Source organism: Amblyomma mixtum, chromosome 1 (genome assembly GCF_055824585.1).
Source record: "Amblyomma mixtum isolate Tamu chromosome 1, ASM5582458v1, whole genome shotgun sequence".
In the NCBI taxonomy this organism is placed as follows: Eukaryota; Metazoa; Arthropoda; class Arachnida; order Ixodida; family Ixodidae; genus Amblyomma; species Amblyomma mixtum.
Window position 1 is genome coordinate 216531890 of NC_143012.1, and position 229394 is coordinate 216761283.

The 229394-nt window shown below is 50.2% G+C and overlaps 5 protein-coding genes, 1 long non-coding RNA gene, 58 other non-coding genes and 3 pseudogenes across 64 annotated transcripts; 65 read left to right on the plus strand and 2 right to left on the minus strand.

Annotated features, from left to right (window-relative positions):
* Window positions 1–42991: 42991 nt before the first annotated feature.
* On the plus strand, window positions 42992–43082 carry TRNAY-GUA (transfer RNA tyrosine (anticodon GUA)). Its single transcript is given in 2 exon segments — window positions 42992–43028; window positions 43047–43082. It is a non-coding gene; the product is annotated as a tRNA-Tyr (tRNA).
* Window positions 43083–43305: 223 nt separating this feature from the next.
* On the plus strand, window positions 43306–43396 carry TRNAY-GUA (transfer RNA tyrosine (anticodon GUA)). The gene is given in 2 exon segments: window positions 43306–43342; window positions 43361–43396. It is a non-coding gene; the product is annotated as a tRNA-Tyr (tRNA).
* A 223-nt stretch (window positions 43397–43619) lies between these two features.
* TRNAY-GUA (transfer RNA tyrosine (anticodon GUA)) lies at window positions 43620–43710 on the plus strand. Its single transcript is given in 2 exon segments — window positions 43620–43656; window positions 43675–43710. It is a non-coding gene; the product is annotated as a tRNA-Tyr (tRNA).
* Window positions 43711–43934: 224 nt separating this feature from the next.
* TRNAY-GUA (transfer RNA tyrosine (anticodon GUA)) lies at window positions 43935–44025 on the plus strand. The gene is given in 2 exon segments: window positions 43935–43971; window positions 43990–44025. It is a non-coding gene; the product is annotated as a tRNA-Tyr (tRNA).
* Window positions 44026–44248: 223 nt separating this feature from the next.
* On the plus strand, window positions 44249–44339 carry TRNAY-GUA (transfer RNA tyrosine (anticodon GUA)). Its single transcript is given in 2 exon segments — window positions 44249–44285; window positions 44304–44339. It is a non-coding gene; the product is annotated as a tRNA-Tyr (tRNA).
* Window positions 44340–44651: 312 nt separating this feature from the next.
* LOC149370819 (uncharacterized) lies at window positions 44652–45865 on the plus strand (annotated as a pseudogene).
* A 3168-nt stretch (window positions 45866–49033) lies between these two features.
* On the minus strand, window positions 49034–51828 carry LOC149370820 (uncharacterized). Its single transcript, XR_016286266.1, has 2 exons — window positions 50479–51828; window positions 49034–49675 (listed from the first exon to the last, which is right to left on the minus strand). It is a non-coding gene; the product is annotated as an uncharacterized LOC149370820 (long non-coding RNA).
* A 20585-nt stretch (window positions 51829–72413) lies between these two features.
* TRNAY-GUA (transfer RNA tyrosine (anticodon GUA)) lies at window positions 72414–72504 on the plus strand. Its single transcript is given in 2 exon segments — window positions 72414–72450; window positions 72469–72504. It is a non-coding gene; the product is annotated as a tRNA-Tyr (tRNA).
* Window positions 72505–72730: 226 nt separating this feature from the next.
* Window positions 72731–72821, plus strand: TRNAY-GUA (transfer RNA tyrosine (anticodon GUA)). Its single transcript is given in 2 exon segments — window positions 72731–72767; window positions 72786–72821. It is a non-coding gene; the product is annotated as a tRNA-Tyr (tRNA).
* Window positions 72822–73047: 226 nt separating this feature from the next.
* TRNAY-GUA (transfer RNA tyrosine (anticodon GUA)) lies at window positions 73048–73138 on the plus strand. The gene is given in 2 exon segments: window positions 73048–73084; window positions 73103–73138. It is a non-coding gene; the product is annotated as a tRNA-Tyr (tRNA).
* Window positions 73139–73364: 226 nt separating this feature from the next.
* On the plus strand, window positions 73365–73455 carry TRNAY-GUA (transfer RNA tyrosine (anticodon GUA)). Its single transcript is given in 2 exon segments — window positions 73365–73401; window positions 73420–73455. It is a non-coding gene; the product is annotated as a tRNA-Tyr (tRNA).
* A 283-nt stretch (window positions 73456–73738) lies between these two features.
* On the plus strand, window positions 73739–74929 carry LOC149370825 (uncharacterized). Its single transcript, XM_089578756.1, has one exon. The coding sequence runs from the start codon at window positions 73739–73741 to the stop codon at window positions 74927–74929; it is 1191 nt and encodes a 396-aa protein (XP_089434882.1).
* Window positions 74930–83991: 9062 nt separating this feature from the next.
* Window positions 83992–85536, plus strand: LOC149370826 (uncharacterized). The gene has a single exon (XM_089584149.1). The coding sequence runs from the start codon at window positions 84462–84464 to the stop codon at window positions 85470–85472; it is 1011 nt and encodes a 336-aa protein (XP_089440275.1). The 5' UTR covers window positions 83992–84461; the 3' UTR covers window positions 85473–85536.
* A 20-nt stretch (window positions 85537–85556) lies between these two features.
* On the plus strand, window positions 85557–85647 carry TRNAY-GUA (transfer RNA tyrosine (anticodon GUA)). Its single transcript is given in 2 exon segments — window positions 85557–85593; window positions 85612–85647. It is a non-coding gene; the product is annotated as a tRNA-Tyr (tRNA).
* Window positions 85648–85873: 226 nt separating this feature from the next.
* TRNAY-GUA (transfer RNA tyrosine (anticodon GUA)) lies at window positions 85874–85964 on the plus strand. Its single transcript is given in 2 exon segments — window positions 85874–85910; window positions 85929–85964. It is a non-coding gene; the product is annotated as a tRNA-Tyr (tRNA).
* Window positions 85965–86190: 226 nt separating this feature from the next.
* Window positions 86191–86281, plus strand: TRNAY-GUA (transfer RNA tyrosine (anticodon GUA)). The gene is given in 2 exon segments: window positions 86191–86227; window positions 86246–86281. It is a non-coding gene; the product is annotated as a tRNA-Tyr (tRNA).
* Window positions 86282–86507: 226 nt separating this feature from the next.
* On the plus strand, window positions 86508–86598 carry TRNAY-GUA (transfer RNA tyrosine (anticodon GUA)). Its single transcript is given in 2 exon segments — window positions 86508–86544; window positions 86563–86598. It is a non-coding gene; the product is annotated as a tRNA-Tyr (tRNA).
* A 226-nt stretch (window positions 86599–86824) lies between these two features.
* On the plus strand, window positions 86825–86915 carry TRNAY-GUA (transfer RNA tyrosine (anticodon GUA)). The gene is given in 2 exon segments: window positions 86825–86861; window positions 86880–86915. It is a non-coding gene; the product is annotated as a tRNA-Tyr (tRNA).
* A 246-nt stretch (window positions 86916–87161) lies between these two features.
* On the plus strand, window positions 87162–88375 carry LOC149370832 (uncharacterized). Its single transcript, XM_089578769.1, has one exon. The coding sequence runs from the start codon at window positions 87194–87196 to the stop codon at window positions 88373–88375; it is 1182 nt and encodes a 393-aa protein (XP_089434895.1). The 5' UTR covers window positions 87162–87193.
* A 3700-nt stretch (window positions 88376–92075) lies between these two features.
* TRNAY-GUA (transfer RNA tyrosine (anticodon GUA)) lies at window positions 92076–92166 on the plus strand. The gene is given in 2 exon segments: window positions 92076–92112; window positions 92131–92166. It is a non-coding gene; the product is annotated as a tRNA-Tyr (tRNA).
* A 1675-nt stretch (window positions 92167–93841) lies between these two features.
* On the plus strand, window positions 93842–93932 carry TRNAY-GUA (transfer RNA tyrosine (anticodon GUA)). Its single transcript is given in 2 exon segments — window positions 93842–93878; window positions 93897–93932. It is a non-coding gene; the product is annotated as a tRNA-Tyr (tRNA).
* Window positions 93933–94158: 226 nt separating this feature from the next.
* Window positions 94159–94249, plus strand: TRNAY-GUA (transfer RNA tyrosine (anticodon GUA)). Its single transcript is given in 2 exon segments — window positions 94159–94195; window positions 94214–94249. It is a non-coding gene; the product is annotated as a tRNA-Tyr (tRNA).
* A 7810-nt stretch (window positions 94250–102059) lies between these two features.
* On the plus strand, window positions 102060–103045 carry LOC149370836 (uncharacterized; annotated as a pseudogene).
* A 3882-nt stretch (window positions 103046–106927) lies between these two features.
* TRNAY-GUA (transfer RNA tyrosine (anticodon GUA)) lies at window positions 106928–107018 on the plus strand. The gene is given in 2 exon segments: window positions 106928–106964; window positions 106983–107018. It is a non-coding gene; the product is annotated as a tRNA-Tyr (tRNA).
* Window positions 107019–107241: 223 nt separating this feature from the next.
* TRNAY-GUA (transfer RNA tyrosine (anticodon GUA)) lies at window positions 107242–107332 on the plus strand. Its single transcript is given in 2 exon segments — window positions 107242–107278; window positions 107297–107332. It is a non-coding gene; the product is annotated as a tRNA-Tyr (tRNA).
* Window positions 107333–107555: 223 nt separating this feature from the next.
* Window positions 107556–107646, plus strand: TRNAY-GUA (transfer RNA tyrosine (anticodon GUA)). Its single transcript is given in 2 exon segments — window positions 107556–107592; window positions 107611–107646. It is a non-coding gene; the product is annotated as a tRNA-Tyr (tRNA).
* A 223-nt stretch (window positions 107647–107869) lies between these two features.
* Window positions 107870–107960, plus strand: TRNAY-GUA (transfer RNA tyrosine (anticodon GUA)). The gene is given in 2 exon segments: window positions 107870–107906; window positions 107925–107960. It is a non-coding gene; the product is annotated as a tRNA-Tyr (tRNA).
* Window positions 107961–108183: 223 nt separating this feature from the next.
* TRNAY-GUA (transfer RNA tyrosine (anticodon GUA)) lies at window positions 108184–108274 on the plus strand. Its single transcript is given in 2 exon segments — window positions 108184–108220; window positions 108239–108274. It is a non-coding gene; the product is annotated as a tRNA-Tyr (tRNA).
* Window positions 108275–108497: 223 nt separating this feature from the next.
* TRNAY-GUA (transfer RNA tyrosine (anticodon GUA)) lies at window positions 108498–108588 on the plus strand. Its single transcript is given in 2 exon segments — window positions 108498–108534; window positions 108553–108588. It is a non-coding gene; the product is annotated as a tRNA-Tyr (tRNA).
* A 223-nt stretch (window positions 108589–108811) lies between these two features.
* Window positions 108812–108902, plus strand: TRNAY-GUA (transfer RNA tyrosine (anticodon GUA)). Its single transcript is given in 2 exon segments — window positions 108812–108848; window positions 108867–108902. It is a non-coding gene; the product is annotated as a tRNA-Tyr (tRNA).
* A 223-nt stretch (window positions 108903–109125) lies between these two features.
* On the plus strand, window positions 109126–109216 carry TRNAY-GUA (transfer RNA tyrosine (anticodon GUA)). Its single transcript is given in 2 exon segments — window positions 109126–109162; window positions 109181–109216. It is a non-coding gene; the product is annotated as a tRNA-Tyr (tRNA).
* Window positions 109217–109495: 279 nt separating this feature from the next.
* On the plus strand, window positions 109496–110865 carry LOC149370845 (uncharacterized). Its single transcript, XM_089584174.1, has one exon. It carries the CDS (start codon window positions 109496–109498, stop codon window positions 110744–110746), a length of 1251 nt encoding a protein of 416 aa, XP_089440300.1. The 3' UTR covers window positions 110747–110865.
* A 3823-nt stretch (window positions 110866–114688) lies between these two features.
* TRNAY-GUA (transfer RNA tyrosine (anticodon GUA)) lies at window positions 114689–114779 on the plus strand. The gene is given in 2 exon segments: window positions 114689–114725; window positions 114744–114779. It is a non-coding gene; the product is annotated as a tRNA-Tyr (tRNA).
* A 223-nt stretch (window positions 114780–115002) lies between these two features.
* TRNAY-GUA (transfer RNA tyrosine (anticodon GUA)) lies at window positions 115003–115093 on the plus strand. The gene is given in 2 exon segments: window positions 115003–115039; window positions 115058–115093. It is a non-coding gene; the product is annotated as a tRNA-Tyr (tRNA).
* A 223-nt stretch (window positions 115094–115316) lies between these two features.
* TRNAY-GUA (transfer RNA tyrosine (anticodon GUA)) lies at window positions 115317–115407 on the plus strand. Its single transcript is given in 2 exon segments — window positions 115317–115353; window positions 115372–115407. It is a non-coding gene; the product is annotated as a tRNA-Tyr (tRNA).
* Window positions 115408–115944: 537 nt separating this feature from the next.
* On the plus strand, window positions 115945–116035 carry TRNAY-GUA (transfer RNA tyrosine (anticodon GUA)). The gene is given in 2 exon segments: window positions 115945–115981; window positions 116000–116035. It is a non-coding gene; the product is annotated as a tRNA-Tyr (tRNA).
* Window positions 116036–131127: 15092 nt separating this feature from the next.
* Window positions 131128–131218, plus strand: TRNAY-GUA (transfer RNA tyrosine (anticodon GUA)). The gene is given in 2 exon segments: window positions 131128–131164; window positions 131183–131218. It is a non-coding gene; the product is annotated as a tRNA-Tyr (tRNA).
* Window positions 131219–131440: 222 nt separating this feature from the next.
* TRNAY-GUA (transfer RNA tyrosine (anticodon GUA)) lies at window positions 131441–131531 on the plus strand. Its single transcript is given in 2 exon segments — window positions 131441–131477; window positions 131496–131531. It is a non-coding gene; the product is annotated as a tRNA-Tyr (tRNA).
* Window positions 131532–131752: 221 nt separating this feature from the next.
* Window positions 131753–131843, plus strand: TRNAY-GUA (transfer RNA tyrosine (anticodon GUA)). The gene is given in 2 exon segments: window positions 131753–131789; window positions 131808–131843. It is a non-coding gene; the product is annotated as a tRNA-Tyr (tRNA).
* Window positions 131844–132066: 223 nt separating this feature from the next.
* On the plus strand, window positions 132067–132157 carry TRNAY-GUA (transfer RNA tyrosine (anticodon GUA)). Its single transcript is given in 2 exon segments — window positions 132067–132103; window positions 132122–132157. It is a non-coding gene; the product is annotated as a tRNA-Tyr (tRNA).
* A 3944-nt stretch (window positions 132158–136101) lies between these two features.
* On the plus strand, window positions 136102–136192 carry TRNAY-GUA (transfer RNA tyrosine (anticodon GUA)). The gene is given in 2 exon segments: window positions 136102–136138; window positions 136157–136192. It is a non-coding gene; the product is annotated as a tRNA-Tyr (tRNA).
* Window positions 136193–136414: 222 nt separating this feature from the next.
* Window positions 136415–136505, plus strand: TRNAY-GUA (transfer RNA tyrosine (anticodon GUA)). Its single transcript is given in 2 exon segments — window positions 136415–136451; window positions 136470–136505. It is a non-coding gene; the product is annotated as a tRNA-Tyr (tRNA).
* A 5108-nt stretch (window positions 136506–141613) lies between these two features.
* Window positions 141614–141704, plus strand: TRNAY-GUA (transfer RNA tyrosine (anticodon GUA)). The gene is given in 2 exon segments: window positions 141614–141650; window positions 141669–141704. It is a non-coding gene; the product is annotated as a tRNA-Tyr (tRNA).
* A 222-nt stretch (window positions 141705–141926) lies between these two features.
* TRNAY-GUA (transfer RNA tyrosine (anticodon GUA)) lies at window positions 141927–142017 on the plus strand. Its single transcript is given in 2 exon segments — window positions 141927–141963; window positions 141982–142017. It is a non-coding gene; the product is annotated as a tRNA-Tyr (tRNA).
* A 7283-nt stretch (window positions 142018–149300) lies between these two features.
* LOC149370858 (uncharacterized) lies at window positions 149301–150286 on the plus strand (annotated as a pseudogene).
* A 3882-nt stretch (window positions 150287–154168) lies between these two features.
* Window positions 154169–154259, plus strand: TRNAY-GUA (transfer RNA tyrosine (anticodon GUA)). Its single transcript is given in 2 exon segments — window positions 154169–154205; window positions 154224–154259. It is a non-coding gene; the product is annotated as a tRNA-Tyr (tRNA).
* A 223-nt stretch (window positions 154260–154482) lies between these two features.
* Window positions 154483–154573, plus strand: TRNAY-GUA (transfer RNA tyrosine (anticodon GUA)). Its single transcript is given in 2 exon segments — window positions 154483–154519; window positions 154538–154573. It is a non-coding gene; the product is annotated as a tRNA-Tyr (tRNA).
* A 223-nt stretch (window positions 154574–154796) lies between these two features.
* TRNAY-GUA (transfer RNA tyrosine (anticodon GUA)) lies at window positions 154797–154887 on the plus strand. Its single transcript is given in 2 exon segments — window positions 154797–154833; window positions 154852–154887. It is a non-coding gene; the product is annotated as a tRNA-Tyr (tRNA).
* A 223-nt stretch (window positions 154888–155110) lies between these two features.
* Window positions 155111–155201, plus strand: TRNAY-GUA (transfer RNA tyrosine (anticodon GUA)). The gene is given in 2 exon segments: window positions 155111–155147; window positions 155166–155201. It is a non-coding gene; the product is annotated as a tRNA-Tyr (tRNA).
* A 223-nt stretch (window positions 155202–155424) lies between these two features.
* On the plus strand, window positions 155425–155515 carry TRNAY-GUA (transfer RNA tyrosine (anticodon GUA)). Its single transcript is given in 2 exon segments — window positions 155425–155461; window positions 155480–155515. It is a non-coding gene; the product is annotated as a tRNA-Tyr (tRNA).
* A 223-nt stretch (window positions 155516–155738) lies between these two features.
* TRNAY-GUA (transfer RNA tyrosine (anticodon GUA)) lies at window positions 155739–155829 on the plus strand. The gene is given in 2 exon segments: window positions 155739–155775; window positions 155794–155829. It is a non-coding gene; the product is annotated as a tRNA-Tyr (tRNA).
* Window positions 155830–156052: 223 nt separating this feature from the next.
* Window positions 156053–156143, plus strand: TRNAY-GUA (transfer RNA tyrosine (anticodon GUA)). Its single transcript is given in 2 exon segments — window positions 156053–156089; window positions 156108–156143. It is a non-coding gene; the product is annotated as a tRNA-Tyr (tRNA).
* A 223-nt stretch (window positions 156144–156366) lies between these two features.
* On the plus strand, window positions 156367–156457 carry TRNAY-GUA (transfer RNA tyrosine (anticodon GUA)). Its single transcript is given in 2 exon segments — window positions 156367–156403; window positions 156422–156457. It is a non-coding gene; the product is annotated as a tRNA-Tyr (tRNA).
* A 223-nt stretch (window positions 156458–156680) lies between these two features.
* TRNAY-GUA (transfer RNA tyrosine (anticodon GUA)) lies at window positions 156681–156771 on the plus strand. The gene is given in 2 exon segments: window positions 156681–156717; window positions 156736–156771. It is a non-coding gene; the product is annotated as a tRNA-Tyr (tRNA).
* A 223-nt stretch (window positions 156772–156994) lies between these two features.
* On the plus strand, window positions 156995–157085 carry TRNAY-GUA (transfer RNA tyrosine (anticodon GUA)). The gene is given in 2 exon segments: window positions 156995–157031; window positions 157050–157085. It is a non-coding gene; the product is annotated as a tRNA-Tyr (tRNA).
* Window positions 157086–157308: 223 nt separating this feature from the next.
* Window positions 157309–157399, plus strand: TRNAY-GUA (transfer RNA tyrosine (anticodon GUA)). The gene is given in 2 exon segments: window positions 157309–157345; window positions 157364–157399. It is a non-coding gene; the product is annotated as a tRNA-Tyr (tRNA).
* A 223-nt stretch (window positions 157400–157622) lies between these two features.
* On the plus strand, window positions 157623–157713 carry TRNAY-GUA (transfer RNA tyrosine (anticodon GUA)). Its single transcript is given in 2 exon segments — window positions 157623–157659; window positions 157678–157713. It is a non-coding gene; the product is annotated as a tRNA-Tyr (tRNA).
* A 537-nt stretch (window positions 157714–158250) lies between these two features.
* TRNAY-GUA (transfer RNA tyrosine (anticodon GUA)) lies at window positions 158251–158341 on the plus strand. Its single transcript is given in 2 exon segments — window positions 158251–158287; window positions 158306–158341. It is a non-coding gene; the product is annotated as a tRNA-Tyr (tRNA).
* A 14792-nt stretch (window positions 158342–173133) lies between these two features.
* Window positions 173134–173224, plus strand: TRNAY-GUA (transfer RNA tyrosine (anticodon GUA)). The gene is given in 2 exon segments: window positions 173134–173170; window positions 173189–173224. It is a non-coding gene; the product is annotated as a tRNA-Tyr (tRNA).
* Window positions 173225–173445: 221 nt separating this feature from the next.
* On the plus strand, window positions 173446–173536 carry TRNAY-GUA (transfer RNA tyrosine (anticodon GUA)). The gene is given in 2 exon segments: window positions 173446–173482; window positions 173501–173536. It is a non-coding gene; the product is annotated as a tRNA-Tyr (tRNA).
* A 223-nt stretch (window positions 173537–173759) lies between these two features.
* Window positions 173760–173850, plus strand: TRNAY-GUA (transfer RNA tyrosine (anticodon GUA)). The gene is given in 2 exon segments: window positions 173760–173796; window positions 173815–173850. It is a non-coding gene; the product is annotated as a tRNA-Tyr (tRNA).
* Window positions 173851–177794: 3944 nt separating this feature from the next.
* TRNAY-GUA (transfer RNA tyrosine (anticodon GUA)) lies at window positions 177795–177885 on the plus strand. Its single transcript is given in 2 exon segments — window positions 177795–177831; window positions 177850–177885. It is a non-coding gene; the product is annotated as a tRNA-Tyr (tRNA).
* Window positions 177886–178107: 222 nt separating this feature from the next.
* TRNAY-GUA (transfer RNA tyrosine (anticodon GUA)) lies at window positions 178108–178198 on the plus strand. Its single transcript is given in 2 exon segments — window positions 178108–178144; window positions 178163–178198. It is a non-coding gene; the product is annotated as a tRNA-Tyr (tRNA).
* Window positions 178199–183306: 5108 nt separating this feature from the next.
* TRNAY-GUA (transfer RNA tyrosine (anticodon GUA)) lies at window positions 183307–183397 on the plus strand. The gene is given in 2 exon segments: window positions 183307–183343; window positions 183362–183397. It is a non-coding gene; the product is annotated as a tRNA-Tyr (tRNA).
* A 222-nt stretch (window positions 183398–183619) lies between these two features.
* TRNAY-GUA (transfer RNA tyrosine (anticodon GUA)) lies at window positions 183620–183710 on the plus strand. Its single transcript is given in 2 exon segments — window positions 183620–183656; window positions 183675–183710. It is a non-coding gene; the product is annotated as a tRNA-Tyr (tRNA).
* A 5160-nt stretch (window positions 183711–188870) lies between these two features.
* Window positions 188871–188961, plus strand: TRNAY-GUA (transfer RNA tyrosine (anticodon GUA)). The gene is given in 2 exon segments: window positions 188871–188907; window positions 188926–188961. It is a non-coding gene; the product is annotated as a tRNA-Tyr (tRNA).
* A 13377-nt stretch (window positions 188962–202338) lies between these two features.
* LOC149370880 (uncharacterized) lies at window positions 202339–212040 on the minus strand. The gene is made up of 2 exons (XM_089584189.1): window positions 212032–212040; window positions 202339–203563 (listed from the first exon to the last, which is right to left on the minus strand). Exons 1-2 carry the CDS (start codon window positions 212038–212040, stop codon window positions 202397–202399), a joined length of 1176 nt encoding a protein of 391 aa, XP_089440315.1. The 3' UTR covers window positions 202339–202396.
* Window positions 212041–229394: the final 17354 nt, after the last annotated feature.

The window sequence follows — 229394 nt, forward strand, 5'->3', positions numbered from 1 at the left end:
CCGATTATTTCAAGGAAAGGAAGTGCGCATAATGGTGAGCGAACACAGAGAGAGAGAGAGAGAGAGAAAACTTTATTTACAGAGGAATTCGGGGCATGCCCCAGGGTCCCCGCACGACCCCACTGCACTCAAGTGTTTATGTTCCGAAGGTCCGTAACACTGGCAGCACGGCCGGTGGCGATGGTCTGCACGGCCGGGTCCTCCGAGCGCAGCAGGGTCTCCCAGTCCTCCCAGGTCTTGAGGTTCTCTAGGTCCCGCGGGGGAGGGTCCGCCGGGCAGAGGGAAATGATGTGGAGGGAAGAGGCGAAGGATTCTGGGCATAGAGTGCATGCCGGAGTGGGGAAGGAGGGATGATAATGGGCTAGGGTAAGGGGTGAAGGGAGAGTGTGTGTCTGTAGTCTGCGCCAGAGTGTTGCGTGTTTGTTATCTAGGGAGGGGTGGGGCGGGGGGTAGAGCTGGCGTAAGGCTCTGTGCGCCTGGGTCAGCTCACTGAATGAGTGCATGCGCTCCTTCGTGAATCCCCGATCAGAGGCCACCTGAGCCCGGTTTAAAGAACCTCGGGCTAAAAGGTTGGCGGCCTCGTTTCCGGGATTCCCGGAGTGCGCGGGCACCCATATCAGCTCCACTTGGCGGGGCGGGGGGGCATCGGGCGAGTCCAGTATAGAGCTGTGCACGGGCTCGGGCCTTGCGGAAGTCTATTCACCCGGGCCCGGGCCGGGCTCGGGCTTCGGTATATTTGTCTCGGACGGGCCGGCTGGGCTTCGCGATCGCGATTGCTCCTGCGTGGTTCCAGCCGCCCTACTGTTGCAAGGTTCGAAACTAATCTCCACATGAGTGCTCTCACGAGCCCAAACGACACTGCACAAAGGAAGCTGAGGTGTGGTCGAACCGAAGGCATTCGCAAAAGTACCCTCCGCCACGCGTTGACGGGGGCCGGGCGGGAGGGGGGGGGGGTCATTATCACATGTACGGGACAACAGGATTCCCGCTCGTGTGGCAACAACGACGTGTTGTGACCATTATCTTCTTGCTCTCCATGGCTACCTGCGTAGGCGCATAGTTTAGTTGCCGTCACATGAATGCAGGGAGGTCGCGCGACTCGATTCGTCACGGAGGGCAGTGAAATCGGGCATCAAACATGTCTCTGGCGACTCATTGGGGTCGCCCCCTCCGTGACGATTCGAGTGCCTCCGCGAGTCACCAGAGTGAATTAGCCTTTAGTCAAAAGTTTAGAGCTCTGCGGGTTTCCGGGTAGTAAGGTTCCTGTAGTATTCATGCAAGTCATACTCATTGAAGGGGACAGAACTAGGAATTTTACCTCCAGGCTTGGAACTCTAGGAGTGCATCACGAGCCACACGGTGTGACTCAGAACCAAACCCCCTGGGCTCTAAACTTTGGACAAAAGCTGTACCTTCTGCGAAAGTGTCAATTTAGCCACGGTGCGCTGGGGCTTTGCATGCACAGCAGGAAGTGCTTTGTGTTAGCACCATCAAGTAAGGAATGTACTAGGAGGGTAGAAAGTACAAATGCTAACAAAAAGCAAACAAAAGCTAGGTGGGGCGCGAAACGCATTTTCGTTTCTAGCAGGTACCAATGCTGGAAGCCACTAGCTTTGAGAGCCTTGCTGTATGAAGGGTAGTATGAAGCGAAGGTGAGGCTGAGTACGGCGCACACGGGGTCGCCCTTGTAGCGCATACAATTTAGCTAAGCAGTGGCGGCAAGGGAAGATTTTCTAATGAACTGCGGTATAGCTTGAAGACTGGCAGCACTGGCTGTTGACGGGAGGTTGTCAAACGGAGCGTCACTGCCAGCGCAAGAGAGGTCCTTGTTTTTGCAGCAGCGTCCGGGGAAAGGATTAACTTCTTTGACTCGCCGTTGTCGGTATCAAGCGAAGGGAAAGATGGGACGTTTTTCTCAATTCTCGGGAAGACGTGGGACGTTTCGCGCTTTTCTCGGGAAGACGATTCGAAACGCACCTAACGCGCCGCGGCAGGGATTGCATTCTCTCTTCTACTTCCGTCAGAGGCTTGGTTGTAGTGTTTCCCCGTATTTGCTTGCCAGCGAAGTAAACACAGCTCCTTCCTTCCTGTGAACAGCAGAAGCAGGAACATAGCCGCAACGTCGCCGTTTGCAGGAAAAAGCCATGCTGCAGCTTAATTATTGGCTGGCTTATCCTTTGAAAACACAAACAGCGGCCAGTCGCGGCACGGCATCTAAGGCTTACGAGACCACGCCTCTGTCATTCCGCTTCGTACTTAAGAGCAGTTCGTTCATTTCGTACACGTTATGAGCTTGAAGCATTCAGGCGTGTACCATGGAGAAGTTCAGTGCCGAAAACCTTAGAAGCGGAATTTCCAGCGGACGCTTTAAACTTAAACCGAAACCTGATGCTAAGAGCGCTGTATGGGACAAGTTTCTCGTCGTCAGTGAGTGTGGAACGAATTCTCCCGTGGGTCATGTACAGTGCAAGATATGCAAGACGTTCTTCGCCCACGTGTCTTCTAAAACTGGAACATCGCATCTGCAGAGGCACCGGTGTAAAAGCATGCAGCTCAGCCAACGCAAGTACAATAACTTCGTATTTGAAACCGTCAAGCTCACAGCTTCCAGCATCGGCGAAGGAAAAGTTGACTGCAGCTTTAGCACACTTCTGTGCTAAAGATATGCGTCCATTTGGCGTAGTCAGTGGCAGTGGCTTTGCAAAAGTAGCACAAGAGTTACTCAGCATTGGTGCTCGCCATGGCAATGTCGATGTCGGTGATGTCCTTCCGCATCGCACCACTGTCTCCAGAAAAGTAGCCGACCTATCAACGCAAATTCGAGGCAACTTAATGCCGAATGTTGCCACAGCTATGATCGAGGGTCGCTGTGCGATCACTACGGATATGTGGACAGACGATTTTCGCAAAGTGGCGTACACGACGGCTACGGCACATTACAATGACAGCGAGTGGTGTCTGCACGCTCACGTTCTTTTTGCTTGCAATTTTTCTGAGGAACGCAAGACTAGGGAAAACATTCGGAAAGAGTTGCAACGCTGTTTTTCTAAACTGGGGATTGCAGGGATGCTCTGCATAAGGTTACGTTCGCGACTGACCAGGGTGCGAACATCATGTGTGCTCTCCAGTCCTACAAAAACAGAATGAACTGCTGCGCGCATCTTCTCAATACCGTTCTTCGGAACATATTCTCTGAAGATTTCATTCAAGCTGAAGCCCCATGTGTTAGTGAGACACTGGAAAATGTCAAATCAGTTGTGAAATTTCTTAAACAAAGTGGCCTAGCCAGCCAACTCAATCAAACCGTTCGCCAGGAAGTTCCGACAAGGTGGAATTCTAAACTTTCTATGCTGAAATCTATATTCGGCCAAATTACAGAAATTGAAGCTCTTCTTGAAGTGAGGAACCCTTCCATCATGGACAACTTGGACAAGACGGTTCTCAAGGAACTAATCGAATTTCTGGAGGCGGAAAAAACACCAACGTTGCCGTTTGCCTTACTGCACTTTCCCAAACTTGAAAGAATTCTTGATGACCAAGTCCATCCATCTAATGCCACAGAAATGGCGAAACTTCAACAACGTGCCCAATATTTACTGAAGAAAATGGTTATCCTGACCATGGAACACAAGATAGCAACGATGTTCTGCCCACAATTTCGGCACCTTAGGATGCTTTGCGCCGAGGAGCGCGATGAAGTGTACGGGCGCATACGAGAGCTCGTCGCGTCGACACCACAGGAGTTGCCGGAAACTATGCAAGAACAGCCTCCTGCGAAAAAGCAGTGCATGGATTTGTTCAGCGAGTGGAGCGACGAAATCAGCAATGGGATTCGGAGTGCCAAAAGAGACGAGCTGAGCGAGTACTTGGCCACAGAGTCGACCCCTTGCTCAGAGTTTGAGCTATCACAGTTTTGGAGAAGCAAGGCAGCGACGTACCCAAAGCTTTCTCTTCTTGCCAAGAAAATGTTAGCCATTCCGGCTACCAGTTCAAGCAGCGAGAGAAATTTCAGCGCTGCCGGGTTCATTATGCAGGAGCGCCGCACTTGCCTCAAGCCGTCATCAATGGACGATTTGTTGTTTTTACATAATAACTTGGAGTGATAACTCTCTACATGCGCCGTGTTTGCATATACTCACTAGTTTTCATCTAGACCATGAGAGCCGAGCATTTTAAAAACATTGAAATAAACTGATTTTCCTTAAATTATCTCTTTCTGTTTCATCGTCACTTCAATATCAGTTTTGCAGGTCGGGCCAGGCACGGGCCGGGCCTTAACTCGGGCCGGGCCCGGGCGGGATTAGGTTTCTTCAGTGTCGGGCCGGGCCGGGCCTCCATCAGTAGTGTAGGGCTCGGGCCGGGCGCGGGCTGAAATTTGCGGCCCGTGCACAGCTCTAGTCCAGTATGCCAAAAGCAGGGACATGGACTCGGCCTCGAGCAAAATTTAGAATCGCAGTTTTAGAATCGCTTAAAATGTACCGGGCTTCCGTGCGGGTTATAGCAAGGGCAATGGCGGCTTCCTCTGCAGCCTCTGGGGACGTGTCTGGAGGGAGAGGTAGTGTGAGGAGGGCGGATAAAGAGGAGTCCACCACAGCTGCTGTCGCTTCATCACCCGTGCAGGCAGTGTCCACCTACACGGCGTCCGGCTGGGGGCCGTACGCTCGATGGAGTGCCTTCGCACGGGCTCTGCGGCGCTGCTCATTGTGGGACGGGTGCATATTCCTCGGGTGCATATTCGCCTGATGAGGAGCTCTCGATCCCTCCACCGAGAGCTCCTCATCAGGCGCACACACGATCAACCATTAACTGCCACCTGCCAGGGTGGCAGGTTGGGTGGGGATTTTAAGGCGAACGCCTTTAATGCCTCATACTGTCGTTAGCAGCCGTGTCGGCAGATGTGTCCGCGTTTCGGTTACGTGCCTTATATGCCAATCATTACTCAATCGATACTTAATCGATGGCATTCGGATGATACCGGAACGCGATTTAAGGCATTTTAAGATAACTGCATGGTAATCAACTTTTCTAGTCACACCAGATAAATAAATAAAGCCGAGCAGGAAATTGGTCGAGTTGGGGAATCGAACCAGGGTCATCGGAGTGCAAGACGAGCACGCTGACTACTCCGTCATGACAGCTCGATGGTTTAGAATAAACAAAGGCGCGTCTAGTGAATACGGTGTTTTCGTTCACTCCCATGGAACCTTCTGCGATGCCTAATTGACCCATCAAAAGCGAGGAGTTCGAGCCCTACACAGCTTTCACGGCACGGATCACAAACCCGTGGATGAACTCACGCGTCGCTATATCTGCACCGTGAGAGACCCACAACCCTACAATAAGGTGGTGGTAGTGGTGGTGAAAAACATTTTTAATACTCAGAGAGAGTTTGGGGATCAGAAGACCCCGCTACATGGTCGGTATCCTTAGTACGGGACACCGAACGACGAGGCCCCGTCTCGCGCCCGCTTTACTAGAGCCCTTTGGGACTCCAGTGTGGAGCAGTTGAGGAGGGCAGTCTCCCATGCCTCTCGGGTGGGGGTGGGGGAAGGGGGAAGGTGAGGATTCTGAGTACATGCCCACACCATGTGAACGATATCGCAGATCTCTCCACAGTGCGGGCAGCGCCCTTCTGTGTTCGGGTCGAAGTGTTTTGCTAAGCAGGACAGAGAAGAGTTGCTGTCTGCAGGCGCCGCAGAGTTCGCTCCTCCGCCTTGCTCAGCCCCTTGGCAGGTGCCGGGTAGAGGCGGTGGCTGTCGCAATAATGAATTAGGATTTCGCGGAACCGAAGAAGTGGTTTTTGAGCTTCTGAGCCAGGAGAGCTAGGATGAGGAGCCCGGTGTGTGAACGCTCGGGCGGCCGCATCAGCGGCCTCATTGCCTCGTAGATCCTGGTGGCCAGGAGCCCAGATCACTTTTACCGTGGGGAACTGAACGAAGACCTAGATAGAGACCACTTTAGAGGAAATCATTGCACCACTAGCAGATATGCGCCGAGGCACAGCCCCAGGACAAGACAAAATTACGGTCGGACTTCTGGCCAACCTTGGCACGGAGGCTCTGCAGCAACTCACGGATTACATAAACGAATGTTGGCGTACTGGCACCATTCCACAAGCATGGAAAACAGCCAATATACTTATTTATTTATTTATTTATTTATTTATTTATTTATTTATTTATTTATTTCCTCAAAGGTCTCGGTTGAGACATTACATGAGGGAGTGGACGGTATCTGGCAAACAATGGTAAAAAATGTTAAGATGAAAGGTTGGCGATGCTCCGCTTGAATTCTAGTGGGTTGATGATAATGGCAAAGTAAATTTTCCCAGGTTCTTTACTTCCCTTGCACCAGGGGTGCCCCCGTCGGAGACGGTTGGTTTCAACTTGATGACTGAAGCTCTTCGCACCATGGGTGCCCCGTCAGAGACGGTCTCTCGATGAGTCGAGACGCAGGGATGAAAAAGGCAATAACTGAAGATTTATATACAAATATACACAGAACATACAAGTTAGATACAACGGCAGAAATATACAAAACAACAAACAGGGTGGAACTGGCTAATACTAGGGGAGGCCCCTACTCGGCGTTGCCGAAGATGCGTTGCATCTCACCTTAGCGCAGAACCCCTCTTCCAGCTCCGGGGCCCGGTTTTAAAGCCCTAAAGGCCCGGCCCCCATTTCGTAGCTTCCAATCATATTGTGCTCTCAACATGATTGGTTCTTCAAGAGCCTGGCCAGCCCTCCAGCTGCCGTAAAGTAGAGCACTCTCTCCACCACAAAATAAAAACAAACACAAATAGACATCCGTGCCAGCACGTGTGCGAATCAGTACCGCGGGTGGGGGGACACCCGTATACCTGCCGGCGCGTTCGCGAGCGGCCGCGTTCCAAGAAAGGAGACGCTTCGCTTTGAGCACCCCCAGCCGCGTTCCGATCACCCCCGCGAACGCTACCGAACCCTTACACGCCCTTCCCAAGATTCTACAAAGGGCTCAAATGCCACTTTTAGAATTATAACAAAGGGATCGGTACGGGTCACAAAACCACCCTGTGGGTGACATACCGCAGCTACACAAACACTGGCACGAACAAAACCAAAAACAAAAAAAATGCACACGGGCACCAACACAACACAAGCAAATTGCACACTCAAATACACACGGTGACACGCTTGCTGTGCGCCGTAAAACGGAGTCCAAGTTGACAGGCTACTCAGTTCACTTGCATGCACACCCGCGTCCTGCTCGCGAACGAGCACACACACACACACAGACGCTCGCAAGTGGAGCGTTCAGTAGCACTCGCACGACGTCCGTAAGTGGCCACGTGAGCCTCCTTAGTCGCACCGAGCGTCCCTGTGTGCGTTTGAGCCACCACACGTCTCAATAGACACGATCAACACCAATGGCCACTATGCCCATTAGGCCGATGCCACAGCGGGGCAAAAACTCAACAGCTGGTGCCCTCCAGGATCAAACACGTTCTGGTTCTCGATGGGTCCAAACCCATGACCACACGACGCACCTGAGGGTCCGCTCTCTCTGGCGCGCCGGTACGAGCCGCGCGCTGCATAAGGAGCATAGCCCCTGCCTTGTCTAACCGTACCAGTGACGCCGGTTTTGCTACTCTTGATCTGGCATACTGCAGCACGGAACGTACTGCTCCACGCAGCGACTTTCAATTTGAAAGCCTTGCCCTTGCCTCCTGGTACTTTGCTTCGCTTCGTGCCATTTGCCTCGTTCCTACAAGGGCAAACATTTAAATTGCCGCTCCCTACTTTATAGGAGCTTGCCGGCTCCGTAGCATTGTTTAACTCTGGGGCTGCATGAGCCCCCTCACAGTCATTCGGCCTGGATTTGTCTTGTGGCAAGCCGCCACACATTTCCCTGTCATCAGATGACCTGATCGGACGCACATCGGGCGCGTTCGACAACTGGACGGCGCTGCGTTCCATCCCGATACTTTTTCCACCAGAGATTCCAGTTTCGCGGAAAGCTGGCTCTCTTTTTACTTCTTCCTGGCTATTTTTCGTTCGCTCTTTTGACGTGTCGGAGGTCACAACCTCCGTCACCGAGCCTGCAGGAATTTGACCGTTGTCCTGTTTTTTATCGGACACCTTGGTCTCAATTGGGCCTGGATCATCAGAATTGGGCTGCTCCTGTTCTTTGCTAGCCGCCCGCGGTGGCGGAAAAGTTTTGATATTTCCGCGCCTTTCAGGAGTCCTGTTTTTATTTCCTGAGCCTTTTGCGGCCTTTCCTAACAAAGATGCGTTCCCGCATACCGGCTGATTGCTTTCAGCGTCCTCACTGCTGTTCTCCTGACCTGTGCGTGACAAGCACAATCCTTTGTCTTCCAGCACAGGCGGCCTCACCTCTCGGGACTCAGAGCAGTTCTCCCTGGCTGACTCATTGGCTCTCCTAGACTCCTTGATATTAGAGATCTCGAGCTCTACCTGCTGGCGTCTGGCTTCGATTACCTTCAAGACATATTTAACTTCATGAGGTTCTTCCTCACGAAGCAGCGCCTTTCCGCCATTCACTTTCGCGAGTTGAGCCTGAAGGTCCGCTAAGCGCGCCTTCGCTAACTCAACCTGGTACCTCACATCGAGTGAGGGCCGGCATGGATAGCCCTCCATACCGCCGTCTGTACTCCTCAACTGTCCTACCGGCTCGAACACATGCACAGGGACGCTAACAATGCGACGAAGGAAACTCACAGTTTCGATGCGTCGATCCGCATTGCCAGCTCCTTGGCGTCGCAGTCCACCGCCACTTTCCCCGGACGCTGCGATGAGCTGTCGCACGCCGCTGGTCCGCCGCCGGTGACCGTCGAGTTCTCGACGCCCTGCTTTCCTTGACCGGATGCAGTCCCGCGTCGCTGGACACCTGCCGTGGTCATTGCGTCCTTGCCGCCGTCTCTCCGCAGGTCCTTTCTCGAACGCTGCTGATAACTGATCGTCGCCTTTCTCCCTGCCTTCAATCTTCTTCCTGCGCCGTCTTCCGATGGCCGCAGGATCCTGCCGACTGCACCAGTAAATTTCAGGTTCTTCTACTCTCCTCGCACCAGGGGTGCCCCCGCCAGAGACGGTTTATCTAACTCGAAGACTGAAGCTCTTCGCACCAGCGGTGCCCCGTCAGAGACGGTCTCTCGATGATTCGAGACGCAGGGATGAAGAAGGCAATAACTGAAGATTTATATACAAATATACACAGAATATACAAGTTCAGGCACAACGGCAAAAAGACAAACAACAAAAAGGTGGATCTGGTTAATACTAGGGGAGGCCCCTACTCGGCGTTGCCGAAGATGCGTTGCATCTCACCTTAGCGCAGAACCTCTCTTCCAGCTCCGGGGCCCGGTTTTAAAGCCCTAAAGGCCCGGCCCCCATTTCGTAGCTTCCAATCATATTGTGCTCTCAACATGATTGGTTCTTCAAGAGCCTGGCCAGCCCTCCAGCTGCCGTAAAGTAGAGCACTCTCTCCACCACAAAATAAAAACAAACACAAATAGACATCCGTGCCAGCACGTGTGCGAATCAGTACCGCGGGTGGGGGGACACCCGTATACCTGCCGGCGCGTTTGCGAGCGGCCGCGTTCCAAGAAAGGAGACGCTTCGCTTTGAGCACCCCCAGCCGCGTTCCGATCACCCCCGCGAACGCTACCGAACCCTTACAGGCAACTTCGGTGGGCAGGTCATTCCTGTCTCCTGCAGTACGTTGAAAAAATGACTGCTGAAATGTCACAGTATGGGCTTGTAGGGGATACACTGCGTTACTGTGGCTGAACCGGGCGATGCGGTGGGCTCTTTTTATGTAGGGGTTATCAAGAGGCAAAGAATGGAAAAATTTATGAAAAAGGTTAAGACGTGCTATCTTACGGCGCGAGGCTAGGGGGGGGGGGGGGGGGCAAGTTGATTCGAGCTTTTAGTGCTGAGATGCTTGAGTGGTAGGAATAATTAGATAGAATGAATCGTGTTGCGCGGTTCTGAACCAATTCGAGGGCGTTAGTAAGATTATTGTGGTGCGGATCAAAAATAGCGTTAGCATACTCAAGCTTGGGTCGCACAAAGGTTTGAAAAGCAAGCTGTTTAATACGGGGAGGAGCGAGTGAAAGGTTACGGCGTAAATAACCTAGATCACAATTAGCAGAATTTATTATGTGGTTAATATGACAGGTCCAAATTAGGTCACGCGAGATATGAACACCAAGATATTTGAATGATTCGGATGTTCCAATCTGCAGGTTATTAATATTATATTTAGGCACTACGTAATTACGACGACGGTGAATGGACATTAACACGGTTTTAGAAATATTTAATGACATGAGCCATGTTTTACACCAGTCCTGTATGCGAATAAGGTCAGTTTGTAATGCGAAATGGTCGGTGGAGTTAGTAATTCCTCGGTAAACGACACAGTCATCGGCAAAGAGTCGGATATGAGAAGAAATGTTACACGGTAGGTCATTAATATATATCAAGAAAAGGAGGGGCCCGAGTACCGTTCCTTGCGGTACCCCTGAGAGCACAGGTGTTAAGGATGAGTGTGAATTGGCATATACGAACTGCTGACGGTTAGATAAAAACCCTCGAATCCTGTTCAGAACACATGGATGAATATTAAGGCGCGATAACTTAAGTAAGAGACGGCCATGGGGGACCTTATCGAACGCTTTTTCGAAGTCTAAAAACACTGCATCAGTCGGGATATTACGATCAAGGTTTAAATGTAAGTCGTGCAGGAAGAGTGCCAGTTGGGTGTCACAGCAATGGTTCTTGCGAAAACCATGCTGGCTTGAGTGAAAAAAATGAGCGGACGATAGGAAGTTAGCATTATGCGAGTATAAAACATGCTCCATTATTTTGCAAGAAACGCTTGTTATGGAAATCGGGCGGTAGTTACTCGGCGATGATAGGCTTCCTTTCTTGAAGACTGGGATGACCTTGCCCACCTGCCAGTCACGTGGAATTGAACCGGTGTTCAGGGATTCCTGGAATATGAGCGATAAGAACAGGCTACACGTATGTTTAATATATTTCAGCACTTTGGCGTTGATACCGTCCACTCCAGTAGATGACGAGTTCTTCGGTGACTCAATTACCTTGACTATGCCGACGGGATGAAATGTGATATTTTGCATGAGCGGGTGCGTAAAATAAGGTGGATCTGGAAGATTGTCAAGGGGTTCATTAGTAAAGACCGAACTGAATGCTGTGTTAAGAACATCTGCAACCTCAGTGTCAGTAAAAGGAGATTCAGAGCTACTGTTAAGTGAAATCTCATTACATTCATTAGGGCTAATGGTTTTCCAAAATCGTTTTGGGTTAGTCTGCAGCATAGATGGTAAAGTAGTAGAAAAAAACGCGTTTAGTCTGAGCGGTTAACTTGTCGTATTCTTTTGCGACAGCATGATACTTCTGCCATGTGGAAGAAGAGTTAGAAAGCTTGGCCGACCGGAACAGGCGTTTTTTCTTATTATTGAGTCATTTGAGTAATACATTAAACCATGGTGATGTTATTCTTTCTGTTATAGTAACGGTTGGAATGTAAAGACTTATAAGCCGATGCATCTCTGTTTTGAAAAGTAACCAGTTCGACTCGAGAGAATGTAGTGGAAAGTTAGCAGCGAAGGTGTCGAAGTAGTCCGATAATTCACGGTTCATGCTGGCATAGTCTCCTTTATCATAAAGCGTAAGTGTCCTTTTTATTTTTTTGTTTCTTTAGTACGTTGCAATAAAAAGAAGTATGTATCGTCAAATGATCGCTGAGACCGCGCAACAAGGTGATAGGAGTAAAATTATCAGGATGCGTTGTTAATACGAGATCTAGAACGTTGGACGAGTGGTCAGTAACGCGTGTGGGATCAGTGACGAGTTGAGTTAAGCCAAAAGTCATACACGTGTTTAAGAAATCGCTAGCCGGGCTGCTTTTCGATAATGTAGCGGCGGGATTAGACCAATCTATTGTGGGAAAATTAAAATAACCGAAGAGAAGGATAGGACTAAGTGGATATGTTTTAGTTAACACATTTAAGGCATCATGAAATAAGGGGGTGAAAGAACTGTCAGCATTAGGAGGGCGGTAACAAATACCAATGAGGATGGGCGGATGTGTAGTAGTGCATCGAAGCCAAATCATTTCCAGTTGTGAAGGGAGGTCAACAAATGAACAATGCAGATCCCGTTTAGTGGTGATCAATACACCCCCACCGCGCGAATTATCGGGTCTATCCTTCCGGAATATGTCAAAATCTGGGAGAAATGGAAGAATCTCAGAATCGTGAACTGATGCTTTAAGCCATGTTTCAGTTAGTAGTAAGATATCGCATGAAGATGAACCTATTAAACTGCACAATGAATCGCGCTTGGGAACAACACTTCGAATGTTAGCAAGCAGAAATGATAAAGGGTGACGATTCGGCGAACGGGGTTCACAATTGGGTTCACAATATACACTTTATCCCCAAACCTACGCAGCACCCTACCTCCGCCTCAAGAAGCATGACATCAGGACAGCCTACAAGAAGGCACTGGGCCTCCCTCTTGCGACATCGACGGACCGGCTCTTACGACTGGGAGTGCATAGCACGACAGACGAGCTAATAGAGGCGCACCTCACGGCACAGGTAGTACGGCTCTCCACTAGTCGGACTGGCCGACAAGCCTCACTGATTTAAACATCAACTGCCCCCGACAGCTAGACTCTAAAAACGGGATTCCAGCCTCATGGAGAGGACAATTCAAGGCAGCTTCACTACCCAGGAATATGCACCCCGATTTTCAACAGTCAAGACGACAAGCACAAGCCGAAGCTATGAAAAGGCAATACGGCGGGCGCGAGGGCGTGTTCTATGTCGATGCTGCGGTTCCCGAGCAGGGAATGACGGCCGTCGCGGTAGTGCAACAAAACAAAACAATGGACAGACTGGTACTGGCTAGCCAGCCGGGACATACTGGCTGCGGAAAAAGTGGCGATTGGTTTAGCTGCAACACACACTAGCTCGGAATATATTCTTACAGATTCACAAACAGCGTATCGCAATTACCTCAGGGGCAGGATCGCACCACAAGCAGCTAAAATCCTGCAAGACAGCTACACCTGTGGCTACCAACCCACACACAAACGCTTAATATGGGTACCAGGTCACCAGGGCATCCCAGGGAACGAGAGCGCACGTGCCTCAGCCCGAGCATTTCTCTCCCGGTACCCGTTGCGGATGCCGTGGAACCTCCTACCCCACTACTAACTTACAATGACATACTTCAGCACTTAAGATTATCCCGTCGGGTCTACCCTCCACCGGCTAAGACACTAGATAAAGGGGAGGAACAACACCTCCGAAAGTTACAGACCAACCCTTACAACAACCCACGAAGACTACATGCCATAGACCCGGAGTCATTTGACTCACAATGCAAATTCTGCGGGGAGAAGGCGGACCTGTACCATATGGCATGGGCCTGCCAACGAAATCAGGCGATCACTGTTAATAACCAGCCAACGCAGGAGGGGTGGGAGGCAGCTCTCACCAGCTCGGACGAAAAGCCCAAAGCAATTCATCGAAAGAGCCCGGACAGCAGCCTACGCCAATGGGGTTCCGGACTGAGCTCCACCCACCGCTACAACCTCCTAAACAATTTCATTAAAATATTTTCACCACCGCCACTACCTAAAGGGCGTGGCGAACACAGCGTTCTGTGGACTCCCTGGCAGCGTTGCAAGACGCTGTCGCGAAACAACCCGGTATTCCCGTTCTCGAAGTGAACGTGAAGAAATCACGCGTTAGTGCGAGAGACAAGAAAACCGAGCGTCCGGGCACGCTGCAGGTGTGCGCAGGGCTTACGAGCACCGCTAAAACCTTGCTCAACCATTTTGCCAGCAGCGACGCCGCGATCTTGTAATCTGCATTAAGCAGAGTGATCGGGCGCCATGCCTGCGGGTCAGATGGACACCCGCCTGGCTTCAAGATGAGCACTACACGACTGTCTCTAAAAGACTCCGGCCTCTCGTCGACCCTGTTGCGACCCGGGTAGCATGGCCGGGGATCGGAGATGGGTCGAGGAGGATGGGAGACTGGGTTTAGAGGAGGTAACGAAAAACTTTATACACTTATTTACATTATTTACAAAGAGGGACTGAGAATGACTCTCAGTGGAAGGGAACGTCTTCGTCAACCGTAGTCGACTGGAGCTAGCAGGCTTCTCTCGGCCACACTCACAGCCGTGTTAAATATGGTTCGGATTCCCCAGATCCCTGGCTGGGGAATGAAGTTCGAAGAGCACTGTCCAATCGGATGGACCGAAGTAGACGCTGGTGTTACCACCCACGGCAGGGGCGGTGCGGGCTGTTCCACTCTCTCGCAGCTGGGTCGATGGGAAGGAGTAGATGCTGACTAATCCCACACGGCTCGAAAGGAATCTCCCACAGTCTACCCGCAGGTGAATGAACTTGCTTCCCCGCCGGATGTCCAGAACACGAGTCGGGGACACAGCCGTCTTCAATTAACAGCCAGCGTGACTGGCGCCGCCACGTCGCCTCCCCTTCTGCTGTGGTTGCCGCTGACAATGCCTCCTGCCTTCACCGCTGCTGCCGCGGTCACCTCCGCTCAAGGAGGTCCGCTGCACTAATCCACTTAGGCTCGGAGAGGGGGGGGGGGGGCATCCCCAGCACCCCACTGCACCACCGCCGTCCCGAGGTTGTCGGCCTCTCGATTTTAGGAGAAGGTAAGTGACGCCAACCAAGTAAAATACAGGAAAAACACGACGTTTCGGGACCGGCTCGGCCCCTTCTTCACGGTGTGACTACGGGCGAGCGCAGCTTGGCTTTTTAAGCCCCTGTGTGGAGGACCTGCGGGTCAATGGCCGCAGCCCATGGACGTAGGATGAGGGGAGAGTCCCCAGGGAACGATTAACATTCTCTCGTGTTTGCTGTATGTGCCACGACTCGAGTAGAAGCCTCCTGCGTAGGTTAGCTTCCGTTTCCAATACAATGGTGCTGTCGAAGTCAATTGGGTGGTCACACCCTTCACAGTGTTCGGCCACGGCGCTGCGTTGACGATTCATGTGACGGACGTCCGCTTTGTGTTGGTTCATCCTTTCCGCGAAGTTCTTCGTTTCCCCTATGTACGACGCCGGGCAGACGGAACACGGAATTTTGTACACGACGCCCTGGGCCTTTTCTCTGGGCTGCCGGTTTTTTGGGCGGGGGAGAAGGCGACCGATAGTGCTGGTCGGTTTGTGCGTTGTCAGCACCCCTTCTTTTCCGAGAATGCGACCGAGCGTCTCGCTCACGCCTCTCACGTAGGGGATGCAAACACGTTTCCGCTTCTGGCATGCGTCTGAGGAAATAATAGACCGGATTTTGTTTTGCCTTTCTTGTTTCCTGATAATGCGCTGGATGAATGAGCTTGGGTAGCCGTTCTTTTGGAGGTCAGAAATGACTCGGTTGTTCTCCTTCCTTTTATCTTCACTTGAGGAACATATGGAGTCGGCTCTCTTCAGTAATGACGTCACGACAGATGCTTTGTGCGGGATGGGATGGTTCGAATCGAAATGTAGGTACCGTCCTGTGTGGGTTGGCTTCCTGTGCACCGAGGACTGCAGGCCTTTGTCGTGCCTTGTAAGTAGGACATCCAGAAAAGGCAGGCTGCCCTGCTGTTCATGTTCAACAGTAAATTGTATGGCCGGTTCAACTGAATTTAGATGACTCTGGAGGTTTTCTATCTCTGAGGTTTTCACCACACAAAAGCAGTCGTCTACATAACGGAGGAATAACTTTGGCTTGGGATTAAAGGAGGAGAGGGCCCGGCTTTCGACGTCTTCCATGGTTAGGTTAGCCACTGTGACTGAAATTGATGCCCCCATAGCAGTTCCGGTTGTTTGCTTGAAAAATTCTCCGTTGTAGGTGAAAAAGGTACTGCGCAGACAGAGGTCGAGAAGGCGCCTTCTCGACCTTCTCGACCTCTGTCTGCGCAGTACCTTTTTCACCTACAACGGAGAATTTTTCAAGCAAACAACCGGAACTGCTATGGGGGCATCAATTTCAGTCACAGTGGCTAACCTAACCATGGAAGACGTCGAAAGCCGGGCCCTCTCCTCCTTTAATCCCAAGCCAAAGTTATTCCTCCGTTATGTAGACGACTGCTTTTGTGTGGTGAAAACCTCAGAGATAGAAAACCTCCAGAGTCATCTAAATTCAGTTGAACCGGCCATACAATTTACTGTTGAACATGAACAGCAGGGCAGCCTGCCTTTTCTGGATGTCCTACTTACAAGGCACGACAAAGGCCTGCAGTCCTCGGTGCACAGGAAGCCAACCCACACAGGACGGTACCTACATTTCGATTCGAACCATCCCATCCCGCACAAAGCATCTGTCGTGACGTCATTACTGAAGAGAGCCGACTCCATATGTTCCTCAAGTGAAGATAAAAGGAAGGAGAACAACCGAGTCATTTCTGACCTCCAAAAGAACGGCTACCCAAGCTCATTCATCCAGCGCATTATCAGGAAACAAGAAAGGCAAAACAAAATCCGGTCTATTATTTCCTCAGACGCATGCCAGAAGCGGAAACGTGTTTGCATCCCCTACGTGAGAGGCGTGAGCGAGACGCTCGGTCGCATTCTCGGAAAAGAAGGGGTGCTGACAACGCACAAACCGACCAGCACTATCGGTCGCCTTCTCCCCCGCCCAAAAAACCGGCAGCCCAGAGAAAAGGCCCAGGGCGTCGTGTACAAAATTCCGTGTTCCGTCTGCCCGGCGTCGTACATAGGGGAAACGAAGAACTTCGCGGAAAGGATGAACCAACACAAAGCGGACGTCCGTCACATGAATCGTCAACGCAGCGCCGTGGCCGAACACTGTGAAGGGTGTGACCACCCAATTGACTTCGACAGCACCATTGTATTGGAAACGGAAGCTAACCTACGCAGGAGGCTTCTACTCGAGTCGTGGCACATACAGCAAACACGAGAGAATGTTAATCGTTCCCTGGGGACTCTCCCCTCATCCTACGTCCATGGGCTGCGGCCATTGACCCGCAGGTCCTCCACACAGGGGCTTAAAAAGCCAAGCTGCGCTCGCCCGTAGTCACACCGTGAAGAAGGGGCCGAGCCGGTCCCGAAACGTCGTGTTTTTCCTGTATTTTACTTGGTTGGCGTCACTTACCTTCTCCTAACATTAAATTTCCCAACCAGACAGACTTCTGTCGAATGTTTTCTTTTGGGCCTCTCGATTGTTCACGGTAGCTGCTTGATCGGGCCCACGTGGCCAGAAGTACGGTCACGACAGCTCGTCCGCCGCCAGGTAGAGGCCTCGAAAGGGGTTACAGCTCCTCGCTGTCCTCTGAAGAGGCCGCATCAGCTAGGCAGGTCCTCTGTTTCCTTGGTGATCCAAGGGTCGGTGTCTGCAGGCCAAGGGTCTCAGGTAGAGCATTAGTGGTCAAGTCTGCACGATGCCGCCACCCTGGCAAGGCAAAAGCACCACCCTTCTCCCGAGTCGTGCCAGGCAAAACAAAGAACAAGGCATCAAGCTGTGCTGCTCGATTAACTCCCCTTTTGGCTCCCCCCCCCCCCCCCCCTCAGGGGGTCTGGTTGGGTGAGCTGTGGACGTGACCTAAGCGGACGATCAAATGCCATCGCATTTTTCAATTTTGCATCAGGTTTTGTGCTGGAAGAAATTACAGCTGCCGTTGTGATCCACAGACCGACGGCCCCGATAGATCAGACGAGAAGGTAGTAGAGCTCCACTACTGCTCACGTAATCTCAAGCGCTAATCTATACATAACGCACAATACCCACACACTACAACTATCCATTACAAAACCTCAAAGGCTGTCATACAAAAAAAAAACTCGTTTACGCAGAGAATTAACAAGCGTCTTTAAGCTACATCATTACGGCCAGAAAACAGGAAGTGCAAAATCCCGCACAGGCATAAAAGCTCAACACTTCGTTTGCGTGTTTCTACCGTACATGAATAAAAAAAACAAACAGTAACTACAAGAAAGAAGTATTCCTAGAATACCCCTACTTCAGCCGCGCCCGGCGTGGTCGGGCTCCCGTTCTACCAGCTACGGTTTGCAAAAAGCTGCGAAGCTGATTAGTTCCGTCTCTTTGCGACTGGCATGCAAAGCCCGGGCATCGCTGAAAAAGCTTTACACGAGAGGGGCGCTTCCCCCTCTCCCGGTTCCCTTGATGTCTCGTCTCTGTCTGACCCGCGCGCGCTCTACGGCGCACTTTTGTCCGGTAGCCGCGCGCTTCTTTCTTTAGCAAGCAGCAGGCGTCACGTATCTCATGACAACCCTTGCTGCGGTCCAACAAGAGACCAAGTGGCCTACGCCCGGCATGTTGCGTCCCCCTCCGACTCGCGGGTCTTCTGTGGCGCTCTTTTGTGCGGCGACCTTGCACCCTTCTCCCCAGCACGCCGCCCGCGTCACATGCCTTCACGCGTAGCCGTTCTCCGGAAATTTCGACGGTTGATTTTCTTTTTCTATGAAAATTTCTCGTGTTGCAAACAAATGCTAAGCTGCCGGCTCTCGCCTTAGTCGAGCCATCAATTCTCAAAGGCTCATCGTTTCCGCTGTTTTTCTCGCGCAGCAAAGCCACTTGCGCTTTGCTCAGCGTGCTAGGCGACGGCTCATCTGAACAACCGCTCGCTCCCGTGATATCGGCTGAACACGATGGTTCGCTCTCCTGCGGTCTGTACCTAGCCGCTGCGATATTGCTTGCACTGAGCTGCTCTTTGTAGGGTGTTCGGTAGCGTGCGGCTGTCGTTCCCTCATCCTTGAGATGACATTTGTTTTGATGCAGCGCTGATGCGCGTTCCTCGCTCACAATCGATCTTTCACCTGTCGCTTTCAGTGCGCGACTGCTTTCTGGGGGGCTACATTTCAGCGCCGCGCCTACACCTATCTGGGTTGCAATGGCGATCTGTGTTGCAACGCACTTCTCCGCTAATGCTGTGCTGTGGCCTGGCGCTTCAGCGCCGCTGTCAGGTGAACTAAGGCAGCCACGCTCTGTGCCGCAGATTATCGACTCCACTTCCTGACTGCTACTGTTTGCTAACTGCACCAGCGGAGGACCTTCTCTGGTTTCGTCATTTTGTTGACATAAAACCTCCCTGCAGCCTATCTGGCGCGGAACCTCTGCCTTTAAATCAACAGATTCTGCCGCAGTTTCTGCTGAACTGGCAGTTATCTCTACGCTTACACCTTCCCTATCACTGCTCTTACGAGCAACTATTTTGTGCGTAGCTGACTAAGCGGGGCTCGTTGGCTGGTCGCTGACGCACTGATGGCAGCGCTGCCCGCTGCCATCACTTCGGCCTTTAGACTCGGTCTCTACACGAATTCCGAAGTATCGGAAGAGGGCACTTTTCGCTTTGTCGTAGTTGTGGCAATCCTCATCGGACAGTCGCGGTACTACGGCGCTGACCTCACAGGGGAGGATAGCCAGCAACATCATTGACCATTCGCCCTGATCTAGCTCCTCCTCCGTACATATCTGTTCAAAATTCGCGAGGAAAGTTCTGAAGCTCTCGCCTCTTCGAAAAGTCCTCAACCGATCTCGTGTGCCTTTCGCCATCTGAGAAACTGAGTCATACGTACGAGCTCCTGCTGCTGTCGTTCACGTAGTTCCTCGAGCTCAGCGCGTCTCTTACGACATTGCTCCTGCCATTGCTCCTGCCATTGCTCCTGCCATGCTTAAGCAGTTCTCTCTTCTCTTGCTCCAATCGGAGCCTACGCCGTTCCTGCAATTCCAGTTCCTCTTTTCTTCTTCGTTCCGCTAGTTGCTCTTTTCTTTTTTGTTCCTCCAACTCCTCTCTTCTTTTGATTTCCTCCCAGTGCTCCACTATCTCCTCATCCTCAAAACCGAGGTCCTCTATCGAGCTGACGACCTGCAATTTCTTCATAGTTTTCCCCCGATCAATCCCTAATTCCCCCGATAAAGAGATCAGGTCCATCTTACGCAGCTTTCGCCAGTCCATGACTGCCCTTAAGTGCTCGCTAATAATGTGATTGCTAGTCTCTCAAGGATGTTGGTGCAAAGCAAGGTTCAAATCCGAACAGGCTACTACAACCAATGTACACTACCAGGAAGAGCAGCACAAATGCTAAGCCTGGCAATACTCAAGGAGAGAAGGCAATGCACTCACCAAAACCGGAGCCAAAACACCATGAAGACGATCTCACCGCTGCCAACCAGTTGTTGCGACCCGGGTAGCATGGCCGGAGACCGGTGATGGGACGAGGAGGATGGGAGACTGGGTTTAGAGGAAGGTAACGAAAAACTTTATACACTTATTTACATTATTTACAAAGAGGGACTGAGAATGACTCTCAGTGGAAGGGAACGTCTTCGTCAACCGTAGTCGACTGGAGCTAGCAGGCTTCTCTCAGCCACACTCACAGCCGAGTTAAATATGGTTCGGATTCCCCAGATCCCTGGCTGGGGAATGAAGTTCGAAGAGCACTGTCCAATCGGATGGATCGAAGTAGACGCTGGTGTTACCACCCACGGCAGGGGCGGTGCTGGCTGTTCCACTCTCTCGCAGCTGGGTCGATGGGAAGGGGTAGATGCTGACCAATCCCACACGGCTGGAAAGGAATCTCCCGCAGTCTACCCGCAGGTGAATGAACTTGCTTCTCCGCCGGATGTTCAGAACACGAGTCGGGGACACAGCCGTCTTCAATTAACAGCCAGCGTGACTGGCGCCGCCACGTCGCCTCCCCTTCTGCTGTGGTTGCCGCTGACAATGCCTCCTGCCTTCGCCGCTGCTGCCGCGGTCACCTCCGCTCAAGGAGGTCCACTGCACTAATCCACTCAGGCTTGGAGGGGGGGGGGGGGGGGCATCCCTAGCACCCCACTGCACCACCGCCGTCCCGAGGTTGGTGTAGAACCTGGTATACAAGCTGGTGGGAATGCAGTCAGGGCCTGGAGCTGAGGCGGTGTTCATGCCTCTGACTATCTCGAAAAGCTCCCCGGAGCTAACAGGGGCGCTAAGCGGTGCGCCACGGTCACTCGGCACCTGTGGCAGCTGTCCGCAAAAACTACTTACGGCGTCAGCGGAGGAGGCTGAGCCCCGCCGTCCGGCGCCAGAAACAAACAGTTGCGAAAACTGTCAGCAGTGATGACAGTCGCACTGCTGCTCCTTGAACCTTTAGGCCGAACCACCTCTTCGACGCGAACCTGCCGCGCCTCGTCCGGTCTGCCTGCTCGCACCTGTCGTAGAACGGACGGATCGGAAACTGGCCTGCCCTGTACGAGCGCCTGGCTCGCCGCACGCGAGGACTGCCTGAGCAGCGCGTGGTAGCGTGCTTTCAGCAAACTGAGGTAATCGCGCATCGCGAAGGTGAGCGGCGCGCCTCGCTGCTCGGCGCGTATACGGGCGATGGTGTTGTTAATCTCGCCCGTGATGCGCTTCCTATGCTGCCTCCATTCGCGGAGTAACAGCGATCGCCACACTGTTTTTTTATTGCGAAAGCATTACTAGTTGCACTTTCAGCCCGCAGCGTAGCGAGGCCGGTAGCTACCAATGACCTTTAGCATAACCCCCTGCTGTGACGTCATGTCATCTGCCGCAGAAACCAGGGGCCCAACTCGTGCCGTCGCGTAGCGAGGCCGCAGCTACCAAGCGCGGCCTAACTTCCGCTCCTGCCGCGCGCGGCGCTCTTAGCGGTCTGACGTCATGCCATCTGCCGCAAAACCGGGCGCGCAGCGCGCCGGCGTTCAGACGTTGCAGTGCCCAGGGTTGCCGTTGGTGGCTACTTTGCGCCAAATTGGCTACTTTTCGACCCCGTCTGGCGATGAAAATTTCACGCTGGCTCCTTGGCTACTTTCTGGCTACTTTGAACTTCTATTTTGGCGCATTTACTAGCCATTTTTTTTTTCAAACTGCATATACAATAGCAAGCAAGAACAGGAAAAAACAATTATTTCCAAGCTTTGCTGTCCTCATTGCTGTCCTGGTCGCCTTGATGCGCGCGCGCATCCTCGACGCATATATTCCTCCAACGAACTGAAGTCTGAAATACGCCAGCAGCAGAGAATTAGCGCTGCACTTGATCGCGCATCATGTGTGACTTTCTGGCACGCAGCGGCATCGTACAAGAACACTTGCGGCGAATGCCCTTTTCAACACCTGGCGCAAGGAGCACTGAAACTTTTGACCCTTCCAATTTCTAATGCTGATGCAGAGCGCGTGTTCTCTTGCGTGAACTTGACGAAAACAGAGATCCGTAACAAAATGAAGCTGGACTTGCTTATGGCGATTCTGCGAATCAAATTTGGGCTGCGACTCCAAGAAAAAACAGCATCATCGTTTAACGTTCCTGCTGAGTTGTTGAATAGAATGTGCCTAAATTACTCCGGCAAGAACACTATCTACTCTAGATAAACTACGCGGACTGAACTTTTATTTATTTGCAACGTACCTGATACTTGAAGGCCGAGCAAGAGGCCCAAAATTGCGTGCTCTTTATTTGCTCTGTGTTTTTGTGTTGATTCAAAATGATATTATTTATTGTTCATTTATAAAAGTTGCTTATAATAATGGTTCTTTTCTACTTGGCTACAAATGTGGCGCCAAGATCAGGTGGCGTGGCTACTTTTGGCTACTTTTAGCTTCAGGTCTGGCTCTTTTTGAAAAATTCTCAACGGCAACCCTGGCAGTGCCGCCTACCGCGAAAGCCGCTCGGCAGAATGCAAAGAGGAAGCAACAGCGAGCTACGGGGACCGAAGAAGAGCGTGAACAAAGACTTTCTAAGCGGCGTGCGCAGTATGCAAAAACATCTACCATGGCGTAGCTACGGATATTGCTTTCGCAATTACCGGGCTTAACGAAGATAAGCCACAGCCATTTTTTTTATCGTCCCAGGGGATAGGATCCTCGTCGTCTTGTTTAGAAAAAATTTTATTTACATATGTACACATGTCAAGGTTACCAGATACATTCACATTTACACGAACACATGACATTAAGCATGTAAGGCGAGCCAATTAAAGAGGTACCATAAACACCTCTAAGTAACTAACAGGAATGGGCGATGTAAAACAGGATAGCATATGTACCTATTGACAGAAGAGTGAAACGCAATAATTTGACATTGAAACATTGAAAAGAAGACCTTAGAGCCAGTTTGGCCTAAAAACCAGGACAAGACGACCGTTATTTACAGAAATGAATGGGCATGACCATTGCCGGAGAAACTGTTCTTCATCCAAGAAAAAGAGTTCCTCGGACAAAAAAAAAAAAAAAAGATGCCCAGGCTTAGCTTGGTTAAGCCAAGAATGCGTTGCATATTGCGCGTTCTTTTTGCGCGAGGTATTGCTTGGCGGCACTCGATTTTCTCAGCAGCTTTTCCTCCGTGACGTATGGATGGATGGATGGATGGATAGGAGCGCCCCCTTTGAAGCGGGGCGTCACGCCACGTCACCACGTGGCATGACGTCACCAAACCACGTGACGTCACGTCACGTGGTTTGGTGGCTGCCCGGCCGCGCCCAAGGGCTGAAATGAGTGATTCCAATATGCTACGCATAAAAACTGATCAGCTCCCGTCGGAGACGGCCGAGAATTGGCCACACAGCGCTGCGTCGAAAGCCACTAGCGACCGCGGCGCATCGACTGCGCCATAAACTAAAAAGACCTGCAACTATTAACAGGCGAGCAAACCGGCCGCTGGGGAAGCGGCCGCGGGAGACGAAGCACGAAATGCCCTGCCCACGACATCCCGCATGAACCGCGCGCCAAAAGACACGCGCTACAATACAGGTGACCGTAGCGTGGCGATTAGATTCCGGGAGCGGGCAATTCGGACAGGTACTGGAGCGTAACACACCCCATCGCTCTAACCGATCACAAGTAGGGAGCACTGCCCAGCCAAGTTTCCAGACAAAGTCGCGTAGATGGTCTGGGAGAGGTGTCGACGCTAAGCGCGCCCACTGAACGCGGCGCATAAGTGAGCGGCGAGCCGCCGGCACAACAGGCAACAATAGCGAGCCCATAATGTCCACCACACGGTCTGCGACGATGTTGACGGCAGGTGCTACTGCTCTTACATGCCTGTAAAATGCCACTAATGAAGCATAGAAAGCAGTAGGTTGCTCTGACTGGGGTCCATGATTAACAGGGGCCACCGGATCCAAAAAGCGTAAAGAAAGGCCCAAAAAGTACCGAGCCAGGATTCGCGCCGGAGACGCGTTTCCTAGATACGCAAAATACTTTTCGACGCTATCAGCGAGGACGTGACGGACAAATTTGGAAAGGCAAACCCTCCTCTCTCCCGTGGTTGTCCAAGAACAGCACGGGCCACAAGCTCGGTTCCGCCTGACCAAAAAAAACGAAAAAATTCAGGGGGAACTTTGACTGTCTAAAGTGGGTACAGGCGAAAGCGTTTTCCGCATCACTTTGACTGCCTCTGTGGCACTGGTGGCGTCACATATAATTGAGTACTAATTACTAAGTGATGACAAATCACTAATTAATGGTTAATTACTGATTAATGCCTGAATACTAATTAACTGCTAATTAATGACGCTTAAACTTCGCCTTTAGGAGTGGAACCATACAGCGTGTTGTAGCGCTGCCAGGGAGTGCACGGAACGCCACCACCCGCTCGGCGCGATGCCTTGCCCTTTGAACGCAACGCTTTTTGAGGAAAGGAAATGGCGCAGTTATTCTCTGTCATCTCGGTGGACACCTGAACTGCACCGTAGAGGAAGGGAGGTAGTGGGAATGAAAGAAGAAAGACAAAGAGGGCCCGTAATGAAGAAAATGAAAATTCTATTTTAGGAAAGGAAATTACGCAGTAACTGCCTCACATATCTCGGTGGACACCCGTCAGAATTCAGGGGGGGCACTTTTTTACCTAAAGTGCGGTCACTGATGTGTGGTTAAGATGTTAAGCTTCGCCTCTAAGAGTGGAATGCGACAGCGTCTTGGAACGCTGCCAGGGAGTCCATAGAACGCCATTGCCCATTAGGTTCTACGCCTCGCTCGTCGGTAAATTGGTTTTTTGAGGAAAGGAAATGTATCTGTCTCTCGTATCTCGGTGGACACCTAAGCCTCTCCGGAAGGGAAGGGAGGAGGATGGGAGTGAGCGGAGACACTGTATTCACTGGACGCGCGTTTGTTCATTCCAAACCATCGAGCTGGCTTGGCGGAGTGGATAGCGTGCTCGTCTCTCACTCCAAAGACCGGGGTTCGATTCCCGGGCTCGACCAATTTTCCACTCGGTTTTATTTATTTATATGACTAGAAAAGTTAATTAGGCTAAAGCAATTAACTAAACTCAGTCTCACTTACTTGGAGCATCACTATACGATCCCTACAATTGGTTGCATGGTTACTTGCCAAAGTACAATTTTCCCCGTTTGAAATTCGCGCACTGTGACGTCACGACCGTTTCGACCAATTGAAAAGCGTGACATTTCTGTCAACTCCTGCTTACAACGCTGATACATTAAAGGCTTCCGCCTTAATAACTGTAGTCTGCACTCGCCTTATGACACGGAGGGGTGGTTCAACAGCAGCAGAGGTACCAGAAGGCACCAAGCATGGCGGACGTAACCAGGTAGCGCCTCTCAAGCAGAGAGGCAAGTCGAATGTCTGCGCCCTTAAACTCCATCGCACTTACTAGGCATATACTGCGTATACAGCTCGTTCGGATCGCCATGCCGTCGGCATAGTAGTAGTAGTCGGCACTGCGTTTGGAAAATAATCGGGGGCTGCGTAAAAACAATCGTATCGTGCCAACAGTTGTCGCAGAGTGTTCCGAATAGTTTAGTAGCATTTAGCGTTTCGTGCAGCATAAACTTACTAGATAAGTTAGAGCCTAGCTCGCGGCAGGTATTCAAACCGGCGACGTATAATCGGGGGAAGCGCAAAAAAATTCTTATCATGCGCGGTCCGGGTGTTCACCAAGATTAGTGAGTGTTACTGAGTGATTTCCTTTCCTCAAGAAAAAAATATTCGATTTGTCCAAAGGGCGTCGCGTCGAACGAGCGAGAGCGTTCCGTGGACTCCCTGGCAGCGCTGCAGTACGCGGTCGCGTTCCACGCTGAAAGGCGATGCTTATTAAGCGTCCTTCAGTTTTAATCCTCATCTCTTTCCAAACCAGTTCTCCGAAAGCGCAAAGAAAAAAAATCTCTGCCTCTCCCGTAACCGAGAGTAGAGTAAGCATGAAATGTTTACGGGCATAACACGTTGATGGCGTTGTCGGCAAGGGCGAGCAGTCTTCTGCTGCGGCGAATCACTCGCAAAGCGATCGCTTTCCGCAAGACGCTTCCTACCTCTGCTTTCATCAGTCTCGATTGCTTGGCTTAAGCAGCTGTGACGGTGGCGGCATTGAAATGCAGGACGATGAAGAAGCGTACACGGACACGACGAGACGCAGGCCTGACAAGAATGTATATGCAGCACGTTCGAAACTGTGAAGTGCGTAGAGGCGAAAGCGCTTTCTGCACCTAAAGACCCAAAAGGCCTTGGTTCACCGGACGCGGGCGGCGTTGCTTGCCAATGGGGCCCCGGAATAGGGGCTCCACCTAGTATTGTTAGGGGAAAGGGCCAATAGGGCCTACCCCAATCACCTCTCTGTAAATATTTATTGCTTTATAAATGTTTTTCACCACCACCTGCACCTCTTTACCTATGTGACACTGGTGACGTCACCACTGGATTTCACACATAATTGATGACGAAGTAATGACGAATTACTAATTAGTGACTAATTACTGATTAATGACTAAATACTAATTAACTGCTAATTAATTACACTTAAGCTTCACCTTTAGGAGTGGAACGCGACAGCGTGTTGTAGCGCTGCCAGGCAGTCCACGGAACGCCACCAACCGTTCGGCGCGATGTCTTGCCCTTTGAACGCAACGCTTTTTGAGGAAAGGAAATGGCGCAATAATTCTCTCATCTCGGTGGACACCCGAACCGCACCGTACAGGAAGGGAGGAGCGCCACCATCCGTTCGGCGCGAAGCTACCGGCGCTTGTATGCCGGTCCTGTAGGAGGGCTTAGAGAGTCTGAAATCTCGTACGGTGCCCGGATGCTCTCGTTTCAGCTCCCGGATGTGCGGAATTCAGTGCCCGGATGTTGGCTGTCGGTCTCGGCGTGACGTCACCACACTGCCGACAACGAGAGCTAAAAGCATTTCATGCTTAAAATTCAGCGGGGCACTTTGTTGACCTAAAGTGCGGTGAGGCGAAAGCCTTAAAGGGGTGGAGACACCAAATTTTGAAGCTATAAAAAGCCTGCTATGGGATTCCTATGTATGCAAGGGCAGTCACTGCCAGTTGTTGGACGCAACAAACGTTTAAAAAATATTTTAATTCGGTTCCAAAGATTACCTAAATGCTCACTCTCACGACCTAGACCCATTCGCTAGCGCCATCAACCATGACGTCACAAGGGGTGTAGAAAAATAAAGTTTTAGTGACGTCATACCAAAATACAGTGACGTACGATGAGCGGGGCACAGCCGCGTGAGCGCAGTCGACGCACCAGCGAGCCGCGTTTGCTGCTAACCGCCACTCGCTCGGTTTGCGGCGCGCCGTTGCGAACAGCGTCGCAACGTCCGATTGCAGCTCGTTGCCTGCGTCCGGCCTGCTAGATGTCAACGGCGGGCCGCTCGCGGCAACAACGACGGGAAGCGGCAGCCAATGCGAGCGCGGAGAGCGGCAGCGTCATGATGACATAGGGCGCACTCCTTGGAGCCGGGCGGCCTGCGCCAGTCTTCGTGCCGAACGCCGGCATCTGAAGAACGCGATAGTATTGTTTGTTCACGTTCATAGCAAACCCTGGGATATATGAATATCAAAAATGCATCGTTTGTGACGATCGTTGGCAAATACCGAGTTCCTGGTAGAAGTGATGACTGCGATGCAAGCAAATTTCATCCCATAGCCGGTTTTGTGCTGCTGCTACCTGGTGCGGTTCGCCTGCCGTCTGCTAGCTCTGTTGCTGAAGACGTCGTGGAAATCGAGCATATCTTTTATTATGGGACGAGTTCACAGTAAAGGGGTGCCGAGCGGAGCACGTTTCTGAGCGCTGGCCAGTCCCGAAGCTCCCTCAGCTGCGGAGTCGATATCGAAAGCAGCTAGGCCTAGCGACGACTAGGGCAGTCTGGGACCAGCGCGCAGGTCGTCGGCCGGCGTTGCCGCAGGCAGTGTCGCTGCCGAAAGATCCACTTTTAGCACAGATGCATGCTGTCGTATCTCGAATCTAGAAAGCAACCTTTCTGGTGGCATGGCTGTTTTGTATTTTCTTGTGCGGACGTGAAGTACGCCGAGTCTGCCGGCCGGTAGGTCAGCCTGGATACCGTCTGCCGACGTCATAAAAGCGAGCTAAAGAGTGTTCTTGACGTAAATAATAAACCTTGGGACAAGAAATGTGAAAAAAGTGTCATTTTTGAGGATCGCTGACCAATACTGAGCTGCTAGTAGAGGTAACAACTGTGATATGAGCAAATTTCTCACAACCGCGCCTAGCAGCTGCCGCTGGCGCGACGTCGGGGTCCGGCTCGCCTGGCGCCCGCTAGCTCCGCTGCCGAAGGCGTCGAGGAGATTGACCATACTATTATTTTATTGTGAGATGATTCTGTTAACACTACAGCTATTTGTGAAAAGTAGGCCTTTTATTATAGCGCAGGCGACTTCCGAAGCGCCGGCCGCTTGCTAAACAGGCTATAGGCCTAGCGACGACCACGGCAGCCAGGCAGCAGCAGAGCTCGTCGCCCGGAGCGCCCGCGAGCGGTGCCGTTGCCGAAAGCTCCCAACATAAGCAGACATGCTTTGTCGCTGCTCGAGTATAGCTGGCAGTTCTGATAACAAGGCGATCTTGTCTTTTCTTGTGATATTTGTACACCATCCCAAGCAGCGCTCAGGTACTGCTGCACGGCAGCGAAGTGTGACACCGGTTGTGGGCGCAGCTTGGGTAGAGCGGCGCAGCGATGCTTACTGGCATTTTGCAAAGTGTTTCGCATCCTCACGCGAACCCGCGAAGGCGATATTAGCGTGCGAACAAAAAAAAAGTCGATGTCCTCACTCGTTGGAATCAGATCTGTCAGAATGCGAGCTGCTGGGACTAGACGTGCAGTTGTTTGTTTTCATATGCACTGGTCAGCACGTGTGTGGGAAAGCAGACGATGCAGCAGTAGGTGCGTCACAACTTTTGTGGGCCCACGTGACCAAGCGAAGCATTGATCTTCCCCCTCTGTGACGTCATTGTACAACTCGGCGTTCCGAAACCGAAACCGAAAATCGTTCACCTAAAAATGCTATAATAAATTATTCACTGTGAATATATGAATCTTTGAGTGTGTATCATGCTTCCTGGAGCCATAAGAAACGTTTGCAACTAAGAACGCGCGAACCACAAATTTGGTGTCTCCACCCCTTTAAGCGCGGTGTTGCTGCTTGTGTCACTGATGTGTGGTTAACATGTTAAGCTTCGCCTCTGAGTGAAACGCGACAGCGTCTTGCAACGCTGCCAGGGAGTCCACAGAACGCCATCGCCCGTTCGGCTGTACGCCTTGCTCGTCGGTAAATTGGTTTTTGAGGTAAGGAAATGTATCTCTGTCCAAAATCTCGGGGCACACCTGAACCTCGCCCTGATGGGAAGAGAGGAAGATGGGAATGAACGAAGACACCGTATTCACTAGATGCGCTTTTGTTCATTCCAAACCATCGAGCTGGCATGGCGGAGTGGTTAGCGTGTTCCTCTCGCACTCCGGAGACCCTGGTTCGATTCCCCAACTCGACCAGTTTCCTACTCGGTTTTGACCGCATTCACTAGACGCGCCTTGAGCGGACGCATCTTATATGCGGTCTGCGATTTTCCGGCGATTTCACCAGTTTCCGGCTATTTACAGCCACCAATTTTTCACAGGACGGCCCGCCACCGATCCGGCGTCACCTGTGAGACTTTTAACCACTTTCAGGCGAGTGCCCTCAATTTTACGGCCGATTTGCGGCCACGCCCGACCGCGGGAGCTAGGCCTAACGGCTCAGCACGCCTAGTGCGTGCTCTGCTCCCACCTGCGGCGGCGACGCCCGCTTCGCCTCGACGGCGCTTCCCTGCATTTAAAGATGCAGTACACAGTCACCGGCACGGATGTTACCGCCGCGGAGCTGGCCGATGGCACTTGGACGGCACTCGAAATGCAACGCCGCTACAGACGCCCGCCACCACCGGCAACGCCGCCGGCCACCACCCAAACGCCCGCAGCCACCACTGGCCTGTCAGACCAACGACCCCGCGGCCGCCCACCACCGCCAACTAAAAGACGACCACTTCCTCGCCTGCCTACAGAGGACTACAAAATCGTCTTCCGACCGCAAGGCACCGTCGACCTCAACGCAGTCGGCCCGGCCAAATTGGCGATGGCCATCTACAACGCCGCCAAGATCGACGGCCGCCTTGCAATCACCGCCGACCAAGTCCGCGTCCACCCCACAAACAACACTGTCACCATCAGCACACCGCAGAAAGAACGGGCGTTCCTGTATGCTAAAATACGAACTTTAACCATTGACTCCAACGCCATCCTGGTAGCCACGTACGCCCCAGCCCCCGATGACTCCGTGCGAGGAATCATATATAGAGCCTACAGTCACGAGACCGACGCTGAGATCCTCGCTGAGCTCCAAGCTCGAAACCCCGATCTCCCCGTAGTCGCCGCACGCCGCATGGGCCGCACACGACATTTCGTGGTGACTATCGCTAATGCCAAGCTACCCCGCTACGTGAGGTACCTCGGCTTCACTTTTGAGGTGTTCCCCTACAAAAGCCGTCCGGAGGCATGCTTCAACTGCCGGAAGCTAGGCCACAGGGCGGATGTGTGCCCCCACCCGCGACAACCAACCTGCCGACGCTGTGGCGCAGCCCATGACCCTCCTCCAGCTGGCCAACCGCCCACGTGCCAAGGCTCATGCATCGTCTGCAAAGGTGCCCACCCTACAGGCAGCAGAAGCTGCAAATACCGGTTCACGTCCTCCACTCGGCCCAAGTCTTCCCCATCGGTCACTGACACCGATACCGGCTCCAACTCGGCAAACCCCGGACGCCAGTCCCGGTCCCGAGACCGCAAACGCGGCGACCACTACCTACTGCGGGACGACTCCTTCCCCCCGCTTGGCAGCGACAGCCCTTCCAGCAGCACTCGCAGCCGTTCCACATCCGCCTCACGCAGCTCTCGGGCCAGCTCTCAAGGCCGGCCGGAGATCAAAGCAGCCAAACAAGTTGGATGGAAGACTCCTGCACAAGTCACCGCTTCTCCACCAGATTCACAGGTAAGGGAGCTGGCAGACATGGTCAAGGAACTACAGCTACAATTGGCCAAAGCAAACGCTAAAATTCATAGCCTAGAATCAGCACAGGCAAACCCCAAATTGCAACCGCAGCAGGTGGCTCACGCTCCCACATCCGACCCCGTAGGTGATCCACGCATGGACACTGAGCAGTCTAAGCGCACGAAGCGTAAAGCACCTCCCCCCTCCTCACAAGCAGACATAGATGCCAAATTCGAGGCAGCTAATACGCGAATGGCCCAATTCGAGGGTGCCCTCCTTCGACTCGCCCCCACCATTGACCGTCTAGTAGAAAGCTGCGCCACAATGGCAGCCAACATCCAAACCCTTCATGCCAGGCTCGATACCCTCACGAATCCCCCGACATCCGCAACCCCCTTAAAGTCGACAACCCCTCCTAACTACCCAGCACCCATTATTGTCGCTACGTCGGAGAGTGCAACCGCGCGCTCACGTGCAGGCGGCATTCTTAAATCACCCGTCGTGCTATCACAGCGCCCCGAACCCTACGGGAAACGCGATGGCTAGCTCCCCCTTCACAGTTTGGCAATGGAACTGCAGGGGCTTCAAGGCGAAGCGGCGAGCCTTGGAGCACACCCTGCAGGCCCAGCCGCACACCCCCCACATCATCGCACTTCAGGAAACCTACATGGACACGAAACTTACCAGCTACGCCGCATATAACCAACAAACGACAACAGACCACCGGCCCAACACCGCCATCCTGGTCCACCGAAATTTAGCAGCTAATCATATAGACCTTAGTTACCCCGAGGTTCCGCACACTTTCGTACAGGTCCTACCGAACAGCCGCTCACAAGCCCCGCTCCACATCCTCAACGTCTACAGCCCCCCTAGCGACAAAATCACACGAGTGGCAACCCTCGTTCGTAAGGCCTGCGCGACTGCACAAACAGGGATGCTACTCATCTTAGGTGACCAACGCGCCGCATACCGAGTGGGGCTACCCCCGCAAAGCATGCGGTCGTAAGGGAGCCAAATTGTGGGAGACAGCCCAAAGACTGGGCCTGACACTACTCCTAGACCCCGACAGGCCTACTCGGATTGGAAACAGTGTCTCACAGGACAGCTGCCCCGATCTCACTTTCTCCCGCAACATCCCAGACGCACGCTGGGAAAACCTCGGCATGAACATAGGTAGCGACCACTATGTTCTCAGCACAACCTTCACGGCTACACACAGCAAAGCCCCCAACCGAACAATCAGGCACACTAACTGGGACGCCTTCCGATACGAGCGCCAAACGCACTTCGGCCCCCATAGACGACCTGGACACATGGACAAACTCGCTGCTCGAAGACACCGCCAATGCCACCTCCACGACTACCCAGGACGAGGATGGCCCCCCTCCCGACGCCAAACTCATACACATGTGGGAGGCCCAGCGCAGTCTTAGGGCTCGCTGGCTCCGCCAAAAACACAATCGACCCCTCAAGCTCCGTCTCGTTCGCCTCGAGCGAGAGATCGAAGCTTACTCCATCAAACTGAGTCAGGAGCAATGGCATCAAACCTGCGACCGTCTTAACGGCCAGTTAGGATGCAAAAATTCGTGGTTCTTGCTCAGACATCTACTGGACCCAACTCACACCAAATCCACATCTCACAAGAACCTCACCCGTGTCATACACGCTTTTCAGGGAACAAATGAGGAACTCCTCGCTACCCTGAAAGACAAATACATCAATACTTCCACTGAAATTCCCATTCCTTCAGGATACACGGGTGCTCAGAACACCAACATGGACGCCGACATCACGGCAGGAGAAGTCCGCGCCGCCCTCAACCAGATTAAAACCACCGCGGCCGCTGGCGACGACCACATCACAAACAAGATGCTTCGTAACCTCGAAGATCAGTCCGTCGAGGCACTCACGGACCTCTTCAACCAACACTGGCATGAGGGTCGCCTTCCAGACACTTGGAAGCATGCCAAAGTGATTTCCATACCTAAGCCAGGCAAACGACTCGAGCTGGGCAACCTTCGGCCCATCTCGCTCACGTCCTGCCTGGGAAAGGTCATGGAACACGTCATACTCAATAGACTCCACACTAACGTAGACCAAGAGGACCTTTTCCCCCCCACTATGATCGGTTTCAGGACCGGCCTCTCCACTCAAGACATTATGTGGCAAATCCAACACGACATCCTCGATCCGAGACCCATCCGAGCTACACGAACCATCCTAAGCCTAGATGTCAGCAAGGCTTTCGACAACGTGTCACATGCTTCCATCCTGGCAAACCTCTCACAAATGAATGTAGGCACTCGCACTTACAACTACATCGCCGACTTTCTTCATAACCGCACAGCAGAACTTCACATTGCAGACCTCCACAGCGAGAAGATCACACTAGGCACCCGAGGAACACCACAAGGAGCAGTCCTATCTCCGTTCCTTTTCAACACTACGATGAGAGGCCTCCCTCCGCTCCTGGAAGAGATACCTCACATTAAACACTCAATATATGCCGATGACATTACCCTGTGGACCAACTCTGGCTCTGACGGGGAAATCCAAAACTCCCTCCAAACAGCAATCAATAAAGTACACTCCTTTGTACAGGCGAACGGGCTCACATGCTCCTCCACGAAGTCCGAATTACTAGTCATCAGGGACAGACGAGCTCGCCTGCCCGTACCCGACCCGCAAGAACCTATTGTGCTTCAAGTCGACACCCATCCCATACCTCCGGTCCGCACCATCCGCGTTCTGGGTATGTTAATACAGAACAACACGCAAAACTCGGAGGCCATTCAGCGCCTCCGCACCACAGCCAATCAGATCAACGGCCTTATCCGCCGCATCAGCACCCGCCGGAGAGGTATGAAGGAGGATGACCTCTGTCGGCTCACGCAAGCTTTCCTCATTAGCAGGATAGTCTACTCCTACCCCTACTATCACCTCCGCCGGAAGGACGAGGAAGCTGTGAACAGCATTATACGTTCAGCGTACAAAGCGGCACTGGGGCTACCTCAGTACGCCAGCACACAGCACCTCCTCCAACTCGGCATCTACAACACGCTCACAGAGCTCATAGAGGCACACAAGACCGCCCAAATCCACCGCCTCTCACGCACTAAACACGGGCGGCTCATACTTGACCGTCTCAACATCAACCCCATAGGCGACGTCCACCCCACGACGCCCATTCCGATAGGGGTCTATAGCCGCCTAGTTATAAAACCAATCCCCAAAAACATGCTACCTGGCCGCCATGATACGCGCCGTCAGCTGAAAGCCCAAGCACTAGACGCCACATACCTTGCCGACGAACACGCAATATACGTAGATGCTGCACGGCAAAGTGCAAACACACACGTGGCTTGTGCAACCACGCCACAATCTACTATCGTCACCGCCGCCACAGTAGTAGCTCACTCTCCGACAGCGGCAGAAGAAACCGCCATCGCGCTGGCCATCGCTGACCCACGTACGCGCACAGTCCTCAGCGACTCCAAAAGAGCAATACAAAATTACTCGGCAGGTTTTATCTGCCACCCCGCTGCACGCATCCTTCGCGGCTGCACTCCCGACCATAAGATCAATCTGGTCTGGGTACCCGCCCACGCGGGAAACTCTGGAAACGAAGGGGTCGACCGACTAGCCCGAGGACTAACCAACCGGGCGGCCGGCCCCACGGACCCAGACGCTCTTGCCGAGGCTCCCCAGACCTTTGCCGAAATTACCAACCTCTACAGAGAGATGAGACGCCAGTTCCCGCCTCCACACCCCGACTTGAATCGAGCGCAAGCCACCTTGCTCCGCAGGTTGCAAACACACTCCATCCTTAGCCATTCTAGACTTTCACTCATCACAGACGGGGAATACGACCCCGTCTGCCAAAATTGTTACCAGGGAGAAATCGCCACCCAGGCTCACATCCTCTGGGGTTGCGCGGGAAATCCGCCCCCTCGAACCTTACTGCCAGCTCCCTCCGAAGACGGATGGAACCAACTCCTCAGAAGGCCAGACAAGAGCATCCAACTGGCACTCATTTCGTGGGCCCAGGAAGTCGCCCCCACCTGGGGGCCACACCAAGCCCACCTGCCCTAAATCCCGCCAATCTATGGCAATAAAGTTGTTTCTCTCTCTCTCTCCTATTCGGTTTTATTTGCCTATATGGTCTGACTAGAAAGGTTAATTAGGCTAATTTGTTAATTAAGCAATTAACTAACCTCAGTCCCACATACTTGGAGCATCACTAACGATCATTTTAATTGGTTGCATGGTTACTAAACAAAGTACAATAGGTGATATGCAAAATTACTTGTACGTCGGCCAACACTGGGCGCAAAATTTGGGCCGCCATCTTGGTTACGTCGAGAACCACGGAGCGCCGTTCGCACCGTATTCATGCTCCGTGTGCCCGGAGCAGCCACAGAGTCGCTATGTGGCGCTGGATAAAGGCGACAAGGTACTTTGGGGTGGTGGCAGTGTCATGCGGCTGAGTTTGTAGAATGTGGTGATTTGATGATATGTAGAGAGTACCGATGGGGCCTCTTGCGCAGGATTGGGTGCCTGGTCATCCGGGGTCCGGAAGGAGAGTTTTCGAACCAGCGCATGAACGCGCTCATTACCGGGGATCGAGGCATGCCCAGGGACCCACGACAGAGTAATCGTTCGGTCGAGAGAGATGGCCGTGGCAAGAATACGATGTGTTGCCGGCGTCGCCACGCCCTTTAGGTAGTGGCGGTTCGCGGCCTGAGAATCTGTGCAAATTTCGGTTACGTTTTTGTCAATGGTGGAGTGGGCCAGGGCAAGTGCGATGGCGGCTCCTTCCGCCTCTGCAGGCGAATTAGTTCGGATAGTGGCGGTGGCCCCCACTGTGCAGTCTTCATAGGCTGCGACTGCCGTGAATTATCCTGGTTTAGAATTTTGTGCCGCGTCGACATAAAGGATATCGGAGCGGTTGCTGTATGTTTTGTTGTAATAGCTCGCTCGTGCCTGCCGCCTACCCTGATGGAGACTAGCGCTCATATTGCGCGGTAGGGGCTTCTGATATATGTGATCCTGCGTGCGCAGAGAAATCATGTCAGGTGCAGGACTTGTTGGGGTGGGAATGGGTGGATTGAGACGTAGCTGTCGCAGTAGACGTTGTCCTGTTTCCGTGCGACTCAGGTGGACTAACGGGAGGATCCCTTGGAACAGCCCAGGAAATCCTGCAATCTGCCATAGACATCACCACCACCCATTTAGCAAACACAGGCCTCCGTTGCTCTCCAAATAAATCGGAACTCCTGCAGCTGAAGCCCCTCCCCAGTGACATCGGGGACACCGTGCGTGGCAAATAGCCTGCTTAGTACAATGACTGCTGCTGAGAGTGTTGTGACGCGGAAGCGGAAGTGTTATGTTTATGTTTCCATTCTCACGCCGTCGCGCGTGACGTTTGACGTCATCAGTCTGCTTGTATAGATCTGTGAAGTGCCAAATATCATGCCTTTAATTAAACTATAAGACATTATCCATGAAATAAGTACGTTCCCCTCAATTGCCGACATTCAAAGGAAGTTTTGAAAACAGCGGTTTGGTTCATACCACCCAAGGTAGGCTATTCTGTTTGTTTTTTTTTTGTGCCTCGTTCTGTATAAAGGACTGGTGCCTGAATTTTTTTTTAACATCGTTCACTTTTATCAGACAGGCAGACAGATTTTTTCGACATCATGGGTACACTAAGTCAGGAACGCAGGCAAAAAAATTTGGCAGTGGCTTAGCTGCGGTTAAGCCTGGATATACAAGCGAAAATGTTCAGTTATGCTTGGTTCGACGTCATGGCTGTCGCAGTTCGCGCACAATGCACTGGGAGCACCACGATAACGGTGGAGGCGTTCAGCCGTCCACACACTGCCTGTACGGGGCCGGAGGAGGAGACGGAAATCGGCGCGGTTGAAACTGCCCGAAGGAATGCGGAGAGGAGGGTTGCTGGCTGCGATGCGGGCAACAGGCGGCTGCAACGAAAGGTCAAACGTGAGGGAGGAGAGGAGCGCGCGCAGTAGTAGCGGCGGTGAGAAAGCGGCGCGCATGAGCAGTAGAGCGAGGCTGTGTCGAAAGGTCAGGCGATGGAGTGACGTCACTCGGTCGCGGCATACGGCATACGCGAAGCTCGGCTCCGACCCTCGTAGTAAAGCTTTTCGCTTCAAACGTAATGGCGCAATCAAATTCAAAGGTGCAATAAGAGGGCGATCAATGTAAATGCGAAATGTACAACCAAAACAGCTAACTTAGATTTGCCGCATCGCATCGTGTAATCAACTGGTAAATTAGTTTTTGAGGAAATGAGATGGCACGGCATCTGTCTCCCATATCTCGGTGGACACCTGAACCGCGCCGTAAGGGAAGTGATAATGGACGGAGTGAAAGAAGAAAGAGAGAAAGAGGCGCCGTAGTGGCGGTCTCCGGAATAATTTAGACAGTTTTGTTTTATATAGAGTTCTTTTGTTGCGGGCCTCACACCGGCATGAGGCTTTAATAAAGTCTGGCGCACATGCTGCATTGGGCGACTTGGAGGTAGTTCATCTTGAGGACCAGCGCAAAACAGACAAAGGACCAATGAAAGAAGACGACACGGGCGCTGTCTGACAACTCGCGGCCGTCGTGTTGATAGGCTTAGAACTTTCCGCTACGCAAAGCCGCGTGCTTTTCCATAATGCTCCTGAGACCACGAGCCACGCAAAACCTATAGGTGGAGCACCTCTATGGTGGTACTGACATCGCGTGTAAGCTATCTAAATCAAGATTCTAGACTCTGTGGTTGAGTCGCCCTGCAATGCACGCTGTGCAGGTCACACGGTAACTTGACGCATTATTTTGTTGGAGTGCCTGAACTAGGTTCAAAGTGCAGGGTTCTCTTTGAAGAACTCAAGTGGAGAGCGGCACCACGTTATATTGCCACGAATCTTTGTAATGTTTGTTCCCGCCTATACCCGCCGGCACTACTTTGTGACGCGAGATGCAACCAGACTTACTTCCACATTGTTCCATATTGGTGTAGTTTCCTTGATGCCGTACTTCCTTGCCAGCTTTAAATTGAGCGCTGCAGAGAGCGGCACGCATTGTGTTCGACCACAACCGAGCAGGCTTGTTGCTATCGCCGCTGCCGAGTCACTCAGTTCTTGGTGGACGCAGATCAGCCCCAGTCAGGTTCTCTTTAGGAAGCTCTTTTCGCTGTCTTCCTGACTGCCGCACTGCCGTCACCACTACGTGGCAATATGGATGCCACATTGTCCCCATGAGGCCACTGGACGCAACTGGTTTGGTTTATGGTTTATTGGGGTTTAACGTCCCAAAGCGACTCAGGCCATGAGGGACGCCGTAGTGAAGGGCTCCGGAAACTTCGACCACCTGGAGTTCTTTAACGTGCACTGACATCGCAATGCGCAGCTCCTGACCGGGTTCATTACCGACGTCGCTCAAGTCGACGACTGGCGACGCGTATCATCGTTGCTTTTGGGTACGATCGGGTCCCCGATTACTATCAGTTTAATATACGCTGGGTCGGGGACGTACAGTCTTTGTCAAAGTAAAGACTCGCAGCGATTTGCCTCTAGGCCATGCTGCGGGGCTCTAAATTTATAAGTGTAGCCAGAATAACTATTCGCTTGGAGGGGACAAGAGCGTTTGTCCTAACCAATTCAAAAGTTGTGGTTGTCACATCTGATACAAAGGCCCTTTTACGCGGCTTAGAAGCGTAAGAATTGGCGTAAGATGAACGACAGTTTTCGCGTTTAACTTTGAAAGAATGATCACGGCATGGAAAGATGGCATGAGATGACTGAAACGAATCACTGCGAAGAGATGGGTGGTGACAAAGCTTATGGAAAAGTGTTAAACGAGCCGGTTTACGGCGATGTGACGAGTCTTCCAGTTCAGCACGTTTTTTTAATGCTGAAACGCTTGTGAAGGGTGAGTAGTCTGAAAATATGAAGTGCACAGCACGTTTCTGCAAGGATTTGACGTTAGTGATAACGTAGGCTTGATCAGGGTCCCAAATGGCCGCAGCATATTCGATTTTATGGCGTATTAGAGTTATATAAGCAAGTTTTTAACGTGTATAGGGACGTGTCTGAGGTTATGTTTAAGAAGGCCAAGTGAGCGTTTAGCAGACACTGGAGTGACGTCGATATGGTGATGCCATGTTGGGTCAAACTGAAGGTGCTCCACAAGGTGGATGTATGTTGTTGTTAGTTCTACAATATTGTCCTTAAGAATATAAGTGGTTGGGAATGCGAGCTGTACGACGAGTGAAAGATATCTGTTTTGTTTTAGAAACGTTTAATGTCATTAACCAGGATGACCACCATATTCTTACTGCGTTCAGGTACGATTATAGGGATTGGCGGTCACTGTCACCAGTAATGTCACGGTAATTTACGCAGACATCAGCGAAAAGTCGAACTCTAGGTGTTACACAGGCATGTAAATCATTAATATAGATTAGAAAAAGCAAGGGTCCCAGCATGCTTCCTTGTGGTACCCCCGGCATCACATAAGCAGATGAAGAGTTATAATTATTAACTGCGGTGAACTGAGTGCTAAATGATAGAAAGTTCTTAATCCAAGCGAGCACATTAGGGTGGATGTTAAGCTGTGCTAATTTCCGTAGAAGTCTGCGATGAGAAACGCGATCGAAATCTTTTGAAAAATCCATATACACTGCGTCTACCTGAAAGCTCGCGTGAAGTGATAATAGACCCTTTACAAAAGTTAGTGCCATCTAGTGAGAAAAACATGAACAGCGCACGGCGGCCATGTTTGGTTCAGTCCGTCCGCGCCGCCGGGAGTACTCGGAGGACAGTTCACTGTACTCGGAGAGTACGCGCCAACGTGAGCCGTCGTGGAACTCGTGCACGCACAGCGAGCTTCATTGGAATTCCCGCAAGTGATTGCGTCATTTGTTGGCATCACAACAGTCGGTGCTAGCACCAAGCTCCATTCGGAATGCCAGCATGTTGCTGCGTGCCTTTCTGCAGCCAGCGCAGCGTCGTAGACGAGCACAGAAACAAGGTGTGTATACGACCGTTCGTTTGCATTCTTGATCGGCTTTACAAGTGTCACTTGCAGCATGTCAGGCATTACGGCATGTACCTCTGACTGGGAGATAGCTCATAGAACGCGATCGCGATCACCTGAAACAGCGAGGTTGTTTTGCGTGCAATGGAGCCTTGTGAACTTCACGAAAGCTTGTGCTGAGATGGAAAATGACACTGCAGAAGGAGCAATACATGTGTAACGAACGCTAAAGCTCGAATAGATCCGTTGGAGCCTTTTGTACGTGGATTGCATTCGCCATTCTCTATTTGACTTATTACAAGGGCATGATTACCGAAGCTAGTTTTCAAACCATTGTGTGAGAATGGCCGTGCATTGTGCAGATGGCAAAATTGTTGCCTTGGGCGCCCAAGCTGCCTGTTTCACGCTACAAAAGCGCCTGCCAAAGCCGCGGCGTCCTGTAAAGCAGGAAAAGATGAGGCATCACACGTGTAGCGTCATGCTCACATCCAGCCCGTTTCAAAAGATGTTATCGCCTGATGACGCGTGCGAAGTCCGGTACGCGTCCAGAGCGCGCAGCTCAGGTTTGTAGTCTGTGCCTATGAATACTTGCCAGCGCGATCCACAAAATAACGAAGCTTGCGTTTCACTCTAGTGGGTTTTCTCGAATCCCATGATGGTTTCTTAGTTGACAGCCACCCGAAAAGTCAGTTGGTTTTGTAAAGATGACGATTTCTTGTTTATTTCCTCTTTTAGTAGACATTTCAAGCTTTAACCTCATATGCAAGAGCTGAAATGGGCGGCCTCGGGAAAAGAGAACTGTGCTGAAATGATAAGGAATTCTAAAAATCAGCTATCGCCGCGCCATGCCTGCTTCGCGCAAGAGTTCGTGTGATCAGATTTTCCAGTATTGCTATAAAGTATAGCATCCACAGCTATAATGTGGTGCTTGTTGACAAAACCTGTTTATTATTTGTGCAGGTCTCCTTCCATGGTTTCCCAAGCAAACCGGCTTTGAGAAAGAAGTGGATTATTGCAATACGCAGAGATGTGGGGAAAGACTTCACTATAACGCATCACACCACGCCTCGGCTCTCAAACTATGCCTCTAGCCGTCGCTGGCAGAAACCGTCAGGGACAAAAGAGAGGTCCCTAGACCAGGAAAGGACTTCGCTTGACATTGAAAATCCGTTCCACGCACAGTACACTTGGCGACAACGTTACAAGCACGGACACAACGGCGGGCACTAACGGACGGACACGGAGCGGACGGACGAAGCGATCCAAAGATGGCCGCCACCGCGGGGTCAGGCGAGTTCAGCGTGCCTGTCACTGTTGCCAGACCTACTTTTGTAAACCCTCTATTGTGTCATTAACAAAGCCAGCTAGTTGACTGTCACGTGAAAATCCCTTGCGGAAATCGAGCTGATATTTGAAGATAATGTTACGTTGTTCGCGGTAGTTAATGACTCGGCCGTGGATGATATGCTCAAGAAGTTTGCAAACGGTGATGATTAAAGGGAGACTGAAGCACTTTTTCTGAAAATTGGGCTGGCAGCGGCATCCTATAGTTTTTCATGCTGTATACTGGAATATCGCATCCAAATAAGGCAAAAACAAGCGCGAATTGCCTTTTTTTGCCCCGGTGCAATTGGCTGAGGATCCGGTCGCATAATTCCTTGCGGCATCAGGACACTAAGAGGGTTGTGGCATGACCAGCCGTAGCGGTGGTGGCCTGATAGGAGATGGCTGGCCCAAGAATGCTAGCAGCAGCAGCACAAGAAAGGACATCAGCGGAGCATCACATCGCAACTATGATGAAGTGGCCCGCTTCACGGATGAATTTCTCAATGAGATACTCCCTCGCGGCTCTGACTTCTTGGTTTTGGGTATCGTCGTTTTCACCAACTTCCATTAGGGCTGCGCGAACAGATCAGCTTCGATGACCACTGCAATGGAGCAGTAGGCAATCGTCGAAGACGAATACCTCTCCTGCATGCTTTGGCGTTCACAGCACGTAAGTACTATTGAGTTCCCTGCGTAATTTTTTTAGGAGGAGCTTGGAAAAAAAGTTGAAAAGCAATTGCCGATTATGTGGAAAATAAAATACCAGGAATTCATGGCTTGGTTTCTTTATTCAGGCACCACCACGCAGCACCCGAGGGCGTTACAGCAGGGAGGTTACAGTATAGAAAAAAAAAACACATCTTCATTCACACAGCACACTTGTGATTTTATTAGTCGATTCCACACTCCAATCGACTAACGTCCCAAAGCGACTCAGGCTATTTGGGACCCAGCAAATAATGAAAGCCTCGAACAGTCCGGTACTGAAGGCTGTTCTACTTGGTTTTTACTGAAAATGAAAGTGAAGAAGGAAAGCGTGAACACCTACTTTCACTCGCAGCAAGACGTAAGTACCGAGCGTAGCATAAACTTCGAGCTCTTGTTGCAACGAACGAAAGGCAAGTCAAGAGCAACCTATAATTTGTAAATTATTCCCGGCAGCTTAGCTTCGTCACATGAAGATTTTTAATTGCTGTGAAGGTCGCTTGGGGTCATTGCCTCGTCAAGAGTAAACCGCTGCACTACTGCACCGCCTCCCGAATGTATTGCTGGCCGCGACGCACTTGAGGAAAAGAAGCCGGAGGCACCTCCGTCCCCGTCGATAGCTCAGTTGGTAGAGCGGTGGACTGTAGAGGTTTCGTTCTGCGGACATCCATAGGTCGCTGGTTCGAATCCGGCTCGACGGAGTGTTATTTTTGTTAATATTTTACAGGCAACCCAATGGCTACCTATAATTTGTAAATTATTCCCGGCAGCTTAGCTTTGTCACATGAAGATTTTTAATTGCTGTGAAGGTCGCTTGGGGTCATTGCCTCGTCAAGAGTAAACCGCTGCACTACTGCACCGCCTCCCGAATGTATTGCTGGCCGCGACGCACTTGAGGAAAAGAAGCCGGAGGCACCTCCGTCCCCGTCGATAGCTCAGTTGGTAGAGCGGTGGACTGTAGAGGTTTCGTTCTGCGGACATCCATAGGTCGCTGGTTCGAATCCGGCTCGACGGAGTGTTATTTTTGTTAATATTTTACAGGCAACCCAATGGCTACCTATAATTTGTAAATTATTCCCGGCAGCTTAGCTTTGTCACATGAAGATTTTTAATTGCTGTGGAGGTCGCTTGGGGTCATTGCCTCGTCAAGAGTAAACCGTTGCACTACTGCGCCGCCTCCCGAATGTATTGCTGGCCGCGACGCACTTGAGGAAAAGAAGCCGGAGTCGCCTCCGTCCCCGTCGATAGCTCAGTTGGTAGAGCGGTGGACTGTAGAGGTTTCGTTCTGCGGACATCCATAGGTCGCTGGTTCGAATCCGGCTCGACGGAGTGTTATTTTTGTTAATATTTTACAGGCAACCCAATGGGTACCTATAATTTGTAAATTATTCCCGGCAGCTTAGCTTCGTCACATGAAGATTTTTAATTGCTGTGAAGGTCGCTTGGGGTCATTGCCTCGTCAAGAGTAAACCGTTGCACTACTGCACCGCCTCCCGAATGTATTGCTGGCCGCGACAGACTTGAGGAAAAGAAGCCGGAGTCACCTGCGTCCCCCGTCGATAGCTCAGTTGGTAGAGCGGTGGACTGTAGAGGTTTCGTTCTGCGGACATCCATAGGTCGCTGGTTCGAATTCGGCTCGACGGAGTGTTGTTTTTGTTAATATTTTACAGGCAACCCAATGGCTACCTATAATTTGTAAATTATTCCCGGCAGCTTAGCTTTGTCACATGAAGATTTTTAATTGCTGTGGAGGTCGCTTGGGGTCATTGCCTCGTCAAGAGTAAACCGTTGCACTACTGCGCCGCCTCCCGAATGTATTGCTGGCCGCGACGCACTTGAGGAAAAGAAGCCGGAGTCGCCTCCGTCCCCTTCGATAGCTCAGTTGGTAGAGCGGTGGACTGTAGAGGTTTCGTTCTGCGGACATCCATAGGTCGCTGGTTCGAATCCGGCTCGACGGAGTGTTCTTTTTGTTAATATTTTACAGGCAGCCCAATAGGCACCTATAATTTGCAAATTATTGCCGGCAGCTCAGCTTCGTCACATAAAGATTTTTAATTGCTGTCAAGGTCGCTTGGTGTCATTGTCTCGTCAATAGTAAACCGTTAAACCACTGCACCGCCTTCCGAATCAATTTCTGGCCGCGACGCACTTGAGGAAAAGAAGCCGGAATCGCCTCCGTCCCCGTCGATAGCTCATCATTCTACTTCCGGCCACTGGCGCGTACGGACGCAGGATCATGAGCTCCCACGGAGCGGCGATAGCGGCCATCGATGGCCGCGGAAACAGGATTGAAGATAAGGAAGGACAGGAGTACAAAATCATTTTGCCTGCGTTGCCTACCGGTCGTGTTGTTCTAAACACCGTGTTTTTGCACGGCGACGTGCGAGTTAGGCCCTACAGGGTCGAGGATTTCCGTGACGCCCTCGCCAACGCTGGTGCGCTCCCCGACGTTGTGGCGTTGGGGGCGTATCAGGTAAACCACGTTTGGGCGGTTACGCTCAACAGTACCGAGGCAACGAAGAAGTTGGCAGCGATAAAGGAACTGGATGTCAAAGGACGCCGCTGCATTATCATCGATCCTGCCGACCAACAGGTGAAACTGCGGCTGCACTGGATGCTGCACGGTGTAGCCGACGACGACATTCGGACGGCTCTTGCGGCTTTTGGGGATGTAACGGAGGTGACCTGGGAGCGTTGGCATGTTTCAGGCGTCAAGGAGAAGGGGTCTACAACCAGGACCGTTCTCCTGAAGCTGAAACCCGGTATGAAGGTTGACGACCTGCCACACCAGTTACGCGTCGCCGGCGAGCTGGCCCTTGTTGTGGTGCCTGGGCGGCCTATGCAGTGCCTACGGTGCCGCGGCACCGGTCACGTTCGACGTGAATGCAAGGTACCCCGGTGCTCCAAATGCAGGCGGTATGGCCACGGTGACAGTGAGTGTGTTCGCACATACGCGGTGGCTACCGGTGCGGTATCGAGAGACGACACGGCAGAGCTTCTGATGGACGTCGTCGAGGCGGAGGAGGCGGCGAAAGGAGCCGTGGAAGTTGGCAAGGCTGCTGGGACGACCGACGCATCAGGGCCTCCCAGCGGAGACATTAGTGGACCCGGCAACCAAAGGAAGCCACTCGAAGAGGAAGAATTACCTTCGAGTCAGGCGAGCACGTCGGCAGACAGGGAGAATGTCTTGGCAACTAAGGACGCCGAGCCAATGATCAGCGAGGAACAGCAGGACCAGAGCTGCGCCCGTTCAGCGAGCGGCACCGCCCCAGCCAAGCGCTCTCATGGCCTGACCGACAACGAAGGGGACAAGGCGGCAGCTCTCAGTGGTGAGGAGCCGCCAGCAAAAACTGCTCAATCTCGACGGTCATCTTTCAGACCGAAACCCAACGTTTTGGCGGAAAAGCGTGCCGGCGATAAGGCAGCCCCGCGGCAAGGTCAGGGGCCTGCACCGGATGGCTCCGGTGGCAACGACGGCGTCTAGCCATGTGCTAGACGTGTGGGGTAAGCACCATGCTCTTGGCCTCTTCACTATTTGCGACAATGGCTTCTGTAACCCCGTTGAAAGTAGCCACACTCAATGTTAGGGGCTTGGCAGGAAAGAAAAAGCAAAGCCAAGTTTACCGGCTTTTAACAGAGCACGATATTGACTTACTGGCCGTGCAGGAGACAAAAGTAGAAGGGGAGGAAGAGACCGGGAGCATGGTGCGAACTTCATGTCTAGATTCTACGCTGTAGTGAGTCATGCGATAGGTACATCTGCTGGGAGCGTGCTTTTTGTAATCAAGTTGCCGGGTCTTGTCGTGCAAGCTCATTTCTCGTGTCCGTCAGGTCGCTGTGTCGCTATCGATTTCACATTGAACAACATTGAGTGGCGAATTGTCTGTGTGTACGCAGCAAATGTTACGGACGAAAGGGCTGCGTTTTTTCAAAGTGTTGAACAGCGTCTTTGTTCCGAGAAACAGCTTATCATCATGGGCGACTTCAATTGCGTCCTAAGTGGCTGCGATAAGACCAGTGCAAGGGTGTTCAGGGACGCAAGTACGAAGATACTGTCGCAAATCATAGATAAATGGAACCTTGAGGATGTGGCAGAGTGTTTGCAAGGCGCGTGCGGTGTGAAGTACACACATTTTCAGAGGACAAGCCATGCTCGGCTTGACCGCATTTATGTGTCGCTGGATGTGATTCCAAAATGCAACAGTTACCATATAGTGCCGGTGGCTTTTTCGGACCACTGTTTAGTAGTATGTGGGATAGGATTGAAAAAACGGGGCAGTGCTTTTGGTTGGGATCTGTGGAAAATAAATAACAAGCTAATTAAGGACGATGACTTTAGCTGTGCAGTAATTGAAGATATAAGCAAAATAGAGCCTAGTAGTGAGCTGAAAATATGGCAACAGTGGGAAATTTGCAAAGAACAGGTTAAAATTAAAGCAGTTGAACGGTCTAGTGCCATTGCGTACGAAGAGAATCTAAACGAACGCAATGTAAGATGTATGCTTGCAAAACTGCTAGAAAAGGAAAGTGAAGCACCTGGTAAATGGATCGATGACATCAGGAAAATAAAACAAAAAATTCAACTAATAGAAGAGGACCGTTTTCATGGAGCGTTGGTGCGGGCCAGAGCGGAAGATGTAGCAGCACGGGAGACGCCGTCGAAACGAGCGTTAGGAATTGAAAAGGATCATGCTCGGCGAAATCACATCGATAGCATAGAATGGGCTGGCATTTTATCAGACGAAAACGAACACATACAGCGTGCGTTTTTTGAATACTATCAGGCGCTCTTCGCATTACAGGATGCAGACATGAATACGTTTAAGGACAGGTTTCTTGAGGCATTGCGGCGACTCAGCGACGAGCAGAAAGACGTTTTAGAGCTCGCAATAACCGAATCAGAGGTAGAAATGGCAATAGACGATTTAAATTCTGGGAAATCACCAGGACCAGACGGGTTAAGCGCGGCGTTTTACAAATCATTTAAGAGCAGAATCGCGCCAGTGTTGAAGACTGTCTTTAATGAAGCTTACGACGTACGTCAATTGCCTCCTTCCTATGGTAAATCACACACTGTCTTAATTCACAAAACGGATGAAGCTGACAAGTTACGACACGTAACAGGGTACAGGCCAATCGCTCTCACGAATGTTGTTTATAAAATTTATATGAAAGTGTTGGCGCAAAGGTTACAGTGTGTAATCCAGGAAATTGTTGGCCCCCATCAAACGTGTGGGATAAAAGGCCGGTCTATTCTGTCTAACATACACAAGGCAAGATGTGTGCTCTAGTGCTGTGATTTTACAAATAGTCGCGTTGCCATCTTGCAGCTTGATCTCGAAAAGGCGTTCGACTGTGTCGCACATAAAATTTTGCTGTGCATACTTGATTACGTGAATGTTGGCTATGTCATCAGGGAGGGAGTCGCCTTGGCGTATCGGAACTGTACGACGAGATTGATTGTTAACCAGAGTCTGAGGGCCCCCATTCGTGTGCAGCGTTCGGTACGTCAAGGCTGCCCCCTCAGCCCTCTTCTGTTTGCTATCTACATCGAGACTGTGTGTTTGGACATCATCGAAAACGAGAGAATAACTGGTTTTCGGCTTCAAGCTGCGGAGGTGAAGCTGCTGGCATATGCGGATGATTTAGCGGTTTTTTCCGTTAATCGAGAAGGTGTAACAGAGGCCGTTGAATGTGTCGCTGAATTCTGCAAAACCTCAGGCAGCAGAGTGAACTGGTCTAAGTCAGTGGGGCTCTGGCACGGAGCATGGCAAACGACGATGGACCACTTTGCAAACGTACCCTGGGTGAAGACACCAACGAAGTACCTTGGAGTACCGCTAGAAAGCTATCGTGATAGCGAAATATATTGGAGAGTGCAGACCCAGGATGCCCGTGAGAAGGCGGAAAGATGGAAAGGAACAGGCTTATCAATTTTCGCTAGAGCCACCGTGTGCAACCTTTTCTTTATCAGTAAGGTGTGGTATGCGATGCAAGTGTTGCATTGTGGAAGAATGAGCATACAAAAGCTACATCGAATGTTTGCTGTTTTTGTGTGGGCTGCACAATGGGAAAGGTGCAGCCGGACGAATTTGTTTAGAAAAGTGAAGGATGGTGGAGTGGGTCTGGGCAATACCTCCTAGAAAGACTTGAGGCCTGCGCGCTGCGCGAGTGACGTCACATCCAGTAGGCGGATGGCCGCGTCGCTCGCTTCCTCCGCAGCGCTTGGTGTCGCTTTTTTAGGATGGTTTAGTCCCTCTCTATCGACCGCTGTATTAAGCGCGAGTGCGACCGCTTTACAAGCGTACAAAAAGATAGGCGTGCGCTCATTTATAAAGAAAGGAAGAGCCTGCTGTGAAATAACTAGGGGCCTGGTCAGCTGCAGTGCACTTTTTAGAGAAGTAAGATTGACAAACTACTCTAGGTGAGCGAATAACTGATACAAAACGCGAGAATTCTGCAGTGCAGTTGTTTCGCTTCGCTGGCTTCGGCTTCAGCGGCGTGCGTCACGTGAATTCGGGATGATGGAGGCAACAGCAACTCGATCGTCACCTTCATGCAAAACTGTGTAATGGTGCCTATTGCAGCATTCTACAATTACTGCTCCCATGGGGAGTTTATTGTTTGCTGAATATTCAAGAATGAGGCAAAATTTAGTCGTCAACCAAAAGACAAATTTCGGTTTATTGGTCATGGGCATGCAAAGGCGCTATAAATAAATGTAAGACAATATAATATACATACAGTACACAGAACTAATGAAGCATCAAGGTAACAAAATTGAACTGCCAGGTAGTAACCACAGATTTGTAAAACAAACATACCCTTTAAATATGAAAACATAAATTGTACTCATGGTCACACTTAAGACTTAGACCATGTCACATACAGTAGAACAGGTCACTGCAACAAACATCAAGCAAACGAAGGCAGTCATGGTTCGCAGTCCAAAATAACACAAAACTTTTAGCAACATACGGTTAAGCACAAAACATATATGATGAAGAACAATTGCAATCGACTAGAATGAGGAACTTGGTTACTTCACATAATATGGCACTGCGAGAACAAATCAAAGCAATAAACACTCCACATACAAACAAGCACATGCTCCTCTCTTCTTTTGGAACACTGTGGTGTGGACAAGTACGATGGGCAGTCCTTGAATATTGAAGGCACAGCGCTAGGGTCCAGTCGTGGCACCGGCAAAGTGGTCTCGATAACCTTTCCAGTCCTTGGGTCATGATAGACTGTTTTTTTTAATAAAGCTCTCATGGAAGTGCAGCGCACAGACCTGCAAAACCGAAAACAGGGGACTGTACCACAAAAAGATATCACAGTGTCTCCGAAAGGACATTAATTATGTATACGTGCTCAAGGTAGTTTTTTTTTTTGTATTGGCAGATTCTTTCCTGATGCAAGCACAGGCTGAACGAACACTTTTCGCAGAAAACACATGGTATTTGGTGTTTAACGTCCCAAAGCAGCTCAGGCTACGAGAGACGCCGTAGTGGAGGACTCCGGATAATTTCGACCATCTAGGGTTCTTTAACGTGCACGCGTCTGTCGACACTCCTGCCGACGCGTCTGTCGACACGGCTGCCGACGCGTCTGTCGACACGGCTGCCGACGCGTCTGTCGACATTCCTGCCGACGCGTCTGTCGACATTGCTGCCGACGCGTCTGTCGACACGGCTGCCGACGCGTCTGCCGAAATTCCTGCCGACGCGTCTGTCGACACTGCTACCGACGAGTCTGTCGAAATTCCTGCCGACGCGTCTGTCGAAATTCCTGCCGACGCGTCTGTCGACACGGCTGCCGACGCGTCTGTCGAAATTCCTACCGACGCGTCTGTCGAAATTCCAGCCGGCGCGTCTGCTAACGACAGTATGAGGCATTAAAGGCTTTCGCCTTAATATGAACACGAAAGAATTTCGCTTGTCAGCCGTAGGAAGCATTCTGAGAGTCGCCTCGTCCTTCTATGCGGCACAACGGATTCTAGGCCTAACGCTCAATATTCTCGCACTGACAATGAACTTCGCGCAGCGTAAAAGCGGGCATGAAGGTACACAACAAGCTAATTAAAGCAGTTCTTACCCTTGAAGAAGCTGTAACTTGGTAGTCCTTGCGTGGTATTGCACGCAGCCAGTTGTTCCGCGGGGAATCGTCCTTCGGAAATCAGAAGACTTGAATTTTCGAGTCTTCGTCGTAGTTTCCCCGGCATTTCGGCACACAGCACTTGTAAGGCATGCTGATAGCAGCACTTCACTCCTTGACAACCACCACGCGCGCCGATCATGCGCAGGAACGCGCACCCAGTGCAGAAACACAGAACGACGCCAGAACGATGCACGCAACGGCAGGCTTCCTGCCGCTGGTCCGCGCGCGCCGACTGTGGGGTTCGTCGGTTCGTTTCGTGCGCGCGCGCCTCCCGACTCTCGAAGAGGCGATCGCCTACCGGAAATGACGTTGGTCACGTGACATTTGGGAGCGCGCAGGCCTGAAGTCTTTCTAGGAGGTATTGGTCTGGGACACCTTTTCTTGCGGCAGATTGCTAACAGATTTGTTTCTGCGTGATGTCAGTGATCCGTTTTTGCGCACCGTGTGCCAAGTAAGGCTGGGGCGAGCGCTGCCTGACTTTGTTGTTGCAACCGAAACCCTATCGGGCGGAATTTTTGGGTACTTCAGAGAAGTTGTCGCAAGTGTCCGGTTTCTCTCAACGAGGTTTTCCAACGAATATTTATCTACAGTGAACAAGCAAAAATTGTATAAGGATTTATGTGAAGTTGTCTTGCCGGAACCCATGTATAGGGCCTTGTACAGTGGAGGCCCTGGAAGGAATGTGTTAAAGAGGGTAAAGGGAATGCACGTCGACCCAGGGGTTAAAACTTTTTTTTTCAAGTTGCACACAGGAACGTTATCAGTCAAAATGTTTTTACAGGATAAGGGCTTATTTCTTCCGTGGGGTCATCACTGCCTTATCTGCAAGCAACCAGAAACGATAGATCACGTTTTTCTGCATTGTTGGGAAGGGGTTTACTTTTGGGACGTACTTCAAAGGACTATAAAGAAACAATTTCCACTTCACCGCCATGGAATACGGTATCTGCCCATTGAAAACGAGGACGGAGTACCTTTCGATCTGATAATGTTACTGGGCCTCCACAGTATTTGGCGCGCGAGAATGGCAGGATATTAATGTGATCCCGACGCGAGGCCTGCACGAATTTATTTTCGTGAAACTGTGCACCGGTTTGTTGAGAGTGTCAAATCTGTTGGCGAGGCTCCCGAGTGGCTGTGAAGGGTGGAGCCTTTGATGGCCCTAAAAGAATTTTAATGTGACGAAGCCAGCCCCTGGCAGGCTGACTATATCAACACCAAGTGTTCATTGTGTCCCGCCATTTTGTTGTGTAATGTCAAAGCCAGGCAATAAAGAAAAAAAAAAAAGCCGCGGTGGCTCAGCGGTTATGGTGCTCGGCTGCTGACCCAAAAGACGCGAGTTCGATCCCGGTCGCGGCGGCTAGACTTTTTTTTGAATTAGAAATATTATAGCGCAAACGAAGACACGGACAAAAAAGAGAGGAAACACACACACAAGCGCTAAGTTAGCGCTTGTGTGTGTGTTTCCTCTCTTTTTTGTCCGTGTCTTTGTTTGCGCTATAATATTTCTAATTCAATATGAACTACCAGCTCGCCCAACAGGAAGTTTTAATGAAGAATTTCTTTGGAGGAGAAATTCTAGAGGCCCGTGTACTGTGCGATGTCAGTGCACGTTAAAGAACCCCAGGTGGACGAAATTTCCGGAGCCCTCCACTACGGCGTCTCTCATAGCCTTAGTCGCTTTGGGACGTTAAACCCCATAAACCAACCAACCAAAGTCAAAGAGGGCCCGTAATGAAGAGAATGAAAATTCTATTTTAGGAAAGGAGATTATGCAGTAACTGCCTCACATATCTCGGTGGACACCCGTCAGAATTCAGGGGGCCACTTATTTGACCTAAAGTGCGGTCACTGATGTGTGGTTAAGACGTTAAGCTTCGCCTCTAAGAGTGGAATGCGACAGCGTCTTGGAACGCTGCCAGGGAGTCCATAGAACGCCATCGCCCATTCGGTTCTACGCCTCACTCGTCGGTAAATTGGTTTTTGAGGAAAGGAAATGCATCTGTCTCTCATATCTCGGTGGACACCTAACCCTCTCCGGAAGGGAAGGGAGGAGGATGGGAGTGAGCGAAGACACCGTATTCACTGCACGCGCCTTTGTTAATTCCAAACCATCGAGCTGGCATGGCGGAAACAGGCAATAAAGACAAAAAAAGAGCTGGCATGGCGGAGTGGATAGCGCGCTCGTCTCTCACTCCAAAGACCGGGTTTCGATTCCCGGGCTCGACCAATTGTCCACTCGGTTTTATTTATTTATATGGCCTGGCTACAAAAGTTAATTAGGCTGAAGCAATTAACTAAACTCAGTCCCACTTACTTGGAGCATCACTATACGATCCCTTCAATTGGTTGCATGGTTACTTGCTAAAGTACAATTGTCCCCGTTTGAAATTCGCGCACTGTGACGTCACGACCGTTTCTACAAATTGAAAAGCGTGACATTCCTGTCGACAACTCCTACTTACAACGATGAGACATTAAAGGCACGGCCGCTTGATGCAAAGCGCAAAGCGAGGTGCTTTGTATCTAGCGGCCGTGTTAAAGGCTTCCGCCTTAAAAACTGTAGTCTGCACTCGCCTTATGGCACGGAGGGGTGGTTCAACAGTAGCAGAGGTACCAGAAGGCACCGAGCATGGCGGACTTAGCCAGGCAGCTCCCCAGGTGGTCGAAATTTCCGGAGCCCTCCACTGCCTCCACTACGGCGTCTCTCATAGCCTTAGTCGCTTTGGGACGTTAAACCCCATAAACCAAACCAAACCTCTCAAGCAGAGGAAAGTATGTCTGCGCCATTAAACTGCATGGGACTTACAAGGTACATAACAAGGTATACAGCTCGTTCGGATCGAAATGCCGTCGGCGTAGTAGTAGTAGTAGTCGGCGCTGCGTGTGGAAAATAATCCGGGGCTGCGTAAAAACAATCGTATCGTGCCAACAGTTGCCGCAGAGTGTTCCGAATAGTTTAGTAGCATTTAGTGTTCCGTGCAGCATAAACTTACTAGTCAAGTTAGAGCCTAGCTCGCGGCAGGGATTCAAATCGGCGACCTATAATCGGGGGAAGCGCAAAAAAATTCTTATCATGCGCGGTCCGGGTGTTCACCAAGATCAGCGAGTGTTACTGAGTGATTTCCTTTCCTCAAGAAAAAAATATTCGATTTGTCCAAAGGGCAAGGCGTCGCGTCGAACGAGCGAGAGCGTTCCATGGACACCCTGGCAGCGCTGCTGTCGCGTTCCACGCTGAAAGGCGATGCTTAAGCGTCCTTCAGTTTTAATCCTCATCTCTTTCCAAACCAGTTCTCCGAAAGCGCAAAGAAAAAAAATCTCTGCCTCTCCCGTAACCGAGAGTAGAGTAAGCATGAAATGTTTACGGGCATAACACGTTGATGGTGTTGTCGGCAGGGGCGAGCAGTCTTCTGCTGCGGCGAATCACTCGCAAAGCGATCGCTTTCCGCAAAACGCTTCCTACCTCTGCTTTCATCAGTCTCCATTGCTTGGATTAAGCAGCTGTGACGGTGGCGGCATTGAAATGCAGGACGATGAAGAAGCGTGCGGGGACACGACGAGACGCAGGCCTGACAAGAGTGTATATGCAGCACGTTCGAAGTGCGTAGAGGCGAAAGCGCTTTCTGCACCTCTTTACCTATGTGACACTGGTGACGTCACCACTGGATTTCACACATAATTGGTGACGAAGTAATGACGAATTACTAATTAGTGATTAATTACTGATTAATGACTAAATACTAATTAACTGCTAATTAATGACACTTAAGCTTCACCTTTAGGAGTGGAACGCGACAGCGTGTTGTAGCGCTGCCAGGCAGTCCACGGAACGCCACCACCCGTTCGGCGCGATGCCCTGCCCTTTGAACGCAATGCTTTTTGAGGAAAGGAAATGGCGCAATAATTCTCTTATCTCCGTGGACACCCGAACCCCACCGTACAGGAAGGGAGGTGGTGGTGGTGAAAACATTTATTACGAATGAGCAGGAGGTATGTTTGGATCAGCCCGTAAGGGACCGATCCTTACAAACACTAGGTGGAGGTCCCTAGTATGGGACCCCAGTGGCGGTTGCCGCCGCCCGGGCGCGCCCGACTAAGGCTTGTTGGGCCTGTAAGTCGTGGCAGCCGAGCAGGGTCGCCTCCCAGTCCTTCCGGGTTGGGTTGGGGATAGGGGGAATAGCGGGGTTGGAGGGGCAGGCCCACACCATGTGATAAGTGTCAGAAGACACTGCACTACAGTGTGGGCAGCTGCCGCTAAAGGAAGGGAGGAGCGCCACCACCCGTTCGGCGCGAAGCTACCGGCGCTTGTATGCCGGTCCTGTAGGAGGGCTTAGAGAGTCTCGTTAAATCTCGTACAGTGCCCGGATGCTCTCGTTTCAGCTCCCGGATGTGTGGAATTCAGTGCCCGGATGTTGGCTGTCGGTCTCGGTGTGACGTCACCACACTGCCGACAACGAGAGCTAAAAGCATTTCATGCTTAAAATTCAGCGGGGCACTTTGTTGACCTAAAGTGCGGTGAGGCGAAAGCCTTAAGCGCGGTGTTGCTGCTTGTGTCACTGATGTGTGGTTAACATGTTAACTAAGAGTGAAACGCGACAGCGTCTTGCAACGCTGCCAGGGAGTCCACAGAACGCCATCGCCCGTTCGTCTGTACGCCTTGCTCGTCGGTAAATTGGTTTTTGAGGTAAAGAAATGTATCTCTGTCCCATATCTCGGTGCACACCTGAACCTCGCCCTGATGGGAAGAGAGGAAGACGGGAATGAACGAAGACACCGTATTCACTAGATGCGCCTTTGTTTATTCCAAACCATCGAGCTGGCATGGCGGAGTGGTTAGCGTGCTCCTCTCGCACTCCGGAGACCCCGGTTCGATTCCCCAACTCGACCAGTTTCCTACTCGGTTTTATTTACCTATATGGTCTAACTAGAAAGGTTAATTAGGCTAATCGGTTAATTACGCAATTAACTAACCTCAGTCCCACTTACTTGGAGCATCACTATACTATCATTTTAATTGGTTGCATGGTTACTATACAAAGTACAATAGGTGATATGCAAAATTGCTTGTACGTCGGCCAACACTGGGCGCAAAATTTGGGGCGTCATCTTGGTTACGTCGAGAACCACGGAGCACCGTTAGCACCGTCTACATGCTCCGTGTGCCCGGAGCAGCCATAGAGTCTTTGCGTGCCGAAGTTTTTTGCGCAACATGCGTTGACATGGCGGAACATCGGCGTTTTCCGAACTCTGACCATGAGATGTGGAAAAACGATTTAGAAGCCCTTCCGCATTTGTCACACGATGCATTAGCAGACTTGTGTGCGTCGGCAGGGCCGTCGTGTTGCCAGCAGAATAAGTCATACATATTTGCTGTCATCAGGATCTACCAACGCCTGCGACTCAAGGTGCATAAGCGTGATTTCTAGTATTCCTTGTAAACATTGCTCCTAGCCAGAGGCCACTTTCGCTAACGTTTTTACTTTACCGTGCGCTACTCGCGAGCGGGGACAGTCAGCGATATCGTATATCGAGTAAAAAAAATCCCAATAAAAACATACTGCTTACCCCTGAGCAGCACCGAACATGCAACTGCTAATGTTGGCTGTACAGTTCTTGTGAGCACAGGGCTCCGCGGCGCAGGGCTTGCGTAGTCCCATGGCTAGTCGCGCACCGTGCTGATAGCTCACGATCCCGGCGTGACATTCTCGCGTCTTGGCCACTGCCCATGACGTGCTGCTTTCAATATTACGCGACAGCGGATGCAGCTCGTTCGGCTGAAAAGCCGTCGGCCTCGTAAGGCTGGATCGATGGAAACAACATTATTACACACACACAAAAAAAATATTCCAGGGTATCCCCTACTGGTCCAGGAGTCCACGGGCTTGTGCTTCACGTCAAGCCCGATCCACCAGCCATTTCTGGCCGGCGAGCTGAGCGGTACGTAAAGCAGCCCCCCAGGAAGAATGAGTGGGATTGGGGATGGGGGGGTACTGCCTTTGGGGAATGACATTCCCAAAGGTAGTGGAAAAGTGTGTATCTGGGCACGCCACAGGTGTTACAATCAGGAGGAAAGGTGGGGTGAAAGCATGAGAGACGGTGGGGGGAATAAAGCAGCCTGTCTGTAATTGTCGCCATGTGGCGCTGGATGAGGGCGACAAGGTACTGTGGGGTGGTGGCAGTGTCATGCGACTGAGTTTGTAGAATGTGGTGATTTGATGATATGTAGAGAGGACCGATGGGTCCTCTTGAGCAGGATTGGGTGCCTGATCATCCGGGGTCCGGAAGGAGAGTTTTCAAACCAGCGCATGAACGCGCTCATTACCGGGGATCGAGGCATGCCCAGGGACCCACGACAGAGTAATCGTTCGGTCGAGAGAGATGGCCGTGGCAAGAATACGATGTGCTTTTAGGTAGTGGCGGTACGCGGCCTGAGAATCTGTGCAAATTTCGGTTACGTTTTTGTCAGTAGTGGAGTGGGCCAGGGCAAGTGCGATGGCGGCTCCTACCGCCTCTGCAGGCGAATTAGTTCGGATAGTGGCGGCGGCTCCCACTGTGCATTCTTCATAGGCTGCGACTGCCGTGAAATATCCTGGTTTAGAATTTTGTGCCGCGTCGACATAAAGGATATCGGAGCGGTTGCTGTATGTTTAGGTGTAATAGCTCGCTCGTGCCTACCGCCTACCCTGATGGAGACTAGCGCTCATATTGCGCGGTAGGGGCTTCTGATATATGGGATCCTGCGTGCGCAGAGAAATCATGTAAGGTGTAGGACTTGTTGGGGTGGGAATGGGTGGATTGAGACGTAGCTGTCGCAGTAGACGTTGTCCTGTTTCCGTGCGGCTCAGGCGGACTAACGGGAGGATCCCTTGGAACAGCCCAGGATATCCTGCAATCCGCCATAGACATCACCACCACCCATTTAGCAAACACAGGCCTCCGTTGCTCTCCAAATAAATCGGAACTCCTGCAGCTGAAGCCCCTCCCTGTGAGGACTCTGTGAGATTGCAGGTCTTATTTTCAACAAACACCAAAGTACAAACAATAAACGAGGCGGCTTTTAACGGAAAGGAAACCAATTACAATATGAGCGAGAATAAAGGAAAGGAACAAGAGAACAACGCAACAATACACGGGAAAAACACACGGGGGAACAGAACAAAGTGCTTATGATAAATGCAGGAAAAAGAGTCAAAGAGGAAAGTTCACACTACTTGTCTTATTCGAGCAACGAGCGGGGAGGACTGGCTGGGTGTCGGGCAGTCAAGGAGTCTCTTGGCGTTCCAACGTCGATGAAACGCTACCGCAGCGTCAGCGTTCGTGGGCTCCCGGCACGGTTCCCAGGTCTGGTATCCCGGAAAAAGGTCACGTAGGCGCCAGAAGCGGCCTGTGTGGAGCAGCTGACGGATGGACGGAGAAGAGTGGCGCCTGGGCCTGGTGGTTGAGGCTCTCGACGATGGATGTCCAGGTCTGGTGGCCCGGACGTCTGCGGCTAAGGCCCAAGCCCGGAACTCGGGGAGCCAGCAGAACTCGTCCACGTCCGTCGTCCACCGCGCTCTTCTCTTCTCTGCCACGTAATCCTCTTCGACCTGCCCCGCGTTCCCCTCCGCACGCGCTCCTCGTGCTTTGTCTTCTCCTCACGAACGCCGCTGGGTGGCGCTATCTCCTTACAGAAGGCCCCCTCTTCGGAAGTTTTTTCCAAGGGAAAGAACTCAACTTCAGGAGAGCGACACCAGACGCGTTCGACGATCGCAACACAGAACACCGCACCACAGCGCGCACACTACACACCACACACAATACGACGGTCGTCAATGTTCGAAGCGTTCACAGACCTTCGCACACACAGCACAGAGAGCACATGGAAAGTCAACGTAAAGCGTCCATAGAGGGCGAAGAAACACGGAAAACATAAAAAGTAGATAGCCGACACTCAAAAACAAACATGAACAAACAAAAACAATTCCAACAATAGGTGTGGGCTACATTCTTCCGTATTCCATTGTTCCCATCAAACCACATCACCGTCGCGAGAACTTTTCCGGCTAATACTAATACTTCCGTTTTCCTTTGTGAAACCGTTTTCTCCACACCGACCTCAGTTTCCACCATGATTTTACATGTTCCCGTCCTATGATGTTATTCACTCTGTTCTCCCTTGCCTTCGACACAGTCTGCTGACACATGTCACACGATCTGACATAACTCTTAATGTCAGCCTGTACACCGGGCCAGTAAAACTCAGTGAGCACCCTAGCTATTGTTTGCCGTATTCCATGATGGCCGGATAATGCACTCTTATGTGCCAACTTAAGAACTTGCGTGCGTAAGCCCTTCGGTACCACCGCTTGCTCAACGACTTGGCCGGGACACACTTGGTACGACCGGAAAAGAACACCGTCATCTGTATCAAAGGAGTGGGCGGTCTGTCCCTTGCCACGAAATATTTGCCCCAACTTCCTGCGACACATCTCTAAGGTCGGGTCTTCTTCCTGTTTGAGGCGAAACTCCGGCCGTGACAAGTGGAGTGTGTTCAGAGTGGGGCTTTTACTACTCTCTGAAACCTTTGCTGTCACCGTAAGGGAAGGAACATCGACCGAACTCGTCATGGCAAGCGAAACTGCCTGATCAGTTAGACCTGGCGGGTCAACCGGGAATGGAGGTTTAGCCCCGGGGACATTGCCTATTATAATGTCGTATAAGGGTGTAGACAAGCAGCGCGCGATGGCCTTACCCGAGAAGTATGGAGAAGAAATCACCACCTCCGCTTCCGGAACTTCTACACGGGTCCCATTGGCCAAGAATAATGTAGCCTTTTTCCCTGTTAGTGCCGCTGGCGGTACAAGAGACTCACGCACAACAATACCGGTGCTGCCCGTATCCCGTAATAACGAACCAGGCTGGCCGAACACCTCACCGTGCCCCACGGGCATAGCAGTCTCCACCGGGTTGGAAGGACAGACCATCTCCCCCAACTGGCCCTCTACGCGCGTTACCTCTGCAGGGTTATCGGGATGTGAATGTCGAGGTGTCATGCAACAGGAGGACTCCTCACGGTCTCCTGGCCTCTTAGCTTTGCACGACTGGGCATCATGTCCTACCTCGCGGCACCAGGTGCAATACAATTGCTTCGGCTTCGTCCGACAATCCGACGCCTTGTGCCCAGTCTTGTCACAAAGAAAACACCGAAGGCGAGCCTGTGGACCTGAAATCTCGTCTTTGGCTTTACCTATCGTGTGCTCCCCCTTTTCTTTAAAGACCAACAAGTTATTTTGCCGTTGTGCTTCAAGAAAATGATCGGCAGCCTCCGCCAGCTTGGCAACTGTCTTGCCCTCCCGCTCACGTAAGAAAAGGGCTAAACGAGAATGACAGTTGTTCAGAAATTGTTCGCTCACGACCATCTCGCGAACCACCTCAAAAGTGCGGCCTTCTCCCCGCATCTCGACCCAACGGTCAAAGAAGCTAAACAACCTGGCAGCATATTGCGAGGCCGTTTCTCCATCCTGGGGCTTGCTCTGGCGAAACTTCTCTCGGTAACCTTCCGCGGTGAACCTAAACCTCTGAAGCAAGGCAAGCTTCGCTTTATCATAATCCACGGAATCCTCAGGCGAGAGCCGACCGAAGACCCTAAGTGCTTCGCCGCCAAGGCACAAGCTCAACGCCGTTGCCCACTTTTCTTTTGGCCAACCCTGCCCCGTGGCCACATGCTCAAATCTCTTTAAGTAGGCATCGAGGTCATCCCGCGCTTCATTGAACTGTGGTATGAGGCTGTGCGGGTTAATGGAGCTGGTCGATGAGACGCTACGCTCTCCACGGTCACTCGGAGGATTTGCGCCACCCTCCATGAGCCTTATTTGTAGCTGCAAGTTCCGCGCCTCTAACTCCAATTTCTGTTTCTCCGTCTCTAAATTCCGTGCCTCTAATTCCAATTTCTGCTTCGCAGCTTCACGCTCCGTCTCTAAATTCCGTGCCTCTAACTCCAATTTCTGCTTCGTAGCTTCTCGCTCTAACTCCAATTTTGCTTCGCAGCTTCACGCTCAGCGGCTCTCTCTTCCCGTGCCTTACGAAGCTCGTCCTCCACCCACGCTCGTAACTCCGCGCCGCACAAGCCCATGCGCTCGCCTAAAGTAACCAAATCTGACGCGCTCATACTGTGCCTAAATTAACACAACAGGCAAAGAAATAATAACCGACCTCGTCCTGTCGTAGTGGACGCCAAATTTGTGAGGACTCTGTGAGATTGCAGGTCTTATTTTCAACAAACACCAAAGTACAAACAATAAACGAGGCGGCTTTTAACGGAAAGGAAACCAATTACAATATGAGCGAGAAGAAAGGAAAGGAACAAGAGAACAACGCAACAATACACGGGAAAAACACACGGGGGAACAGAACAAAGTGCTTATGATAAATGCAGGAAAAAGAGTCAAAGAGGAAAGTTCACACTACTTGTCTTATTCGAGCAACGAGCGGGGAGGACTGGCTGGGTGTCGGGCAGTCAAGGAGTCTCTTGGCGTTCCAACGTCGATGAAACGCTACCGCAGCGTCAGCGTTCGTGGGCTCCCGGCACGGTTCCCAGGTCTGGTATCCCGGAAAAAGGTCACGTAGGCGCCAGAAGCGGCCTGTGTGGAGCAGCTGACGGATGGACGGAGAAGAGTGGCGCCTGGGCCTGGTGGTTGAGGCTCTCGACGATGGATGTCCAGGTCTGGTGGCCCGGACGTCTGCGGCTAAGGCCCAAGCCCGGAACTCGGGGAGCCAGCAGAACTCGTCCACGTCCGTCGTCCACCGCGCTCTTCTCTTCTCTGCCACGTAATCCTCTTCGACCTGCCCCGCGTTCCCCTCCGCACGCGCTCCTCGTGCTTTGTCTTCTCCTCACGAACGCCGCTGGGTGGCGCTATCTCCTTACACTCCCCAGTGAGATCGGGGACACCGTGGGTAGCAAATATCCTGCGTAGTACAATGACTGCTGCTGAGTGGTGTGACGCGGAAGCGGAAGTGTTATGTTTATGTTTCCATTCTCACGCCGTCGCGCGTGACGTTGGACGTCATCAGACTACTTGTATAAAATTGCTTGACGAATAAACATCCAGTTGTTCTTGTTACACGAACACGGCTAGTGTCTAAATATATTACACAATTCATAAATGCTACGAACTTGAAGTTAGCTATTGTACAATGCCAAAATTAACTAATTACTTGGCAGTCTGTGCAGTGCCAAATATCATGCCTTAAATTAAACTGTAAGACATTATCCATGAAAGAAGTACGTTCCCCTCAATTGCCGACATTCAAAGGAAGTTTTGAAAACAGCGGTTTGGTTTATGCCACCCAAGGTAGGCTATTCTGTTTGTTTTTTGTTTGTGCCTCGTTCTGTATAAAGGACTGGTGCCTGAACATTTTTTTTAACATCGTTCGCTTTTTCACACAGGCAGACAGATTTTTTCGACATCATGGGTACACAATGTCAGGAGCGCAGGCGAAAAAATTTGGCAGTGGCTAAGCTGTGGTTAAGCCTGGCTATACAAGCGAAAAGGTTCAGTTATGCTTGGTGAGACGTCATGGCTGTCGCAGTTGGCGCACAATGCACTGGGAGCACCACGATAACGGTAGAATCGTTCGGCCGTCCACACACTGCCTGTACGGAGGCGGAGGAGGAGACGGAAATCGGCGCGGTTAAAACTGCCCGCAGGAATGCGGAGAGGAGGGTTTCCGGCTGCGACGCGGGCAACATCAAGGCCTGTTCACTCCTCCTCTCCACAGGGGCTTACGTCACACTAGTTGCCCGACTGCGAAAGGCTTTGCCGCGAACGATGGTGAGACTTCTGTGAAACGCAGGCGGATGCAGCACAGGAGCATGGCACCTGGGAGGCGACGGGGGTGGATCGTGTCACTGTGGTTAGGTTAGGCAGCCAACGTACTGATATTTCTCTTTTCCGGCTTCTCGGTTTTCGAGCTGCAGGTCGTCAGACTGTTTTCTCTGCACTTGTGCGCGTTGAAGTCATGATCTGGTGCTGAAGCAAAACACACTCATTTTATAACCGCCCCAACATATGCCGGTGCTTTGTGCATGGGCGCCACGGATATTACGACGGTGGCCAAAAATTTAGGGTGTTTGGTTTTCCCAGAAATGAAGCTCGCAGAAAACTTTGATGATAGTAGATCATCGCTAGGATTTTAAGCCAACCATGCGTTGCAAAGTGTAACTGCAGTTTAACCGCTTTTGATTGCTTATCTTATGTTCTATAAAGCCCAAAACTGAACAAAAGCGTTAGTTGTTGAATAGTGGCTTCGAGAGGACTGCATGGTGTAACAAATAAGATTCCTGATACAGTTATGCGAGCTCCATTTTTATGAGCAAGACTTCATCTCAAGCTCTCACACGATGATAAACACACGGGAAGAACCATGCAGCCCAAGCGCGATGGTGTTCAACTTCAAAATGATGAAGTGCGTTTGGTGTTCCCCAATCGCCCATCGTACCTTTCTTCCACACCTTCGTGTCGCGAGTCCACAGCAAGAAAGAGAGCACGTTGGGAAAATGACGCTATCCAGGAAGCCATCAACTATCAAGGCATCAACTATCAAGCTGTCAAGGCAAGCGAGGAAGAAAAACCCATAAATTCAGTGTCTTCGTTTGAAGTATTGCAAATGAAGCTAGTCAACATTTGCGATACCAAGTTTCGGAGAGTCATTGCGAACGAAAAGTCCATCATGTTTCTTAGCTTAGAAACTGAGCCGTCTCCATATGTGAAATGTGCTGTCACAGTCTTTCCGGATCTGACAACATCTTTGACTATAGGCATGGCGAGGCTGCACTAACTATAGCATTGAAATTGAAGAATGACGCCATTTAGGCCAGCAATCGGAAGTTAGCTGCCAGGCAGCTAAAAGAAATTAAAGAAATGAAATATTTTAATGCTAGGCACCGAGAGCTATAAAATGTTCACGTAGTCTTCATGTTACTTGTTTCCATGACTTAACTGTTTTTGTTTATTTCAATCTCACGTCATCCGACTTCGAAAATGGCAAAAAACTTACTGTTTTTTTTTAAAAAGCAGTACAATACATGAGGTGTGGCTAGATACTGCATTTCATGCATTCTACTGCATTTTAATGCTATGCTGTCTAGGGAATAATATTTTGGTCTTAATATGAACTAACTGCGATGAAGTGAAGAGCAGGAACTGTAACAATGCAGTTCTTTGTCACAAGTATTATCATGAAATAACAAAATCGAATCACTTAGCTGCAGCACGAAGTGTATCGCGAGGGTCACGAAAGTAAACACAGATTATAAGTTAACACTGTAGATATAAAGCGAAATTTAGCGCGCGGTTCAAAAGCTGTTCTTCAGTCGCTAACTCATGTTTATCGGCTCACTACTACAGTCATTGTACCTCGGGTAGTAAAATAATGCGCTGAAAACTGCCGGCTAAACCCCGCAGCCGCGAGCGGAGGACGGCCAACTAGCGTGACGTCACGGAGCAAGCGGAGAGGCCTTGAGTAGTCTAGGTGGTAGTCTAGGTGGCTTTGGCAACACGCGGCTGCAACGAAAGGTCACCGCAGGGAGGAGAGGAGCGCGCGCAGTAGTAGCGGCGGTGAGAAGGCGGCGCACATGCGCAGTAGCGCACCGCTGCGTCGAAACGTCAGGTGACGTAGTGACGTCACTCGGTCGCGGCATACGGCATACGCGAAGCTCGGCTCCGACCCTCGTAGTGAAGCTTTTCGCTTCAAAAGTAATGGCGCAATCAAATTCAAAGGTGCAATGAAAAGGCGACGATCAATGTAAATGCGAAATGTACAACCAAGACTGCTAACTTAGATTTGCCGCATCGCATCGTGTAATCAACTGGTAAATTAGTTTTTGAGGAAATGAGATGGCGCGGTATCTGTCTCCCATATCTCGGTAGACACCTGAACCGCGCCGTAAGGGAAGTGATAATGGACGGAGTGAAAGAAGAAAGAGCGAAAGAGGTGGTGTAGTGGCGGTCTCCGGAATAATTTCGACAGTCGTTTTTTTTTTTTTTGCTAGAGTTCTTTTGTTGCGGGCCTAACACCGGCATGAGGCTTTAATAAAGTCTGGCGCACATGCTGCATTGGGCGACTTGGAAGTAGTTCATCTTGAGGACCAGCGCAAAACAGACAAAGGACCAATGAAAGAGAAGACGACACGGGCGCAGTCTGACAACTCGCGGCCGTCGTGTTGATAGGCTTGGAACTTTCCGCTACGCAAACCTGCGTGCTTTTCTATAATGCTCCAGAGACCACGAGCGACGCAAAACTTATAGGTGTAGCACCACTACGGCGTTACTGACATCGCGTGTAAGCTATCTAAATCAAGATTCTAGACTCTGTGGTTGAGTCGCCCTGCAATGCACGCTGTGCAGGTCACACGGTAGCTTGACGTATTAATTTGTTGGAGTGCCCGAACTAGGTTCAGAGTGCAGGGTTCTCTTTGAAGAACTGAAGTGGAGAGCGGCACCACGTTGTATTGCCACGAATCTTTGTAATGTTTGCTCACGCCCAAACCCGCGGCATTACTTTGTGACGCGAGATGCGACCAGATTTATTTTTACATTGTTCCAGATTGTTGAAGTTTCATTGGTGTCGTAGTTCCTTGCCAGCTTTAAATTTAGCTCGGCCGAGAGCGGCACGCATTGTGTTAGACCACAACCGAGCAGGCTTGTCGCTATCGCTGCTGCCGAGTCACTCAGTTCTCGGTGGACGCAGGTCAGCCCCAGTAAAGTTGTCTTTAGGGAGGGAGCTCTTTTCGCTGTCTTCCTGACTGCCGCACTGCCGTCGCTACTACCTGGCAGTATGGATGGCACAGTGTCCCCATGAGGCCACTGGACGCAACTGGTTTGGTTTATGGTTTATGGGGCTTAACGTCCCAAAGCCCTGGAGTTCTTTAACGTGCACTGACATCGCACTGCTCAGCTCCTGACCGGGTTCATTACCGACGTCGCTCAAGTCGACGACTGGCGACGCGTATCATCGTTGCTTTTGGGTACGATCGGGTCCCCGATTACTATCAGTTTAATATACGCTGGGTTGGGCACGTACAGTCTTTGTCAAAGTAAAGACTCGCAGCGATTTGCCTCTAGGCCATGCTGCGGGGCTCTAAATTTATAAGCGTAGCCAGAATAACTATTCGCTTGGAGGGGACAAGAGCGTTTGTCCTAACCAATTCAAAAGTTGTGGCTGCCACATCTGATACAAAGGCCCTTTTACGCGGCTTGGAAGCGTAAGAATTGGCGTAAGATGAACGACAGTTTTCGCGTTTAACTTTGAAAGAATGATCACGGCATGGAAAGATGGCATGAGATGACTGAAACGAATCACTGCGAAAAAATGGGTGGTGACAAAGCTTATGGAAAAGTGTTAAACGAGCCGGTTTACGGCGATGTGACGAGTCTTCCAGTTCAGCACGTTTTTTTAATGCTGAAACGCTTGTGAAGGGTGAGTAGTCTGAAAATATGAAGTGCACAGCACGTTTATGCAAGGATTTGACGTTAGTGATAACGTAGGCTTGATCAGGGTCCCAAATGGCCGCAGCATATTCGATTTTAGGGCGTATTAGAGTTATATAAGCAAGTTTTTAACGTGTACAGGGACGTGTCTGAGGTTACGTTTAAGAAGGCCAAGTGAGCGTTTAGCAGACACTGGAGTGACGTCGATATGGTGATGCCATGTTGAGTCAAACTGAAGGTGCTCCACAAGGTGCATTTATGTTGTTGTTAGTTCTACAATATTGTGCTTAAGAATATAAGTGGTTGGGAATGCGAGCTGTACGACGAGTGAAAGATATCTGTTTTGTTTTAGAAACGTTTAATGTCATTAACCAGGATGACCACCATATTCTTACTGCGTTCAGGTACGATTATAGGGATTGGCGGTCACTGTCACCAGTAATGTTACGGTAATTTACGCAGACATCAGCGGAAAGTCGAACTCTAGGTGTTACACAGGCATGTAAATCATTAATATAGATTAGAAAAAACAAGGGTCCCAGCATGCTTCCTTGTGGTACCCCCGGCATCACATAAGCAGAGGAAGAGTTATAATTATTAACTGCGGTGAACTGAGTGCTAAATGATAGAAAGTTCTTAATCCAAGCGAGCACATTAGGGTGGATGTTAAGCTGTGCTAATTTCCGTAGAAGTCTGTGATGAGAAACGCGATCGAAAGCTTTTGAAAAATCCATATACGAGGTCTGTTAGAAAAGTATCCGACTTTATTTTTTTTTTTTTGCGAACACCTGATGGATATGAAACAAGCGCGCTTACAGCAGCCGACCTTGAACCCTCGTGCGCATGCACGAATTTTTTCCCGCCTGCCGATAGCGTCAGTCGCTGGGAAGCAGCGTTTGAGTGAGGCAGTGCGCAGTGCTCTCGTCGGTTTTTTGTTGCAAGGAAAATGGCGGAGCGAGAGGAGCAGCGCTACTACCTCGAATTTTGCCAGAAACTTGGCGATAGCCAAGTGGAAACCATTCGAAATGTTCAGACGGCTTTCGGTGATGATGCTAGGAGCAGCACACAGATTAAGCAGTGGTGCAACTGGTTTAAAGACGGCCGCACATCTGTGGAGAGAGAGCCATGCTCCGGTCGGTCATCAACATGCCTAAATTACCAGGTAAATGCCGAAGTGAACGCTGTGGTGATGCGGGACTGTTGTGTGACTATCCGAGAAATTGCGGAAGAGGTGGACATCACCAATTTTTCTGCACATTCCATTATCACCGAAGATTTGGCCATGGAGAGAGTTGCGGCGAAATTTGTGCCGAAGCTGCTGACGGTGGAGAAAAAGCAGCTTCGTGTTGAAGTCTCACAGGAGATGCTGGATTCCACAAACAGTTACCCTGACTTCACCGACGCCGTAATCACTAGTGACGAGTCTTTGGTGTACGGGTACGACCCGGAAACCAAATCCCAGTCGTCACAGAGGACGCATTCCACGTCACCAAGACCAAAGAAGGCCCGCCAAGTGCGCAGCAATGTCAAAGTGATGCTGAATGCTTTTTTGACACCCTCTGTGTGGCACACCACGAGTACGCACCCCACAGGAACAAAGAATGACTAAAGAGTACTACAGGGATGTCCTCCATCGCCTAGTTGGTGCTGTGCGGCGCAAGAGACCGGAATTGAGGTCAACAAGAAATTGGCGCATCCCTCGCGGCATTGCTCCTGCACATTCCTCGCATTTGATTCAGACTTTTCTGGCGAAAAACCAGACTCCTGTAGTTCAACAGGCTCCTTGCTCCCCTGATATGTCCCCCTACGACTTCTGGCTGTTTCCTAAAATCAAGAGGCCATTGAAAGGAGCGCGATTTCAGAAAAGAAAAGACATTATGGCTGCAACGACAGTAGAGCTAAATTCCATTCCGAAAAGGGCCTTTTCGGAATACTTCCAACAATGGCAGCACCGCTGAGAGATGTATATGGATCCCCAAGGAGACTACTTTGAAAGTTATTAGGTTTCCAACGCTCCAGTTATGCCAGTTTTTTTTCTTCAGCCAAAGGTCGGATACTTTTCTAACAGACCTCGTACACTGCGTCTACCTGAAAGCTCGCGTGAAGTGATAATTGTGTCATTAACAAAGCCAGCTAGTTGACTGTCACATGAAAATTCCTTGCGGAAATCGAGCTGATATTTGAAGATTATGTTACGTTGTTCGCGGTAGTTAATGACTCGGCCGTGGATGATATGCTCAAGAAGTTTGCAAACGGTGATGATTAATGAGATGGGTCTATAGTTTAACGGAAAGGAACGCTTATCTTATTTAAATATAGGTTTTGCTTTGGCTATCCGCCAGCCATTAGGAATTAGACCGTGTGATAATGATTGCGTAAACAAACAGGACAACACAGTGCAAATGCTTTGGGATGTACTCTTGAGTATCTTATTGTTAAAGCCGTGCTGATCCAAAATACAAGTAAATTTAAGATTCTTTAATAAATCTAAGATACCTGTTTCATTACTAACTATTTCAGGCATGCAAATGTCATGGATTGTATTTAAGTCAGGGGATGAGCTAATGTCTTTGTGAGTACTAATGAAAAGGTGTCGTTAAAAACCTGAGCACATTAAGACTCATTAATTATGACGCCGTTACTGGTTTATGGTTTATAGGGTGTTCAATGTCCCAAAGCGACTCAGGCTATGATGGACGCCGGATTGAAGGGCTTCGGAAATTTCGACCACCTGTGGTTCTTTAACGGGCACTGACATCGCACAGTACACGGGCCTCTAGAATTTCGCCTGCAATGAAATTCGGCCACACCATGGCCGGGATCGAACCCGCGTTTTTGGGATCAGCAGCCGAGTGCTATAACCACTGAGCCACCGCGGCGGCTGACGTCGTTACTGTCGGCAAGCAAAATGTCAGGATGAAAGCTAGGATTTTTGATGGGCCAGAACTTACGAGGGTTGTTGGTTAGCAGACATGATAGGTCATGATGGAAAAACTGGCGTCGAGCCGATTTTAGCGGTGACTGGTTGTCCTTGTCGTAGTTCTTATACTTATCCCACCCGCTTAGAAAACCATTTTTTACTGCCTGGAGGTAAAATCGCTTTTTCTTATTATTCATACGTCGCAACTTCTGATTAAACCATTGTGCACTGTTGCTACATCTGATGGTCATAAGAGGCACGAAGTCATCAATAAGTTCATTGAAAGTACTCTTGAATAAATCCCAATTCTGCTCAGCAGTGCGCAATAAATACTGATTCATGAACTAGGTGGAGAAATCATGTAATTCGTAATTTATTTTTTCATAATTATCTCTGTTGTAACACTTGATTTTTTCAATAGTTTTTGTTTTCGTTAAAAGAACCGCTAATGCGTCCTGTTATTACGTGACGATCCGAAATGCCGCCTAAATGAATAATGTCTGAGCAAATATCGGGATTACTTGTTAATATTAAATCTATAGTGTTGGCGGTACTCCATGTGCGACACGTAGGATTGTTAATAAGTCGTGATAGTGAAAAATCAAGACATGATTGAGGAAACATGCCCCCTTCGGTTTCACTCGCTGTTACGGATCGTGTGAACTAGTTTATACTAGGAAAGTTGAAGTCTCCCAATATGAGTAAAGTACAATCAGGGAAACGCGTACATATTTCGCGTGAAATTCGATGAAATTCAGAAGAAAAGCTATCATTCTTACTAGTAGGACAGTAAACAGTACAAACAATTACATCAATTGAACAAACCCATGCACATTCAAGAAAAGAGCTAATCATCACAGGCGCAGTTAGGAAATCATCCCTTATCGCCAAGAGTGCACCACCTCTTCCACAGTACGGTCTGTCGCATCGAAAGATATTAAAACGTGTCTGCCTTACAAATATTGTATTACCAGGTATAACATCAGTGAGCCATGTTTCGGTTTACGTTACTAATGATGCGGAACATGAGTCGATTAGCGTAGATATTGCAACATCCTTCGATACAACACTTCTGATGTTAGTGTAAAGGAAAGAAATGCTTTTGGGAGTATTACATGGTGATCTTTGAGAAGAATGGAAAACGGGTCTGATTTGGGTGAGAGAAGAACGTCATTCTTGTGTGGAGTACCGAGAAACACATACGACGCGATCAGCCTCAGTGTCCCATACATATGCATCGTTATTAATGTGAAGCTTGTCGAATGGAAGACGACTGCGGTCTTCTTTTTTATATATATAAACTTGGCGCACTGCCAGAGATGAAGGCGCTTTTGTCGGACGACCTCAGAATAATCACGAGCGATGCTGAAGTACGTGTCCTTGAATTTGGATCCGTTTCTTAGCACAGACTCAACTTTCTTACCATTGTATAATTTAGAGATTATTGGTCTCGCCTTATTGTCGAAAAACGGCCCAATTTATGCCCTTTCACAATCGAAGTTGTCACGACACCAAGTTTGCTGGAGCAAAATTCGTTCAAGAGCTGCTCCGAATTCGCCCAAGTTTCATCGTCTGCATCTTGAATGCCATAGAAAAAACATTCGACTATCTAGACCAGTTTTATAAATCATCAATTTTATCTGACATTTTAGGCAATTCTAAATTCGGGTTTAAGTGGGACTTTGCAGATGGCGCCAATTCGATTTTAGATTCCAATTCAACGACACCCTCTGTTAGCCCATCCAAGTCTTTCTTCAGGCTGATATGAATGTTTAGGATCTTATTCAATGAATCTAAAACTGCAGTATGACTAGTTTCCAAACTCTGGACTGCAAGAGCCACATTGACTAGCTTGTCCTCTTGTGCCTTAGTCACGGGTCCAGTGTTAGATCCAACGCCGCCACCGAGAAGAGTACTACATCCCAAAGGTACTACATCAAAGCAGCGCGAGCATTTGTGAAAGAATTTGGGGGCGACGACACCGCGAAAAGGCGAACATCGTCATTACGGTAGCAGAAAGTTTCGTACTGGCAAAGCTGGAAGAACATCAGCGGTGAGCGTGACATAATAACTGTGGTGCCCTGGCCCGGTGCGTCGGTGAAATGGGCGTGCTTTTAAGCGGCTAGGTCAGCTGAAGCCGTTCCATGTTGCCGGACTACGTACAGTGGTGAGCAGCCTTGTCTAGAGCGCTTGAGCAGTGCGCACTTGGTAACAAAAACCGAAATTAGAGAGCAGCCCCTCATTAGGGCAAAGTTTTCGTGCCTGCTTTGTTTACGAGGCTATCTGGCGCTACTTCCGTGCAAGCGTTGCAGCTGGACCCTAGAGGCTGCCACAAAATCTGGATTTGTTTGCAAGGAAGTCCACCGCCCGAGCGCTCTAGACAAGGCTGCTCACCACTGTACTACACCGTAGCGTCCAGAACTGGCAGTGGTGGGTGCGGTGCACTTGGCTGAGGATCCGGTCGCACAATTCCTTGCGGCATCAGGACGCCAAGAGTGTTATTATGGCATGACCTGCCGTAGCGGTGCCGCCGTGGCAGAAAACAGCTGGCTCAAGAATGATAGCGGCAGCACAAGGAAAAACATCAGCGGTGAGCGTGACATCGTAACTACGCTGTCGTGGCCCGCTTCACGGATGTACTATCGCGCTCAATATGACTTGCAACCCGCGAGCGTGTGGCCGCAGCGTTTTCGGAAGCATGCGCCTGAAAGCTAAGTGAAAGGATTCTGGTGTTCCAGCAGACAGGCGCATCTCCCACGTCATCTTTTCAACGAAATCTGAGCTCGTATACGTTCGCTTCCCGGAACTCGAGCCATATTTGCAACAGCAATTTGCACTGCTCCTCCAACACCGGCTCTAATCGTCAAAACCGCTTCAGTCATAATGTGATTGAAGCGCTATTTGGGCCACGGTTTTATCGGGCATGACAGGTGAAAGCAAAAGGAATGAAAAAAAAATCAACTGTGACATGCGCCTTTCATTCGTCACGCAAGCGCCGGCGATGCGATAAAGCTATGTTACTGCCAAGACACAGGGGAGAAGACTGAGTGGTGGAACAGCAAAATTATTTCGCTTTAGTTTACAAGCGCGTCGCTTGACGGCTCCACCATGTTTCCGGGGAGCGCTCCAGCCACGCTGCTTGAGGTTGCAAGTCATATTGAGCGCGATAGTACATAAATTTCTCAATGATACTCTGTCGCGGCTCCGACTTCGCCATCACCGCAGCGCAACAGCCCGCGCACCAATCCGGCTCGACGGAGTGTTCTTTTTGTTAATATTTTACAGGCAAGCCAAGGCTGCCTATTATTTGCAAACTATTACCGGCAGCTTAGCGGCGTCAAATGAAGATTTTTAATTGCAGTGAAGGTCACTTGGGGTCATTGTCTAGTCAATAGTAAACCGCTGCACTATATACTGCGCCGCCTCCCGAATCTATTGCTGGCCGCGACGCACTTGAGGAAAAGAAGCCGGAGTCACATCCGTCCCCGTCGATAGCTCAGTTGGTAGAGCGGTGGACTGTAGAGGTTTCATACTGCGGACATCCATAGGTCGCTGGTTCGAATCCGGCTCGACGGAGTGTTCTTTTTGTTAATATTTTACGGGCAAGCCAAGGCTGCCTATTATTTGCAAATTATTACCGGCAGCTTAGCGTCGTCAAATGAAGATTTTTAATTGCAGTGAAGGTCACTTGGGGTCATTGTCTCGTCAAGAGTAAACCGCTGCACTATATACTGCGCCGCCTCCCGAATCTATTGCTGGCCGCGACGCACTTGAGGAAAAGAAGCCGGAGTCACATCCGTCCCCGTCGATAGCTCAGTTGGTAGAGCGGTGGACTGTAGAGGTTTCATACTGCGGACATCCATAGGTCGCTGGTTCGAATCCGGCTCGACGGAGTGTTCTTTTTGTTAATATTTTACGGGCAAGCCAAGGCTGCCTATTATTTGCAAATTATTACCGGCAGCTTAGCGTCGTCAAATGAAGATTTTTAATTGCAGTGAAGGTCACTTGGGGTCATTGTCTAGTCAATAGTAAACCGCTGCACTATATACTGCGCCGCCTCCCGAATCTATTGCTGGCCGCAACGCACTTGAGGAAAAGAAGCCGGAGTCACATCCGTCCCCGTCGATAGCTCAGTTGGTAGAGCGGTGGACTGTAGAGGTTTCATACTGCGGACATCCATAGGTCGCTGGTTCGAATCCGGCTCGACGGAGTGTTCTTTTTGTTAATATTTTACGGGCAAGCCAAGGCTGCCTATTATTTGCAGATTATTGCCGGCAGCTTAGCGTCGTCAAATGAAGATTTTTAATTGCAGTGAAGGTCACTTGGGGTCATTGTCTCGTCAAGAGTAAACCGCTGCACTATATACTGCGCCGCCTCCCGAATCTATTGCTGGCCGCGACGCACTTGAGGAAAAGAAGCCGGAGTCACATCCGTCCCCGTCGATAGCTCAGTTGGTAGAGCGGTGGACTGTAGAGGTTTCATACTGCGGACATCCATAGGTCGCTGGTTCGAATCCGGCTCGACGGAGTGTTCTTTTTGTTAATATTTTACGGGCAAGCCAAGGCTGCCTATTTTTGCAAATTATTACCGGCAGCTTAGCGTCGTCAAATGAAGATTTTTAATTGCAGTGAAGGTCACTTGGGGTCATTGTCTCGTCAAGAGTAAACCGCTGCACTATATACTGCGCCGCCTCCCGAATCTATTGCTGGCCGCGAGGCACTTGAGGAAAAGAAGCCGGAGTCACATCCGTCCCCGTCGATAGCTCAGTTGGATTCCATTTCCGGCCACGGCAGTGAACGGACGTGTTATCATGAGCTCCGGCGGAGCGGTGTTAGCGGCTCAGCCGAGCCGCGGAAACAGGATTGCTGCTGAAGATAGCGAAGCAGGTTACGAAGTTATGCTGCCCCACCTCCCTACAGGTCGTATAGTTTTGAATACCGTATTTTTGCACGGCGACGTTCCAGCGCGGCCGTATAGGGTCGAGGACTACAGGGACGCCCTTGCCCGTTTGGAACTGCTTCCCGAGGTTGTGGCCTTGGGAGCATTTCAAATGAATCATGTGTGGGCGGTTACGTTTAAGAACCCTGAAGCTGTAAAGAAAATGCTCGCTGCCGGGAGCATTAGCGTCAAGGAGCACCGGTGTCTCGTGATCGACCCCAACAAGCAAGGAGTGCGTGTTAAAGTGCACTGGGTTCTCCACAACGTGACTGACGAAGAAGTACGTGTGGCCTTCCTGCCGTATGGCGAAGTGACCGAGCTCTCGAAGGAGCGCTGGCGTGTGTTCGGCGTAACAGAAAAAGGTTCAACAACCCGAGTACTAAGCCTGAAGTTGAAGTCAAGCGTCACAGTTGAGGACATACCTCACCAGCTTCGTATTGCCGGTGAACCTGCGCTTTTGGTGGTCGCTGGGAGGCCTCCACTCTGCCTCCGATGCCAAGGGAAGGGCCACATTCGTCGCGACTGTCGAGTGCCTCGGTGCTCGCGATGTCGCCGGTTTGGTCATGACGAAAGCCAATGTGTACCCACGTACGCGACCATGACAGGGCCTGCAAGGAATATTGACGTGGCTGAACATGTCATGGATGAGGTGGAGGCCGAGGAAGCGTCAGGATCAGCTGGTGGCAAAGCAGCAGCCGATGAGAAGAGCGCTCAACATTCAAGCGTTGAGCACAGCGAGACAAGCCTGGTCAAGCCACCTCAGGAGTTACAACACGCCCCTGAGGAAACGGCGGGCCAAGAGATGCAGCCTGCCGTCAGAACTTCTACGAGCCCAGTAGAGGAGGCGCACATAGGGCAAGACAATAACGACATCACAATGGGAAACGCTGCGGTTTTATCCACGAAGCGCGCTCATCTCGAAACAGTGCAAGGTGACCAATCAACAGACGGCGCCCCTTCGGAGGAGCCGCCCCCCAAAGCGGCGCCGACGCGACGGGCGTCCTTCAAGCCGAAGCCAATTATTCCACCAGACAGAAGACCAGCGGACGCGGCGCCTAAATAGCGCTGCAACTGCGGTAACGCGCTACTGCCGAGTCCGGATCAACATGCAACGGTGCCCACCATAAACCATGGAAGGGAACTTTGTGCGCGACCGTCAAACTTTCGCCATGGACTGTGAAAGTGCGATGGACAGCTTAGCTGCGATGCCCCAGCGTACGGAACCCTCTGCAGCGTCGTGGTGTCCTGAGGTGAGCACTCCTCGAACTGCGGGTGCCTTTAAAAATGATGAAGGAACAATGTTTCACGTGCCACTGCGCGGTGCCACGCTGAACGTGCGGGGACTGGCGGCGAGGAAACGGCAATGCCAGGTCAGTCGCCTCTTCCTAGAAAATGAATTGGATATAGTCGCATTGCAAGAAACAAAGATTGAGAGCCAAGAACACACAGAGCGCATGGTTGAAAAATTTCGGTCCCGATACAGTGTCTGTATATGTCACGCGGTTGGCAGATCCGGAGGTTGTGCGTTATTTCTGAAGAATAATCTGGGCATTGCAAATGAAACTGTTGTTGCGTCCGAAGGAGGACGGTTGCTGGTTGTTGATTTTAGTTTTTCTGGATGTGCTTGGCGAGTGATTTGTGTCTATGCTCCTAATAGTCAAAAGGAGCGTGTTAGTTTTTTTGAAAAAGTCGAGCTGTATTTGAGCTGCGAGAAAAGCGTTGTTTTGATGGGCGACTTCAATTGCGTGTGCTTGCCAGAGGATCGAGTTCCGAACGTTTCGGTGCGTGATCAGAGTGCACAGTACCTTGATGCAATAATTCAAGAACATGAAATGGAAGATCTTGGTTGGATGTTGTCCCAAGGCTCGCACCCATGCTTTACGCACTTCCAACGCGGCAGCAATGCGAGGCTAGATACAGTGTATGCAAGCATAGGATTTGTGACCGTGTGCAGTAAATATCAAGTTAAACACGTTTCATTTAGCGATCACAGCCTTGTGATGGTAACCTTTGGTAGTAAAGCCGTTAAGACTCGGTTCAACTGGAAACTTTGGAAATTTAATGTGAAACTGTTAGAAGACGAAACCTTCGTTGAACAAGTTAAAAAAGAAGTGAGTTAAAATTCGAAGCCTTTGCCCCGCTCTCACCCGCCGTGCTCGTCTCAAGAGGCGACGGTCTGTTGAGCTTCAGGCCTTCGAAGAGGTCCTCCCCTCACCCGCCGTGCTCGAACTCGCTGACCGGCGGTCTGTTGGGGTGTGCCTGCCGGGCACCTTGGAGGACTGCTAGGACGACCGACCACCAGTTTCAATCGTTTATTGCATCTCCATCTCGATCTCTCCTTTAAACACCAAGGCCAGCGATTAAATAGCCTGGCCAGACAAAGAACATGCAACCTCGCCAATCAGGCGCGAGGTTGATACATCTAGGCGGAACCAAACGTTTCTTCACAGTTTCTCCTCGCAATCGCACGCACTGCACCAATCACGACCCTCTTCGCACTCTCCCGCGGTCGTCACGCACTACGCAGTGTTCGGAGTCCGCGGCTCGCATCCCGCGCATCACTGCCGAAGACAGGCGATTCTTGCATCCCAAGGAACGGGGTTCTTGTTACCCGCCGCTCATCTCCAGCGCGAAGTCCCGCCGCCGGAAGCTGTTGTTGATCGCACTTGCCGCCGCGTGGAGAACACGGCGTCGCCTTACATCCGGGCGGCGTAGGTTGCTTCGAAGATCGTAAACGGCCGCAGAGAGATGCGCTTCAGCGTTCGGAGTCCGCGGCTTGCATACCGTGCGCCAGTGTCAGCGACGCGCGAGATTCGCATTCCGGGGAGCGAGGTCCTTACCCGCCGCTCATCTCACGTGGGAGGTCCCGCCGCCGGAAGCTATTGTTGATCGCACTCGCCGCCACGCGGAGAGCGTGTCGTCGCCTTACGCCCGGGCCGCACACGTTGCGTCGAAGAGTGTAAACGGCCGCAGCAAGATGCACTCGAACCACTTGAGCCACGCGTGTCGACGCCGCCGACGCTCCAAGGTTCGCGGGAAGCGCTGCCGGCCCAAACGAACTGCAAGACGCGCACCACAACAACCGCTCTCGAGTAAACCGAGTCGCAGCGACGCTCGCCGGAATGTGCGGCTGGCCCAGCTGCTTGCGTCCACGCTTGACCGCCGCCGGTGCATTCGAAGGGGAACTCGCAGTCTTCTCAGGTTCCGATGATGCACGTCGCGCTGAGGAGCATAACACCTTCCCGCCAAGTGTGCTGCATAGCCTTCATAATGCAGCCACACCATCAATAAGCGAAACAACGCGACGGAGAGGCGTCAGGCATAATACCCCCGCCCCCGCAAACAGACGCAATGACAAAGCCCCGTCAGAGTTTCCAAAGCCCCTTACCTCTGCCCCTGGTGAAGCCCCATCAGTTGGCAGCCACCAGCCTTGACATGGCATCGGCGTTAGCATTTTGGGTGCCTCTTTTGTGTTCGATTGTCAGATTGAACCTTTGCAGAGCGAGAGCCCAGCGAGTTAGCTTGGCACTGTGCGGGCTGGTGAGGGTGAGATACTTAAGCGGATTATGATCCGTCACCACCCGTACCTGTGCACCAAACAACCAAGCCTCAAGCTTAGTCAGCGCCCAGATGATTGCGTAGGCCTCCTTCTCGATTGTGGCCCACCGAATCTGGGTCGGACTGAGTTTCCTGCTTAGGAAGGCGATCGGGCATTCCCTCCCTTCGTCGTCGCACTGTGCGAGACATGCTCCTACGGCGTAATCAGAGGCATCGGTGGCTAGGATAAATTCCTTGTTAGGGTCTGGTGCATAGAGCGAAGTTGCGCGCCCCAAGCACTCTTTAATGCTTTGGAAAGCCCTCTGCGCCTCGTCATCCCAAGGAAGTCGTTGAGGGGTCCGTCTTTTTGTCAGATTAGTCAAAGGGAGCATGACCCGCGAATACTCTGGAACATACTGCCTGTAGTAGTTCGCCAACCCCAGAAAGCTTCTTAGCTGCCGCTTCGTTTGGGGCGATGGAATCTCCTCAATAGCACGTATCTTTGTCGGATTGACGCTATGCTTACCCGACCCCACGATGTGACCGAGGAACTCTACCTCACTTTTCGCGAACCGGCACTTTGCTGCATTTGCGGTGAATCCCGCAGCCGCTACGGATTTGAGGACGTTGTCTATGTGCCTCAGGTGCTACTCCCATGTCTCGGAGAAGATGACCAGGTCATCGATGTAAGCGCAAGAATACTCTCTGTGTGGCGCTAACACCTCATTAATGATTCGCTGGAACGTGGAGCTGGCGTTCCGGAGCCCAAAAGGCATTACTTTCCACGCGTATTGCCCGACCGGCGTTACGAACGCCGTAAGAGCTTGGGACTCGTCATCTAATGGTATCTGCCAATACCCCCTCAGCATGTCGATTAGGGTGATGTAACGCGCCTTTGCAACCTGAAGTAAAAGCTCCGATGGTATGTTCATGGGGAATGCGTCCGGTTCCGTAATACTGTTGAGCCTACGGTAGTCGCAGCACAGCCTTAAGCCACCATCCTTCTTAGACACGCATACCACGGGATGTGCGTGGGCGCTCTCTACCGGGAATATCAGTCCCCACTCTCGCAGTTCGCCGACCTGCCTTTCTACCTCCTTCCGAAACACCATTAGCACCTTGTAAGCGTGTCCGGCCACCACCTCAGCTCCTGCTTTCAGCCGTATCCTGTGTGTGCCGACGGTGCACTTACCCGGCTTACTACCAAACACTTGCCCGTTTTTAGCGAGCACTGCGGTCAGCTCTCTCCGTTGCGACGGGGTGAGATAGTCCACAGCCTCGGCCGACACTGTGTTACCCTGACCAGACGGCGTTGGGAATGTAGGAACGTCACCGAAGTCACTGTCCCCCTCGAAAACTGTCCCCACGACGCTAACGCGCGCATGATACGCTCTTAGTTTGTTGGCGTGCACAGATCGGCGTGTACCGTCTTCCAACTCGATCAGGTAACTGTAGGGCCGCAGCTTTTGTACAATTCTTGCCGGCCCTGTCCACTTTCCCATCAATTTACCTTGACCCTCCTTCTCGAGCCACAACACTTCGTCTCCGTCAGCGAAGTGTTTATCTGTGGCACGGAAATTGTAGCGACTGGCGTACTTTCTATGCGCCTCGGCACAGTGGCCTTCGGCTCTCGCATTTACCTCAGCTAATTTATTCCGTAGCTTCAAAAGGTATTCCTCGGCTGGAATTGTTAAAGAGTCGGGAACGGACCAGTCTCCACTCCATGTCTTTTGCAAAATGGAGAGTGGCCCCACTGGCACCCTTCCATACATTAGCTCGAACGGAGAGCGGCCCGTCGTTTCGTTAGGCACCTCTCTGTACGCCCATAGCAGGAACGGGACAAATCGATCCCAATCCCTGCCGTGCTCCTCAACAATATGGAATAGCATGGACTTGAAAGTCCCGTTCCACCGCTCGACCAGTCCGTTGCTTTGTGGGTGGTCGGGCGTGGAGAATCTCGGGCATGCTCCTAGCCTGCACAGCAGCTCCCTAGTCAACTGAGCCGTGAAGTTTGTGCCTTGATCAGAGCACACCGTTTCCGGCACCCCCATTCGTGCAAAGATCTGTAGCAACGCCTCGCACGTTGCCTTCGCCGTCAGCGCGCGCAAGCAAACTACCTCGGGCCACCGGGTGTTTACATCGACCACGCACAGCGCGTACCGGTGCCCGCGCATGGATGGTGGTTCAATTGGCCCTATGCAATCGATGTTGACCACTTGAAATGGACTGTCTGGTCTAGTGAGGGGCGTGATTGGCACTCTGTCGAGAGTGCGCGCAGGGGCCTTCACCTGGCACGAGCGGCACGTACGGCAGTACTGCTTCACATCTCTCGCTATGCTTGGCCAGTAGAACGACCCCTTTATTCGCTGCAGTGTTTTTCGTTCACCCAGATGCCCTGCCCACACCGAATCAAGCGCCAACCTCAAAACCTCTGAGCGCCGTTCTGATGGTAGCACCAACTGACAACACTGGCGTCCGGCAACTGGCTCTCGGTGGAAAAGCAGCTCGTCCTGTATAAGCATGCCGTGTGAGCCCTCTTTTGCCTGCGCCCAAGTCTCACTTAGCGATTCGTCAGCCAGCTGTGCGTTGCGGAACTGCTGCCTCGCCGTCTGGTTCGTTTCGGTTTGGCTGATAGCGGGCTCAGCCTCTACTGCGAACGCTATTTTATCATCGCCACGAAGGCTCGTATCCGGCCTCTCTTGTTCGTCGGTGGTTAATTCCTCCGCTCTTATCCCGCCTGAATGACTTGTTACTCTCTCCCCGAGGAGCTCCTCATAGTCACCTGGCGTAATCAGGGCGTCTACGCCTGCGACTAGCTCATCGATATGAGCACACAGCACTCCACGTTCAGAGGGATTAAACGACACTAGGGGTGCACCTTCAATTGCCTTCAATGGCACGTAAGCTAGTTCGGCGACTACCTGACTCCCAAACGCTCCTGTCAGCTTCAGTGTTGACCCCGCGCTTTCATACTCCCGGCACAGCGACTTACGAACGACCGTCACGTCGGCACCTGAGTCAACCAAGGCTTTGAGCTCCTGACCCGCGCTTTCTATTGCGACAGTTCTTTCTTCACCTGTTTCTTTGTGTCGCCTGCTAGCCTCCGCCTCGCGCTGCTCAATAAATGGAACGCCTACACGAGCAACTATCTGCCTCTCGCCTTTGCGACTGGTGCTCCCATCTTGTGCTGCGGCCATTCCTCTTCTCGGGCATTCCCTCGAAAAGTGGCCCCTCTCGTGGCACCGGTAGCACTGTCGCCCAGGACACCCCTCAGCTGTGCTGCTTCCCGATTGAAACAACGTAGCGGACCGCTTCTCGGCAGAGTGCTTTCCCGTTGCCCCCGGAGCTGATCCTACTGATGATCTATACTTCCGACTTTCATCGAAGTTCTCTGCGAGCTCGACAAGGTCGCTAGGCTTAAGGAATCCCCTTTTCTCATTCAGGGCAACGTATGCCCTCGCATCGGCGCCTAAGCATTCCTTCAGTCGGTCTGCCACCGTCAGTTGCTTGAAGCCCTCCATCGTGCACACTTTACAGCTGTCTAGGTAATAGTCGAGGTAATTCTCCAGTCGTACAGAAAAGTGCTCCCAAGTTTCTCCGGCTGCCTTGCTGCTTGACGAGAATAGTCTCTTGTATTCTGCAGCTGACAGTCTCAGGCCATTAAGAATTTTATCTTTCAGAGAGGCAAAATGTTTCCTTTCCTCTGCTGACAACCGCACGAGGAGCCCCCGCGCCCTTTCGCTCAGCCTCGGCAACACCAGCCCGGCCCACCACTCGGTCGGGACGTCGTATGAGTATAAGGTAGCTTCCACCTCCTGAAACCATCCAGGCACTAACCGCTCTTGACTCGGCATAGGTGCCAAGACGCCCTTCAATAGGCTGGCATATTTTAGCCTCCTATCTTCGTCTGCGCCGCTGTTCATTGCTGCGGTGCCTCCGCTATTGCTAGCCTCCGTGCTCTGCATCCGTCGCAATCGCTCTGTTTCTAGAATCAATTTTTGATTCTCCGTCTGCGCTTCTACAATCTTTAATTGGAACTGCAGCAATGCGAGCTGCTCCGACGTCGCTACTAGTGCGGCGTCTACATTGCCCTCGCCTGTCTTGCCCGCGGCTGCCAACTCTTCAGACTGGTCCCCTTCTTCCATATCGGCCTCTTCCTTAGCGCTATCGCTACTCAAAACCCAGGGCTTTGGCATTGCATGCGCCCACAGACGCCAAAGGGGTACTCGCCTGATCACCGCAGCGTCCGTTGGCGTGTCTCGGCTTGATCCGGCCTTCCAGGCGGCTGTCCAGGTCCGGTGTTGTCGTCGTTCCCGCAGACTCCAGTTCTGTCACAGCAGGTCCTGTCCGACTGCGCCAGTTAAAATTCGAAGCCTTTGCCCCGCTCTCACCCGCCGTGCTCGTCTCAAGAGGCGACGGTCTGTTGAGCTTCAGGCCTTCGAAGAGGTCCTCCCCTCACCCGCCGTGCTCGAACTCGCTGACCGGCGGTCTGTTGGGGTGTGCCTGCCGGGCACCTTGGAGGACTGCTAGGACGACCGACCACCAGTTTCAATCGTTTATTGCATCTCCATCTCGATCTCTCCTTTAAACACCAAGGCCAGCGATTAAATAGCCTGGCCAGACAAAGAACATGCAACCTCGCCAATCAGGCGCGAGGTTGATACATCTGGGCGGAACCAAACGTTTCGTCACAGTTTCTCCTCGCAATCGCACGCACTGCACCAATCACGACCCTCTTCGCACTCTCCCGCGGTCGTCACGCACTACGCAGTGTTCGGAGTCCGCGGCTCGCATCCCGCGCACCACTGCCGAAGACAGGCGATTCTTGCATCCCAAGGAACGGGGTTCTTGTTACCCGCCGCTCATCTCCAGCGCGAAGTCCCGCCGCCGGAAGCTGTTGTTGATCGCACTTGCCGCCGCGTGGAGAACACGGCGTCGCCTTACATCCGGGCGGCGTAGGTTGCTTCGAAGATCGTAAACGGCCGCAGAGAGATGCGCTTCAGCGTTCGGAGTCCGCGGCTTGCATACCGTGCGCCAGTGTCAGCGACGCGCGAGATTCGCATTCCGGGGAGCGAGGTCCTTACCCGCCGCTCATCTCACGTGGGAGGTCCCGCCGCCGGAAGCTATTGTTGATCGCACTCGCCGCCACGCGGAGAGCGTGCCGTCGCCTTACGCCCGGGCCGCACACGTTGCGTCGAAGAGTGTAAACGGCCGCAGCAAGATGCACTCGAACCACTTGAGCCACGCGTGTCGACGCCGCCGACGCTCCAAGGTTCGCGGGAAGCGCTGCCGGCCCAAACGAACTGCAAGACGCGCACCACAACAACCGCTCTCGAGTAAACCGAGTCGCAGCGACGCTCGCCGGAATGTGCGGCTGGCCCAGCTGCTTGCGTCCACGCTTGACCGCCGCCGGTGCATTCGAAGGGGAACTCGCAGTCTTCTCAGGTTCCGATGATGCACGTCGCGCTGAGGAGCATAACAAAGTGACTAAAATGTCTTCCGCCCAGTCAGGAAGCTGCGCACGTAACTGGGAAAACTTTAAGAACGCCGTCAAGATGCTAGCGATAGAAAGAGGAACTATCCTTCTCCAAAACCAAAGGAAAACAGCGGAAGAATTGCAGTGCCAATTAATCTTTTTGACATGTATGGAAACAGCAGCACCTGGGTTGTACATAAAAGAAATCCGAGAAGTTAAAAGCCAGCTAGAAGCTCTAGAAACAGATAAGTACCGAGCGGCTGTGATAAGGGCGCGCGCTGAAAAACTGTGGGCGGGTGAAACGCCCAACAAGCGTGCGTTGTGCGACGAAAGAAGATATGCAGCAAAGAATGAAATCCGACAGATTCGTTACCGCAACAGAATAACGACCGATAGAGAAGAAATTGAGCAGGCGTTTGTCGAGCATTACAAAGAGCTGATAGGGAATGAAAGAAGCGTGAAGAGTGGGCTGTGCGATGATTTTTTGCAGCTCATGCCTCGATTAGATGAAGATACACGAGCTCGCCTAGAACAGCGTATAAGTTTGGAGGAGGTTCAGAAGGCTATAGATGAACTACCGCTGGGGAAAACACCAGGGCCGGATGGTCTAGGGGCTGCTTTCTATAAAACATTCAGAAAAGAAGTCAGCCCGATTTTATATGAAATGATCACAGAAGCATATAGAGTAAATCAAATGCCACCTTCCTTTCGTACTGCTCACATAGTACTGATCCCTAAAACAGATGACCGAGAGAAATTGCAGTCAGTGGGGGCTTATCGTCCGATAACCCTCACCAATGTTGACTATAAGATTTATATGAAGATCCTAGGTCGACGTTTGCAGAGTGTGATCACGAAACTCGTTGGACCGCACCAAACGTGCGGAGTGAAAGGTCGTACAATTTGCACGAATGTGCACGTTGTTCGCAGTGTCCTTGAATGCTGTGATGTATTCGGGGGCCAAGTCGCAATGATGCAACTAGACCTGTCAAAGGCGTTTGATCGTGTGGCGCACGATGTCCTGTACTCGGTTCTGGAACAAGTGAATTTAGGCAGTGTAATACAAGATGGGCTTAAAATGGTCTACAGCAACTGTACGGTGCAGATAATTGTCAATAAGAACCTGAGTGAAGCCGTCCCTCTGCGTTCCTCCGTTAGGCAAGGATGCCCACTCTCGCCCTTGCTGTTCGCGCTTTATCTCGAGCCTTTCTGTTTAAATCTTATTAACAACGATCGAATTAATGGCTTCAGGTTTCAGCCATCTAATGTTAAAATTCTTGCGTACGCAGATGACATAGCTGTATTCTGCAGTGACCGCGAAAGTGTCCAGGAAACTGTTGGTGACGCCAAACGGTTTTGTCAGCTCACAGGTGCTGAGATTAATTGGGAGAAGAGTGTCGGCTTTTGGCATGGAAATTGGGATATTACACCGCCGGCGTTCGCGAGTCTGCAGTGGACAACCGTGCCATCGAACTACTTGGGTGTGCCTCTAGAGCACTATGACAAGAGCGCTGATTTCTGGAATGAGGTGACACCAAGAGTAAAAGAAAAAGCAAGGTCATGGCAAGGACGAGAATTGTCGATGTTTGCGAGGGCGACAGTTTGCAACATTTTCTTGATCGCCAAGGTGTGGTATGTTTTGCAGTTTTTGGCTATGTCGCGAGTAAATGTGCAAAAAATGCACAGGGTGTTTGCTGTGTTTATCTGGAGTTCAAGTTGGGAGAGGGTAAAAAGAACTAATTTGTTTCGAACTGTTCAAGATGGCGGTCTTGGTCTCGCGCATTTGTTTGTCCGCCAGCTTGTGTCCCGATTTATGTTTGTGAGGGATCAGAACGACCCCTTTTTGCGTTCAATGATGCAAGTACGACTGAGCAGCGCTCTGCCCGATTTTGTAGTGTCTACTGTAAGATTGTCAGCTTATGGTGCTAGAGGTTACCTGAAAGAAGTTGTGGACTCTGTGCGATTCCTGAAGGTGCGGTTTTCACTGGAGTACCTCAGCACTGTAAAGAGGAAAAAACTGTACAGAGATCTGATAGACATCATAATGCCTGTGCCTCTGTATCGTACAATAAACTCTGCAGGCCCAGGGCAAGATGTTCTCAAAAGAATTAAAAAGATGCCAGTTAAGGCAAGCACAAAAACATTCTTTTTCAAACTGCATACGGGTACTTTGCCGGTTAAGACGTGGCTTGCGGACAAAGGTATATTTGTGCCATGGACAACGAACTGCTTGCTTTGCAAGAAGCCTGAAACCATAGAACATGTGTTCATTGAATGCTGGGACCCAATTTTTTATTGGGATGTCTTACAACGTACGCTAAAGAAAGAATTACCCATATCACCAATTGGCATTCGCTACTTACCGGTAGACAAAGATGACACAGGTGTCCCCTATGACATGATTATGCTCCTGGGCCTGCATAGTTTATGGAAAACTCGAATGGCTGTCCGGAATGGAGATGTTGTTATCCGATCTGTCAGGGAGAACTTTGTGGAGAGTGTGTGTTACTTACGAGATGTGTACCAAGCGCAGGCGGACCCACCTGCATGGTTGAGTGTGCTTCATGAACTGGTGCAATTCAAGAAATTTTAACTTGCGACCGGCCTAAGCAGGCCTCCTGGTTGTTTTAGCAATGTATCGTGCTTGTTTCAATAAAAAGGTATTTAAAAAAAAAAAAAGTCGATAGCTCAGTTGGTAGAGCGGTGGACTGTAGAGGTTTCATACTGCGGACATCCATAGGTCGCTGGTTCGAATCCGGCTCGACGGAGTGTTCTTTTTCTTAATATTTTACGGGCAAGCCAAGGCTGCCTATTATTTGCAAATTATTACCGGCAGCTTAGCGTCGTCAAATGAAGATTTTTAATTGCAGTGAAGGTCACTTGGGGTCATTGTCTAGTCAATAGTAAACCGCTGCACTATATACTGCGCCGCCTCCCGAATCTATTGCTGGCCGCGACGCACTTGAGGAAAAGAAGCCGGAGTCACATCCGTCCCCGTCGATAGCTCAGTTGGTAGAGCGGTGGACTGTAGAGGTTTCATACTGCGGACATCCATAGGTCGCTGGTTCGAATCCGGCTCGACGGAGTGTTCTTTTTGTCAATATTTTACGGGCAAGCCAAGGCTGCCTATTATTTGCAAATTATTACCGGCAGCTTAGCGTCGTCAAATGAAGATTTTTAATTGCAGTGAAGGTCACTTGGGGTCATTGTCTCGTCAAGAGTAAACCGCTGCACTATATACTGCGCCGCCTCCCGAATCTATTGCTGGCCGCGACGCACTTGAGGAAAAGAAGCCGGAGTCACATCCGTCCCCGTCGATAGCTCAGTTGGTAGAGCGGTGGACTGTAGAGGTTTCATACTGCGGACATCCATAGGTCGCTGGTTCGAATCCGGCTCGACGGAGTGTTCTTTTTGTTAATATTTTACGGGCAAGCCAAGGCTGCCTATTATTTGCAAGTTATTACCGGCAGCTTAGCGTCGTCAAATGAAGATTTTTAATTGCAGTGAAGGTCACTTGGGGTCATTGTCTCGTCAAGAGTAAACCGCTGCACTATATACTGCGCCGCCTCCCGAATCTATTGCTGGCCGCGACGCACTTGAGGAAAAGAAGCCGGAGTCACACCCGTCCCCGTCGATAGCTCAGTTGGTAGAGCGGTGGACTGTAGAGGTTTCATACTGCGGACATCCATAGGTCGCTGGTTCGAATCCGGCTCGACGGAGTGTTCTTTTTGTTAATATTTTACGGGCAAGCCAAGGCTGCCTATTATTTGCAAATTATTACCGGCAGCTTAGCGTCGTCAAATGAAGATTTTTAATTGCAGTGAAGGTCACTTGGGGTCATTGTCTCGTCAAGAGTAAACCGCTGCACTATATACTGCGCCGCCTCCCGAATCTATTGCTGGCCGCGACGCACTTGAGGAAAAGAAGCCGGAGTCACATCCGTCCCCGTCGATAGCTCAGTTGGTAGAGCGGTGGACTGTAGAGGTTTCATACTGCGGACATCCATAGGTCGCTGGTTCGAATCCGGCTCGACGGAGTGTTCTTTTTGTTAATATTTTACGGGCAAGCCAAGGCTGCCTATTATTTGCAAGTTATTACCGGCAGCTTAGCGTCGTCAAATGAAGATTTTTAATTGCAGTGAAGGTCACTTGGGGTCATTGTCTAGTCAATAGTAAACCGCTGCACTATATACTGCGCCGCCTCCCGAATCTATTGCTGGCCGCGACGCACTTGAGGAAAAGAAGCCGGAGTCACATCCGTCCCCGTCGATAGCTCAGGATTCGGCTTCCGGCCACCGAGCGTGACGGACGTGCGATGACGGGCTCCGTTGGAGCGGCTACAGCGGCCATGTCTGGCCGCGGAAACAGGATTTTTGCCTCGGAAGATGAATATCAGGTGATTCTGCCTACCCTTCCTACAGGAAATGTTGTGTTAAACACAGTCTTTTTGCACGCTGACGTGCGGGCCCGCCCCTATCGGGTCGAAGATTTCAGGGATGCGCTGGCTCAGCTGATGCTGCTCCCCGAGGTTATCGCCTTGGGGGCCTATCGCATGAGCCATGTGTGGGCTATTACCTTCACCAGTGCTGATGCGGTGAAGAAAATTCTTGCTGCCCGGGAAGTAAAAGTGAAGGACCGCCGCTGTCTAGTTATTGACCCGGCAAACCAAGACGTCCGCGTCAAGCTACACTGGCTGCTGCACAACGTGCCCGACGAAGACGTGAGGGTAGCCTTCGCCCCGTACGGCAAGGTGAGCGAAGTCACCAAGGAACGGTGGCGCGTCCAGGGTGTCGCCAGCAAGGGGTCGACGACGCGCTTGGTTTCATTGAAAATGAATCCTGGCGTGAAACTGGAAGACCTCCCTCACGAAGTCAGGGTTGGCGGTGAGCTGGCTCTCGTGGTTGTACCGGGCAGAGCTCCGCTCTGTCTGCGCTGCCACGGTACTGGGCACATTCGCCGTGAGTGCAAAGTTCCAAGGTGCGGCGCCTGTCGCCGTTACGGACATGAGGATAGCAGCTGTGTACGCACGTACGCGAGCGCTGCCGTCCCAGTCAACAATGACATCTCGTCCGAGCTTGTCATGGACGAGGCTGACGCGGAAGACGCTGCAGCAGAGGCAGGCGACGGAGCGGAGAAGGAAAAATCCCCGGCTGTGTCGACTCCTGGAACATCCGCAACCGCGGAGACGCTCAGCAGTAAGCTGCAGCAACAGGAAGCGCCGCCTGCAGATGTTAAGACGTCAAAGAGCGAAGTCCTCTCGGGGAGTGGGGCGTCAGTTCCCGTCGTTCCCCAACATGCTGAAAGCATGGAAGTGACGGATGCGTCAACCAGCAACCAGGGAGGAAAGCGACCGCACGAGCACAGTGCGAACGGAGAGCCTAAGGCGAGCGACGGCGACGAGCCACCGCCGAAGACTGTTGGTGTGAGGCGAGCGACGCTGAAACCGCGGCCGAATATACCGGCCGATCAACGAGCGGCGGCTAAGCCGCCACCTTAGTTGAGTGAGTGCGTTGTGTGTGGCTTCTGTGGACGCGAGATGGCCTTTTTTGGTGACGGACTGCATGGGCTGGGTCTCCAGTCCGTACGCATGAGGCAGAGGTGCAAGAGACGTTGGAATACCGGCACTGTACCCATCGAGCACCATGGACTAGGCAAGTCGCCCTCCGCCGTCGCTTTGTGTCCTCAGGTACGCACCATACGGCTCCTGTACTTAAACTAGATGGCTTCGACACCTGTTGGAGCGTTGCGCATTGCAACAATTAATGTCAGGGGACTGGCTTCTAAAAAACGTCAGTACCAACTAAGCCGGTTGTTCCTCGATAATGACCTCGACATAATAGCCGTCCAGGAGACCAAAGTCGAAGGACAGGAACAGACGGACCGTATGGTGCAGCCTTTTACGACACGTTACAATATTTGTGTGTGCCATTCGTCTGGCACATCGGGGGGTTGTGCTGTCTTTATTAGGAATTCCATGGGGATTGTCGAACAGAATTTAACTGTGTGTCAAACTGGCCGTTTGCTTGTAGTTGATTTTCTTTATTGCAATTTACTGTGGAGGATCATATGTGTGTATGCCCCTAACAAAGAGAACGAGCGCGAGGAATTTTTTGAGCGTCTTGAACAATACGTATGCTGTGAGCGGTTAATTGTGCTGTTGGGTCACTTTAACTGCGTATGTAAAGCAGAGGACAGAACTACAAAAAGACTTGTCCGCGACAAAAGTGCGGAATTGTTGAATTCGCTTGTACACGAAAATGGTTTAGATGATGTTGCTGAAGTTCTGTCGGTAGCATCGCATTTTACTCACTTTCAGGGTGAAAGTCACGCGAGATTGGACAGAGCGTATGTGCCCCTTGATCTTGTTCCTTTGTGCAACAGCTACGAGGTGAAAAACATGTCTTTTACCGACCACAGCTTAGTTGCGTTTACCCTGGGAAAAAAAGAAAAGAAATCTCGTTTCTCGTGGGATCTTTGGAAGTTGAATGCACAGTTACTCGAGGATGAACTTTTTGGTAGTAAAGTTAATGAATGTATTAAAGCATTGCTATCAGCAGAGCCTGGGAACTGGGTAATTAGATGGGAAGATTTCAAACAGCAAGTGAAAATGAACGCGATTGAAAGAGCAAGCGTTATTTGCCATGATAAACGTGTTAAAGAAAAGGAACTACATTGCCAACTTGACTTGCTCGTAAGCCTGGAAAGTTCCCAGCCGGGAAGATATAAGAAAGAGATAAGAGAAACAAAAAGTAAACTTGAGATTATCGAAAAAAACAAGTATGCAGCTGCCGTGATAAGGGCGCGTGCTGAACGTCTCTGGCTTGACCAAGTGCCTACTAAACGCTCGCTTAGTGACGAAAAGAAGTATGCGACTCAAAATGAAATAAAACAAATTAGGTACAGAAACGAGGTAACGAACGATAGCAAGATGATTCAGTTAGCTTTTGTTGAACAGTATAGGGAATTGTTTGGGCGCCGTCAGCTTGAAGAAGAGGGTTTTACAGAAACGTTCTTGTCTCGTATGCCAAAGCTTGGAGATGAAATAAAACAAGGGCTGGAGGTACCATTCAGCGTAAACGAAGTGGGAAGAGCGATCGAAGAACTGAGTACTGGAAAATCTCCTGGTCCTGACGGCCTAGGCAGTGATTTTTATAAGAGTTTCAAAGCCGAACTCACTTATGCTCTGCACTGCGTCTTCACCGAAATGTATGAAACAAAGAAAATGCCGCCGTCATTTAAAACAGCACACGTGGTTTTAGTGCCCAAGAGTGAAGACCAGGCTAAACTGCTGTCCGTTGGGGCTTATCGGCCGATAAGCCTGACCAACGTCGACTATAAAGTGTTTATGAAGATTCTTGCCAATAGACTGCAAAAGGTTATAAAGGATCTTGTAGGGCCGCACCAAACGTGCGGTATTAAAGGTCGCACCATTGGAACGAATGTGCACATTGCTAGAACTGTTCTTGAATGTTGCGATGCGTTCGTGGGACGAGTTGCCATGATGCAGCTTGACTTGGCGAAGGCCTTCGATCGCGTGTCACACGAAATTCTTTTCGCCGTTCTAGAATATGCCAACGTCGGCTCTGTAATATTACAAGGTGTACAGATGGCGTACGAAAACTGTGTTACGCGTATTATAGTGAACAAACAGCTTACTGAACCTGTGCCTGTCTGTTCCTCGGTCAGGCAGGGCTGCCCGCTCTCGCCTCTGCTCTTTGCGATCTATCTTGAGCCTTTTCTGTTATCGCTGTTACACAATGATGGGATCTGTGGTTTCACTCTTCAATCGGTGCAAGTAAAAGTGCTTGCTTACGCTGATGATATTGCTGTTTTTTGCGCGGACCAAGAAAGCGTTAAAGAAGTTGTCAAAGTAGCGCGGGCCTATTGCAAAAAGACCGGGTGCGAAGTTAACTGGGATAAGTGCATTGGATTTTGGCACGGTGATTGGGAGAGCACACCCGCAGTGTTTGCTAACATGCAATGGACGACCTCCCCTGCGAAGTATTTGGGGGTACCCTTAGAGCACTATAAGAACAGTACAGAGTTGTGGGGTGAGGTAACGCAGAGTGCAAGGAAAAAAGCGGATGGATGGAAAGGACGTGACCTTTCTGTTTTCGCGCGTGCAAGTGTGTGCAATGTATTTTTGATAGCCAGAATTTGGTATTTTTTGCAGTTTTTGCTCATCACCAGAGCAAACGTGCAGAAGCTGCATAGAGTGTTTGCTGTATTTATTTGGAGCTCGAATTGGGAGCGAACTAGTCGAGCTAATTTGTTCCTACCGGTCAAAAGAGGTGGCCTTGGACTTTCCAACTTGTTTCTGAAACAAGTTGTCTCAAGATTTTTGTTTCTACGTGATCAAACCGATCCTTTGTTGCGCACAATGTTGCAGGTGCGCTTAGGAAATGTGTTACCGGAATTTGTTGTGTCCAGTTTCCCAGCCACGAATCGTGCTGTAACTGGGTTTTTACGTGAAGTTGTGGCTGCCTTTCACATTTTGAGCTCTCATTTTTCGACTGAATATCTGGCTGCTGTACCCAGGAAAAAATTGTACAAGGATTTGTTAGATATCTTTATACCTGTACCCTTATACCGATCATTTTACTGCGGAGGCCCAGGCAAAGATGTGCTAAATCGAGTTAAGAAGATGCCGGTAAGACCGAACGTCAAATCCTTTTTCTTTAAATTACACTCGGGTACCCTTCCGGTGAAAACATGGCTAAACGATAAAGGCATTTTCGTACCATGGAACGTCGACTGCACACTGTGCAAAAAACCCGAGACCATCGAACATGTCTTTATCGACTGCTGGGACCCGGTTTTCCACTGGGATATCTTGCAAAGAACTTTAAAAAAAGAGCTACCTGTTACTCCATATGGCATCCGGTTCCTGCCTATAGAAAGTGGCGAAGTGCCATACGATATGTTTATGCTACTGGGCCTCCACAGCATCTGGAAAACTAGGATGGCGGCTAGGCACGCAGACGCAAATGTGAAACCAGTCAGGGAAAACTTTATAGAAAGTGTAGTTTCTCTGAGAGATGTTCTCCGCAGTCAACCTCAGCCACCGGAGTGGGTGGCAGTTATGGACAAATTGATCGAAATGAAAATGTTTTAATCCGTCGCCTTAGCCAAAGTCTGGCTAGCGACTTTTTATGCCTGCGCATGTACTGTTTTCCGGCAATAAAGAAAAAAAAAAAAAGTCGATAGCTCAGTTGGTAGAGCGGTGGACTGTAGAGGTTTCATACTGCGGACATCCATAGGTCGTTGGTTCGAATCCGGCTCGACGGAGTGTTCTTTTTGTTAATATTTTACGGGCAAGCCAAGGCTGCCTATTATTTGCAAATTATTACCGGCAGCTTAGCGTCGTCAAATGAAGATTTTTAATTGCAGTGAAGGTCACTTGGGGTCATTGTCTAGTCAATAGTAAACCGCAGCACTATATACTGCGCCGCCTCCCGAATCTATTGCTGGCCGCAACGCACTTGAGGAAAAGAAGCCGGAGTCACATCCGTCCCCGTCGATAGCTCAGTGAGCACATCCGAGGTTTTAGGTTGGGAGCGTGTGAGGTGCGAATACTGGCATATGCAGATGATGTTGCCCTTTTTTGTGAAGATCGCAAAAGTATTGTAGAAGCGTTACAAGTAACCGAAAGGTTTTGCAGGCAAACTGGTAGCGCTGTTAATCTCGATAAATGTCTCGGACTCTGGCATGGGCAATGGGACTTGGAACCAGAATTGTTCTGCGGGGTCCGATGGGCTACAACTCCCGGAGTTTATTTGGGAGTCCCGCTGGACAAATATGGGGAGAATACCAATTACTGGAATGAGAAAGCGGAAGAAATGCGGGACCGGACCAAGGGATGGATGGGCCGTAATCTTTCTATTTTTGCGCGTGCAACTGTATGTAACACCTTTCTTGTGGCAAGGATCATGTATTTACTTCAAGTATTATATTGTGCACGAAACAATATCCAAAGGTTTCATCGGGTTTTTGCGGTCTTCATTTGGGCGTCCAATTGGGAACGAATTCGCAGAGATAATCTCTTCCGGAGAGTAAAGGTCGGGGGACTGTCTCTAATGCATCTCTATGTACGGCAGGTTGTTTTAAAGTTTTGTTTCCTGCGTGACCAAAATGACCCCTTCCTGCGAACATTCATACAAACGATGTTATCCAGTGCACTTCCAGAATTCATTGTCTCTTCGTGCAATGCTCGGCGGTACACAGTGTCTCGCTTCCTTCGAGAGGTTGTCTGGTCGTTCAGGTTTTTACAAGTGCGGTTCTCGCTAGAGTATTTAGCGAATGTAACGCCGAAGCGCTTATACAAGGATCTTATTGAACAGTTGTTTTCAGCGCCACTGTACAGAACCTTATACTGTGAAGGCCCTGGGAAAGACGTTCTCAGGCGAGTTAAAAACATGACTGTTGCACCTGGCGTCAAAACATTCTTTTTTAAATTACACACAGGAACGCTACCAGTAAAAACATGGCTAGAGGAAAAGGGCCTTTTTGTTCCTTGGGGCTCGAACTGTCTCCTGTGTAGAAAACCGGAGACGGTAGAACATGTGTTCCTCGATTGTTGGGATGCAGTGTTCTACTGGGATGTTTTGCAAAGAACCCTAAAAAAGGACTTGCCATTGACACCGCGCGGAATTCGGTACTTGACCACTGAAAGTGATGTTGCACAGTATGACCAGATTATGTTATTGGGCCTTCACAGCATTTGGAGGAGTAGAATGGCTGTAAGACATTGTGACTTGGATGCACGATCGGTATGTGGTTATTTTGTAGAACATGTGTATAAGTTAAGAGAAGTCTTGAAGCAACAAGATTGCGCGGATGATGTATTGAGTCTGATGGACCAACTTGTGTTAATGAAAGTCCATTAGACACGGTTGTCTGCCAAGGGGCACGACAACTACGATATTTTATTGATGTATTCATTCATGCAATAAAGAAAAAAAAAAAGTCGATAGCTCAGTTGGTAGAGCGGTGGACTGTAGAGGTTTAGAACTGCGGACATCCATAGGTCGCTGGTTCGAATCCGGCTCGACGGAGTGTTCTTTTTGTTAATATTTTACGGGCAAGCCAAGGCTGCCTATTATTTGCAAATTATTACCGGCAGCTTAGCGTCTTCAAATGAAGATTTTTAATTGCAGTGAAGGTCACTTGGGGTCATTGTCTAGTCAATAGTAAACCGCTGCACTATATACTGCGCCGCCTCCCGAATCTATTGCTGGCCGCAACGCACTTGAGGAAAAGAAGCCGGAGTCACATCCGTCCCCGTCGATAGCTCAGTTGGTAGAGCGGTGGACTGTAGAGGTTTCATACTGCGGACATCCATAGGTCGCTGGTTCGAATCCGGCTCGACGGAGTGTTCTTTTTGTTAATATTTTACGGGCAAGCCAAGGCTGCTTATTATTTGCAAATTATTACCAGCAGCTTAGCGTCGTCAAATGAAGATTTTTAATTGCTGTGAAGGTGGCTTGGGGTCATTGTCTCGTCAAGAGTAAACCGTTACACTACTGCGCCACCTCCCCAATCAATTTCTGGCCCCGACGCACTTGAGTAAAAGAAGCCGGAGTCACATCCGTCCCCGTCGATAGCTCAGCTTGGATTCCACTTCCGGGCGCCGAAGCGAACGGACGTGTGATGACGGGCTCCGCTGGAGCGGCTACAGCGGCCATGTCTGGCCGCGGAAACAGGTTTATGTCAACTGATAGTGAGTACAGCTGCAACGGAAAAAGAATGGCACAAGTGAATCATGACCGGAGCGAAAAAATCGCGACACGCGGCGCTTTTGCTGCCGAGAGCGCCGATAGCGAGAGTGCCAGGAACATTCCATTTCCTAAAGCGGGGGTGGCCGGCAGAAAGCAGCCCGCCTAGACATTCGCCCATAAGAAATGCAACTTCTTAAACGAACGCCTGTAGACGTCTTATCAGCCAAACCGTGTGCAAAGGCGGCGAAGCACATAATCTAGTTTTATTTTTATTTTTTTTGCGCTAGCGTAGAGAGAAACGTTATCTTTATCACCCGTTTTCCTTTAAAAATGTGCTAGGGATGCACTGTCAAAAGTAACGTGTGGCAGTGCCTGCTTTCGGATGGGCTGCTTTCTGTCGGCCACCCCCACTTTGGAAAGTGGAATGTGCCAGGCACTCTCGCTATCTGCGCATACGGCTACAATAGCGCCGCGTCTCGCAATTTTTCCGCTCCGGTCATGAGTAACTTGTGCTAATCTTTTTCCGTTGCAGCTGTACCAGGTTGTTCTGCCCAGTTTGCCTGCAGGTCCGTTCGTTGTAAATACAGTTTTTTTGCACGCTGACGTAAGTGCTCGCCCGTACCGGGTAGAAGATTTCCGCGACGCCCTCGCTCAACAGTCGGTGCTCACCGAGGTTATCGCCTTGGGGGCGTACCGCATGAGCCATGTTTGGGCTGTCACGTTCAAGGACGCTGAAACGGCGAAGAAGCTAGCCAGCATTGGTGAATTGCAAGTGAAGAAGCTGCGCTGCCTCGACATCGACCCGGCCAACAGGGACGTCCGCATGAAGGTGCACTGGCTTCTCCACAGTGTACCGGGTGAGGACGTACGCCTCGCCTTCGCCCCGTTCGGCAAAGTCACTGAAGTCGCCCGCGAGCGTTGGCGGGTCCAAGGAGTGACCGACAAGGGCTCTACCACCAGGCTCGTGACACTGAAGTTGAATGCTGGAGTGCAAATCGACGATGTGCCCCATCAGCTAAGTGTTGCAGGTGAGCTGGCCCTCGTGGCTGTGCCGGGCAGGGCTCCGCTCTGCCTTCGCTGTCGCAGCACGGGTCATATTCGCCGCGAGTGCCGCATCCCACGGTGTGGTGCCTGCCGGCGCTTCGGACACGAAGACAGCCAGTGCGAGTGGACATATGCCAGCGTCACCGGACTGGGGAGCGAGGAGGATACGTCCGACTTGCTAATGGATGAGGCGGACGTCGAGGAGTTATCGTCGGCGGGAGGCAGACAAGCAACGCATTTGCCAACGGCAACTCAGCCTCAACTGCGAACTACGCAGAAACCTGTCGTTGTGGCAAGCGCCGCGGAACAGCAACAACCGCCTGCTCAGGACGTCGTGGCTACGCCGAAAGGCGTGGAAAAAAAGCAGCCTGAACCGCACGTGAGCGACGACCACACCGCGGCAGAGAACATGGACACGTCCCGTGAATCAGCGAGTCCCGCAGCCGGAAAGCGGACGCATGAAGACACCATCAGTATGCTGCAGCAGCGGGACGAAAGCGGCGGAGACGAGCCGCCGCAGAAAACGCCAGGTAGGCGGACGTCGTTCAAGCCGCGACCGAACATTCCGGTCGACTCTCGGCAGGCGGGTAAACCGCCTCCGTAGCTTTGTGTTGCCTTCGTCATAATGGGAACGGGGGGATTTCTAAGCGCCATGGCTGTGTCGATGTGCCGTTTTCTTTTCGTGTCGAGGCAAGGTGCTGTTGGCACCAAGGTTCTTCCTGCAGGCCCCAGTGTATATTTTGTTGGCAGACTTGCGATGTGTATATGGGCACACAGACCTGGAGAGCAAGAATTGTTTGCGGGGATGGGCACCATTCCATTGCGTTACCATGGCTCTTAATCTCGGGGAAATGCTACGCGTAGCAACGTTAAATGTCCGGGGGCTAGGTGCAAGAAGGCGACAGTGTCAGCTAAGACGCCTTGTTCTTGATAAAGAATTACACTTAGTTGCCGTACAAGAGACGAAAATCGAAAGCCAAGAACTGAGCGACCGAATGGTGTCCAATTTCCGTACGCGTTTCGATGTATGCGTTTGTCATGCGAATGGTGGATCAGATGGTTGCGCCCTTTTCATCCGTAATAACTTGGGGATCTGTGTACAGTCAGTGTTTTCATGCCAAAGTGGGCGCCTTTTAGTTGTTGATCTTGCTGTTTAGGATTTATCTTTCCGTGTCATTTGTGTCTATGCACCCAACGTTGAGACCGAGCGTCGATCTTTTTTTGAACGTGTTGAAGCCTACCTTAACTGTCACAAAGTGTTGATATTGTTGGGCGACTTTAACTGCGTATGTACAATGGATGATCGCGCTAAACGCACACGAGTTCGGGACAAGAGCGCAGAAGTATTAAGTGCCCTGGTGCATGATTATGATTTAGAAGACATTGGTAGCGTATTGACGAATGGTACACGTCCTCAGTACACCCATTATCAGCCTGACAGCCACGCGAGATTAGACAGATTATACCCATCACCCGAACTGGTTTCTTCATGTGCAGCATATGAAGTGCAACCAGTCCAGTTCAGTGACCACTGCTTGGTAACTGCAACGTTTGGAAGAAGGCAAAACAAAAGTCTCTTCAACTGGAACCTCTGGAAATTTAACGTGAAGCTTTTGAAAGATGATGCATTTGTTAGCGCAGTAACGGAAGAATTAGAGAAGTTGCTCACACTGGAGCCAAACCAGTTCGGAGTTGAATGGGAAGAGTTTAAACAGAGAGTTAAAAGAATAGCCATCGAAAGAAGCAGCATTATTAAGTTCAACCAGAAACAAAACGAAACAAAACTTCGCCAGGAACTAGAATTCTTGATAAGCATGGAAAACATTCAGCCCGGTAATTGTACTGAACAAATAAGGCGGGTGAAAACACAGCTCGAAACTATAGACACAGAAAGATACAAAGCGGCAATTGTACGAGCAAGATCCGAGAAGCTGTGGGCGGGAGAAACGCCAACAAAGCGCGCACTATCCGACGAAAAAAGATACGCGTGTCGGAAAGAAATCCGGCAGCTTGCCAACGGAAACAAGATCACGACTGACCAAAAGGTTATCAAGACAGTGATGGCCGAGCATTTTCGGAACTTGATAGGTCACCCACGTGATACGAAAGACAGCTTCCAGAAAGAGTTTAGTTTATGGGGTTTAACGTCCCAAAGCGACTAAGGCTATGAGAGACGCCGTAGTGGAGGGCTCCGGAAATTTCGACCACCTGGGGTTCTTTAACGTGCACTGACATCGCACAGTACACGGGCCTCTAGAATTTCTCCTCCAAAGAAATTCTAGCTGCCGCGGCCGGGATCGAACCCGCGTCTTTCGGGCTAGCAGCCGAGCACCATAGCCACTCAGCCACCGCGGCGGCTCTTCCAGAAAGAATTTCTTTTACGCCACAGCTGGACGAAGAAGTACAGACGCAACTGGAAGAACCGATAACCGTCAGTGAAATAGAACGCGCAATAGATGACCTGTCCCTTGGTAAAGCACCCGGGCCTGACGGCCTAGGAGCTGCCTTTTATAAAGCTTTCAACTGTTCTGTTCCTCAGATTTTGCCCAATGTCATCACTGAGGCATACGACAAAAAGCGAGTTCCTTATCATTCACAACGTCACACGTCGTGCTGATACCAAAGAGTGACGATGAAGCAAAACGTCTCTTGCCAGGGTCTTATCGACCGATAACCCTTGTCAATGTGGACTACAAAATATTTATGAAGGTATTAGCGACACGACTTCAGCGCGTTATAAAAAAGTTGGTAGGGCCGCATCAGACTTGCGGCATCAAAGGCCGAAGCATTGCAACAAACGTGCATGTCGCGCGAACGGTCCTCGGGTGTTGTGACGCTTTTGGCGAGCGCGTTGCGATGATGTAGTTTGAGCTGGCCAAATCCTTCGACCGTGTCTCGCACGAGGCTCTGCTCTGCATTTTAGAGCATTCTAACGTAGGCTGCGTTATCACTGAAGGCGTCAGAATGGCGTACACTAACTGCTCAACGCGAATCATCGTAAACGGGGAACTGACAGACAGCCTGAGCGTTCGCTCGTCGGTGAGGCAGGGATGCCCTCTTTCGCCCTTGCCGTTCGCGGCTTACCTTGAGCCGCTCTGTTTGGCAATTGCAAACAATGAACGCATAACAGGATATAGAGTACGTGAGGCAGAAATAAAAATCTTGGCCTCCGCGGATGATATCGCCGTATTATGCGCAAACAAAGAAAGCATTAAAGAAGCCGCAGCTGTTGTTGAACAATTTTGCGAATACACCGGAGCCCAGATAAATTGGGACAAAAGTTATGGATTTTGGCATGGAGACTGGGACGCCACGCCGGAGCGATTTTGTCGGCTTTATTGGTCAACAGTTCCTAAACCATACCTCGGTGCGCCCCTCGAGTGTTATCGTGATCCTGAACAATACTGGACCGATCAAACAACGAAGGAAAAAGAAAAGGCTGATGCATGGCAGGGAAGACAGCTGTCAATGTTTTCCCGTGCGACTGTCTCCAATGTCTTCCTAATTTCAAAAATATGGTATGTGATGAACGTGTTGTGTGCATCGCGAACGAGCATACAAAAAATCCATCGTGTCCTCGCTATTTTCATTTAGTCCTCTAGCTGGGAGAGATCTAGCCGAACTAATTTGTTTATCTCAGTCAAGTGTGGTGGGCTAGGTCTGGTTCACTTGTTTTTGCGGCAAGTCGTGTCATGATTTCTTTTCTTAAGGGATCAAAATGACCCCTTTCTCCGCACCGCGATGCAGGTGAGGCTACGTAGACTTCTCCCAGGATTCATTGTGACGTCATGTGAGAACACATGTGGCGCTGTGACTGGTTATCTGCGCGAAGTAGTGCTCGCGTTCAGGTTGTTAAACGTGCGGTTTTCATAAGACTACTTGTGCAGTGTTAGTAGGAAGAAACTGTATAAGGACCTTGTTCACACCATGCTACCTGTACCGTTATACCGTTTACCACACCGTGGACGCCCTGGACAAAACGTACTCAAAAGAGTAAAGAAAATGCCAATATTACCTTCAGTTAAAACCTTTTTCTTTAAGCTACATACCAACATACTTCCAGTTAAGACCTGGCTTCAGGAAAAAGGCATCTTCATACCGTGGTCAACAAACTGCTTTTTATGCAAAAAGCCCGAAACCATAGAGCACGTATTCCTAGACTGCTGGGACCCGATTTTCCATTGGGACGTACTCCAGCGCACATTAAAGAAACAGTTGCCTCTTGACCCATATGGAATACGATTCCTGCCGGTAGACGCTTCGGACGATATACCGTACGATTTTATCATGGTCCTGGGCCTCCACGCGCTGTGGAAAACGAGAATGCAGTTTGAACATGCCGAACCTATCGTGCGTTCTGTCAGAGACCACTTTATCAAAAGTATCGTATGTCTCAGAGAAGTTTATCGAGCGCTCCCTGATCCACCAGAATGGATTGCTTGTCTGGATGCATTGGTGTCTCTGAAAAAATTTTAGTGTCATGTTAGCCCAAGTGCGGCTGATATGTTTTACGCCTTGTACCCTTTCATTTTGACTATAATCCTGGCAATAAAAAATTTAAAAAAGTCGATAGCTCAGTTGGGACAGTATATCTAGGAGTACCACTTGATTGTTACCGAGAGCCTGATCGGTACTGGAATGAGCAAGCAGCGAAAATCAAGGAAAAAAACCGATGCTTGGCAAGGACGACAATTGTCCATGTTCTCACGTGCCACTGTTTGTAATATTTTCCTTGCCGCAAAGATATGGTATGTGATGAGTGTGCTGAGCGCAGCGCGGGTCAACATTCAAAAAATCCATCGTGTTTTTGCCGTTTTTATTTGGTCTTCGACTTGGGAGAGGACCAGTCGAACAAATTTGTTTTTGTCCGTGAAAAAAGGTGGACTTGCACACTTATTTTTGAGACAAGTGGTCTCGCGTTTTAGGTACCTCCGAGATCAAAACGATATGTTCCTACGCACCGTAGTGCAAACTCGGCTAGGTCGATTTCTTCCAGAGTTTCTCGTGTGTTCGTGCCAAAGCATGGGTGGGGCCGTGAGAGGGTACCTGCGAGAGGTCGTACTCGCGTATAGGATGTTGCATGTGCGATTTTCTAAGGAATATTTGTGTGATGTAGGGAGGAAAAAACTGTATAAGGACTTAGTGGACATAATGCTACCTGTACCAATGTACCGTTTCCCGCATCGTGGAGGCCCAGGAGCAGATGTTCTTAAGAGAGTGAAGAAGATGCCAGTATCGCCATCAGTCAAATCCTTTTTCTTTAAACTTCACACTAACACATTATCAGTCAAAATATGGATGCAAGATAAAGGCATCTTCATTCCCTGGTCAACTAACTGTTTTCTATGCAAGAAACCTGAAACCATAGAACATGTTTTTTTGGACTGTTGGGACCCCATCTTTTTCTGGGATGTTCTAAAAAGGACTTTAAAAAAAGACTTACCCTTAGATTCCTACGGCATAAGATTCTTACCGTTCCACGACGCAGATGGCATTCCATTGGATGCGATTGTGCTCCTGGGCCTGCACAGCTTGTGGAAAACAAGAATGCAGTTCAACCATGCTGATGTAGAAGTTCGTTCTGTACGGGAAAACTTCATTCAGTGTTGTACGTTTCAGAGAAGTGTATCGAGGACTACCTGAACCGCCAGAATGGGTTGATGTGCTTGACGGTTTGACGCAACTGAAAAAATTTTAACATGCCGTGTCAGCCAAAGCCTGGTTGACGCGTTTTATCAATTGTATATTGTTGTGAACGTCGAAGTCGGCAATAAAGAAAAAAAAAAGTCGATAGCTCAGTTGGTAGAGCGGTGGACTGCAGAGGTTTCGTACTGCGGACATCCATAGGTCGCTGGTTCTAATACGGCTCGACGGAGTGTTCTTTTTGTTAATATTTTACAGGCAACCCAATAGGCACCTATAATTTGCAAATTCTTGCCGGCAGCTTAGCTTCGTCACATAAAGATTTTTAATTGCTGTGAAGGTCACTTGGTGTTATTGTCTCGTCAATAGTAAACCGTTGCACTACTGCGCCGCCTCCCGAATAAATTCCTGGCCGCGGCGCACTTGAGGAAAAGAAGCCGGAATCGCCTCCGTCCCCGTCGATAGCTCAGTTGGTCGATTCTACTTCCGGCCACCGAGCGTGACGGACGCTTGTAGAATGGGCTCCACTGGAGCAGCGATTGCGGCCCGTGCCGGCCGCGGAAACAGGATTGCTGAAACTGTTGATAACGAGTATCAGGTTCTTTTGCCAACTTTGCCTATCGGACGGGTGGTGTTAAATACTATTTTTCTTCATGGCGATGTGCGAGGGCGGCCTTTCAAAGTCGAGGACTTCCGCGATGCCCTGGTCAAGAACAGAACTCTCCCTGACGTGAAGCGGTGGGGGCGTACCAGGTTAACCACGTATGGGCGGTGACCCTCAGCACTCCCGAGGCAACCAAGCGGCTGCTCGCCGTGAAGGAAATGCAAGTGAAAGGGGGCCGGTGCATGATCATCGACCCTGAGGACCAGCACGTCAAACTACGGCTGCATTGGATGCTGCCCGGCGTCGATGACGAGGACATCAGAACGGCATTTGCAGCGTTCGGAAAGATCACCGCAGTGACCCGCGAACGGTGGCGAGTTCAAGGAATGACTGAAAAGGCCTCTACTACAAGGACTGTTTTATTGAAATGAAGCCAGGCGTAACAGTCGAAGACATTCCTCATCAGCTGAGGGTGGCGGGAGAGCTTGCGCTTGTGGTTGTGCCTGGTAGGCCAATGCAATGTCTGCGCTGTCGCGGCACTGGACACGTACGGCGGGAATGCAAAATTCCTCGCTGTCAGAAATGTAAGCGATTCGGTCATGGTGAGGCTGATTGCATTCACACCTACGCATCGGCCACGGGAGCTGCGTTGGAGGACGAAAAGGCGGAGCTGCAAATGGATGCCGCTGAAGCTGAGGAGGCGGCTAAGGGGGCAGGGGGAGCGGAGAAGGTAGCAGCAACCACCGTCTCCTCACCTGCTTCCGCGGAGGACACCGAGACGCCCAGCGACGAGGGGAAGGAGCCTGAACTTCCAGGCGCCGCGGCGACCGAAACGGCAGGGGACGGCGGATCTGCAGGTGCTTCAAAAACCGAGGTGCCCGAACCTATGTGCAGCGACGAGGGTAGGGATGACGGCGACGCCCACATGGCGACCGTTAGTGCTCCCGTCAAGCACCCTCACAATCTGACTCTCAACGAAGGGACCAACGAGACTACCACCAGTGCAGAGGAGCCTCCAACGAAAGCTGCGCAGGCCCGGAGGCCTGCATTCAAGCCGCGCCCCAACGTTTCAGCTGAAAGACGAGTCGCCGCAAGTTCACCTTTGCGGCAAGGCCACGGCGACAGACCTGAGGACCCTGGCGTCACACAAAGCGTCTAGCGATACGCTGGACGTGAGAGGTAAGCGCCATGCTCTCGGTCTCTACACCTTTTTGTCGAAATGGCTCCGCTATGTTGTCTGAAAATAGCCACACTTAATGCAAGGGGGTTGGCGGGGAAAAGAAAACAGAGTCAAGTATATCGACTTATAACAGACTATGACATTGACCTGTTGGCGGTACAAGAAACTTAAGTAGACGGGGAGGAAGAGACCGGGAGCATGGTGCAGCGTTTCACGTGTAGGTATTACGCAGTAGTGGCTCATGCAGTTGGAACGTCGGCTGGTTGTGTGCTCTTCGTCAAAAAGCGGCCGGGCCTGGTTGTTCAGGCTTACGCAACATGTTCTCATGGACGATTTCTTGTGCTTGATTATGCTTACATGAATGTGGAGTGGAGAATAATCTGCCTTTACGCACCTAACAAAGTTGACGAGAGGGTAGCCTTTTTTGGAAAAGTTGAGGAGTACTTCACTGTCGAAAGGCAAATGATCGTCATGGGTGATTTCAACTGTGTCTTGGCTGCGCGTGACAAAACAAGTGATAGAATATTCAGAGACAGAAGTACCGAAAGACTGTCCGAGTTAGTGGAAAAATGGAATGTTGAAGAGGTGGCTGACTGTTTAAAGGGTGAGCGGGATGTGAAATTCACGCACTTTCAGCGGACGAGTCACGCACGTCTAGACCGTATTTATATAGCGGTAGACCTGCTGCCAAAATGCAACAATTACAAGGTTGAACCTGTGTCCTTCTCGGACCACTGTTTGGTACAGTGTAGGATAGGAACAGCAAAACGGGACAATGCTTTTAATTGGGGCGTGTGGAAATTTAGTGATAAGCTGTTAAAGTGTGAACGTTTTTGTGACAATATAAAAGAAGGAATTGGCAAAGTAGAGCCAAATTCAAGACAAAAGTTATGGGAGCAGTGGGAACTATGTAAGCAGCAAATTAAAATATACGCAATTGAAAAGGCTAGCTACTTGAAAAAAGAGGAAAAAATAAAGGAAATGGATTTAAGAGAACTGCTGCGGAAACTAATTGAGCAGGAGAGTAAAGCTCCTGGTAAGTGGATTGATGACGTAAAGAAAATTAAACAAAAGCTTGAAGTTATGGAACAAGAGCGTTATCGCGGTGCGCTGGTGCGTGCGAGAGCCGAAGAGGCGGTTTTCGGTGAAACACCAACAAAACGAGCATTGGGCATGGAAAAAGCACGGGCTGAGCGCAATAGGATTGATAAAATTGAATGGGGAGGTGTTGTACAGATGACGAAACGCATATAAAGCAAGCTTTTGCTGAATACTATCAGGCGCTTTTCGCAAAACACGACGTAGACATCGACACATTCAAGGGAAGGTTTCTAGGAGCGATGCCAAGATTAGATGACGAACAGAAACATAGATTAGAGGCACCAATTACTGAATCCGAAGTGCGAACAGCAATAGAAAATTTAAACTCGGGTAAGTCGCCTGGACCAGACGGTTTAAGTGCGGCTTTCTATAAAGCCTTTAAGCAAGACATTTCCCCTTTGCTAACGGTACTCTTTAATGACGCATATGAATTAAAAGCACTACCTCCTTCCTTTGGCGTATCTTACACTGTCCTAATTCCGAAAACGGAAGATAGTGAAAAGTTAAAGCATGTTACAGCCTACAGGCCGATTTCACTTACGAACGTGGACTACAAGATATTCATGAAGGTGCTAGCAAGGCGGTTACAAAGAGTAATAAATGTGATAGTAGGTTCTCGTCAGACGTGCGGCATCAAAGGTCGTTCTATTGTGTCTAATATTCATAAAGCAAGATGTGTTCTTGAGTGTTGTCATATTACGAACAGTCCTGTTGCTATCCTTCAGTTAGACCTAGAAAAAGCGTTTGATTGCGTGGCACATGAACTTTTGTTTTTAATTTTGGATCACGTGAATGTCGGGTCAGTCATCAGGAAGGGAGTGGCCATGGCGTACCGAAACTGCACAACGAGACTAATAGAAAATAAGAGTTTGGGGGCCCCCATAAGCGTGAAGCGTTCGGTGCGCCAAGGATGCCCCCTCAGCCCTCTTTTGTTTGGTGTATACATAGAATCCCTTTGTTTGAGCATAATACAGAATGACGGTATTCACGGTTTTAAGTTACAAGCGACAGAAATTAAGTTGCTGGCTTATGCGGATGACGTAGCTGTTTTCGCTGCTGATTATGAGCGCATAAGGAAGGCCATTGATTGTGTTCGGCAATTTAGTCAATCGACAGGAAGTCGAGTCAACTGGGCCAAATGTATTGGCTTCTGGCATGGTGAGTGGCCAACCACTCCTGTTAAGTTTGCGAATGTGTCCTGGGTGACGACCTCAGTGAAGTATTTAGGTGTCCCACTGGAATGATATCGAGATAGCGAATCGCATTGGAAAAGGCAGCTGGAAGACACCCGTGCAAAAACTGACAAGTGGAAATGGGCTAGGTTATCTACATTTGCCAGAGCTACAGTGTGCAACTTATTCTTCATCAGCAAATTGTGGTACGTGATGCGGGTACTGCACTGTTCGCGAGTTAACGTGCAGAAACTGCACCGCATCTTTGTAGTGTTTGTCTGGGCCTCGAGCTGGGAACGATGCAGCCGGACAAATTTGTTCAGAAGTGTAAAAGACGGAGGACAAGGGCTCGGCCATCTGTTTTTGCTCCAAATCGTCAGCAGATTTTTATTCTTTCGAGACGCGAGTGACCCGTTCTTGCGCACAATCTGTCAAGTAAGGCTGGGCCATGCATTACCGGAATGGATTGTTGGAACAGATAACATTCAAGGTCGTATTTTTGGCTGCACCAGAGAAGTGGTTATGAATGTTAGATTTCTAGCTGCTCGTTTTTCGCAGCAGTACCTCTCTACTGTTAAAAAGAAAACACTCTATCGGGATTTACTAGATGTTGTTCTGCCTGAACCATTGTACAGGGTCATATACCGTGGAGGCCAGGGCGGTAATGTGTTGAAGAGGGTGAAGAAAATGCAGGTACCAGCGGCAGCCAAAAGCTTCTTTTTCAGATTACACACAGAAACACTGGCCGTGAAAGCATTTATCGAGAAAAAGGGAATGTTTCTCCCTTGGGGTTCAGATTGTCTGATATGCAAGAAGCCAGAGACAATCGATCATGTATTCTTGCACTGCTGGGAAGGCGTCTACTTCTGGGACGTCTTGCAAAGAACGCTGAAGAAAGACCTACCTCTAGATACTTATGGAATAAGGTATCTCCCCCCACAGAACGAAGAGGGAGTGCCTTATGATGCAATACTGCTGCTGGGCCTCCACGCTGTTTGGCGCTCACGAATGGCTGAATACCACTGTCAACCGGATGCGAGGCCTGCACGAATTTACTTCCGTGAGAGTGTCCACTGGTTTCTTGAAGTACAAAAAACGACTGGTCACGTTCCTGAGTGGCTCTCGAGGGCAGAGCCCCTGGTGTCCCTAAAGGGCTTTTAACATGACGATGCCAGCAGCGGATAGTTGAGTGTGAGAGTCCCACCCGAAATGGGTACAATGTAAATTTCCGTTTGTGTTTGTGTACTGTGTCGGAGCCCGGCAATAAAGAAAAAAAAAAGATAGCTCAGTTGGTAGAGCGGTGGACTGTAGAGGTTTCGTTCTGCGGACATCCATAGGTCGCTGGTTCGAATCCGGCTCGACGGAGTGTTCTTTTTGTTAATATTTTACAGGCAAGACAAGGGCTGCCTATTATTTGCAAATTATTACCGGCAGCTTAGCGTAGTCAAATGAAGATCTTGAATTGCAGTGAAGGTCGCTCGGGGTCATTGTCTCGTCAAAAGTAAAGCGTTACACCACTGCGCCGCCTCCCGAATAAATTTCTGGCCGCGACGCACTTGAGGAAAAGAAGCCGGGATCGCCTGCATCCCCGTCGATAGCTCAGTTGGTAGAGCGGTGCAATGTAGAGGTTTCGTTCTGCGGACATCCATAGGTCGCTGGTTCGAATCCGGCTCGACGGAGTGTTCTTTTTGTTAATATTTTACAGGCAAGCCAAAGGCTACCTATAATTTGCAAATTATTACCGGCAGCTTAGCGTCGTCAAATGAAGATTTTTAATTGCAGTGAAGGTCGCTTGGGGTCATTGTCTCGTCAAGAGTGAACCGTTACACCACTGCGCCGCCTCCCGAATAAATTTCTGGCCGCGACGCACTTGAGAAAAAGAAGCCGGAGTCACCTGCGTCCCCGTCGATAGCTCAGTTGGTAGAGCGGTGGACTGTAGAGGTTTCGTTCTGCGGACATCCATAGGTCGCTGGTTCGAATCCGGCTCGACGGAGTGTTCTTTTTGTTAATATTTTACAGGCAAGCCAAAGGCTACCTATAATTTGCAAATTATTACCGGCAGCTTAGCGTCGTCAAATGAAGATTTTTAATTGCAGTGAAGGTCGCTTGGGGTCATTGTCTCGTCAAGAGTGAACCGTTACACCACTGTGCCGCCTCCCGAATAAATTTCTGGCCGCGACGCACTTGAGGAAAAGAAGCAGAAGTCACCTGCGTCCCCGTCGATAGCTCAGTTGGTAGAGCGGTAGACTGTAGAGGTTTCGTACTGCGGACATCCATAGGTCGCTGGTTCGAATCCGGCTCGACGGAGTGTTCTTTTTGTTAATATTTTACAGGCAAGCCAAAGGCTACCTATAATTTGCAAATTTTTACCGGCAGCTTAGCGTCGTCAAATGAAGATTTTTAATTGCAGTGAAGGTCGCTTGGGGTCATTGTCTCGCCAAGAGTAAACCGTTACACCACTGCGCCGCCTCCCGAATAAATTTCGGGCCGCGACACACTTGAGGAAAAGAAGCCGGAGTCACCTGCGTCCCCGTCGATAGCTCAGTTGGTAGAGTGGTGGACTGTAGAGGTTTCGTACTGCGGACATCTATAGGTCGCTGGTTCGAATCCGGCTCGACGGAGTGTTCTTTTTGTTAATATTTTACAGGCAAGCCAAAGGCTACCTATAATTTGCAAATTTTTACCGGCAGCTTAGCGTCGTCAAATGAAGATTTTTAATTGCAGTGAAGGTCGCTTGGGGTCATTGTCTCGCCAAGAGTAAACCGTTACACCACTGCGCCGCCTCCCGAATAAATTTCGGGCCGCGACGCACTTGAGGAAAAGAAGCAGAAGTCACCTGCGTCCCCGTCGATAGCTCAGTTGGTAGAGCGGTAGACTGTAGAGGTTTCGTACTGCGGACATCCATAGGTCGCTGGTTCGAATCCGGCTCGACGGAGTGTTCTTTTTGTTAATATTTTACAGGCAAGCCAAAGGCTACCTATAATTTGCAAATTTTTACCGGCAGCTTAGCGTCGTCAAATGAAGATTTTTAATTGCAGTGAAGGTCGCTTGGGGTCATTGTCTCGCCAAGAGTAAACCGTTACACCACTGCGCCGCCTCCCGAATAAATTTCGGGCCGCGACACACTTGAGGAAAAGAAGCCGGAGTCACCTGCGTCCCCGTCGATAGCTCAGTTGGTAGAGTGGTGGACTGTAGAGGTTTCGTACTGCGGACATCTATAGGTCGCTGGTTCGAATCCGGCTCGACGGAGTGTTCTTTTTGTTAATATTTTACAGGCAAGCCAAAGGCTACCTATAATTTGCAAATTTTTACCGGCAGCTTAGCGTCGTCAAATGAAGATTTTTAATTGCAGTGAAGGTCGCTTGGGGTCATTGTCTCGCCAAGAGTAAACCGTTACACCACTGCGCCGCCTCCCGAATAAATTTCGGGCCGCGACGCACTTGAGGAAAAGAAGCAGAAGTCACCTGCGTCCCCGTCGATAGCTCAGTTGGTAGAGCGGTAGACTGTAGAGGTTTCGTACTGCGGACATCCATAGGTCGCTGGTTCGAATCCGGCTCGACGGAGTGTTCTTTTTGTTAATATTTTACAGGCAAGCCAAAGGCTACCTATAATTTGCAAATTTTTACCGGCAGCTTAGCGTCGTCAAATGAAGATTTTTAATTGCAGTGAAGGTCGCTTGGGGTCATTGTCTCGCCAAGAGTAAACCGTTACACCACTGCGCCGCCTCCCGAATAAATTTCGGGCCGCGACACACTTGAGGAAAAGAAGCCGGAGTCACCTGCGTCCCCGTCGATAGCTCAGTTGGTAGAGTGGTGGACTGTAGAGGTTTCGTACTGCGGACATCTATAGGTCGCTGGTTCGAATCCGGCTCGACGGAGTGTTCTTTTTGTTAATATTTTACAGGCAAGCCAAAGGCTACCTATAATTTGCAAATTTTTACCGGCAGCTTAGCGTCGTCAAATGAAGATTTTTAATTGCAGTGAAGGTCGCTTGGGGTCATTGTCTCGCCAAGAGTAAACCGTTACACCACTGCGCCGCCTCCCGAATAAATTTCGGGCCGCGACGCACTTGAGGAAAAGAAGCAGAAGTCACCTGCGTCCCCGTCGATAGCTCAGTCATTCTACTTCCGGCCACTGGCGTGTACGGACGCAGGATCATGAGCTCCCACGGAGCGGCGACGGCGGCCATCGATGGCCGCGGAAACAGGTTCAGCGCCGAAGACAAGGAGTATGAGATCTTTTTGCCGACCCTGCCCACCGGACGTGTTGTTCTAAACACAGTTTTTTTGCACGGAGATGTGCGTGTGAGACCTTACAGGGTCGAAGACTTCAGGGACGCCCTCGCCAACACTGGTGCGCTCCCCGACGTCGTGGCGTTGGGGGCGTACCAGGTAAACCACGTGTGGGCGGTAACCTTCAGCAGCCCAGAAGCCGCGAAGAAATTAGCCGCCTTGAAGGAGCTTGAGGTAAAGGGACGCCGGTGCATTGTTTTCGACCCGGAGGATCAGCAGGTAAAGCTGCGCCTGCATTGGATGCTGCACGGCGTCGCCGATGACGACATCCGGACTGCTTTCGCGGCGTTCGGAAACGTGACCGAGGTGACGCGGGAGCGTTGGCGCGTTCAAGGAATGAAAGAGAAGGGATCCACCACGAGAACAGTGCTGCTCAAGTTGAAGCCAGGTATGAAGGTGGACGACCTGCCCCACCAGGTTCGAGTCGCCGGCGAGTTAGCTCTCGTGGTGGTGCCCGGGCGGCCGATGCAGTGCCTGCGTTGCCACGGCGCGGGTCACGTTCGTCGCGACTGCAAGGTTCCCAGGTGCTCCAAGTGCAGGCGCTACGGACACGCGGACGAGGACTGCGTTCGCACCTACGCGTCTGCGACCGGGCTCGGAGGTAAAGGAGACAGCGCGGAGCTGATGGATGTCGCGGAGGCTGAGGACGCAGCGAGGGGTACCGACGAGTTGGGCAACCTCCCTGTGTCGCTGGACACGTCGGCGACTTCAAGCGGCGACGCCCCCCTTGCCAGTGGACCAGGACTCCAGCCACCAACGGGAGACTCGCCTCAGTCAAAGGAGGCGACTTCGGGGGATGCAAAAAGCCTACCAGTGCCCATGGACTTTGTAGCGAAGGAGCCTACCGAGGGTCATCGGCAGAACACCGGTGGCCGTGCGACCACTGTGGCTACGCCTGGGAAGCGTCCCCATGGAGACACCAGCCCCGACGGCGACAAGGAGGCGGCGCCCAGCGTAGAGGAACCACCAGCAAAGACGCCTCAAGCAAGGCGGGCCAGTTTTCGGCCGCGCCCTAACCTTGCGAGCGAGAAGCGCGCCGGCGACAAGGCGCCTCCCGAGCTGGGCCAGGTGCACGCTCAGGATGACGCCGGCGGCGATGGCGGCGGTGGCGTCTAGCCATGTGCTGGACGCGAGAGGTAAGCACCATGCTTTCGGTCTCTTCTTCTTATGTAAAAATGGCTCCTGCATCTCCGCTGAAAGTCGCCTCCCTAAATGTTAGAGGTCTGGCAGGAAAAAGAAAGCAAGGCCAGCTTTTTCGGCTTTTAACGGAGCACGGCATAGATGTACTGGCCGTGCAGGAGACGAAAGTCGACGGCGAAGAGGAGACCGGGAGAATGGTGCAACGTTTCACGTCCTCGTTTTTTGCTGTCGTTAGCCACGCTGTAGGCACATCGGCTGGTTGTGTTCTCTTTCTAAAGAAGTTGCCGGGGCTAGAAGTGCAAGCTCATTTCTCTTGTGTGTCGGGCCGGTGTGTCTTCCTTGACTTTCGATTGAATAACGTCGAGTGGCGGATTATTTGTGTGTACGCGCCAAATGAAGCAGAAGAAAGGGCGCAGTTTTTTTACAGCATCGAAGAACGCCTTCGTTGTGACAGACAGCTGATCGTCCTAGGCGATTTTAACTGTGTTCTTAGTGCGCGAGATAAGACAAGCCCTCGACCGTTTAGAGATGCAAGCACACAAGTGTTATCGCGAATGGTTGAGAACTGGAACATGGAAGATGTAGCAGAGTGTCTTGAGGGAACGCGTGCAGTAAAGCTCACACACTTCCAGGGTTCAAGCCATGCACGGCTGGACCGCATTTATGCATCCGTCGATGTCTTACCTGAATGTCATAGTTACGATGTTGTGCCAGTATCTTTTTCAGACCATTGTTTAGTTAAATGTTGTTTTGGGATGGTAAAGAGAGGGAATTCTTTTTCGTGGGAAATGTGGAAATTAAATAATAAACTCTTGCAGGACGAACTGTATACCAGCATAGTAAAAGATGAAATTGCAAAAATAGGCCCCGGTAAAAATATGCACATATGGCAACAGTGGGAGCTGTGTAAAGAAACTATAAAAATTAAAGCAATAGAGAGGGCTTCCTGTATACGGTTTCAAGAAAAACAGAAAGAGACAGAGTTAAAGAAGCTGCTCCATGGGCTGCTTCAACAGGAATCTCTAGCGCCGGGGAAATGGACTGAAGATGTAAGGAAAACAAAGCAAAAACTAGAATTGATGGAAGAAGAACGGTATCGGGGAGCGTTAGTGAGGGCAAGGGCAGAAGACATAGCTGCAGGGGAGGCGCCATCAAAACGAGCGCTGGGGTTGGAAAAAGCAAACGCTGAAAGGAACCACATCGACAAAATAGAATGGGGCGGTGTCTTGTCGGCGGACAACGACCACATAAAAGCAGCTTTCAACGAGCATTACCAAGCGCTCTTCGCATCCCACACGGTAGACACTATCACATTTAAAGATCAGTTTCTGGCGGCGATGCCGCGTCTTGGTGATGACGTAAAAGAGAGATTAGAAGTGGCTATCACTGAAACAGAAGTGGAGCATGCAATCGCCAGTTTAAACCCCGGTAAATCGCCGGGACCAGATGGGCTCAGCGCGCGTTTTTACAAAGATTTCAAGCACGAAATTGCCCCTATCCTGAACGTTATCTTTAACGCTGCCTACACAGTAAATGCACTCCCTCCGTCATATGGGTCATCCCACACGGTGCTTATTCCTAAAACGGATCAAATAGATAAATTACGACTGGTTACAGCTTACAGACCCATAGCACTTACAAACGTTGAATATAAAATTTTTATGAAGGTTTTGGCTCGGAGATTGCAGACGGTGATTAAGGATATAGTTGGGCCACACCAGACGTGTGGGATAAAAGGGAGGTCAATAATGTCCAATATTCATAAGATGCGAAGTGTGCTTGAGTGTTGTGATGACTCGAATGGTCGGGTGGCCATTCTCCAGGTCGACCTCGAGAAAGCTTTTGACTGCGTCGATCACGAAATCTTGTTTTCTATTTTGGACCATGCGAATGTTGGGTCAGTTATCCGCAAGGGCGTGGCCCTGGCGTACCGAAACTGCACGACGAGATTGATCGTAAATAAGAGTCTGGGGGCCCCCATTAGCGTGCAGCGTTCGGTGCGACAGGGCTGCCCTCTCAGCCCTCTTTTGTTTTGTATATATATTGAGACATTGTGTATTAAAATATTGAACAATGATAACGTAAAAGGGTTTAAGTTACAAGCAGCCGAGGTGAAGCTGCTGGCGTACGCGGACGATGTTGCACTTTGTACGGTTGACCATGAGAGTATAACCGAGGCGGTCAAATGTGTCCGTGAGTTCTCTCAGGTTACCGGAAGCGGGGTGAACTGGGCCAAGTGCCTTGGGTTCTGGCATGGACGTTGGCCATCGCAGCCTGACCACTTTGCAAATGTGACGTGGGCGAAAACCCCAACCAAGTACTTAGGTGTCGAGCTTGATGGTTACCGCCAAAGCGAGCAATATTGGCAAGAGCAGACGAAAGCGCTAAGGGAGAAAGCGGAGAAGTGGAAAGGTGCCAACTTATCGATTTTCGCCAGGGCTACTGTATGTAACCTTTTTTTTATTAGTAAACTTTGGTTTGTTATGCAAGTTTTGCATTGTTCGCGTGTAAACATACAGAAGCTCCACAGGATTTTCGCCGTCTTTGTTTGGGCTGCAGAATGGGAACGCTGCAGCAGAACAAACTTATTCCGTCGGGTGAAAGATGGTGGCTTGGGACTTGGACACCTCTTTTTGCGGCAAGTGGTCAATCGGTTTTTGTTTTTTCGCGACGTTTCCGACCCTTTCTTGCGCACTGTCTGCCAAGTTAGGCTGCGGCGCCTACTGCCGGAGTTTGTTGTCTCCACCGAAGAAGTTACGTGTGGTATATTCGGCTATTACAGAGAGGTCGTCGCAAGTGTTAGATTTCTTTCAGTGCGTTTTTCTAATGAATATCTGTGTTGTGTAAAACGGAAAAAGCTCTACCAAGATTTATGTGACACTGTTTTGCCACAACCTTTGTATAGAGCCTTATACAGTGGAGGCCCAGGCTCGGACGTCTTAAAGAGAGTAAAGAAAATGCAGGTGCCACCAGGCGCTAAGACCTTTTTCTTTAAATTACACACCGGAACGTTGTCAGTAAAGAAATTTTTCGAGGGAAAGGATTTATTTTTACCTTGGGGTTCGCATTGTTTAATCTGTAAGCAGCCGGAAACAATAGACCATGTTTTTTTACATTGTTGGGAAGGGGTTTATTTTTGGGATGTTTTGCAACGGACTATGAAGAAAGATTTCCCCCTAGATTCGCATGGCATTCGATATTTAAGCATTGATAATGACGACGGGGTTCCATTTGATTTAATTATGCTCCTGGGTCTCCACTGTATATGGCGCTCCAGAATGGCAGGCTATCACTGTGACAGGGAAGCGCGCCCTGCCCGAATTTATTTCCGAGAGTGTATGGACTGGTTTGTCGCTATACAAAAAGCGGTTGCGGAACCTCCCGACTGGCTCTCAAGGGTAGAGCCTTTGTTGTCTTTGCGGGAGTTTTAATGTGACGAAGCCAGCCTGACGCTGGCTGAGTATGTCTTTCAATGTGTTCATTGTCCTGTACTATTGCTTTTGTGATTTGTCTGTTCCTTTTTTTTTTTGTGAAGTGTTGTTTTCCAAAGCCAGGAAATAAAGAAAAAAAAAAAAAAAAAAAAAAAAAAAAAAAAAAAAAAAAAAAGTCGATAGCTCAGTTGGTAGAGCGGTAGACTGTAGAGGTTTCGTACTGCGGACATCCATAGGTCGCTGGTTCGAATCCGGCTCGACGGAGTGTTCTTTTTGTTAATATTTTACAGGCAAGCCAAAGGCTACCTATAATTTGCAAATTTTTACCGGCAGCTTAGCGTCGTCAAATGAAGATTTTTAATTGCAGTGAAGGTCGCTTGGGGTCATTGTCTCGTCAAGAGTGAACCGTTACACCACTGCGCCGCCTCCCGAATAAATTTCGGGCCGCGACACACTTGAGGAAAAGAAGCCGGAGTCACCTGCGTCCCCGTCGATAGCTCAGTTGGTAGAGTGGTGGACTGTAGAGGTTTCGTACTGCGGACATCTATAGGTCGCTGGTTCGAATCCGGCTCGACGGAGTGTTCTTTTTGTTAATATTTTACAGGCAAGCCAAAGGATACCTATAATTTGCAAATTATTACCGGCAGCTTAGCGTCGTCAAATGAAGATTTTTAATTGCAGTGAAGGTCGCTTGGGGTCATTGTCTCGCCAAGAGTAAACCGTTACACCACTGCGCGGCCTCCCGAATAAATTTCTGGCCGCGACGCACTTGAGGAAAAGAAGCCGGAGTCACCTGCGTCCCCGTCGATAGCTCAGTTGGTAGAGCGGTGGACTGTAGAGGTTTCGTTCTGCGGACATCCATAGGTCGCTGGTTCGAATCCGGCTCGACGGAGTGTTCTTTTTGTTAATATTTTACAGGCAAGCCAAAGGCTACCTATAATTTGCAAATTATTACCGGCAGCTTAGCGTCGTCAAATGAAGATTTTTAATTGCAGTGAAGGTCGCTTGGGGTCATTGTCTCGTCAAGAGTGAACCGTTACACCACTGCGCCGCCTCCCGAATAAATTTCTGGCCGCGACGCACTTGAGGAAAAGAAGCAGAAGTCACCTGCGTCCCCGTCGATAGCTCAGTTGGTAGAGCGGTAGACTGTAGAGGTTTCGTACTGCGGACATCCATAGGTCGCTGGTTCGAATTCGGCTCGACGGAGTGTTCTTTTTGTTAATATTTTACAGGCAAGCCAAAGGCTACCTATAATTTGCAAATTTTTACCGGCAGCTTAGCGTCGTCAAATGAAGATTTTTAATTGCAGTGAAGGTCGCTTGGGGTCATTGTCTCGCCAAGAGTAAACCGTTACACCACTGCGCCGCCTCCCAAATAAATTTCGGGTCGCGACGCACTTGCGGAAAAGAAGCCCGAGTCACCTGCGTCCCCGTCGATAGCTCAGTTGGTAGAGTGGTGGACTGTAGAGGTTTCGTACTGCGGACATCTATAGGTCGCTGTTTGGAATCCGGCTCGACGGAGTGTTCTTTTTGTTAATATTTTACAGGCAAGCCAAAGGCTACCTATAATTTGCAAATTTTTACCGGCAGCTTAGCGTCGTCAAATGAAGATTTTTAATTGCAGTGAAGGTCGCTTGGGGTCATTGTCTCGCCAAGAGTAAACCGTTACACCACTGCGCCGCCTCCCGAATAAATTTCGGGCCGCGACACACTTGAGGAAAAGAAGCCGGAGTCACCTGCGTCCCCGTCGATAGCTCAGTTGGTAGAGTGGTGGACTGTAGAGGTTTCGTACTGCGGACATCTATAGGTCGCTGGTTCGAATCCGGCTCGACGGAGTGTTCTTTTTGTTAATATTTTACAGGCAAGCCAAAGGCTACCTATAATTTGCAAATTATTACCGGCAGCTTAGCGTCGTCAAATGAAGATTTTTAATTGCAGTGAAGGTCGCTTGGGGTCATTGTCTCGCCAAGAGTAAACCGTTACACCACTGCGCCGCCTCCCGAATAAATTTCGGGCCGCGACGCACTTGCGGAAAAGAAGCCCGAGTCACCTGCGTCCCCGTCGATAGCTCAGTTGGTGATTCTACTTCCGGCCACCGAGCGTGACGGACGCAGGATCATGAGCTCCAGCGGAGCGGCGATAGCGGCCCTTTCCAGCCGCGGAAACAGGCTCGAGGACAATGAAGATAGCGACTATCAGATTATTCTGCCAACTTTGCCCACCGGACGCGTTGTTTTTAACACGCTTTTTTTGCACGGCGATGTGCGGGTTAGGCCATACAGGGTCGAGGATTTCCGCGACGCCCTTGCCAACGTTGGTGCGCTCCCCGACGTGTTGGCGTTGGGGGCGTATCAGATCAACCATGTGTGGGCTGTCACCTTAACCAGCACAGAAGCAACAAAGAAGCTGGCGGCGTTCAAGGAACTGGAAGTTAAAGGTCGCCGCTGCCTCATCATCGATCCCGAAGACCAACAAGTGAAGCTGCGACTCCACTGGATGTTGCACGGCGTGGCAGATGATGACATCCGGACGGCCTTTGCGGCTTTTGGGAACGTGACCGAAGTGACCCGGGAGAGGTGGCGAGTTCAAGGCGTCAAGGAGAAGGGGTCCACCACGAGGGCGGTGCTCCTGAAATTGAAGCCGGGCATCAAGGTAGATGACTTACCGCACCAGCTGCGAGTCGCCGGGGAATTAGCCCTTGTCGTTGTGCCTGGGCGGGCGATGCAGTGCTTACGCTGTCGAGGCACGGGACACGTCCGCCGCGAATGTAAGGTGCCCCGATGTTCGAAATGTAGGCGCTACGGACATGAGGAGGCTGACTGTGTGCTCACGTACGCTTCGGCCGCGGGACCTGGAACGAGGGAGCGGTCGGCAGAGCTCACTATGGACGTAGTCGAGGCAGAGGAGGCGGCAAAGGGAACCGGAGAAGAGCGTACGCAGGCACAGGAGACAGACTCGTCGGGAGACTCCCCTCGAGACATCAATGCTGCCAGTGGTGCGGGGAGGAGTGACGCTACACCTGACCTCCCTAGGTCAGAGGAAGAGACGTCACCTCAGCCGGCAGACGACATGGAGCAGGATAACGGTGAGGAGCACCCGGACACCAGCGGTACTCGTTCGCCAAGCGTCACAGCCCCAGCCAAGCGACCCCACACACAGACCGATCTCGAAGGTGACAAGGCAACAGTCCCCGGTGTCGACGAGCCGCCAGCAAAAACAGTCCAACCCCGGCGGTCCACACTACGTCCGCGGCCAAACCTTTCTTCGGAGAGGCGTGCAGCGGACAAAGCGCCCCCGCTGCCAGTTCAGCCGCTCGCACCAGACGGAGGCGGTTCCAACGACGGCGTCTAGCCGCGCGCTAGACGAGGAAGGTAAGCACCACGCTTTCGGTCGATTCACCCGTTATGGAAATGGCGCCTGAAACCCCTTTGAGTGTAGCCACGTTAAATGTCAGGGGACTGGCAGCAAAAAAGAAGCAGAGCCAAGTACACCGCCTGCTAAGTGACCATGATATCGACGTGCTTGCCGTACAAGAAACAAAGGTTGATGGGGAGGAAGAGACCGGGAGCATGGTGCAACGTTTCACGGCTAGATTTTACGCCATTGTGAGCCACGCGGTAGGGACATCGGCTGGGTGTGTATTGTTTGTCAAAAAGCTGCCCGGACTGATTGTACAGGCTCACTACTCATGTCTGTCAGGACGGTGTGTTGTAGCTGATTTTGCATATTCCAATGCTGAGTGGCGCATTATTTGTGTGTATGCCCCGAACATTGTTGAGGAAAGAGCAGTGTTTTTCGAGAATGTTATGCAGCAGTTAAGTACGGAGAGGCAGGTAGTAATGCTGGGCGATTTCAACTGCGTACTGAATGCTCGGGACAAAACCAGCACACGCGGCTTCAGAGACAAGAGTACTGATGTGTTGTGCCAGTTAACAAGCGAGTGGAATATGGAAGATGTGGCTGAGTACCTGGGGGGAGCGCGTGCAGTACAGTACACGCACTTCCGAGGTGCGAGCCACGCGCGCCTTGACAGAATTTACGTGTCGCTGGATTTGATTCCCGTATGCAATGAATACCAAGTTGTGCCCATGACATTCACGGATCACTGTTTAGTAGGGGTGTGCGAATATCAAATTCTTCGAATACGAATCGAATACGGATACTTGGCTCCGAATATCGAATCGAATATCGAATAATCAAGGACAGACGCATTTAACCACTAGAAAACATTTATTTGGGCACCCAAGAACATCACAGTTCAACTATCGAAGATTAAATGAACACAAAAGGTGTGTGTGGCTGCACAAAAAGTATCAGTCTCGAACAATATTCTTAAAAGGGTGGAAATATCAGAGAAGATGGCTGGTACACAGCATTGATTAAGGCTAGCTTGCAATCAGCACGAACGCGCGTTGCTGGGATGAACATAAAAGGTTGTCGTGAAGGAAAACCCGCTGCTCCACATGGTCAGGCAGAAGTAGTTCCCTTCTAGCTGAAACGACTCCTCCAGCCACAGAAAATACCCTCTCACTTGGCACTGAACTGGAACGTATTGCGAGGTACTTCGTGCACAGCTCTGACTACACCAGCTTCGCAGGTATAGCCACAAAGAAGCTCACCAGCGCAGTCAGCTACGGCGTGGCCCTTGGAGGTCCATGCGCATTGCTCTCGGCGCCGCCTTGTTATGTCTTTGTCGATAGGGCTTGCGGACCGAAATGAACGTCGGTAGAGTGTACTAGAAAGACCTTTCTAGTACACTCTAACGCCGGTGCTCACAGTGAATATTCGGCTAGATACGAATATCCGCGTCGGGTCGAATATTCGTAACAACACGAATACTTGGATTTCGAATCGAATACGAATACTAAAAATATAATATTCGAATTATATTCGAAAATTTCGAATATTCGCACACCCCTACTGTTTAGTGAAATGCGTATTCGGCACCAAAAAACGAAGGAATGCATTCAGCTGGGAGTTATGGAAATTTAACAACAAATTGCTCAGTGATGAGACCTTTAGACGGGTTGTACTGAATGAATTCATTAAAGTAAGGCCGGGCACATTGTATGAAATCTGGAAGCAATTGGAGATGTGCAAAGAACAGATTAAAATAAAAGCCATTGATAGGTCCAGTTGCCTGCGGTACCAGGAGAAAATTAAAGAAACCCAGCTAAAGGCTTTGCTCGAAAAACTACATGAGCAAGAATGTAAGGCACCCGGCAGATGGATAGAAGATATTAGGAAAATAAAAGAACAGCTTGCGTTGATGGAAGAAGACAGATACCAAGGAGCGTTAGTGCGGGCAAGGGCGGAAAGTTGGGACATGGGCGAGACGCCCTCGAAAAGAGCACTGGCTTTGGAAAAGGCGCATGCGGAAAAAAATCATATTGATAAGATTGAATGGGGCGATATGCTATCTTCAGATGACGAACATATCAGGCAAGGCTTCTTCCAGTATTATCAGCAGCTTTTTAACAAACAGAAGGTCGACATAAACGCGTTCAAAGAAAAGTTTCTTATCGCTATGCCACGACTAGACGAGGACACGAAGGAAAGATTAGAGATGCCAATCACAGAACTCGAGGTCGAAAAAGCAATCGATAGTTTAAATATGGGAAAGTCGCCTGGGGCAGACGGCCTAAGCGCAGACTTCTATAAGGGGTTTAAGAACGAAATAGCGCCAATATTGACTGCGTTGTTCAAAGAAGCCTACGAAATAAACAGATTGCCGCTGTCATACGGGTTATCTCACACTATTCTAATTCCAAAGACAAATAACGAGGAAAAGCTCCAGCAGGTCACAGCTTACAGGCCAATTTCCTTGACTAATGTCGATTATAAAATATTAATGAAAGTGCTAGCAAGGAGGCTGCAGTCAGTAATTCAGGATATTGTTGGCCCTCACCAAACGTGCGGGATAAAGGGGAGATCAATTATGACTAACATTCACACGGCAAGATCGGTTCTGGAGTGTTGTGATCTGACTAATGACTGTGTGGCCATCCTCCAACTAGACCTCGAAAAAGCATTTTGCTCTGTATTCTGGACCACGCGAATGTAGGTTCCGTAATTCGAGGGGGCGTGGCCATGGCGTACCGCGGCTGCACTACGAGATTAACTATAAACAAGAGTCTGGGGGCCCCCATTCGGGTGCAACGTTCGGTACGCCAGGGCTGCCCCCTCAGTCCACTTTTGTTTGCCATTTACATAGAGACACTATGTTTGAACATTGTAAGGTATCGGTAGTGCGTGCGGTGTCATTACTACCGCTAATTCTTTCTCAGTACCCCGCAGCTGCCGTCTTCAATGGACCCCCCCCCCCCCCTCGACGGGACGGGACGGGACAGTGGGGTGCGCTCGAAAGGAAGAATGACATTTCTTGGAAAGATGCGCGCGCGCGCGCGCAGGCGCCGGGCCGCTCGGGCGTACATCGCCCTTTGGGGCTGCTTCGCGTCGGCTGGGCAGGGGAGCGGTGAAAGTTATGCGGCTGAAGGGCCGCCACACGTCGACCCCCCCTTGTCTTAATCCCCTCGTCTTAGCGGACACCAGATATGCGACACAAGCTCGCGACGAACGTCTCGTTCGAAAAGTATGCAGGATTCCTGAGAGGATTAAGCACTGCCGGACGGAACGGCGTCAGGGCGCCGTGACGAGGGGACAAACGAGATGAGGAATAGCCGGCGACAGCGCGTCTAGCCGCGAGCAGCGAAGGCCCGAGTTGGGTGACGCTGCGGGTATCGGTGAGGCGCCGACTAAACAGCCTTGGGAAGGCTAAGTTGCCTTGGAATGCAGGTCCGAGCTCGCAGTGTCAGCTACAGTGGTAGCTGCCCGCTTAAGCCCGATAATCCCGAATTCCGAGACGACGCCAAAGTCGAGGGTCATTGGGGAAACCGCCGTCACGTGCTCGCACGAGTGTGTTTTGTGTTTGTGTTTACTTTTATTTTGGAGGGAGAATGTTCTACCCCGGACATGCTGGCACTGCCTGGCACGACTGTGCGTTTGTTTGTTTTTTTTTTGCAATGGAGAGGGTGTTTTGCCCTACGGAGGCTAGAGGGCTGGCCATGCTCTCGAGAAACCAATCATGGGAGCAGTGTCACATGATTGGGTGCTACCAAATGTGGGCCGGGCCTTTAGGGCTTTAAAACCGGGCCCCGGAGCCGGAAAAAGGGTTCTGGGCTAAGGTTAGGTGCTATGCATCTTCGGCTACGCCGAGTAGGGGCCTCCCCTAGTGTTAGCCAGTTCCACCTTTTCGTTGTTTGTCTTTTTGCTGCTTAATGTTTCTCCAGTGCCTAACTTGTATGTGATTGTAAATATCTGTACATAAACTTCAAGTATTCGCCTTATCAGTTATCCCTGCATCGTAACTCATCTTGAGACCGTCTCTGACGGGGCACCCCTGGTGCGAAGAAAAACTTCAGTTTTCAAGTTAAACAAACCGCCTCTGGCGGGGCACCCCTGGTGCAAGGAAGGAAGATAAAGAACTTGTGTGAAACTTTACTGGCGCAGTCGACAGGATCCTGCGTCCATCGGAAGTCGGCGCAGGAAGAAGACTGAAGGCAGGGAGAAAGGCGACGACTAGGCAACAGGTCAGCTTTCGAGAAAGGACCTGCGGAGAGACGGAAACCAGGAGAAGCAGCGCGTCGAGTCGGAAACTCGACGGTCACCAGCGGGTCGAAGCAAGGCGACAGCGGCGGGCACAGGAACAGCGGCGTGCGACAGCTCATCGCAGCGCGCGGTGAAAGTGGCGGTGGACTCCGACACCAGGAGGCTGGCAATGCGGATCGACGCATAGAAACCGTGAGTTTCCTTAGTTGCATTGTTCTCGTCCCTGTGCATGTGTTCGAGCCGGTAGGACAACAGACGGCGTTATGGAGGGTTATCCATGGCGACCCTCGCTCGATGGGAGGTGCCAAGTAGAATTGGCGAAGGCGCGCGTGGCGTACTTTGAGGCCAAACTTGCAAAGGTAAATGGCGGAAAGACGCTGCTTCGCGAGGAAGAACCTCAGGACGTTAAGTCCGTTTTGAAGGCGTTAGAGGCAAAGCGCCAGCAGCTAGAGCTCGAGCTGGCTGAGCTCAAGGGGGTTAGGAGGGCTAGTGAACTAGCCAGGGGAAACTACTCCGAGTCCAGACAGACTGCGCTGGAAGGCAAAGGCTTGTGCTCGTCGAGCACAAGTGAAGGAAGCAGCAGCCAGGTGGCTGTAAACCAGCAGCCGGCATGCGGGAACACCTCGTCGTTCGAAAAGGCCGAAAAAAAGGCAGGAGGTGAGGGCGAGATTCCTGAGGGGCGCGAAAATATCACAGCTTTTCCGCCACTACACGCGGCTAGCAACGAAAAGGAGCAGCGAAATTCCGATGTTTCGGGGGCAGTCGAGACGAAGCTGTCCGACAACAAACAGGACCGCGATGAAATTCCCGCAGGCTCGATGGCGGAGGTTGTGACCTCCGACATATCAGAAGAACGAAAGAAAAACTGCCAGGCAGAAGAGAAAACTGAGTCAGCTTGTCGAGAAAGTGTAATCTCAGGCGAAGAATGCATCCTGAGGGAACGCAGCGCCACGGTATTGGAGGCGGTGATCTCGCACTGCGATGATCCAGCCGCCCAGGTTAGCTCTACTCCAGATGAGATCAGGAGCGACAATGCGAGTCCAGGAACGTTGGAATTGAGTTTGAAAATTCCAAAAACGCAGCCTCAAGCAAGCTGCGAAAAAGAGCAGTTCGTTCATCATGAAATGGCCAGCGATGACAGACGTCAGATTGGCGAGTTAAACGAAGCTACGGAGCCGGCAAGCCCCTATAAGGCAGGGAGCGGCAATTTCAGTGTTGGCTCGTGCAGGAACGGGGCAAATGGCTCCAAGCGAGGCGAAGTAGCCGAAGGCAGGGGCGTGGCTTTCAAATTGAAAGTCGCTGCCAGGAACAGTACGTTCCGTGCTGCGGTACGTCAGATTAGTTGTAGCAAAGCGGGCCGCACTGGTATGGTTAGACAGGGCAAGGGATGCGCTCCCTACGCAGCGCGAGTTTCGTACCGGCGCGCCGGAAAGAGCGGGCCCTCATGTGCGTCGTGTGGTAAGGGGTTTGGACCCATCGAAGACCGGGATGTATTTGATCCTGGAGGGCACCAGCTTCAGAGTTCTCGCCCCGTGGGGTCATCAGCCTAACGAGCTGAGTGACCGCCAGGCGTTGGCGTTAATCGGGTTGATTAACGCGTAGCGGCTCGAATACACACAGGGACACTCGGTGCGACTAAGGAGGCTCACGTGGCCACCTACGGACATCGTACGAGTGCTGCTGAACGCTCCAGTGGCGAGTGTCTGTGTGTGTGTGTGCTCGTTCGCGAGCAGGACGACGGTGTGCATGCAGGTGAACTAGGTACAGCCTATCAACTTGGACTCCGTTTTACGGCGCACAGCAAGCATGCCACCGTGGGTATTTGAGTGTGCATTTTGCTTATGTTTTCTTGGTGCCCGTAAGCATTTTGCGTAAGGTTGTGTTAGTGCCCGTGTGCATTATTTTGCTTTTAGTTTTGTTGATGCAACTGGTCCCAGCGCGACAGCTTGGACTTCGGTCAATGCGCTGGATTTAAATGTCTGAAACGCGCATTTGAATGTGTACGTTTTGTTTATGTTATGTCACCCGCAGGGCGATTTCATGAGTTAGACCGATCCCTATTGTTTGTAATTCTAAAAGTGCCATTTGAGCCCTTTTTAGAATCTTGGAAAGGGCGTGTAAGGTATCGGTAGTGCGTGCGGTGTCATTACTACCGCTAATTCTTTCTCAGTACCCCGCAGCTGCCGTCTTCAATGGACCCCCCCCCCCCCCCTCGACGGGACGGGACGGGACAGTGGGGTGCGCTCGAAAGGAAGAATGACATTTCTTGGAAAGATGCGCGCGCGCGCGCGCGCGCAGGCGCCGGGCCGCTCGGGCGTACATCGCCCTTTGGGGCTGCTTCGCGTCGGCTGGGCAGGCCGCACTTTTGAGGTGGTTCGCGAGATGGTCGTGAGCGAACAATTTCTGAACAACTGTCATTCTCGTTTAGCCCTTTTCTTACGTGAGCGGGAGGGCAAGACAGTTGCCAAGCTGGCGGAGGCTGCCGATCATTTTCTTGAAGCGCAGCGGCAAAATAACTTGTTGTTCTTCAAAGAACAGGGGGAGCATACGATGAATAAAGCCAAGGACGAGGTTTCAGGTTCACAATCTCGCCTGCGGTGTTTTCTTTGCGAGAAGACTGGGCACAAGGCGGCGGATTGTCGGACGAAGCCGAAGCAATCGTATTGCACCTGGTGCCGCGAGGTAGGACATGATGCCCAGTCGTGCAAAGCTAAGAGGCCAGGAGACCGTGAGGAGTCCTCCTGTTGCATGACACCTCGACATTCACATCCCGATAACCCTGCAGAGGTAACGCGCGTAGAGGGCCAGTTGGGGGATATGGTCTGTCCTTCCCACCCGGTGGAAGTTGCTATGCCAGTGGGGCACGGCGAGGTGTTCGGCCAGCCTGGTTCGGTTTTACGGGATACGGGCAGCACCGGTATTGTTGTGCGTGAGTCTCTTGTACCGCCAGCGGCACTAACAGGGAAAAAGGCTACATTATTCTTGGCCAATGGGACCCGTGTAGAAGTTCCGGAAGCGGAGGTGGTGATTTCCTCACCGTACTTTTCGGGTAAGGCCATCGCGCGGTGCTTGTCTACACCCCTGTACGACATCATAATAGGCAATGTCCCTGGCGCTAAACCTCCATTCTCGGTTGACCCGCCAGTTCTAACTGAACAGGCAGTTTCCCTTGCCATGACGGGTGCGGTCGATGTTCCTTCCCTTACGGTGACAGCAAAGGTTTCAGAGAGTATTAAAAGCCCCACTCTGAACACACTCCACTTATCACGGCCGGAGTTTCGCCTGAAACAGGAAGAAGACCCGACTTTAGAGGTGTGTCGCAGGAAGTTGGGGCAAATATTTCGTGGCAAGGGACAGACCGCCCACTCTTTTGATACAGATGACGGTGTTCTCTTCCGGACGTACCAAGTGTGTCCCGGCCAGGTCGTTGAGCAAGCGGTGGTACCGAAGGGCTTACGCACGCAAGTTCTTAAGTTGGCACATAAGAGTGCATTATCCGGCCATCATGGAATACGGCAAACAATAGCTAGGGTGCTCACTGAGTTTTACTGGCCCGGTGTACAGGCTGACATTAAGAGTTATGTCAGATCGTGTGACATGTGTCAGCAGACTGTGTCGAAGGCAAGGGAGAACAGAGTGAATAACATCATAGGACGGGAACATGTAAAATCATGGTGGAAACCGAGGTCGGTTTGGAGAAAACGGTTTCACAAAGGAAAACGGAAGTACTAGCCGGAAAAGTTCTCGCGACGGTGAAGTGGTTCGATGTGAACAATGGAATACGGAAGAATGTAGCCCACACCTGTTCTTGTTGGAATTGTTTTTGTTTGTTCATGTTTGTTTTTGAGTGTCGGCTATCTACTTTTTATGCTTTCCGTGTTTCTTCGCCCTCTATGGACGCTTTACGTTGACTTTCCATGTGCTCTCTGTGCTGTGTGTGCGAAGGTCTGTGAACGCTTCGAACATTGACGACCGTCGTATTGTGTGTGGTGTGTAGTGTGCGCGCTGTGGTGCGGTGTTCTGTGTTGCGATCGTCGAACGCGTCTGGTGTCGCTCTCCGGAAGTCGAGTTCTTTCCCTTGGAAAAAACTTCCGAAGAGGGGGCCTTCTGTAAGGAGATAGCGCCACCCAGCGGCGTTCGTGAGGAGAAGACAAAGCACGAGGAGCGCGTGCTGAGGGGTACGCCGGGATAGGTCGAACAGGATTACGTGGCAGAGAAGAGAAGAGCGCGGTGGGCGACGGACGTGGACGAGTTCTGCTGGCTCCCCGAGTTCCGGGCTTGGGCCTTAGCCGCAGACGTCCGGGCCACCAGACCTGGACATCCATCGTCGAGAGCCTCAACCACCAGGCCCAGGCGCCACTCTTCTCCGTCCATCCGTCAGCTGCTCTACATAGGCCGCTTCGGGCGCCTACGTGACTTTTCCGGGATAGCAGACCTGGAAACCGTGCCGGGAGCCCACGAACGCTGACGCTGCGGTAGCCTTGCATCGACGTTGGAACGCCAAGAGACTCCTTGACTACCCGACACCCAGCCAGTCCTCTCCGCTCGTTGCTCGAATAAGACAAGTAGTGTGACTTTCCTCTTTGACTCTTTTTTCTGCATTTTTCGTAAGCACCTTGTTCTGTTTCCCCGTGTGTTTTTCCCGTGTGTTGTTGCGTTGTTCTCATGTTCCTTTCCTTTTTTCTCGCTCATATTGAAATTGGTTTCCTTTTTGATAAAATCCGCCTCGTTTATTGTTTGTACTTTTGTGTTTCTTTAAAATAAGACCTGCAATCTCTCACAGAGTCCTCACAAATTTGGCGTCCACTACGACAGGACGAGGTCGGTTTTTATTTATTTGCCTGTTGTGTTAATTTAGGAACAATATGAGCGCTTCAGATTTGGTTGCTTTAGGCGAGCGCATGGGCTTGTGCGGCGCGGAGTTACGAGCGTGGGTGGAGGACGAGCTTCGTAAGGCACGGGAAGAGAGAGCCGCTGAGCGTGAAGCTGCGAAGCAGAAATTGGAATTAGAGGCACGGAATGTAGAGGCTGAGCGAGAGGCTGCGAAGGAACGCTTGGAGTTAGAGGCGCGGAACTTGCAGCTACAAATAAGGCTCATGGAGGGTAGCGCAAATCCTCCGAGTGACCGTGGAGAGCGTAGCGTCTCATCGACCAGCTCCATTAACCCGCACAGCCTCATACCACAGTTCAATGAAGCGCGGGATGACCTCGATGCCTACTTAAAGAGGTTTGAGCATGTGGCCACGGGGCAGGGTTGGCCAAAAGAAAAGTGGGCAACGGCGTTGAGCTTGTGCCTTGGCGGCGAAGCACTTAGGGTCTTCGGTCGGCTCTCGCCTGAGGATTCCGTGGATTATGATAAAGCGAAGCTTGCCTTGCTTCAGAGGTTTAGGTTCACCGCGGAAGGGTACCGAGAGAAGTTTCGCCAGAGCAAGCCCCAGGATGGAGAAACGGCCTCGCAATATGCTGCCAGGTTGTTTAGCTTTTTTGACCGTTGGGTCGAGATGCGGGGAGAAGGCCGCACTTTTGAGGTGGTTCGCGAGATGGTCGTGAGCGAACAATTTCTGAACAACTGTCATTCTCGTTTAGCCCTTTTCTTACGTGAGCGGGAGGGCAAGACAGTTGCCAAGCTGGCGGAGGCTGCCGATCATTTTCTTGAAGCGCAGCGGCAAAATAACTTGTTGTTCTTCAAAGAACAGGGGGAGCATACGATGAATAAAGCCAAGGACGAGGTTTCAGGTTCACAATCTCGCCTGCGGTGTTTTCTTTGCGAGAAGACTGGGCACAAGGCGGCGGATTGTCGGACGAAGCCGAAGCAATCGTATTGCACCTGGTGCCGCGAGGTAGGACATGATGCCCAGTCGTGCAAAGCTAAGAGGCCAGGAGACCGTGAGGAGTCCTCCTGTTGCATGACACCTCGACATTCACATCCCGATAACCCTGCAGAGGTAACGCGCGTAGAGGGCCAGTTGGGGGATATGGTCTGTCCTTCCCACCCGGTGGAAGTTGCTATGCCAGTGGGGCACGGCGAGGTGTTCGGCCAGCCTGGTTCGGTTTTACGGGATACGGGCAGCACCGGTATTGTTGTGCGTGAGTCTCTTGTACCGCCAGCGGCACTAACAGGGAAAAAGGCTACATTATTCTTGGCCAATGGGACCCGTGTAGAAGTTCCGGAAGCGGAGGTGGTGATTTCCTCACCGTACTTTTCGGGTAAGGCCATCGCGCGGTGCTTGTCTACACCCCTGTACGACATCATAATAGGCAATGTCCCTGGCGCTAAACCTCCATTCTCGGTTGACCCGCCAGTTCTAACTGAACAGGCAGTTTCCCTTGCCATGACGGGTGCGGTCGATGTTCCTTCCCTTACGGTGACAGCAAAGGTTTCAGAGAGTATTAAAAGCCCCACTCTGAACACACTCCACTTATCACGGCCGGAGTTTCGCCTGAAACAGGAAGAAGACCCGACTTTAGAGGTGTGTCGCAGGAAGTTGGGGCAAATATTTCGTGGCAAGGGACAGACCGCCCACTCTTTTGATACAGATGACGGTGTTCTCTTCCGGACGTACCAAGTGTGTCCCGGCCAGGTCGTTGAGCAAGCGGTGGTACCGAAGGGCTTACGCACGCAAGTTCTTAAGTTGGCACATAAGAGTGCATTATCCGGCCATCATGGAATACGGCAAACAATAGCTAGGGTGCTCACTGAGTTTTACTGGCCCGGTGTACAGGCTGACATTAAGAGTTATGTCAGATCGTGTGACATGTGTCAGCAGACTGTGTCGAAGGCAAGGGAGAACAGAGTGAATAACATCATAGGACGGGAACATGTAAAATCATGGTGGAAACCGAGGTCGGTTTGGAGAAAACGGTTTCACAAAGGAAAACGGAAGTACTAGCCGGAAAAGTTCTCGCGACGGTGAAGTGGTTCGATGTGAACAATGGAATACGGAAGAATGTAGCCCACACCTGTTCTTGTTGGAATTGTTTTTGTTTGTTCATGTTTGTTTTTGAGTGTCGGCTATCTACTTTTTATGCTTTCCGTGTTTCTTCGCCCTCTATGGACGCTTTACGTTGACTTTCCATGTGCTCTCTGTGCTGTGTGTGCGAAGGTCTGTGAACGCTTCGAACATTGACGACCGTCGTATTGTGTGTGGTGTGTAGTGTGCGCGCTGTGGTGCGGTGTTCTGTGTTGCGATCGTCGAACGCGTCTGGTGTCGCTCTCCGGAAGTCGAGTTCTTTCCCTTGGAAAAAACTTCCGAAGAGGGGGCCTTCTGTAAGGAGATAGCGCCACCCAGCGGCGTTCGTGAGGAGAAGACAAAGCACGAGGAGCGCGTGCTGAGGGGTACGCCGGGATAGGTCGAACAGGATTACGTGGCAGAGAAGAGAAGAGCGCGGTGGGCGACGGACGTGGACGAGTTCTGCTGGCTCCCCGAGTTCCGGGCTTGGGCCTTAGCCGCAGACGTCCGGGCCACCAGACCTGGACATCCATCGTCGAGAGCCTCAACCACCAGGCCCAGGCGCCACTCTTCTCCGTCCATCCGTCAGCTGCTCTACATAGGCCGCTTCGGGCGCCTACGTGACTTTTCCGGGATAGCAGACCTGGAAACCGTGCCGGGAGCCCACGAACGCTGACGCTGCGGTAGCCTTGCATCGACGTTGGAACGCCAAGAGACTCCTTGACTACCCGACACCCAGCCAGTCCTCTCCGCTCGTTGCTCGAATAAGACAAGTAGTGTGACTTTCCTCTTTGACTCTTTTTTCTGCATTTTTCGTAAGCACCTTGTTCTGTTTCCCCGTGTGTTTTTCCCGTGTGTTGTTGCGTTGTTCTCATGTTCCTTTCCTTTTTTCTCGCTCATATTGAAATTGGTTTCCTTTTTGATAAAATCCGCCTCGTTTATTGTTTGTACTTTTGTGTTTCTTTAAAATAAGACCTGCAATCTCTCACAGAGTCCTCACAGGTACGTCATACAAGTGTTGCACTGTTCCCGGGCAAATGTACAGAAGATACATCGCATTTTAGCGGTTTTTGTTTGGTCCTCGACCTGGGAACGGTGCCGACGGACTAATTTGTTTAGACGTGTGAAAGATGGTGGCCTTGGGCTTTTCTGTTTCTGCGCCAGCTTGTAAACAGGTTTTTCTTTTTTCGAGATGTGCGCGACCCTTTTTTGAGAACTATGTGTCAACCAAGGTTGACCCGTGTTTTGCCTGATTTTGTTGTGGGAACAAGTTATTTTTCCGGAAGAACTTTAGGTTACTTCAGAGAAGTTGCTGATAGCGTTAAATTTCTTGCTGTGCGTTTTTCGAGAGAATATTTAAGTGACGTAAAGCGGAAAAAGCTATACGCCGATCTGTGTGATGTTGTTTTTCCAGTGCCAATGTACAGAGCTTTGTACGATGGAGGCCACGGAGGGGATGTTCTGAAAAGAGTAAAAAGAATGCAAGTACAGCCAGGACACAAAACTTTCTTCTTCAAGTTACATACAGAAACACTATCAGTTAAAAGGTTTTTGGAGGGAAGGGGTTTATTCCTACCGTCGGGTTCGCATTGCCTAATCTGCAAGTGTTCCCAAACAATAGACCATGTTTTTCTTCACTGTTGGGAGGGGGTGTTTTTTTTTGGGACGTTTTGCAACGAGCAATTAAACAAGAGCTGCCGCTTCATCCCTACGGTATCAGATATTTGGCAATTGAAAACCAGGACGGGTTCCCGTTTGATCAAGTAATGCTCTGGGGCCTCCATAGTATATGGCGCTCCAGAATGGCGGGGTATTACTGCGATGCTGACGCGAGACCAGCCCGCATGTATTTTCGGGAAAATGTACGTAGATTTGTGGAAGTAATGAAACTACAAGCATGTGTACCCGATTGGCTACCCAGGATGGAAAATTTCACTCTGTTGAGAGAATTTTAAACTTGACAAGGCCTGCCAGGAAGATCTGGCAGGTTGCTGGTTTTCAAAGTTTGGTGTCTGTAGGTTTTGTGTTGCTTTCTTGAAGGCAATAAAGAAAAAAAAAGTCGATAGCTCAGTTGGTAGAGCGGTGGACTGTAGAGGTTCCGTACTGCGGACATCCATAGGTCGCTGGTTCGTATCCGGCTCGACGGAGTGTCCTTTTGTTAATATTTTACAGGCAACCCAATGGGCACCTATAATTTGTAAATTATTGCCGGCAGGTTAGCTTCGTCACATAAAGATTTTTAATTGCTGTGAAGGTCGCTTGGGGTCATTGTCTAGCCAAGAGTAAACCGTTACACCACTGCGCCGCCTCCCGAGTAAATTTCTGGCCGCGACGAACTTGAGGAAAAAAAGCCGGAGTCACCTCCGTCCCCGTCGATAGCTCAGTTGGTAGAGCGGTGGACTGTAGAGGTTTCGTACTGCGGACATCCATAGGTCGCTGGTTCGTATCCGGCTCGACGGAGTGTCCTTTTGTTAATATTTTACAGGCAACCCAATGGGCACCTATAATTTGTAAATTATTGCCGGCAGGTTAGCTTCGTCACATAAAGATTTTTAATTGCTGTGAAGGTCGCTTGGGGTCATTGTCTAGCCAAGAGTAAACCGTTACACCACTGCGCCGCCTCCCGAGTAAATTTCTGGCCGCGACGAACTTGAGGAAAAAAAGCCGGAGTCACCTCCGTCCCCGTCGATAGCTCAGTTGGTAGAGCGGTGGACTGTAGAGGTTTCTTACTGCGGACATCCATAGGTCGCTGGTTCGAATCCGGCTCGACGGAGTGTTTTTTGTTAATATTTTACAGGCAACCCAATAGGCACCTATAATTTGCAAATGATTGCCGGCAGCTTAGCTTCGTCAAATGTAGATTTTAAATTGCTGTGAAGGTCGCTTGGGGTCATTGTCTCGTCAATAGTAAACCGTTACACCACTGCACCGCTTTCCGAATCAATTGCTTGCCGCGACGCACTTGAGGAAAAGAAGCCGGGATCCCCTCCGTCCCCGTCGATAGCTCAGTTGGTAGAGCGGTGGACTGTAGAGGTTTCGTACTGCGGACATCCATAGGTCGCTGGTTCGAATCCGGCTCGACGGAGTGTTCTTTTTGTTACTATTTTACAGGCATCCCAATAGGCACCTATAATTTGCAAATTATTGCCGGCAGCTTAGCTTCGTCACATAAAGATTTTTAATTGCTGTGAAGGTCGCTTGGTGTCATTGTCTCGTCAATAGTAAACCGTTACACCACTGCACCGCTTCCCGAATCAATTGCTTGCCGCGACGCAGTTGAGGAAAAGAAGCCGGGATCACCTCCGTCCCCGTCGATAGCTCAGTTGGTAGAGCGGTGGACTGTAGCGGTTTCGTACTGCGGACATCCATAGGTCGCTGGTTCGAATCCGGCTCGATGGGGTGTTCTTTTTGTTACTATTTTACAGGCAACCCAATAGGCACCTATAATTTGCAAATGATTGCCGGCAGCTTAGCTTCATCACATAAAGATTTTTAATTGCTGTGAAGGTCGCTTGGTGTCATTGTCTCGTCAATAGTAAACCGTTACACCACTGCACCGCCTCCCGAATCAATTGCTTGCCGCGACGCACTTGAGGAAAAGAAGCCGGGATCACCTCCGTCCCCGTCGATAGCTCAACAGGTTACAGACTACAGGCTGCCGAAGTCAAAATTCTGGCGTACGCGGATGACATCGCGGTGTTCTGCGCCACCAAAGATAGCATTAGAGAGGCAACTAATGTCGTCGAAAAGTTTTGTGAGGCGACTGGAGCCCAGATAAACTGGGATAAAAGTCATGGCTTCTGGCATGGCGATTGGGTGGACACACCAGAAGCCTTTTGTCGGCTCACCTGGTCAATGATGCCAACGCAGTACCTTGGTGTGCCTCTCGGAAATTATCGCGACCCTGAACCATACTTGAGGGATCAAGCCTTGATGGCTAAAGAAAAGGCGAACGGGTGGCAAGGCAACCAACTATCGATGTTTTCTAGAGCCACTGTCTGCAACCTTTTTTTGATCTCAAAAATCTGGTACGTCATGAATGTGTTGTGTGCGGCGAGGATGAGCATTCAAAAAATGCACCGGCCGGGTTTTTGCTATTTTTATTTGGGCCTCGACTTGGGAGCGGTCCAGTCGAACGAATTTGTTTTTGCCTGTAAAGAAAGCAGGTCTTGGCCTGGCTCACTTGTTTCTGCGACAAATTGTGGCACGCTTTGTTTTTTTACGGGATCAGAATGATATCTTTCTGCGCACAGTTATACAAATTCGTAGTCTCGTCTGTTCAAAATATGTGCGGAAGGGTGACTGGATACCTGCATGAAGTTGTCTTATCGTATAGGCTGTTGAATGTACGTTTTTCCCAGCAGTACCTGTCAACCGTTACTGTTAATGGTAGTGTTGGTTCGGGGCGTGGGAGCCCCGCATGCGAGGAACCTCTCAAGGCGGTTGCTGGGTAGAGACTGGAGTTTATTTCTTTAGAGGGAGAGAGAGAGAGGGCGAGTGTACAAGAATGCACTTTCGCTGCTGTAGGAATGCAGACGGTCACGGTAAGGGAATTGGGAATGCGTCAGTCGACGGGGCCGTGGGGACCAGATGCCGTCGGGGGAGACGCCTGCTAGCTTTTGTGGGTGCTAGCTTTTGTTGGAGCGGCCGGCCCGCGCTTGTTTCTGGGAAGCGGGCGGCGGGTATGCGCGGAGGAGGCAAGGGTTGTTGGAGCGGCCTGGCGTCGCTTGGTCGACGAACACAACATCCCTTCCTCCTTAGTTGTGGTCACCGTATCGGTCGGGCGGGCGCCTTTCAAGCTGGGGTCTTAGCACTTGCTGTTGCGTGGACCCGTTGGGTTGGTCTCCGCAAGGTTGTGTCGCACGGTCGTCCAGACTGGCCGCCGGTTCTCCGTGTACGGAGGGGGGCGCTGTAGACAGGTCGAGCACAGGCGAAGTTTCCGCTGGCAGCGTGATCACGTACGTAGCTGGCACAGTGTATTGTTCACTTGCTGCTGGTCCGTTCGTCCGATCGTGTGGTGGCGGATCTTCCGTCGGGTAGGCTGCTGCACCTGGTTTAATGTGACCAAGGTGCCTACGAACCGTTCCGTTTCTGTGTTGAGAAGTCTCGTGGACTTCTGCGGAGCTCGTCACTCCCTTGAGTCCTCGCTGCTGCCTTGACGCACTTTTTGATGGCAGGGCCAGGTCCAAAGCACGCTTCTGGTGGCGTCGATGTTGCAGACGTTGTCGTCAGCACTCCAGAGTTGCAGTCGGCTGTCAAACTTCTGAGGCTGCGACGTAGCTGCTGATCGAGTGGCTTTCTGTCGGCTGCGTCGATGTTGCAGACGTTGTCGTCAGCACTCCAGGGTTGCAGTCGGCTGTCAAACTTCTGAGGGCTGCGACGTAGCTGCTGATCGACTGCTTTCTGCCGGCGTCGTCGATGTTGCAGACGTTGTCGTCAGCACTCCAGGGTTGCAGTCGGCTGTCAGACCTCTGAGGCCGCGACGTAGCTGCTGATCGGTTTGCTTTCTGCTGGCGTCGTCGATGTTGCAGGCGTTGTCGTCAGCACTCCAGGGTTGCAGTCGGCTGTCAAACTTTTGAGGCTGCGACGTAGCTGCTGATCGACTTGCTTCCTGCCGGCGTCGTCGATGTTGCAGGCGTTGTCGTCAGCACTCCAGGGTTGCAGTCGGCTGTCAAACTTTTGAGGCTGCGACGTAGCTGCTGATCGACTTGCTTTCTGCCGGCGTCGTCGATGTTGCAGGCGTTGTCGTCAGCACTCCAGGGTTGCAGTCGGCTGTCAAACTTTTGAGGCTGCGACGTAGCTGCTGATCGACTTTACGGCAGTTGGTCACGTCGCTGGAAACGTTACGGCTGTACAGCTCGGATGGTCAAGCGTACCGGCTGTACCGCTCGGATAGTCTGTCATCGACGTGCTTCTGGAGAAGTGTGACTAGGTCTCCATAGCTGACTTCTCCGGGTGGTCTAGGATCGAAGTGCTTCAGGAGAAGTGTGACTAGGTATCCATAGCTGACTTCTCCGGGTGGTCTAGGATCGATGTGCTTCAGGAGAAGTGTGACTATACGTATCCATAGCTGACTTCTCCGGGAGTCTTCGGTGTGACCAGCACGCGAGCAGTCTCGAAGGTGTCGGTCCGCATAGCGTCAGGAGGAGCGCGTGCTTCTTTGCATCGTTGGAGACATTCGTTTGCCACGAGGTAGAATGTGAGGCGCTGAATCCACGATCCACGAAAAGGCTCGATGACACCGTGCAGTCCTCCAGTAGCCATCCGCGACACCTCGAACTGCGTACGCTCTACGTCCCACCCTCGTCGCCAGTGTTAATGGCGGCGTTGGTGCGGGGCGTGGGAGCCCCGCGTGCGGGGAACCTCTCCAGGCAGTTGCTGGGTAGAGACTGGGGTTTATTTCTTTAGAGGGAGAGAGAGAGAGAAGGCGAGTGTACAAGAATGCACTTTCGCTGCTGTAGGAATGCAGACGGTCACGGTAAGGGAATTGGGAATGCGTCAGTCGACGGGGCCGTGGGGACCAGATGCCGTCGGGGGAGACGCCTGCTAGCTTTTGTGGGTGCTAGCTTTTGTTGGAGCGGCCGGCCCGCGCTTGTTTCTGGGAAGCGGGCGGCGGGTATGCGCGGAGGAGGCAAGGGTTGTTGGAGCGGCCTGGCGTCGCTTGGTCGACGAACACAACAGTTACAAAGAAAAAACTCTACAGTGACCTTGTAGATGTCATGCTCCCTGTACCTTTGTACCGTTCTCCACATCGCGGTGGCCCAGGACAGGACGTCCTAAAAAGAGTGAAGAAAATGCCTATACTACCCTCCGCCAAATCGTTCTTTTTCAAGTTACATACAAACACCCTCCCAGTTAAGACCTGGCTTCACGATAAAGGACTCTTCATTCCCTGGAACACTGACTGCTTTTTATGCAAGCAACCCGAAACAATAGAACACGTATTTCTAGACTGCTGGGACCCGATCTTTCATTGGGATGTACTCCAAAGAACTTAAAAAATACAGTTACCCCTGCATCCGTACGGCATACGTTTCTTGCCTGTGAATACCTCAGAGGAAATACCTTATGACCTCATTATGGTCCTTGGCCTCCACGCGGTGTGGAAAACACGAATGCGGACTTGGTTGTTCGCCCGGTTCGCGAACATTTCATTGAGAGCGTTGTGCGCTTAAGAAATATGTACAACGCACTGCCTGATCCACCACAATGGATAACTGTACTAGATGGATTAATGTCGCTCAAAAAATTTTAAAGTCGTGTCTGCCGAAGTGTGGCCGTCATGTTTTATTTCTTGTAAACTCTTGATTTGTACGTCAAAATCGGCAATAAAGAAAAAAAAACCGTCGATAGCTCAGTTGGCAGAGCGGTGGACTGTAGAGGCTTCGCACTGCGGACATCCATAGGTCGCTGGTTCGAATCCGGCTCGACGGAGTGTTCTTTTTGTTAATATTTTACAGGCACCCAGAGGCCACCTATAATTTGCAAATTATTGCCGGCAGCTTAGCTTCGTCACATAAAGATTTTTAATTGCTGTGGAGGTCGCTTGGTGTCATTGTCTCGTCAATAGTAAACCGTTACACTACTGCGCCGCCTCCCGAATCAATTGCTTGCCGCGACGCACTTGAGCAAAAGAAGCCGGAATCGCCTCCGTCCCTGTCGATAGCTCAGTTGGTAGAGCGGTGGACTGTAGAGGCTTCGCACTGCGGACATCCATAGGTCGCTGGTTCGAATCCGGCTCGACGGAGTGTTATTTTTGGTATTATTTTACAGGCAACCCAATAGGCACCTATAATTTGCAAATTATTGCCGGCAGCTTAGCTTCGTCACATAAAGATTTTTAATTGCTGTGGAGGTCGCTTGGTGTTATTGTCTCGTCAATAGTAAACCGTTACACTACTGCGCCGCCTCCAGAATCAATTGCTTGCCGCGACGCACTTGAGGAAAAGAAGCCGGAATCGCCTCCGTCCCCGTCGATAGCTCGGGTTCTACTTCCGGCCACCGAGCGTGACGGACGTGTGTATCATGGGCTCCCAAGGAGCGGATTCAGCGGCCCAGCCGGGCCGCGGTATCAGGAGTACGATCAAACCGAACGAGGACTACCAGCTGATTCTGCCGCATTTGCCAACAGGTTCGAGCGTTTTGCATACTGTTTTTTTTGCATGGCGACGTCCAAGCCAGGCCATACCGTGTTGAAAACTTTCGTGACGCTCTTGAGCGTCTGTCATTGCTGCCGGAAGTGGTTGCCCTCGGGGCATATCAGATGAATCATGTTTGGGCCGTGACATTCTGCAATGAAGAAGGAAAAAAACAAAATGCTACAGGCGGAGGCGTTCAACGTCAAGGACCACCGCTGTGTGGTCATTGACCTATGCAACCAGGGCGTCAGGCTGAAACTGTTCTGGCTGCTACACGGCGTGAAAGATGACGACGTGAAGGCAGCTCTGGCGGCTTTTGGAAAAGTGACCGACATAACTCGGGACAAGTGGAGAGTCAAAGGCTGCGTCGACAAGTCGTCTACTACGCGCTCAGTGACATTGAAGCTGAAGGTGGGCGTTACCATCGAGGACTTACCGCACCAGCTGCGTGTTGGAGAGAACGTCGCTCTCGTTCACGTTCCTGGCAGAGCTCCGCTCTGCCTCCGGTGCCGCGGCACCGGACACATACGTCGGGAGTGCCGTGTGCCACGTTGCGGGCTCTGTCGTCGCTTCGGCCACGACGACGCCCAGTGCGTGCGAACATATGCTACCGTAGCTGGTCCTGGTCGTAGGGATACTACTGAGGAGCATATTATGGACGAAGTCGACGCGGTAGAGGCGACCCGTGAGAGTCGGGAAGACGCAGTACCGAAAAGCATAGCCTCAGAAAAAGCAAAGCTTCCCACGGAACATGAGGCTGCCTACTCAGAAGAACCACCTGTGCCTGACACCAGAACTGAGGCGGACGCGGGAAAAGCAGATGATGCTGCGGTAGGTGCACCTGAGACGGTTTTGGAATCGACCGACGAGAAGGACGTTGACACGGAGATGCCCGCGGCGTCAACTTTGCCAGCGAAGAGGACGCACGACGAAGCTGATGACAAGGCGACGAGCTACGACGGGACGGACCATGAGGAACCTCTTCCCAAAGCGCCTCCTGTTCGACGTGCGGCCTACAAGCCCAAGACGAACATCCCTCCTGATCGTAGGACTTCGTCGGGTGTCCCTCCGCCTTAGCGGAGGTGCCTTGCAGGGTTTTCGTGTTGGTAACCCGGTCGTCGATCGGGTTCAGTGCTGACACCGCCGTACTTTGCAAACTGGAAGTATTTTTGATGAGGTGAGCTGCAAACCGATGTCACTTCGAGAGCGGCGAATCCCAACCATTTAGATGGCGTCTCAAATAACATCTTGCTTGCGTTTTGCCACACTGAACGTGAGAGGTCTGTCTGCGCGAAGGAGGCAAAATCAGCTTAAGTGTCTCTTGTTCGAAAACGAAATCGATCTGTTGGCTATTCAAGAGACAAAAATTGAAAGCGAAGAGTTGACAGATGCGATGGCTGAAATTTACCGTGCACAGTTCAGTGTTTGCGTGTGCCATGCAAAAGGAACGTCGGGAGGGTGTCTGATTTTAACTCGAAACTGCAAAGTCGCTGTGGAAACTGTATTTTCATGTGAAAGCGGCCGGATTGTAGCATGCGATTTTTACTTTTCTGGTGTAGAGTGGAGAGCTGTGTGTGTATATGCACCTAATAGAATTCCCGAACGAGATGCCTTTTTTCGCCGTGTTCAACCTTTCCTGCTGACAGAAAAGCGTGTACTATTGCTTGGAGATTTTAACTGTGTGTGTAGAACTGAAGATAGAACAACGAACAAAACCCTGCAGGACACGAGTGCCGAGCTGCTGTTTGAGATGATTAATGAAGCAGAATTGGAAGACATTGGCATTATAATGCAAGGTTCAGAACAAGCGCAGTACACGCATTTCCAAGGCGTTAGTCACGCAAGGCTGGACAGAATTTATGTTTCTTCTGAGGTTGTGCCCTGATGTTCCCAGTACCAGACTGTGCACGTCAGCTTCAGTGATCATTCTTTAGTCGTGGTCACACTTGGGGAGAGGAAAAGGACTGTCAAGTTTAGTTGGGAATTATGGAAATTTAATGACACATTGTTGGAGGATGAGGAGTTTAGCAAGAAACTAAAAGACTCAGTCAAAAGCTTGTTAGAAAAAGAGTCAGACTTTATACAAACATGGGAACAATTTAAATGCGACGTGAAAGTGGCCGCTATAGAAAGAGCATGTGTTTTAAAGCGTAAGGAAAAACAGCAAGAAAAGGAACTTCGTACCGAGCTTGATTTCATGCTCAGCATGGAAGGCGTCAAGCCGGGGTTGTACAGACAAGAAATAAGAGACCAAAACTAAGCTTGAACTAATAGATGAAACGAAATATCGAGGTGCAGTGATAAGGGCTCGCAGCGAAAGATTTTGGCTTGGGGAGACGCCCACAAAAAGGGCGCTCAGCGACGAAAAACAGTATGCAGTTTCGAAAGAGATAAAGGAAATTTGTTATCGTAATGACGTAACTTCCGAATCTGAGATGATTGAAAGGGCGTTTCTGGAATATTACCAAAACTTGTTCAGCCTTAAAACGCCCGATGTTGAACAATATAAAACTGCATTCCTGTCGCTAATGCCAAGAGTCGAGGATGACCTGGCGCAAGTACTTGAGGAGCCCATAACGGCAGCAGAAATCGAAGCTGCAATACAGCAGCTGAGCTTAAACAAGTCGCCTGGGCCGGACGGCCTCGGTGCAGCACTTTACAAGGCTATGAAAACAGAAATGGCAATAGCATTACAACGCGTAATAAGCGAGTGTTATGAAAGAAAGTTAACTCTGCCGTCTTTCCGAACCTCCCACGTGGTGTTGATCCCAAAATCGGACGACCCGAGTAGGTTGCAGTCAGTTGAGTGTTACCGCCCAATAAGCTTAACTAACGTAGACTACAAAATTTATATGAAAGTGCTAGCCGGACGACTCCAAACAGTAATTAAAACCCTTGTTGGCCCACACCAGACCTGTGGCATAAAAGACAGAACCATTTTTACTAACATACACGTAGCTAGGAGTGTCCTTGAATGCTGTGATGCAACGGAGGGTTGTGTCGCCTTGATCCAACTAGACCTGCATAAGGCGTTTGATAAAGTTGTACATGAAATTTTGTTCGCGCTGTTGGAACATGTGAATGTAGGATGTATCGTCACTGATGGCGTGAAAATTGTTTACAATGGCTGTACATCAAGGTTCATAATTAATAAGCGCCTGAGTAATAGTATTCCTGTCTTGTCGTCAGTGAGGCAGGGTTGCCGTCTTTCTCCACTGCTTTTTGCACTTTACCTGGAGCTCTTTTGTTTAAAGCTGTTAACTACGCAAAACATTCGAGGTTACGCCTTTTGTCATAATGAAGTGAAGGTATTGGCATATGCAGATGATGTAGCAGTGTTCTGCAGAGACCAGGAAAGCGTGCAAGAAGTGGTGAGAGAAGCCGTAAATTTTTGTGATGCAAGTGGCTGTGCGATAAACTGGCAGAAATGTTTTGGTTTTTGGCATGGAAAGTGGCAGGCCACGCCAGAAGTATTCTGTCGAATGAAGTGGGTAGACACGCCAGGAAAGTACCTCGGCGTGCCGCTAACCAACTACACAGAAAGCAAAGAATATTGGGCCCATGAAACCGAACAAGTCAAAGCTCAGACAGGCAAATGGGGCGGTCACAACTTTTCCATGTTTGCAAGAGCTACGGTGTGCAACATGTTTTTATTAGCGAGGATTTTCTATGTTCTGCAAGCGTTAACTTTGCCAAGGACTTCAGTGCAAAGGTTGCACAGAGTGTTTGCAACGTTTATTTGGTCGTCAACATGGGAACGTACCAGCCGATGCAATCTGTTCCACAAGGTGCGGAACGGGGGGCTAGGATTATCAAATTTATTTCTGAGGCAGATAGTGACTAGATTCTTTTTCTTGCGTCAAGATAATGATTTTCTGCGAACTATTATACAAGTGCGATTGTCAGAATCACTGCCTGATTATGTTGTGTCATCCATGTCTGCAGGTCGGAGTGGGTTAAGTGCTTTCTTGCAAGAAGTTGTTGCAGCAGTGCGTATTCTTCGGTCAAAATTTTCCGACGAGTATCTAGCCATTGTAACAAGGAAAAAGATGTACAAGGACCTGCTCGATGTGTTTCTGCCAGTGCCTGTTTATCGCAGTGCATATCTTTTGGGTCGCGAACGCGATGTGCTAAAAAGGGTCAAAAGAATGCCGGTGAAGCCTTCAGTGCGTTCTTTCTTTTTTCAATTGCATACTGCAACCCTCCCAGTGAAGCCATGGTTGCAGAGCAAAGGCCTTTTTGTACCTTGGTCAGTGGAATGTCTAATTTGCAAAAAAGTGGAAACTATAGAGCATATCCTTCTCGATTGTCATGACGCTGTCTTTCTTTGGGATGTCTTGAAACGCACCGTGAAAAAAGTTACCTTTGACGCCTTTTGGAATACGCTTCCTACCATGTGCAGAAACAGGTGAAGTGCCTTGCGACCTGCTAATGTTGCTCTGCATGCATAGCCTATGGCGCACGCGAATGGATGTCAGGCATGAACATTCTGTTGTGCATCCTGCACATCAGTATTTCATTGAAAGCATCATGTACACACAGGAAGTTTTCGGACAGCGAGCTCCACAACCTGAGTGGTTGCCTGTCCTCGACCAACTAAAATCATTTAACCCATTTTATCATGGTGCACTAGCTAGAAACTGACCAGTGCTTTTATTGTCATGTCATTGTATTTTTGTGTTTCGTTTTTCCGGCCAAATCGGTAATAAAAAAAAAACCGTCGATAGCTCAGTTGGTAGAGCGGTGGACTGTAGAGGCTTCGCACTGCGGACATCCATAGGTCGCTGGTTCGAATCCGGCTCGACGGAGTGTTCTTTTTGTTAATATTTTACAGGCACCCAGAGGCCACCTATAATTTGCAAATTATTGCCGGCAGCTTAGCTTCGTCACATAAAGATTTTTAATTGCTGTGGAGGTCGCTTAGTGTCATTGTCTCGTCAATAGTAAACCGTTACACTACTGCGCCGCCTCCCGAATCAATTGCTTGCCGCGACGCACTTGAGGAAAAGAAGCCGGAATCGCCTCCGTCCCCGTCGATAGCTCAGTTGGTAGAGCGGTGGACTGTAGAGGCTTCGCACTGCGGACATCCATAGGTCGCTGGTTCGAATCCGGCTCGACGGAGTGTTATTTTTGTTATTATTTTACAGGCAATCCAATAGGCACCTATAATTTGCAAATTATTGCCGGCAGCTTAGCTTCGTCACATAAAGATTTTTAATTGCTGTGGAGGTCGCTTGGTGTCATTGTCTCGTCAATAGTAAACCGTTACACTACTGCGCCGCCTCCCGAATCAATTGCTTGCCGCGACGCACTTGAGGAAAAGAAACCGGAATCGCCTCCGTCCCCGTCGATAGCTCAGTTGGCTTTCCACTTCCGGGCGCCGAAGCGAACGGACGTGTGATGACGGGCTCCGTTGGAGCGGCTACAGCGGCCATGTCTGGCCGCGGAAACAGGTTTATGTCAACTGATAGTGAGTACCAGGTTGTTCTGCCCAGTTTGCCTACAGGTCCGTTTGTTGTAAATACAGTTTTTTTGCACGCGGACGTAAGTGCTCGCCCGTACCGGGTAGAAGATTTCCGTGACGCCCTCGCTCAACAGTCGGTGCTCACCGAGGTTATCGCCTTGGGGGCGTACCGCATGAGCCATGTTTGGGCTGTCACGTTCAAGGACGCTGAAACGGCAAAGAAGCTAGCCAGCATTGGTGAATTGCAAGTGAAGAAGCAGCGCTGCCTCGTCATCGACCCGGCCAACAGGGACGTCCGCATGAAGGTGCACTGGCTTCTCCACAGTGTACCGGATGAGGACGTACGCCTCGCCTTCGCCCCGTTCGGCAAAGTCACTGAAGTTGCCCGCGAGCGTTGGCGGGTCCAAGGAGTGACCGACAAGGGCTCTACCACCAGGCTCGTGACACTGAAGCTGAATGCTGGAGTGCAAATTGACGATGTGCCCCATCAGCTAAGTGTTGCAGGTGAGCTGGCCCTCGTGGTTGTGCCGGGCAGGGCTCCGCTCTGCCTTCGCTGTCGCGGCACGGGTCATATTCGCCGCGAGTGCCGCATCCCACGGTGTGGTGCCTGCCGGCGCTTCGGACACGAAGACAGCCAGTGCGAGCGGACATATGCCAGCGTCACCGGACTGGGGAGCAAAGAGGATACGTCCGACTTGCTAATGGATGAAGCGGACGTCGAGGAGTTATCGTCGGCGGGAGGAAGACAAGCAGCGCATTTGCCAACGGCAACTCAGGCTCAACTGCAAACTACGCAGAAACCTGTCGTTGTGGCAAGCGCCGCGGAACAGCAACAACCACCTGCCCAGGACGTCGTGGCTACGCCGAAAGGCGTGGAAAAAAAGCAGCCTGAACCGCACGTGAGCGACGACCACACCGCGGCAGAGAACATGGACACGTCCCGTGAATCAACGAGTCCCGCAGCCGGGAAGAGGACGCATGAAGACACCACCAGCATGCTGCAGCAGCGGGACGAAAGCGGCGGGGACGAGCCGCCGCAGAAAACGCCAGGTAGGCGGGCGTCGTTCAAGCCGCGACCGAACATTCCGGTCGACTCTCGGCAGGCGGGTAAACCGCCTCCGTAGCTTTGTGTTGCCTTCGTCATAATGGGAACGGGGGGATTTCTAAGCTCTATGGCTGTGTCGATGTGCCGTTTTCTTTTCGTGTCGAGGCAAGGTGCTGTTGGCACCAAGGTTCTTCCTGCAGGCCCCAGTGTATATTTTGTTGGCAGACTTGCGATGTGTATATGGGCACACAGACCTGGAGAGCAAGAATTGTTTGCGGGGATGGGCACCATTCCATTGCGTTACCATGGCTCTTAATCTCGGGGAAATGCTACGCGTAGCAACGTTAAATGTCCGGGGGCTAGGTGCAAGAAGGCGACAGTGTCAGCTAAGACGCCTTGTTCTTGATAAAGAATTACACTTAGTTGCCGTACAAGAGACGAAAATCGAAAGCCAAGAACTGAGCGACCGAATGGTGTCCAATTTCCGTACGCGTTTCGATGTATGCGTTTGTCATGCGAATGGTGGATCAGATGGTTGCGCCCTTTTCATCCGTAATAACTTGGGGATCTGTGTACAGTCAGTGTTTTCATGCCAAAGTGGGCGCCTTTTAGTTGTTGATCTTGCTGTTTAGGATTTATCTTTCCGTGTCATTTGTGTCTATGCACCCAACGTTGAGACCGAGCGTCGATCTTTTTTTGAACGTGTTGAAGCCTACCTTAACTGTCACAAAGTGTTGATATTGTTGGGCGACTTTAACTGCGTATGTACAATGGATGATCGCGCTAAACGCACACGAGTTCGGGACAAGAGCGCAGAAGTATTAAGTGCCCTGGTGCATGATTATGATTTAGAAGACATTGGTAGCGTATTGACGAATGGTACACGTCCTCAGTACACCCATTATCAGCCTGACAGCCACGCGAGATTAGACAGATTATACCCATCACCCGAACTGGTTTCTTCATGTGCAGCATATGAAGTGCAACCAGTCCAGTTCAGTGACCACTGCTTGGTAACTGCAACGTTTGGAAGAAGGCAAAACAAAAGTCTCTTCAACTGGAACCTCTGGAAATTTAACGTGAAGCTTTTGAAAGATGATGCATTTGTTAGCGCAGTAACGGAAGAATTAGAGAAGTTGCTCACACTGGAGCCAAACCAGTTCGGAGTTGAATGGGAAGAGTTTAAACAGAGAGTTAAAAGAATAGCCATCGAAAGAAGCAGCATTATTAAGTTCAACCAGAAACAAAACGAAACAAAACTTCGCCAGGAACTAGAATTCTTGATAAGCATGGAAAACATTCAGCCCGGTAATTGTACTGAACAAATAAGGCGGGTGAAAACACAGCTCGAAACTATAGACACAGAAAGATACAAAGCGGCAATTGTACGAGCAAGATCCGAGAAGCTGTGGGCGGGAGAAACGCCAACAAAGCGCGCACTATCCGACGAAAAAAGATACGCGTGTCGGAAAGAAATCCGGCAGCTTGCCAACGGAAACAAGATCACGACTGACCAAAAGGTTATCAAGACAGTGATGGCCGAGCATTTTCGGAACTTGATAGGTCACCCACGTGATACGAAAGACAGCTTCCAGAAAGAGTTTAGTTTATGGGGTTTAACGTCCCAAAGCGACTAAGGCTATGAGAGACGCCGTAGTGGAGGGCTCCGGAAATTTCGACCACCTGGGGTTCTTTAACGTGCACTGACATCGCACAGTACACGGGCCTCTAGAATTTCTCCTCCAAAGAAATTCTAGCTGCCGCGGCCGGGATCGAACCCGCGTCTTTCGGGCTAGCAGCCGAGCACCATAGCCACTCAGCCACCGCGGCGGCTCTTCCAGAAAGAATTTCTTTTACGCCACAGCTGGACGAAGAAGTACAGACGCAACTGGAAGAACCGATAACCGTCAGTGAAATAGAACGCGCAATAGATGACCTGTCCCTTGGTAAAGCACCCGGGCCTGACGGCCTAGGAGCTGCCTTTTATAAAGCTTTCAACTGTTCTGTTCCTCAGATTTTGCCCAATGTCATCACTGAGGCATACGACAAAAAGCGAGTTCCTTATCATTCACAACGTCACACGTCGTGCTGATACCAAAGAGTGACGATGAAGCAAAACGTCTCTTGCCAGGGTCTTATCGACCGATAACCCTTGTCAATGTGGACTACAAAATATTTATGAAGGTATTAGCGACACGACTTCAGCGCGTTATAAAAAAGTTGGTAGGGCCGCATCAGACTTGCGGCATCAAAGGCCGAAGCATTGCAACAAACGTGCATGTCGCGCGAACGGTCCTCGGGTGTTGTGACGCTTTTGGCGAGCGCGTTGCGATGATGTAGTTTGAGCTGGCCAAATCCTTCGACCGTGTCTCGCACGAGGCTCTGCTCTGCATTTTAGAGCATTCTAACGTAGGCTGCGTTATCACTGAAGGCGTCAGAATGGCGTACACTAACTGCTCAACGCGAATCATCGTAAACGGGGAACTGACAGACAGCCTGAGCGTTCGCTCGTCGGTGAGGCAGGGATGCCCTCTTTCGCCCTTGCCGTTCGCGGCTTACCTTGAGCCGCTCTGTTTGGCAATTGCAAACAATGAACGCATAACAGGATATAGAGTACGTGAGGCAGAAATAAAAATCTTGGCCTCCGCGGATGATATCGCCGTATTATGCGCAAACAAAGAAAGCATTAAAGAAGCCGCAGCTGTTGTTGAACAATTTTGCGAATACACCGGAGCCCAGATAAATTGGGACAAAAGTTATGGATTTTGGCATGGAGACTGGGACGCCACGCCGGAGCGATTTTGTCGGCTTTATTGGTCAACAGTTCCTAAACCATACCTCGGTGCGCCCCTCGAGTGTTATCGTGATCCTGAACAATACTGGACCGATCAAACAACGAAGGAAAAAGAAAAGGCTGATGCATGGCAGGGAAGACAGCTGTCAATGTTTTCCCGTGCGACTGTCTCCAATGTCTTCCTAATTTCAAAAATATGGTATGTGATGAACGTGTTGTGTGCATCGCGAACGAGCATACAAAAAATCCATCGTGTCCTCGCTATTTTCATTTAGTCCTCTAGCTGGGAGAGATCTAGCCGAACTAATTTGTTTATCTCAGTCAAGTGTGGTGGGCTAGGTCTGGTTCACTTGTTTTTGCGGCAAGTCGTGTCATGATTTCTTTTCTTAAGGGATCAAAATGACCCCTTTCTCCGCACCGCGATGCAGGTGAGGCTACGTAGACTTCTCCCAGGATTCATTGTGACGTCATGTGAGAACACATGTGGCGCTGTGACTGGTTATCTGCGCGAAGTAGTGCTCGCGTTCAGGTTGTTAAACGTGCGGTTTTCATAAGACTACTTGTGCAGTGTTAGTAGGAAGAAACTGTATAAGGACCTTGTTCACACCATGCTACCTGTACCGTTATACCGTTTACCACACCGTGGACGCCCTGGACAAAACGTACTCAAAAGAGTAAAGAAAATGCCAATATTACCTTCAGTTAAAACCTTTTTCTTTAAGCTACATACCAACATACTTCCAGTTAAGACCTGGCTTCAGGAAAAAGGCATCTTCATACCGTGGTCAACAAACTGCTTTTTATGCAAAAAGCCCGAAACCATAGAGCACGTATTCCTAGACTGCTGGGACCCGATTTTCCATTGGGACGTACTCCAGCGCACATTAAAGAAACAGTTGCCTCTTGACCCATATGGAATACGATTCCTGCCGGTAGACGCTTCGGACGATATACCGTACGATTTTATCATGGTCCTGGGCCTCCACGCGCTGTGGAAAACGAGAATGCAGTTTGAACATGCCGAACCTATCGTGCGTTCTGTCAGAGACCACTTTATCAAAAGTATCGTATGTCTCAGAGAAGTTTATCGAGCGCTCCCTGATCCACCAGAATGGATTGCTTGTCTGGATGCATTGGTGTCTCTGAAAAAATTTTAGTGTCATGTTAGCCCAAGTGCGGCTGATATGTTTTACGCCTTGTACCCTTTCATTTTGACTATAATCCTGGCAATAAAAAATTTAAAAAAGTCGATAGCTCAGTTGGGACAGTATATCTAGGAGTACCACTTGATTGTTACCGAGAGCCTGATCGGTACTGGAATGAGCAAGCAGCGAAAATCAAGGAAAAAAACCGATGCTTGGCAAGGACGACAATTGTCCATGTTCTCACGTGCCACTGTTTGTAATATTTTCCTTGCCGCAAAGATATGGTATGTGATGAGTGTGCTGAGCGCAGCGCGGGTCAACATTCAAAAAATCCATCGTGTTTTTGCCGTTTTTATTTGGTCTTCGACTTGGGAGAGGACCAGTCGAACAAATTTGTTTTTGTCCGTGAAAAAAGGTGGACTTGCACACTTATTTTTGAGACAAGTGGTCTCGCGTTTTAGGTACCTCCGAGATCAAAACGATATGTTCCTACGCACCGTAGTGCAAACTCGGCTAGGTCGATTTCTTCCAGAGTTTCTCGTGTGTTCGTGCCAAAGCATGGGTGGGGCCGTGAGAGGGTACCTGCGAGAGGTCGTACTCGCGTATAGGATGTTGCATGTGCGATTTTCTAAGGAATATTTGTGTGATGTAGGGAGGAAAAAACTGTATAAGGACTTAGTGGACATAATGCTACCTGTACCAATGTACCGTTTCCCGCATCGTGGAGGCCCAGGAGCAGATGTTCTTAAGAGAGTGAAGAAGATGCCAGTATCGCCATCAGTCAAATCCTTTTTCTTTAAACTTCACACTAACACATTATCAGTCAAAATATGGATGCAAGATAAAGGCATCTTCATTCCCTGGTCAACTAACTGTTTTCTATGCAAGAAACCTGAAACCATAGAACATGTTTTTTTGGACTGTTGGGACCCCATCTTTTTCTGGGATGTTCTAAAAAGGACTTTAAAAAAAGACTTACCCTTAGATTCCTACGGCATAAGATTCTTACCGTTCCACGACGCAGATGGCATTCCATTGGATGCGATTGTGCTCCTGGGCCTGCACAGCTTGTGGAAAACAAGAATGCAGTTCAACCATGCTGATGTAGAAGTTCGTTCTGTACGGGAAAACTTCATTCAGTGTTGTACGTTTCAGAGAAGTGTATCGAGGACTACCTGAACCGCCAGAATGGGTTGATGTGCTTGACGGTTTGACGCAACTGAAAAAATTTTAACATGCCGTGTCAGCCAAAGCCTGGTTGACGCGTTTTATCAATTGTATATTGTTGTGAACGTCGAAGTCGGCAATAAAGAAAAAAAAAAGTCGATAGCTCAGTTGGTAGAGCGGTGGACTGCAGAGGTTTCGTACTGCGGACATCCATAGGTCGCTGGTTCTAATACGGCTCGACGGAGTGTTCTTTTTGTTAATATTTTACAGGCAACCCAATAGGCACCTATAATTTGCAAATTCTTGCCGGCAGCTTAGCTTCGTCACATAAAGATTTTTAATTGCTGTGAAGGTCACTTGGTGTTATTGTCTCGTCAATAGTAAACCGTTGCACTACTGCGCCGCCTCCCGAATAAATTCCTGGCCGCGGCGCACTTGAGGAAAAGAAGCCGGAATCGCCTCCGTCCCCGTCGATAGCTCAGTTGGTCGATTCTACTTCCGGCCACCGAGCGTGACGGACGCTTGTAGAATGGGCTCCACTGGAGCAGCGATTGCGGCCCGTGCCGGCCGCGGAAACAGGATTGCTGAAACTGTTGATAACGAGTATCAGGTTCTTTTGCCAACTTTGCCTATCGGACGGGTGGTGTTAAATACTATTTTTCTTCATGGCGATGTGCGAGGGCGGCCTTTCAAAGTCGAGGACTTCCGCGATGCCCTGGTCAAGAACAGAACTCTCCCTGACGTGAAGCGGTGGGGGCGTACCAGGTTAACCACGTATGGGCGGTGACCCTCAGCACTCCCGAGGCAACCAAGCGGCTGCTCGCCGTGAAGGAAATGCAAGTGAAAGGGGGCCGGTGCATGATCATCGACCCTGAGGACCAGCACGTCAAACTACGGCTGCATTGGATGCTGCCCGGCGTCGATGACGAGGACATCAGAACGGCATTTGCAGCGTTCGGAAAGATCACCGCAGTGACCCGCGAACGGTGGCGAGTTCAAGGAATGACTGAAAAGGCCTCTACTACAAGGACTGTTTTATTGAAATGAAGCCAGGCGTAACAGTCGAAGACATTCCTCATCAGCTGAGGGTGGCGGGAGAGCTTGCGCTTGTGGTTGTGCCTGGTAGGCCAATGCAATGTCTGCGCTGTCGCGGCACTGGACACGTACGGCGGGAATGCAAAATTCCTCGCTGTCAGAAATGTAAGCGATTCGGTCATGGTGAGGCTGATTGCATTCACACCTACGCATCGGCCACGGGAGCTGCGTTGGAGGACGAAAAGGCGGAGCTGCAAATGGATGCCGCTGAAGCTGAGGAGGCGGCTAAGGGGGCAGGGGGAGCGGAGAAGGTAGCAGCAACCACCGTCTCCTCACCTGCTTCCGCGGAGGACACCGAGACGCCCAGCGACGAGGGGAAGGAGCCTGAACTTCCAGGCGCCGCGGCGACCGAAACGGCAGGGGACGGCGGATCTGCAGGTGCTTCAAAAACCGAGGTGCCCGAACCTATGTGCAGCGACGAGGGTAGGGATGACGGCGACGCCCACATGGCGACCGTTAGTGCTCCCGTCAAGCACCCTCACAATCTGACTCTCAACGAAGGGACCAACGAGACTACCACCAGTGCAGAGGAGCCTCCAACGAAAGCTGCGCAGGCCCGGAGGCCTGCATTCAAGCCGCGCCCCAACGTTTCAGCTGAAAGACGAGTCGCCGCAAGTTCACCTTTGCGGCAAGGCCACGGCGACAGACCTGAGGACCCTGGCGTCACACAAAGCGTCTAGCGATACGCTGGACGTGAGAGGTAAGCGCCATGCTCTCGGTCTCTACACCTTTTTGTCGAAATGGCTCCGCTATGTTGTCTGAAAATAGCCACACTTAATGCAAGGGGGTTGGCGGGGAAAAGAAAACAGAGTCAAGTATATCGACTTATAACAGACTATGACATTGACCTGTTGGCGGTACAAGAAACTTAAGTAGACGGGGAGGAAGAGACCGGGAGCATGGTGCAGCGTTTCACGTGTAGGTATTACGCAGTAGTGGCTCATGCAGTTGGAACGTCGGCTGGTTGTGTGCTCTTCGTCAAAAAGCGGCCGGGCCTGGTTGTTCAGGCTTACGCAACATGTTCTCATGGACGATTTCTTGTGCTTGATTATGCTTACATGAATGTGGAGTGGAGAATAATCTGCCTTTACGCACCTAACAAAGTTGACGAGAGGGTAGCCTTTTTTGGAAAAGTTGAGGAGTACTTCACTGTCGAAAGGCAAATGATCGTCATGGGTGATTTCAACTGTGTCTTGGCTGCGCGTGACAAAACAAGTGATAGAATATTCAGAGACAGAAGTACCGAAAGACTGTCCGAGTTAGTGGAAAAATGGAATGTTGAAGAGGTGGCTGACTGTTTAAAGGGTGAGCGGGATGTGAAATTCACGCACTTTCAGCGGACGAGTCACGCACGTCTAGACCGTATTTATATAGCGGTAGACCTGCTGCCAAAATGCAACAATTACAAGGTTGAACCTGTGTCCTTCTCGGACCACTGTTTGGTACAGTGTAGGATAGGAACAGCAAAACGGGACAATGCTTTTAATTGGGGCGTGTGGAAATTTAGTGATAAGCTGTTAAAGTGTGAACGTTTTTGTGACAATATAAAAGAAGGAATTGGCAAAGTAGAGCCAAATTCAAGACAAAAGTTATGGGAGCAGTGGGAACTATGTAAGCAGCAAATTAAAATATACGCAATTGAAAAGGCTAGCTACTTGAAAAAAGAGGAAAAAATAAAGGAAATGGATTTAAGAGAACTGCTGCGGAAACTAATTGAGCAGGAGAGTAAAGCTCCTGGTAAGTGGATTGATGACGTAAAGAAAATTAAACAAAAGCTTGAAGTTATGGAACAAGAGCGTTATCGCGGTGCGCTGGTGCGTGCGAGAGCCGAAGAGGCGGTTTTCGGTGAAACACCAACAAAACGAGCATTGGGCATGGAAAAAGCACGGGCTGAGCGCAATAGGATTGATAAAATTGAATGGGGAGGTGTTGTACAGATGACGAAACGCATATAAAGCAAGCTTTTGCTGAATACTATCAGGCGCTTTTCGCAAAACACGACGTAGACATCGACACATTCAAGGGAAGGTTTCTAGGAGCGATGCCAAGATTAGATGACGAACAGAAACATAGATTAGAGGCACCAATTACTGAATCCGAAGTGCGAACAGCAATAGAAAATTTAAACTCGGGTAAGTCGCCTGGACCAGACGGTTTAAGTGCGGCTTTCTATAAAGCCTTTAAGCAAGACATTTCCCCTTTGCTAACGGTACTCTTTAATGACGCATATGAATTAAAAGCACTACCTCCTTCCTTTGGCGTATCTTACACTGTCCTAATTCCGAAAACGGAAGATAGTGAAAAGTTAAAGCATGTTACAGCCTACAGGCCGATTTCACTTACGAACGTGGACTACAAGATATTCATGAAGGTGCTAGCAAGGCGGTTACAAAGAGTAATAAATGTGATAGTAGGTTCTCGTCAGACGTGCGGCATCAAAGGTCGTTCTATTGTGTCTAATATTCATAAAGCAAGATGTGTTCTTGAGTGTTGTCATATTACGAACAGTCCTGTTGCTATCCTTCAGTTAGACCTAGAAAAAGCGTTTGATTGCGTGGCACATGAACTTTTGTTTTTAATTTTGGATCACGTGAATGTCGGGTCAGTCATCAGGAAGGGAGTGGCCATGGCGTACCGAAACTGCACAACGAGACTAATAGAAAATAAGAGTTTGGGGGCCCCCATAAGCGTGAAGCGTTCGGTGCGCCAAGGATGCCCCCTCAGCCCTCTTTTGTTTGGTGTATACATAGAATCCCTTTGTTTGAGCATAATACAGAATGACGGTATTCACGGTTTTAAGTTACAAGCGACAGAAATTAAGTTGCTGGCTTATGCGGATGACGTAGCTGTTTTCGCTGCTGATTATGAGCGCATAAGGAAGGCCATTGATTGTGTTCGGCAATTTAGTCAATCGACAGGAAGTCGAGTCAACTGGGCCAAATGTATTGGCTTCTGGCATGGTGAGTGGCCAACCACTCCTGTTAAGTTTGCGAATGTGTCCTGGGTGACGACCTCAGTGAAGTATTTAGGTGTCCCACTGGAATGATATCGAGATAGCGAATCGCATTGGAAAAGGCAGCTGGAAGACACCCGTGCAAAAACTGACAAGTGGAAATGGGCTAGGTTATCTACATTTGCCAGAGCTACAGTGTGCAACTTATTCTTCATCAGCAAATTGTGGTACGTGATGCGGGTACTGCACTGTTCGCGAGTTAACGTGCAGAAACTGCACCGCATCTTTGTAGTGTTTGTCTGGGCCTCGAGCTGGGAACGATGCAGCCGGACAAATTTGTTCAGAAGTGTAAAAGACGGAGGACAAGGGCTCGGCCATCTGTTTTTGCTCCAAATCGTCAGCAGATTTTTATTCTTTCGAGACGCGAGTGACCCGTTCTTGCGCACAATCTGTCAAGTAAGGCTGGGCCATGCATTACCGGAATGGATTGTTGGAACAGATAACATTCAAGGTCGTATTTTTGGCTGCACCAGAGAAGTGGTTATGAATGTTAGATTTCTAGCTGCTCGTTTTTCGCAGCAGTACCTCTCTACTGTTAAAAAGAAAACACTCTATCGGGATTTACTAGATGTTGTTCTGCCTGAACCATTGTACAGGGTCATATACCGTGGAGGCCAGGGCGGTAATGTGTTGAAGAGGGTGAAGAAAATGCAGGTACCAGCGGCAGCCAAAAGCTTCTTTTTCAGATTACACACAGAAACACTGGCCGTGAAAGCATTTATCGAGAAAAAGGGAATGTTTCTCCCTTGGGGTTCAGATTGTCTGATATGCAAGAAGCCAGAGACAATCGATCATGTATTCTTGCACTGCTGGGAAGGCGTCTACTTCTGGGACGTCTTGCAAAGAACGCTGAAGAAAGACCTACCTCTAGATACTTATGGAATAAGGTATCTCCCCCCACAGAACGAAGAGGGAGTGCCTTATGATGCAATACTGCTGCTGGGCCTCCACGCTGTTTGGCGCTCACGAATGGCTGAATACCACTGTCAACCGGATGCGAGGCCTGCACGAATTTACTTCCGTGAGAGTGTCCACTGGTTTCTTGAAGTACAAAAAACGACTGGTCACGTTAATGAGTGGCTCTCGAGGGCAGAGCGCCTGGTGTCCCTAAAGGGCTTTTAACATGACGATGCCAGCAGCGGATAGTTGAGTGTGAGAGTCCCACCCGAAATGGGTACAATGTAAATTTCCGTTTGTGTTTGTGTACTGTGTCGGAGCCCGGCAATAAAGAAAAAAAAAAGATAGCTCAGTTGGTAGAGCGGTGGACTGTAGAGGTTTCGTTCTGCGGACATCCATAGGTCGCTGGTTCGAATCCGGCTCGACGGAGTGTTCTTTTTGTTAATATTTTACAGGCAAGACAAGGGCTGCCTATTATTTGCAAATTATTACCGGCAGCTTAGCGTAGTCAAATGAAGATCTTGAATTGCAGTGAAGGTCGCTCGGGGTCATTGTCTCGTCAAAAGTAAAGCGTTACACCACTGCGCCGCCTCCCGAATAAATTTCTGGCCGCGACGCACTTGAGGAAAAGAAGCCGGGATCGCCTGCATCCCCGTCGATAGCTCAGTTGGTAGAGCGGTGCAATGTAGAGGTTTCGTTCTGCGGACATCCATAGGTCGCTGGTTCGAATCCGGCTCGACGGAGTGTTCTTTTTGTTAATATTTTACAGGCAAGCCAAAGGCTACCTATAATTTGCAAATTATTACCGGCAGCTTAGCGTCGTCAAATGAAGATTTTTAATTGCAGTGAAGGTCGCTTGGGGTCATTGTCTCGTCAAGAGTGAACCGTTACACCACTGCGCCGCCTCCCGAATAAATTTCTGGCCGCGACGCACTTGAGAAAAAGAAGCCGGAGTCACCTGCGTCCCCGTCGATAGCTCAGTTGGTAGAGCGGTGGACTGTAGAGGTTTCGTTCTGCGGACATCCATAGGTCGCTGGTTCGAATCCGGCTCGACGGAGTGTTCTTTTTGTTAATATTTTACAGGCAAGCCAAAGGCTACCTATAATTTGCAAATTATTACCGGCAGCTTAGCGTCGTCAAATGAAGATTTTTAATTGCAGTGAAGGTCGCTTGGGGTCATTGTCTCGTCAAGAGTGAACCGTTACACCACTGTGCCGCCTCCCGAATAAATTTCTGGCCGCGACGCACTTGAGGAAAAGAAGCAGAAGTCACCTGCGTCCCCGTCGATAGCTCAGTTGGTAGAGCGGTAGACTGTAGAGGTTTCGTACTGCGGACATCCATAGGTCGCTGGTTCGAATCCGGCTCGACGGAGTGTTCTTTTTGTTAATATTTTACAGGCAAGCCAAAGGCTACCTATAATTTGCAAATTTTTACCGGCAGCTTAGCGTCGTCAAATGAAGATTTTTAATTGCAGTGAAGGTCGCTTGGGGTCATTGTCTCGCCAAGAGTAAACCGTTACACCACTGCGCCGCCTCCCGAATAAATTTCGGGCCGCGACACACTTGAGGAAAAGAAGCCGGAGTCACCTGCGTCCCCGTCGATAGCTCAGTTGGTAGAGTGGTGGACTGTAGAGGTTTCGTACTGCGGACATCTATAGGTCGCTGGTTCGAATCCGGCTCGACGGAGTGTTCTTTTTGTTAATATTTTACAGGCAAGCCAAAGGCTACCTATAATTTGCAAATTTTTACCGGCAGCTTAGCGTCGTCAAATGAAGATTTTTAATTGCAGTGAAGGTCGCTTGGGGTCATTGTCTCGCCAAGAGTAAACCGTTACACCACTGCGCCGCCTCCCGAATAAATTTCGGGCCGCGACGCACTTGAGGAAAAGAAGCAGAAGTCACCTGCGTCCCCGTCGATAGCTCAGTTGGTAGAGCGGTAGACTGTAGAGGTTTCGTACTGCGGACATCCATAGGTCGCTGGTTCGAATCCGGCTCGACGGAGTGTTCTTTTTGTTAATATTTTACAGGCAAGCCAAAGGCTACCTATAATTTGCAAATTTTTACCGGCAGCTTAGCGTCGTCAAATGAAGATTTTTAATTGCAGTGAAGGTCGCTTGGGGTCATTGTCTCGCCAAGAGTAAACCGTTACACCACTGCGCCGCCTCCCGAATAAATTTCGGGCCGCGACACACTTGAGGAAAAGAAGCCGGAGTCACCTGCGTCCCCGTCGATAGCTCAGTTGGTAGAGTGGTGGACTGTAGAGGTTTCGTACTGCGGACATCTATAGGTCGCTGGTTCGAATCCGGCTCGACGGAGTGTTCTTTTTGTTAATATTTTACAGGCAAGCCAAAGGCTACCTATAATTTGCAAATTTTTACCGGCAGCTTAGCGTCGTCAAATGAAGATTTTTAATTGCAGTGAAGGTCGCTTGGGGTCATTGTCTCGCCAAGAGTAAACCGTTACACCACTGCGCCGCCTCCCGAATAAATTTCGGGCCGCGACGCACTTGAGGAAAAGAAGCAGAAGTCACCTGCGTCCCCGTCGATAGCTCAGTTGGTAGAGCGGTAGACTGTAGAGGTTTCGTACTGCGGACATCCATAGGTCGCTGGTTCGAATCCGGCTCGACGGAGTGTTCTTTTTGTTAATATTTTACAGGCAAGCCAAAGGCTACCTATAATTTGCAAATTTTTACCGGCAGCTTAGCGTCGTCAAATGAAGATTTTTAATTGCAGTGAAGGTCGCTTGGGGTCATTGTCTCGCCAAGAGTAAACCGTTACACCACTGCGCCGCCTCCCGAATAAATTTCGGGCCGCGACACACTTGAGGAAAAGAAGCCGGAGTCACCTGCGTCCCCGTCGATAGCTCAGTTGGTAGAGTGGTGGACTGTAGAGGTTTCGTACTGCGGACATCTATAGGTCGCTGGTTCGAATCCGGCTCGACGGAGTGTTCTTTTTGTTAATATTTTACAGGCAAGCCAAAGGCTACCTATAATTTGCAAATTTTTACCGGCAGCTTAGCGTCGTCAAATGAAGATTTTTAATTGCAGTGAAGGTCGCTTGGGGTCATTGTCTCGCCAAGAGTAAACCGTTACACCACTGCGCCGCCTCCCGAATAAATTTCGGGCCGCGACGCACTTGAGGAAAAGAAGCAGAAGTCACCTGCGTCCCCGTCGATAGCTCAGTTGGTAGAGCGGTAGACTGTAGAGGTTTCGTACTGCGGACATCCATAGGTCGCTGGTTCGAATCCGGCTCGACGGAGTGTTCTTTTTGTTAATATTTTACAGGCAAGCCAAAGGCTACCTATAATTTGCAAATTTTTACCGGCAGCTTAGCGTCGTCAAATGAAGATTTTTAATTGCAGTGAAGGTCGCTTGGGGTCATTGTCTCGTCAAGAGTGAACCGTTACACCACTGCGCCGCCTCCCGAATAAATTTCGGGCCGCGACACACTTGAGGAAAAGAAGCCGGAGTCACCTGCGTCCCCGTCGATAGCTCAGTTGGTAGAGTGGTGGACTGTAGAGGTTTCGTACTGCGGACATCTATAGGTCGCTGGTTCGAATCCGGCTCGACGGAGTGTTCTTTTTGTTAATATTTTACAGGCAAGCCAAAGGATACCTATAATTTGCAAATTATTACCGGCAGCTTAGCGTCGTCAAATGAAGATTTTTAATTGCAGTGAAGGTCGCTTGGGGTCATTGTCTCGCCAAGAGTAAACCGTTACACCACTGCGCGGCCTCCCGAATAAATTTCTGGCCGCGACGCACTTGAGGAAAAGAAGCCGGAGTCACCTGCGTCCCCGTCGATAGCTCAGTTGGTAGAGCGGTGGACTGTAGAGGTTTCGTTCTGCGGACATCCATAGGTCGCTGGTTCGAATCCGGCTCGACGGAGTGTTCTTTTTGTTAATATTTTACAGGCAAGCCAAAGGCTACCTATAATTTGCAAATTATTACCGGCAGCTTAGCGTCGTCAAATGAAGATTTTTAATTGCAGTGAAGGTCGCTTGGGGTCATTGTCTCGTCAAGAGTGAACCGTTACACCACTGCGCCGCCTCCCGAATAAATTTCTGGCCGCGACGCACTTGAGGAAAAGAAGCAGAAGTCACCTGCGTCCCCGTCGATAGCTCAGTTGGTAGAGCGGTAGACTGTAGAGGTTTCGTACTGCGGACATCCATAGGTCGCTGGTTCGAATTCGGCTCGACGGAGTGTTCTTTTTGTTAATATTTTACAGGCAAGCCAAAGGCTACCTATAATTTGCAAATTTTTACCGGCAGCTTAGCGTCGTCAAATGAAGATTTTTAATTGCAGTGAAGGTCGCTTGGGGTCATTGTCTCGCCAAGAGTAAACCGTTACACCACTGCGCCGCCTCCCAAATAAATTTCGGGTCGCGACGCACTTGCGGAAAAGAAGCCCGAGTCACCTGCGTCCCCGTCGATAGCTCAGTTGGTAGAGTGGTGGACTGTAGAGGTTTCGTACTGCGGACATCTATAGGTCGCTGTTTGGAATCCGGCTCGACGGAGTGTTCTTTTTGTTAATATTTTACAGGCAAGCCAAAGGCTACCTATAATTTGCAAATTTTTACCGGCAGCTTAGCGTCGTCAAATGAAGATTTTTAATTGCAGTGAAGGTCGCTTGGGGTCATTGTCTCGCCAAGAGTAAACCGTTACACCACTGCGCCGCCTCCCGAATAAATTTCGGGCCGCGACACACTTGAGGAAAAGAAGCCGGAGTCACCTGCGTCCCCGTCGATAGCTCAGTTGGTAGAGTGGTGGACTGTAGAGGTTTCGTACTGCGGACATCTATAGGTCGCTGGTTCGAATCCGGCTCGACGGAGTGTTCTTTTTGTTAATATTTTACAGGCAAGCCAAAGGCTACCTATAATTTGCAAATTATTACCGGCAGCTTAGCGTCGTCAAATGAAGATTTTTAATTGCAGTGAAGGTCGCTTGGGGTCATTGTCTCGCCAAGAGTAAACCGTTACACCACTGCGCCGCCTCCCGAATAAATTTCGGGCCGCGACGCACTTGCGGAAAAGAAGCCCGAGTCACCTGCGTCCCCGTCGATAGCTCAGTTGGTGATTCTACTTCCGGCCACCGAGCGTGACGGACGCAGGATCATGAGCTCCAGCGGAGCGGCGATAGCGGCCCTTTCCAGCCGCGGAAACAGGCTCGAGGACAATGAAGATAGCGACTATCAGATTATTCTGCCAACTTTGCCCACCGGACGCGTTGTTTTTAACACGCTTTTTTTGCACGGCGATGTGCGGGTTAGGCCATACAGGGTCGAGGATTTCCGCGACGCCCTTGCCAACGTTGGTGCGCTCCCCGACGTGTTGGCGTTGGGGGCGTATCAGATCAACCATGTGTGGGCTGTCACCTTAACCAGCACAGAAGCAACAAAGAAGCTGGCGGCGTTCAAGGAACTGGAAGTTAAAGGTCGCCGCTGCCTCATCATCGATCCCGAAGACCAACAAGTGAAGCTGCGACTCCACTGGATGTTGCACGGCGTGGCAGATGATGACATCCGGACGGCCTTTGCGGCTTTTGGGAACGTGACCGAAGTGACCCGGGAGAGGTGGCGAGTTCAAGGCGTCAAGGAGAAGGGGTCCACCACGAGGGCGGTGCTCCTGAAATTGAAGCCGGGCATCAAGGTAGATGACTTACCGCACCAGCTGCGAGTCGCCGGGGAATTAGCCCTTGTCGTTGTGCCTGGGCGGGCGATGCAGTGCTTACGCTGTCGAGGCACGGGACACGTCCGCCGCGAATGTAAGGTGCCCCGATGTTCGAAATGTAGGCGCTACGGACATGAGGAGGCTGACTGTGTGCTCACGTACGCTTCGGCCGCGGGACCTGGAACGAGGGAGCGGTCGGCAGAGCTCACTATGGACGTAGTCGAGGCAGAGGAGGCGGCAAAGGGAACCGGAGAAGAGCGTACGCAGGCACAGGAGACAGACTCGTCGGGAGACTCCCCTCGAGACATCAATGCTGCCAGTGGTGCGGGGAGGAGTGACGCTACACCTGACCTCCCTAGGTCAGAGGAAGAGACGTCACCTCAGCCGGCAGACGACATGGAGCAGGATAACGGTGAGGAGCACCCGGACACCAGCGGTACTCGTTCGCCAAGCGTCACAGCCCCAGCCAAGCGACCCCACACACAGACCGATCTCGAAGGTGACAAGGCAACAGTCCCCGGTGTCGACGAGCCGCCAGCAAAAACAGTCCAACCCCGGCGGTCCACACTACGTCCGCGGCCAAACCTTTCTTCGGAGAGGCGTGCAGCGGACAAAGCGCCCCCGCTGCCAGTTCAGCCGCTCGCACCAGACGGAGGCGGTTCCAACGACGGCGTCTAGCCGCGCGCTAGACGAGGAAGGTAAGCACCACGCTTTCGGTCGATTCACCCGTTATGGAAATGGCGCCTGAAACCCCTTTGAGTGTAGCCACGTTAAATGTCAGGGGACTGGCAGCAAAAAAGAAGCAGAGCCAAGTACACCGCCTGCTAAGTGACCATGATATCGACGTGCTTGCCGTACAAGAAACAAAGGTTGATGGGGAGGAAGAGACCGGGAGCATGGTGCAACGTTTCACGGCTAGATTTTACGCCATTGTGAGCCACGCGGTAGGGACATCGGCTGGGTGTGTATTGTTTGTCAAAAAGCTGCCCGGACTGATTGTACAGGCTCACTACTCATGTCTGTCAGGACGGTGTGTTGTAGCTGATTTTGCATATTCCAATGCTGAGTGGCGCATTATTTGTGTGTATGCCCCGAACATTGTTGAGGAAAGAGCAGTGTTTTTCGAGAATGTTATGCAGCAGTTAAGTACGGAGAGGCAGGTAGTAATGCTGGGCGATTTCAACTGCGTACTGAATGCTCGGGACAAAACCAGCACACGCGGCTTCAGAGACAAGAGTACTGATGTGTTGTGCCAGTTAACAAGCGAGTGGAATATGGAAGATGTGGCTGAGTACCTGGGGGGAGCGCGTGCAGTACAGTACACGCACTTCCGAGGTGCGAGCCACGCGCGCCTTGACAGAATTTACGTGTCGCTGGATTTGATTCCCGTATGCAATGAATACCAAGTTGTGCCCATGACATTCACGGATCACTGTTTAGTAGGGGTGTGCGAATATCAAATTCTTCGAATACGAATCGAATACGGATACTTGGCTCCGAATATCGAATCGAATATCGAATAATCAAGGACAGACGCATTTAACCACTAGAAAACATTTATTTGGGCACCCAAGAACATCACAGTTCAACTATCGAAGATTAAATGAACACAAAAGGTGTGTGTGGCTGCACAAAAAGTATCAGTCTCGAACAATATTCTTAAAAGGGTGGAAATATCAGAGAAGATGGCTGGTACACAGCATTGATTAAGGCTAGCTTGCAATCAGCACGAACGCGCGTTGCTGGGATGAACATAAAAGGTTGTCGTGAAGGAAAACCCGCTGCTCCACATGGTCAGGCAGAAGTAGTTCCCTTCTAGCTGAAACGACTCCTCCAGCCACAGAAAATACCCTCTCACTTGGCACTGAACTGGAACGTATTGCGAGGTACTTCGTGCACAGCTCTGACTACACCAGCTTCGCAGGTATAGCCACAAAGAAGCTCACCAGCGCAGTCAGCTACGGCGTGGCCCTTGGAGGTCCATGCGCATTGCTCTCGGCGCCGCCTTGTTATGTCTTTGTCGATAGGGCTTGCGGACCGAAATGAACGTCGGTAGAGTGTACTAGAAAGACCTTTCTAGTACACTCTAACGCCGGTGCTCACAGTGAATATTCGGCTAGATACGAATATCCGCGTCGGGTCGAATATTCGTAACAACACGAATACTTGGATTTCGAATCGAATACGAATACTAAAAATATAATATTCGAATTATATTCGAAAATTTCGAATATTCGCACACCCCTACTGTTTAGTGAAATGCGTATTCGGCACCAAAAAACGAAGGAATGCATTCAGCTGGGAGTTATGGAAATTTAACAACAAATTGCTCAGTGATGAGACCTTTAGACGGGTTGTACTGAATGAATTCATTAAAGTAAGGCCGGGCACATTGTATGAAATCTGGAAGCAATTGGAGATGTGCAAAGAACAGATTAAAATAAAAGCCATTGATAGGTCCAGTTGCCTGCGGTACCAGGAGAAAATTAAAGAAACCCAGCTAAAGGCTTTGCTCGAAAAACTACATGAGCAAGAATGTAAGGCACCCGGCAGATGGATAGAAGATATTAGGAAAATAAAAGAACAGCTTGCGTTGATGGAAGAAGACAGATACCAAGGAGCGTTAGTGCGGGCAAGGGCGGAAAGTTGGGACATGGGCGAGACGCCCTCGAAAAGAGCACTGGCTTTGGAAAAGGCGCATGCGGAAAAAAATCATATTGATAAGATTGAATGGGGCGATATGCTATCTTCAGATGACGAACATATCAGGCAAGGCTTCTTCCAGTATTATCAGCAGCTTTTTAACAAACAGAAGGTCGACATAAACGCGTTCAAAGAAAAGTTTCTTATCGCTATGCCACGACTAGACGAGGACACGAAGGAAAGATTAGAGATGCCAATCACAGAACTCGAGGTCGAAAAAGCAATCGATAGTTTAAATATGGGAAAGTCGCCTGGGGCAGACGGCCTAAGCGCAGACTTCTATAAGGGGTTTAAGAACGAAATAGCGCCAATATTGACTGCGTTGTTCAAAGAAGCCTACGAAATAAACAGATTGCCGCTGTCATACGGGTTATCTCACACTATTCTAATTCCAAAGACAAATAACGAGGAAAAGCTCCAGCAGGTCACAGCTTACAGGCCAATTTCCTTGACTAATGTCGATTATAAAATATTAATGAAAGTGCTAGCAAGGAGGCTGCAGTCAGTAATTCAGGATATTGTTGGCCCTCACCAAACGTGCGGGATAAAGGGGAGATCAATTATGACTAACATTCACACGGCAAGATCGGTTCTGGAGTGTTGTGATCTGACTAATGACTGTGTGGCCATCCTCCAACTAGACCTCGAAAAAGCATTTTGCTCTGTATTCTGGACCACGCGAATGTAGGTTCCGTAATTCGAGGGGGCGTGGCCATGGCGTACCGCGGCTGCACTACGAGATTAACTATAAACAAGAGTCTGGGGGCCCCCATTCGGGTGCAACGTTCGGTACGCCAGGGCTGCCCCCTCAGTCCACTTTTGTTTGCCATTTACATAGAGACACTATGTTTGAACATTGTAAGGTATCGGTAGTGCGTGCGGTGTCATTACTACCGCTAATTCTTTCTCAGTACCCCGCAGCTGCCGTCTTCAATGGACCCCCCCCCCCCCCTCGACGGGACGGGACGGGACAGTGGGGTGCGCTCGAAAGGAAGAATGACATTTCTTGGAAAGATGCGCGCGCGCGCGCGCAGGCGCCGGGCCGCTCGGGCGTACATCGCCCTTTGGGGCTGCTTCGCGTCGGCTGGGCAGGGGAGCGGTGAAAGTTATGCGGCTGAAGGGCCGCCACACGTCGACCCCCCCTTGTCTTAATCCCCTCGTCTTAGCGGACACCAGATATGCGACACAAGCTCGCGACGAACGTCTCGTTCGAAAAGTATGCAGGATTCCTGAGAGGATTAAGCACTGCCGGACGGAACGGCGTCAGGGCGCCGTGACGAGGGGACAAACGAGATGAGGAATAGCCGGCGACAGCGCGTCTAGCCGCGAGCAGCGAAGGCCCGAGTTGGGTGACGCTGCGGGTATCGGTGAGGCGCCGACTAAACAGCCTTGGGAAGGCTAAGTTGCCTTGGAATGCAGGTCCGAGCTCGCAGTGTCAGCTACAGTGGTAGCTGCCCGCTTAAGCCCGATAATCCCGAATTCCGAGACGACGCCAAAGTCGAGGGTCATTGGGGAAACCGCCGTCACGTGCTCGCACGAGTGTGTTTTGTGTTTGTGTTTACTTTTATTTTGGAGGGAGAATGTTCTACCCCGGACATGCTGGCACTGCCTGGCACGACTGTGCGTTTGTTTGTTTTTTTTTTGCAATGGAGAGGGTGTTTTGCCCTACGGAGGCTAGAGGGCTGGCCATGCTCTCGAGAAACCAATCATGGGAGCAGTGTCACATGATTGGGTGCTACCAAATGTGGGCCGGGCCTTTAGGGCTTTAAAACCGGGCCCCGGAGCCGGAAAAAGGGTTCTGGGCTAAGGTTAGGTGCTATGCATCTTCGGCTACGCCGAGTAGGGGCCTCCCCTAGTGTTAGCCAGTTCCACCTTTTCGTTGTTTGTCTTTTTGCTGCTTAATGTTTCTCCAGTGCCTAACTTGTATGTGATTGTAAATATCTGTACATAAACTTCAAGTATTCGCCTTATCAGTTATCCCTGCATCGTAACTCATCTTGAGACCGTCTCTGACGGGGCACCCCTGGTGCGAAGAAAAACTTCAGTTTTCAAGTTAAACAAACCGCCTCTGGCGGGGCACCCCTGGTGCAAGGAAGGAAGATAAAGAACTTGTGTGAAACTTTACTGGCGCAGTCGACAGGATCCTGCGTCCATCGGAAGTCGGCGCAGGAAGAAGACTGAAGGCAGGGAGAAAGGCGACGACTAGGCAACAGGTCAGCTTTCGAGAAAGGACCTGCGGAGAGACGGAAACCAGGAGAAGCAGCGCGTCGAGTCGGAAACTCGACGGTCACCAGCGGGTCGAAGCAAGGCGACAGCGGCGGGCACAGGAACAGCGGCGTGCGACAGCTCATCGCAGCGCGCGGTGAAAGTGGCGGTGGACTCCGACACCAGGAGGCTGGCAATGCGGATCGACGCATAGAAACCGTGAGTTTCCTTAGTTGCATTGTTCTCGTCCCTGTGCATGTGTTCGAGCCGGTAGGACAACAGACGGCGTTATGGAGGGTTATCCATGGCGACCCTCGCTCGATGGGAGGTGCCAAGTAGAATTGGCGAAGGCGCGCGTGGCGTACTTTGAGGCCAAACTTGCAAAGGTAAATGGCGGAAAGACGCTGCTTCGCGAGGAAGAACCTCAGGACGTTAAGTCCGTTTTGAAGGCGTTAGAGGCAAAGCGCCAGCAGCTAGAGCTCGAGCTGGCTGAGCTCAAGGGGGTTAGGAGGGCTAGTGAACTAGCCAGGGGAAACTACTCCGAGTCCAGACAGACTGCGCTGGAAGGCAAAGGCTTGTGCTCGTCGAGCACAAGTGAAGGAAGCAGCAGCCAGGTGGCTGTAAACCAGCAGCCGGCATGCGGGAACACCTCGTCGTTCGAAAAGGCCGAAAAAAAGGCAGGAGGTGAGGGCGAGATTCCTGAGGGGCGCGAAAATATCACAGCTTTTCCGCCACTACACGCGGCTAGCAACGAAAAGGAGCAGCGAAATTCCGATGTTTCGGGGGCAGTCGAGACGAAGCTGTCCGACAACAAACAGGACCGCGATGAAATTCCCGCAGGCTCGATGGCGGAGGTTGTGACCTCCGACATATCAGAAGAACGAAAGAAAAACTGCCAGGCAGAAGAGAAAACTGAGTCAGCTTGTCGAGAAAGTGTAATCTCAGGCGAAGAATGCATCCTGAGGGAACGCAGCGCCACGGTATTGGAGGCGGTGATCTCGCACTGCGATGATCCAGCCGCCCAGGTTAGCTCTACTCCAGATGAGATCAGGAGCGACAATGCGAGTCCAGGAACGTTGGAATTGAGTTTGAAAATTCCAAAAACGCAGCCTCAAGCAAGCTGCGAAAAAGAGCAGTTCGTTCATCATGAAATGGCCAGCGATGACAGACGTCAGATTGGCGAGTTAAACGAAGCTACGGAGCCGGCAAGCCCCTATAAGGCAGGGAGCGGCAATTTCAGTGTTGGCTCGTGCAGGAACGGGGCAAATGGCTCCAAGCGAGGCGAAGTAGCCGAAGGCAGGGGCGTGGCTTTCAAATTGAAAGTCGCTGCCAGGAACAGTACGTTCCGTGCTGCGGTACGTCAGATTAGTTGTAGCAAAGCGGGCCGCACTGGTATGGTTAGACAGGGCAAGGGATGCGCTCCCTACGCAGCGCGAGTTTCGTACCGGCGCGCCGGAAAGAGCGGGCCCTCATGTGCGTCGTGTGGTAAGGGGTTTGGACCCATCGAAGACCGGGATGTATTTGATCCTGGAGGGCACCAGCTTCAGAGTTCTCGCCCCGTGGGGTCATCAGCCTAACGAGCTGAGTGACCGCCAGGCGTTGGCGTTAATCGGGTTGATTAACGCGTAGCGGCTCGAATACACACAGGGACACTCGGTGCGACTAAGGAGGCTCACGTGGCCACCTACGGACATCGTACGAGTGCTGCTGAACGCTCCAGTGGCGAGTGTCTGTGTGTGTGTGTGCTCGTTCGCGAGCAGGACGACGGTGTGCATGCAGGTGAACTAGGTACAGCCTATCAACTTGGACTCCGTTTTACGGCGCACAGCAAGCATGCCACCGTGGGTATTTGAGTGTGCATTTTGCTTATGTTTTCTTGGTGCCCGTAAGCATTTTGCGTAAGGTTGTGTTAGTGCCCGTGTGCATTATTTTGCTTTTAGTTTTGTTGATGCAACTGGTCCCAGCGCGACAGCTTGGACTTCGGTCAATGCGCTGGATTTAAATGTCTGAAACGCGCATTTGAATGTGTACGTTTTGTTTATGTTATGTCACCCGCAGGGCGATTTCATGAGTTAGACCGATCCCTATTGTTTGTAATTCTAAAAGTGCCATTTGAGCCCTTTTTAGAATCTTGGAAAGGGCGTGTAAGGTATCGGTAGTGCGTGCGGTGTCATTACTACCGCTAATTCTTTCTCAGTACCCCGCAGCTGCCGTCTTCAATGGACCCCCCCCCCCCCCCCTCGACGGGACGGGACGGGACAGTGGGGTGCGCTCGAAAGGAAGAATGACATTTCTTGGAAAGATGCGCGCGCGCGCGCGCGCAGGCGCCGGGCCGCTCGGGCGTACATCGCCCTTTGGGGCTGCTTCGCGTCGGCTGGGCAGGGGAGCGGTGAAAGTTATGTGGCTGAAGGGCCGCCACACGTCGACCCCCCCTTGTCTTAATCCCCTCGTCTTAGCGGACACCAGATATGCGACACAAGCTCGCGACGAACGTCTCGTTCGAAAAGTATGCAGGATTCCTGAGAGGATTAAGCACTGCCGGACGGAACGGCGTCAGGGCGCCGTGACGAGGGGACAAACGAGATGAGGAATAGCCGGCGACAGCGCGTCTAGCCGCGAGCAGCGAAGGCCCGAGTTGGGTGACGCTGCGGGTATCGGTGAGGCGCCGACTAAACAGCCTTGGGAAGGCTAAGTTGCCTTGGAATGCAGGTCCGAGCTCGCAGTGTCAGCTACAGTGGTAGCTGCCCGCTTAAGCCCGATAATCCCGAATTCCGAGACGACGCCAAAGTCGAGGGTCATTGGGGAAACCGCCGTCACGTGCTCGCACGAGTGTGTTTTGTGTTTGTGTTTACTTTTATTTTGGAGGGAGAATGTTCTACCCCGGACATGCTGGCACTGCCTGGCACGACTGTGCGTTTGTTTGTTTTTTTTTGCAATGGAGAGGGTGTTTTGCCCTACGGAGGCTAGAGGGCTGGCCATGCTCTCGAGAAACCAATCATGGGAGCAGTGTCACATGATTGGGTGCTACCAAATGTGGGCCGGGCCTTTAGGGCTTTAAAACCGGGCCCCGGAGCCGGAAAAAGGGTTCTGGGCTAAGGTTAGGTGCTATGCATCTTCGGCTATGCCGAGTAGGGGCCTCCCCTAGTGTTAGCCAGTTCCACCTTTTCGTTGTTTGTCTTTTTGCTGCTTAATGTTTCTCCAGTGCCTAACTTGTATGTGATTGTAAATATCTGTACATAAACTTCAAGTATTCGCCTTATCAGTTATCCCTGCATCGTAACTCATCTTGAGACCGTCTCTGACGGGGCACCCCTGGTGCGAAGAAAAGCTTCAGTTTTCAAGTTAAACAAACCGCCTCTGGCGGGGCACCCCTGGTGCAAGGAAGGAAGATAAAGAACTTGTGCGAAACTTTACTAACATTATTAAGAACGAGGCTGTTCAAGGTTTTAGGCTGCAGGTAGCTGAAGTCAAGTTGCTTGCGTACGCGGATGACCTAGCGGTGTTTGCTGTGAATCAGCAGAGCATACGGGAGGCTGTTGTGTCTGTTGACAGTTTCAGGAAGGCAACCGGGAGTAAAGTGAACTGGGCAAAGTGCCAGGGACTTTGGCATGGGGGTTGGCCATCAACCCCAGATCTTTTTGCAAATGTGACTTGGGTAACTATCCCCCCAATATACCTAGGAGTGCCGCTAAATTGCTACAGGGACAGTGATGCATATTGGAAAGAACAAGCGAACGAACTACGGGAAAAATCAGATAGATGGAAGGGGGCACATTTATCAATCTTTGCAAAAGCGACGGTGTGTAACTTGTTCTTTTTAAGCAAACTGTGGTACTGTAAGGAGATAGCGCCACCCAGCGGCGTTCGTGAGGAGAAGACAAAGCACGAGGAGCGCGTGCTGAGGGGTACGCCGGGATAGGTCGAACAGGATTACGTGGCAGAGAAGAGAAGAGCGCGGTGGGCGACGGACGTGGACGAGTTCTGCTGGCTCCCCGAGTTCCGGGCTTGGGCCTTAGCCGCAGACGTCCGGGCCACCAGACCTGGACATCCATCGTCGAGAGCCTCAACCACCAGGCCCAGGCGCCACTCTTCTCCGTCCATCCGTCAGCTGCTCTACATAGGCCGCTTCGGGCGCCTACGTGACTTTTCCGGGATAGCAGACCTGGAAACCGTGCCGGGAGCCCACGAACGCTGACGCTGCGGTAGCCTTGCATCGACGTTGGAACGCCAAGAGACTCCTTGACTACCCGACACCCAGCCAGTCCTCTCCGCTCGTTGCTCGAATAAGACAAGTAGTGTGACTTTCCTCTTTGACTCTTTTTTCTGCATTTTTCGTAAGCACCTTGTTCTGTTTCCCCGTGTGTTTTTCCCGTGTGTTGTTGCGTTGTTCTCATGTTCCTTTCCTTTTTTCTCGCTCATATTGAAATTGGTTTCCTTTTTGATAAAATCCGCCTCGTTTATTGTTTGTACTTTTGTGTTTCTTTAAAATAAGACCTGCAATCTCTCACAGAGTCCTCACAAATTTGGCGTCCACTACGACAGGACGAGGTCGGTTTTTATTTATTTGCCTGTTGTGTTAATTTAGGAACAATATGAGCGCTTCAGATTTGGTTGCTTTAGGCGAGCGCATGGGCTTGTGCGGCGCGGAGTTACGAGCGTGGGTGGAGGACGAGCTTCGTAAGGCACGGGAAGAGAGAGCCGCTGAGCGTGAAGCTGCGAAGCAGAAATTGGAATTAGAGGCACGGAATGTAGAGGCTGAGCGAGAGGCTGCGAAGGAACGCTTGGAGTTAGAGGCGCGGAACTTGCAGCTACAAATAAGGCTCATGGAGGGTAGCGCAAATCCTCCGAGTGACCGTGGAGAGCGTAGCGTCTCATCGACCAGCTCCATTAACCCGCACAGCCTCATACCACAGTTCAATGAAGCGCGGGATGACCTCGATGCCTACTTAAAGAGGTTTGAGCATGTGGCCACGGGGCAGGGTTGGCCAAAAGAAAAGTGGGCAACGGCGTTGAGCTTGTGCCTTGGCGGCGAAGCACTTAGGGTCTTCGGTCGGCTCTCGCCTGAGGATTCCGTGGATTATGATAAAGCGAAGCTTGCCTTGCTTCAGAGGTTTAGGTTCACCGCGGAAGGGTACCGAGAGAAGTTTCGCCAGAGCAAGCCCCAGGATGGAGAAACGGCCTCGCAATATGCTGCCAGGTTGTTTAGCTTTTTTGACCGTTGGGTCGAGATGCGGGGAGAAGGCCGCACTTTTGAGGTGGTTCGCGAGATGGTCGTGAGCGAACAATTTCTGAACAACTGTCATTCTCGTTTAGCCCTTTTCTTACGTGAGCGGGAGGGCAAGACAGTTGCCAAGCTGGCGGAGGCTGCCGATCATTTTCTTGAAGCGCAGCGGCAAAATAACTTGTTGTTCTTCAAAGAACAGGGGGAGCATACGATGAATAAAGCCAAGGACGAGGTTTCAGGTTCACAATCTCGCCTGCGGTGTTTTCTTTGCGAGAAGACTGGGCACAAGGCGGCGGATTGTCGGACGAAGCCGAAGCAATCGTATTGCACCTGGTGCCGCGAGGTAGGACATGATGCCCAGTCGTGCAAAGCTAAGAGGCCAGGAGACCGTGAGGAGTCCTCCTGTTGCATGACACCTCGACATTCACATCCCGATAACCCTGCAGAGGTAACGCGCGTAGAGGGCCAGTTGGGGGATATGGTCTGTCCTTCCCACCCGGTGGAAGTTGCTATGCCAGTGGGGCACGGCGAGGTGTTCGGCCAGCCTGGTTCGGTTTTACGGGATACGGGCAGCACCGGTATTGTTGTGCGTGAGTCTCTTGTACCGCCAGCGGCACTAACAGGGAAAAAGGCTACATTATTCTTGGCCAATGGGACCCGTGTAGAAGTTCCGGAAGCGGAGGTGGTGATTTCCTCACCGTACTTTTCGGGTAAGGCCATCGCGCGGTGCTTGTCTACACCCCTGTACGACATCATAATAGGCAATGTCCCTGGCGCTAAACCTCCATTCTCGGTTGACCCGCCAGTTCTAACTGAACAGGCAGTTTCCCTTGCCATGACGGGTGCGGTCGATGTTCCTTCCCTTACGGTGACAGCAAAGGTTTCAGAGAGTATTAAAAGCCCCACTCTGAACACACTCCACTTATCACGGCCGGAGTTTCGCCTGAAACAGGAAGAAGACCCGACTTTAGAGGTGTGTCGCAGGAAGTTGGGGCAAATATTTCGTGGCAAGGGACAGACCGCCCACTCTTTTGATACAGATGACGGTGTTCTCTTCCGGACGTACCAAGTGTGTCCCGGCCAGGTCGTTGAGCAAGCGGTGGTACCGAAGGGCTTACGCACGCAAGTTCTTAAGTTGGCACATAAGAGTGCATTATCCGGCCATCATGGAATACGGCAAACAATAGCTAGGGTGCTCACTGAGTTTTACTGGCCCGGTGTACAGGCTGACATTAAGAGTTATGTCAGATCGTGTGACATGTGTCAGCAGACTGTGTCGAAGGCAAGGGAGAACAGAGTGAATAACATCATAGGACGGGAACATGTAAAATCATGGTGGAAACCGAGGTCGGTTTGGAGAAAACGGTTTCACAAAGGAAAACGGAAGTACTAGCCGGAAAAGTTCTCGCGACGGTGAAGTGGTTCGATGTGAACAATGGAATACGGAAGAATGTAGCCCACACCTGTTCTTGTTGGAATTGTTTTTGTTTGTTCATGTTTGTTTTTGAGTGTCGGCTATCTACTTTTTATGCTTTCCGTGTTTCTTCGCCCTCTATGGACGCTTTACGTTGACTTTCCATGTGCTCTCTGTGCTGTGTGTGCGAAGGTCTGTGAACGCTTCGAACATTGACGACCGTCGTATTGTGTGTGGTGTGTAGTGTGCGCGCTGTGGTGCGGTGTTCTGTGTTGCGATCGTCGAACGCGTCTGGTGTCGCTCTCCGGAAGTCGAGTTCTTTCCCTTGGAAAAAACTTCCGAAGAGGGGGCCTTCTGTAAGGAGATAGCGCCACCCAGCGGCGTTCGTGAGGAGAAGACAAAGCACGAGGAGCGCGTGCTGAGGGGTACGCCGGGATAGGTCGAACAGGATTACGTGGCAGAGAAGAGAAGAGCGCGGTGGGCGACGGACGTGGACGAGTTCTGCTGGCTCCCCGAGTTCCGGGCTTGGGCCTTAGCCGCAGACGTCCGGGCCACCAGACCTGGACATCCATCGTCGAGAGCCTCAACCACCAGGCCCAGGCGCCACTCTTCTCCGTCCATCCGTCAGCTGCTCTACATAGGCCGCTTCGGGCGCCTACGTGACTTTTCCGGGATAGCAGACCTGGAAACCGTGCCGGGAGCCCACGAACGCTGACGCTGCGGTAGCCTTGCATCGACGTTGGAACGCCAAGAGACTCCTTGACTACCCGACACCCAGCCAGTCCTCTCCGCTCGTTGCTCGAATAAGACAAGTAGTGTGACTTTCCTCTTTGACTCTTTTTTCTGCATTTTTCGTAAGCACCTTGTTCTGTTTCCCCGTGTGTTTTTCCCGTGTGTTGTTGCGTTGTTCTCATGTTCCTTTCCTTTTTTCTCGCTCATATTGAAATTGGTTTCCTTTTTGATAAAATCCGCCTCGTTTATTGTTTGTACTTTTGTGTTTCTTTAAAATAAGACCTGCAATCTCTCACAGAGTCCTCACAGGTACGTCATACAAGTGTTGCACTGTTCCCGGGCAAATGTACAGAAGATACATCGCATTTTAGCGGTTTTTGTTTGGTCCTCGACCTGGGAACGGTGCCGACGGACTAATTTGTTTAGACGTGTGAAAGATGGTGGCCTTGGGCTTTTCTGTTTCTGCGCCAGCTTGTAAACAGGTTTTTCTTTTTTCGAGATGTGCGCGACCCTTTTTTGAGAACTATGTGTCAACCAAGGTTGACCCGTGTTTTGCCTGATTTTGTTGTGGGAACAAGTTATTTTTCCGGAAGAACTTTAGGTTACTTCAGAGAAGTTGCTGATAGCGTTAAATTTCTTGCTGTGCGTTTTTCGAGAGAATATTTAAGTGACGTAAAGCGGAAAAAGCTATACGCCGATCTGTGTGATGTTGTTTTTCCAGTGCCAATGTACAGAGCTTTGTACGATGGAGGCCACGGAGGGGATGTTCTGAAAAGAGTAAAAAGAATGCAAGTACAGCCAGGACACAAAACTTTCTTCTTCAAGTTACATACAGAAACACTATCAGTTAAAAGGTTTTTGGAGGGAAGGGGTTTATTCCTACCGTCGGGTTCGCATTGCCTAATCTGCAAGTGTTCCCAAACAATAGACCATGTTTTTCTTCACTGTTGGGAGGGGGTGTTTTTTTTTGGGACGTTTTGCAACGAGCAATTAAACAAGAGCTGCCGCTTCATCCCTACGGTATCAGATATTTGGCAATTGAAAACCAGGACGGGTTCCCGTTTGATCAAGTAATGCTCTGGGGCCTCCATAGTATATGGCGCTCCAGAATGGCGGGGTATTACTGCGATGCTGACGCGAGACCAGCCCGCATGTATTTTCGGGAAAATGTACGTAGATTTGTGGAAGTAATGAAACTACAAGCATGTGTACCCGATTGGCTACCCAGGATGGAAAATTTCACTCTGTTGAGAGAATTTTAAACTTGACAAGGCCTGCCAGGAAGATCTGGCAGGTTGCTGGTTTTCAAAGTTTGGTGTCTGTAGGTTTTGTGTTGCTTTCTTGAAGGCAATAAAGAAAAAAAAAGTCGATAGCTCAGTTGGTAGAGCGGTGGACTGTAGAGGTTCCGTACTGCGGACATCCATAGGTCGCTGGTTCGTATCCGGCTCGACGGAGTGTCCTTTTGTTAATATTTTACAGGCAACCCAATGGGCACCTATAATTTGTAAATTATTGCCGGCAGGTTAGCTTCGTCACATAAAGATTTTTAATTGCTGTGAAGGTCGCTTGGGGTCATTGTCTAGCCAAGAGTAAACCGTTACACCACTGCGCCGCCTCCCGAGTAAATTTCTGGCCGCGACGAACTTGAGGAAAAAAAGCCGGAGTCACCTCCGTCCCCGTCGATAGCTCAGTTGGTAGAGCGGTGGACTGTAGAGGTTTCTTACTGCGGACATCCATAGGTCGCTGGTTCGAATCCGGCTCGACGGAGTGTTTTTTGTTAATATTTTACAGGCAACCCAATAGGCACCTATAATTTGCAAATGATTGCCGGCAGCTTAGCTTCGTCAAATGTAGATTTTAAATTGCTGTGAAGGTCGCTTGGGGTCATTGTCTCGTCAATAGTAAACCGTTACACCACTGCACCGCTTTCCGAATCAATTGCTTGCCGCGACGCACTTGAGGAAAAGAAGCCGGGATCCCCTCCGTCCCCGTCGATAGCTCAGTTGGTAGAGCGGTGGACTGTAGAGGTTTCGTACTGCGGACATCCATAGGTCGCTGGTTCGAATCCGGCTCGACGGAGTGTTCTTTTTGTTACTATTTTACAGGCATCCCAATAGGCACCTATAATTTGCAAATTATTGCCGGCAGCTTAGCTTCGTCACATAAAGATTTTTAATTGCTGTGAAGGTCGCTTGGTGTCATTGTCTCGTCAATAGTAAACCGTTACACCACTGCACCGCTTCCCGAATCAATTGCTTGCCGCGACGCAGTTGAGGAAAAGAAGCCGGGATCACCTCCGTCCCCGTCGATAGCTCAGTTGGTAGAGCGGTGGACTGTAGCGGTTTCGTACTGCGGACATCCATAGGTCGCTGGTTCGAATCCGGCTCGATGGGGTGTTCTTTTTGTTACTATTTTACAGGCAACCCAATAGGCACCTATAATTTGCAAATGATTGCCGGCAGCTTAGCTTCATCACATAAAGATTTTTAATTGCTGTGAAGGTCGCTTGGTGTCATTGTCTCGTCAATAGTAAACCGTTACACCACTGCACCGCCTCCCGAATCAATTGCTTGCCGCGACGCACTTGAGGAAAAGAAGCCGGGATCACCTCCGTCCCCGTCGATAGCTCAACAGGTTACAGACTACAGGCTGCCGAAGTCAAAATTCTGGCGTACGCGGATGACATCGCGGTGTTCTGCGCCACCAAAGATAGCATTAGAGAGGCAACTAATGTCGTCGAAAAGTTTTGTGAGGCGACTGGAGCCCAGATAAACTGGGATAAAAGTCATGGCTTCTGGCATGGCGATTGGGTGGACACACCAGAAGCCTTTTGTCGGCTCACCTGGTCAATGATGCCAACGCAGTACCTTGGTGTGCCTCTCGGAAATTATCGCGACCCTGAACCATACTTGAGGGATCAAGCCTTGATGGCTAAAGAAAAGGCGAACGGGTGGCAAGGCAACCAACTATCGATGTTTTCTAGAGCCACTGTCTGCAACCTTTTTTTGATCTCAAAAATCTGGTACGTCATGAATGTGTTGTGTGCGGCGAGGATGAGCATTCAAAAAATGCACCGGCCGGGTTTTTGCTATTTTTATTTGGGCCTCGACTTGGGAGCGGTCCAGTCGAACGAATTTGTTTTTGCCTGTAAAGAAAGCAGGTCTTGGCCTGGCTCACTTGTTTCTGCGACAAATTGTGGCACGCTTTGTTTTTTTACGGGATCAGAATGATATCTTTCTGCGCACAGTTATACAAATTCGTAGTCTCGTCTGTTCAAAATATGTGCGGAAGGGTGACTGGATACCTGCATGAAGTTGTCTTATCGTATAGGCTGTTGAATGTACGTTTTTCCCAGCAGTACCTGTCAACCGTTACTGTTAATGGTAGTGTTGGTTCGGGGCGTGGGAGCCCCGCATGCGAGGAACCTCTCAAGGCGGTTGCTGGGTAGAGACTGGAGTTTATTTCTTTAGAGGGAGAGAGAGAGAGGGCGAGTGTACAAGAATGCACTTTCGCTGCTGTAGGAATGCAGACGGTCACGGTAAGGGAATTGGGAATGCGTCAGTCGACGGGGCCGTGGGGACCAGATGCCGTCGGGGGAGACGCCTGCTAGCTTTTGTGGGTGCTAGCTTTTGTTGGAGCGGCCGGCCCGCGCTTGTTTCTGGGAAGCGGGCGGCGGGTATGCGCGGAGGAGGCAAGGGTTGTTGGAGCGGCCTGGCGTCGCTTGGTCGACGAACACAACATCCCTTCCTCCTTAGTTGTGGTCACCGTATCGGTCGGGCGGGCGCCTTTCAAGCTGGGGTCTTAGCACTTGCTGTTGCGTGGACCCGTTGGGTTGGTCTCCGCAAGGTTGTGTCGCACGGTCGTCCAGACTGGCCGCCGGTTCTCCGTGTACGGAGGGGGGCGCTGTAGACAGGTCGAGCACAGGCGAAGTTTCCGCTGGCAGCGTGATCACGTACGTAGCTGGCACAGTGTATTGTTCACTTGCTGCTGGTCCGTTCGTCCGATCGTGTGGTGGCGGATCTTCCGTCGGGTAGGCTGCTGCACCTGGTTTAATGTGACCAAGGTGCCTACGAACCGTTCCGTTTCTGTGTTGAGAAGTCTCGTGGACTTCTGCGGAGCTCGTCACTCCCTTGAGTCCTCGCTGCTGCCTTGACGCACTTTTTGATGGCAGGGCCAGGTCCAAAGCACGCTTCTGGTGGCGTCGATGTTGCAGACGTTGTCGTCAGCACTCCAGAGTTGCAGTCGGCTGTCAAACTTCTGAGGCTGCGACGTAGCTGCTGATCGAGTGGCTTTCTGTCGGCTGCGTCGATGTTGCAGACGTTGTCGTCAGCACTCCAGGGTTGCAGTCGGCTGTCAAACTTCTGAGGGCTGCGACGTAGCTGCTGATCGACTGCTTTCTGCCGGCGTCGTCGATGTTGCAGACGTTGTCGTCAGCACTCCAGGGTTGCAGTCGGCTGTCAGACCTCTGAGGCCGCGACGTAGCTGCTGATCGGTTTGCTTTCTGCTGGCGTCGTCGATGTTGCAGGCGTTGTCGTCAGCACTCCAGGGTTGCAGTCGGCTGTCAAACTTTTGAGGCTGCGACGTAGCTGCTGATCGACTTGCTTCCTGCCGGCGTCGTCGATGTTGCAGGCGTTGTCGTCAGCACTCCAGGGTTGCAGTCGGCTGTCAAACTTTTGAGGCTGCGACGTAGCTGCTGATCGACTTGCTTTCTGCCGGCGTCGTCGATGTTGCAGGCGTTGTCGTCAGCACTCCAGGGTTGCAGTCGGCTGTCAAACTTTTGAGGCTGCGACGTAGCTGCTGATCGACTTTACGGCAGTTGGTCACGTCGCTGGAAACGTTACGGCTGTACAGCTCGGATGGTCAAGCGTACCGGCTGTACCGCTCGGATAGTCTGTCATCGACGTGCTTCTGGAGAAGTGTGACTAGGTCTCCATAGCTGACTTCTCCGGGTGGTCTAGGATCGAAGTGCTTCAGGAGAAGTGTGACTAGGTATCCATAGCTGACTTCTCCGGGTGGTCTAGGATCGATGTGCTTCAGGAGAAGTGTGACTATACGTATCCATAGCTGACTTCTCCGGGAGTCTTCGGTGTGACCAGCACGCGAGCAGTCTCGAAGGTGTCGGTCCGCATAGCGTCAGGAGGAGCGCGTGCTTCTTTGCATCGTTGGAGACATTCGTTTGCCACGAGGTAGAATGTGAGGCGCTGAATCCACGATCCACGAAAAGGCTCGATGACACCGTGCAGTCCTCCAGTAGCCATCCGCGACACCTCGAACTGCGTACGCTCTACGTCCCACCCTCGTCGCCAGTGTTAATGGCGGCGTTGGTGCGGGGCGTGGGAGCCCCGCGTGCGGGGAACCTCTCCAGGCAGTTGCTGGGTAGAGACTGGGGTTTATTTCTTTAGAGGGAGAGAGAGAGAGAAGGCGAGTGTACAAGAATGCACTTTCGCTGCTGTAGGAATGCAGACGGTCACGGTAAGGGAATTGGGAATGCGTCAGTCGACGGGGCCGTGGGGACCAGATGCCGTCGGGGGAGACGCCTGCTAGCTTTTGTGGGTGCTAGCTTTTGTTGGAGCGGCCGGCCCGCGCTTGTTTCTGGGAAGCGGGCGGCGGGTATGCGCGGAGGAGGCAAGGGTTGTTGGAGCGGCCTGGCGTCGCTTGGTCGACGAACACAACAGTTACAAAGAAAAAACTCTACAGTGACCTTGTAGATGTCATGCTCCCTGTACCTTTGTACCGTTCTCCACATCGCGGTGGCCCAGGACAGGACGTCCTAAAAAGAGTGAAGAAAATGCCTATACTACCCTCCGCCAAATCGTTCTTTTTCAAGTTACATACAAACACCCTCCCAGTTAAGACCTGGCTTCACGATAAAGGACTCTTCATTCCCTGGAACACTGACTGCTTTTTATGCAAGCAACCCGAAACAATAGAACACGTATTTCTAGACTGCTGGGACCCGATCTTTCATTGGGATGTACTCCAAAGAACTTAAAAAATACAGTTACCCCTGCATCCGTACGGCATACGTTTCTTGCCTGTGAATACCTCAGAGGAAATACCTTATGACCTCATTATGGTCCTTGGCCTCCACGCGGTGTGGAAAACACGAATGCGGACTTGGTTGTTCGCCCGGTTCGCGAACATTTCATTGAGAGCGTTGTGCGCTTAAGAAATATGTACAACGCACTGCCTGATCCACCACAATGGATAACTGTACTAGATGGATTAATGTCGCTCAAAAAATTTTAAAGTCGTGTCTGCCGAAGTGTGGCCGTCATGTTTTATTTCTTGTAAACTCTTGATTTGTACGTCAAAATCGGCAATAAAGAAAAAAAAACCGTCGATAGCTCAGTTGGCAGAGCGGTGGACTGTAGAGGCTTCGCACTGCGGACATCCATAGGTCGCTGGTTCGAATCCGGCTCGACGGAGTGTTCTTTTTGTTAATATTTTACAGGCACCCAGAGGCCACCTATAATTTGCAAATTATTGCCGGCAGCTTAGCTTCGTCACATAAAGATTTTTAATTGCTGTGGAGGTCGCTTGGTGTCATTGTCTCGTCAATAGTAAACCGTTACACTACTGCGCCGCCTCCCGAATCAATTGCTTGCCGCGACGCACTTGAGCAAAAGAAGCCGGAATCGCCTCCGTCCCTGTCGATAGCTCAGTTGGTAGAGCGGTGGACTGTAGAGGCTTCGCACTGCGGACATCCATAGGTCGCTGGTTCGAATCCGGCTCGACGGAGTGTTATTTTTGGTATTATTTTACAGGCAACCCAATAGGCACCTATAATTTGCAAATTATTGCCGGCAGCTTAGCTTCGTCACATAAAGATTTTTAATTGCTGTGGAGGTCGCTTGGTGTTATTGTCTCGTCAATAGTAAACCGTTACACTACTGCGCCGCCTCCAGAATCAATTGCTTGCCGCGACGCACTTGAGGAAAAGAAGCCGGAATCGCCTCCGTCCCCGTCGATAGCTCGGGTTCTACTTCCGGCCACCGAGCGTGACGGACGTGTGTATCATGGGCTCCCAAGGAGCGGATTCAGCGGCCCAGCCGGGCCGCGGTATCAGGAGTACGATCAAACCGAACGAGGACTACCAGCTGATTCTGCCGCATTTGCCAACAGGTTCGAGCGTTTTGCATACTGTTTTTTTTGCATGGCGACGTCCAAGCCAGGCCATACCGTGTTGAAAACTTTCGTGACGCTCTTGAGCGTCTGTCATTGCTGCCGGAAGTGGTTGCCCTCGGGGCATATCAGATGAATCATGTTTGGGCCGTGACATTCTGCAATGAAGAAGGAAAAAAACAAAATGCTACAGGCGGAGGCGTTCAACGTCAAGGACCACCGCTGTGTGGTCATTGACCTATGCAACCAGGGCGTCAGGCTGAAACTGTTCTGGCTGCTACACGGCGTGAAAGATGACGACGTGAAGGCAGCTCTGGCGGCTTTTGGAAAAGTGACCGACATAACTCGGGACAAGTGGAGAGTCAAAGGCTGCGTCGACAAGTCGTCTACTACGCGCTCAGTGACATTGAAGCTGAAGGTGGGCGTTACCATCGAGGACTTACCGCACCAGCTGCGTGTTGGAGAGAACGTCGCTCTCGTTCACGTTCCTGGCAGAGCTCCGCTCTGCCTCCGGTGCCGCGGCACCGGACACATACGTCGGGAGTGCCGTGTGCCACGTTGCGGGCTCTGTCGTCGCTTCGGCCACGACGACGCCCAGTGCGTGCGAACATATGCTACCGTAGCTGGTCCTGGTCGTAGGGATACTACTGAGGAGCATATTATGGACGAAGTCGACGCGGTAGAGGCGACCCGTGAGAGTCGGGAAGACGCAGTACCGAAAAGCATAGCCTCAGAAAAAGCAAAGCTTCCCACGGAACATGAGGCTGCCTACTCAGAAGAACCACCTGTGCCTGACACCAGAACTGAGGCGGACGCGGGAAAAGCAGATGATGCTGCGGTAGGTGCACCTGAGACGGTTTTGGAATCGACCGACGAGAAGGACGTTGACACGGAGATGCCCGCGGCGTCAACTTTGCCAGCGAAGAGGACGCACGACGAAGCTGATGACAAGGCGACGAGCTACGACGGGACGGACCATGAGGAACCTCTTCCCAAAGCGCCTCCTGTTCGACGTGCGGCCTACAAGCCCAAGACGAACATCCCTCCTGATCGTAGGACTTCGTCGGGTGTCCCTCCGCCTTAGCGGAGGTGCCTTGCAGGGTTTTCGTGTTGGTAACCCGGTCGTCGATCGGGTTCAGTGCTGACACCGCCGTACTTTGCAAACTGGAAGTATTTTTGATGAGGTGAGCTGCAAACCGATGTCACTTCGAGAGCGGCGAATCCCAACCATTTAGATGGCGTCTCAAATAACATCTTGCTTGCGTTTTGCCACACTGAACGTGAGAGGTCTGTCTGCGCGAAGGAGGCAAAATCAGCTTAAGTGTCTCTTGTTCGAAAACGAAATCGATCTGTTGGCTATTCAAGAGACAAAAATTGAAAGCGAAGAGTTGACAGATGCGATGGCTGAAATTTACCGTGCACAGTTCAGTGTTTGCGTGTGCCATGCAAAAGGAACGTCGGGAGGGTGTCTGATTTTAACTCGAAACTGCAAAGTCGCTGTGGAAACTGTATTTTCATGTGAAAGCGGCCGGATTGTAGCATGCGATTTTTACTTTTCTGGTGTAGAGTGGAGAGCTGTGTGTGTATATGCACCTAATAGAATTCCCGAACGAGATGCCTTTTTTCGCCGTGTTCAACCTTTCCTGCTGACAGAAAAGCGTGTACTATTGCTTGGAGATTTTAACTGTGTGTGTAGAACTGAAGATAGAACAACGAACAAAACCCTGCAGGACACGAGTGCCGAGCTGCTGTTTGAGATGATTAATGAAGCAGAATTGGAAGACATTGGCATTATAATGCAAGGTTCAGAACAAGCGCAGTACACGCATTTCCAAGGCGTTAGTCACGCAAGGCTGGACAGAATTTATGTTTCTTCTGAGGTTGTGCCCTGATGTTCCCAGTACCAGACTGTGCACGTCAGCTTCAGTGATCATTCTTTAGTCGTGGTCACACTTGGGGAGAGGAAAAGGACTGTCAAGTTTAGTTGGGAATTATGGAAATTTAATGACACATTGTTGGAGGATGAGGAGTTTAGCAAGAAACTAAAAGACTCAGTCAAAAGCTTGTTAGAAAAAGAGTCAGACTTTATACAAACATGGGAACAATTTAAATGCGACGTGAAAGTGGCCGCTATAGAAAGAGCATGTGTTTTAAAGCGTAAGGAAAAACAGCAAGAAAAGGAACTTCGTACCGAGCTTGATTTCATGCTCAGCATGGAAGGCGTCAAGCCGGGGTTGTACAGACAAGAAATAAGAGACCAAAACTAAGCTTGAACTAATAGATGAAACGAAATATCGAGGTGCAGTGATAAGGGCTCGCAGCGAAAGATTTTGGCTTGGGGAGACGCCCACAAAAAGGGCGCTCAGCGACGAAAAACAGTATGCAGTTTCGAAAGAGATAAAGGAAATTTGTTATCGTAATGACGTAACTTCCGAATCTGAGATGATTGAAAGGGCGTTTCTGGAATATTACCAAAACTTGTTCAGCCTTAAAACGCCCGATGTTGAACAATATAAAACTGCATTCCTGTCGCTAATGCCAAGAGTCGAGGATGACCTGGCGCAAGTACTTGAGGAGCCCATAACGGCAGCAGAAATCGAAGCTGCAATACAGCAGCTGAGCTTAAACAAGTCGCCTGGGCCGGACGGCCTCGGTGCAGCACTTTACAAGGCTATGAAAACAGAAATGGCAATAGCATTACAACGCGTAATAAGCGAGTGTTATGAAAGAAAGTTAACTCTGCCGTCTTTCCGAACCTCCCACGTGGTGTTGATCCCAAAATCGGACGACCCGAGTAGGTTGCAGTCAGTTGAGTGTTACCGCCCAATAAGCTTAACTAACGTAGACTACAAAATTTATATGAAAGTGCTAGCCGGACGACTCCAAACAGTAATTAAAACCCTTGTTGGCCCACACCAGACCTGTGGCATAAAAGACAGAACCATTTTTACTAACATACACGTAGCTAGGAGTGTCCTTGAATGCTGTGATGCAACGGAGGGTTGTGTCGCCTTGATCCAACTAGACCTGCATAAGGCGTTTGATAAAGTTGTACATGAAATTTTGTTCGCGCTGTTGGAACATGTGAATGTAGGATGTATCGTCACTGATGGCGTGAAAATTGTTTACAATGGCTGTACATCAAGGTTCATAATTAATAAGCGCCTGAGTAATAGTATTCCTGTCTTGTCGTCAGTGAGGCAGGGTTGCCGTCTTTCTCCACTGCTTTTTGCACTTTACCTGGAGCTCTTTTGTTTAAAGCTGTTAACTACGCAAAACATTCGAGGTTACGCCTTTTGTCATAATGAAGTGAAGGTATTGGCATATGCAGATGATGTAGCAGTGTTCTGCAGAGACCAGGAAAGCGTGCAAGAAGTGGTGAGAGAAGCCGTAAATTTTTGTGATGCAAGTGGCTGTGCGATAAACTGGCAGAAATGTTTTGGTTTTTGGCATGGAAAGTGGCAGGCCACGCCAGAAGTATTCTGTCGAATGAAGTGGGTAGACACGCCAGGAAAGTACCTCGGCGTGCCGCTAACCAACTACACAGAAAGCAAAGAATATTGGGCCCATGAAACCGAACAAGTCAAAGCTCAGACAGGCAAATGGGGCGGTCACAACTTTTCCATGTTTGCAAGAGCTACGGTGTGCAACATGTTTTTATTAGCGAGGATTTTCTATGTTCTGCAAGCGTTAACTTTGCCAAGGACTTCAGTGCAAAGGTTGCACAGAGTGTTTGCAACGTTTATTTGGTCGTCAACATGGGAACGTACCAGCCGATGCAATCTGTTCCACAAGGTGCGGAACGGGGGGCTAGGATTATCAAATTTATTTCTGAGGCAGATAGTGACTAGATTCTTTTTCTTGCGTCAAGATAATGATTTTCTGCGAACTATTATACAAGTGCGATTGTCAGAATCACTGCCTGATTATGTTGTGTCATCCATGTCTGCAGGTCGGAGTGGGTTAAGTGCTTTCTTGCAAGAAGTTGTTGCAGCAGTGCGTATTCTTCGGTCAAAATTTTCCGACGAGTATCTAGCCATTGTAACAAGGAAAAAGATGTACAAGGACCTGCTCGATGTGTTTCTGCCAGTGCCTGTTTATCGCAGTGCATATCTTTTGGGTCGCGAACGCGATGTGCTAAAAAGGGTCAAAAGAATGCCGGTGAAGCCTTCAGTGCGTTCTTTCTTTTTTCAATTGCATACTGCAACCCTCCCAGTGAAGCCATGGTTGCAGAGCAAAGGCCTTTTTGTACCTTGGTCAGTGGAATGTCTAATTTGCAAAAAAGTGGAAACTATAGAGCATATCCTTCTCGATTGTCATGACGCTGTCTTTCTTTGGGATGTCTTGAAACGCACCGTGAAAAAAGTTACCTTTGACGCCTTTTGGAATACGCTTCCTACCATGTGCAGAAACAGGTGAAGTGCCTTGCGACCTGCTAATGTTGCTCTGCATGCATAGCCTATGGCGCACGCGAATGGATGTCAGGCATGAACATTCTGTTGTGCATCCTGCACATCAGTATTTCATTGAAAGCATCATGTACACACAGGAAGTTTTCGGACAGCGAGCTCCACAACCTGAGTGGTTGCCTGTCCTCGACCAACTAAAATCATTTAACCCATTTTATCATGGTGCACTAGCTAGAAACTGACCAGTGCTTTTATTGTCATGTCATTGTATTTTTGTGTTTCGTTTTTCCGGCCAAATCGGTAATAAAAAAAAAACCGTCGATAGCTCAGTTGGTAGAGCGGTGGACTGTAGAGGCTTCGCACTGCGGACATCCATAGGTCGCTGGTTCGAATCCGGCTCGACGGAGTGTTCTTTTTGTTAATATTTTACAGGCACCCAGAGGCCACCTATAATTTGCAAATTATTGCCGGCAGCTTAGCTTCGTCACATAAAGATTTTTAATTGCTGTGGAGGTCGCTTAGTGTCATTGTCTCGTCAATAGTAAACCGTTACACTACTGCGCCGCCTCCCGAATCAATTGCTTGCCGCGACGCACTTGAGGAAAAGAAGCCGGAATCGCCTCCGTCCCCGTCGATAGCTCAGTTGGTAGAGCGGTGGACTGTAGAGGCTTCGCACTGCGGACATCCATAGGTCGCTGGTTCGAATCCGGCTCGACGGAGTGTTATTTTTGTTATTATTTTACAGGCAATCCAATAGGCACCTATAATTTGCAAATTATTGCCGGCAGCTTAGCTTCGTCACATAAAGATTTTTAATTGCTGTGGAGGTCGCTTGGTGTCATTGTCTCGTCAATAGTAAACCGTTACACTACTGCGCCGCCTCCCGAATCAATTGCTTGCCGCGACGCACTTGAGGAAAAGAAACCGGAATCGCCTCCGTCCCCGTCGATAGCTCAGTTGGCTTTCCACTTCCGGGCGCCGAAGCGAACGGACGTGTGATGACGGGCTCCGTTGGAGCGGCTACAGCGGCCATGTCTGGCCGCGGAAACAGGTTTATGTCAACTGATAGTGAGTACCAGGTTGTTCTGCCCAGTTTGCCTACAGGTCCGTTTGTTGTAAATACAGTTTTTTTGCACGCGGACGTAAGTGCTCGCCCGTACCGGGTAGAAGATTTCCGTGACGCCCTCGCTCAACAGTCGGTGCTCACCGAGGTTATCGCCTTGGGGGCGTACCGCATGAGCCATGTTTGGGCTGTCACGTTCAAGGACGCTGAAACGGCAAAGAAGCTAGCCAGCATTGGTGAATTGCAAGTGAAGAAGCAGCGCTGCCTCGTCATCGACCCGGCCAACAGGGACGTCCGCATGAAGGTGCACTGGCTTCTCCACAGTGTACCGGATGAGGACGTACGCCTCGCCTTCGCCCCGTTCGGCAAAGTCACTGAAGTTGCCCGCGAGCGTTGGCGGGTCCAAGGAGTGACCGACAAGGGCTCTACCACCAGGCTCGTGACACTGAAGCTGAATGCTGGAGTGCAAATTGACGATGTGCCCCATCAGCTAAGTGTTGCAGGTGAGCTGGCCCTCGTGGTTGTGCCGGGCAGGGCTCCGCTCTGCCTTCGCTGTCGCGGCACGGGTCATATTCGCCGCGAGTGCCGCATCCCACGGTGTGGTGCCTGCCGGCGCTTCGGACACGAAGACAGCCAGTGCGAGCGGACATATGCCAGCGTCACCGGACTGGGGAGCAAAGAGGATACGTCCGACTTGCTAATGGATGAAGCGGACGTCGAGGAGTTATCGTCGGCGGGAGGAAGACAAGCAGCGCATTTGCCAACGGCAACTCAGGCTCAACTGCAAACTACGCAGAAACCTGTCGTTGTGGCAAGCGCCGCGGAACAGCAACAACCACCTGCCCAGGACGTCGTGGCTACGCCGAAAGGCGTGGAAAAAAAGCAGCCTGAACCGCACGTGAGCGACGACCACACCGCGGCAGAGAACATGGACACGTCCCGTGAATCAACGAGTCCCGCAGCCGGGAAGAGGACGCATGAAGACACCACCAGCATGCTGCAGCAGCGGGACGAAAGCGGCGGGGACGAGCCGCCGCAGAAAACGCCAGGTAGGCGGGCGTCGTTCAAGCCGCGACCGAACATTCCGGTCGACTCTCGGCAGGCGGGTAAACCGCCTCCGTAGCTTTGTGTTGCCTTCGTCATAATGGGAACGGGGGGATTTCTAAGCTCTATGGCTGTGTCGATGTGCCGTTTTCTTTTCGTGTCGAGGCAAGGTGCTGTTGGCACCAAGGTTCTTCCTGCAGGCCCCAGTGTATATTTTGTTGGCAGACTTGCGATGTGTATATGGGCACACAGACCTGGAGAGCAAGAATTGTTTGCGGGGATGGGCACCATTCCATTGCGTTACCATGGCTCTTAATCTCGGGGAAATGCTACGCGTAGCAACGTTAAATGTCCGGGGGCTAGGTGCAAGAAGGCGACAGTGTCAGCTAAGACGCCTTGTTCTTGATAAAGAATTACACTTAGTTGCCGTACAAGAGACGAAAATCGAAAGCCAAGAACTGAGCGACCGAATGGTGTCCAATTTCCGTACGCGTTTCGATGTATGCGTTTGTCATGCGAATGGTGGATCAGATGGTTGCGCCCTTTTCATCCGTAATAACTTGGGGATCTGTGTACAGTCAGTGTTTTCATGCCAAAGTGGGCGCCTTTTAGTTGTTGATCTTGCTGTTTAGGATTTATCTTTCCGTGTCATTTGTGTCTATGCACCCAACGTTGAGACCGAGCGTCGATCTTTTTTTGAACGTGTTGAAGCCTACCTTAACTGTCACAAAGTGTTGATATTGTTGGGCGACTTTAACTGCGTATGTACAATGGATGATCGCGCTAAACGCACACGAGTTCGGGACAAGAGCGCAGAAGTATTAAGTGCCCTGGTGCATGATTATGATTTAGAAGACATTGGTAGCGTATTGACGAATGGTACACGTCCTCAGTACACCCATTATCAGCCTGACAGCCACGCGAGATTAGACAGATTATACCCATCACCCGAACTGGTTTCTTCATGTGCAGCATATGAAGTGCAACCAGTCCAGTTCAGTGACCACTGCTTGGTAACTGCAACGTTTGGAAGAAGGCAAAACAAAAGTCTCTTCAACTGGAACCTCTGGAAATTTAACGTGAAGCTTTTGAAAGATGATGCATTTGTTAGCGCAGTAACGGAAGAATTAGAGAAGTTGCTCACACTGGAGCCAAACCAGTTCGGAGTTGAATGGGAAGAGTTTAAACAGAGAGTTAAAAGAATAGCCATCGAAAGAAGCAGCATTATTAAGTTCAACCAGAAACAAAACGAAACAAAACTTCGCCAGGAACTAGAATTCTTGATAAGCATGGAAAACATTCAGCCCGGTAATTGTACTGAACAAATAAGGCGGGTGAAAACACAGCTCGAAACTATAGACACAGAAAGATACAAAGCGGCAATTGTACGAGCAAGATCCGAGAAGCTGTGGGCGGGAGAAACGCCAACAAAGCGCGCACTATCCGACGAAAAAAGATACGCATGTCGGAAAGAAATCCGGCAGCTTGCCAACGGAAACGAGATCACGACTGACCAAAAGGTTATTAAGACAGTGATGGCCGAGCATTTCCGGAACCTGATAGGTCACCCACGTGATACGAAAGACAGCTTCCAGAAAGAATTTCTTTCCTTTATGCCACAGCTGGACGAAGAAGTACAGACACAACTGGAAGAACCGATAACCGTCAGTGAAATAGAACGCGCAATAGATGACCTGTCCCTTGGTAAAGCACCCGGGCCTGACGGCCTAGGAGCTGCCTTTTATAAAGCTTTCAACTGTTCTGTTGCTCAGATTTTGCACAATGTCATCACTGAGGCATACGACAAAAAGCGAGTTCCTTTATCATTCACAACGTCACACGTCGTGCTGATACCAAAGAGTGACGATGAAGCAAAACGTCTCTTGCCAGGGTCTTATCACCCGATAACCCTTGTCAATGTGGACTACAAAATATTTAAGAAGGTATTAGCGACACGACTTCAGCGCGTTATAACAAAGTTGGTAGGGCCGAAGCATTGCAACAAACGTGCATGTCGCGCGAACGGTCCTCGAGTGTTGTGACGCTTTTGGCGAGCGCGTTGCGATGATGTAGCTTGATCTGGCCAAAGCCTTCGACCGTGTCTCGCACGAGGCTCTGCTCTGCATTTTAGAGCATTCTAACGTAGGCTGCGTTATCAGTGAATGCGTCATAATGGCGTACACTGACTGCTCAACGCGAATCATCGTAAACGGGGAACTGACAGACAGCCTGAGCGTTCGCTCGTCGGTGAGGCAGGGATGCCCTCTTTCGCCCTTGCTGTTCGCGGCTTACCTTGAGCCGCTATGTTTGGCAATTGCAAACAATGAACGCATAACAGGATATAGAGTACGTGAGGCAGAAATAAAAATCTTGGCCTCCGCGGATGATATCGCCGTATGATGCGCAAACAAAGAAAGCATTAAAGAAGCCACAGCTGTTGTTGAACAATTTTGCGAATACACCGGAGCCCAGATAAATTGGGACAAAAGTTATGGATTTTGGCATGGAGACTGGGACGCCACGCCGGAGCAATTTTGTCGCCTTCATTGGTCAACAGTTCCTAAACCATACCTCGGTGCGCCCCTCGAGTGTTATCGTGATCCTGAACAATACTGGACCGATCAAACAACGAAGGAAAAAGAAAAGGCTGATGCATGGCAGGGAAGACAGCTGTCAATGTTTTCCCGTGCGACTGTCTCCAATGTCTTCCTAATTTCAAAAATATGGTATGTGATGAACGTGCTGTGTGCATCGCGAACGAGCATACAAAAAATCCATCGGGTCCTCGCTATTTTCATTTGGTCCTCGACCTGGGAGAGATCTAGCCGAACTAATTTGTTTATCTCAGTCAAGTGCGGTGGGCTAGGTCTGGTTCACTTGTTTTTGCGGCAAGTCGTGTCACGATTTCTTTTCTTAAGGGATCAAAATGACCCCTTTCTCCGCACCGTGATGCAGGTGAGGCTACGTAGACTTCTGCCAGGATTCATTGTGACGTCATGTGAGAACACATGTGGCGCTGTGACTGGTTATCTGCGCGAAGTAGTGCTCGCGTTCAGGTTGTTAAACGTGCGGTTTTCACAAGACTACTTGTGCACTGTTAGTAGGAAGAAACTGTATAAGGACCTTGTTCACACCATGCTACCTGTACCGTTATACCGTTTACCACACCGTGGACGCCCTGGACAAAACGTACTCAAAAGAGTAAAGAAAATGCCAATATTACCTTCAGTTAAATCCTTTTTCTTTAAGCTACATACCAACACACTTCCAGTTAAGACCTGGCTTCAGGAAAAAGGCATCTTCATACCGTGGTCAACAAACTGCTTTTTATGCAAAAAGCCTGAAACCATAGAGCACGTATTCCTAGATTGCCGGGACCCGATTTTCCATTGGGACGTTCTCCAGCGCACATTAAAGAAACAGTTGCCTCTTGACCCATATGGAATACGATTCCTGCCGGTAGACGCTTCGGACGATATACCGTACGATCTTATCATGGTCCTGGGCCTCCACGCGCTGTGGAAAACGAGAATGCAGTTTGAACATGCCGAACCTGTCGTGCGTTCTGTCAGAGACCACTTTATCGAAAGTATCGTATGTCTCAGAGAAGTTTATCGAGCGCTCCCTGATCCACCAGAATGGATTGCTTGTCTGGATGCATTGGTGTCTCTGAAAAAATTTTAGTGTCATGTTAGCCCAAGTGTGGCTGATATGTTTTACGCCTTGTACCCTTTCATGTTGACTATAATCCTGGCAATAAAAAAAAAAAAAAAAGTCGATAGCTCAGTTGGTAGAGCGGTGGACTGTAGAGGTTTCGTACTGCGGACATCCATAGGTCGCTGGTTCGAATCCGGCTCGACGGAGTGTTCTTTTTGTTAATATTTTAAAGGCAAACCAAACGCTGCCTATAATTTGCAAATTATTACCGGCAGCTTAGCGTCGTCAAATGAAGATTTTTAATTGCAGTGAAGGTCGCTTGGGGTCATTGTCTCGTCAAGAGTAAACCGTTACACCACTGCGCCGCCTCCCGAATAAATTTCTGGCCGCGACGCACTTGAGGAAAAGAAGCCGGAGTCACCTCCGTCCCCGTCGATAGCTCAGTTGGAGTGTTTTTTTTTTTAATGCGAAAGTATTAGGTAGCTCATCAGCACAAAATCCCGCCATCGCCCTGAAAATGGCGGCATTACAAAACTTGTAATTGGAGGAGACGGTTGTACGTCATCAAAGGCCGGAAAAGGAGAAATGTTAACCAGTTATAGCCAGTACTAGTATTTTCAACTGGACCAAATACAAAGGAAGAGAATAAAATTAGAATATTGCTCGAACCGAATTGAAATTGAGTTAGACTGCAATTGGAACATAAATGGAATACAGTTGGAACTGAATTGAAATGTAATTGGAATATAATTCCAATGCGCATTGCTCACGCGTAAGTTCCTTTAGTGCTCCCGGTAATTTTAATTTTTGGGCCGTGTAATTTATCCATCTTATGGAGGTTGCATATCCACACGTGACTAACTTTTCTCATGCGCTCAGTGGAGAAAAATAAAAATTATTGTGAAAATACTTTCTTCCTTCCTGATCTCCTCTACGTGGTACGTCGTGTCTGTCATGCCGAACCTGCGCATGGCATATGAAAGTCGTAGTGAAGGATTCCGGATTCATTTTTACACCCCGGAGTTCGTTAATTTACAAGAGAACCAGATGATAACCTCCCGTATATTTCCTCGTATAACCATCCTGTCATGCCAGGTGTCACATTTTCACCCCAAGGAATCTTGAAACTATTCGAATCTTTCAAATTGACTTCATCAGCTGGCGTCGACGGCATCAATGCCAAAGTGCTCAAAAGCAACAAGGAAATCACCAGTGTTATTTTGTCCCACATTTTTCAGCAGTCATTACCATCCGGCATCGTCCCTCATGACTGGAAAGTGGGTAAGATTGTTCCAGTTCCTAAGCCAGGTTCTACTAACTACCGGCCCATATCTCTGACCAGCGTCTGTTCCAAATTTATGGAGCACGTTATTTATTCTCAAATCACAAATTTCCTTACATCTGTTAAGTTCTTTAACCCTAACCAGCACGGATTTAAAAAGGACTTTCATGTGACACCCAACTTGCGCTATTTCTTCACGACATAAGTACTAATTTAGACCTTAATACGCCTGTTGACGCTCTCTTCATCTACTTCGAGAAGGCTTTCGACAAAGTCCCTCATAAACGCCTACTACTAAAGCTTTCACAACTCAATCTTGAGCCGCTCGTCTTCAACTGGATACAGGACTTCCTCACTAACCGTCAGCAATTTGTAGAAGCCAACAACAAATCTTCTTCACTCTCTAACGAACTCTCTGGTGTGCCGCAAGGCACAGTTCTTGGTCCTCTCCTTTTCTTAATTTACATCAATGGCTTGCCTAATCATATTTCATCAAACATCCGCTTATTGGCGACGATTGTGTCATTTACCGTCATATTAATAGTGCAGCAGATAATAATGCACTTCAATGTGATCTATTAAGATTGGAAGAGTGGTGTCGCAGATGGCTGATGGTCTTAAATACTAACAAAACTGCGCTTGTTTCCACTCACAGACAACAAAATTACCCTACCCCAAATTATCTTCTTAACGGTTCTAGTGTCTTACCCCGCAATTGCATTAAGTATCTTGGTGTTGACATTTCGAGTACCCTTAACTGGTCTATCCATATAACGCGGATAATTAACAATGCTCACAAAACTCTCGGCTACCTTCGTCGTAATTTACGTCTAGCTTCACCAGCAGTTAAATTACTAGCTTATAAAACATTAATTCGGCCAAAGTTAGAATACGCATCTGCCATCTGGGACCCCGCTCAACTTAACCTAACTAACTGTATTGAACTTGCCCAAAATTGCGCTGTTCGATTCATCTACTCAAACTACTCATACTTCGCCAGTGTTACTTCCCTCAAAAATAATGCATGCCTACCTAACCTCAAGCAACGTCGCACATTTGCAAGGCTGTGCTTGTATCACAGAATGTATCATAACTTGTCTTACAACTGTCCTATCCAGCCTGCTCATCGTTCTTCAGCCCGCACAAGCCACCGAAATGCCGTTTACCCGCCTCCTGCTCGCACCGTGACCCATCTTCATTCCTTCTTCATCCAAACAGCGCGTGACTGGAACAGTCTTCTCACAACTACCATCCTTCATACAAACCCGGATCATTCCAAGAAAGCCATCGAAAAAATCTGTTATTAACAACAGGTTGCTAGCCCACCCCTCATGTAAAGCCCTCACCCGAGGGCCCTCGAGGTATTTGTAATAAATAAATAAATGTGTGCTGAAATAACAAAGCATACGGACGCTCCAACTACACTGTCCTTTCATCCATGTCGATGATATACGTCCCTCTTCTTCAGCTGGCGGTTTGAATATGAGTACGTAAGCTCGCAAAGAGGCGTCTTCTGCGGTAAAGCGCTCCCTTACAAAAAAATTTCTAGACAGTCTATAGACAGTCCTTAGACTTCTGTCTATTAAGTATATAGACTGTATAGACAAATTCTAGAGAAGTCTACAGACAATATAACTGCTATAGACAGTCTACAGACAATCTATAGATTTATGGCCATGCACTTTTAGTAGACTTTTGTCTAAATATAGTCTAAAGAGTATGAATAGACGAAAAGAAATATCTATACGAAGGCAATAGAATGTATAATAAGTCTGTAGACCATTTTTATAAGGGACAAGCAAGGCAGCAAAGTTTCGACGGAAGTGCTCATCAATGGAAGTGGCTTCAGAAGCTCTTGGGAGCAGTACGGAAGCCCCGCAGGTACAGTCTTTGTCAAAAGTAACCAGGCTGCATGGTTTGCTTCACATTTGTATAGTAGAGCCTTTACAGCTTTCCCTAAGGTCGAAAAGTTCTTTGAAGGTGAGGACAGGGGTTCTCCTTGCCATACAGAGATTTAGAGCTTGAGGGCTGTCATAATAGTTTAAATAAACGACTGAGAAGAAAAAGCATGCAGCCTGGTTACTTTTGACAAAGACTGTACGTTTGAGGGCCGTAGTGCGAGGAGAGCTTCAAAGTTCCGCTTACGCTGTGGCCCGGCCAAGCGCATATTCCATTGGCCCTACCTTAACGTCATCTGTATCGGGCCTACTACTGATATTTAGTCTGGTTACTGAAATCCCATCTTTCTTAGCGACGCGTATAAATAAATGCGTATAAATGAAGGCTGGTTATCACGCATGCGTACACATTCACGTGCATCAGACGAAAAATCATCTGTAGCCACATTTGTGAGAAACGTTTCGAAAGCGCCATCTTATTCGACGCAAGGTAATTGTGATTTACCACGGCGCCTTTCCTCTTGATCTACCCTCTCTCTTTATTCTTGACATTTATTGTTTACATGCTGGGAGGTGAATGTTCGCTATTTATCAGCATAGTTAATTTATACCAGCGCAGATGGCGCACTAATCGGCATCAAAAATAAAAAGATAACGTGTTATATTTCCTGCGCAGCTCTTTGTCTCCGGCTATCTGTATTGAACACAAGTCAGCCTCTCATAAGAGGCACGAAGGTCGAGAAATATTGAATAATTTAATTCTAACATTAAGCATGTTGTCGTAATCCGGGTATCTGGCGCATTTTCCACGGGCTAATAAGCAGACTATTCAGTACAAATACGCGCCTTTCTCACCTATTTCCCTCCACTCTGGCTGATCGCTGGCGTTCCGAAAAGCATTAACTGCCACTTAAGAATTCAGGGGGCACATTGTCTAAAGTGCGTGGAGGCGAAAGCGTTTTCCGCACCACTTTGACTGCCTCTGGGGCACTGGTGACGTTACCACTAGATGACGTCATACATAATTAATGACTAATTACTAAGTAATGACAAACTACGAATCAATGACTAATTACTGATTAATAACTGAACACTAATTAACTGTTAATTAAGACGCTTAAGCTTCGCCTTTAGGAGTAGAACGCGACAGCGTGTTGTAGCGCTGCCAGGGAGTCCACGGAACGCCACCACCCGTTCGGCGCTATGCCTTGACCTTTGCGACCCGCCGCGGTGGCTCAGTGGTAAGGCGCCCGTCTACCGAGCCGGAGTACCCGGGTTCGAACCGACCGCGGCGGCCGCGTTTCGATGGAGGCGAAACGCAAGAGGCGCCCGTGTGCTGTGCTGTGTGTCGTTGTTGTGACTGAGAGAAGGATGAAAAGGAAATTGCACGGGCCTGCCTACTGGCTCGAGCCAAGCCACCACCGCTGCCACGTGCAGATAGAGGAGAGTTAAGAGATCAGAGGAAAGAGAAAAAGGAAAGAAAATACGAGCGTGGCAGCAACAACTGCGTCCGCCGGAGCGGACGCTGCTGAAACAACAGATAAGCGGCCGAAGCCGCGCTCGCCGAAGCGAGGACAGATGCGATGTCAGTGCACGTTAAAGATCCCCAGGTGGTCGAAATTATTCCGGAGGCCTCCACTACGGCACCTCTTTCTCTCTTTCCTCTTTCTCTCTTTCTGCCGCCGCGGTGGCTCAGCGGTCATGGTGCTCGGCTGCTGACCCGAAAGACGCGGGTTCGATCCCGGCCGCGGCGGTTGAATTTCTTTGGAGGAGAAATTCTAGAGGCCCGTGTACTGTGCGATGTCTGCACGTTAAAGAACCCCAGGTGGTCGAAATTTCCAGAGCCCTTCACTACGGCGTCTCTCATAGCCTTAGTCGCTTTGGGACGTTAAACCCCATAAACCAAACCAAACCATCTTTCTCTCTTTCTTCTTTCACTCCTACCTTCCTCCCTTCCCTTACGGCGCGGTTCAGGCATCCGCCGAGATATGTGAGACAGATACTGCGCCATTTCCTTTCCTCAAAAACCAATTTACCAATTTACCTTGACCTTTGAACGCAACACTTTTTAAGGAAAGGAAATAGCGCAGTAATTCTCTGTCATCTCTGCGGACACCCGAACCAGACCCGAACCACACTGTACAGGAAGGGAGGAAGTGGGAGTGAAAGAAGGAAGCAAGAGGAGCCGTAATGAAGAAAATGAAAATTGTATTTAAGGAAAGGAAATTACGCGGTAACTATCTCTCACATCTCGGTGGACATCCGTCATCCAGGCGCTGGATGTAACGCCGGCCGGACGGGAGAATGAGGCATTAAAGGCTTTCGCCTTAATAATGAGTCGCCGTACCACCTGGGGTACTTTAGGGCGCACTGATATAGTGCAGGAACACAGAAGAGAACGAAAATAGCACAAGCTTCCATGTCATATTTCCCTTCTGTGTTCCGTCTTGTTTGCGCTGTTTTAGAGCGCAGCTCTTTGGCGTCCGTTCCTGGGTTTCGCGTCGTCGTCGGCGTCGGCGTCGGCCTCGTAACCAGCTCCGCCCCCAATGTCACGCTTTTCAATTGGTCGAAATGCTCGTGACGTCACAGTGTGCGAATTTCAAATGGGGCCAATTGTACTTTGGCTAGTAACCATGCAACCAATCAAAGGGATCGTATAGTGATGCTGCAACTAAGTTGGACTGAGTTTAGTTAATTGCTTAATTAATCAGTTAGCCTAATTAATATAGAGGAGAATGAAGAGGTCAGAAGAAAAGTAAGACGCGCACCGCAGCGACAACAGCGTCCGCGGAAGAAGACGCTGCTGAAAAAAACATAAGTACGAAGCCGCGTTCCCTCCACCACCACGCACTTCCCCACTCAGTAAGACGTTGCTCGTTTCATATACGTTGTGTCGAACATCCTAGACAGTTCCAACAATTGACAGGTTAATGACAGAACACGATGGATAGAAATACAAGAATATAAATATGAAATAGCCTAATTAACCTTTCTAGTTAGACCGCATAAATCAATAAAACCGAGAACGAAATTGGTCGAGTTGGGGAATCGAACCAGGGTCTCCGGAGTGCGATACGATCCGTGCGATCCGTGGCACTTAGCAACAAGGAATTGGCTTACATCACTTCACATGTGACATAAGTTTTGATTTTCACGGCCCTTTTCACACTATCTTCTTACTTCTTTGTGTTATGTTTTTGTTTTTGTATATATACCCTTCCGTCCTTCAATAAACCCAGTTGATAGTCAGCGCTTGTCTTGTTGTTGTCCCGCCTTTTTTGCGCTGTTCACCAGTATGGATACGAGCACGCTAGCCACTCCGTAATGCCAGCTGAATGGTTTGCAATGAACAAAGGCGCGTCTAGCTAATACGGCGTCTTCGTTCACTCCCATCTTCCCCCTTTCCCTTACGGAGGTGCAGGTGTCCACCCAGATATGCGAGAGAGATACATTTCCTTTCCTCAAAAAATAAATTTACGGTCCAGCAAGGCGTACAGCCGAATTTGCGATGGCGTTCTGTGGACTCCCTGGCAGCGTTGCAAGACGCTGTCGCGTTCCACTCTTACAGGCGAAGCTTAACATGTTAACCACACATCAGTAACACACGCAGACAGCCAATGGACGCGTCATTCGCTGGCAGCACTTGATTCATCATTCACAACCACATTCTTAACGTACGCTCTCTTGCCGCTCATGCCAAGGATGTACACCACGATCACATTCTGCGCCACTCCTCTGTACTTTGCTTTGCTGAAACCTGGATGGATCCCGAAGAGCCTCTCGAAATCATAGATTTCCAATACTGCTGTGGTGCTCGCAGAGACCACAACAGAGCGGCGGGAGTCGCTATCTACTTGCGCACAGGTCTCTCTGCAATACCAGTCGAAATGTTTGGCACGTCACATGAAGTTGGCGAACTGTGCGCCGCAAAGTTGCCCAACGGCTTGCTGGTAGTAGCTGCCTACTTCGCCCCTACCGCACTCACGAAAGACGTCGTGCACTTCCTGCAACTCGCATTAACCGTCCATCGATCCACACCGATGTTAGTAGTGGGGGACTTTAATGTTGGCATAAAGACAAACAGCAATTTCCTAACACTTATGCGGGAGAACATCCCGTTCCTCTCGCTCGTAACGCGTCCCACGGCTGTGACAACCTCGCGAGGCACTTGTATAGATCTCGTCTTTGAGAATCAAGCATTGGTGTACCAAGTCGAACATATATCAGTCTATTTCTCCGACCACAAAGCTTCCTTCATGACTGTCAAGAACTGTTAGTGGAGTCTTTGTTAAAGGAATACGTGTGAAAAATAAAAAAAAAATTCTGTGATAGCGCATACATGTGTTGCTCGATTTCTTTGCCTCAATCTATCGAAAAGGTGAAACAGCTTATTTGCTGCGCTCAAATTTCGCATTAGGAAGTAACGTAATCGTCGGTAATTTTTAACCATGAATGTCCACCAACTAGCCCAACTGATAAAGCAGCTGATACAGCAAAGAACACGGGCGTCTTTTGCGTTTCGCCTCTATCGAAACGAGGCCTCCGCGAACGCGACTTGATCTCGCGTCTTCCAGCTCAGCAGCCGAGCGAATTCGTTGGCAAAAACCGTGGCAGATCATTTTAGCAGTGCACGAGTGCTGTCAAACCGGAATTATAACGATCAGTGGTAACACTGCATTACAAAACCGAGCCTGATTTAGTTGAATTATTAATTAACAGGTCTAAATACGAGCAGGATTCAGCCGCTTTAATTGACGATGTGACCACGTTAACAGTTCTATAGGACAAAATAAGCATTGCTGAAATTTATATAAGCTCGTCGGTTACTATTGATGCTAGTATTAAAACAACCTGCAGCGATTAGCTTATATTTACTTTCGCCGCTGTGGCTCAGTGGTTATGGTGCTCGGCTGCTGACTCGAAAGACGCAGGTTCCATCCCGGTCGCAGTGGTCGCATTTCGATGGAAGCGAAATTCTAGAGGCCCGTGTACTTTGTGATGTCAATTGAAGACCCTCAGGTGGTCGAAAATTCCGGAGCCCTTCACTACGGCGCCTCTCATGGCCTGAGTCATTTCGAGACGTTAAAACCTCATAAAAAAAAAAGTTTAGAAAGCCAATAACATCCAAGGAATTTGGAGCAGTATTTCCGACTCGTAATTGAGCATGCGTCCATTTTTGTTTTTTGTCTGCACTTCGGCTGACAGGGACAAAAGGAACTAAAATAATGGAAAGAGGGAGAGAGAGAGAAAACCCTTCAGTGAAAAAGCCGAGAATTTAGCCGGCGTCTAAAAATCGCTGTCATGCTACTCATTGTGGGGAAGGAAGTTTGGGAGATAAAGACAGAAGGAAAGAGCTGCGGAAAGTGTGAAATAAAAAAGGGGGAAAAGACAAAATCGTAGCCGTTAAATGCGTAGTACGATGCATCGGCGAGTAGTGATGTCAGATATGAAATGATGAAGTGCATAATCCGACATATGAGCTAACGAAGTTCATAGCGTGAAGAATGGTTGAGGCTAACATGCAAGGTGAAATTATATCTTGCCAATACGTCCAATGTCCTTTAAATATGCAAATAAAACGTTCATTGCATGTCTCTGCTGCCCAGGGCAGGTTAAGGGACCTAAAATACTGCCTATTGTTGTAGGCAGTGGGTAGAGCTTCTCCATGCAATGTTCATAGTACGCTCGCTCGCCAGCATATCCAGGGCACTCAAGCACGATATCTTCCACGGTTTCGATCGAACCGCAGTTGTCACAAAGAGGACTATTCATCTGACAGTAACGCTATGGCAAGCAGTTTGTAAATGCAGTGTTCAGGCGAAGTCTGTGATAAAGTGTTTCCAGATGGCGAGGAATTCTGGGTGGAAGTCTTCATCTGCGGTGTGGGCCGACTGAGTACAGAAATTTGGAGTCATTTGTCGGCAAGCTCCAGAGCCGATACGTTTGTTCGGAAGCAAATCTTTTTGCCATTTTCAATGCATCAGATTTAGTGCAGAGAGTCCGAATATGTCTCCGATGTTGGTGGCCTTTACGGGCTGCTTCATCTGCTTCTTCATTCGCCAAAATGCTGCAGTGTGCTGGTATCCACTGAAATGATGTGCAGTGGCCTGCGACAATAGCCAAATGATGTAGATATCCGATGTCCAGAGAAATAACCTTATGATTTGTGATGTTCAGCAGGTTGGACAGGATCTGGATAATGGGAGGCATGCTTGGAGAGGGATCAGCACCAAGGAAAAGGCAAGGAATTGTCTTTCTTGCTCGCAGATTTTATGCGAAGCATATTACTAGAGCTACACTACAGCCCGTCGAGCGCGGCGGTGGAGCTACCATTGACCTTTAGCGTGACCACGTGACACCACGTGACAACATGACGTCACAGCAGAAGAGAGATGGGCTGCCGGCTCGCGCGGTTGGCCGCGGCGGTGGAGGCTTCACATCAGAGGCGCTGCAGCTGACCACGTGACGCTACAGCAGCGTTATAAAGCTCAGCTTGCCTCGCTCTCCGGGCACTTATGTGTATCTGTTCTCGCTTCGGCGAGCGCGGCTTCGGCCGCTTATCTGTTTTTTGAGCAGCGTCCGCTCCGGCGGACGCAGTTGTTGCTGCGGCGCGCGTCTTTCCTTTCCTCTCTCTCCTTCCTCTGATCTTTTAACTCTCCTCTATCTGCACGTGGCAGCGGTGGTGGCTTGGCTCGAGCCAGTAGGAGGCCCGTGCAATTTCGTTTTCATCCTTCTCTCAGTCACAACAACAACTCTCCGGGCACTTACGAGGCGGCCAGGTGTTGGGATGCCGCCTAGAAGCAGGGCTGATTTGTACGAGAAGCGAAAGCTTCAGCGTGCCACAGAGACCGATGAAGAGCGGGATGAAGAGCGGAGCCGCACGTACGGCAATTTTAACTTGCCAGTGAAAAGAAATGTATATGAAGAGCGTCTCCTAGAGTTTACGGGCGTAAAAGTTTGGAATAATCTACCACATGACCTAAAGACTGCCTACAACTTCTCCATTAGAATAAAAAATTATTACCTTAAAAAGAATGACACACTTTGAGTTCATACTTTCATTTTTTAATAGTCGTCTTAGATATTTGTCAGATATTATTTGCATGTAGCCGAATCCTGATACCTTGATTTATTTACAGATTTGTACATTTGCGTCTATTCTAAGGATGTTTGTGATTAAAAAGTGTGCACTGAAATCATTTTATCCTGTTCTTGTGTGTTGTACCCTTGTGATGCTTTGTAAATACTTAACAGCTATTTTCCCTTCGCTTTTTGTGATGCCTTAATTTTTGTATAAGTTCTACGCGTTTTGTTTGATCTAAGTTTTTAGTTTATATAATCTGTAATATATGTATTTCTTTTTGCTCTTACAAGTGTTGAGAGTGATGTATAGCATTCTTTATACTAACTTACTGTCTTTATTTTGGTATATTGTTGCCTGCATGTTTGTATACCTTTTTTTCCATTGGACCCGTTACTAGCCGTTGGCTATGGGTCCGGGCAGTGTTTGCGTACATTTTTAATGCAACAAAGAGCAATAAATAAATGAAATGAAAAAAATGAATGAACGTCTGGCTAAGCGGCGTGCTCAATATGCGGCTCGGCGACAACGTTCTACAACAACTGAAGAACAAAGCGAGGAACTTTACCAAGCCTAGCCATCAATATGCTTCGCATCTGACTAGGCTTAACCTTAGCTAAGCCTCAGCCATTTTTTTTAAACTCATGCTTTGGATAAAAAGTTCCTTGTCGTACTACACGCATACCCAACAATTTTGGACAAAAGCATTTCTGAACGGTAATTCATACTGCTGTGGCACCACGCGGACAGGGACGGAGACAGAGTGACGACAACACAAGTGCTCACTAACCACTGACAAAATTCTCGCCCGATTCTAAACCCTTCTGAACGGTCACCAGTTTATGAACGTAATTTTTTCAGATATATTGTATTATATAACAGTAGCCTGGTTGCCTGGTAGCCTGGGCATCGTGGCGTAGCTCCAGGGGAAGAGCAGGTAGCACCTCCACCAAGTGTAATGGGGCGACACAGTCACGGTCAGTATGGACGGCCACAGTCCTTGTTCTAGCGGTGCTGCTCAGCAGGCCAGCGTTCGGAAGCGCAAAACCCGACCTTCGTCTGCGTCGGCTTCCTTCTTCCTCTTCTTCGTCGGCGCTAGCTGCTGGGGCATCAAACCCCAACTGTCTTGCTTACACAATAACAATCAATATAACCGAAGATCTCCCGTAGGCAGAATTGAATTTTTTTTGCTATTAACGGCTTTGCTGTCGTCAAAAGAAGTGGCCTTTTCTATGGCACTCTTAACTGCTCAAGGCGAGTAATGGAGACACTCTAAAAGAAAGATTTCACCACAAATAGGAAGACTGGACCATTGCATTCAATATTTCCATAAAAATACCTTAGGATATTTCAATACTTAAAAATTTTGCCCAGGAATGTTGTACATAGTTGCTAAAGCGGTACATTTCACTTGACTCCGCTTCCTGATATGGGTGGCTGCTGGACTTACCTTTGGGTGTCATAAAAAAGCACTCATATCTCGAGCAGAAAGAAATTTCAGGCGGGCATGCTTGAAAAGGGAATTGAATTTATTGTTCGCTACACTTCGCTTTATTTCTTCGCAGCTTATTTACACAGCCAAGATATTAACGTCGAAAAGTGTCTCTGTCAAATTGCGAACGACATCGTCTGTTTGGCAGGGATAGTTCACCGGAGTTGGAGCTATAGCATTGTTTGTTTGTTTTTTTAGTGAGACAAGGCTAGAGCTCCTCTTTGCTGAATCTGTTTACTTGAAGTTTATCGAATGTTAAGAGATCAAGGTGCAACTAGACTGTACAAAGACACGCCGGAAATTCACTGGTACGCACGCAACAAGATTTTTTGTCAGTAGCAACTTTCAAAGTGTATCAAACGGAAAATTCAAGGCTCTTGTCCTTTTAGTTTTAAGAACAGATTAATGAATAACATCATCCTGCATTCATTGTTCATGTGACTTACCCCGGAGAAGCGTCGGACTTCGGCAAATAAAGTTATGCGAAAAAGAAGCTCTCCTTCCAATATCTGATAAGAAATAGCATCATGGTGCGCTCTGCGGGGCAACAACAACATGAAGAGTAGGTAATGATGGAATGAGGAAACGAAGGCAAAACAATATATATTTTTTGTTTTCCTTTGATATATAATGAAATTCTCCGCATGGCCTGAAAAAGAAAATGAACATAATTTTTTAGCATGGAGATGAACTTTAGAGACTTTGCCCACTTTGTGCCACGTGATAAAGTTCTGAGAAAAAATCCTCTTTTATGAGAACTTTTTCAAGTCTTTACTATGATACAAGGATGGCTGATTCGAGGTAAAGGATGACTCCAGTACCTCGCTCAAAAAGGAAAAAAAATGTTGACACAGTAGAAGTGAGCCTTGGATGAATGACTCATACCGACACATGCTCGATCTCACGTGCGTGACCTCGATGCGACTCGCCTCAATGCGAATGCAATCTGTTCCACCGTAAAGACTGTTTCAAACATACAGGCCCAGTCCCAGTAGGTGGTTTTAACAGTTGCAAACATCGCACCGACCGAATGAATGGCAGGCTCTAGAACGACGTAACCTTTGGCGAGATTTCAAGATACCCCCATGGCATTGCAAGGAATACCTCATTGTCTTGCTCAAGTCGATTCGATGGCGACCGAGAAACCGAAGCCCAAGGGACACGGTGACTGGAAATATTAACGGGTCATGTTAAAACCTCTGCATGCTCAATTGAAAGCGAAACTCTAGAATTTTAGAGTTGACTAGTACTGACTGCTCATGTTCTGAGGTGAATTGTGGGCTAAAATTCTTTCATTGGTGCATGTAGCGATTGTCATGCGTTTGAAACACGATAATATCTATTTCTGCTAAATCTATCCCTGCGACGGTGCGGCGATACAGCTAGTTCTGCATTCCAGATGTATGCATTTTCGGCTGGCAATTTGGGACTGAAATTGGTTATTACTGGAGTCCTGTAATGACGAGAATTATATAAGATTAGTGGAAAAACGCTAGTAAAGCAAAATCTTTGCATCACCGCTTTAGAGCGTGAACCAAGCACAGTAAGCTGATAATTTTCTTTGACCTTGACAGCGACTGTCGTTTGCTTCGCTGTACTTATTAGGACTAAATATATAATAAGGGTTCGTATATTGCTTAACGGGTGCCGAACATATTGAAAAAGCCAAACATATGTGCAACATCAGCACACAGTGCTTCCTCACAGTAGAGAGCGCCGCAACGCAGCACACAGGTACTTCACTGCCGAAGGATTCCACCCTTTGACAGGTTTCAAGGAACTAGTCGGCCCTAAGCAGGTCGACCACCCACTTTCGGTTCCTTCGGTTTTGGGTTTCTCAACAACCATCGACTGGACTTGTGCCACACCATGAAAAAGAGGGCACAGTTCACCACCAGGCGCTTCTGGGCGTGTCCACGCGAGATGTAGCCCTGGGCGAGTATTCGGTCTTGGCAGCGGACGATCCACGTGAACTCGTCGTCTGGAGCGATATGACGATGGGTATGACAGCGCCCGCGCTGCCCATCGCTTTGGCCGGCACAGAGAACGCTCTGGCCTTGACTCCTCCCGGCTGCCAGCCGCCCTGCGAGCTGCCCTGCTCCTGCTGCTGCTGTTGCTGCTGCTGCTGCGGCCAGATGACCTGGACTGAGGCGCCGCCGGCATTTCCTCCTCCCTGCTGTTGCCACTGTCCCTGCGGCAGCGCTTGCTGCGTGACAGACCTCACGATCGGTATTGGCACGTAGATGAGCTTCACTTGTGTTCTAGGCAACGGTTGTTCGTTCGGCGGCGACGGAGGTTGCTGTTGTGGATGCGAATGCTGTGGCTGCTGGTTCGGGTGCTGCTGGTGTTGGTGCGCATGCTGCTGGTGCTGCTGCTGCTGCTGCAAAGCCTGATGATTGTTCTGGTTCTGGTTGTTGTTGTGGTTCTGGTGCTGCTGGTACTGCCAGGGGGCACCGCCACCCCCCGGTCCCATGTTCTGCCACGGGTTAGGCGGATTGTGTGCTGGAGGAGTCGGCAGGGACGTAAACGTGGCGACGTGTCCCGGCTGCTGCGTCGACCAGGGGAGCGAGATGTCCGCGGGAGGTCCCTGGTTTTGGTGATGGTGTTGCTGGTGTTGTTGTTGGTGCTGGTATTGTTGTTGCTGCTGTTGCATTTGCCAGGGCAGGGCGACGCTGTTTGTCTGCCATGGGGCACCGCCTCCCTGCCAGGACCCCGGGCCCGGACCTTGGAGGTGAACAGCAGCGATGTCGTTCGCGCCTCCGCCGCCTCCTCCCCCTCCTCCACCGCCGTGATTATTCCATGGTCCGGGTGAATGGAACGTCATCCGCCCCGGCTGAAAGTGCTGCTGCTGCTGTTGCTGTAGTTGCTGTTGCTGCTGCATGGGAGAATGGTGCCACTGCTGAGACCATGGGGCCACCGCGGTGATCTGCTGTGGTCCCGACGGGGCGATGGACACCAAGTTCTCCGTGGCGAACGGTTCGTGAGTCACCCAGGCGAAGTCGTTCGCTCTCACCAGGCAGCATGTGCAGATGAGCCCAAGAAGAGAGATGCTCTTCTGTGGTGTGTATGCAAAAAAGAAAGAACGCAAGAGACTGGCAGTTAGTAGTTCAGAAATGCCGGAACAACGACAATCAAACTGACGACTGTTTTCTGAATACTGTTTACGGCAGATGGGTGAAAGGCGATCAGTCCTTATAACTTTCGCTTGTTGCAGTGGCAGTCTAAATAAAGATAATTCAGCAAAATATTTCCTAGAAGAATTGAAACTGCTGATGGCATTTTTACCTAGCGGTGAAACATGACCGATGAGAGTTAGCAGTGCTTTAAAATCAGTTGTTAAAGAGAAAAAAAAATGACGTCTAGCTCCTGCGAAATTCATGTTCTAGCAGTTGGATGCGCTAGTGCTGCACTCCCATGAGTGCCATCATATGGAAGTTTCGAGCATCTGTTTACTGAAAACCCATTACATGCTTTACCCAAAGCGCGCAGAAAGCAGCGAAGACGAACGCGAGAAAATACACAGGCAAGCGCCGACTTCCAACTGAATTTCATTCGAAAAATTGATAGAAATGTGCAGGAACATGGAAGGGAGGATAAAGGGAGGAAGGTGTTGTTGACCTCAGTTGGCATGGCACATACCCACGCGGAGGGATTGACCAAGGTTTGGCGGTCAGTGCCAAGGGAAATCACACAGGTGATTACGAGGTAATTAGAGGCATGACGCGGTGAAGTAGAGTAGCGAACTGACTGAGAATTAATTACGAACTAGACGAAACCCACACTTTATTAAGCTCCAATACATGCTCAGCTCCAGCAATCCGCGCAAAATATATAGCAATTAAAAACATTATGACAATTATAAAATGTGGGTAACATGACGGAGGCAATGCTTATACCCTTAGTTTTCGTTTGCAAATGTTTATTTTCGTTAGGCAAAGTACTGCTCAGGAGGTCAATGGCCAGCAAGTAATAAGGAAGCGTAAGCGGCGTTAAGGCAAGTCATTTTAGTAGCGGCATCAGCGAGAAATTTCAGACCATATTCTGTACTCTACTCATGCTGGAAATGTGCTGCGGTTACTGTTATCTTTTCACGACACTCAAAGCTGGAGCGAACTTTAATCTAGTACGCGCTGGAACAACCCCTGTTTCAATAACCGATAATCTTTCAATTATTTTTTAATTCTTTTCTGATAGTTTGCATCAGCAAGCACAAGAAAGCAACGAACAGGACATACCTGTAGTTTTCGCAAAAGGATACTCTGTTATCTGCTACATAGTGCGTGAACTGAACAGTGCACAAAACTGAACTAGAGCACAAAGCGCCATGCTTTTCGTCTTGTCCGGTTTATATACGTTGTCCAGTCTCAGTAGCGTACGTCTCGGGCTTCGAGAAGGGCAACGCATTGAAGACTGCAGTACGAACTGTCGTAGCGACATCCTCATTTGTTGGAATATTTTTTCTTGCACAGACACTGAAAACGCGAATGTTTTCATGAAGTCAGGACGCCTGCAACCCAATTCGGCTCGCTTCGAGACAGGTCCGCGAGCCCCATTCGCCGTGACGGGTCAGCAGCCCCCGCTGACTATACACTTCCTTATAGCCGCAATCGCAAGACCGTCGGTTAAAGCGGCACCGCCCGCGCGTAGGCGTGGCCGCCATGCGGTGCAGTCGCGTAAAGGCTGCTTATAGCGCTCGTAACGTGCGTGCGGTGAGGCTTTCCTCGGAGCCGAACAGGCCTCGGTTAAAGCATGCGTCTAAAACCAGCACCTTGCGGACAGACAGATACAAGAGGAAGAGGGCGCGCGCTTAGGAGATGCTGAGGTCACATTACGGTTCATTTCTTACTGGTAATAAACTGACTGAGTTGCGCGACAAGTTTCGCTTAGTGTGTATCGGAATGTCTATATTCTGACTGAGCCTTGTCGAAGGCCAGCGCACTTTCAAGCCAAGGTTTGCAGCCTCTTCTTGTTTTTTAATGCGTTACCATTATAACCCTCATCTTGGAAAAATCTGTCCGTCCGTCTAAGCCTCTGATATCACGTGGCGAAATGGACAGAGGGAAATTCTCCTGTCGATTTTCATGGTAGGGAAATGGAACGTAGGAAAGGAAAAACGAATAGAGGATGGAGGTGACGGGTGGTGCAGAGTGGAGAGGAGGTACGGCGTGTCACGTGATGATTAACTGCTGGCCCCACGCCACCTGCTCTCACGATCTAAACCCGTCAGCGGCGGCGGCTGTTCCTTTTGAGGGGAACACTAATGCTAACGGTACTCTGCCGCATCAATCGCATTGATCGCACATATATATTTTTTTCAGGCCGATTCGTTCTGTACTTATTTAGCCAACACTTCCAAGCGCATTCTGTCAGTAAAACCATGCAGGCAAAGGTGAAGACCTCTGACCAGTGGCCTAAGAATCTCTTGGAGCACAAGAACACTTTGCAGTCGGCCTGTCACATTGATGGTCATCGTGACAGACAGTAGCGCAAGTGCTTGTCAACTAAGAGCCCCTCAGCTGGAAGTGATTTCGCGACTTCGAGCGATTATCTGCTAACCGTGCGGCTTTAGTGGGAGAATGCGCTCGGAAGTTTAACGTTAAAATAACTATACGAAAAATTAATCGATGTGAAAAAGGCAAAGTCGGCTTGTGGAGACTCTACAGTCCTTACATAATTATCCAGGATTTTAGTCAGACGGGGATGCTGAATCATACTAAGTGCGTTTAAACTTTCAATCGTAGATTCAAGACAAGGCTGTAAACTTGGTATAAACTCGGAACTCGTTAAGTCAGATTAGTATTGTCCCGAGGGCCGAACCTTGTAACAGCTCATTCCCTACTTCGTTCTTCATTAGTTGGCCAGCTCCTCTTTTTTTATGCAACAGCTGGCAAGCTGTCAGCCATGACGTTACGTTACGGAGTTATTAATTACTGAAATGCAAACACAATCGCATATAATCGCATATATAAATGAAGTTCAATCGCGAAATAAATCGTTAGAAAGGATAGCCCACGTACCACACAAAGCAAGTGCCGCCCTATACCACTTCTCAACAGAGACCTTTAGCATACCGCGTATACCGCATTACCATTACAGTTGCTGTTACCAGAGAACAGATAGCACGACTGCTCATGCGCCGCCGCGTACCAAAAACGGGCCCGAAAATACTTTAGTATACCGTCATCCGCTACCATACTGCCGGCATTACTACCGGCAAAAAGGGTGGCGCTGTTTCGTGGACAGCGGCGAATACGCCGCCGCTGTGCTGACGGCGTACTTGACGTTCGCAGATAGCCATGGAGGAGTCACGGACTAGAACCAGTGCTTCGGCTGGGTATCGTATAAACGGCTGATTGAGTCTGATTATTCTTATCATCACGTCTTCTCTTTACTCAAGCAACAGGCAAGTCGCTGATATGCAATGAAGTTAAACTACATCAATCCATATCTGATCATGCTTAATCTAGATTTCACTCTGTAAACTATAGATTCAGCTGGGTTGAACCCCAGCAATTTTTTTTTTAAAATCAGGGCACATTGCGATAACTAAAGCTCCTCAATTTAGTATGTAGATAATACACTGCCTAAGCTGTATGTCACTTGACCATGTCGGCTTGCGAACGTTCCTCGAGGTGCAAATCGTGCGGTCACTCGCTTGCAAACCACCGCGTCACGCTTGGTATCGACGCCTTTTTCGAGCGACATGTATATGACATTACACGAAGATGAAGTAGCTTCGATCCGAGAGTATGTCGCAGTTTATCAGAAACAAAATTTCGTGGCCAAGGAAGATACTGAGCTGCCAGCAAGTGCGACTTTCTACTCGCATGGAGGCGTAAGCTGTCGACCATTACTGTATCACTGTAAGAAGCGTGCTCCGGAACCATGGTCACCTCCGGTAAAAGTCGCACATGTGCAGTCATGTTCCTGTTCCACGGTAACGATAACTATAGCACGGTACATGGTGTGCTTAAGATGCTAGGAGGAACGCTTTGGCTTAGTCAAGTTGCAGTCGGTAAACGTGTGGGCATCCAATGATCCAGAGTGTCCAGTAACCCAGCCAGCGCCCAGTGTGGACGTCCATTGCAGATGTTCACTCTAAAAAAATTTTCACCCTTAAAGGTGTAAAAAATGGGTCTCGATTGTCTTGAGGCTAACACCCTGTGGTGTCCATGTTTACTTTGTCCCAAGGTTCGCACCCTTTGAGGGTGCTCACCAACACCTTAAAGTGTGGTTTGGTTTATGGGGTTTCACGTCCCAAAGCGACTCAGGCTATGAGGGACGCCGTAGTGAAGGGCTCCGGAAATTTCGACCACCTTGGCTTCTTTAACGTTCACTGACATCGCGCAGTACACGAACACCTTAAGGGTGTTCGTGAACATCCTCATAGTGTAAAAGTTCATGAACACCCTAACTCATAAGGACGTTCACAAACCCCCTTAAGGTGTTGGTGAACATCCAACACCATGTCCATGTTCGATGTTCACGAAGACCCTCAACGTGTTGGTGAGGATCCTCAATTGGTGTTAGCGCTGGGACAAAAGCAACGCACCTTTAAAGGTGTACAAATTTTTACATGATGTGTGCACGTCCAACGAAAGGCAGCGCGGAAGACGAAGTGGACGTCGGGCGCGCGGTAGGGAAGGCACGGAAAGCGAGAGCGCACGAAGGGCGAAGGCGAAAGCGTCACGCACGCCGCGCGCGAGCACCTCTCCCATCTCGCCTTCCTCCACAGTAGCGTCGTCCGCTGCTTTTCCTCCTCGGGGAGACGGGGAGCCGACAGGACAGGCCATCCGTTTGGAATAATCAGCTGCTGCAGGTGAGGGCGAGGCCGCCGTCGTGCGCGCACGAGCGGCACGCGGGAGCGAGTACGGGGGCTTGTCGAGAACGGGGCATTGAACGTATTGCTCTATCGGGCCGACCATCTCAGTCACTATCCTTTCTTATTTTGGGCTCTCGTGCGGCTTCCAGCTTGGCATTTTGTTTTGCTCACGGCTTGGTTTTCGCTGCTCTGTCGGTGGGCCGTTTATTCAGGGTGCGGATTTTAAAAAATAGTAAGTTGATGCATCTTTGCCTGCGTAACTAATGTAGAGTGGTGAACAGCCTTGTCTAGAGCGCTTGAGCAGTGCGCACTTGGTAACAAAAACCGAAATTAGAGAGCAGCCCCTCATTACAGGGCAAATTTTTCGTGCCTGCTTTGTTTACGAGGCTATCTGGCGCTACTTCCGAGCAAGCGTTGCAGCTGGACCCTAGAGGCTGCCACAAAATCTGGATATGTTTGCAAGGAAGTGCACCGCCCGAGCGCTCTAGACAAGGCTGCTCACCACTGTACTAGTCTCCATGACAGTGGAACACGGCGTAATGATGAGTGTTAGGATAATTTTAACTACTTGGGAATCTCAACTTACAGTAAGATCAAAAGTATATTAAAGCGGTTTTTGTTTTCCATATTAATGCCATTCTCGTTCTCAGCAGCAGAAACGGTGTAGACAGAGAGAAACCCAGGCGCATGAACTGATGTTACCAGGAGTTCGGCGTAAGGTTTCACTGTCGCTTAGAGTGTGGTGGAAGTTTGGTCGCGTGAACACTTCAAGCAACTCTCAGTTGTGTAGGTGGATTTTCACTTGCGCTTTAGTTGCGAGTTTGATCATGCTATCAACTCCCAGGTCATCCTTCAGGTTAGAATTTAAGGCGTTTTGCAAGCGAAATGTTAACTGCGTTTTGTGATAGGTTATTACTGCTGCAAATAAGATTATCGCCTGCAGATTAGATTATCAGTCCGGCTAAAAATGCGGTCATCAGTGGGGCTTTTTTTTTTTTGGAGGGGAGGGGGGGAGGGGAAGGAGGTTAGAGAAATGGTTATCCGTCTACGCGTTAATTGTTGACGCACTTTGTCAGCTCGGGAATGATTTTCTACCAGAAAGTATTTAGCCCGTTTACAGTGCAATAACACTTCAACGAACGTCAAAAGGCATTTGGAAATTATAGCATAAATGAATGTTCGAAATTGAAGTGAACTCATTCCGTGTTATTTTTTTTGAAGCAGGTTAATTATAAAATGGTTTCTATAGCCACATTATTTCAGAGTATCGAAAACCGAACGCATGTTCCGTATACATGTCATTTTTTTCAGAAAAGAGCAGGCATGTTCTGACGAACTTTGCCATTAAATGCCTCGTAAAGTGAGCGAATTCTTCTGTTAAGTATTTTTTGCGGTATTAATGTTGAGTTCCAAATGGCAAACGCTTACAGTTTCTCCAGATACAGTATTACCTTTCTTGCTAAAGTTGTTTTGTAAGATTGTTCTAATGCAGGTTCCTTTATTTTACTTTTTGTTGACACTCGGAGGTTATTAGCATCGCATCGTGCACATTCGCTGAAGGCATAGCGCCATCCTCAGTTTTTACCCGCAGTGATATCCGCACTGTGCGTTCGAAATGCTAAGGGCTAAGCCACTGTTTCGCAATTACATTATCCGTAATTTATCATAGGGGAAAGTTGCTGGACTTCCGCCAAAATGACGCTGAATCGAAAGCAATGGTTTTGCTTCCAATTTCCAAAATATTTGTTAAAGTGAAATTGGCTGCGTGCTGAAATTTCTTCGACTGAAATTCATTTGTATTGAACATACTACAATAATGCTTCGACACAGGGTTTGGCAAACGTTAGTTTATCTAAAGAGTTAGTTCAAACGAGGTTGGTTGAAGCGGTACTTCAGTGCAAGTAGTTGCATGCTTCGGCTGTCATTCTGCCCTCTGTTGAAACTTCCTGTCGTGCAGGCTATTATTTGCACCTCAGTTCTAACACGAACCGTCGTTCACAGTTAACTATTCTCGTCCGGAATTCACGGTCAAAGTAACTCTTTCATAACGTGTCATTGTCGCACTTTGTGGTCACAAAAAATAGCGTGGTCACGAAAACAAATATATTAATCATGCACAAAAACCAGTGAAATGTCTGAATGCTAGTGATAATTAGAGCAATATAGCTGCTAGAATTTTATGTTCATAAGCTGAGGCATTTCGTTCGTTCTGAAGGAATTCACACAAACTTGAAATGGCTTGTACTCCGATTTGAATACAGAGTAGTTATCCACTAACTTGTCCGCATCTCGATAAACCTATTGCGCAAGAGTGCAAGAACTCAAGAACTGTGCGCATTCCTTCGCCAGCTCCTAATCCTGTAAGCACTATTCCCTTTGTTCCTGAGAGGCTTCACAACGTTTGTTTATGAACACGTTGACAGTTAAAAGTAGCCTTATAAAATAGTAGCGTGACTGGTCGAGTAAAATCTACCGACAGAATCAAGCAAAGAGCAAAAAAAAAAGAACTAACAAAAGGGAGAGAAACACGCTAAGACTCCAGCATCGCACTTTCGACCAAAGCGGAACAAACAAGCTCGCTTGTCGCTGAAAACGAGAGCGTCCGATGCATTCATCCGTGACCGGTCAACGCATCGCCGACCGTGTTTCATCGCAGCCGCGCGGTGGATGAGCGATGCTGCACAGATTGCGCCAAGGACCCGCTTCGCAGAGCACATTGACCCGGCACTATAAATGGCGTTTGCAAACAGGCGCCTGTCGAACACCTATCCTGGGGTACTGAAGGGCTCTGACCTACCCCTATGCATCGGGTGCCAGTCCATACACCGCGGAGTGTCCTGATCGGCTTCTCGAAGAGCGCCGCATCCAGCCAGGATGAGAGGCGGAGAAAGGCGGACTGGCGATCGTCTTCTAAAACTTAATACTGCGTGGAGAGATTGCTCACAACGTTTCCCCTGTATTTCGCAGCGCCGTCGCCTGCTCCCACACGCAAGAACAGGCGCCAAATACGTTAACCGCTATGCTACCGAGCGCCAAGTCCCGGGTTCGACTGCCGCCCACAGCGGCTGCTACGTCGTGGTGAAGACGAAACGCGAAAGCCAAAGACGTCTCAACAGTAGGTTTCCCTCAGGGCCCGCCTCAACAATCAACGCCAAGTCCTCAGCAGGGTTCACTCAACGGCTGAGGTTGCTATCACCGGCTTCATTTTCACTTTCTACATATTCTTCGCCTGACTTGCTTCTCGTCTCATCCGCATCAGCTTCAAGCGTTGCTCGATAAAGCACCTCACGTGGCGTTGTCTTATGAAGAGGGGCGACCAAAAATCCACTTGCTGGTGGTTCGGGGCTGGATTATTTTATGCGAGCTCGCGTTCCGGTAATCAGTGCAGAGCCGGGACATGTCAGCGTCGATGTCGTCGTCTTCTTGAGCTCCATCTCACTACTTGTAGCAGTGGAGTAGAACATATAGATGCCAGAAGTGACGGCTTCAGTAAATGTGGTGATCTCACGAGCTCACGAGGCGGCCATGTAAGTCTGGAAAGTGTCGCCTCGCTCTCAAGAACTAGCGAGACGGCGCTCACATATACCTTCCGTCTCTACACTGCCCTTCTAAACACGATCTAATATCCGGTTGCGTTATCCCGGTTACCGCAGGTTCGCGCGCGCGAGCGCACTGGCGATTCGCGGTGCTTGCATACTCACGTGGCCCATGCTGCTGCCTCGCGCGGTGTCCACCACGAGACGAGGAGAGAGCGCTCTGCGTACAGCCCAGCCGGCGCTCGTGTTGGCGCGCTTTTGGGGGGTGGCCGGGCGCGGAGGGAGCTCTTTATACGCGTCAGCCGGGAGCGGCCGCCGGCCCATCTGGGTCAGGGGCCTGCCTACCCTTCCCCGCCGCTGACGCCGCCGACGTCCCAGTTCGGCCACTGCCGGACCCTCGCCGGGATCATCCGCAAGCACTCCTCCGATCGTCACACACTCGCAAAACGCACGGCCCGACGATACCCAAGTGTGTCTGCTGGCACGCGCCACGACCGACCACTCTCGCTTCCATCCATACCTTCTGCCCGTTGCACTCAACAAATGTCTCAATTTTAAAATAACAGCGGGCGCGGCGAGTCCGATTCGACGGCGAGAGCGGCGGGAGCAGGCTAGTTCAACCCATCCCACCCGCGATGGTTTTGACCTTTTCTTTTTTTCTCTTGAAAGGGGTTGGGAGGCGATCTGTTATATGCGCCGCCGCTGAAAACACTGCAGCCGAGTATCGCAGAACTGGCCAAGATGAGCCTCTCTCGATGCCCTTATCTTTGCTTTGCGTGTTCCCCTTCTCGGTGCCGCGCTTCTCTTTATAGCGCTGGCTGTTGTGGTGGAACGCCCTCGAGTAGGCACGCCCCCTCTTTTAGAGGATCGCTGGGACCGTTAGTAAATAAAGAGCAGCCGCTTGGCCACCCCCGCGGATCGCAAGGACAAAAGGACGAACTTTTCAAGGTAGAGCAGGTTCTACAGAGTATTTCTGAAGAGAAAGGAAGACGAAGTTGGTGCAGTCGTTGTCTTAAATGTCGAGTGGCCAGTACGCGACTCAGCAGGCGTCCAGAATGAGCTCTGGCTTTCACCGCGGTGAATGCCGAAGTAAAATTCCGATTGAACGAGGTAGATGAAGAGGGAAGAGGGAGCAAAGGATTGCGTCGACCTCTTGGCGAATCTGCATATGTTTATATAGAGATGTTTGTTGAAACGGAGCAGAATTAGTAAAAATAACAAGGTATATGAAGTTGCACATTCTACTTTCCTGCGTGACAAGCAATTCTGCCATTCGACGAGCTGAATTCTCTCCTTAGAAAATGCTCTAAATGCGAGGTTCGAGCATGACCTGTTCAGCGAAATAACCGGACAGCCATAGACCCCTATGAACAAAAGAGTGAAAACAGATTATCAGCGCACTTTGGCGTGATATCATTTGTGCATTTTAGTTTCGCTGCCCTTCTCAGACATTGTTAGATTACATTCTCTTGTTTTTAGACACAATTAGAATTGCATGTGTCCTCGATTTGAACGCAACCCTCCTCATATCAAGACCGCGTGCCGAGCTTCACAAAGTTTCATTCCATCATATATTGCGCCCTCGATTCTTCGCTCCGTTGATGCAGTTTGACCTATCTACCAAGATCAGGGACCAAACGCGGCTTAATGACATTCTAGTCGAAATCAAGGGGAAGAAGTGGGCTTGGGCAGGGCATGCAATGCGAAGGCAAGATAACCGCTGGTCCTTGAGGGTTTGCGGAGTGGATTCCAAGAGAAGGCATGCGTATCACGGGGCGCCAGAAAGTTAGGTGGGTGGATGAGATCAAAAAGTTTTCGGGGATACGGTGGCCGCCGTCAAAGGACAGGGTTAATTGGAGAGACATGGAAGAGGCCTTTGTCCTGCACTGGGGGTAGCCGGGCTGATGATGATTATGGTGATACATCTGCCGCAACGTTCCAATACGAATGACACTTCCTCGGCTCTCGGATTTACCTGTCGGTTGCAGTGAGCAGTAATCATTTCGTAACAAGCGCTCCATGAGCGGAAAAGAGGCCCAATATAGCAGCATTGCTGTCATATTAATTCCAAAAGTGGCCACTACTTTCACATGTTTTCGTACGCTTTCGACCTGCGAAATTATGTGTGCCCTTCAATATGAACAAACTGCACCCTTCTTCACCCTTCTTGTATCATAATTCGATTGCGTCGACTACCAATGGGTTGCATAGAGTGTGCTGGACTGTCGTCATGCCAGTTCTATTTGAACGGAACTCAATTCTGGACGGCTATGAAATTTTCACCCACTGAAACTCACCTGGCACCATTGTTTGTCCTCAATTACGCAGGAGTTTACGAAGTTTCGATTTTTTCCAGGCGGCTTTTTCGTCCTCAATTACGCAGGAGTTTCCGTCTTCTTCAGGCGGCCTGTTCTATACAGTTTACTAAGGCAAGCACGACCGAAATTCCTCCTTCATCAGATGGCGCCTGGCGGGATGATCACATTTATGTCAGAACGAAAGCAGCATGCCTGGCCGAGAGAAGCGCACAAGTTCGGTCTGCACATGTCCATGCATGCGTCGCGGAGAATGGCCGGCCCTGCATATCGCGCTGCGCTGTTCGGGCCACACACCACCAAGGGGTGATGGCCTCCCGAAACGAAGAAGCTCGTGACAGGGGACCGTGGGAAGAACATATGCCACTCCAGGTGATGGGCAGCCGAGCGAAGACGGCAACTCGTGCGTGTCAACGTTAGCGCGACTGCTTTTTCGCTGCAGATGCCACGCGCGATGGCCAGAGAAAGCAGCGGCCGGCACGGCGCAGAGCTGAGCGTATACTCTGCAGTCCAGTTCGCTTTCGTTTCAGTCTTGGGAAATTTTAGACACTGGAGCGTTCAGGGAAAACGCCCGATATTACTCAGGTACGACCGGCCCCTGCTTCGAGTCGTCCATTAATTCGGCTGCGCATGAGTATCTGCTGGGCACGGGACTAAGCAGCAGTGAGCGTCCGGAGTTAGGAGTGAGCGTCCCGCCGGATTTGTAGAGTCGTATGCATGAAACAATAGGCATCGCCAAGAATACGCAGGTACAGCAGGACTTAGCCCAGACTCATAGAGGTTGGACTTAGCTCACACTAGGGAACCAAATTCGTGCCGCATTCAACGTGAAAAGGCACCATGCGTAAATGGTGCAGTGCTCCAAAGAAAAAGAAAGCATGTTTCTACTCACTCTTTGATAGTGATCATTCGTGTATTTATTTTGTTTAAAATAACTACAATAAATACACGAATGATTCCTATCAAAGTGTGAGTATCAACATACTTTCTTTTTTTCGTTTCGGAGTTCTGGTTCATTAAAGTGTTCTCTTTCATGCCGCTTCAGCGCCAACAATCACGGCCACTAACAGCCGCAAAATATGTGGTGTTGTGGCAGCTCTGTTTACCGAGGTAGATATATGTGTGTGGGCGCACTTCACTGGGACGTGCTTCGCTAATGACAAAGAGCAAAGACCTCCTTCTGGTGTTCCCACTCGTTTTGTGGTGCATGTCGCAGAGCATTACATTGATATACGACCGACACCTATCCTAGGTACGTTCTCCGTTCGATACAAGAAAGTACTTTTGCCCTTTGCCCAAAAAATTTACGGACCACTTGACTGATGGAGTCAAACGAACAATACGTTCCCATCTGCCGCCTTACAGACAGCAATGAGCACAACTGCCCAGTCAGCGGTGCTATGTGAAATGGCACAGATGTAAGTGAGGAGCGAAAGTCATTTTAGAGCGCAGCTTTCAGGCGCCCGTTCCTGCATTCCGCGTCGTAGTCGTCGGTGTTGTCGGCGTAGTCGGCGCCACACTCCACCTGACAACCGCGGCAGGTAGTAGCAAAGCGAAACGCCACCTTCCACAGCGAGAGCGGAGGAATAGACACCTGCCACGGGAAGAACTCTGAGGATGTTTAGCAGCTTAACAGCATAAGACCCCGAAAGGTGGCAACACATATAGAAACATGTCTTTGAAATTCTTTACCTCATCATATCGTAAAACTAATATAAACGAAGAGCTGCGCTCAAATTTTGCATTACCGACTAGCGTAATCGCCTGTCATTGTTTGTTTTTACTTCCTCATGTAAATCTAAAAAATATAGAGGCTCATTCAGCAAAGAAAATGTCTAGACAAGAGCACAATGTTTGGCTTAGAGCCATACTCCTAGTCTGGAAATAGACACTGCTATTCCTGCGGATGAGATGTTCCCTTCTGAACTCAATTATATCGTAAGAGTGTGTGCCTCGGTTTAGTTGCACTTACTGAAACCGAGTGATTACTAATCTGCGTAATAATTGCCGGACCCGCGTTTAGTTTAACTGGTTGAGGGGCCAGTGCCCGGTAACGAAGATGATCCGAAAAACGAGGCGCAAATCAGGACCAACATGTTAACTAGCGTGTCTTCCTCTAAGCGATAATACTTACATATTTTCGTCTTGTGCCGTTAAGACAAGGTTTGGTTTGGTTTATGGGGTTTAACGTCCCAAAGCGACTAAGGCTATGAGAGACGCCGTAGTGGAGGGCTCCGGAAATTTCGACCACTTGGGGTTCTTTAACGTGCACTGACATCGCACAGTACACGGGCCTCGAATTTCCCGTTAAGACAAGTGAAAAAGTTACGCGAATACTCTGCCACGGACGTTATGTTTTATTGCAGATGAGGCGGGTGACACTGAACACAGTAGCGCGTGTGCACAACATATCCTACCATCCAACTGCTACCAATACCAGTTTTTGTAGCCACGGAAGCATAATTGTTAACGAAGCTCCCTCTCCCCTCCCTCAGCCCTTTTTCATTTCTCTCTTCGCGATGTCAGTGCACGTTGAAGATCCCCAGGTGGTTGAAATTACTCCGGAGTCCTGTATTACACCCTCCACTACTGCACGTCTTTCTTTCATTCTTTCTTTCTTCCTTTCTTTCTTTCCTTCTTTCTTTCTTTCTTTCTTTCTTTCTTTCTTTCTTTCCTTCTTTCTTTCTTCCTTCCTTTCTTTCTTTCTTTCTTTCCTTCTTCCTTTCTTTCTTTCTCTCTTTCTTTCCTTCCTTCTTTCTTTCCTTCTTTCGTTCGTTCCTTCTTTCCTTCTTTCTTTCTCTCTTCCTTCCTTCCTTCCTTCCTTTCTTCCTTCCTTTCTTTCTTTCGTTCGTTCCTTCTTTCCTTCTTTCTTTCTTTCTCTCTTTCTTCCTTTAATTCTTTCTTTCTTTCACTCCCTCTCTCATCACTTCTCTCGAGGCGTGGTCCAGTTGTACACCGAGAAGTGAGACCGTTACTGCGCTCTTTCCTTTCGTCAGAACCAATTTTCATTCTTCTTCAGTCGAGACTGACCCCACTCCACGCGCCTTGTCACCCCCTAAACTTCATTTCTAAAGAAAGAAAAAGATAAGAGACACCGACTGTTTAATATATACGCCACAAATAGTGAAGATTTCAACTCGACTGACGGAAGATCTATCGGCAGACTAAGGGCATCCACACGAGTTACCGGTTGCATTCGCTACGCTTCCTAGTTCTATATAGACCCAATAGCCACTCAGCCACGCGTCGGATGTTCGCGCATCCATGCATGCAGAGCTTCACCGGAAAGAAAACAATGTATTCACCACTTCCCTTCTGCGCGGTCTCTTTTAAACCCGCCTGTTTTTAGCGCCACCGAGTTTGAAGACTCTCGCGTCGTTTCGCACACATCCCTTTTTGTCGGCCTATATCCTTTCTCCCACGAAGCCGCTCCCTTTCAATCATCGTCTCACTGTCCCTCTCGAGTTCCCGCGCATTTGTACGGCCAGCCGCGCTCAATGACAGAGGCGCCTGAGTGCTCATCGTCCCAGAGTTTCTCTCCCCCCCCCCCCCCCCCTTCAAATGATTCTATTCTTCTCGTCCCATCGGCGGCAGAAACAAAACAAAAATAAAGAACACACAACCTGCGCGGGTTGAGCTCCAGGCGGACGCCGCTGCATGATGACCGACACGTGAGGAGATGCGGCGCGCTCGGGGCAATCTCGAAATCTCACGCCTTGGAAGGGGAAAGCGCGGCAGCCTTCTATTTATAGCCCGGTTTAAATTTTGAGGTTCGTTTATTTATTTATTTTTTTTGTCTTTCGTGGACAATGCAATTGTCGTTGCAGACGGTAGGCAGACGACAGTCGGTTCGCCTTTGCGTTCGTCGTCTCAAGTATGTACTTGCACGCGGGTGCAGCGTATTGCAGGGGGAAGTTCAGAGAACCATAATACTAGAACATAGGTACGTTTCCTTTTCATCTTGTCCAGTATATGCATCTTTTGAGCAAGGACCTTGATGAAGCAATTAAACGCTTTGCGATCTGAATTTTGATTGCGTTTTTTTTTGTTTGGATTTTATTCAGACCATTTTACCGCGATGAATAAAAATGGCAAAGTTGGCAGCAGCGCAGTGATAAGTTTATGCGATCAGTTATGAAAAAGAGCCTATGGCTGATATAAATAAACGCATGGTCACCAAAATTCTAATTGTGATTTTGTTTGGAATTGATTCACACCAGTCAACCATGAAGTAATTTATGACACGTTATGTGACAACGTAATTTCGGTTTCTTAGCCTGTCTATTACGGTGCAATAGAAAAGCACGGAACATCACGTGACAAGTTCGATAATCCTGCGATGCCTGCGAAGTTAAGTTGCCGCGACAACTGTCCGAATTTGTCACCAATACCTCAACTGGTAACCGCACTTTTAGACCTCTAACGTCCTTGCTGTAAGTATTGTTTCCCGCAGCTGGGGTTTTACGGGATCCGGAACCAGAAATGTTTGCTATGTATATATGCGCTGCCTACTCTTGATTCCTTATTTTCGTTCGTACGAAAAGGCAGCGTCGAGTGCGTCGTGCGCAGGCCACGCAGAAAACGCTGCAGCAGCCGTTCTCATTAGTGATGCGGCCAGTGTCTTCCCTCGACCTGTCGCGCTGCTGCCCTTCGAAGACACCGGTAAAGTGCACTTTAATCTCAGAGCAGCTCTGAACCCCTCATTACCATAACCCTCACTCTCACCACTGGCGGGTTTGGTTAGATTCGATGGCCCTCACCAGCCAGGTAGCCACGGTTCTCCTGACAGCCTAATACCTATATGTCTTAGTTTCAACTTACAATACTTTTTTTCTCTCTCGCTCTTGCTTACTTGCGACATGTCCTGTTCATTAACAAAGTCGTATCGCCTTCTGCATCGGCATGCTGCATCAACCCCGCGCAACGTTTGAGTTAATTTCCAAGTCTCGCAGCAGTTCCACCTGCATGCACCAGTCACACTGCAAGTTGCACCCTTCAAGGAGCATGCATCTGCCTCTATTCGCTCCGCGGGCGCCTCTTCTGCTATTCTCGATGCCGCTCGCACCGACCTTTCGCGCATGAGAATAAAATTTTCCCTGGGAGGTGTTACCCGATTCCGCCGTTACCCGAGTTACCCGCGCTTCGCCGGACACGCGTGTGTTCCCGAGCCATTGTTCGAAGATGTATAACGCAGCGCTTATTCTCAAGGCGAGAAAAAAAAAGCGGGCCTTTTCTCTTTTCCTCTATATATACTGCGTCGTCGTCCGTCCCTCGGATGCCGTGGCAGAAGGGTCTGCAGGTGTATGTGTGTGTCTCATATGTGAACGGTCACGAATGAATGGCCCGGCGAAGAGTCCAAAGGAAGTAGCACACGTCAGTGCGGCCTGTTCCTTCCTCTCATTGCAATGTTACGCCCTATACGCGGGTGCCGATGTTTCCTTGTCACCCTTCCTGTTGTCTTTCTTTGTTATTGTTTTGAGAGGCCCGGAATAAGTTTTAAAGGAAGCTGGCGCTTGAGCAGCTGGTTAGGGGAAACTAAGGACAAATTCAAGTGGCTCTAGATTGATTGATCACCCCTGCCTAGTAATAAAGAGGCTGGTTTCAAGGAGATTGAACCGGGCTCTTTAGATACAAAAAAAGCACGAAAAACGAAATACAGGCATCGCCCCTAACTGCCGTTTCTTTCAACAGTTACGATAAGGCTGGAATGAAATGTGAAGTGAATAAAAAATATTTCCCTGTGTGCGTTAAGCTACAGTGTACAAGTACCTGATTCATTTTTCAGGGTAAAGGGTCTACTGAAGTACATGTCATAAACTGACTGCAAAGGAATATGTCGCTGCAAAGTAAAAAAGCTCTACATTTGCGTGTTCGCGTTTCATTCCGGCCTTACTGTACATTGTAGCGACGTCAGGAGCGATTTTTTGCCGATTAGAGCAGAAAAAGAGGGATTATGTGCCCGAATATTACGGAAAACTGCATCGTTACGGCAAGCGCATTTTAATTTCACAAAAAGCACAAAAGTAACAGCTAAACATAAAATTAAACAAAGCGAGCTCACCACACTAGACATTACCACCAACGACACGACTTCGAATTGGAGAGGTGGAAAAAACTAGCCCACACTGCAACTTCAGATCTCTCGGTGGTGAAAGTGTTTAGGTCTGCCGAATAAGTGACAAAATAGTCACGAATTACCCCGGTGTGAAGTATTCCAAGGACGAAAGTGAGGCGGAGTTGTCCTATTAACAGAGGCTTTAGGCATAGCGGAGATAGCGTAGATGCTTAACCTTTTACCGAACTCCGGCTGCGCACGCGCAGTTGCCTCGTCTGGCCCCGCCCCTGCCACTGCGCATGCGCAAGAGGCGTCCAGTAAACCGGTATACGTATGCGTTAGTACGTCTACGCTATGCCAAAAGTATAAATGTCGTTTTAAACTTTCTCAGGTAAGTGAAAAGTGCACAAGCGAGATGAATGCTATCAAGTTTAATAACGAATTCCTAGCGGCGATCCCGAGCACCTCTGCGCATCTACGAAGGAGCAAGATTTCTAGGGAATCTAGGGGCCATACTATCGTAGTACAACCACAACTCAAGATCTGAATCCAAATCACCCATTGAAACACGCACTTCGCTTTTTCGGAGCATGAAAACTTGTTCCAGATCACCATTTGCAATGCGCCATAAGAGAAAAGTTTCGGCTTGTTGGTGGTTCATACACAAAAAGAAATAACCGCGCGGAAAAGAAGACGGGACGAACGAGAGGACACGGAAAAGCGTTTGTCCTGTTGTCTTCTTTTCTTTTTAAGGCACAAGTAAGAAGCGCAGCAGTGAGCGGCAGGAAGGAAAGGGGCGTTGAGAGCTGAAGTTACCTCCCACATTCTTGAACCCAAACTGCGGTCGGTGCCGCATATCCACTTTCACCTCACAGCACTAGGGTCTTCAAGAGACGCACGCATCTGCAGCTCTCAAGACCCGAGTGAAAAAAAATTCGCTGTGAAAGCAATATCCGTACCTACGCCATGGTACAGCTGGTAGTGTAGCTGGTGGTGGTGCTTGTGGCTAGACTTGTGGTGATGCATCGGTTATACAATCCAAACCAATCCAATCCAATCACATCCAATACAATCCAATCCACTCCTATCCAATCCACTCCGACCCAATCCAATCCAATGCAATCCAATGTAATCTACGCTTATCTAGTGTAATCTAATCTAATCTAATCCAGTCCAATCCAATCCAATCTAATGTAATCCAATCTAATCCAATCTAATCCAACTAATGCAATCAAGGTCAAATGAAGGTCAATGGTGGTCAACGCCGCGGCACGATGGTGGTCACCCTGGAAAGTGCAAGTGGTATTGCTTTCGCAATAAAATATTGCGGCTACGCCACTGAACTTGACTGTCCCCAACGTTCGAGACACCGAGCGTCACCAGACAAGGACAGTCACACGGTCGGAGAAACCTTACACGCAACGAGAAGGACAATAAAATGAGGCTGCACTGTTGATATTTCTGGGACACGAGAGCGCATATAAGCGGAGCTCCCACTGGGCAGTGGACCGCCAGACGACAACGGAGAGATTTCGAGGACGCCGCGTACTCCGCTCTCGGCTTCTCCTTTTTATTGACTCTGCAGAGCACTTTCTTCGCGCACGCCCCAACATGCGTGTAGGCAAACAAGCGTCGGAGAATAAACCTCGAGGATAAATCCAAAAGGGGAACAAACAAACTAGAGAGCAGGCTGGACACGACAGTGATGCTGCGGCCGCCGCAGCGCATGGCGGTGCCTTCTATACGGGCACTTCCTCCGCGCATCACGCTTCCCGATTCACGGCACGCTCCACGCTGGAGAAAGGCGACACTAAATAAAGAAAAAGAAAAGAGCGAAGTGGTGAAATAAAGAAAGAAAAGAGAGAGAGAAAGAAAGAAGAAAGCCGTGAGTCTTAGCAGGCAGAGGCTGCACAGCTCGTGGCGCTCGTGAGCGAGCGTCGGCGTGAGGCTCATCTTCGCGCACACGCGACGGGGGGAAGCTGGCAGATGCACGCTCCATTTCTCTTACTCCGGGGCGGAAGACACACAGTGCCGGCCGGCTCGTAAGTGAACGGCTGATTCGCGAGGGCGCGGCGTCCGCGCGGTATACGTCCCTGACCCTCAGCTGGTCCCCAGTGTTGTCGCGCTGGCGACGTTGACAGGTCACTGTCGCCGGAGCGGCGCAACCCGGATGTCGGCAGCTCCGCGCAGAGTCTGTCCGAGACCTTCCTTGCTAGGGCGGAAATCGGTCAAACCCGGCGTGTCGTTGAGGCGGCGATAGTTCGATTTTCGTTGCAAGACCGGCCTGGTTGGGCTCTTCTACGAAAAATGTGATAAAGGATGTGTAATGCGTGCGTTTTTATTACGCCTGGCACACCATGTGCGATAGTGTAAGCTTGTTTTCAAGCCGTATATGAAGGCTACGCAAGGGGGAGATGAGTGTGTTGCACTTATGTGTTCTGTCGCAGACACCGTAAGCTACGTGGCAGCTCATTGTGATCTCCTCTCGTATTTACTCTCTTCATAGTTCCGTCCTTTCCCCTTCCATTCCCGTAGGGAGGAGTAGAATGCTAGACGCATGTCTCCCCGACTCACCCTTCTCCTCATTAAAACTTCCTCTTCCTTCTCTCTTCCCATGTAATGATAGGGAATAATCAACAATTTACGCTCGGTTAAAGTAGCTGTGTGCGAAAAGTTAGCCTCAGGTGGGCGTGTGGCCGACCATTGTCGCCACTGCAGTGGTTGCACGCCTCGGTTCCGCGAAGAGGCAAATTTAAAAAAAAGTTCGCGTCTAAACTAGGTAGAGAAGTGTACGAAGCCTACTGTATAAGGAAGGAATCCGGCTCTTGTGTCCGCAAAACCTCCGTTCACTTATGTGATAAAGAGTTTGCATATCTGGATAATATGCTGTCCCGCACGCGCCAGCGCACCAGTGTCATGTGATGGTCGGTTGTTAGATTCGTGGTTTATGAGCGAGCGCAAAACGGGACAAGGGACAGAGAAACACACAGACAACTTAGCGCATGTGTTGTGTGCGTCTTTCTCTGTCCCTTGTCCCGTTTCGCGCTACCTCCCATACCATGAATCACAGTTACCGACTCGCCCAAGCTTCCCTTGTCGGTTGTTAGGTTAGTTTGTGATTGCGATGAATGTATAAATGTGACTCACCTGTGTAATAAACTCAGTTGGAGTTCCGCGCTCTGTCTTGTTGGTGTCTTCTTCGTTCCTTGTCTTTTTGCGCTGGCCCATGATGCATTCTTATATCTGCACATGCGCAGGTTTGATGCTCCAGAATGTGAGGGGCTAAACGGGAGGCAAAAATTTGGTGAAAATTGCTCCCCTTTTCGGTGTTAGCATCCTGTGGCTGAGAAGTGGATGATCCCAGCGGCAAGCACGGTTAGCTGATGCAGAAAAGGGCCATGTTCATACTTTCCTCGTCGTTAATTTCGTCGTTCGCTCTTTCACCCAATAGGCTCCTCTTGTGCAAGAAAGAAAGAACATAAGCAGAGAGGACGACTGCAGCTTGAAAGACATGTTTTGGTCCTCTGTGGCACTTTGAGATGATAGGTGATAAAGGAATGAAATTTGTAGCCGAATTTTGTTTTCGTATAAACGCTGAACGCGAACACTCCAGGTAAAAACTGGAGGACCAAGCAGCAACAGACCGTGTACTGCTGCTATAGGGCTCGAGAGGAAGACAAAATAAAATCCAGCAACGCTGGCATGGCGGTAAAGGCAGAATAAAGTAGCTATAATGGTAGAAGCAACGAATAAGAAAGAAAGAGGGGGAAAGAGAATGCACACACAATTTTACCGACTGCCCAATTCAGCCGTGACGGTTCAATCAACGTCGCGGGCCTTACATCCGTGCTTGCAGGAGTGCAGTTTGCACCGACGCCTACCTGAATGGTTGACTAACCACAGTGGCGGGCACCGCGAAAGGCGCTTAAAGATAGAAATAAATCAGTCACGGCTTTCCGAACTGTGCTTGTTATTGCCTCCCCACAGCCCATCATAGCTTTCAGGTTAGCTAAACAACCAGCCTCCAGAACTTTAACAAACGAACGACGGCAATTCACCCCCCCCCCCCCCCCCCCTAAATTTATACATGAACCCGAAGGGCACAATGGTTGCCTCAGCTTGCCTGCATAGCGACCTCCGCTTCCTACACACGGCTGCTTTATGATAAGACATCCCTTCAGCAAATTAAAAAACAAAAAAAGAAGTCCGTTCCACGCGAGCAGCAATGCTCCTCAAACAAGACTGTCGGTACACCTGCCGATTCCTTCTACACAGACGTGCCGCCGCTCCATTTTCTCCCTAGCGGAAGACGCGCACTCAACAGGAGCGGAGCTAGAAGGGACGAGCAGTCTTGCAGTAAGGGTGTATACCCGTGCCGCTCTTGGCCGAGCAGTAGCAGCGCCTGTAAGACCGACGAGAGGACACCCGGTATATACGGGCTTGGTGACCCCTGCAGCGCTGGGAACGAGCCTGTAGACGTCGCACGGGGGCGTCCCAAAAGAGGCGCTCCGCGTTGAGCAGGAAAAGCGACGAAAATGCGCGGCCCCTCAGCGACAGCCGAACAAGGAGGCAGGTTCGGGTACGACTGGCCCGCCGTCATAGCCGGCGGCAAAGACTCTCGCATGCCAATCAAAGCGTCGCCCAATCTGTGTATGCGGCCGCGTCGGTCGTCATCCACGTCGACACGACCGCTTTCCTCGACCTTGGCACAGCCGACGTCTCTCCATGCATGGAAGCGGAGCACACCTTTACTCCGACGTTGGAGAGGCGCGTGGAAGTACATAGCCGCAAGAGAACACATCTCGATCGTATACTTGGACGGGTCTATATAGCGCCTCATAAGCCACCCATCGGTCCTTTTGCACCCCGCGGCTACCTTTGACGGAGGATTCACACCTTTAGGTGGCAGCAGCAGGAGCGGAGGCGTAAATATAGAAGCGCGTTTCGCCACGCCCCTTTGCGCCAGGATGGTCGCCAACCTACGGCTTCCTGAATGTGCGCGTAATGACTGCAGTGCGGTGTCAGCTGCTCTGGACTCCCAATGGATATCGCGTTGCACTGCGAAGGAGAAAAGGTGCCAGAAATACCTGGTCTGTCGGGTAAGGAAATAAAGAAAGAAAAGGAAACACATTCAAGGACGTCGCACGAGTAGCTCGGTCCGTTTGCTTCGAGTATATTTTGACCCTCTTTTCTTTTCGAGGGGACAAGCGTTTTTTAAAGCCGTTTATGAGGAAGAAGGTGTCGCTCGGCTCGCTTCACGCCTCCTCCGTCCGCGCTTCGGACGCGACACGTGCGAAAAACGAAGGTGATGCACGGATCATTCCTGCATGCATATAGAAAGCAACCACAAAGTATGCAGCTGCTCTCTAGGAGCCAGATTTGGAAAGCGGTGCAAGAAATAGATGCCTCATGTGCGGGTAGATGGGTTCCGACAGAACTTTAGGATGAGAACACATCGGTGGTCCTGACGGCCGGTGGCGTTTGGTGCTGCGTCCTGGTAAGTGCGTAATAGCCGACAGAGTCTAAGATACGCAATGGTGTATTAAACGAATCGCAGTTCGTAGAGTGTCCCATATTATGCCACGATCTATGGAAAGCATCAGAATTGATTGACATTTCGAGTTTGTCGTCACAGGATTCTAGTCAATGTGGTATTTAGACATTCCAGTACAGCATATGTACACAGCACAGGCGGTCACCGAAGCAGGCGAGGAGGTGATACCGAAGCAGATACAGTGTTGTGGCCTTAATATGTTGCGCGTACATATACACTCTAAACGCGAATACGCATATATGGCAGTAAAAAGAAAGTAAGCTGTCCTATAGCTTACTCCGTATTATAAAAGACAGTGCGTTCAAGGACAACACCGACCTACCCTGCGAAGAACGATCGAATCCATTCCGAACTTGGCTGTTGCGCCGATATGTATAGCGTACGCATCGAACATCTTGAAACATACAAGTAAAACCAACATTTCATTGGTCCGTTCCAGGCAGTAAACTCTGCCTTCATGTGTTTCTGAAGAAGTCCTTCAAAACAATGCGAAGATTAGAAATGTGGAAATGGCAGCAGAAAGCGTGTGTGAAAAGCCTTCCACACATTCAAACATCGTGAACGAGCTGAACTACGCCTGATTTGGAAGTTTGGCCCATAGTTACATAAACCGTCTTGGGACTGCACGTCTCTTGCACCCTTTTTTCTGCCCCTTTCTTGCGAATTATCCGCACCTCACGTATAAAAACCTCCCATATAGCAGCAAAAAGCAAGACCTGAAGCTGGAGTAGGTAAACGTGACTTCTTTCAGCACGAGGTCTCCTTGTAACCACCTGAGCACGAGTGTACGATCTGCCAATTACCATATCCAGGAGCGCAGCGTTGCGTAACGGCGCGCTCCGCTGCGTTGCAGTGCTACGCTTTAGCACGCCATGTATCCTGTAATGGCCGCTGCTGCCCGAGTCCATTCAAAAACCGCCTTCGCTGTAGATTTTCGAGGCCACTTCGTGCCCCGATGCATTGGACGGGGAACGTCAACCATGGAGAGTCGTGTCCCGATTCTGACATAACTTTGTGGAATGAAAAAGAAGATCATGAGCCGACGACAACGAGTAAAAACTTTTTATTCAAACAGAGGAGTACTTGTAGCTGGGCATGACCGTGCATATTCAGGAAAGACACATAGGAGAGCAAAAGATTACAAGGGACACTTAAACTCCGCCTTAAGGGTATGACGCGATAGCGTAATGAATTGATTCCCATATATGCAGAAGGCCATTCTCTCTATTTACATTCACAGATCCCTGGAAGCGCTCATACCCTTCCTGGCGCACTGCTGCAGTGGTGAAGTGGTGCAGTGGTGATGGCAGGTACTCCCAGCAGTGGGCCTTGTGCGGCCCGTGCCACCTGCCACGGTGGGCAGCTTGCTCATTATCCGGTGGGTAGATTGCGATGACACCTCAAGGTCACGTGACGTAGGTGGCTTACCTGCCTCCTAGGTTGTTCTCTGGGCACCGCATTCCACAGTGATGCTCGTGATTTTTCGCTCACAGCCCCGACGCTGGATTTTCTGGGTAACAGGCCTTTAACGCTGTCGCGTTAAAATACTAACACGGACGTTGCTCGTCCCGTCCCTCACTATACGTCCGTGTTCGTATGTCAAACAAGGGAACTTGATTCACACAGACCACTGGGCCCCGTTAATGTTCCTGTAGTCCATGACGTCGGAAGCCCGGTCCGTGGCGGTCTTCTGTCGGACCTGGTCCTTAAAGCGTACCAGGGTCTTCCAGTACTCCCAGGTCGTGAGGTGTTCCAGGCCCCGCGGAATTGGAATAGGATTTGGGCGAGGGTGACGTGGGGTGGTTGCAGAGGGTAAAGGAGGCGTTGGTGAGGGTTTGGTAGTAGCGGGTTCTAATATAATGGGATATAACGATTCGCATCTGGGGGCGCGCCGCCATAGGGTTTGGTGGTAATTGTCAAGTGAGGGGTGGGGTGGACAACGACGACGAAGCTCTTGAGCCTGCTGGCTGACGCTCGGGCTTGAGATTGAAATGCTGCTTGTGACCCGGCCTCTCGCCCCACTGCTGCATCGATAACCATGTGCAAGGGTCTTCGTCGCCGGCACTTCCGACGTCCCATTAAACCACCCTTCACTTGCTACTAGTTGCATCCGAAACCTCCTCACTATGTTCGAGCTGGCCAATGTTCGCTATTTGCAATGGCAAAAACGAGCACGGCTGACGCACCATCGTTAAGAGCGAAGGGCGACTTCTTCCTCCTCTTCTCAAAAAAAAAAAATGTCCGGCGTGCACACTTTCCACTTGCAAACCCCACAATTGACAGGTACCAAAGTGGAAAGAGGAAAATCCCGCTTTCCACTTGTAGGAGGAAGGAGGGAGAAGCCGGAAGGTGGCTGCGGTGGACGGAGGATGTTCGGAGGGCGAAGCAACTTGAGTGCGTTTTCTGGGACGACCCACTACCGTGGAAGGAGGAGTGTCAATCGGCCAATGTCAATCAGCGTTCATTGATCAATGCGCTAAACCGGCAATCTTAGCTGCTCAAGCACTTAATGTTAACGCACTGTCATCTCATAATGCTAAATTAAGCGCCCCCATAATTTTCTTCTACATTTTAGTGAGATAGCACTAGGAAGTTAATGAAGGCGAAAACTGTCTGCGTCGGCTGCGGCGTCTGTGTGAGGCAACACCACTCTGCAATCGATTGTAACAGCTTGAGCGGTTAAATTTTCACCACTGTTGCATTTTCCCCTTTCGTTGTGGGGACGCCTTCGTCCCCTGCGTTCACTTTCCCGCACTGCACCCCACTGTTGTTAGCTGCCCCCGAAAAGCACTCCCTTTAGTTTGGTTACTCTAGCTAACAGGGGAGGGCGCTCGCGTCGCAGCGACAGCAGCGCCACGGATGGCGTGTTTGGCCGCTCGCGCGCGGGGGAAGGCTAGCTCTTCTCCCTCGGCAACGGGAAGCGAACGGACGTTTCGCTCGCAGCTTCGCTCTTCGTCGACGGGCGCCCCTCGGTCGGAACTTACTCCCGCCGAGCTCGTCCCGCTCGACCTCGGAGTTCCCTTTGCCCTACCGTGGGCGGACGTTCGCTCGTAGCCGTGCTGGTGAGTCGGACATCCTAGATTCCTCAGTGTATTTTGTTGCTAGCTGGCGTTATTGTTGCTATAGCAATAAATGCCTTGTTTGTGTCAGCCAGTGTGTCGTTCCTTTGTTCCCGCAGAGCAAGGCCCGCCGTGGTCGGCGTGCGCTCAGTAGCGTACGCGACCACGGGGTGGGGTAAGCGCGGTTTTGAACTGAGTCAGCCGCGCTTAAACGGGGAATACGTGTTTATCTCCCCCATGGTAACCCCACATCGTATACGAACGAATGATCGTGCTATTGGCTCGTGAAAGGGAAGGTAATCAGCAGCTGAATGGGCACGGCTCATTACTCCCCGCAGTTCCGCAAAAAAGAAACATGCACTACACGCGCTGCGCTCTCGAGCCGCTGTAATGCAGAGAGTGATTCCTGAACCGCGCACATCCTTTCACTTCTGGACCTACTGGGGACAATTCCTGCTGCGAAGCTATTCCTGGTCGAGATCGACGAAGTTCGGCCAACATAATGTGCACGCGAATTTTTGTCCACGCTCTATGCACTCTAAGCA

What these genes read in the sequence shown, in the direction of transcription:
- LOC149370825 (XM_089578756.1), top strand. Translation starts at nt 73,739, where the DNA reads ATGAGCTCCGGCGGAGCGGTGTTAGCGGCTCAGCCGAGCCGCGGAAAC.
- LOC149370826 (XM_089584149.1), top strand. Translation starts at nt 84,462, where the DNA reads ATGTTTGCGAGGGCGACAGTTTGCAACATTTTCTTGATCGCCAAGGTG.
- LOC149370832 (XM_089578769.1), top strand. Translation starts at nt 87,194, where the DNA reads ATGACGGGCTCCGTTGGAGCGGCTACAGCGGCCATGTCTGGCCGCGGA.
- LOC149370845 (XM_089584174.1), top strand. Translation starts at nt 109,496, where the DNA reads ATGAGCTCCCACGGAGCGGCGACGGCGGCCATCGATGGCCGCGGAAAC.